Source organism: Drosophila obscura, unplaced genomic scaffold (genome assembly GCF_018151105.1).
Source record: "Drosophila obscura isolate BZ-5 IFL unplaced genomic scaffold, ASM1815110v1 contig_75, whole genome shotgun sequence".
In the NCBI taxonomy this organism is placed as follows: Eukaryota; Metazoa; Arthropoda; class Insecta; order Diptera; family Drosophilidae; genus Drosophila; species Drosophila obscura.
In genome coordinates, this window is record NW_024542867.1 from 2,567,369 (window position 1) to 2,810,363 (window position 242,995).

At 43.2% G+C, this 242,995-nt stretch overlaps 36 protein-coding genes and 1 long non-coding RNA gene across 52 annotated transcripts; 17 read left to right on the top strand and 20 right to left on the bottom strand.

The window, feature by feature from the left end:
* Nucleotides 1-308: 308 nt before the first annotated feature.
* LOC111072356 (UPF0184 protein CG14818) lies at nt 309-1,068 on the bottom strand. 2 transcript variants are annotated; one of them, XM_022364140.2, is made up of 3 exons: nt 883-1,068; nt 568-831; nt 309-490 (listed from the first exon to the last, which is right to left on the bottom strand). In XM_022364140.2, the coding sequence occupies exons 1-2, from the start codon at nt 959-961 to the stop codon at nt 614-616; spliced, it is 297 nt and encodes a 98-aa protein (XP_022219832.1). In that variant the 5' UTR covers nt 962-1,068; the 3' UTR covers nt 309-490; nt 568-613. The 2 variants fall into 2 exon arrangements, with proteins under 2 accessions (XP_022219832.1, XP_022219833.1); XM_022364141.2 differs by having other exon boundaries at nt 309-508.
* A 6,402-nt stretch (nt 1,069-7,470) lies between these two features.
* LOC111072347 (COA8 family protein CG14806, mitochondrial) lies at nt 7,471-8,313 on the top strand. Of its 2 annotated transcripts, none has more exons than XM_041595684.1 (3): nt 7,471-7,576; nt 7,637-7,894; nt 7,960-8,313. In XM_041595684.1, exons 1-3 carry the CDS (start codon nt 7,532-7,534, stop codon nt 8,209-8,211), a joined length of 555 nt encoding a protein of 184 aa, XP_041451618.1. In that variant the 5' UTR covers nt 7,471-7,531; the 3' UTR covers nt 8,212-8,313. The 2 variants fall into 2 exon arrangements, with proteins under 2 accessions (XP_041451618.1, XP_022219821.2); XM_022364129.2 differs by having other exon boundaries at nt 7,990-8,313.
* LOC111072322 (histone-lysine N-methyltransferase trr) lies at nt 7,946-18,201 on the bottom strand. Its single transcript, XM_022364097.2, has 7 exons — nt 17,513-18,201; nt 11,755-17,411; nt 11,131-11,682; nt 10,467-11,062; nt 9,525-9,654; nt 9,263-9,445; nt 7,946-9,179 (listed from the first exon to the last, which is right to left on the bottom strand). Exons 1-7 carry the CDS (start codon nt 18,039-18,041, stop codon nt 9,087-9,089), a joined length of 7,740 nt encoding a protein of 2,579 aa, XP_022219789.2. The 5' UTR covers nt 18,042-18,201; the 3' UTR covers nt 7,946-9,086.
* A 6,924-nt stretch (nt 18,202-25,125) lies between these two features.
* Nucleotides 25,126-26,128, top strand: LOC111072317 (39S ribosomal protein L16, mitochondrial). 2 transcript variants are annotated; one of them, XM_022364092.2, is made up of 3 exons: nt 25,126-25,254; nt 25,321-25,383; nt 25,440-26,128. In XM_022364092.2, the coding sequence occupies exons 1-3, from the start codon at nt 25,206-25,208 to the stop codon at nt 26,054-26,056; spliced, it is 729 nt and encodes a 242-aa protein (XP_022219784.1). In that variant the 5' UTR covers nt 25,126-25,205; the 3' UTR covers nt 26,057-26,128. The 2 variants fall into 2 exon arrangements, with proteins under 2 accessions (XP_022219784.1, XP_022219783.1); XM_022364091.2 differs by having other exon boundaries at nt 25,128-25,254; nt 25,318-25,383.
* A 119-nt stretch (nt 26,129-26,247) lies between these two features.
* LOC111072316 (armadillo segment polarity protein) lies at nt 26,248-39,474 on the bottom strand. Of its 3 annotated transcripts, none has more exons than XM_022364088.2 (7): nt 39,356-39,474; nt 33,280-33,339; nt 30,158-31,797; nt 29,877-30,077; nt 29,538-29,810; nt 28,346-28,442; nt 26,248-26,807 (listed from the first exon to the last, which is right to left on the bottom strand). In XM_022364088.2, the coding sequence occupies exons 2-7, from the start codon at nt 33,308-33,310 to the stop codon at nt 26,533-26,535; spliced, it is 2,517 nt and encodes an 838-aa protein (XP_022219780.1). In that variant the 5' UTR covers nt 33,311-33,339; nt 39,356-39,474; the 3' UTR covers nt 26,248-26,532. The 3 variants fall into 3 exon arrangements, with proteins under 3 accessions (XP_022219780.1, XP_022219779.1, XP_022219781.1); XM_022364087.2 differs by lacking the exon at nt 39,356-39,474 and adding an exon at nt 34,016-34,120; XM_022364089.2 differs by lacking the exons at nt 28,346-28,442; nt 39,356-39,474 and adding an exon at nt 34,016-34,120 and having other exon boundaries at nt 26,697-26,807.
* Nucleotides 39,475-41,054: 1,580 nt separating this feature from the next.
* On the bottom strand, nt 41,055-42,168 carry LOC111072313. Its single transcript, XM_022364082.2, has 4 exons — nt 41,968-42,168; nt 41,691-41,847; nt 41,422-41,625; nt 41,055-41,358 (listed from the first exon to the last, which is right to left on the bottom strand). The coding sequence occupies exons 1-4, from the start codon at nt 41,968-41,970 to the stop codon at nt 41,081-41,083; spliced, it is 642 nt and encodes a 213-aa protein (XP_022219774.1). The 5' UTR covers nt 41,971-42,168; the 3' UTR covers nt 41,055-41,080.
* An 89-nt stretch (nt 42,169-42,257) lies between these two features.
* On the bottom strand, nt 42,258-43,299 carry LOC111072315. Of its 2 annotated transcripts, none has more exons than XM_022364085.2 (2): nt 42,631-43,297; nt 42,258-42,574 (listed from the first exon to the last, which is right to left on the bottom strand). In XM_022364085.2, exons 1-2 carry the CDS (start codon nt 42,800-42,802, stop codon nt 42,264-42,266), a joined length of 483 nt encoding a protein of 160 aa, XP_022219777.1. In that variant the 5' UTR covers nt 42,803-43,297; the 3' UTR covers nt 42,258-42,263. The 2 variants fall into 2 exon arrangements, with proteins under 2 accessions (XP_022219777.1, XP_022219778.1); XM_022364086.2 differs by having other exon boundaries at nt 42,486-42,574; nt 42,641-43,299.
* Nucleotides 43,300-43,948: 649 nt separating this feature from the next.
* Nucleotides 43,949-48,193, bottom strand: LOC111072310 (ER degradation-enhancing alpha-mannosidase-like protein 2). The gene is made up of 4 exons (XM_022364078.2): nt 48,094-48,193; nt 47,658-47,897; nt 46,455-47,583; nt 43,949-46,387 (listed from the first exon to the last, which is right to left on the bottom strand). The coding sequence occupies exons 2-4, from the start codon at nt 47,771-47,773 to the stop codon at nt 44,699-44,701; spliced, it is 2,934 nt and encodes a 977-aa protein (XP_022219770.1). The 5' UTR covers nt 47,774-47,897; nt 48,094-48,193; the 3' UTR covers nt 43,949-44,698.
* Nucleotides 48,194-48,404: 211 nt separating this feature from the next.
* On the top strand, nt 48,405-70,736 carry LOC111072311. The gene is made up of 13 exons (XM_022364079.2): nt 48,405-48,513; nt 60,322-63,262; nt 64,640-64,790; nt 64,977-65,166; nt 66,528-66,718; nt 67,118-67,304; nt 67,380-67,641; nt 67,713-67,898; nt 67,972-68,304; nt 68,373-69,249; nt 69,322-69,508; nt 69,568-69,792; nt 69,870-70,736. Exons 2-13 carry the CDS (start codon nt 60,342-60,344, stop codon nt 70,046-70,048), a joined length of 5,889 nt encoding a protein of 1,962 aa, XP_022219771.2. The 5' UTR covers nt 48,405-48,513; nt 60,322-60,341; the 3' UTR covers nt 70,049-70,736.
* LOC111072307 (WD repeat-containing protein 7) lies at nt 49,089-56,077 on the top strand. Its single transcript, XM_022364075.2, has 2 exons — nt 49,089-49,714; nt 50,611-56,077. The coding sequence occupies exon 2, from the start codon at nt 50,714-50,716 to the stop codon at nt 55,331-55,333; it is 4,620 nt and encodes a 1,539-aa protein (XP_022219767.2). The 5' UTR covers nt 49,089-49,714; nt 50,611-50,713; the 3' UTR covers nt 55,334-56,077.
* Nucleotides 63,448-65,935, bottom strand: LOC111072312 (translation initiation factor eIF-2B subunit epsilon). The gene is made up of 5 exons (XM_022364080.2): nt 65,682-65,935; nt 65,489-65,613; nt 64,121-65,430; nt 63,774-64,060; nt 63,448-63,698 (listed from the first exon to the last, which is right to left on the bottom strand). The coding sequence occupies exons 1-5, from the start codon at nt 65,772-65,774 to the stop codon at nt 63,471-63,473; spliced, it is 2,043 nt and encodes a 680-aa protein (XP_022219772.2). The 5' UTR covers nt 65,775-65,935; the 3' UTR covers nt 63,448-63,470.
* Nucleotides 70,737-71,670: 934 nt separating the features above from the next.
* LOC111072314 (synaptobrevin homolog YKT6) lies at nt 71,671-73,072 on the bottom strand. Of its 2 annotated transcripts, XM_022364084.2 has the most exons (3): nt 72,855-73,072; nt 72,704-72,791; nt 71,671-72,578 (listed from the first exon to the last, which is right to left on the bottom strand). In XM_022364084.2, exons 2-3 carry the CDS (start codon nt 72,706-72,708, stop codon nt 72,104-72,106), a joined length of 480 nt encoding a protein of 159 aa, XP_022219776.1. In that variant the 5' UTR covers nt 72,709-72,791; nt 72,855-73,072; the 3' UTR covers nt 71,671-72,103. The 2 variants fall into 2 exon arrangements, with proteins under 2 accessions (XP_022219776.1, XP_022219775.1); XM_022364083.2 differs by having other exon boundaries at nt 72,704-73,072.
* A 113-nt stretch (nt 73,073-73,185) lies between these two features.
* On the top strand, nt 73,186-75,717 carry LOC111072344 (protein hold'em). The gene is made up of 3 exons (XM_022364125.2): nt 73,186-74,122; nt 74,176-74,332; nt 74,424-75,717. Exons 1-3 carry the CDS (start codon nt 73,204-73,206, stop codon nt 74,809-74,811), a joined length of 1,464 nt encoding a protein of 487 aa, XP_022219817.2. The 5' UTR covers nt 73,186-73,203; the 3' UTR covers nt 74,812-75,717.
* On the bottom strand, nt 74,849-80,236 carry LOC111072343 (sorting nexin-25). The gene is given in 13 exon segments (XM_041595718.1): nt 74,849-76,151; nt 76,211-76,894; nt 76,978-77,115; nt 77,200-77,268; nt 77,270-77,377; nt 77,447-78,172; nt 78,241-78,647; nt 78,745-78,917; nt 78,975-79,151; nt 79,213-79,347; nt 79,419-79,515; nt 79,747-79,886; nt 80,081-80,236. Coding segments are annotated over 13 exon segments (3,315 nt in total). The 5' UTR covers nt 80,167-80,236; the 3' UTR covers nt 74,849-75,776.
* A 2,983-nt stretch (nt 80,237-83,219) lies between these two features.
* On the bottom strand, nt 83,220-85,761 carry LOC111072326 (very-long-chain 3-oxoacyl-CoA reductase). The gene is made up of 5 exons (XM_022364103.2): nt 85,154-85,761; nt 85,023-85,069; nt 84,318-84,393; nt 83,917-84,257; nt 83,220-83,844 (listed from the first exon to the last, which is right to left on the bottom strand). Exons 1-5 carry the CDS (start codon nt 85,314-85,316, stop codon nt 83,509-83,511), a joined length of 963 nt encoding a protein of 320 aa, XP_022219795.1. The 5' UTR covers nt 85,317-85,761; the 3' UTR covers nt 83,220-83,508.
* Nucleotides 85,762-86,558: 797 nt separating this feature from the next.
* LOC111072325 (fibroblast growth factor receptor 3) lies at nt 86,559-91,900 on the top strand. 3 transcript variants are annotated; one of them, XM_022364100.2, is made up of 7 exons: nt 86,574-86,986; nt 87,049-87,303; nt 87,369-87,452; nt 87,538-87,984; nt 88,051-88,228; nt 88,386-88,522; nt 88,599-91,900. In XM_022364100.2, exons 2-7 carry the CDS (start codon nt 87,288-87,290, stop codon nt 88,739-88,741), a joined length of 1,005 nt encoding a protein of 334 aa, XP_022219792.1. In that variant the 5' UTR covers nt 86,574-86,986; nt 87,049-87,287; the 3' UTR covers nt 88,742-91,900. The 3 variants fall into 3 exon arrangements, with proteins under 3 accessions (XP_022219791.1, XP_022219793.1, XP_022219792.1); XM_022364099.2 differs by having other exon boundaries at nt 86,559-87,303; XM_022364101.2 differs by having other exon boundaries at nt 86,571-87,298.
* Nucleotides 91,792-93,710, bottom strand: LOC111072324 (bystin). The gene is made up of 5 exons (XM_022364098.2): nt 93,524-93,710; nt 93,348-93,465; nt 92,491-93,283; nt 92,289-92,408; nt 91,792-92,232 (listed from the first exon to the last, which is right to left on the bottom strand). The coding sequence occupies exons 1-5, from the start codon at nt 93,650-93,652 to the stop codon at nt 92,082-92,084; spliced, it is 1,311 nt and encodes a 436-aa protein (XP_022219790.1). The 5' UTR covers nt 93,653-93,710; the 3' UTR covers nt 91,792-92,081.
* Nucleotides 93,711-95,846: 2,136 nt separating this feature from the next.
* Nucleotides 95,847-97,105, top strand: LOC111072354 (40S ribosomal protein S6). Its single transcript, XM_022364137.2, has 3 exons — nt 95,847-95,953; nt 96,198-96,402; nt 96,469-97,105. Exons 1-3 carry the CDS (start codon nt 95,948-95,950, stop codon nt 97,002-97,004), a joined length of 747 nt encoding a protein of 248 aa, XP_022219829.1. The 5' UTR covers nt 95,847-95,947; the 3' UTR covers nt 97,005-97,105.
* A 4,634-nt stretch (nt 97,106-101,739) lies between these two features.
* Nucleotides 101,740-104,738, bottom strand: LOC111072350 (general vesicular transport factor p115). The gene has a single exon (XM_022364133.2). It carries the CDS (start codon nt 104,626-104,628, stop codon nt 102,127-102,129), a length of 2,502 nt encoding a protein of 833 aa, XP_022219825.2. The 5' UTR covers nt 104,629-104,738; the 3' UTR covers nt 101,740-102,126.
* A 251-nt stretch (nt 104,739-104,989) lies between these two features.
* LOC111072337 lies at nt 104,990-111,463 on the top strand. The gene is made up of 3 exons (XM_022364116.2): nt 104,990-105,378; nt 105,439-105,657; nt 105,734-111,463. The coding sequence occupies exons 1-3, from the start codon at nt 105,122-105,124 to the stop codon at nt 110,817-110,819; spliced, it is 5,562 nt and encodes a 1,853-aa protein (XP_022219808.2). The 5' UTR covers nt 104,990-105,121; the 3' UTR covers nt 110,820-111,463.
* A 1,034-nt stretch (nt 111,464-112,497) lies between these two features.
* Nucleotides 112,498-114,343, bottom strand: LOC111072336 (N(G),N(G)-dimethylarginine dimethylaminohydrolase 1). The gene is made up of 5 exons (XM_022364115.2): nt 114,257-114,343; nt 113,668-113,990; nt 113,503-113,600; nt 113,069-113,293; nt 112,498-112,980 (listed from the first exon to the last, which is right to left on the bottom strand). Exons 1-5 carry the CDS (start codon nt 114,289-114,291, stop codon nt 112,855-112,857), a joined length of 807 nt encoding a protein of 268 aa, XP_022219807.1. The 5' UTR covers nt 114,292-114,343; the 3' UTR covers nt 112,498-112,854.
* Nucleotides 114,344-117,931: 3,588 nt separating this feature from the next.
* On the top strand, nt 117,932-120,097 carry LOC111072338 (cyclin-L1). Its single transcript, XM_022364117.2, has 3 exons — nt 117,932-118,776; nt 118,835-119,644; nt 119,704-120,097. The coding sequence occupies exons 1-3, from the start codon at nt 118,208-118,210 to the stop codon at nt 119,939-119,941; spliced, it is 1,617 nt and encodes a 538-aa protein (XP_022219809.1). The 5' UTR covers nt 117,932-118,207; the 3' UTR covers nt 119,942-120,097.
* A 280-nt stretch (nt 120,098-120,377) lies between these two features.
* Nucleotides 120,378-121,593, bottom strand: LOC111072340 (DNA damage-regulated autophagy modulator protein 1). The gene is made up of 4 exons (XM_022364120.2): nt 121,402-121,593; nt 121,214-121,335; nt 120,732-121,119; nt 120,378-120,667 (listed from the first exon to the last, which is right to left on the bottom strand). The coding sequence occupies exons 1-4, from the start codon at nt 121,464-121,466 to the stop codon at nt 120,502-120,504; spliced, it is 741 nt and encodes a 246-aa protein (XP_022219812.1). The 5' UTR covers nt 121,467-121,593; the 3' UTR covers nt 120,378-120,501.
* Nucleotides 121,594-121,645: 52 nt separating this feature from the next.
* LOC111072339 (RNA 3'-terminal phosphate cyclase) lies at nt 121,646-122,882 on the top strand. The gene has a single exon (XM_022364119.2). The coding sequence runs from the start codon at nt 121,708-121,710 to the stop codon at nt 122,803-122,805; it is 1,098 nt and encodes a 365-aa protein (XP_022219811.2). The 5' UTR covers nt 121,646-121,707; the 3' UTR covers nt 122,806-122,882.
* On the bottom strand, nt 122,794-123,888 carry LOC111072341 (tRNA (guanine-N(7)-)-methyltransferase). Its single transcript, XM_022364121.2, has 4 exons — nt 123,691-123,888; nt 123,215-123,626; nt 123,038-123,139; nt 122,794-122,970 (listed from the first exon to the last, which is right to left on the bottom strand). Exons 1-4 carry the CDS (start codon nt 123,810-123,812, stop codon nt 122,866-122,868), a joined length of 741 nt encoding a protein of 246 aa, XP_022219813.1. The 5' UTR covers nt 123,813-123,888; the 3' UTR covers nt 122,794-122,865.
* A 2,989-nt stretch (nt 123,889-126,877) lies between these two features.
* On the top strand, nt 126,878-144,490 carry LOC111072349 (fasciculation and elongation protein zeta-2). Of its 2 annotated transcripts, XM_022364132.2 has the most exons (6): nt 126,878-126,927; nt 127,045-127,686; nt 139,736-140,169; nt 140,228-140,443; nt 142,627-142,716; nt 142,773-144,490. In XM_022364132.2, exons 2-6 carry the CDS (start codon nt 127,151-127,153, stop codon nt 142,853-142,855), a joined length of 1,359 nt encoding a protein of 452 aa, XP_022219824.1. In that variant the 5' UTR covers nt 126,878-126,927; nt 127,045-127,150; the 3' UTR covers nt 142,856-144,490. The 2 variants fall into 2 exon arrangements, with proteins under 2 accessions (XP_022219824.1, XP_022219823.1); XM_022364131.2 differs by having other exon boundaries at nt 126,884-127,686.
* A 1,848-nt stretch (nt 144,491-146,338) lies between these two features.
* Nucleotides 146,339-175,948, top strand: LOC111072327 (tyrosine-protein phosphatase corkscrew). Of its 3 annotated transcripts, XM_022364104.2 has the most exons (11): nt 146,339-146,516; nt 147,075-147,262; nt 147,318-147,444; nt 172,373-172,535; nt 173,280-173,459; nt 173,534-173,651; nt 173,727-174,649; nt 174,720-174,810; nt 174,885-175,074; nt 175,150-175,628; nt 175,700-175,948. In XM_022364104.2, exons 1-11 carry the CDS (start codon nt 146,503-146,505, stop codon nt 175,849-175,851), a joined length of 2,625 nt encoding a protein of 874 aa, XP_022219796.1. In that variant the 5' UTR covers nt 146,339-146,502; the 3' UTR covers nt 175,852-175,948. The 3 variants fall into 3 exon arrangements, with proteins under 3 accessions (XP_022219796.1, XP_022219798.2, XP_022219797.1); XM_022364106.2 differs by lacking the exons at nt 146,339-146,516; nt 147,075-147,262; nt 147,318-147,444 and adding an exon at nt 164,644-165,315; XM_022364105.2 differs by lacking the exons at nt 146,339-146,516; nt 147,075-147,262; nt 147,318-147,444 and adding an exon at nt 172,146-172,252.
* LOC111072328 lies at nt 166,667-167,663 on the top strand. The gene is made up of 3 exons (XR_002607579.2): nt 166,667-166,948; nt 167,021-167,279; nt 167,332-167,663. It is a non-coding gene; the product is annotated as an uncharacterized LOC111072328 (long non-coding RNA).
* A 9,219-nt stretch (nt 175,949-185,167) lies between the features above and the next one.
* On the bottom strand, nt 185,168-187,125 carry LOC111072335 (AT-rich binding protein). The gene is made up of 2 exons (XM_022364114.2): nt 186,766-187,125; nt 185,168-186,699 (listed from the first exon to the last, which is right to left on the bottom strand). Exons 1-2 carry the CDS (start codon nt 186,943-186,945, stop codon nt 185,755-185,757), a joined length of 1,125 nt encoding a protein of 374 aa, XP_022219806.1. The 5' UTR covers nt 186,946-187,125; the 3' UTR covers nt 185,168-185,754.
* Nucleotides 187,126-192,207: 5,082 nt separating this feature from the next.
* Nucleotides 192,208-195,658, top strand: LOC111072321. The gene is made up of 2 exons (XM_022364096.2): nt 192,208-192,814; nt 192,890-195,658. The coding sequence occupies exons 1-2, from the start codon at nt 192,392-192,394 to the stop codon at nt 195,464-195,466; spliced, it is 3,000 nt and encodes a 999-aa protein (XP_022219788.2). The 5' UTR covers nt 192,208-192,391; the 3' UTR covers nt 195,467-195,658.
* A 2,510-nt stretch (nt 195,659-198,168) lies between these two features.
* On the bottom strand, nt 198,169-201,598 carry LOC111072353 (protein suppressor of forked). Of its 2 annotated transcripts, XM_022364136.2 has the most exons (10): nt 201,451-201,598; nt 201,185-201,334; nt 200,803-201,125; nt 200,465-200,740; nt 200,087-200,390; nt 199,602-199,793; nt 199,127-199,540; nt 198,959-199,066; nt 198,602-198,899; nt 198,169-198,528 (listed from the first exon to the last, which is right to left on the bottom strand). In XM_022364136.2, exons 2-10 carry the CDS (start codon nt 201,218-201,220, stop codon nt 198,281-198,283), a joined length of 2,199 nt encoding a protein of 732 aa, XP_022219828.1. In that variant the 5' UTR covers nt 201,221-201,334; nt 201,451-201,598; the 3' UTR covers nt 198,169-198,280. The 2 variants fall into 2 exon arrangements, with proteins under 2 accessions (XP_022219828.1, XP_041451673.1); XM_041595739.1 differs by lacking the exon at nt 201,451-201,598 and having other exon boundaries at nt 201,185-201,433.
* Nucleotides 201,599-204,402: 2,804 nt separating this feature from the next.
* On the top strand, nt 204,403-218,561 carry LOC111072333. 2 transcript variants are annotated; one of them, XM_022364111.2, is made up of 3 exons: nt 216,128-216,507; nt 217,429-217,555; nt 217,610-218,561. In XM_022364111.2, exons 1-3 carry the CDS (start codon nt 216,143-216,145, stop codon nt 218,492-218,494), a joined length of 1,377 nt encoding a protein of 458 aa, XP_022219803.2. In that variant the 5' UTR covers nt 216,128-216,142; the 3' UTR covers nt 218,495-218,561. The 2 variants fall into 2 exon arrangements, 1 of the variants encoding a protein (XP_022219803.2); XR_005968375.1 differs by lacking the exons at nt 216,128-216,507; nt 217,610-218,561 and adding an exon at nt 204,403-204,805 and having other exon boundaries at nt 217,429-217,517.
* Nucleotides 218,562-218,664: 103 nt separating this feature from the next.
* Nucleotides 218,665-222,627, top strand: LOC111072330. The gene is made up of 3 exons (XM_022364109.2): nt 218,665-219,273; nt 220,195-220,397; nt 222,274-222,627. Exons 1-3 carry the CDS (start codon nt 218,730-218,732, stop codon nt 222,328-222,330), a joined length of 804 nt encoding a protein of 267 aa, XP_022219801.1. The 5' UTR covers nt 218,665-218,729; the 3' UTR covers nt 222,331-222,627.
* On the bottom strand, nt 221,645-223,181 carry LOC111072332. The gene is made up of 2 exons (XM_022364110.2): nt 222,794-223,181; nt 221,645-222,598 (listed from the first exon to the last, which is right to left on the bottom strand). The coding sequence occupies exons 1-2, from the start codon at nt 223,178-223,180 to the stop codon at nt 222,464-222,466; spliced, it is 522 nt and encodes a 173-aa protein (XP_022219802.2). The 5' UTR covers nt 223,181; the 3' UTR covers nt 221,645-222,463.
* Nucleotides 223,182-223,223: 42 nt separating this feature from the next.
* On the bottom strand, nt 223,224-224,838 carry LOC111072329 (smad nuclear-interacting protein 1). Its single transcript, XM_022364108.2, has 2 exons — nt 224,156-224,838; nt 223,224-224,098 (listed from the first exon to the last, which is right to left on the bottom strand). Exons 1-2 carry the CDS (start codon nt 224,749-224,751, stop codon nt 223,393-223,395), a joined length of 1,302 nt encoding a protein of 433 aa, XP_022219800.2. The 5' UTR covers nt 224,752-224,838; the 3' UTR covers nt 223,224-223,392.
* A 183-nt stretch (nt 224,839-225,021) lies between these two features.
* Nucleotides 225,022-226,966, top strand: LOC111072305. Its single transcript, XM_041595737.1, has 3 exons — nt 225,022-225,338; nt 225,448-225,534; nt 225,594-226,966. Exons 1-3 carry the CDS (start codon nt 225,279-225,281, stop codon nt 225,876-225,878), a joined length of 432 nt encoding a protein of 143 aa, XP_041451671.1. The 5' UTR covers nt 225,022-225,278; the 3' UTR covers nt 225,879-226,966.
* A 122-nt stretch (nt 226,967-227,088) lies between these two features.
* On the bottom strand, nt 227,089-238,377 carry LOC111072296 (sodium/potassium/calcium exchanger 3). Of its 2 annotated transcripts, none has more exons than XM_022364055.2 (7): nt 238,023-238,377; nt 230,485-230,622; nt 229,165-229,472; nt 228,821-229,052; nt 228,568-228,714; nt 228,166-228,504; nt 227,089-228,092 (listed from the first exon to the last, which is right to left on the bottom strand). In XM_022364055.2, exons 1-7 carry the CDS (start codon nt 238,099-238,101, stop codon nt 227,773-227,775), a joined length of 1,563 nt encoding a protein of 520 aa, XP_022219747.1. In that variant the 5' UTR covers nt 238,102-238,377; the 3' UTR covers nt 227,089-227,772. The 2 variants fall into 2 exon arrangements, with proteins under 2 accessions (XP_022219747.1, XP_022219749.1); XM_022364057.2 differs by lacking the exon at nt 238,023-238,377 and adding an exon at nt 232,982-233,058.
* Nucleotides 238,378-242,995: the final 4,618 nt, after the last annotated feature.

Below are 242,995 nucleotides of genomic sequence, written 5' to 3' on the forward strand. Positions count from 1 at the left end.
CTCTGATATCACACTAAATCAAATAATAACAAAAAAAAAACTGCCCATCTAAAATATTGTATACAGAAAAAAACTAATGTCGACTGTTTTTTTCTGTTAGTCTATCCGACCGATCGAATGTCTGACAATTTTCCTTCATTATAATGAAGAATATCCCAATTCCTCAGCATCTAAAAATCTGGTTCCTAAGTCCCAATATTTCCTTTTCACATAGCAACCAAACCCAGGAGGGTTCCAGGGGCTGCTTGAGTCGGAGGAGCAGCGGTTTCGACCTCAAGTTAAAGATAATTTAAAAAAAAGTAACTTCACAAAGTATCCATATAACTTCTTATTCAACGGCGAGTTCAATTTCAAGTTTGAGTTTTTAAAAGACGAAGGTCATTTTACGCCGACCTGAAGATTGATTCGATCCGCCGATAGTCCACCACGTCAACACTCCTCCCATCATTATTCGTATAAATGTAAAAATGGCTCGTACATATGCAAATATCTGTAAACAAACAGATGACTATAAGTTTATTTATATATGTACACAAAACAAACAAAAAAAACACAAACAAATCTTACACAAAACAAAGGAAGATATAGACAAACAATAAGCTGGGAATCAGCTTTACTTTGATACATTATCATTATTCGGCTGTCCATTCATGTCATCATCGGCATTCTCCTGATCACCAGATTTGTCCTTCTGCTCCGCGAGCTGTCGGCGGATCTCCCTATTGGAGTTCAGCAGCTCCCGTAGCTGCGACATGATGTCATCGGTGCGCTGCTCAACGGCGTCCAGGGCGCAGCTGAGGGCGTCCAATCTCTGGTTGACATCTTCCATTTCTTTGAATGGATATTGTGGTTATCAATGCGTTGAAATCTCACCTAACTTACCTTGTAGGTCTGCCTCCTGTACATTTGCATTGCCCGAGTCGCTGGACATTGTGGGATCGTGGTTGTTCTTGGGCGACATATCCCTTAGCTGCCCTTTGCCTTTGCTAAATACAATTTATATTTCTCCGAGGGAGATTTTATGTCACGGGACATAGGCTTGAAGTTCTCTCTCGATTTTCAACACTGAGATTAGTAAAATATATCGATACAGTATCGATCGAATGGTCGTGTTCCACTACACTTCTAGTGAAGGCAGCGATATATCGAAATCAATATATCGAAATGCTAATTGATACCGATAGCTGCGTTTCATTATTTCATTGATAGTTTCATTATTACATTGATAGTTTCATTTCTTTGATAACGATAGCTATCGATAGCCCAAAATACCGAGAACTCAATAAAATACTGAAAACTATTTTGGAAAATTCGACACCGATAAGTCCTGGGATGAAGTAAAGAAATCGGTTATCTATTGTTTGTTTAAATATATTTATTTTTTTATTCGTCTTTATCGATCTCGTCAAAGGTTTCAGTGAGCCCCTGCGACCAGGTTCGAGTAACAGACATTGGCGACACAGGTGTGGTTGGGGAGCCTGGGAACAGCTTCCTGTTTACATTTTTTTTAAACGCTGCCGCGGCGCACTTATTTTTATAGCGAATATATATTTTTCCTCGCCGATCAGTCCTGTAATCTGAGTCCTCTTCTCCGGGAAATAGGTTCAGAAGCTGACTCTCAAAAACACGACATTCCTTGAGGGTGAGCTTCTGCTCCCTTTGGAAGAAATGGTCGGCGATGGTGTTAATCGCCGTCTTCCTCATCTCCGGTGTTAGTGCTCTGGCTGCCACGCACGCACCAGCAATGATCTGGCCCCGGCCGTCTTAAAAATGTTCAGCACGGTCATGGTCTCCTCCTCCTGCCGGATGGACCCACCGGTGAACGCGCTGTATCGAGGGGAGGGGGTCCCCTGTATAACACCAAAGATACTGCTGCACGCGTAGGATGGTGTCCTGGCCTCTATTGGTCGAAACACTGGGGGCGTTGTTTTCGGTACGCCAGCCCGTTTGGGAGATTCGTGGGGGAGCTGCAGCTGCAGCTGACGATTCCCTGGTTAATAGAACTGCCGGTGTTTTTGATTCCATCGGGGATGCCGGTTCTTCGCTTGCCGGTGTTGTTGGTTCTGGTTCCCACATGGCTGGGGGTGTGGGTGGGACCAAAGACAATATAAGTATAAGATGCGTAACGCCATACGAAATTTCTGCACACGAATTTTTGAGGCTGGCTCTAGAGCTGGCTCCAGGCTCTCTTGAAATTTTTTTAGAGAGAGAGAGCGCTCTAGAGCCAGCCGCTCTCTTGTATGCATACAGCATACGAAGGCACACGAAGTTGGTTCTTTGCCGATGCGACAGCCGAGCCGAGTCGTCGCGTACGTTTTTTACAGCGCTGTCGAAATATACCCTTCACTTTATAAGTGTAAGTTAATTTTGCAAGACGCTTACCACCCCAATATTAAAAACTGTTATATTGTATATGTATATCCCTTCAACGATAATTTATTTTAAGATGGTATATTCGATAATGATGATCGGATATACATATATAAAAATACATAATATATTTAATACATGAAATTCCATGAATCACATTGGAATAATTGCCATTAGGGTATTCAGGATGCGACGTATTCAACGCCGGTATATAATTTCGTTTCTCAACTCATAAAAAGGTTTCCGTCTCGAAAATCGTCCGCTTAGCACAAGTACGCACACATACGCACTTGCTGTTCTGTGTGTACTTACACATGCAAGCGGATTCTATTTTTAGATTCGTACGCTCTCAAATTTGTGCGAGCGAGATGGCGCGAATTTCGTCGCTGGCCGAAAAATTGTCTTGCATATGGCAATTGAAATGTATGTATGAGCGTTACGCATCTTATACTTATATTGTCTTTGGTGGGACGCTCCTGATAGACTCCACTTCAACTTTTTTCCCATTTAATTTAACTATGCCGGCGTCTTGTTGGGTGCTCGGCTTGAGTCCTTCAGAAAATTTAAGGGCAAAGTCCAGTGCCTTCTCATCAAATGGCATTGTGATCTTGACGACGCTGCCTTTGCGGGTCACTTCGATCTCCAATCTGTGAAAATTGTAAGTGTTATTTTAAAATTATTCCGCTAAAATTTTCTACAACTTACTTCTTCATGGTTCAATTTGAGTTTTAAAAATGGTGCCTTGGAGTGCCGTTGTTTGTGCCATTTCCCTTTTTGTCCAATTCTTTCATGCCATGCCACAGACCGTCGCTCCGAAGACGAAGCAGCACAAAAAGGATTTGCGCCATTTTCCTTTCGTCGCAAGTTCGATCTGGGAGCGGCACAATGGGCCAAACGGGCAACTTCGAAAGTACAGGGCGACTGTAGGTTTTTAACAGCTATATTGACCGTTTTTCCCACTGTGTCACTGTTTGCCGCGTAACGCGATTTGAACACATGCAACACTCTGCGAGTGGATTCTGAGCGTTGTGTTTTTACTCGTGATTTATATTTTGTGGTGCAAATTTAAAAAAAACGAGAAGGAACGTGCGAGTCTCTTCTGGGGACGCGACTCTACTTATACCCGTACTCAGTCAGTATATACATTTTTGATCTTATGATTTTTTAGAATTTTAGAACAAAAAAAATTTTACATTTTACATTTTTTTGCTACATCTGATATCTACATCTACATCTACAATGTATATTCTACATCTAACATGTAGATTTGTACATGTTCCATTTAGATTCTACATCTCCTCCGCTAGGGGTTGCTCGCGCACTGAATGCGGCAGAGTGTGCGAGCGAGAAGGAGAATGAGTTGCGTTGTCGCTTGCCGGAGGGGGAAGGGGAAGCAACTGAAAATGAATTTCTTCATTCTGGCTATAATTATGATCCGATCTGATTCAGATTCGGCAATCTGGTAGATATGGTCATTCTCTACGATACTGCGTATCTTAAAAATTGTGGATGCCACAGATTTTCGTCCTTTGTGGGGGCGGAAGGGGGCGGGGCGAAATTTTGAAATACACTTGTAGCAGTGTGATATCACATGAGTCTGGAAACCAAATTTGGTTCCTCTAGCTTTTATAGTCTCTGAGATCCAGGCGTCAAACAAGACGGACAGACGGACAGACAGACATGGCTCTATCGACTCGGCTATTGATGCTGATCAAGAATATATATACTTTATGGGGTCGGAAACGTTTCCTTCTCTGCGTTACACACATCCACTTTTACCACAAATCTAATATACCCCTTAACTCTTTTTTGAGTACGGGTATAATGAATCTGGAAGAAGTATTGACATGCCACCCACTATTGGCTGGAAGAAGAGACGACGTGCTCAAGGCCATAAAATACGTGGAGCGGGAGTCCCACATAATGGAATTGGACTCCGGGGTTATCAATATGGTGTCGAACTTGATCTCTTTTAAGGATCAGCCATTTCTATTGATATTCGACGAGTATCATTTTACCCACATTCCCAACGTAAGCTTTATTATATTATCTTCCCGTCTGTCCGTCTGTCTGGCTACAAGTCTCGTAGAGAATGACCATATCTACCAGATTGCCGAATCTGAATCAGATCGGGTTATTATTTAATTTTTATTTATTTGTTAACTTAATAACACTAGTCAACACTAGAATTGGGCTGTGGCCCAAAATATAGTTTTTTAAAAATTAAAAAAAATTACACCATAAAAAAAACATAATTCGTTATATAAGAATCTAAACAAAATCTCAGGAAAATATTTTTATTAAAAATAATATATATATATACTTTCAGGTTCATTTTAAACGTTGGAAGGCGTTGGCAATTGCTGCGGTAAAGGTGGATGGTACAAGCCTGAAATATTTGTACATCCACGTTATGTCCACCGACGCACACATTCTGGGCGCCGAAGTAATCAAGGCAGGACTTGCCGTTGTTGTTAAGTCAATTTTCAACCTCGGCTTGGCCCACAATGTGTGCGCGGTTATATCGGATAGATGCAAGGCTAATTTGCTGCCGTTGCAGTATTTGGCCAATTTTTTCCCGCTCCTTTGGGACAAGGACAACTTGCGGGAAAAAATGGCCAACAAATACCGCAACGTGGACACAACTCTAGAGAATATGTATGCAGCGACATATAAGCAGCAGACTTTGGAGCAACAGCTCCACGCAATGGACATCACCCCGCCGCCAGCAAGCTTAAAATCTTGCTACGACGAGCAAATTGAAAACCTAAGGAAGCTGTTGCGAACATACTTTAGTCTGTCGACAGCCCCCATAACTTTGGAAAAAGTAAATAGCTCAGATTTTGAGTTTAGGGGGGTTGTCCTCCGAGCAAATGTGGGTGATGTGCTCGAATTTATTTTCTTGACACACGCAGCTGATTTTCACGATGAAAGATTGGCAACAAAACTTTTCGCCCGCGTTGTTGGAATCCTGATATCAATTTTTAATCATTAGTTTTACTTTTTATTTAATTAATTTCCATTTTACATTAAATTAATCAAAACCATTATGTGTGAGTGATATACAGCTGTGAAAAAAATAATAGCACCACCACCACAAGCAATTTTTAAATAATTGCCAAACTCACATTTTTAGCTTTAAGGAAATTTTAAGCACATTTTTAGAAATGGGAGACTCTAACAAACCTGAGAATACAAAAAAAATCATATTTTTTTGTAACGTTTTTAAGATATTTAAGGAACTTTATTAAAATTCATAAAACTAGGCGAAAAAAAAATAGCACCACTATTCAAAAATGAATTTAAAATTGAAAAAATAAGCAATTTGTAACGAATTCATTAGTTAACCATTTTTAACTATTAATACTAAATCTATATGAATAATTTAATATTTAGTACAGTGTCCTTTATTGTCAATAACAGCTGCGCAGCGTCTTGGCATGGAATCAAATAAGTCCTGGCATCGTTTTAGGGAAATTTTGGACCAGGACTCTTTAATTTCTTCCCAAAGTGATCGGATAGTGGTTGGCTTGGAAGCAGCAACTGCCTTCTTGACGTCGGACCACAGATTTTCGATGGGATTCAGGTCAGGCGACTGTGCATGCCACTCCAAAACGTTCACAGAGTTTACCCGGAACCATTCCTTTGCTTTCTTCCTGGTGTGTTTGGGGTCATTGTTCTGTTGGAAGACCCATACGAGCGGCACTTCATATTCTGCAAAGGGTAGCATTACTGTCTCCATGATATTCACGTACACGTGCTGATCCATGATGGGTTTTGTCCAATGTATTGGACCTACTCCATAGTAGGAGAAGCAGGCCCATACCATTACACTATACTCTCCATGCTTAATAGTTTTTGTGGTGTACTGGGGTTTGTGTTCAGTATTCTTTGGACGTCTAACGTATGATCGAGATCCCTTTCAACCAAACATAACCACTTTGGACTCATCTGACCACATCTTTGACATGAAGAAGGGTCATAGATCGTTTTCGCCCGCGTGTTTCAGTCTTTTCTTCATAGTTTAAGAGGTTTTTAATCATTATATTGGAGCATCCTACCAATCGACCAACTTCTCTGTAAGTTTTTCCATCCAATATCAATTTTTTGATAAGATCGCGCTTCTCCGTAGTGCAGTGCTTTCCACGTCCTATTGTAATTATTACTTTTAACTTTTATGATAGAAACAATGAGTTCTTAGTCAAAACTAATGAGCAGGTGCATTCTGCAAAGGCGATTCCGCGAAATACAGGTTATTCACCAAAAAAATGGCTAATGGTGCTATTTTTTTTTCGCTATTTTTGGGGGGTTTTTGTTTTTAAATCCCAAAAAAAATATATAGACAGAAATTTAAAGAGCGGTAGCACTGTTTTTGTTTATGGGGAATACCAAGCAATATAAAAAAGATTTAAATTTAAAAAAATCGCAAGAGTAAGCGCATTTTTTTTTATCAAGAACAAAATGTATTGTAGTGGTGCTATTATTTTTTTCGCAACTGTACTTTTGTTTGCATTCGCAGAAAGCGAGCGAAATTAATGGGAGAATTTGAATTGGGGTCAATGTTAGTGCTGGAGGGAATGGAGAAGGGCTGCGTGTAGGTGGGCCCACTCGGCGACCGTGCCGGACTGGTCTGCTGATAAGCATAGCCTTCGGTGACGGGCTGTTGTTGCGGACGCAGTGTGCCCCACGCATTGGGCGCCACGGGCGTAGGGGATGTGCCCGACTTGGGGATCTTGGCCAGTGGTCCACCGCCCGCTGCGCTGTACGGCGAATGTGTTGTGTCGTAGGCATATCCCACTGGTGTGTTTTGAACCGATCCCGGACGCTGCTGTTGCTGCTGCTGGGGCGTTGGCGCCTGCATGGTGAGCATGTGGGTCTGGTACATGCCATCATTGGTGGCACTGCCAGCACTTGTTGACCGTTCTGGGCAGTGTAACCGCGGATTTATTGAGAAAACATAACACTGAACCCCGCAAAAATATACCATTAATTTTCTGCATTTGCAATCGGCGATTAAATATCGGCCTGCACGATTCACAAGTGCTAATAAAGATATTTTTCTGCGATAATAGGAAATTTTCAAGTCGATATATTCTTTCGATAGCTCCGCTGCCACACTGGTCACTCTGCCGCCTGACATAACATCTATTGACAAATCAAAATGTTCTTTAAATACAAACCGAGAATATTGCTCACACAATTCAACGTGAGTCTGTATGGTTTAAAGCTGCATTATTAAAATACAAAAAAGTCTTATATTTATTAGCTACCGCGATGTTATGCCACAAAGCAGACACCCCGACCAAAAGACAGCCGTCCTGTTGGTCTGGCCCATCCGCCAGATCCGAAGACCGTCAGCTGCGACTACATAGGTCCACCAGATTCGCAATCGAACCTGCGTCCCTACGTAAGGCACTACAATGACAACGAAACGGCTTTGGCTAATAAATTGCGAATGACGCGAATCGAAGTAGAGGCTTGGAATGCGAGTTTCTGGACTAGGCACAACAAACGGTTCTATGAGGTTAGCTAGACTCATCTTTTTATTTCCTGACCATCTCTCTTGTTATTTCTTTCGCTTTGATGAAGACGAAGAATTACAACAAGTGTCGTTTTCAGGAGAAAGAGGACTTTATACGACTGCACAAAGAGGCTGGCAACGAGGAAATTTCAGCCGATCGCATGAGCGTGTTCTATAAAACTTTTTTGGACAAGAATAGGCGCATTCATTTAATGTATAACCTTTCGTGGTATATGAAAAACTTTGACATGCTCACAATGGCGTTTATGGTGGAGGTTCAAAATCTTCTAGCGCGTGGAAAGAGACGAACAGGAGTCTAAGCACTCAGAAACTAGTATTTTGGCCATTTGTTTGATTAGCATATAAATATGTACGTCTGAAGAAATTTTGAGTATTTAAGGAGTCAAATAAAAAATATCGAATGATGGTAAAATGGTTGCATACAATTTACTTAACACTTATAGAGATGAAAAAACACTTTCTGGATAGTTAATATGCTTAATTTTAGGGCGCCGAAGTTAAATGAAATAAAATACAATATATATTCGTATGTCTACGTATTCAAAGAAGGTTCTGCACATTACATTTACTAACAAACCTGTTGAGAAACATGACACACTTTCATGTCTCTACCTCCTAATGTCCATTGTAAGAATGCGAAAACTAATAATCGGTATAATTATGATAATATAATAATGGTAAACAAAAAGAAAGGCACACACGCATAAAGTCAAGTGGGGTACTCGCTAGGGTCTAGGGTCTATCTCTCTGAGCTCTATATTCGGTCGTGGTGCTGGGAGTGGGAGATAGTCGTGCAATAATGTACGTAACATAAAATACATATTTTTTTGTATAGAAATTATACAATTGAGCACTTTAAACTACGAAAATGCTGTTCATTTTCTACTCTTTCCACTTTCTCATCCCCTGTCCCCTTTTCTATGGGTAATTAAGGACTAAAGATACAAATTTTCTACAGTGGGCGGCGGGCATATATAAAATACATAACTTACAGGGTCCTATGCTCTACTAAAGCACGTATGCATAAATATAACTATATATATATATATATATGTACATAAATCTATACTGTTTAGAGAATGAATTTCCATTTGCTCAGACGTTTCATTTTACTGGGGAAACTTCCATGTGGGTTGGTTTGTGCTGGTGCTCGCTGTTGGAGTTGCTTCTGCTTTTAGTTCATCCACTTTCGACAATTGGGAGCGCCACAGGCACACGGTATCTTGTGTGCATCATCCTCAATATCAAACTTGTAGTCATAAGAGAGCTGCGGAATCATACGAAACCATACAATATAATACGAAAACACTGCGAAACAGCTCCATGTCTGCATATGTATGTGCGACTCACCTCCTCGCCACGATAAATTTTACGCTTGGCGAATATTATGATCCGCACATCGCGATCGACCTCAACAATCTCCGTCACACAGTTAGGATTGCACGAGTGGTTGATGTAGCGAGCCAGACCGCCGCTCAGAGTGGCGTCTACGACGCGATCCTCGTCAAGGCGAAACATGTAAATGCCCCGATTCTGCAGAGACAAGAAAGGTTTAAAATCGATTTAATGAGCTGACGTTCATTGAAATTGATTGACGTCCACTGATTCGTACCTTGGATTCGTACTGCTTCTCCCGTATCTCGGAAACTTCGGTGCGAATGACCTCTCCAATATACTCGATGATCATGGTGTGCTTCTCGATATCTCGGGCCGCATACAAGCCCAGGCCCTGAATCTTTGACCTGAATGGTGCCGAAAGAAAAAGGCTAATTTGTTAGGGCATATTTTTGATCTTAAAATAAAAATAATTATACACGAGGGGGAACGTTGTGAGCCGCTGCTAAAGCCTTCTTCTTTTATACCTGGCACTCAATCAGTATGTGAGCTTATGATTTATGTCGAATTTTAAAATATTTCATCTGTTTCCATTTTTTTTTGCTACATCATTCTCTCTCTCTCTCTCTTCTCACCCCAATACACTATTCTACCAAGTTCTTCTCCGACAGAGGGCGCACACTGCACGGGGTAGAGTGTGTGTCTGAGAGAGAGAGAGAGAGAGAGAGAGAGAGAGAGAGAATGAGTAGCGCGTGGAGGGCGGTTCCCACTGCAAATTAACTTTTTCATTCTGGCTATAATAATATTCCGATCAGTTCCAATCTTCGGCAATCAGGTTGGTGTAGTCGTTATCTACTATACTGCGTTTTCGGTTTTCTCGTATCTTCAAAATTGTGAATGGCACAGATTTTAGTTTTTTGTGGGGGCGGGGCGAATCTTCAAAATACACTTGTAACAGTGTGATATCACACAAATCTGCATTCAAAATTGCTCTAGCTCTTACAGTCTCTAAAAACTAGGTAACAAGCAAGACGGACAGACGGACGGACAGACACATCAGCTATGTCGACTCGGCTATTGATGCTGATCAAGAATATACCTTATGTGGTCGGAAACGTTTCGTTCAGTGCGCTACACATATCCACTTCGACCACAAAACTCATATACCCCTTAACTCATCGAGTACGGGTATACAAAACGAGAGCCAAGTGTAACCCACCTAGCCAAGTAGACATTGTTGCGCCACTCTTGCTTCATCTTTTTGTACTGGGAGCTCTTGGAGTGGACGAACTGCTTGCTGTAAGGGCAGGCAACCTCTCCGGCAATCGACGCCGAGTTGGCCATGCGCTGGGTGCTGCAGCTGCCTGCAGTACGTTGGGTGTGCGGCTTGCGCCAAACGAGCAGCTGGCGTTGCTTGGGCTCAGTGCGGGCGGCGCCAGACGGATTGATGGCCAGCGGGAACTCCAGCAGCGGATTGCGGCCGTACTTGAATCGGTAGTCGGTTAGCGTCTCGATCCCGGGCAGGCTTTCCAGTATGCGCACAATGGCCGGCTCTGTTAGCCCGAACAGGTCTTCGCCGCTGATGTGTTGCGGGAAGAGCTGCAGCCATTTGTGCACCTTCCGCAGGCGGGTGATTGGTTGCAGGATCTGCTGCCACACCCCCGATGGCGTGCTGGCCTGGAACTCGCGTTCCGGCTGGTTGTCGCTTCCGTCCTGAATCACGATCCGGAATTCAGGCTTGCAGCCGGCCTCGGCTATGGAGCAGATGTAACGACACCGTCGATTCGGACGCCGCACGCACCAATAGTATCGACTCTGCGAATCAGAAGTGTAATCAAATTGGGATGACATTATGGTGCATCTCACTCACAAAAGGTACTTACCACCTTGTAGCCAATTGGATAGATAAAATGGGGTGTGTGGAAGGCCTCCAGTTGGTGGGGCAGCAGTTGGCCCACGTTAAGGAATGTCATGTTGCCCACCCGGAGCAGGTTGCTCAGCTCCGTGTAGTGCATGACGGTGGCAACCTGACGATTTTCGTCGCGGTCCACGAACACCCGACGGTGCACAACGAATGAACTTAGCTCGTTCTCCATTGGCCCAAAAGCGGCTCCGGCTCCAGAGCCAGACCCACCCCCAGAGGCGGCATTGGCATTGGCACTTCCACTGCTTGCATGGTTTTGGGTATGGGAATGGCCATGGGCACTGCAGTGAACGGACTTGTTCTTGTAGAAGACGCACTCCTCGCGGATGGCGCAGGGCAGGTGGTAGAGGTTGTTGCAACGCGACTTGAAGCATTTGATTGTCGCTCCCAGTTGGTGGCAGGCGCTGCACGCCTGATTCAGCCCCGCCTGCAGCGCAGTCTGGAAGTTCATCAGCGCACCGGACACCGTCTCGTACACACCGTTCGACCACAGGGCACAGTTGAGATGCACCTGCATGGGAGAGATTCAAAGATGAGAAGGGGTCGAGTCGAGAAGGGGTAGGGGTAGGGGTAGCAGACTCACCCATTTGTCCACATCGAAGTTAAGCAGGCGCGAAGGTCCGTCAGCCTGGCCATCGCCGCGTTGATTGCAGAAGACGCACTGGCGCGTGTCCTCCAAGTGGCTCACCACGTCCGTTTCCCACACTGTGTTGTTTGGTGCAGCGAATGAAGTCGCTCCCTCGCTCCACTCCTGCTTGATGTCCGAGCTCGTGGACGATTCCGTGGCAAAACAGTCGCTGCTAAAACATTTTACGATGCACTTACGCTGCAGTGGGGGCGCAGCGGTCTCGCTGCTCTGCCGGTTCTGCTTCGCGTCGAGCTCCTCTTCCGGCGGCTCCGTCTTCACTACATTCTGTTGAGGAACGGTCGGGCCTGAACCTGATGCAAACTGGCCGGCTTTCGAGGACCTGCTGGCCGTAAGCAGAGAGATGCTGGCCGCCTCGGCTTTCGTCTGAGTCTCCTTCCCGCTCCACTTAAACATGGCCAAGCAGGCACGATCGCAGAAGTAGAAGAATGGAGGCGGTGGCGTCTTCCGGGGCAAAAGCGCCATAAGCTGGGCCAGCCGGGGCAGCTGTTCCTCCAGCGGAGGCATGCTCTGGCTGGGTACGCGCAGGCCGCTTGCAGGGACGACGTTCGCACAGCTCCGACACAACTTTCGCCGCCCGTTGAGTATCTTTCTGAGGTGACCGTTGCTTACGTAGTGGGGCCGCTTGAACGTCTCTTTTTCCGCCTGCTCCTCGGCCTCCTCCCTCGCTCCCTGGCCCTTTGGCTGCTCGAGACTGGGCTCGGCGCCGGCCTTCGAGTCCGCCTTCTCCTCGATGAGTTTGCATGTAAGGGCGGGCGTCAGGTGCAGCAGATTGGCCAGATCCCGCAGCACGCCGGCTATGTTGTCCGTCGTCGATGAGTGCAGCGAGAGTATCACATTCTGGTTCTTCTGCTGATAGTTGTTGTTGTTGTTGCTATTGCTGCTGCTGTTGTTGCTGTGGCCGATGCCGCCTCCCAGTCCCATTTCCATTTGCTGGCCTTTGCGCAATTCCTCGGCGCAGGTTCGAAGTAGGGGCGAAGTGGGCATCCGCATGGTGAAAGGATCTTCGGCCAGGGCCACCGGCGACATCCGGCCGTGGCCGCGACTGTTGTTGTTCAGCAGAATAAGGCCCGGAAAGCGCGTAAGTCGAGGCAGGGCCGTCCATGCAGTCACTGACTCGCCCTCCACCAGCTCAGTGGTCTCCAGATTGGAATCCTTCACGGCCCCGATGTGCCGTAGCAGCCGCTCGCGGGGATTCCGCTCGATGTGTGTGGAGAATTCCTGGTCGTAGAAGTCGTTCTGGATGCTGGACATGGGCTGAGACTTTCCCTCTACTCCTCCCATGGACCCCGATGGGGATGCAGATCCCCCTAACGGGCCACCGCTCCCGCCAAAGCGTTCGCTGTCATACAGCGAGGGAATACTGGGATGCCGCACCCGACCGAAGTGGCCCAGCAGAGCTCCGTCGCACTCCTCCAGCGGCGAACCCCGGGATAGAGATCCGACAACTTTTAGCTTGCTGTTGCCAGAGTTGGACCCGCCCGATCCTGGTCCTGATCCTGTTCCTGGTCCTGCGCCTGCCATCTCGCTGCTCCCAACAAGGAAGTGAAAGTTGCGGTTGAGGTGCGGCTCCAGTACCTGAAGCGGTTGCATCTGGCGGATGTGCGTCAATAGCTTCTCGGTAAATGCGTCGTGGTCCTCCTCCACCTTGGAGAACTTTCGCACTCGCTTCTTCAGCATGGGTGAGGCGGCCGCACCGCCTCCCCCTCCCCCTCCGCCGCCAGCTCCGACCACTCCCGAGGGCACATGTCCAGTGCCGGGTGCCCCCTGTACGTACTGGGTGCCTGGGGGCATGCGGGCCAGCTGCACCATCGCACCTGCTGGTAGCGTCCCGGAAAGATCCTTGGGACTGTTGGCTGCCTGCCCAGCGCTGTGATTGGCTCTCCGTGGTTTCTGCACCTCGCGTTTGCGCCGCTTGCGCTGGTCCCCTGGTTTGGGTTCCATAACCGCTGGCACGCTTTGAAGGCTGGGCTGGGGATGCGCCTGTGCATGTGAATGAGCCGCCTGCAGCTGCACTTGCTGCTGCTGGTGATGTTGGTGCTGCTGCTGCTGATGCACGTGCATCTGCGCAGGCATCTGGCCATGAATATGAGACTGCATCTGTGCCTGGTGGGGCGTCTCTCCTGGCTGGCCAGCTTTCTTTACGTAGCTGGTTATGGCTGAAATAAGCTGCAACTTGTTCTTTTCCGATCCTGGGGCTCCCGATGAATTGGTGCTGGGTGGCAGAGGCTTCATCCCTATCGCCACAGGCATCTGCATCAGATCATTGCTATGCGAGGCATCAGGGTGGTTGTGCTGCATCTGGAGCTTCTCCTCCAGCTGGGTGTTCGACTGAATGGTTAGTTTTCTCTTCTGCGCCTCACCGGACTTAAACGGCATCTTATGGAGGGCCATGGTTTGGCCCATTCCCGACTCAATGTGAATGCTGCTGCTGTTGTTGTCCTGGATCTGTCTGCTCCAGCTGTTTGATACTGCACCTGCTACTGCTCCTGTTCCTGCTCCTGCTGTACCGTGCACTGCTGCTGATGTTGCTGTTGTCTGAAGGTTGTCCGAGGTGGTTGGCGGCTGCTCGGCCTGTTCTGACAAGGGCACGCCCAGGGACTCTTGTTCCATTGTCATCGACATCGCCATGGGCATGGAAATGGACGCGGATGCGGACTTGTGCTTCATCTGCAGATTCATATCTTTGGAGGGCTTGGTGGATATAGAGATTGTCACATTGGAAACGGGAGCGGTGGCCAGCTCATAGGGCGGCGGCGGCAAGAACTCTGCCGGCTTGCTTGTGGTGCATCCCGCTCCCCCAGAAGACTCCGCCAACTTCCTGTCTCCAATTGACAGAGCTGAGTGCGTGGGAGGTGTGGATATGAACGAAGTCTCCTTGGACACAATCTGTACGGTCTGCTTCACTTGGTTTTGTGGCTGTTGTTGAGCTGCTGGTGGCGGGGGTGTGGGTTTTGGCAGTGCCTGCTGGGCCATCGAGGACTGCTGCACCACCGGTATCTGCTGCTCAAGCTCCCCAACGGCATTAGTTGCAGGAACGGGAGACTCAGTGGTCACAGAAGCTGTGGCGCAGGCAGAAGCGGCTACAGATGGAGCGAGAGGCGGAGCAGCTGGTGCGGCCGCCGCCGACTGTTGGCTGATGCCTCCATTCCCATTTGCCACTGTGGTGGTAGTGGTAGGCGTGGGCACGGATCCGCCACTACTACTTACCGCCGCCGGCACGGGCGGAATGACGGGACGGGCCAACTGCGCCTCCAGGGAGCTGACTTGACCCATGCTCGGGGCCCGTACGTTGATCACCTTGCGGGCAGACAGTGGCGCTGTGCTGGCAGCGACGTGGGCTGGGTTAAGGTTGAGGTTGTGGCTGTGGCTGCTGCTGCTGTTCTGAAGCAGCTGCTTCAGCAATGCGTTGTTCGAGTCATCAGAGGTGGAACGCTGGTTACTGTTACCTGTACCTGCCGCAGACGCAACGATTGTGCCTGTGCCTATGCCTGTGGCTATGGGGGTGGGCGTGGTTGTGCCCGTCACCGTAGGCGTGGATGTAGGGGGACCTGGAGCTGGGGCTGTGATGGCTGTCAGCGTAGTGTTGGAGTTCAGACGCTTCTCCGGCGTGACTAGGACTTCGCCGGGCTGCTCAGCTGGTGAAGCCGGAGGCGGAGCGGTGGGAGCATCCTTGACTATAGCCTCCTGCTTGGCCAGCAGATTGGTCTTGGGTTCGTTGCTCATCTCATCCAGCTTTGGGATTATAATCGAGAAGGGCAGTGTCTCTGACGCCGCCAGGTTTACACTCAATTTGGTGGGCGTGGTGGCTGGTGTGGTAACCACGCCCAACCCCAATCCCACCACGGTGGGAACCGACGTGAGCTTCAGCTGCATTGGAGCCGGCGACGACACTGACACTGAAACTACTGATGACGACGAGGGGGATGATTTTTCCGGATTCAGGTCCTGGTTGAGGGCGTGGTGCGTCTGCAGCGCGGAACTGCTGACGGTGGTGGTGATCATCTTGGGCTTCTGCTGGGCCATTGTCGTCTTGGAGAGCACCAGGGATATGTTCTTGTTCTGTATGGAGATGATGGGCCGGGCCCCCATCCCCGGAGTGTTAATGCAGATTGTCCCCGCCGTGGACTTGGCTACAGTCTCGTTGATTATGGCCGACACTGAGACGGATGAGGTGCTGCTGGTCATTTGGTCAGATCCGCTGCCGGAGGCGGATGGCGTCATTGTCATTGTGACAGGCACCGTACCGGTTGTCTGAATTATGGCGGCTGCGGCTGTCGCGCCCGCACCCGCTGGCACAGACTGCTGCTTGAAGATATTAAAGCTGGGCGAGCAGTTGTGACTGACCTTATCCAGGGGCTTTATCACGACGCTGTTGACGCTATTTCCAAACTCGTCGCTGGCTCCAGAGTCGTGCGATTTGGACTTGTTGAAGATGTTGTCGCTGTAGGTTATCTTGTGGCCAGCCAATCTGGTGGCCGGATTGCGACTAGAGTTGACATTGACCCCGACACCCGGCTCGTGCGTAGTGTCGACAATCTCGGAGGCGTCGTGCAGCTTTTCTTTAACCAAGGCGAATGTTTGGTTGGAATTCGTGGTGGTTATCGCCACAATGCTGGCCGTGGCGGGGGCCAGACTGCCGCTGTTCACCTGCTGTTGGGCCTGCTGCTGCACCTGCAACTGCTGGACCTGCTGCTGGAGCTGGTGCTGCTGCTGGATCTGCAGGGACATCTTTTTGCTGACCACCTTGGCGGCGACTATTTTGGTGTTGGCCGGCTTGATCTGAAGACCTGAGAAGGAAACGATTGTGGTGGGGTTTTTGGGCACGCGCTTGATCAGCTTTGTGTAGTTGAGGTGCTGGGAATGGTGCTGCGCCGCACTATGTTGCCCGGAGGGGGCAGCGCTGGTCACGGGTCCCCGACCGCCGGGTTGCATGATTTGCTTGCTTTCGACGATGGTGGCGCCACCAGCTGTAGCCGCGCCACTAGCACTCATTAGGAGCGGCACGGAGATCGTCTTGTTGCCGATGGAGACCTTGGCTGTCGTCTGGGTGACCTCGGAGAGCTTCTTCGCGTTCACCACCAGCTGGGTGCCCTTCATCTTGGATTGGATATTCACGCGGTTCAGCAGAGTGGGCTGGAGGCTTACTTGCTGCTGGCTACTTCCAGCCGTCGCACTAAATATATTGTAGTTAGCCTGTGAAGACTTCTGGTTCATTATAGTGCTCCCTCCCACGCCTGGTCCCGATCCGCCTCCATTGTTCGTATTCAGTATTATCGTAGACGTTGTGGATGAGGTGACAGTGACAGGGGTGACTGCGGATGTGGTCACCGCCGAACCGGCTGCGGTGTTGGAGGATGCTGATGCTGAGGCCGACACGATGGTTGAGTTTTCGGGCACCACCTTTTGTTCAGTTGCCGAGGACGCCAGTAGGGCGTAGTCCAACTCCTCAGCGGCAGGCAACACTGTCTTGTTGGCATGCTCGATATGCTCGGCTCCTCCACTCGGCTCGATCGAAATAGTGGAAGCCGTCGATGAGGAAGAAGATGCAGACGACGCACAGACGGTCTCCTTTTTGGTAAAGCTTGTAAAACCTGAAAGTGTTTGTTGGAACAATTGGTTACGTTACTCATCGATGCAAAGAGATGGTACGAGATGCAATTAAATAGGTAGGCTAGACTAGCCTCATACTCACTCTGCTTTTGGCCACCCTCGAGCGCTTCTTCAGGCTTGATTGAGGCACTCATTTCAGCGTTAGCACCAAAGTTACATACTATAATCTGATCCTCGCGCGGATCCCAGGCATTCTCGGTGCCACCTTGATCCACTTGTTGGTGCTTATATCGCTCAACTGTAGACTTTTCGGAGGCAGTAGATATTTGTTTTGAGGCGGCAGCTGCAGCTGTTGCTTGGAATGCCAATGACGGTGCTTGGACGGAGCCTCCTAGGACGACAGCACGTTGCTGTTGTCGGTGGTGCTGGTGATGTTTCTGTTGTAGCTGTTGTTGTTTGGCGGGCAAACTAGTCGAGGGCGGGCAAAGCAGCAATTCGGTTTTGAGTTTCTTGCGATTCGGATCCTCGGTATCGTCGATGCTGGTGCGCTTCTGTATATTGATTGCATTCAAATTTAGTGCTGTGGTTGCAGATGTTACACGTTCGGGTTTTGCCTTTTCGGCGGCAGCAGCCGCAGCAGCAAGCGATGTTGTCACTTTCGATATATTCATAACAAACAAGTGGACACTGGACAGAGTCAGTCGCTAGCAATGAATGCTGGATCAGCTTGAATTTCGTGTTAAATACATACAGAAAATCTTTTAAAACATGCACTATTTGGACAAATTATTTTCGTGTATGCAGTAGCAGTAGAGGTGTCAAACCATCGAGGGCACTATCGATAGTATCGATATTTTACTGCTAGCCTCTACTATCGACAGTTTTGCGACTATCATGATAGTATCGAGCTACAGTCGTTGCGCTTTTGATATGTTTGGATTGACTCCTATAAAATACGAAGACACATTTGTAGACAAATCGACAGGTGGTATGTAAGTTTTACAATGGACAAGTTCCTAAAAGGTTTCAATGGTTTTTTAATAATTATTTGAGCCCGATACTATTACGATAGTATTGATTGTTTTTTTCAAAACATTCAAAGTTGATATTCCCCGATTTTGATATTCGGTTTATTATTACTAGCTAGCTGTGACTCTCAGCCCTAAACAAATAATTTAATCCGATAGATACATAAATTTTCTACAAGATTGTCAAGTTTTCAGAAGTCTTTTTCATTGCATTATTTACATATTAAGGTTCAAACAAAAACAACATAAAACGAATGTGACGTCGTTTTGTGGCGTTGCCAGACTCATGCAATTCGTAGTTGCTGCGGGCTGCCATACCATGATATTTTGTGATATGAAATTCGTCAATTTTGATATTCAGTTTAATATTACTAGATAGTTGGCCCTCTCAGCCCTACAAAAAATAATTTTATCCAATTCCTCAATGAATTTTGTTTAGGATTGGCTAGTTTTCAGAACTATTTTTAATGGGATTGTTTAGATAATAGGGTTCAAACAAAAACGGCCAAAGCATAAAACGTAAATGTTGATGGTCAACCAAGTTTCTTCTATGCGTATGGACTTTTGTATACCATATCTCCAGTAATTGATGTTAAATTTGTTGTGCCAAGCTCCATTGAAACATTAATAATGATTTTATCCTAGATTGACATGTTTTTTACCTACATTAATATTATTATGTTTTATGTTATATAAATATTTTTATCCCGATTCTGATATTATTATTGAAACCCGTGAGTTGCAAAATTTCGTTAATATCTTTAAAACAGAGACTGAGTAGTTACTGCATTAATTGGAGCCGGAAATTACAAACAATTTCTCAAGTCCATAATATCCATTTTCCCAAGGTATGCAGACTGTTGCCCATTCCGTGCCAAAGTTGCACACAATGCTGCCTCTTCATTTCCCCATGTTGCTGAATTTTTTCCCATACAAATCAAATATATCTACGGGAACGCGTAGGAATGACGCAACAATGAATCTAAGTTCAAAATAATCAGCACCAACCAACGAAAAAGGTTGAAATTTAGGTACAGTTTCAGTATTTATTGGTAAAAGGGAATTTATTTTCTTTCGTACGTGCGTGCGTCAAAAATTGGTCCTAGATAGGTTTTATATATTATTATATTATTTTAAGCTTGCTTAGGTTTTACATGTATTTGATAAACAATTGTTGGGTTTAAAAATGAGCCAAACCAAGCCCATTCTAGCGTTCCTGTTTTTAGAAAAATTTATTTATGTGATCAGAGAAAGTTAGGTATTGAAGTGGGATCTTGTTAAATTTGAGAATCGTACATTTATATTTATCTTGGGAGTCCGCCAATTTCATTTGGCCATATAGATCCACGCCAGACCCGACTTGCCTCCACTTAGCCAGACGGCCTATCATCAATAATAAATATTTTCTTTTTGTACCCAAAAAATACTTTTCGATATAAAATCCGTTACAAAAGTAACGGTTTACCTTACGCGTTTTCGACTTTCAGCCAATCAAATCGTTCGAAATTTTCTGTAAACATTTGAGGTGATTTTCTGTGCAAAGTCCAAAAAAATGTTCGCGCGACCATGAAACAAGAATATAGTGCCGAATATTTTTCACAAGTCCGCTGAGTACCAAAAAATGATCCATTGATAATTTTTTAAATCATAAAATTAAATTCACACGATGAAGTAGACTCATTGTTGCCTCGGGTCTCGTAAGATACGTGTGGCTAACATCACGAAAAAGGGGAAAGTCAAAACAAAAGAGCTCTCTTCACCTCGGAAAAGAGGGCAAATTTTGAATGCCCACCACGAATTGAGAGCGAAAAATGTGCGCTAAATGAGTTTGGCAGTCATTTTCAAATGTATATATGTATATGGAAAAATAAATAGCTCACTTGATTTGTTTTGTCGAGTGTGACTGGAACCTCAGAAACCTCTGAAACCGAGAAAAAAAAGGCTTCCCCCCCCCTTTTTTTTTTGTTGGTTGCCCCCAAAAAAAAAAAAAAAAAAAAAAATTAATTTTTTTTTCCCCCCTTTTTTTTTTTTTTTTTTTTTTTTTTTTTTTTTTTTCTCCCCCCTTCTTTTTTTTTTTCTTTTCCCCCCCCCCCTTTTTTTTTTTTTTTTTCGCCTTTTCCCCCCCCCCCGGGGGGGGCGGTTGTCTTTTTTTTTTTTTTTTTTTTTTTTTTTTTTTTTTTTTTTTTTTTTTTCCCCCCAGACAACCTCTGACAAAAACCGAGAAAAAATAAATAGCTTAACCCCGACTCTATTTAATCAGGTTAGTAACCAGTAAATATCAACAAAAAAATAATTAATTATTTGAGCCCGATACTATCAGTAGCAGTGTAAAGCTCCTAGTACTCAGATCGAAAAAAACACCTCGCGAACAGAATCAGGGTTGATATTCGTATGAGACCGATAAGAAATGTTTTACGGCAAAAACTGTTTTCTAGGCTCTGTACTAACTAGGCACTAACCATACAGTATATAGATGTTCCAGTTCATACAACGAAAGTGTCGCAGTCGAGTTTTCTGTACCAGCTCCCAGGGCCTTCGGCTCTGTGAGGCTGAGACATTCGGGTCGGGAGCCAGGCCATTCGGGTCAGGAGGTGGGCCGTTCGGCATGTATGACTCATGGCGGGAAGCGAAAGCAAGCTGAGCATTGCAAATTTATGTGTGCAAACCAGTCTTATTTTCCGAAACCGTTTTGAGTTTCGTTTGCAGGCTACGTAAATGTGTGTGTTCCATGTATTCACACAAATGTTTTCAAAACATTTTTTCTTCACGGTGTCCGGCACGGGAGGCGTCGCCATCTGCTGCTTCTGATAGTCAAACACATTACCTTGCCAATAAAATATTGGGGAGCCCAGGATTTGGCTGGGGAAGAGCGGCCCCAGCCGAAGAAGTGCATTTTATTAACTTTAAACAAAACCAAGCAGCTGTCTGAGCAGAGTAACCGTTCGGAATGCAGTGCACACCTCTGGTCACACACTGGCTGCTCGAAGAATATATGACATTCGTTTGCTGGCAAACAGTTTTTCGATCTGAGTACTAGGCTTATCCTAAACTTTTAGCTAGTCTCAATATGGATAAAAATAATTAAACAGTTTAGAGCTTCAAATTAAAATGAAATTAATGTTACTAACAAAAAAATCAAAACTTGTTTTTCGAACATACAAATTTAATAAATATATGTATGTACAAACCTGCTAACTCTGATTATGCTCGGCCATTGTTTGTTCGTTTTTTGGATTTCAAAAACAAATCAATAAAATAGGAAAGACTGCCTCCCGTCCGACTTCATAAAAACAAAAATTTTAAAATATTTTCGTAGAAAAACAATATAAGATCCGCACGGAGACAGTCTGGCAACGCTTGTCTGAAACGAGAATTTTAGGTCAGCTGAACATTAAATTAACTCTCACAAAATGGGGCTTGTGGTGTAATGACATATGACATAAGCCTTAATAGCCATATGACATTAGACTTAGAAAATTTTGCTGCGGAGAGAGGGATATCACTAGAGACAAAATGCAACATTATTGTTCGTAGCCGTCTCTAGACACGTCTAATAGCTTTTAGTAGAACAACTGAGGCACTACTTGACACACAATAATGTTTTCCAGCGGAACACATCCGCAAAGTAAAATTTTCGATAAATGGGAGCAACGCTTCGTACAGCGACGTTTTACTTTGCAGATACAATTTTGCTGGCTTGGTGGCTGTGTTTAGTTGGAAAACATAATTTTCAGGCAGGCTCCGGTTTTCACTTTCACAAAAAAATGTGATTTACTTTTCAAAACGAAAAGTGAGGCGCTCCCGAACTCGTAAAACGCAAGACTATTCCGTTTTCAAAACGGCAACCAATTCCGCGCCGAAATGAAATTAAACAGCTTTTTATACAACTAAACAAATCTTAATTGCAAAAGGAAAAAAATAGATGACTTAATAATGCATTGACATGAATTTGACATCATTATCAGTGCAATTGAGCTTGTGCCCTTTTTATAAATTTGGCGTTTAACAGTACAAAGAGTAAACAAATTCACGAAAGTGGATTCCAGAGTGCCTTGAAATAAAAAGAATGGCTTTTTGCATTAAAGTAAAACGCAAAGTAAATGTGAAAACCGGAGCCTGCCTGTTTGTCTCAAGTAGTGCCTCAGTTGTTCGACTGAAAGAGACGGCTTTGAACATTAATTTAGCATTTTGTCTCTCATGCTACCTCTCTCTTCGAAGCAAAATCGAATGTCATAGCACCATTAAGAATATCGGATATTTAGTTTAAGAGATAACAGCATCTTTTTTTCTAGTAATAGTCATATGACATTAGATTTATAGCCTTTTTACACTGGGCGCGTCTGCTATCGATATCGGCATAGACGCAATGAAGCAGAAAAGGCGTTTACATTGGAAGACGTGCGTCTTGAATTTGGATTTGGGTGTTTGATGACAAGGAAAGATACACAAATTTTTGAAAATCAACAGAATTAAGCAAGACGTCAGGAAAATGGACGAAAAAGAATTGATTCTCATATTTAAATATTATTTTCAGACATTTCATTGTAGAGTTTGTGGGAGTTCTTCTTCCAATTATGAAAACCACCGAAGTTCGTCTCCAGCAGTGTCATAATGGCATCAGGGTATCACAAAAATGTCGTATGATAATAATACAATCAGTTTCAAGTATTTTATTTCATGATTTTATGTATATTTTCACCTCTTTGCACAACCATTCATTTTAGCGCCAAAATTTGATTTTTTAACTACAAGTTTTTGTTGTTCTTAGAGGTGATAGTTGCGCTGATAGGCAGAAAAGTGCAAAAATGTGCAGTTAAGCGCAAAAGCAATCGAATATATCGAATAGACGCACATGAATCAGAGACCGACGCAACTTTTTGCCACCACTAGGGCCCTATGCTTAACCTATGTAAAAAAAACTGCGTCTTCGCCAAGACGCAAAGAAGCATGACGCAGCCCCAGTGTAAACGGCCTATTAGACAATTTTGCTGCGTTCTAGCTCGTTCTCCTCCGCCAGATGGCGCACACTGCACAAGGCAGAGTGTGTGTGAGAGAGAGAGAGAGAGAGAGAGAGAGAACGAGTAGCGCGAGGAAGCAAATTAATTTCTTCATTCTGGCTATAGTCATGATTCTATCTATTCTGCGCTTTCAGTTTTTATTTATCATTAAAATTGTGGTTGCCACAGATTTTCATTCGTTCTAATTATACCCGTACTCAAAGAGTTAAAGGGTTTATTAGATTTGTGGTAAAAGTGGATATGTCTAACGCAGAGAACGCAGGAAACGTTTCCGACCCCATAAAGTATACATATTCTTTATCAGCCTCAATAGCCGAGTCTATGTCTGTCTGTCTGTCTGTCCGTCCATCCGCCTTGTTTGACGCCTAGTTCTCAGAGACTAAGGGCTAGAGCAACCAAATTTTGTTTCCGGACTCATGTGATATCACACTGAATCAAGTTTGTTTAAAAATTTTGACACGCCCCTTAACGCCCCCGCAAAAGACGAAAATCCGTGACATCCACAATTTATAAGATACTAGAAAACCAAAAACACATAATCGTAGAAAAGTACCATATCTACCAGACTGTCGAGTCTGGATCAGATCGGATCAATATTATAGCCAAAATAAAGAAATTATTTTTCAGTTGCTTCCCCCACCACCTCCAGCAAGAGACCGCGATACTCATTCTTTTCTCGCTCGCACACACTATTCCTGTGCAGTGCGCGACCTTTGCGGAGAATCTACCTTATAGATGTATAATCTAAATTTTAGATGTTTAATCGAAAGCTTAATATCTTTCAGGCGTTAAGCTGCAGATACAAAGGGTCTGGGTCGCATTTATAGCTGCGTTTGTCAGTTTTTCAGAACTGCAAAATTCTATGCAACCAGATATAAGAAACTAAAGTTATGTGAAAAATAGAAGAACTACCTATAAAAAAAACCAGGAAAAAATTACCAGATTTTAAAAATTCTTTAAAAAAAAATGACACCATAAAAAAAATAATAAAGTACTACAAAAATTTTGTAATCCCGATATCTATCAGAAAAAGTCATTTTGGTTCACAGCCTAAATCAAAAGTTCAATTTTGTCGAGTAGTGTAATTGAAGTACTAGCCCCGCGCGCAAGTACCGGGTATGAATATAGCATGTAACGGGATTACAAGAAATCCTGATATTCATATAAATACATACATATGTACATATTTATGTTCGTTTAAAGGACACCACGAGTATCTTTTCAACTTGTTGGAGATGAACAATGCACAATGAACATTTAAAAAAAAACTTGGGAAAGCAAAATTGAGAAATGCTTGTCATCCCAGGCTCCAATGAACTCAGAAACTAGCAGTTTATGTCTTAAAGGACCAAGAATATGGATTGGGATCGATATTCATGATGCATTAATCGGCTAAATTTATATATTAAATGCTGAAAGTCTAATCTAGCTAGAAATATCACAATCGTGGAATATGATTTCCGATTAAAAAAAAACGTTAGCCCATTGTCGACCAGGCTGTACATAAGCCTTGGTCATTCAAATTTACATATGTAAATCTTGATAAAACTTGATAGATTTATTGCCGTTCAGATGAAAGATACCTCGTGTAGTGGAGGAGAGCGAACTAGAATAGCCTGTTGCTGTGAGAGAGAGATAGATGTATCGAAATTAAAAACAATAGCAATGTTTTAATCTATTCATTTGGTATATTTCTGTAGGTCAGACGGTATATTGTATCGATAAATTTATGGTCACACTGCAGCACGTTCTTTTTAGACAAATTGATTAATTTAATTAAAAATAAGCAATGTGGAGCGTGAAAACAATCACACAGCTATTCAAGGCGAGTCTGTCAAGTAAGAGCATTTCATTAGAGCTGAACTTGTGTCACTTATGCATACAATCTTTCGAAATTTCAGCAGGCAAGTTCGCAGCCATCAACACAGCCGGCCTCAAGTATTTTGCTCCTCCAATCAAATATCAAAGTAGGTGCATCTTAACTCTTAGAGAAAGAAGCAAGAGCTCATTTACTTTTCAACAGATGTTCAGCAGCCAGAACGCCCCAAACTGCGGATAATGGAGCGCATGCCGCAGCTGCCACCTAACCTACGTCCACCCAAAATGCAGAAGCGCTTGCGCTACATGCGTGGCCCAGAACTTGTCCACAACACTCTTCTCCACAAGCAGTATGCGATCATAGCCACTGGCGGCGGTCGCCTGCGATGGGGTCACTATGAGATGATGCGTCTTACCATCGGTCGGAAGATGAACGTCCAAACGATGTTTGCTACGTGGCGAGTGCCCGCCCCCTGGCAACCCATAACAAAGAAAGGGCAGGGCCAGCGCATGGGAGGCGGCAAGGGTGCCATCGATCATTATGTAACGCCCATTAGGGCAGGTCGTGTCATCGTCGAAATAGCCGGAAAATGCGAGTTTGTCGAGGTAAAGGGATTCCTGCAGCAAGTCGCCAACCAGCTGCCCTTCCAAGCGACTGTCGTCTCTCAGGCGATGCTCGACGAGATGCTGGCCGACGAGGAGCAGCACGCACGCGGAAACCAAAACCCATTCACCATGAAATACGTCATCCAAAACAATCTGAATGGCTGCCATCGGTGGCTTTCTCCCGTAGATCACAAGTGGTTTGGCAAGCACTTGTAGATCGATTTAACCCTCATTAACTCTTATCCCGTTATGTACCCGCAATAAACAAACTATTGGTTGTTAAGTTTTTATACCCACATGTGTATGTACGTGCGTGTGTGTCTATCTGCCATTGCTGGGCAGATCTGCCATCCCCGCACCGATTTGAAAAAAACTAGAGAAAGAATGTGGAAGATTTTGGGGAAATGTACGAGTTCTATTGCAAACATTTGTTTAATTTTCCATTTCATTTATGAGGATAATATGTAATGCAGCATATAATATTTTTTATGTTTCATGACGTTGCAGTTGTATTATTATTAATATATATGTTTATGTATGTATGTGTGTGGGTGTGTGGTAATAGCCTTCTTCCACTGGACCATCGCATCTCGGAGCCGCTCGGGGTCGTAAGCCTGCCCATGCTTACGGACCAGGGGAAGTGGACAATAAATGTGTTTGGAATTCGAATGGATCGACTTTTAGCTCGTCGTCTAACAGTCGGTATCGTACCAGGCAGCCAAGTTATTGTTGTCGTTGGGTGGCGTCGGCATGGCATCCAAGTCGAAGTTCAATGCACCGGCATCGATCTCGCCGACGTCCATGTCCATGGAATAGGGCGATGTTGGTGCCCCGCTGGGTGGGACGACAGCACCGCTGCCGGCGCTAGCACTGTTGACACCTCCGCTATTGCCAGCAGCGCCGCCACCGCCCACCGGGCTGCTGATCTCCAGACCCTGCATCGAATCTATTGGTAGAGTATCATATCCTGCGAACAAACGATAGAGCGATAGGGAGAGATAGAGAAAACATACTGAAGTTATATTAATGCGCTTGCCCCCTACAAGGATCCTCCCATAGACTATTAGCTAAACGTCGTAAAAATAAAGTAAACACACAATTCAGCCGTTCCTTAATCATTTCCCACCAAGTGGCTTCAACTACAGCAGCAATTCCCATTCGTTTTGAGCATAGACACATCTGCATGCACATCGCTCTTACATATAAATTAAAGATTATATATGCATACAAAAAATACGTGTTTAGATATGTACATACATATGTATATATGAGTATATAGCTAATTCCATACGGTTATTTCGGTCTACTTAACATGCAAAATGAACCAGACTGAACCGAACTAAAGAGTGATTTTCTGCTCGCACCGTCATTACGCTGCATATTGAATATTCCAATGAAAACGAACTCAAGAAATGTAAGTTAATCAAGGGCAAAGGAAAATACATTTAAAAGTAATAGTACAAATAGGTTATCCTTCCTCAGTCAACCAATAGCCGTTTTATCGCACCTAGAATCCATGGAAAATGTAGGAAAAGGAGCGGAGAAAAATATGAAAGTGTTCCTAGTGCGAAGATCTTCTTGTAGTTACGAAACAAACATGCCAAATCCTTTCAAGGTCGAATTGCCAAGTAGTTGTGTGTTGTTGGTTGGTGTTTGTGCGTACATATGTATGTATGTACCTAAGTGCGTGTATGATGCCGAACATATGCATTTGAGTATGTATGAAATATGCAAATGTCCGGTTTACATGGGCATGGCCTTATTTATGCCTTAAGTTGATAATCGTTTTCTAATCGAAATCTGAAAGAACGATGCATGTATAAGCGAAACTCTGAATCTATGCAAATCAGATTCTACCTCGTTGAAACAATTATTTAAGCTGGTTTTGCTTGGAACTACAGTGAGGGGTCGAGAGACCTGGTCTGGCCAAGTACGGCGTTAACGGACAGAGAAAGGGTCAGAAAGAAACAAGACGGAAATTCAATGATGGATTGAAAGAATTCATGATTTAATGGTACATCGCCATATTGGATTTGAAAATCAGATTGAAGAACTGCAAGGCAAAAGGGGGCAGGGCAATACACGGGAACGGACACAAACCAAAGATATTTCCATCGCATTCAGCGATTGACTGAGTGGGGGACGAGAGAAATTAGCAGGGGGCGGATGGAGATCTCGCTGGATAATAATTAAGGAATATTCAAAGGTTGAAATGAACTTAACTTTAGCTTTGATTATTCATATGTTATAATTTAGTTTATTTGATGAACAGACACGATTACGAATAAATGTACATATGCAAGAATGCATGTGTGGGCAGGGGTAAGGGCTAAGGGCTAAGGGCGGAGGTGGAGGCAGTGATCGAATGAACTTGATCTGCTTGCTTGGGTAGGGTGTTCGAACACTTTTTAATAATTCTTCTTCATTTTGATGCGGGGGTGACACAAAAGGATTTGGGCGGGTGCATCTCGGAACGGTGTTTCCTTATGCGTATGACATACATACCTTGCTGATGGAATGCGCGACCTCCGTGCGAACTGTGCACACTGGGCGGACCTTGTCCGTAAAGGCCCTCATATGCTTCTTCGGGTCCAAGCATATCCTGTGATCAATCGATTTCGTGTTTTTTGTTGTTGTTGTCAAAGTTTGGTTCGGTGTGTAGTTGTGCGTATGTGTGTATGTGTGTATTGCGGTTGTTTGTACGTGGGCGTGGGTGTGCGTGTGTGAGTGATGTATTTATTTTTTCAGTTGGTTTTTGTTGTTGGGATGGATCAGAAGTGAAAAGTTGTTAGGAAAGAAGAAGACACAGACACAAGTTTGTGTTCAGCGAGAGTGGTAGAGGGGAAGGGCGAGACACGTGGTTGTAGACAGTTAGTTGTTGTTCATGTTTTGGGTGTTGGTAGTGGTGGTGGTGGTGCCGGTAGTGGTGGTGGTGATGGTGATGGTGCAGTGATTCGTCGGTTGTTTCATGTTTTACCGTTGCAGTTGTGTGTATTTTTTGTTTGTTTGTGGTTGTTGTTGTTGTGAGTGAATTGTTTTCGTGTAGTTTGTTTGGGTTTTTGTTTTGGTATTGGTTTTTACAAGTAAACATAAAGGAAAAGAACAAAAAGTAAATAAAAAAATGTGAATTAATTACAAAATCATAATTAACACAAACGAATTTCAACTAAATCTGTTTTCTAGGTGAAAAATGTATTTTAAATTTATATGTATGTACACTTATGATTCGAGACGATTGATAGGAAGGAAGGAGTTGTAGTTGGGCAGAGCTGAGGGGATAAATACGGATTCTCGATATCGATTGCCGTCTACAGACAAATGCTTTTTCTACCTACTTATCGACTAACATGTATCGATCTATCGACTCTCGAAATACAGTAAAAAAAAAACAGAATAATTTGAATTCAAACGCATTGAAATTGAAATCTAAAGCAAGTCCAAGGAATATCGATAATATTGGTCGCTACTTATACGACCAAGAGTATATACGTATACGTAATGCTGGAATAGTTTAAATTTCTACAATTTTACAGTTTTATGTACAGAGTTCGCTTCGGCGCGGACGTGTAGGGGAAACAAAGAAGCAGAGTAAAGAAATGAAAACCCAATGGAATAACCCAGGCAAGGTACACCTGGTGGAAATTGGCTACAGGTACAAGGTACCAGGCTGGCCTCACTTAGACTAGTTTCCACGCACCTGCAGATCCGGACCCATACCCAAATCAGCATTGGCCCAAATGTTGTTGTCCTCTCGCAGCAGAGAATTGGTCAGCTCAATAGAGAGACGCTTCTTGTAGTCCTGAGGCTTGTCCTCACTCATGCGGAAGAGCACTGCGGCGGCGTACGTGGCCACGCCCTCGTTGCGGGAGTGCAGCAAATCAGTGAGCGGGCCGGTTGCCCCCTCCTGTTCTATGATCTCGGCACCTTCCTTGTCCGCGGCTAGCTCGCAGAGAACGCCGGCAGCCACGCGCTATGAATAGACAAGGGGACATTTTATATTAGTGAGCAAATCGCGGGGAATTCTTAGCTAGCTTACCTGTATGTTCTCGATTTCGTTGAAGAGCAAGCGCACAAAGATCGGGATCACCGACTGCTGGCGTATGAGGGCGCGATTGTGCGATTCCCGAGCCAGGATGTGCAGGGCCCCCACCGTGCCCTCGACAATTTCCTCCATGCGAACGCCGTCGGCGTAGGCAGACGGCTGCTGTGAGCCTGTGGTGGCAATCGATGAGCGTTGCTGCAGAAAGAGAAGGGTCAGTACCAGTACTAGACGGGTCAAGGACTGTGATCAGGTGGGGGCCGAGGGCAGGATCTTACCCTCTCTGTGTCCTGGAAGGCGCGCATCAACAGGCGCACCAAGTGATGGATTGCGCCGTGCTCCCGCAATGGGGCATGGTTGGCCGGACAGAGGGCCAAGTTACGAATGAGCCCAATAACGGCCTTGATAAGTGGCCACCGTGATGGAGGATGGAGCAACTTCACAATCACCGACAGCCCGTAGTTGAGACGGACCGCGTTCTGCGCCAGCTCCGAGTCGACGTGGCGCGAAGTGAGGTGGCGCAAGGCGCACACAGCTGGCTCGGTGATCTCCTCGCGATCGCCGGCATTGATGATAGTGCGAACAAGGGCGTCGACCCCGCCCACCTGGCAGACAGTGGCCTTGTTGCGCTGATTGTTGCACGTCAGATTCGAGAGGATGCCAGCGGCACAGGTGACCACGTTGACATCGGTGGAGCCGAGAACCTGGACCAAGGACTGCAAAAGGGCCTCTAGTCCCTCCACCTTAGTGGCCGCATCCGAAAGATTGCGCAGAGTCCACAGACAGTTCTGGACGAGACGAGGCGACATGTTGCCCAGGTGCATGGCCAGGGCCTGCATGCCACCGGCGTCCACGATAGCCGGCTTATTGCTCGAGCACACCGAAAGCACCTTGAGAACGCGTGATGTGGTCCAAAGGAGCTTCTCATAGTCATAGGAGCGCATAATGCGCACCAGTTCGTTGGGTCCGCCTGAAGCAAGAATAATTAGCTTGCTCTCCTGGTTGCCGTAGGCCAGGATCTGCAGACAGTCGGTGACGATGGCCAAAAACTTAACGTTGTTTCTCTGAAGCAAGGTGACCATTTTCTGGAGGCCACCTGCCAGGCGCACGGCCATTTTGGAGCCATCCTGATGGAGCAGCAGGTTATGCAGCGTGGTGATCGCGTAGAAGAGCACGCTCTCGACGGGCGACGATAGCAGCTTGACAAGGGCCGGGATGCCGCCGCTCTTGAAGATGGCCAGGAGACCCTGGCGATGGTGCGACAGATTGTGGAGGGTGCCAACGGCGGCTTTGGTGCTCTCCAGATCGTTGCTGTTCGATATGGCACGCACCAGGGCGGCCACCATTTGGGGACTGTTCATGATGGCATGGCGAGAGGCCTCCTTCTTGGACAGTTGGTGGACCATCATGGCAGCCTGCGAGACCACCACCTGGTCCTCGTCATTGAGCAGTTTGATCAGCTCAGGTATGGCTCGGGTGGCCAGTTCGGCGTCGTCCTGGTAGTTGATCAGGTTGACCACAGCGTGCTTTAGCATCTGGGAGGGCTCCGACAGACGCTGGACAGCCGTCGGCTGCTGCGGGTCGAACTGTGTCGATGGTATCTCGATTCCCTCCTCCAGGGTCTCCGGGAACATGGCAGCTCGCACTCGTTGCGAACGTGTCTGGCTCAACTGCTGGTTCATGTCGTCCACCTGGTCCTGTGTGAAGTTCTGAGGGAATCCCGTGTCTAGGTCGAACATAAGCGGATCGCCCTCCATCTCCTCATCCTCTTTTCCAGAGAGCGATGGTACCTGGGTGACGGCCCCCGAATGGATACCCGAGTCACCCAGATACGAGTTCTGTTGCCACATCAGGGTCTGCTCCTTGGCCGACACCATGGGTGGCAAGTCCGGCGGATTGTATTGATTATTATGCGACACTGCCACAACACAGAGAGGGATACAACGGATTAGAGATGGAAAGAAAGTGAAAATCAATTATGCACGTATACAGCCTGAAAAACATTTGCATCAACATATGTATGTATGTACAAAATTATGTACATCACTCCTTTCCCTATCCACACTGCTAGTATCCGTATCCTAAGAAGCACGAAAAAGAACGACAATGGAGGGCAACATCCACATGAAGCAACGACTGCATCCACTCTCTAGTTGGGATGCTCCCCAGAACCAGCACCAGCACCAACCGCTCCCACCACTTCACATCTCGCCCTCTACCGAAACGGAGGGTTGGCAAATGGAAGGTGACAGACAGCGACAGAAAGTGAACCAGCTGCAAAACGTCAGCAGAATGTGGACCTAAGCACAAAAAGTTGAACAAATGTGAAGCATTGCAAGTTGAACGCTGCAGGATATTCCAGAACGTTCTCCCACCCTCTCACTTAGAAGAATTTACGGGTAATGAGGAGGAGTTTGTGCGAGAGTTTCCCAATGGAAAGGCAAAGGATTTGATGGCGTTTTGTTTGCCATTTTTTCTTTAATTATGCAGTTTCAGGCCCACTTCTTTAGCTTTGTTTCGGTCCTTTTACATATATATATATGTATATGTATGTATGTACATACATACACGTTTCATCAGTCCACAGGCCACGCCCACACCCCGGTATCTGCCTCACTGCATTTGCATTTACACATTTTCGTTTCATTTCATTTCCCAGATCGATTAAGCTCTTTTTGTGCCTCATCCCTCAAGTGGGGCAGGCACAGCACTCCAAAAGCAAAGCAGAGGGCCGCTGCGGCCGTAGCATAATTTATGCGAATACTTTAAGTAAAAATGCTCCTTTCTGTTTTTCGCTTACTAATTAAATTCTTAGCAAAAAAAAAAAAGCGCACATACAAAAAGAATGTGCGGGATGCGAGAGAAGTGGGCATTCACGTCGAAAATGAGTTTTAGAGAGGACGAGAATGGGTCGCCACGTGCATCTGCATACGTTTATGAGTGGGTGTGTGAGAATCAAGTTTCAAAGGGTACAACAATGGCGCACACTCTTTGTCCCCGCCCACAGCAACTGAGTACCGAGTGCAAATGAAGTGGTAACAAAAACACCGCGCATGATTGAGAGCGAGATAGATAGATAGAGAGGGGGAAAAATACACATGCAAATGCAATCCTATCCTCCGTAATATTTCAAGCTGCAGCAGCATAAAATGTTAAATTACTAAATCAAGACAAAGTTCAGACCCATCCCGACACTTCCCCACATAAAAGTCTCTCGGCCATCAGCAGTGGGAGGATTTTGCTTGACTTTGTTTAATGAAAACTTAACGTTCATTGTACATCTCAAACTGAGGTATACTGCTGACAAACGGTAACGCAGGTCGCTACATAATTCGAATTACCCTTCCCGGATTTTACAACCCAAAGAATTTTAAATAAATAAAGGGAGTAATGTACTTACTTGTACGATTCTGGGCTGGCATGTAACTCATCTTGGCGATTAAAGCGCTTTACAGCACACCTGCAATACAAAAAATATGAGTAATTTAACATATAACATTATTATTTACTTAAGGCTGGCTCCCATTGCGGTTTTATGTAAGTAAAGTCAATCGACAGGAGTTAAGTCCACCTGTAATCATTTCATAGAAATTTCCTTGCACATATTTCTTTCTTCGTTTATATCGAAGAGCAAGCATAATACGAAATATGCATATGCATACACAAACACATTCAGCAAAGACACGCAAACAAACGATTAGAAATATGTGTGACTCTGTGTCTACCTGCCGAGGACTTCTAGCCGAGCATTTTGTACGAACCTTGAGTTATTTAATTATTTTTCAAAAGTTTTTGTCACTATTCTAACACCTCTTTACACTAAAAAATTTTATATTTATTTCTTTGGAAACTACATCCAACTTTATAAGAGTCTTGATAGTCGTTGGTAAAGGCCCAGCAGAAAAAGCGTCCGACTTTACCAGAATACATACAAATTCTGGTTGTGTGTATCCCACCTTCATTGCACATGTGAACATGTAGTTGTAATGTATGAGTGTCAGCTTACCACACCACCACCACTGGTTACTGGTTTGCCCTTGCCAACTAGCTTTCTTAAATAATTTTATGCTGCAGAACAGCAATGCTCAGGAAATAATTTGTAATCTTCAATAAATGTACAAGCTCAAATTACTCACCGTGTCAATATAGTTAAATTCTGCTGCTTTAAAGCAGATTTTTCTTTCTTTAGACGCACTTCAAACAAAAAATTACAGCAAAACCTCGACCAGCAGTGTGACCACCGATTTATCAATCAAATATACCACATGACCCTCAGAAATATACCAAAATATACTTTGCCATTTTCATACCATAATATACCGAAGAACAGAATATACCAAAGACTATGAGCCCATCCCTAATTAATCCTAGTTACTGGAGCCCTCGGCACTGATCATGTAATTTTATACGATAAACTGAATTTCCTAAAAGATTTGGTTATTTTTAGTACTCATTTCTATTTGATTATTCATTAAATAAGGTTTAAACAAGTAAAGCAATGGTCTTTTGATGGCAAAGCATCAGAATTTACATAGTAACTACCGCTAATGCGTACGTTTCATAAAAATTTCAAACGGGAATTGTCAAAAAGTTCACAGAACTGAATATGTAAAAAGCAACTGATGGTATTTCCCGGGTCCGAGAAAACTATAGACCTATTCTATATTTTGTCGACAAAAATACATACACACACACACATACACATTAAAAATGGAAGCGCAATAATGAAGACAAATTTATCCTAATTAAGGCAGTCGAATTAATGTTAAATGTTGATGGATATTATATTTTATTAATTGTATACCCGGTACTAATATTATTAATATATAAAGCCTAGTACTCAGATCGAAAAAAACAACTAGCGAACAGAATCAGGGTTGATATTCGTATGAAACCGATAAGAAATTTTTTACGGCAAAAACTGTTTTCTAGGCTCTGTACGGAAGGCAGTACTCAGATCAATAAAAAAAAGTCGGTATATACTGGAAAAGTATCAGAAGTATTTGCTTGTTTTTTGGTATGTTTCGACCCACCTCGAAAAAAATATCAATTTGATATCTTTTGCCAGCAAAAACGAAGCAAACATTGCAATAAGAGAACAAAAATCAAATGAAATATTTTAATAATGAAGAAAAATAGAATCTAGCTAATGCAGTATTATATGAATGGCAATTATATGGATATTATAATTTATTATTTTTATTAATTTTCATAAATATAAAACATATATGTTTCAAAACACCAGGTGGCTGGGGAAGAGCGGTCGCCACAGCCGCTGAGAGTAGACACTACCTTGCCAATAAATATTGGGGCCCGTGCTGGGGGGCCCAACTTGAAACAAAACCAAGCAGCTGTCTGAGCAGAGTAACCGTTCGGAATGCAGTGCACACCTCTGGTCACACCACTGGTCGCTCGAAAAATATATGACATCTGTCTAGCAAACAGTTTTTCGATCTGAGTACTAGGCTTGAGGAGAAAAATAAACAGGTTGATTGCTTTTCTGTCCCGCAGGAACGGATTTATCCAATATTGCGGTGATTTCTCTATGCCTTGTCGTCCTCCATCTCCACAGCGCTGACATATAAGACATTCGAATTAATGTTAAATGTTGATGGATATTATATTTTATTAATTGTATACCCGGTACTAATATTATTAATATATAAGGAGAAAAAAAACAGGTTGATTGCTTTTCTGTCCCGCAGAAACGGATTTATCCAATATTGCGGTGCTTTCTATATGCATTGACGTCCTCCATCTCCACAGCGCTGACATATAAGACATTCCCGCTTGCTTTTATGCAAAATTTTATATTTTAAGAAATATTATTTGTAAAGCCTAGTACTCAGATCCAAAAACGGTTTGCAAGCAAACAAATGTCATATATTTTTCGAGCGACCAGTGTGTGACCAGAGGTGTGCACTGCATTCCATACGGTTACACAGCTCAGACAGCTGCTTGGATTTGTTTAAAGTTAATAAAATGCACTTCTTCAGCTGGGGTCGCTCTTCCTGGGCTCCCCAATATTTTATTCGCAAGGTAAAGTGTCTGACTATCAGCAGAAGCCTCCCGTGCCGACCACCGTGAAGACAAAATGTTTTGAAAACAATATTTGTTTTATATTTATGAAAATTAATAAAAATAATATTTTATAATATCCATATAATTTTCATTCATATAATACTGCATTAATTGGATTCTATTTGTCTTCATTATAAAAATCTTTCATTTGGTTTTTTGTTTTCATATTGCAATATTTGCTTCTTGTTTGCTGGCAAAATATATCAAATTGATATAAGTTTCTAGGTGGGTCGAAACATACCAGCAATACAAGCAAATACTGCGGATACTTTTCTAGTATATACCGATCTTTTTTTTGTTACTGCCTTCCGTCACTAACCATACAGTATATAGATGTGCCAGTTCATACAACGAACGTGTCGCAGCTGAGTTTTCTGTCCCAGCTCCCAGGGCCTTCAGTTCTGTGAGGCTGAGACATTCGGGTCGGGAGCTGGGCCGTTCGGCATGTATGACTCATGTCGGGAAGCGAAAGCAAGCTATTAATTCTTGTTTTCCGAAACCGTTTTGAGTTTCGTTTCCAGGTTAAGTAAATGTGTGTGTGTGCCATGTATTCACACATACTGTGCTTGTGTGTGGGCTCTACAATTTTGTTCCGCTTGAACTGAATTTCGGTTTTTCGTTTTGTTTTGAGGGCTGATGTAGCGACCTGAGCTGACCTGCCGCAACATAAATGAGGTTTGGGCAGAGTGGGTGGGGGTGGGAAATAAAAACATTATATGAAAATAAAGGATGATATCACTTCTCATAACTCCTAAACTAAAATTATCTTGAATATTTGAGTCGCTAAAGCTCTGGAAAATGATCTACTAGAAGTGTACATTTATTTTATTCAAAGGGTTCATAAAATATTTTTTAGTTTTGCCACCTCTTTTCCCCACTGTAAATACACACAGTACAAACAAATAACTTTAAATTTTAAAGTTTTAAACCAAAATCGACCTATTCAGGGCCGCATCAACCCTCAACCGGGCCCTGGGCAACCATCAATCTGGGGCCCTCCATTTTTTCACGCCAGTTCCTTTTTTTTTCATTTGAAATAAAATCTAATAAATTTAATGTTTGTTTATCAGTGGCTATTATATTTTTTATCCATTATTTGGAGTTTTGTTTCTTCAACCTATTCCCGTCGTCAGACTTCATATTTTTTTTGCGTATTCTGTCGCTCGACTCGACGCGGGCCGAGGCATTTACGAAGCCGAAAGCAGAGGCAAAGGCTAGCCTAAAAGAGAATGGAAGAATAACCCGCGCGCCCGCCGCTCAGCTTGCTTTCGCTTTCCGCCATGAGTCATACATGCCGAACGGCCCAGCTCCCGACCCGAATGGCCTGGCTCCCGACCCGAATGTCTCAGCCTCACAGAACTGAAGGCCCTGGGAGCTGGGACAGAAAACTCGACTCGGTTAGTGCTTCCGTACAGAGCCTAGAAAACAGTTTTTGCCGGAAAAAATTTCTTATCGGTTTCATACGAATATCAACCCTGATTCTGTTCGCGAAGTGTTTTCTTTGATCTGAGTACTAGGCTTTTCGTACAGAGTCTAGAAAACAGTTTTTGCCGGAAAAAAATTCTTAACGTTTCCATACGAATATCATCCCTGATTCGGTCGAAAAAAAATTTAGCGCGTCTGAGCAATAGGCTAAAATATAAAATTATTCTATCATTTTCGGCAAAAAGACACACATAAACACGCAAAAATTGCTGGATTGGCTTATATCGATAGTTGACACATCGATTAGAGTACGCATTAAATCGCGAAGAAAAAGAAAAAACATAAGCAAATTAACAAAAAACGAGAAGGAACGTGCGAGTCGCTTCTGGGGACGCGACTCTACTTTATACCCGTACTCAGTCAGTATATACATTTTTTGAGCATATAATTTTTTATGAAATTTTAGAATAAAAAAAAAAGTTTACAGTTTACATATTTTTGCTACATCTGCTATCTACATCTACATGTACAATGTATATTCTACATCTAACATGTAGATTGTACATGTTCCATTTAGATTCTACATCTCCTCCGCTAGGGGTTGCTCGCGCACTAAACGCGGCAGAGTGAGCGAGCGAGAAAGAGATAGATAGCGGATCTTTTGCAGGAGGGGGCGGAAGAACCAACGGAAAATTAATTTCTTCATTCTGGCTATAATTATGATCCGATCTAATTCAGATTCGGCAATCTGGTAGATATGGGCATTCTCTACGATACTGCGTTTTTAGTTTTATCGTATCTTTGAAAATGTGCCTGCCACAGATTTTCGTCTTTTGTGGGGGCGGGGCGAAATTTTGAAATACACTTGTAGCAGTGTGATATCACATGAGCCTGGAAACCAAATTTGGTTGCCCTAGCTCTAATAGTCTCTGAGATCTAGGCGCTCAACAAGACGGACAGACAGACAGACAGACATGGCTATATCGACTCGGCTATTGATGCTGATCAAGAATATATATACTTTATGGGGTCGGAAACGTTTCTTATCCGCGTTACACACATCCACTTTTACCACAAACCGAATATACCCCTTAACTCTTTTTTGAGTGCGGGTATAAAAACCATCGCAGTCAACGATTAAATTAAGGCGGAAGAACACAAAGTAATTCGATTTCCAAAGAAAAACAGCCTTATGAAAACGGGCATGGCTGATTACACTACTCAACAAAATCGAACTACCTAAAAGTCTTAAAATCCGACATACAATTTTTTTTTTAACTTTTAAAAATTGGTATATTTTATATATGATTTTCTCAGAGGTAGCGCGTTCTATTTATCTTGCATCTGCTTGTAATTAACTTTGCCATTCTGAAAAGCTAATAAATGCAGCTATAAATTAAACCCAAGCACTTTGTAGTTTCAGCTTACCGTTTCTAAAGTCTTAAACTTTCAAATGTAAAACTATTGGTTTTTTGCGGTATTTTTTCAATTTTAACATGAATGTCGGAAAAAATGTGACACAAGTTCCCTGAGGAAAAATCGTGTTGAGTAGTGTTATTAAGGAAATTCCTGGAACAATACTGATTTCATTATTTCTAAATGTTGGAATTAGTACGAAATTCAGGTATTCCAAAGAAATATTCCGCCGCTTCAAATATCAGTTCGACTGATCGGACCTAATCTAGTGCATCTGTCCAGCGCCTACCTTATCCTTATTAAACTTAAGAGACACTATTTATTTATTAAGATCAAACAACATTTTTACAATTATTTCTGTGTACACATACACATCTGAGTTGAGTACTAACTCTGTACATAATCTAATTTTTGGCCTTTATCTCTTTGCAATACAATACTCACCTACACAAATGTGTATTTGTGCATGTGTGTGTTAAGCGACTGCTGTTTTTCTTTTACAAATAATGTTTACATTGCCCATTTAAAGAACATAATCCTTTTCAACTACTTACCGCGTCTGGAAAGGGTAATTCTGCTTGAAGCAGGTTTTTGTTGATGAAACACACTACACTTAAATCTCTAAAATGAAAACCAGTGTATTCACACACACAAACCAGTATGTACACTATGTATACATGGAGCGTAGTGTGACCGGAGACTTATCGATCAAATATGTCGCCTCACCCTCAGAAATATCCTTTCTCATTTTCAAAATAAACCGTAAATATACCGAGAAGAAAATAATAATAAAATAATACTGTTTATAAATATTCCTTGTAGATCAATCCTTCCTCATTCTCCTGAACTGCGTCACAATTCATCAAGTTTCATAATTTTAGTGTTTGTATATAAATACTCACTGGTCGACATTGGGATAATCGTTCTCTGTCCATGATCGGAAATCATATTCCCCCATTTTGATATTCGGTTTAATATTTTTAGCTAGCTAGGACTCTAAATTCTTAAAATATAATTTTATGCATCAACAAGATTGTCAAACTTTAGGACTCCTTTTTATTGGATTGCTTATAAAGTAAGGTTTAAGCCTAGTACTCAGATCCAAAAACTGTTTGCTAGCAATCAAATGTCATATATTCTTCCAGCGGCCAGTTGTGTGACCAGAGGTGGACACTGCATTCCGAACGCTTACACTGCTCAGACAGCTGCTTGGATTTGTTTAAAGTTAATAAAATGCACTTCTTCAGCTGGGGTCACTCTTCCCTAGGCATATCCTGGGCTCCCCAATATTTTATTCGCAAGGTAAAGTGTCTGACTATCAGCAGCAGCCTCCCGTGCCGACCACCGTGAAGACAAAATGTTTTGAAAACAATATTTGTTTTATATTTATGAAAATTAATAAAAATAATACATTATAATATCCATATAATTGTCATTCATATAATACTGCATTAATTAGATTCTATTTGTCTTCATTATAAAAATCTTTCATTTGGTTTTTTCTTCTCATATTGCAATGTTTGCTTCGTGTTTGCTGGCAAAATGTATCAAATTGATATAACTTTCTGGGTGGGTCGAAACATACCAGCAATACAAGCAAATACTTCGGATCCTTTTTTAGTATATACCGACCTGAGTACTGCCTTCCGTACAGAGCCTAGAAAACAGTTTTGGACCAGTTTTGGAGGCGTGGCAATCTGCTGCTGCTGATAGTCAGACACATTACCTTGCCAATAAAATATTGGGGAGCCCAGGATATGCCTGGGGAAGAACGACCCAGCCGATGAAGTTCATTTTATTAACTTTAAACAAATCCAAGCAGCTATCTGAGCAGTGTAACCGTACGGAATGCAGTGCCCACCTCTGGTCACACAACTGGCCGCTGGAAGAATATATGACATTTGTTTGCTAGCAAACAGTTTTTGAATCTGAGTACTAGGCTCAAAAAGAGAAAATCGCCTGGAGGGAATATTAAAAAAACCTGTGTATGGGAGTTTTGATACCCTATATTCCTTTATATACCTTAAAAATTATATATAATAAATTGATGAAATTGATTACATATACCATTATATCCCAATACTCCGTAGATATATATGGAACCCAATTTCGACAAATATAATATATATACCCTGGTGCGACGACTACAGAATTAGTGCTGGGAGCGACCGTTCTGCTGGGACTGCCAACCATTTTAAATTATAGTGTAGCGAGGGGTTTTTTTTTGAAAAAGTTTTGTTTTTTAATTAATTATTATTATTATTAATTATTAAGTACTTTTAATGGTTCTTCAGTTGTTTATTTTGATTAGCAAGTATAGGGCATGGCATGGTTGGATCTTCAGAAATTTTCACTGATGCTGCCACCGCGTCACATTGCTTGGGCGGATCTTTGAAAAACCTAGCAATTTTGTGGCGCTCTTTACCGTTATATAACCCATACACATGAGCTAATCCAAAGTATGCACCAACAGTAACGACTCCAATCACCGGAACCATGATAGCAAAGCCTCCCAGGCATGCAAAGAACATCATAGAGACAATGGTGAGAAGAGTGCCTGGAACAAGCGGAGAAGTCTGGTAAAAAATCATCCTCAGCCCGAGCCTGAGCTTCTTCTTACCTTCTAGCACCAATAGACCCGTGAAAGTCATCACCATGGTCGCGATTCCAAAACCGAAAATGATAAGGAATGGTAGAAGGAATACCAAGCTAGCTGCCAACAAACAGATGGCAATGTGGGGATTGTGGGCGCACCATACCGCTGCGGTTTCGAACAGCTCGCTTCCACTTAGCTCGGACATGAAAAAATGCCGAGCTCGCAGCCCTGAAAGTACCAAAAGAGGGGAAATCAGAGTCCACATATTGGACTGGATATAGTCAACGACTTACATGACTTTTGCAGGGTGTGAAGTAGGAGTTCATGGAACTGATCCGGACTGGGGGCCTGCAGATTGGTCTGGGCATTATTTGGCGGGTCGCTGGGGTTCGTCGCTGGTTTTTGTGAATTCGAACCTCTGGCTTCCTTCTTTGCCTTATTTGAATGAGCCTATAAAAACATTCGTATGTGCATATGTATGACTGTGCTTGGAAATAAAGTCATTAGGCGCAGCGGAGGCTGAAATTAAGCCATCAACATGAACTTTGGCTCCGGCTGCCCATCTCATACCATTTTGTTTGGCTCCAGCTCCAGTCGGGCGACGTGGATGATATTTTACTGTATCGACCCCAGCTAGGCTATACTTATAAATAAATAACAGATTTTATCCCACATTTACAACTTCGCTAATATTTGGAACTGAACTGTATTTTATACATGTATGTATGTTCTATTTTATTGCAAAAAATAAAGCGCAGAACGTAAACATTGAGTAGGCAGGGCTGCCAACTGGCTTTCAAACCCGCTTCCTTAGTGCTGACACACTACTGCACTGCGGTTTGCATTTAAAATTTTTTGTTTTTAGTTTAGTGTAGCAAAAAGCGCAGTCCATTGAATGTAGGACGCTCGGTGATGCGCTCCGCCATCAGGTTTTCGCCATGGATCGTCATGCTGCAGCGCATTTTTGGGGCATGCAGGAAATTTAGTTCTAGGGCGCATTTTTGACCCTGCACTGGCAGCCAGCCGTACATCTGCGATTCCAGCAGAGGAGTCCCCAAGCCCAGCTGCCTCTGCCGCTCCAGCTGTCTCTCCGGTTGGGTGTAGCGCAGAAAGCGCAGGGGTTTCGCCGGCTTCCGCTGCTCGTACTCGGCGTAGAATTTACGAGTCAGCATATACTCTAGGGATGAGGAGCAGGTGGAACAAATGAGGAGATCAAAACGTCTGTCAAGGCACCTTTGCTAACCGGTACGAAGGCATTATAGAGGCGTATATGCCTGTTGGACTTTCTGATCAACTCCTGTTCAAAGTCGTACGGAAATGGACGCGGATCGCCCTCATGGTGGTCCTGTTCCTGCCCACCCTCGCCATCCTCGTCGTTCTCCAATGCCACGCCGGTGGACCTCATCCTGATTGTCTCTCAATTCTCTCACCGAAATCGTACTCGAAGTCAAACCGTCACCGTCTGCACCCCGGCGCGTGCTTCCTCTGTTTGACTTGCTCGTCGGTCTTACTTTACTCAATGCAAAAACACGTCTATCAGTTCTCTCGGCCGTCTGTCTTTATGTTCATTTTACTTTCATTTACAAAAATTGCACTCATTATACTTTCGCCATTGTAGCTGTTGTTGTCGGTTGTCGGATGTATGGCAGGCAATTTTTCCAATCCTACACACGCATCCTCACGTCCCCCTCAATACAATCTCAGCCATGCCATCCCCCTCCACGACACACAACGCACACAGAAATGGAGCCGTGCCGAGCCTAGAGCCTCAAGCAGTTGTGGCAGGAAGGATGGGTGGGTGTGCGACTGTGACCCACAATCACAGTTCCGTCGACGTCATACGCCATTACTGGGGGGCCTGGGCCTGCCAACCATAGCATACTAGTTTCGTTATACTTTTCCACTGCCAGCATTCCATTCCGCATACCCACACCCATTTCCATTCCATTCAACAACTTTCATTTCACTTCGTTTCAACTTCGTTTCCAGTTCATTTCATGTCATGGGCGTAATTTGGTACAAGCCATACCGAACCCGAATCCTTGAAGTAAACACAAATTTCCGAAAATAAACCCATTGAAATGATTGCCATTGCGTGTTTAAACAATCGCAGGCGCAGCTTTAGCCGGCAACAGCGCAACCTTTGCCCCATGGGTCTGTTGCGCAACCGACTACACTACTCCTTTCCTTTTCTTATCTTGGGGGCCGGGGCCTCTTGAATGTCGCCAATATTAGATAATCGAATCTAATTGAATGCATAAATGTAGGTATAAATCAATTTAATTACAATCAGTCAACAATAGTCAAGACAAACAGTCAACACGCATATACGTTTCCCAAATATGTACATCTGTCATTTACTTGTATAAATTTATGGAAGGTATGTAAGTATTTACAAACCTTGTTTTTTTGGTGCTTAACAGAAAGATAAACAGAAAAAAACATGAAAATGAGAAGTATTCATTATAATAAATGAATTGCCAAAAAAATAAAGCAGAAAGAGCATCCATCCATCCTCATCCGCTTCACTATTCTCTTTTATTACCGAATAGATTCAGCACAAATAATTTATTTAAAAGGAACATCATGAAATGTACAAAACTTATTCTTCACCTAAAAGTTCTCAAATAAAAACTACGAGCATAACACGCAAATACTTATGTACATAGTATGTACTACATACCTATGTATGTACTTTAGCGGTCGACAAGGCCCTGTCGCAAAAGCACTGCAAGTGCTCACTGATTTACAGACGTAGTACATATAAGTACTACTCCATTATAACTATTGAAATAACTATTACTGCAATCCCATTCCATTCTAGTTTAAAGTCAACATACCAAACGTTCCTATTTATAGTAAAAACGAACCACTTCCACGTAAAGTGCACCAATATCAATTTGAAAAATAGTATATGTACCTAAATATGCAAAATTATTCAAAATGGTAAATAACTAAGCAAAGTTCGCAGAAATTTCCATATGTACACATTCCAAATGCAACATTTACCAACGATCCTTAGAACTTGGAGCTCAAAGCATTCAAATGCTTCTCTCGAACAATTTAGTCCGAGTTTAGTTAGAGTTTGAATCCTTCAAAATAGAGCCCTATGATCAAGGACCAATTAATTAACCTAATAATGAAAACTAAACAAGAATTGAGGAGTTTGTCTATGCAGACAGCATATCCAATAGATATGCGTTGAGTTGATAACATAACTATTCAGATGTGAATGCCCCCTAACTACACAATATGTGAAAACACATCTACAGATCAGTCGAGTTTAGATGGCGGCTCCTTACTACGTCATGGGGTAGAACTCTCGGTACGCAAACTGCTCGATGAACTCGGGTCGCTGACAGGTGAAAAGCTCACTGTGGGGGCTCTCATTGTGGGAGTGCTTTTCTAGCGCCGTGCGGGTCTTCTCCTGCAGCAACCCCTCGTCGAACTTTACCCGTTGCACAGTGGTCTTACGCAGAATGGTCTGCACAAACTGTGACCACACCGATCCCTCTTCAGACTCCTCATCAGACTCCTCCGATTCCTTGTGCTGCTTCAGCTCCGGCTGCAGAGCCTTTGCCCTGTCTTCAACGTTGGCAACAGGCGCTGACGAAGCCTCCATTGGGACAACAGATGGCTGAGCTGTTGGTGTCGCGAGAGCTACGGCCTTCTCCTTGCTCGGCGTCAATTTCAGCATGAGGGTCTGCAGGCGGTCTACCGTCTCGGACATCCGCTTCCGGAAAGCAACGAGGCGGCGCGTGTACTTGAATAGCTCCCGCTGCTCAGGTGGCTTTAGTTGGACGACCTTCAGGGTGCCCAGCTCGACAGGATCGAGCAGCAGGGTGAAGTGGGGCGTCGCCTCTTTGGTACCCATGAGGTAGATGCGATGGACAAAAGCCTGCATGGCGGTGGTGTTCATCATGGCTATTTCGTAGCCGATGCAGGCCTTGAGTACAGTTTGGTCGATATCGTCCACTTTCGGAGCTTGCGTAGTTGAGTTCGCATGCCACCGCATGGAGTCCAAGGCGGACAAGGCGGCAATGTTCAACTGAGAGTGCTGAGGAGGATCCTGCTGTCTATCAAGACTGTCTAGGACCTCGGCCAGATGGCTGCGCATCAGCTCGCCGTCGGTTTGGAAGCTAAGCAGTTGCAGGTGCTGAATGAGCACGATGTTGGCCGCGTACTGCTGCTCCAGATCGTACAGCTCCCACAGAGAGCGCATGCGCTCTTCGTACTCTTTCTGAGCACCCGCTCCGAGGAAGTTGCTGATGTTGCCGTCGTACAGCTGCAGGCCCCGGATGAAGGCCACATCCATCGTAAACTTGCCCATGAAGGCCAGCACATAGTTGAGGGCGTCCGTGGCGTTAGCAAAGCTCTCTCGACGTCTAGAAAAGAACTCATCTAGATCGCTGACGGTCAGCTGGTTTCGCAGCACCTTGTGGTTGTTCTGCAACAGGCTTTGGTTGAGTTCACGCTCCTCTTGTATGCGCTCGAAGTTGCTCACCAGCACATCCCCCACCGGTTGTGCAAATTCGTCGAAAACTTCGATGTCTACGGCCATTGTGGTGAAGTGTTTGCCCTTTTCTTGGTTCCTGGGGTTCGGCTCCTCATCATAGTTGGGAAAGTCATCAGACTCCGACTGGCACTGAGGCACCCAGTGATCTTGTTCGGCCATCTGGTGTTCGCGACTGCGCTTGAAGATCGCATTGGCGCTAAACCGCTGCAGGTCCAGGGAGCCGAATATATCCTCATTATGGTCGTGGCAGCAATGCAGGGCCGACATGTCCATGGGGTGCGCCTCCGTGTTGAAAATGTATGCACCCGCCTGCACCACGCACACGTTCTGCCCCGTTTCCAGCAGCTCACCCTGGGCCCCGTCGCTGTGCAGAAAGTTGTCACCGTCAAAGAGTAAATACAGGTACTTGCTCGTCTCAGCCAGAAAGAAGGACTCCATCCGATTCTCCTTTTCATGCGTCAGCACATTGCGAATCTGGAAAAGGAACAAAAATAATCTATCAATGATCAGGAAGAATCAGCAACGAGTTGCCGATGCTTACCGTGGCATACCCACACTTGGTCTTGGCACTGAACTCTAGCGACTCCAGCACCCGCTCGCCAAGCTCGAGCAGGTACTCGTTCTTGGTGGATCGGTACAGATACATTGCCGACTCGATTAGCTCCGGTCGGAGGGGGTAGACCTCGCGATCAGGGGACGCCTCGCCGGCGGCAATGTTGTAGAACTCGGGTAAAAATCCGTACTTCTTCCACACGCTAATGTAGCGCACGATGGTGCGCATAGCCGGCTCCGTGTCGCCGATGATGCTGAGGATTCCAGGCCAGAATGCCTCCAGCGACTGGAAGACTGGCAGAGTGACGTGGCCCTTGTTCATTCCCACCCACACATACCAGTCCTCCTTACGCATGTACTTGTCGATGGCGGCACGCGCCTCGTGGAAGAGCTCGAGAAGCTCAGGCCGGTTAAGCAATATGGCGGCCTTTACTAAATACTCGAATAGGGAGTCGACGCCTGCGCCAATTCCAGAGTCGAGGGCTGTCCAGCGGCCGCTCTGCACGTCAATGTGATTGCCGAAGAGCCCGATGGGTGATCGGTGCTCCCAGAGGGCGTACACGGCCTGCAGCGCCACTTCCTCATAGATTTTGTTGCCGGTTAGGCGACTCAGCGTACCGAACTCGATGAGAAAGGTACCCACACCGGCCGTGCAAGTCACCGGAGTCTCGCCCTTGGGAACACCGTAACGGAGATTCACCGTGCCGTAGGGCATGCCCGTGTTGGTGTCAAAGGCCGGCAGCAGGCGTCGGGCAACGTCCTCGGCCATGCGTAGCAGCGGACCCTGGCAGGGCCAGCCCGGCTCCAGCACAACGCCGGCGCGGCGCGACAGCAGATGAGCGGACAACAGGCCTCCCACGATACGGATGTTCGTCTCGAAGACGGATACGTTGATGTCCCGGTCGAAGTTCATCTTTTTTGTGAGCAGAGTGAAGACGCGCTGAAACTCGGTGAAGTTGCCCATAGTGGCCAGTGTATCCAGGGCATCGATTAGCGTAAGCGAATAGCTGCCCCATGTGTCATGGCCGTCGCAGGTAAGTGGGCGTAGCTCGTCATAGTTCGAGGCGTGCGTCAGATAGCCGTCGTAAGCGTGCTGGAACATCCGCCGAACATCCTCTCTGGGGGAGTGGCAGAGTATATGAGGGTATAGTGTTGAACGGTTTTTGTCCATACTAACTTATCAATTACTCACCGCAGCTCCAACATGCGCGCCCGTGTGTAGTGCTTCTGTGAGATTCCCTGCGCAACCAGACCGAGTAACACCCACAGATGGCAAATCACGTACAGGTTATTGGAGATTTTTTGCATATTTCACCAGGCTGCTGCATTAATCGGTCAGTCAATTAATTTTTGCGCTAAACCAATTATGAGCATTCTCAATTTGCCATAGACCAAGCTATAAGGCAGCCGTGTGATGTGGATGCCGCTGTGTCTGCGTTGTGGCAAAACAAAAACAATGAATAATTTCTTCGTCATACTTCGTCAAATACTCTTTCGATTATGTATGCACTCATACATGATGCATTTACAAATGTACAACCGCTGTAGCCATTTTTCGCTCTAAATTTTATTAATATATGACCACAGCTTACAAGAAAATGCGCTTATGTTATCCAGGAAATATATACCTTTTATATTTCAGCAGAGCGATGACAAACTTTACCAACAAAAAGATATGGTGTTAACAAGGGTATTCACAGCTGTTGATTCTCTAAAACTATCGGCAGGTCGACCTCTGCAAGAGTGCAATTTTTAGGAAAACAGACATCATCAAACTGATGCGAAAAACGTGTAATTAATTAAATCAGCTTTTTTAATACTATAAAGGAAAAAGTCAGCCTCCATAGTAAAGATTATTTAAAGTTCTTAATCGATATATTTGAGACTACTGCGCTGCACGCGCGCCTTTTCTTTGCGACAAGTTGGCAGCACGAATTTATGTTTCTCTGCTGGCCATTCAAAAGTGTGTGTTTTTTACGAATTGTGTTGTAAATTCAAAATAAAGCGATATTAAAGTACACAAAAAACTGCAAAAACTATATAAAGTAGTAAGTAAACCAATATTGCTCTTATAAATTTAACAAAACCTTGTTAGACTGCTCTATACGATTCGATTTAAACAATTGTTTGTCCTGCAAACAACTGGACGACCTCTTTCTGCCTGTGTGCTGAGCCAACTTATTAATACATATGTGTTGTTCATAAACATATCCAGCGAGTGATAATAAAGTCCAGATCCATTCACAGGGATTTATCTCTGAATGCTTTCAAACAATTTATATGTAAAAAGGTACTGCATTGTGCAAAATGCAATTGTGTGGAAAGTGTTGTCCGTTGGGCCAAAAGTAACAACATAGTCGCCCACTCCATGTGGGCTCGTGTCTAAAATGCCCCAAATGCTATGAAAGTGTTCGCAATTGCGTTCACAATGATCTTGTTCATACATTGTCATCTAGTTTGTAGAAAGTGTGGCAAAAACTATAAAATTATAAACAATTGGAGTAAAATATTAAATTTTTGTCGCAGGGCTGTCGCTCCTTCCCACGTAGAGCAGACAGCTCGTAATCGATTCGCGAGTGCGGCAACACTGAAACTTATCGAAAATCTTACCCTACGGGTCGATAAGATATTTGCTTTTTTTCTTCTGCCTGTCCTACAAAAAAGGGAAATAAAATATATGGAAGAACGTATTAAAAATCAATTGCTAAAATCAATTATTTGAGTGCGCGTGTATCGACCATTATTAGTGCTGTTCAAACTTGTACCAGAGAGTGCAACAGTTCGGGTGAATCAAAAACAAAATGGAAATATGCATAATATGAAAAATCGTCAGCAATAACAAAAACAGAAATAACAACAACAGCAATAACAGCCGCAGAAGCAAGGCAAGAGCAATAGCAACGTGTGTGTTGTAATTGTTAGCCAGCAGCAGCACGTACGAGGGGTTGTGTGCATATGAATTAGAATTGTGGGACGACAGCAACGACGACATTGAAGTTCGCTCCTCTCTTACTGCGCTGCACACACACAGCTTGGAATGCAGCAGCAGCAGCAGGAGAAACAGCACGAGACCGAAAAATCCGCAGACAGATGTGGATGGGATGCGAATCAGGATCAATAATCGCTATCAACCAGAAATCGAGACGATAAAATAGCTAAACCTTAGCTATACAAAGAGCTAGAATCGGCACAGGAATCGGGAAGGAAGGGAATCACGTGCCACCCCAGTACGGAAAACACCAGAAAAATGTTAGCAAAATGCTTAGTTACATACATATCTACAGTTATTGTTGTTGGCGAGTTTGCCAATTTGTGTGCGTCCGTATGTGTGTGCGCTAGTGCCCATTTTCTGCGTCGTTTGTGCGATTGGACCTAGGTACATGTATATGTGTAGGGCAGAGAGACGGACAGGCAAACAGGCAGACAGGCAGCCAGCAATCCGTTGGGTTTGGGTTTGGTATGCGGCAATGTCAAATAGTCTCGTCTGCTCAATTAATTTATCTTGCCTCAATTGCTGACAGCCCCGATCCGATCGGTTTCCATGCTAATGCATTCCCTGCCATTCCGGTCGTCCGTCCCTAAAAATGGCTACGGATCCAAGGTTACCCGTTACCCGTTCCCATGCCCGTGTCCGTTACATTGCTTTTGTATAACCTCCCCATTTGGATCGGCTCAAATCTCTTGTTTATCTTTGGCCATTCTAATAGGTAGGCAAAGCAAAGTACAGTAACAGCTGGCAGCAGTAGATCCCAAATGAGTGAAACCAGTGGAGGCATAACCAAAGGGGAAAGCTCATTTCGAATCCGATAACGCAACAGCCACTACTACAGTCACCTGTTCAAGTTAACTGTTATCTTGGAATGTGTATACATAGATCTAGATTCGGCATAGCCATTCATGTTAAAAATGGAGAATGAGCATGGAATGGAAAGGAGAATACATATTACCTGCTCGGGAGCTGTCCATGTTAGTTCCGTGCTGTTCCACCAACAGCTTCCCGGTTAATGGGTAACATAATGATTATGAGCTTTAGGGTCTTGTCTCTGAAGGATCTCACTCTACGGCCAGGCACTACTCACACATGCATGCACAGGCGCGCCCTCGAAGTTGAGGAAATTTTTACTTAAGAATAATACTTCTTGCAGAGCCCAGAGAAGCCCCGAAGCAGGAACGGAAAGAAGACAGTAAGGAGTGATTGGGAAGAAGGAGCAGGAGTAAGGGTAAGGGTGGTGTGCTGTGGGCGACACCATGGTGAGTACCAATTTGGTGGTGCCGGTGGTGCTGTGGGGACCCACGGCGCCCACGCACTGCATTTCCAGTGTGTTCCTTTCGGACGACCAGTGCACCCTGGTTACCGGCTGCTACGACGGACAGATCTGCCTCTGGCAGGTAGAACCCAGCACACTGAAGATGTCGCCCCGCTGCCTGCTGGTGGGCCACTCGGCTCCAGTGCTGTGCTTGGTGCGAGCCTCGCTGCTACCCGAAAACAACTTTCTGGTGAGCTCCTCGGAGAACGGTGAGATGTGCACCTGGGACCTCATCGACGGCAAGTGCATGGAGGCAGTCAAGCTGCCGCAGGTGCACACACAGATTCAGAGCTATCACACGGCCAACAGCGAGGACATTCGTCTGTTCTGCATCGGCTATTACGCCGAGATCATGGTGATGGACCCGTTCAGCCTGGAGGTAATCTATGTGCTCAGCTCAAAGGTGAAGCCGGACTGGATATCAGCCATCCATGTGCTCCGTCCTATGCGGCGCAAGGACGACGTGGTCCTTGCCATCACCACCACGGGCACGGTCAAGGTGTGGACTCTGACGGGGAACGAGAACAAGCACGCGGAGCCCATCTACGAGAACGAGTCGAAGGAGATCCGCTGCCTCAACGCCATAACCATGAACTGCTGTGCCCAAAACCAGCGCACCGTGCTCCTGGTGTGCACGAAGTACTGGCAGATCTACGACGCCGGCGACTTCACTGTCCTCTGCTCGGTGATCGCGCCGGCCCGCGAGCGCTGGCAGGGCGGCGACTTCATCACATCTGACCGCGTCATGCTCTGGACGGACGAGGGCAAGGGCTACTTATACAGGCTGCCCGCCAACTGCATCCCCGACAACAAGGAATTCCACTCCAAGAGCGTCGTCCGGGACGCCCCCTACTTGTACTACGTGCTCCAGCATGCCGGCGACAAGGTGCTCTCCTGTCCACCAGCCATGAAACTGCTGCTGGTTGGAAACAACGGCAACGGTAACACCAACGGCAATGGTGGACAGCACAATCTACTGCGTGGCGACTCTGAGGGGTACATCTCGGTGTGGAATGTGCCAGAGGTACCACTGGACAACATTAGCATACTGCAGGCCAAGCAGATGCCGCCCCGCGTCCTTAAGCCACACGTGTGCACTTCCCTGGTGGAGGCCTGGTCCATTATGGATCCTCCGCCCGTGGGGATACTGGATCAGCTGTCGAGGATCACAGAGTCTCCAGTGAAGCTCACATCGAGCATATACTTGCCGCAGCAGAGTCGCCTAGTCATCGGGCGCGAGGATGGCAGCATTGTGATTGTGCCCGCCACTCAGACGGTAATGATGCAGCTGCTGGTGGGCATCAAGCAGAACTTCAGCGACTGGCCGTCGCACCAGATCCTGTACGGGCACCGCGGCAGGGTGAATTGCCTGCTCTGCCCCTCCATGATCCACTCGCGGTACGAGAAGTCACACCTGCTGTCCGGCGGCATCGATTTTGCCGTTTGCCTCTGGGATCTGTACAGCGGCAGCATGCTGCACCGTTTCTGCGTGCATGCGGGGGAGATCACACAGCTGCTGGTACCGCCGGAGAGCTGCAGCCCGCGGATTCTTAAGTGCATCTGCTCGGTCGCCTCCGACCACTCGGTCACCCTTGTCTCCCTGCAGGAGCGCAAGTGCGTCACCTTGGCCAGCCGCCACCTGTTTCCCGTGGTGACCATCAAGTGGCGCCCACTGGACGACTTCCTTATAGTGGGCTGCTCGGACGGCTCAGTGTATGTGTGGCAGATGGAGACCGGCCACCTGGACCGGGTGCTCCACGGTATGCTTGCCGAGGAGGTGCTCTCCGCCTGCGACGAGCAGGCAGGCGACGATGGGGTCGGCGGTGGTGGTGGCTCTTCTGGAGTGAGCGGCGCCTCTGCCAGCGAGATGGGCATGGCCAATCCGGCGGTTCACTTTTTCCGCGGCCTCAAGTCGAGGAACATGAACGCCATCCGGCACGCCACCCAGCGCGGGATCACCCAGTTGCAGCAGCTGCAGGGCCACAACCAAGGGAATTTCGACTTCCTCATGAAGCACCGCAGCAATCCACTGGTGATCCAGGGATTGCGCACCAACCCGAAGGACGCCGAGAGCCACATCCTATTCTTCGACATCGAGGGACTGATTTTCGAGTTGCACAGCGAGGAGTACGCCCAGATGACGCCGGCCAACTTGGAGGTGCTGGGGGTGCACCTGCAGAACCCAAAGGACGGCAAGTCGATGCACCTGGACGCGAGCAAGAAGATTGGCGACTTCTTCAACAAGGTGAAGAACAAAGCCGTGGACGTGGAGAAGATTTTGAAGGATAAGGACAAGCACGGGCTCGTTCAGAAGTTCAAAGAGAAGACGGAGATCGTGGAGAAGAAAGTGCAGGCCAAGGTGGAGAGCCTGCAAAAGGCGGTGGAGTCGCACGAGGAGCAGCAGGACCTGAAAAGCAAGATCGCCTCCAAGATGGAGGTCACCCACGTGATGGAGGTGGCCCAGCTGCTCCTCTCGCTACTGCACTCGTGGGGCCTGGACCCGCACCTGGACAAGATGTGTGAGACGCGGCTGGGCCTGCTCCGCCCCATAGTGCCAATCTCGTACGGAGTGCTCTCCAAGGCTGGCTACATGTCCCTGCTGCTTCCCACTTGGCAGAACAACTATGACATTCCGCCAGGACTTCAGCTGCCCTCCAGTTCCAAGAAACGCCCGCTTCCGGAGGAGCTGCAGCGGCTGGAGCACCTCACAGCCATATTCACCTCACGCCTCCATTGGGAGCTCAGCACCACGCTGACAACCAACCACATCCTGGCGCTTGTGGCCATGTCGAACACGCTGCTGTCGATGAGTGCCGCCTCCTTTCTGCCGGACAGCGAGAAGCACAAGAAGCTGCAGCGCCTGGCCCAGCGGACCGACTCCACGCTGAGCAACGAGGAGGAGCGCGAGGAAATCCTTGCCCACCACATTTCTCAAATAAAGCATGCCTGGAGCCTCTTGGCCACCCACCACTGCTTCCTGCTGCCCGACAAAATTGAGGCCCTCGAGCCGAAGAAGTTTAAGCGACCCCAGGTGGAGATGATGGTGAAGCGATGGCAGCATCACTGCATCGAAATCCGCGAGGCTGCCCAGCAGATCCTGCTCGGTGAGCTCACCCGCATGGGCAAGAAAGGGCGAAAGCAGCTGGTCGAGAGCTGGGCACAGTACCTGCCCCTCTACACCCACACAGAGCCCATCGTGGGAGCCCAGCAGCAGCTGGCGCTTCTTAGCCAGAGTTCGGCCGGATCCCATGGCAGTGGCGGTGGGGTAGGAGGCAGTGGCAGCAACGGCGCCCAATCAATTGGTGGTTCAGCTACGGGTGCTGGTGGGGGAGGAATGTCAGGCGCGGAACAGCATCAGGATGAGGACTATGAGGAGGAGGAAGAGGAGATCATACGCAAGCCGTCCAGCCTGTCGGAGCTGAAGCGGAAACAAACCACGGCCGTCATCCTGCTGGGCGTGATCGGAGCAGAGTTCGGGCAGGACATCTCACAAGAGTCACCCAACCACCGCGGGAGCATTAGCCTCGCCACTGGGTCAACCGGACCGAGCGGACAAGGCGGACAGAGCGGAGAGCGGCGCATATCGTCCGTGGTGGAGGGCTTCGGCATAGCCAATAACCTAGCCAGGCTCACTTCGATGGCCTTGGCACACCTACTCTATGCGCCGCCCTCGCCGAAGCTGCCGCAGTACACGCCCCTTCGTCGAGCGGCCATCGACCTGCTGGGCAGGGGCTTCACGGTGTGGGAACCATACCTGGACGTGTCCAAGGTGCTGCTCGGCTTGCTGGAGATCTCGTGCGAGGGAAAAGCTGTTCCCAACCTGAATTACAAGCTTCCGCTGACTCCACAGGCGGACGCCTGCCGCACGGCCCGGCATGCATTGCGCCTGATAGCCACCGCCCGACCGGCGGCCTTCATCACCACCATGGCCCGGGAGGTGGCCAGGTACAACACGATGCAGCAGAACGCGCAGTCCATCAACGCTCCCCTGACGCAGTCGGTCCTGTACAAGGCCAAGGGCGAGATCCTGCAGTGCGTGGAGATGCTGATCGACAAGATGCAGTCGGAGATCGCTAGCCTGCTGGTAGAGGTCATGGACATCGCACTGCACTGCGTAGACAGCAACGAGCTGAAGGTCCGCGGCCTAGCCGAGCTGTGCCCGGCGATCTGCAAGTTCAACCAGATCTCCCATTGCTCTCAGACCCGACGCATCGCCGTCGGCGCCAACAGTGGCAACCTGGCCATCTACGAGCTGCGCCAGAACAAGTGCCAGATGATCCCCGCTCACACGCACCCCATCACCTCGTTGGCATTTTCGCCCGACGGCAAGTACCTCGTCTCCTACTCGTGCGCTGAGAATCGGCTTTCCTTCTGGCAGACGAGCACCGGCATGTTCGGGCTGGGACAGTCGCAGACGCGTTGTACTAAGGGCTACTCCACGGCCCCCATTCCGGACGTTTCGCGTCTCAACCCCATGCGGCTGGCCAAGCTCGTCTGGATTAACAATCGGACAGTCACCCTCATGTTGGCTGACGGTTCCGAGACGCGGTTCAATGTCTAGGGACGCAATGTCTAAATCGGTCTGTCATTTTGGTACTGCAGGGGTGAGCAGGGGTGACATGACGGATGTATTTGAACAGGCAATCAACGCGGGCTTCAAAAGCTACTGCGATGCGAAACAACTACACAACAATAATTATTATGAATGGAATGAAATGAAGCCAATTTAACTAAGGATTATGTTTCTGCAAATGCAGCCTGGAAAGGCGAGAAAGGAAAAGGAAAACAAAATCAATGCGATAACTCAAAATTAATTTTGTTATTTATTTATATATCTATCCTACGTATATATGTATATTCGATCTATATATTCTGTTTCTGTGTGTATTTTAATGTATGTATTAGACGATTTTAATGTACCTTCTAATGTTTTCCCTGCGCCAGTGTGTGGCAGTGAGCCCGTGTATTGTATATCGTGTGCGTATCGTATGCCCCCTGCATACCCCAGTATGTATCCTTTGCTAATTTTATCTCTAGAGCTACATATATATTTTACCGGATTCGCTGATTCGCTCATTCACACCAATGCACAGCCCTGTGTCTGTGTGTTCTGTTCCTGAAAGTGTTTTACCTCCTGTTCCAGTTTCTGTTTGATGTAACTTACCTACAGAGAAAATATGATATCCAAATATTATTAAAGTCAGCAAACATTACTATCGTACCGATCTACACACACATGTATACAAACACATGTAAAACCACGCAACACAACAACAACAACAAAAAGAAAAGAATAAGAAAAAAAGAGTAGAAAAACCTTGTAAAACAAAGAACGAAAAGCTGTTATTATGATTAAAAACTATTATTATTATTACTATTACTATGTATTGTACGCTACTATTATTATTACTATTCATATTTGTTATACATAATGTATTGTTATATATATATATATCTAAAGAACCTAAACAAATGTATTGCAAAACGTTACGAAAAGTTACAAAAAAAAAACACAAAAAACCACTAAATAACTAGAATATAGAGTCGTGTTTTTATACCCGTACTCAAAAAGAGTTAAGGGGTATATTGTATTTGTGGTAAAAGTGGATGTGTGCAACGCAGAGAAGGAAACGTTTCCGACACCATAAGGTATATATATTCTTGATCAGCACCAATAGACGAGTCGATATAGCCATGTCTGTCTGTCCGTCCGTCTGTCCGTCTTGATGAGCGCCTAGTTCTCAGAGACTGGAAGAGCTAGAGAAACCAAATTTTGCCGAATCTGAATCAGATTGGATCATTATTATAGCCAGAGTAAAAAAATTAATTTGCAGTTGCTTCCCCCACCTCCTCCAGCGCTGCTGACGCTACTCATTCTCTTTCTCGCTCGCACACACTCCGCCCTATGCAGTGCCGCGACCTTTCGCAGGGAAGATGTAGAATTTACATTGTAGATGTATAATCTACATGTTAGATGTGTAATCGACATTGTAAATGTGGATTTAGATAACAGATTTAGCAAAAATTTTAAAATTCTACATAAATCATAAGCTCACAAATTTATATACTGACTGAGTACGGGTATAAAAGAAGAGTCGCGTCCAAAGAAGCGAAGCACACGTTCTTTTTCGTTTTTTTTTTTTAATTGCTATCATAATTGTAACTATTATTATTACTTTGTTTTTCGATGTAACTCGGCTTAGGTGTATGTTTTTATGTAAAAGCCGTTTGTTTTTTTTAATTCTGTGGAAATTGTACAGAGAATTCTGTTTAAAAATCGAACTCAAGCATACAACACACACAGGCATCCGTTATTTTGAAGCCTACTCGGAAAAGGCCTCCGAAATGTGTTGGGAGAAAGAGATTTCTAAAGGAACCAACGAATTTCCGAGCGAAATAGATCCAAGAAACTATTTATCATATAAACACATACATACATATTTGTGTATGTATGTACATACGTTATTATAAAAAGGAAATTGCAATGTATGCAAACTTTATATATGTATCTAATACCTGAATGTATGTATGTGTATTCGATGAATGTATTGTACTTGTGCTTCAATTGGGAATTCCATACATACATACATATATATCTGCATACTTACATACAAGGTCCTTCAATCAAAGTATTACGCAATAAAATGAAACGAAATGAAGCAACTTAAACGAATTATGTACGAGTACGAGCATACAACAAATAAAGTCAAACATGAGCAAACAGTTGATATTCCAATCATTCCCATTGAACCATCTCAAAGTTTCTGCTAATTATAGGAACAACTTTACGTCAATTCCATCGAATTTTCAAATACCCTTGCGACCCATCAGTGTGACATACATACATACATACATACATACATACATATGTATGTACATACTAAAGCCCGGAGTTTGCTGTGGTTTGTCAGTAAGATCTGCGTCTTAGCTTTGTCGTTCCATCAAAGCGGACTGAACTTAAGAGGCATCGTAATTATATAATTATAATTATACTCAAAAAAGAGTTAAGGGGTATATTAGATTTGTGTTAAAAGTGGATGTGTGTAACGCAGAGAAGGAAACGTTTCCGACCCCATAAAGTACATAAATTCTTGATCAGCATCAATAGCCGAGTCGATATAGCCATGTCTGTCTGTCCGTCCGTCCGTCTTGTTTGACGCCTGGATCTCAGAGACTATAAAAGCTAGAGGAACCAAATTTTGTTTCCAGACTCATGTGATATCACACTGCTACAAGTGTATTTCAAATACACGAAAATCTGTGGCAGCCACAATTTCCAAGATACGCTAAAACTAAAAACGCAGTATCGTAGAGAATGCCCATATCTACCAGATTGCCGAATCTGAATTAGATCGGATCATAATTATAGCCAGAATGAAGAAATTAATTTTCCGTTGGTTCTTCCGCCCCCTCCTGCAAAAGATCCGCTATCTATCTCTTTCTCGCTCGCACACTCTGCCGCGTTCAGTGCGCGAGCAACCCCTAGCGGAGGTGATGTAGAATCTAAATGGAACATGTACAATCTACATGTTAGATGTGGAATATACATTGTATATGTAGATGTAGATAGCAGATGTAGCAAAAAAAATTTAAAATGTAAAATTTTTTTTTTTCTAAAATTCTAAAAAATCATAGTCTCAACAATGTATATACTGACTGAGTACGGGTATAAGTATAGTCGCGTCCCCAGAAGCACGAACTCCGTAGTATGTTTATACTCTAAACTTAAGTCATTTCAGAGTCTGCGAAACAAATTTGCTGATTTTTCAGCATTAGTGTTTGTTAGTTTTTTTAACGAAAAAATATCTAAAACCAGTTGGTGCGTTGTGAGTGTCGCCACAGTGAAACTATCTCTCTCTCTCTCTCTCTTTCCTTATAGTATTGCTGTTTGGTAAAGGGCCAGACTGATGGATATAGGCAGTGGCGTAGCTAGGGAGGAAAGGGCCCCGGTGCAAACAAAAAATTGGTGCCCCACCTAAAGTCAGATACTTTATCATTAAGAAAGAGGGTTTTGTGTGAGCTTTATGGATTAATAATATTGGTATTAGGTCACGAGGTAAAACGAATTTTTTATTTGAAAATGTATGTGTTAAAAACTTTATTGTACATTTAACAAAATTACAATCTTTATCTTGCCCTACTTTTCGCAAAATTACAATAATCGACAAAATTTAACTTTTTATTCACGCTTCGAACAAAACTGACTTTTTCTGATAGATTTAATTTTTACAGCCGTACTCAAAAAGAGTTAAGGGGTATATTAGATTTGTGGTAAAAGTGGATGTGTGCAACGCAGAGAAGGAAACGTTTCCGACCCCATAAAGTATATATATTCTTGATCAGCACCAATAGCCGAGTCGATATAGCCATGTCTGTCTGTCCGTCCGTCCGTCTTGTTTTTCGCCTAGTTTTCAGAGACTAATAGAGCTAGACAAACCAATTTTGTTTCCAGGATCATATGATATCCACACTGCTACTGCCATTTCACAAATTTGTAGAGAATAACAATATTTACCAGATTGAGGATTGGATAATTGTTCTGCCAGAATAAAGAAATTAATTTTAAGTTGCTGATCCACCCCATTCCAGCGCACTCTGGCGCTCTGGAACGCATAGCGTTTCCTCTCGTTTTTTTATGGGCATTTCCGCATATCCTAGCAGGCGCGTCCACGATGCTCTTTATTGTGAACAAAAAAGCAATCACTTGAGCGGCGGTAATTTAGTCAACGGACACAAAACTGCCGAAAAGCATTGCTTCCTACATCAATAGCTTAACGGAGAGCCGGACTCTTTCCCGCTGGGCATTGACTCTGAGAACTAGGTGTTAAAAAAGACGGGCAGATATGTGTACATGCATACATATGTATGTACACATACTCGGAGCTACATATGTATATCTCACTCGGCTATTGATGATGATAGTGTATGTATATACTTGATGGGGTCGGAAATGCTTCCTTTTGGGTGCCACACACACAAAAGTACCGGTTATACCTAGGCAAACAAAAGTATTGGCACACTCAGTTTTAATGAATCGATGTAGCTACTTTTTTGGGACAAGTCTTCACGAGAAGTCGGTACACAATTCGGACCATGGGACCATGGGACCATCGGGACCAATACAAAAGCATTGCTTCGTCGTGTTTTCTTTCGTTTCGCTTCGCCTGCTGTCTACGCACACAAACGCACTGCAACATGCGAACATGCGAATGTTGCGGACAACACCAAAACGGACACTGCCACTGCCAACGACGTCGCCACTGTCAAAGGCTAGCCAAAAGGATAGCCAAAAAGAGTGAAGCGAGGTACCCCGCGCGTCCGTGCCATAAAGCTTCCTAGGAAAATTCGAACGGAATTTGTTCCCAATGTAATTTTATACTGCACTGTTGCACGAACACTATTTACCTGTTTCCTCTACGAGTGATACGACCCCAAAGGTTCAATGGCCACAGAACCTTCCGAGTGTTCCGATATCACTCACTACTTTTACCTTAAATATTTTTTGATCAATCTTCAACTTATGTGATGTGTTTTCTCTGCTCCTTGTAGCTTGTACTCGCCCAGTGAAAATGCCCGTTGCAGAAGCTACCAAAGGCAAGGGCAGGAAGACAGCAGCCACTGCTGCTGCTGCATCTGCATCTGTCGCAAGGAAGAAATCGAGCGATGAGGAGGCCACCGCTAAGCCAATGGATCTAGACGATGACAGCAAGAGCGACCATGAGCGGAAAAAGGATGACGGGGCTGCTGATGTCGTTGCGAATGCAGGCGAAAGGACAGCTACAGCCGAGCATGAAGCCGACCCCGAACAGGACGAGGACGATGAGCCGGACAGCAACGAAAACAGCGATCCGGAAGAGCAAGTGGAGCCGCCGGCCTTCAGTCTGGCCACACTGGGACTGCAGCGCGTGGGCAGCGCCCCACCACCTAAGCCGAAGGTAACGAAGGCTCCCATTCTGACGCTGAATGCCCGTGGAATGCCCGCGCGAATTCGCAAGAGAAACAAACTCTTCTACGACGAGAACATTATCAACGACGACAAACCGTTGCGCATGAGCCTTGCCCCTAAGAAGATGCCCGGTCGCCCGCCCCTGCCTGCTGGTGGTCCTGGCAGCGGCTGCTCGGGCAAGGTGCACAACACCACCCCCGCCAAGGTGCTCAAGAAACGCAAGGGCGTTGTCTCCCGCTACATGCGCTCCAGCGATAATGGATCCAGCTCCACCTCAGTCGGCAGCCAGCATCAGGTGACGGCAGCTAGCAACAAGAACAAGAAGACGCCAGCCAAGGGTCAGGCTGTCAGGCATGCACAGACTACATCCAAAACGAACCAATCCGGCCACAGGTCGGCCAAGATCAGCAGTGGAGCAGCCTCTGGAGGAACGAAGGTGTCGACCGCCGCATCTGCAGCCGCTGCCGCTGCTGAGGAGGAGGCCAGCCACGCTCAGGCCCTGTTGGTGGCCAACAAGCGGGTGGGCCAGGCGATCGGGCTCCGCCTGCGCAACCTGCTGAAGCTGCCCAAGGCCCACAAGTGGGCCATCGCCGAGTGGTTCTACTCGTACATAGACAGGCCGCTTTTCGACAGCCGTGACGAGTTCCTGAACCACGTAAACGAGCTGGATCCGCGCCTGGGAACGCGCCAACTCAACCGACACGAGTGGTCGACCATAAGGCGCCAGATGGGAAAGCCCAGGCGCTGCTCAGCCAACTTCTTCAGCGAGGAGCGGAAAGAGCTAGACAGGAAACGAAAGCTTATGCGCACTCTCCAGTCGCGGAAGCCGGGCGAGCTCAAGGACTCCGTTCTGCTGTCGGATATGCCTGAGAAGATCCCCATGCCACTGCCGCTGGGCACCAAGGTGACGTCTCGGCTGCGCACACCCCAAGACGGCATCTTCGCTGGCACTGTCGCCGCCTACGACTCGCTGAACGCCATGTACCGGGTGACGTTCGAGCGGCCCGGCCTGGGGACCCACGCCATACCGGACTTTGAGATTGTGTCGGAGAACTTTCACGAGATGCTACCACTGCACAGCTTCACCAAGGACTTCCGTCCCAACCTGATGAGCATCTACCAGACTAACAACATGGGCTTCACCACCAACCTGGGCTACACGGCCAGCCTCACCAGCACCTATCTGCAGAAGCGTCCCTCCGGTAATGGGAAAAAGGCAGGCGCAGGACTGTTTGCCCCTCAGAAACACCTGGCCAGCAATAATGCGGCGGCAAGGAACGCTCTAAGCATGAAACTGAACAAGAGTGATCCACTGCTCGGGCAGGACGCCATCGGGGAGAGCCCGATACGGCCGCAGCTGACCCGAGTTCACAACTACTCGAACAAGCTGCTGGAGCATCTTGTGCACTTGGAAAAGCATATCTTGGTAAAGGCCGAGCGCATCCACCGCCTAAACAAGATGAACTCCACCGCGGAGCTAGCCATGGGCGACATGATCGGCCATGACGAGACCGGAGAGCGCCACCGGCGCCACATCGCCGACAACTTCCAGCGCCAGTACGCCTACAACATCGTCTCCATTGAGCGCATCAATACCGACCTCATGTATGAGCTCACCAAAGTGCAGGAGCTCTCCTCCACCCTGACGCGAAATCCCAACGTCCAGGCTATGATCTCGCCCACGTACCTGCGCGAGGAGTGCCGGGCCAAGGCGAACCAAACTGTGGACGAGATGAATAAGGGTCTGGTGAAGAATGAGCGCATGGTAACGCTGCTAAAGAACCTGACCACGCTGCTGATGGTCACGCAGAACCTGGGCGGGGACTGCCCTGTGGGCGAGGTCAGGCAGGTGCTCGAGGGATGCATGGAAGAGGTGCGCACCAACCTTGTAAGCGGCGATAACATGGAGGTATTCCACAAGAGCGTTCAATTGCGCCTGGAGTTCATTGCCTTGGACATCACTCGGAATCTCGAGAAGCGCAAGCACAGCCGGGCCGCTGCTGCTAACGCTGCCGAAGATGTCAAGTCGCCGAAGACACCGAAACAGGAAGAGACCGATGAGGAAAATGATGCTGATGCTGATGGTGCTGGCGATACCTCAAAGTGCACAGAGAAGGGGGATGGGAAAAAGAAGCCAGTCGATGTGGATGCTTCTAACAAGGCTCCAAATAATAGAGCTGCTGATGACATCAAAGAAGCTGAAAAGGAGACAAAGCCGCGGCCGCAGGAAGACAAGTCTGAGCTCATGGAGGTGGACAGTGGAAGACAGCAGGCAGAAGGCGATGGCGAAGGCGACGTCGAAGATGAGGAGAAAATTGACTCGGACGAGGCCGAAACAGACAATGCAGAGCAGCAGCAGCGAGAGGAGGACCCACAGTCGCCGAATCCTGCTGTCACCGACGACTCGCAGATAACAATCGAATCGGTAAAGGAGTCCGATGATGATGATGAGGAGGGGCAGGAGGAGATTGATATGGTCGGCGTAGAGCGGCTGAACTTAGAGGAAGGAAACTCTGACTTCCACGATGAATTCATTTACGAGAAGTAGAAAAATAATCCAAAATAAAATGCGATTTTGGTGTCGCGTTTTTTTTTTTAAGTTTCTTTTTTTCAATGGACTATTTTTATGGTCGCGAACTAGGTTAATAAAAAGGAAGACGGGAATATCAACAACAAGATATCTCCAAGGAAAATGTCAAGAACGCGTTGCAATAAAAGCTGTAACAGAATAGTGGCAAAGTCTTTGTTTTATTTACTGATCATCCTCATCCAATGCCTCGTCGTTGTCATCCTCTTCGCTGGACTGGTTCAGCCAATCGACCAGCTTGAAGAGGCTATGGCGCAGCTGGACATGCTCCTCGCCACCGAGCTGGCTATACCACACCTGGATGGCATCCTCCGAAACAAAGTCCTTGTCGTATAGGTAGTGGACAATCTGCGAGATCTTCTCCCGTGCCAACGGATTCTCCTCATACACGTCCTGAAAGCAATTACTCATCATAATTAATTACTCATAAATGTCACTCGAAGATGTTCCGCGGAATATCGCACGCACCTCCAGGGCTTTCAAGCAGTCCATCATGGCTTCCTCGCTCTTGATGTAGTTGGATACAACGGGTCCCAGCTGCTTGAAGGCGGCGCCGATGGCTGCCAGCACATTGTTGTTGGCCGGCTCGACAATGTGCTGCATGCTAAACACGGCCTTGACTACATTAAAGTTAACCTCCTTAAGGGACATGTTGTAGGCGTAGCGCGAGGAGTTTATCTCCAATATAAGGAAGTCCGGATTCGACCGCTCCCTGAAGCCGCGTGACAGCGAATCGATCACCTCGCTGAGGAAAACTGAAATAGAATGCAATTAAATTCAGGTCTAGCTGCAATTTGCATCCAGGTGCATCTCACTGTTGGTGTCGTCGGGCAAGGGCGTGACAGCTCGCGACCCTTCATCGTCGTCCTCGTCGCTGAGGTCGCTGCAATAGCTGATGTCGTCCAGTTGCGCCATCAGGTCACCCATTTTGGGTATGGAGAGCGTCTGCTGGGGCAGCAGCTCCTCACCATCCGAGTCGTCGGGATCCCCCGTGGTTATATCGCTGACGATGTACGCCTGCGGTCCAATCGCCTCAAGTTCCACTATCTCGTAATCCTGTTCCGGCTCTTGCTCCGCCCTATGCTGTGTTTTCGGTGTGCTTGTGACCAGGGTCTTGGCTAGCTTCGTTTTACTTGGCAGCACGCATTTGGCGCCTACGACACAACCCGCGCTGACGTTGCATTCGGCTTCGATGACGGCATGGTCTCCAACCACACAGTGCTCCAGCCGGCAATTGTCTTGGATGGTCACGTTGGCCATTAGGAACACATTGCTCAGTTGGCAGTTCTTTCCGATGCGACAGTTTTCCCCAATGACGGTGTCCCTGATCACAGAGCCGGCATCTACGTGGCTGCCCGCCTGAATCACCACATTCTCACGCAGCGCCTTTTTAGACACGTGCGCCTCGTTGCTTTTGTAGATGTTGTCCTTGTGGAACACGTACTGCTGGTGCAGCTTGTAAACGCCCATGTCGGGAACGAGCGGGTAGGCCCAGCGGTTGATGATGTCTCGGCTTACCAATTGGTACGAGGGCCAGTTGTTCACTTTGTGCGCGTACTGGGCGGCCGGCAGAAGGGATACGTAGATGCGGCTGTCCAGCAACTCCTCGTTGATGAGAAGGCCCCGCACGAAATCGTCGCGTGTCTGGAAGTCAAAGTTATCGCTAAATAGCGACAGCATCGAAGGCGAGCCGATCGCGATCTGCGGATCCAGGAGGTTGTGGTGCAACGCGACGCAGGAGTTGCCAAGGAATACATCAAGGGGAATATGGTACCGAGGCTCCTTATGGTTCATTCGAAGCCGCTGGTGGTAGTGGAGGCGGGAGTTTTGCTTGTCGACAGCAATGAGCAGTTCGTTGCCGGTGCGGACGTTGATGGCGCACTCCTTAAACACCAGGGTGGCGGCTGTCCCCTTGTCAAACTTTGCCATCCGCTTATGCTGCTCCAGAACCGGCCGTAAATCTGCATTGGTGACGGTATCGGCGCCCATGAGAATAAAATTTCCCCTGATCAGGGCCTTGGCGTCGAGATCTCGCATGGCGTCGCCGAAACAACGACACCCCTCACCTCCAATCATGTTCACAGTCATTTTGAAGGACCAGGAGGCATACGTGGCAATCCCTTCTCTGCGTATATAATATATTAAAAACAATTGAGCATAAAGTGCCTAAATGATTGGTTTACTTGATGTGGTCGCGTATTTCCTGCAGATAAAGGCTTGCATAGACGAAGACCTCCTCGACTCCGCTGCGATTCAGTGCTATCAATGCATAGTCCAGCATGCTCACGTTGACCAAGGGCAGCAAGGCCTGCAAGGAGAGAAAAGAGGCAAGCTATAAACGTTGCCGGGCCGGGGGTGGGGTGGTTCAATAGCTACCGTGGAGCCTTCGTCGGAGAGCGGCTTGAAGTTCCAAACATTGTTGTCGGCTATGAGTACCGCCTGGACGATTTCTTTTTCGAATTGTGCCATGCTTACTAACCACTTTCTGTCCCCTGTCCGAAGTGAAGTGAATATTACTGGATACTAGAACAACAGCTGATGGGTCAGTGCTGTCAAACGTCTGCAGAGTGGCTGCTTGGATCTGGCAACGCTAAGCAATTTCAGCTGCTACCACAGCCCCCCCTCCACCACATCGACCAGACTAGCACGTCGCAGGTCTTGGTCGAATGAAAGAATAATAAGTAATAACTTAATTAATGACACAACACACATATTTATGCTTATGTGAGCCAGTGACCGACATGAAATCGCGATAGCCGAACAATTCAGTAATTATCGTCATCGCCGATGAATAAGTGGCTTATTGCCCGTGTCCATGTGTGTGTGTGAGAAACAGCGTCCAGTCTGTGATATACACGTCTCCCGCACCCGCCCGCCTTGACGGAAAATGAGAGCCCCGAACCAGCAGCAGCAACACTAAGAACGATAAACCAAACAAGAAAGGAACAAGCGGCAACGGTTCAAGCAAGAGCAGGGTCAGGCCAGGGCCAGAGTCCTCAAGTTCGCCCTTGTAATCGGAAGAAACGCAACACGCCCATTTCGCATCGAAATTCCAATCCCATACGCTATACGCTCGTCGTCGTTGTCACTTTTCGCTGCTGCGGCTGGCGGGCGCGCCAACTAAAAATAGAAAAGCAAACAACTATCCATATCGAAGCAATTGCCACAACAGAGTACAGCACAGCAAAGAAGCCAAGTATTCTTCTGCATTGGGAGATTAAGAAATCGAACAAAAACGGCAAAACCACCTGGACCTGGATCCACATCAAAAACAAGGGAACGAACCAAAGTATCAATCAATATTCCTGGCAATGGAAAGTGTGGGCGACCACGTCCCGAATGGACTGACAGACGTCAAGTCGAGCCTTGAAATAGTCAGGGAGCGCTTCAAAGAAGACGAAATAATTCTCTATGTAAGCTAACGCAAACCAACATAACCAAAAAAAAAAAAAAAAAAACGTCAAAACAAACACAAACAATATCTCCAGTGACGAATGAATAATTATCGGTTAGATGGCACGGGGCTTACTTTACGTGGTCGTGCTATCCAGTCAGTGACGAAAGACAGGTTCCAGTTCCTCCTCCTCTCCCAAAGATAACTCACTCCGCTCCCACTTATGAGATGGAATGTTTATGCCACTCATGTGGCAGAGAAGTCTTTTATAAAAAATGAACTACCTCAAGTTTTATTGAATATGTGTGAGAATCTGATCTGGCTAGGCGGTTATCGGAGCCAAAGGCCAGCCGGCCTTGAGCAGCGTGGAAAGGCAAAAGCTCTGTAAATGAAAGGAAATTTTTATTTTATGTTCCAGCTATTTGAGGCGTATCAGATCAAGGGACCCGAGGACGCCAATCGGCTGCTGGCGCTAGTTTCGTCGGAGTCCGGCGGGACGTTTGCTATCATCTCGTTCTCCTTCGTGCGCACGCCGCTCACATCAGTTAATGAGTTGATTATCAACAAAGTGTTTGCCATCGACGAGAGTTTTCAGCTGCGGCAGGGTGAGATGCAGACTATAACAATTAATTGAGATAATAATGTTGGTGGTGGGGGGGGGGTGATTCTGTTACTCTCAGATTGCAAGGGATCGATCACAGCGTACCAGTTCGACCTGTCCACGGCCGAGGACGGACCCATCAAGTACTACTTCTATCCAAGTGAGAGCGCCAACTATGACGAGTTCGTGGCCAAGATCATTTCCTGCAAGAGTTCCATGGCCCAAAGCGATCCCGAAACGGTGCTCAACTTCAGATGGCTGAACGACTACCGCCAAATCGGCGAGGTCAAGCAAGAGCTGAAGAAGCGCGAGAGCGAGTACATTGTCTACAAAGATATTATGTGAGTAAAAATCCAACCCAACACCTTTGATCCATTGACCCATATCCCTCCTTTCTATTTTTGTTTTGCAGCATCTATTGCGCCACTTGGAACGTGAACAACAAACCTTGCTGCGACAGCGCCGACGCCCTACGATCGTGGTTGGGATGCAGCGAGCGGGCTCCTGACATCTATGCCATTGGCTTGCAGGAGCTGGACACTCCCGCCAAGGCCATGCTTAACTCCACTCAGGTCCAGGCTAGTGTAGCCCAGTGGAAGTAAGTGTCATGTCCCATATCCAGCGATACAGCAATATTTATTGCTCATTTGGCGCATTTCTCGAATTTTCAGCGAAAAAATGGTGCAGAGTGTCCATCCAGATGTCGAGTACGAGATCCTGCAGTACCACCGTCTGGTGGGAATCATGCTGACGGTGATCGTGCGCAAGCAGTTGCGCCAGCACATTCTGCGCTGCCGCTTCAAGTCAGTGGCACGGGGCGTTCTAAACACGCTGGGTAACAAGGGCGGAGTGGCCATCAGTTTACAGTTGAACGAGGGAAACATTTGCTTTGTTAACTCCCATCTGGCTGCCCATATGGGCTACGTGGAGGAGCGCAACCAGGACTATAATGCAATAGTGGATGGGCTGCGTTTCGACGATGGCCGCACTATCAGCGATCACGAGTAAGGGATGACATGACTATGAGTACACTGATACTCACACTTGAGTTACACCTTTGCTACTCTTGCAGCCACATCTTCTGGCTAGGGGACTTGAACTATCGCATACAGGAGCCGCCCGGGCAGCAGCGACCCGGTCCGCTGACGGATGCCCAGACGTACGAGCTGCTCCTACAGTACGACCAGCTGCGCCAGGAGATGCGCAAAGGCAAATGCTTCGAGGGATACACGGAGGGCGAGATTAAGTTTCGGCCCACGTACAAGTACGATCCGGGAACGGACAATTATGACAGCAGCGAAAAGCAGCGAGCGCCCGCATACTGTGACCGCGTTCTGTGGAAGGGCACGCGGATCGAGCAGCTGGCCTACAACAGCATCATGGACATACGACAGAGCGACCACAAACCCGTATATGCCGTGTTCCGGGTCAAGATCAAAACTCGCGACGAAATCAAGTACAAGCGCGTGCAAGAGGAGGTACTGAAGGCGGTGGACAAGCGTGAGAACGACAACCAGCCACAGATCAGCGTGGAAAAGACTGTCATCGACTTCGGACGGGTGCGCTTCAACGAGCCGTGCATGCGGGACTTCAACGTGTACAACAGCTGCCCACTGCCGGTCGACTTCAGCTTCAAGGAGAAGGACATCCACGACATATGCGAGAAGTGGCTGCAGGTGGATCCGCGAAAGGACAGCCTGATGATCGACTCGGCGCGCAGCATTCGCATTAAGATGCTCGCAGACGTGCACACGATCAGGGGTCTACTCAAAAAGATCCGCACTAGCGACAACTTCGACATCCTCATCCTGCACGTGGAGAACGGACGCGACATCTTCATTACAGTCACGGGTGACTATCAGCCCAGCTGCTTTGGCCTCTCCATGGAAACGATGTGTCGCACTGATCGCCCGCTTAGCGAATACTCACAGGAGCAGATCAAGTATCTGGTGAGTCCTTAGTCTTAGGTGCGGAAGGGTGGTGCCAAAGCGTTGAGTTATCTTCTTTCTATGGCCACGCAGATGAATGATAACTCGCAGGAATATTGTGTGACGATGCCACGCGAGTTTTTTCTGCTGATCGACTACTTGCACAAGCATGGATCCAAGCTGGAGGGGGGATTTCACACTTTCGAGTCGCGGAAATCTCTGAACACACACTTCAATGTGGTGCGCGACTGGCTCGACACCTGGTCCGACGAAGAGTTTCGTAAGTGCTACTGATCTGTGTGTATCTACACCTGGCTGACATCTGATTTACGACTCCAGCTGGAACTCCACAATGCGCTGCACAGGCGTTGCTGCTTCTGCTGGACCTGCCGGAGCGGCCGCTGCTGGAGCCATTTGTCGAGGATCTGCTGGCAAGCACTGGCAAGTCAAAGGCCATGGACTACATAGCCCTGCTCAGTCCGCCGAAACGCAATGTCTTTATGCACTTATGCATGTTCTTGCGCGAGGGCATCGAGTGCCAGTACTACGATCTGCATCAAGTCGGTGCGTCTTTGATTATTCAGTACTTCTTCTATTTGATCTGACCGTTCGATTTCTCTGTTTTCCCTTCCCTTGCGCAGCTGTCACCTTTGGTCGTATTCTTCTGCGGAGTAGCGAGTCCAAGTCCTGGCCGGACTACAAAATCCGCTGCAGTCAATTTATGCGGCTCTTTATCGAAAGCGACGGTGCTGATCCCCTGGGGAATAGAAATGAAGGAGCTGGACCTGGAGCGGGACCCAGAGCCGATCTTCCAGCATAGCTATTCAGTACCATGTCGATATTTATCTGTTTGCATAGGGTTAGTGTATTTATTTTACTTGTTGGTACTTTGTTTGAACGTCCATGAAAAGGTTCCATCTGGTCTGGCCTGGCATTTATGTACGTTTCTCTGTTTCTCTGTTTAACATGTTACTTGTTTATAAAACACGTTCGAGATGGCCGTTACGTGTGAGCCGTCTATAAATGCTCTTCATTCCAAATCGCTCCTGGGTTATCTCTTTGACTTGTTTTGCATTTTAAGTAATTCTGTGTGGAGACCAGCCCTCTTTAAACCCCTTGACTACTGCACCGCATAACTTATACAAGTAGCAAACACGGAGTCAAAACGAGAAGCACGTAGGCAGTCTAGACTCTATCAATGGATAGAGTTTAAGAATCAATGGATGAATGTGAACTTCACCCTTAATTTTACCCTTAACAACCCTTGGCTCTCAAACATGCAAAAACTAATCTGGAGACCGATATTTACAGGAATTTCATCTGGAAATAGACCACATGGGTACATATACGTACATACATATAACACATGTACATATGTACGTGTATACCATGCGTACCATTGTGTGCTCAGAGTATTAGATTAGATCCGACAAAATGTCACAGTCCCCCACGCCCTCATTTCAGTTGTATCTGAAAATAAATAATAATGTTAATTACGAGTATGTACTACTTTTATTACGATGGTTCTTTTCAACAAATTTGGGGCGTGGCAGCGTTGCTTCCCCGAATAAGACAAATTCTGGCAACATATTTTATAGTACTGTTTTACGTGTATCCGTATTCGTTCGAAATCGTTAAGACCATGACGATGAAACAAGTTATTTGATTGCGATAATATTGGTCCGTGACTTGGTAAGTATGTTTGCCCATCGTATTACTTGAAACCTTTTAAATAGCCAAGAGTCCTAAGTCTTCATGATTTGCTTTCATAATTAGTGGTCTCCTTTTTTGTCTTTCCTGTAGACTTCTTGTGTCTCATGTTAGCTCGGTTAAGGGCGCCATTTGTCGGCATATTTGGCTACTTGGCTGGCAACAGTAGCTTCGAAGTTATTTTTTATTTTAACTATCAATTGAGGTGAGTATACAATCTTCACACCAGAAGATAAATTCAGAACTTATTTTTTAATTGTTCTGGTTGATATGGCTCTCGCTTCGGTCAAGTAACGATTTGATTAGCTTAAAAATCAGGAAAATCTATGGTGCATTTATACAACTCGCTCCTTACTCACAATTACAGAATTACCAAATTCAACATGTGGGAAGTTGAGCACCGCTCTCCCATAAATGGGCATAGCTAGATTGCAGCTTTATGAATAGTTGAAAAAATTACGGAATTCTCAGAATTTCGTTGACTAGGCCAGCAATTATGGCCAGCGGGGAGCAAAGTAGAAGGTATAAAAACTCATGGGCCAATTTGATACATAATCCACGGCTTAATCGCCATGAAGCATCAGCCAGGTGGTGGATGGTAGTAGAACCAAAGATTATACAATAATTGCATTCTTTGGTAAAACAAAATTGTTTCCGGCGAAAGGTCATCTCGTGGGCGTTGGATCATCGTTGGGCTCGAAGCCGTTGCAGAACCCAGAAATATTCTATGTATAGATTTAGATCATAATTTGTATTGGTATAATTAACATCATATTTTTAAATTCATAGCATAAACATACATATGTACATACAGACAAGACGAGAACAATCGATGCCCCAAATAGCCATACGATTGATTATACATCGTACATATGTTTATTAGAACGGGGGTGAGGAGAGGGGCAGGGCACATGACCGCCAGGACAGGTTCGTATTCATTAATGTAGTATATAGTAGTCGTAAATAGTACACACATACACATATGTTCATATATGAATATGAAATTAACTAATAATTATTTTATAAAAACCATAGAAACGCCTCCATTTTCAGTATTATTATTAATTGGTGATTTTGCTGGTGTTATACTTCAAGTGACTCCTATTTCTGTTATTCCTGATTCTGTGTAAGTCAGAGGAGGAATGAGATGTGTGTGTAGGGGAGCTTAGGTGAAGCTGCAGCACGAATTCGTCTTTTTCGCTGTCTTGTAGAAGGCCTTGCTCTGTATGGACAACTTTTCCGATTTGCTGACCATGTCGTCCAGCTTCTCGCCCCTCTCCAGTACAGCCCCAATTGTGTTCTTCAATATTATTGTTGTCTCGTCCAAGTCATTTTGCATTTTCGTGAGTGGATCGGCCTCTACGGGATTCTGATATTTGGCCAAAAAAGCTGGCAGTACGTCGAACGATATGGTGGCCTCCGTACCGTTGGGCCACTGGTCGGCGGATACTTTCGCCGTGAAGTCGTCGAGTATCTTTGTAATAAGTGTGTGAGCAACTCGGTGCGGATACTCATGATCGGCAATGAGCACTCCCGCCAGGTTATCGGCCCGCACATAGACATGACACATGTAGGCATCCTGCTTGACAGATTGCCGAAGCGATGGCTGTGTGCGTTCCACAATCGTTTTCGATGCGAAGCTGCCGCGACCCAAACGAGAAGAAATAGTAGTGCGTAAGCGGAGGTCATAAAGGGAGGAGGGGGGCATTGCGCCGTCGCTGTGGCGATTGGGCACAATGGTCCGAATACGAATTACATTACTCACGTCATAAATTCATTGACGGTGCCACGTTGGAAAAACGAGAAGGACTGCAAGTCGGATGCTGTCTTTAGTATACGCGCTTCGCTGGCACCTTTGAAGAAGACACTCAATGCAAACAGCTTGACCATATTTAACTCTATCAGCGCTCTCTCACTGTGCGTGCAGTTTGTGAAACTTGTAGCTCTGGTGGCTGCTATCTTCCGTCTGGCTTCGTCTGTAGGTGTATGGTTCTTCTAGTGGGTATGTTTTTTAATGTTTTGGTGGGTGGGTTTAAGATAGGCTATGGCGTTCACTTTTTGTTTTTCACATCGGTCAGGAAAAGAGAAGTGACAATCAACCGCAGGGACAGGAGTGTTTCAGCTAATTGGAGATGATAAACCTCAAGCCTATCGGCTACCATCTCAATCACATCGGATACAGTTTTACGCCTATCGATATAACAACATTCCTATTTTATAATGCAGTAACGGCTTTTCTAGATCTCATCTCAAACAGTTAAAGAAATGTCGAAAAGTCAAAAGACAAAATACTTGCGACTGGCTGAAATGCAGCCCACCATGACTAACTATTCGGCCGTTGTCCTGATCATATCCAAATCGTCGCCAAACTGGTTCTTGGACAAGTTCAGTGGCAGCGAGCGCGGCGTCATCACCCTAACGGTACGCGACTCCATTAGCCACATTACCAACTGCAAGTGCTGGGGTCAGAGGTCATGCGTGGATGAGTATAACGCCATGCTACACATTGGCGACGTCGTGGACATCGTCGGAGCAAAGGTGATGTCGCTTTCCATACCTCATGAGCCGCGTTATCAGCCCCAAGCCACTCTCTCGTGCGCACTAACGATCAACGAAGGATACGGTCATATTGTGCGGCACGACAGCGACGACGTACCCACAACTGAGGCTCTGAAGCAGCTCATTCACAAGCCGCACAAGCCCCTTGGCTCTACCCTTGATCTGGTCGACGTTTGCTGTGGCACTGGGCTTCAGGAAAGGCTACTCAATGCATATGTGGACCTACTTGTGGTTGTTGCCGCGATTCGTCCATTGCGCGAGTTGAAGCGCAAGCTTGCCCCAAGCTGTGGAAAGGACAACGGGCCACTCCAATGCCTCGAACTGATCGTGATCGATGCCAGCTGTCCAGATGGAATGTTGCTTTCCCTGTGGCAGCCGGAGTGGATACGTCGCGCCAAGCACTGGCAGCCGCGAAAGACCGTCCTTCATCTGATCGATGTGCGTATCTCCTATTCGGACTACTATCGCTGCCCAGTACTGAACCACGCCAACTGTACGCTTATCTACGACGATCCGCAGGCCGCCGGCGGCGACTGTGCTGCGCTACTCTCGTTTGCCGCCACAGTGCTGCTGCCAAAGAACTTTGACCAGTCAGTCCAAACTGACTTGGCGAATCTTCCGACAGGTGAATAGCATCCGTAACTAGCGGAATTTGGCTCTAAATTTTTTCTTCGACAGCCTGCGAAATCCAAACCCAGATGACATCGAAGCAGATTTACTCTCGTGCCGAGGGTGAGCTGGGCAATGCAATCACCGATCAGTTTACGGCCGTGATCTATTGTATGGTCACCAAGTTCGACATTGACGGACTTTCCATGAACACCAGCAAGAAGTGGCAAGTGACATTTCCAGGATTAGCTGGAGCTGGACCTTATCTCTAGTCTGTAATCTATATTTATATGTCTACTTAATGGCTGCACTTTTAGCACAAAATGTCAACGCCTTGTTCCCCGAAATCAAAGCGACTGCGCCAGTGAAGCCTGTCAATTGGAGTTTTCACTGGAATCCAATGGGCCAAGACACTCAAGTTTTATCAACATTAACATTCAGTTGTCCGATCAGACGGGGACGTTGGTCGAGAGCCGACTAAGCGGCCACGTAGCCGAGCGCTTGATGGGCATCAAAGCGGACGACTTTCAGCGGCTCTCAGAGCGTGCGAGAACCGAGCTCAAGTGGCGCTTTCTGCTGAAGTATTTTGAGGTGAAGCTGCTGATAAAGAAACCAGAAACCATGAGCAAGAATCTCGTCGTGCTTGTGGTGGACATGCAAACCGTACCGCTGAACAAGCTGGTGGAGAAGATTTCCGTGTTCTAGAAGTGCCAAGGAGAGGAGATACTCTAGAATGGTAATCTACATACATAAATAGCAATTTTTATTACACATTTCCACATAAAACTGTTCAACTACAATACATAATACATAAATAGACGCATTCTTGTACCCACGCATACGCGTGTCTGTACGCAGAAAGAGCATGAATGGAGGTGGACTGAAGTGTGGGATACGCTTCTATCTATCTCACTTGGGTTAGATGGTAATGACTACAGTACGTGGTCGGATCTAAAAGACAGTGTATACAGTTAGTGTTCTATCGTAAGCTTGAATATCGAATATCGAATACCAAATACCACTACAGGTTAATCAATAGATTTAAAGCCAGATTAATCATCAATAAGATGCATCATCATAAGGAGAATAAGTTATTAGATGGTAGTTGGTCAGTTAATTCAACACAAGTCATTTCAATTTGCTAGCCGACAACTGTCTTATAGTTCGCGAACGTACCTTACACATATGTAGTATTTATAATCAATCGATCATGCTGAGTGCGTCCCATTTAACTATAAACAACGATTTGGTACAACGCTTAATACTGACCTACATAAATGGTATGTACATACATATGTACAGACAGACATGCTATACACATAACGAAACAAATGATGCTTTCAACAATATATAGCGACAAATGAAAATCAATGGAATTGGGGGGACTGAAAATAAGATGGTGATACTGGGGTACAAAATACTCGTTTTTCGTATAACTACCCCATTCAGCTACTCCGCCTGCATCCATTCCATCAAATAGAAAGATAGAGAGCATTAACATAATATCATGAAAATCCTAACACTTAATAAATTAATAAATAAAAGAAAGGCGGGCGGCCAAATAATCCGACGCTACTCAAGGGTAGAGTGGTAACATAAAACCCAAAACAAAACAAAAATAAATAAAAGTAAAAAAAAATTTGAATTTAAATTACATTACGAGTATGCGTCTACTTGGAGCTGCCTGAGTTTGCCGAATGCCCCTGCTGCTGGTGATGCTGGTGATGATGGGACCCATGATGATAATGGGACTGTGCTTGACTGCTGCTTGAAGCAGACGACGAGGACAACGACAACGATGTCGATGATGACGACGTTTGCTGATGATGGTTTTGAGAGGCGGTGGTCGGACCGCTGCCACTTCCACTGCCATGGTTCAGGGGCAGGGAGGCGCCTGCTGTGGCGGCTGCTAAAGCTGCTGCAGCCGATACAGCTGCAGCCCCTGCGGTAGCTGTGTTCAGTTTGGAACCATTGCTTGTAGTATTGCTCACTCGAAGCTGCCGGATTTCGGGGAAGAACTCAATCATGAGTATCTCCAGTAGTTCCTAGAAGAACGGCAGGATAATGATGACCGACAGTACCGGAAATGCATGAAATTACTTACGTAGAAGAGCTGCTTGTTGTAAGCGGGGTTCTGGAGCGCCTCGAAGACCTTGAGGACGCCTCGCTTGGCCGCCTGGGCCCCCACCAGATTGCAGAGCACCTCGGGTATATGGTCGGTGAGCAGAGCCTTCGCCGCTGTGCTGGTCATCTCGCGCATGTCGTCGGAGCGCGCAGGATATGCGGAGGCAAGGACACTGCCTGGCCAGAAAGATTTCAGTACGGCTGAGAAATAGTTGTGCAGCATGGACTCCTCAAAGAGATAAGTGACCGATTCGCGGATCTGTCGATTAATCGTCCGACCGTACGTGATCTGCACGAAGGAGATGATGCTCTTGCGCAGCCATTTGAAAACGCCGCCCATGTCGAATATCTCGCCCATAAGAGCGTACATGGGCTCTGCTATGGAGTCCTTGCTGTCTATGTCGGCCATCAGTCGACTGGCATCAATGCCGGACTCTCCGTCCAGGTACGTGGAGATGTCCTCGTCGTCGCGCTGCAAGCCCCAGAACGGATCTGTCGCCTTGCTTGACTCGTGAGACTTTGCAGCGTCGCTCTTAAACAGCGTGGAGAGCGAGAACTTTGACTTTTTGGGCGAGGGCAGCGACTGCTTCAGGTGGTCTGAGCTGGGACTAAGGAACGTGTAAATAGCCTCACTGCCATTTAAATGATCGTCCTCGAGAATGAACTATTTCAACAAATATACAATTATATTCTCATATTTCCAATAGATGCTTGATGATGGTAGGTCAAAGGATCTATCAATCTTACATTAAGAAACTTTTGGATTTGTCCCTTGGCCTTTTCCTGGCCATGCCGGTCCGTTTTTAGGAAGAAGAACTTGAAGTTGGTGGGTAAGTCGAGCGTCTTCAGATTCGAGCTCACGTGTCGAAGTTTTCGTTGCAGCTCCTGTTGGGAAAGGGGAAGAGATATGGAAAGAGTCAGAGACTGGTGTGAATTATAGTTCCTTCGGGGGCTGAAAATCCCGCCTACATGGACTTGGTTGAGGGATCGCATGACCACCCAGCCGCTGGATATGCCCGAGGGCCGTTTTTGGGGGCTTGGCGCTGCTGCTGTCCCCATTCTTTGGCAACGCCTGCGGGGGAGCGTTGATGTCCTCGTCCACATGGACAAGTATCATGAACTGCAGCGACTCTTTTTCATCGGAGATCTGTGCCGAGGAGGAAAAGGACTATAATTTGAGACGATCCATAAGAGTCCACCGTCTACGTCAACTCACCTCCACACTTTGTATGGTGGCCTTCCACTTGCCTAGATGCTCGGTCCAAGCGTCTGTTCGGCGGAGATGTGCCTCCGTTTGACGCTTCTCGCTCTTCAGCCACTCCATCTCCTTCTCGAGTATGGATAGGACCTTGGACTCCGGCTTGACCGAGTACTTGAGGGCGTCAAGGGCCTGATTTTTCTTGTCAATGCGCTCCTGTATCTGCTCCAGCTTGCGCCGTGCATACGACGTGTGGGCGGCGACATCGATGGCCCTGCCATTGAGGCCATCTGCGACTCTGGGGTGCTCATCGTGCGCCTCGGATACACTGCCGATGGCGGGGAACAGCATCAACGTGGGATCGGTGAATTCGTTTGATTCCAGCGCCTCCTTCAGCTGCCGGTACTGACTGCTGAGCACAAATGGCGGATAGTACTTTTCCTCGAGAGTGCGCAAGATGTTGCGCTGGATGTCGTAGAAGATATCCGGATCGGCATCCCCCAACAGAAAGGTCTCGATCAGCTTGCGCTCGTGCTTGTCGGTTTGGATCTCCGACTTGGGCACGCGGATATACGTGTAGAATACCTCCGTGCCCAGTTGGTGGATGGAACTCTTGTGCGCGTGCTTGATCTCCTCCACGGCGAGGTAGAATCCGACCAGGGCACTAGCCTTTAGCGGCTCTAGGAACAGTGTGAAGTACCGTCGGCCCACGGCCGTGTTTAATATTTCCTCTAGCGTCAGATCCTTAAAGAATAAAGATACAGAGGGTAGGACATACATATGTACATATATCCTGGGTCATTGTCACATACTATGTCGCTAGAGTAGTTGCCGTTCCAGCCGAATTTCGCCAGATTCTTCTCGCACTCGGCCTTAGCCAAGGTCAGCTGGCGGACATAGCGCTTGAGCCGCACAGCCGCCGTCAGCTCAGACTTGGATAGGGAGTGGTCCTCATGGTCCGGATCGAGACCTTTGGCACGTTGTAAGTTCTGCATGGTTGTGGCATGCATCAGGTCGTTCACTATACTCTTGCGGATGAGCGAGAGATCCTCCAGGTTTCCCGAGTTGTTGATAATCTTGAGGAAGTCCTCAAAGCTAGCCGCATACTCATAGCTCCGCTTGTTCATCGCCGCCGCCGCCAGGCGCGTTTCGATGTTCTGCACCACCTTTTGGTTTATGTAGTCGGGTGCGGTGAGCATGTTGATCATGGGAAAGAAGACTAGGAAGGTAAGACAAGGTAAGAAACGATAAGCAAAAAATCAAGATACATATGTACATATATTTAAACGTTCCCTCTGGTGAACTGCTGAACTTACTCTTGTAGGATAAAATTTCGCTGAGCAGCATCTTGAGCGGTGGGAGGGAGTAGCCGCGTGGCAGCAGCAAGATCACCATAATTTCGCACAGCTTGCGCAGAAACTCCATCTCCTTGACCTCGTCGGACAGGTAGGAGTTTTTGCTGAATACTGGCGCCGTATTCGTCTCGGCCCTGTTCAGAAAGAGATATTTGAGTTAAAAAAACCCAGGATAATCGATGGTCACTCACGCTCGGGCCTCGGCAATGCGGATCTTTTCCAGGTGCACGGTCACGCGATTCACCATGTCTACGGCAATGATCTTGGCGGGATCCATTTTGCTGGCACGCTCATGGATCTTCTGTATGGCATTCCACAGATCCTCACGCACCACATCGTTGATTAGCTTCGGCTTCGTGACCACATAGCTAACAGGGTGCATAAGAGGATGAGGGAGGTCACTCCGGGGGGTAATTGGAGCTTACTTACCCCAGCCAGGGCAGCATGAAGTCGCGCAGAACATATTCAATTATCTGCTGGAGCTGCAGATCGACTGTTTTGCCAAAGATCAAAGGTAAATTCGATGGATTCTTGATGGGATTTGGCAGATCGAAGATGGTGCTTCTGCAAGGATCAAGAAGCGGGAGTGGATAACGGATCGAATGGGGTAGGATCGGATCAAAGTCCGCACTCACTTTGTGGCATTGTAGAGATGTTTGGAGGGCAATCGACTGGGTCTGGCCGGTTCGTTGGTGGTGAATATATAATGTATGTAGACGGTGCCGGCAACAGCTATGCAAGAGATAAGTGAATCGGATCGTCATTAGATATTTTGTCTTTTAATTAATTCTTCAGTGTTCGGTCTTCGATGGGGTGGGGTGGGGCAAAACCATTAAAAATGGTCGCCAGCCGATAACCGGTGTCCAATGAGTCATCCATCTAATCTACCTTGAATGGGTAAGATGGGATGGGATGCCAAATGGTACCGTTTATGGTGGCCGTTGATTGTCACTGTGACCTTACCCGAAAATACCAAAACGAGGGAGTAGACGACGAATGCAAAGAACAAGAAGAACGTGGGATAATACCAGATGACGGCCAAGAGCGTCAGGGTGATGCCTGATACGATAATCCTCCAGTTTAATTGCAATGCACGTAGCAGGCTGCAGCGAAAGGAATCAGAATCACATCAGAACATGAGTCTATTAATAAACATGACAGTGCCCCCTCACATATCGACATGCCACACCACCCTTTCAGGTGAGGTGTATCTAGGAACAGGAACAAAACCAAATTCCAGGTAATATGGGACACGTACACGCAAAGGATGGACGAACCCACTCACCCCCACACTCACCGGGTTGCCAAGAGCGTGAGCCGCTGTGTGGGCGTTGCTGGCGGCTCAGGCTCGATGGGAAACAGCGGCAGGCGGCGGCTCGCCATTGTTTTTGATGTGATGTGGGCAGCTGGCCTGGCGCTTGATATTCAGTGCGTTGTCGGACCACAACTGGCCGTCGCTGTCACTGCCACTGGCACTCGTTATCCGTTGTGCTCTACTGTTTTGTAGTTGTTGCTCGCCCTTTTTCGGATCTGAATATTTGATGAGCTCTTAACATTTTTGAAATAGCTCTCTCTTTCTCTGCGCTCTGCTTTCGTCTCCTCTCCGTATATTCTCCGTAGTCTCAAGTCGCGTTCCACACTCGTCAAAGACGAGCTCTTGTTGTGGTTATGACCGTGGCGTGGACTAGTGGCCGTCGACACTATTAAAAATAGTTTCCAACAATTTCATCAATTCTGATTCCCACTTCCGCAACCACCACCAGCACCAAAGCTAACCGAGAGTGGGGCTGAGCACCGAGCAATATGCCAGATTTTTAGTATCGTATCAATATTGGGAAACTATGTCTGTATATTAAATCAATACCAGGCAGTAGCGCGAACCGCAACAAGTTGATTACTGATTACTGCCATATGGATGGGATGGGATGTGATAACAACTGCGTTTGCCGACGTCCCTTTATCATAGTGCCAATTGACGCTTCAAGAAATCAAAACAAGAGACTGATTACATTCGCGGACAACGCTGTTTTTGTTGTTATTGTTTGGTTTTGCGCACTGCTGCTACTGTGGGGATTAACAAAAATCTTCGGATGACTGAAATTTGATAGTGCTGACAAATGCGTTTCATACCCGGAGAAGCACAAGTACTTTTCTTCCTTCACTCACAAACAAATATATTTTATGTTATGATTTAGATAATTCCATATATATAAATATATCGCATGGTCACGTTTGCAGCACAGCCACAAGCCATACAATACAGTACATACATACAATAATGTATCAATTTCACACAAGCAAAACGTCTGTCCCATTCAATCTTGCTGCGACAGCTCCCAAAGCGCTTCGGCTTGTAAGTCCTCGGCTCTGGGAGCTGTCAGCTTCAGTGGCAGCTGTCGCGTATATTTTAATTTTTTGTGAGAAGTTTTCACTGAGAACCGGCTTAAGCCCACACTTTCAAATTCGCTGCTTTTAACGACCCGAAGAGAGGGGAACCTGACAGCTCCCACAAAGTGGTACATAAATTTACTGTATTGCATGGTTAGTTAAGTCTAGTACTCAGATCGAAAAACTGTTTGCCAGCAAACGAATGTCATATATTCTTCGAGCAGCCAGTGTGTGACCAGAGGTGTGCCTGCATTCCGAACGGTTACTCTGCTCAGACAGCTGCTTGGTTTTGTTTAAAGTTAATAATATGCACTTCTTCGGCTGGGGCCGCTCTTCCCCAGCCATATCCTGGGCTCCCCAATATTTTATTGGCAAGGTAATGTGTCTGACTATCAGCAGCAGCAGATGGCGACGCCTCCCGTGCCGGACACCGTGAAGAAAAAATGTTTTGAAAACAATATATGTTTTATATTTATGAAAATTAATAAAAAAAAACTAAATTATAATATCCATATAATTGTCATTCATATAATACTGCATTAGCTAGATTCTATTTGTCTTCATTATTAAAATATTTCATTTGGTTTTTTGTTCTCTTATTGCAATGTTTGCTTCGTGTTTGCTGGAAAATTATATCAAACTGATATCTTTTTCGAGGTGGGTCGAAACATACCAAAAAAACAAGCATATACTTCGGATACTTTTCCAGTATATATCGACCTTTTTATTTTTTGATCTGAGTACTGCCACTAACCATACAACATATAGATGTGCCAGTTCATACAACGAAAGGGGCGCAGCTGAGGTTTCTGTCCCAGCACCCCCAGGTCTTCGGCTAGGGTGCTGGTACCATTCGGCTGTGGTGCTGAGACGTTCGGGTCGTGGGCCTGAGACGTTCGGCATTTTTTCGACATGTTCGATTCATGACGAGATGCGAAAGCAAGCTGAGAATTGCAAATGTATGTGTGTAAACAGAAACGACAAAATTTTGTATCAATTCTTATTTTCCGAAACCGTTTTGAGTTTGTTTTGAGTTTTGTTTCCAGGTTACGTAAATGTGTGTGTGCCATGTATTCACACATACTGTGCTTGTGTGTGGGCTCTACAATTGTTGGCCGCTTGAATTGGGTTTTTCGTTTTGTTTTGAGGGCTGATGTGATGTAGCGACCTATTCAGGGCCGGATCAACCCTCAACCGGGCCCTGGGCAACCATCAATCTGGGGCCCTCCTTTATTTTGTATTTTTCTCAGTGGCCATTATATTTTGTATTCATTATTTGGAGTTTTGTTTTTTCAACAAAATTTTTCTGTTATTTCTAGGAGGGCCCTAGGCAACTGCTAATCCGGTCCTGGACCTATTCCCGTCGTAAGACTTCATATTTTCTTGGTGTGTTCTGTCGCTCGACTCGACGCGGGTCGGGTCGAGGCATTGACGAAGCTGTTCATAAAATATTTTTTCGTTTTGTTTTGAAAAGCTGATGTTGCGTCGAGCGCGTAGGTTATTTCTTCCATTCTCTTTTAGGCTAGCCTTTGCCTCTGCTTTCGGCTTCGTAAATGCCTCGGCCCGCGTCATACATGCCGAACGGCCCAGCTCCCGACCCGAATGGCCTGGCTCCCGACCCGAATGTCTCAGCCTCACAGAGCCGAAGCGCCTGGGAGCAGGGACAGAAAACTCAGCTGCGACACGTTTGTTGTCTGAACTGGCACATCTATATACTGTATGGTTAGTGGTTCGACTCATGACGTGACACGAGCCGAGAGACAGCAAGCCCAGCGTGTAAATGGATGTGTTCTCGAGTATGAACGGCGGTTTTGTGAATCGAAATAATAATTATGTGGAATCAAATCACAATAACCCTAAGAATATGAATTCATAAGGGCTGCAAGTCTTTGAATGCTTGATTTTAAGTAGTATCGCTTTTAAAAAGTGCGACAGCTATTAATAGCCACCGTGTATGGTTGGTGAATGAACGCATAGATGCAGGCCGTTAAGGAATCGATCTTTCGGCATACTTCTAATGCAATTTATACAGTACACACATACACATGTCTTTTTCGAAGTAGCAATGACACTGCAGGCGTATTTCGTTTTATAATTAGCAATCATATTTAACTGAAAAAGCTAGTTAAACTTGATTGAATTTGGAAACATTTTTGGTATTCAAAGTTTATGTTTGCAAATAAATGTATGCATGACACGTGATGATATATTATCTAGTCAAATTTCGCTCGCTATGGCTACCGACCACCTAAATTCCATTGATTCGTTACTAGACTTCTCTTAAATGCATCCTTCTATCATTGGGTTCCGGCACTGCAGGCAAGAGCGTCATAGGATCTACTGATCCTTGGCGAGGCGACGAAGTGCACGCTTACGAGTGCCCAAAATATTCTTGAGAACCAAACTGCGGGCGAACTGATCACCGAACACAGCTTCTGTGAAGTGGATAACTAGCTGGAGCAGGGCATGGGGCAAATATCCAGCGGTCTGACTGGCAATACCAAGAGTTGAGAGCGCAGACTTCACATAAGTTTCGGGTGACGGGGCAAACACACTGGCCTTGCGGATTTTGGACATGTTGGTGGCCACGAAGCCCGGCTGGACGCTCTGGATGATAATGCCGTGCTCCTTATACTCCGTCTGCAGATCATCGCTAAACTTGTTGACAAAGGCCTGATAAAAGGATGAAACCAGAGAAAGTAGGTAAGGTTCTGCTCTAAAGGTTCTTCATCACCGTCTACTCACCTTGGTAGCACTGTATACGCTCAGCAGGGGATTCGGAATGACGCCGGCAGTGGACGACAAGTTGATGATGACTCCTTTGCGCTTGGAAATCATGCCCGGCAAGAACAATGCGCTCATATGCGTTACCGAGTGTATATTGGCTGCCACAATATTGTTCAAAAACATCGGATCCGCATTGTAGCAATCCAGAAAGTATTCGGGATGACTGTAGCTGATTCCTACATTGTTCACCAACACACCGACGTCCAGGCCAGTGGTTTTTTCGCGTATCTTTTCATAGATTTCAGGGCCGCCTGTGAAATCCACATCAATGGCACGCACCTCCACCCCAAATTCATCGCCTGAAAGTATGCCACAAGAGATAAGATAACCAGTGTAAGGGAAGTCAAGCTGCGGCTTACCTATTTCCTTGGAAACGTCGTTCAGTTTATTCAACGATCGACTGATAAGCACCAGCTTCAGTCCTTTTCGAGCCAGCTGAAAATTTGGAAAAAACATGTTTATTAAATATTCTATGAACGCTATTGGTTTAAAACCATTAATTCCCCAAGCAATTACAATTGAATACGAGAAGGAAATGCTATTGTTCGTCTTCCCCGTCCATAGAAATTTTAAGTGAACATTGAACCATTTTCTGCCTCTTTCTTCCAGACTGCATGCAAATGTGAAATAAAGCTTTGACCGGCTACAGCCCTTAGGGGGACACGTGCTTAAAAACCACTATGTAATCTTCTGGTCGATTGTTAGAAGTGGGTAATAAATACAGCTGGGAGCCGCCCAGTGTCCAAAAAAGCGCTAAGACCGCACTTGCCAGAATAAACAAAAATTACTGTGCGGAGAGGAGGCAGCAAATGTAGCGATCCGCTGTTAAGTCAAAACAATTAGGGAACGCTGGACGGGAGGGCTGAGTGGCTGCTGCGACTGAAGATCAATTCCAAAGTGTAGATTTACTCGGCCAGTGCATTTTCGCAAGCAATGTCCAAGTCATTCCCGCTTAATGGGTATTCTATGATTGCATTTTTTGCGCGCTTCCCAATTGTCAAGTCATAGTTGAATGGACTTTGATTAGGGCTAGTGGTTTGTACTATCCATGGACGTTTACATACCTCCTTGGCGTAGGCCTTGCCAATTCCATCCGTGGACCCAGTAACAACTGAAATTGATGGAAGTTAGCTCGGATTCTCTTCCTTATCAGCAGTCGTCAAACTCCTTATCGACCGGAACCATTTTCACTCACCTGCCCATTCGCCCATTTTGGCAAGGTTTACGGTGGATCCGAAGACCGTCGGCCCCACCACGTTAGAGTATATCCAGGGCAAAACCTTGCGAAAGAACTGAAAGCCGACAATGCCAATAGCCAAGCCACCAAGCATACTCAGTACATGCGAATTCTCATCCATTTCCTTAATCTTTCTTCCTATTTTTCTAGGACACAGTGCCAGAAACTCGACTCCTAATCTCTGCTGCCGGCTGGCTTCTGATTTTTTATTTCTGTTTTCTGTTCGTCGAACTGCAACGTCAAAATGCTTACGCTGCTGCCGCAACCTCTGCTTCTAGAACCTATGTGTGTATGTACGCACATGCAAATGTACATACATATGTATGTCTGTACGTATGTCTATCTCTCGTTGATGGCTCGCCGGTGTCGCAGTACCGCACTCCCTTTTTTCTGCCTTCACCGCGTAGAATTCAAAGTGATTTTTAATTTTTAGGCGTAGTTTTTCTGATTAATATTCAAAGCATTTTGCTGCCGTTGACGTTGACCCAAACAGAACATAAAACAGAAAAAGAAATGAAAAAGTGATTCAATGCAAATTGTGAACGGCACGAAAACGAATGAACGGTTCTTCCTCTGTGATATCGATGTTCGTTTGTGTTTGTGTGCCTGTGTGTAACGTTGCGCGACTTATGCATGGCATTCTGTCTGTGTTCCCGGCCCGTGCTCTCAGTCCTCCCTTCATTAGATTTTCCCACATCGCACCACCACCGAAAAGATAAGGGCGGCACATGTGGCTACTATGTGCGCACAGTGCAGGCAAAAATTGTTCGCCTTGAGCTGATTTAACTCAGTCTTTTTACTTCGTTCGAAAAAGTATTAAATCGTTAGATTTCTTCGCATATAATTATAACTAAAAGTACAAGCACTTATACCATTTATACTGCTAATTATGATTTCTCAATAAACATGGTGATTATTAAGAACTGAGTCCCTGCACGTGGTGTGGGAATACTTCGGAAAGCTACTGTATGCTCGCTCTCTCAATTATTTAATGCTCGCTCACCAACACGCCCATAACTGCACATGCGCAGGAAGTCTACATATACGCTCGATAAAATAAATTTTGAAATTAGTTTGAGAAACATAAAAGGCGCTAAAATTTAGTTGTTCTAACAACATGTATTTTGTCGCTTTGGTTTTGGTATATGGACTTTCTTAGCGTACTCTTACCGCCAAACAATATGTCCATGGAAATAACTCTGTGAGGACATCTTATCTATCGGCTTATCGATAACTATCGCTTTTTGAACTAAGGCTCAAATAATTATTTTTGAATGTACTGTTAAATATATTGTAAATAATCTTTTTTTCTGCTTTTATTATGCATCTAATAGTGCAAAACATGAAAAATTGATAAACTACTGCCGCAAGAATTATGGGAGGGAGAACAAACGCTCGCCTTAAGTGTAGGATTGCTTTGCTTTGAATAAGTACAAACTACGAATACTAAGCATCAGTAGAATCAATAGACTGGCTATATTTTGAATACATACAAAAACACACGAATAGGTCATATGGACATATGGCATTATATTATTTAGAATGATCATATTGTACGTACATATGTAAGTAAATATTTACATACAAACATACGTATGTACATATATACATATGTACGTGGTTTTCTGTTGATGTCGAAGGAGTGTGGTGTGCGTACCGAAAGAGCGAAATGCTGTGGATGCTGTCCATGCGCAGAGCCTGCCCTGACCTACATTCAAATTTATTGGTCATCTAAGGCAGCCACAGCCAAAGGCATTTGCGAAAAAATAAATACACACGCAACGCAAGAAGGTTAATAATCGTTTACTAGCCTTTGTTTTTGTAAAAAATAAATAATATTGGAAAACTTTAAGATGCTCAAATGCTTTTAGCAAAATTTACGTAAGCCTAACATCTGCTGCAAAATGCCCTAACTTAATGCTTAATCGATAAATATTGAGAAAGAACCGCAACCAAAAGTGGGAAGTAAATTTTCCCTGTCTTTGCCTTGACTGTCCCGACGCATAGAATAGAGAACGATGAGGCTGCCCGGACTGGCACTTACGGATGCAGTTGGATCAAAATAGAATCGGTTACAGTTAAGCAAATTCGTATGTGCATATCGTGCGGTGAGTAAAGAAAGCATTACTGAGCAGATTTTCAGTGGAATTGCCATATTGCCCCTCTTTTGCAGTGATGAGACCTAGATTATTTTGGATATTTGCAATTATATACTCATCACTACATCACATTGGGTCGGGATCTACTTCGACAACATGTAAGTGGGGCCCTTCCCTAATGGCCCTAAGTAATGTCTTACTTTATTTTACCTTTTCCTGTATTCTGTATGTGATTAAATATAGTGAAGCGTCCCAGAGCTGGCGATCCCTTTGACACGTTCCCGAGGAACTTCTGGCAGGAGTTCTCGTCGCCGTTCACAGACACGCCGGAAGATGAGGAACTGGAGGTCACCGAGACGACCACGCACGAGCCGTTCCCTTTCTTTGCTGATCCCTATACGACGGTTAATATAAGCACGCAGCTCTCCTCGAACGTGTATCTGCATTGCCGCGTCAACGACCTGCAGGGCAAGACGGTGTCATGGATGCGGCGTAGGGGCGAGGACCTCACCCTGATAACCTTCGGCCAGCACACCTATAGCGGCGACTCACGCTACTCGCTCGAGTTCGAGGAGCCTAATGACTGGAAGCTTCTTATACAGTTTGCCAATGAGCGCGATGAGGGACCCTACGAGTGTCAGGTCTCCTCGCATCCTCCCCTAGTGCTCCTCGTATATCTAACTATCATTGGTAATAAACTTCCGATTCCCTTCTGGGTACTTGATAGCTCTATACAATCTTCTTAACTCTTTTCAGTTCCTCATGTGGAAATTCTCGACGAGAGAGGATCGGCCACACCGGAGAAGTACTACAAGGCTGGCAGCACCATCGAGCTGCAGTGTGTCATCTCCAAAATTCCACATCCATCGTCCTACATCACCTGGCGACACGGACCCCGTCTGCTCAACTATGACACCAGTCGGGGTGGCATCAGGTATTAGGTTACTAGGTTATATTATAAACTGTGTGATTACGTTTGAGGAACCATTGCACTCGAGGTTGCAACTGTTTTACACATGTCTTACACGCACCTACAGTGTCATAGTTGCTCATTTCAATTAACATACATATGTAAATATGTGTTTTCGCAGTGTGAAAACGGATATGCTGCCTGGACGAGCTCTGAGTCGCCTATACATTGCAAATGCGAATCGACAAGATACCGGGAACTACACCTGTATGCTGGGCAACGAGATTACGGAGACGGTTGTAGTACATGTACTTAACGGTAAGTCGCGTTCTGGGGGGAGAGGATCTGTGATATTTCACTCTATTTCACTCTCTTCTTTCTTACTGCAATGCAGGTGAGGAGCCAGCCGCAATGCAGCACGCGAACGGGACTCGCTACAGTGCCAGGCCCTCAAATATGGTTGTGTTTTTTTTATTGTACGTATACGCGTGTTTTTGTGGGAGGGCGGTGGCCGTGGGCCTACCGCTCGGACGATGACGATCTAGTGTGATCTTTAAAGTAAAAGAACAGGTAGGTGGTCGATACACAGCAGAGTTACAGTGAGAGAAATGCATACACCAGAAAATCTTGTCCAGAAATGCATTTTTGACTTTTACTCTAATCATGGGTTGTTTAATATACGATACATAGCATAAACTGAATACTGAATACATACTAGATTTAAGTCGGAAATCGAATGATAAAAAAACAAACAAAAAATGTGAGAACTCGTATGTATTTATATAAGGGCGTACGCGAATACATACATTTACATACATACATATGTATGTATATGCAGAACATGAAATTGATTTTGAAAATTTTAGAGCATAAAATTATAGTCATAACCAAATCTTACTACAAAGGCCGTGTTTATGTTGGCTAAATATTAATCATATATGTATGTGTTCATATTCATTTGAATCCTTGTGAGCTCACACATCACCATACATACAGATTTACACATGCATACAAAAACATATGTATGTATGTCGATAGGAGCTGGCCAATGCATTTTCAGTTCTACCTTAATCACCTTCTGAAGGCTGATCTATTATGCTTCTAATACACTGCTAGTCGAAGGCCTTGTGAAAAATTGTTTTAGCTTCTGGAAATCAAACAGCATATCAGTTGGGATCATTTGAAATTTAATTAGTACACTGTGCTACATTTCTTTTTCACTTTACACGAAACAAAAATTCGTTTGCAGGCCTGTTAAATCTGTAGATCTCATCTTTCAAACTTGCAATATATAGATTTCCAAAAATCTTTTTATAACACTCAAATAACTTGTTAAGGGACTGTTGATATTAAAGAAAATTGAAGCTTAAAAAGGGAAATGTCTGTCAAAACTTTTCATGATGTATAATTAGTCTCCATAGAATGGTTTTTGGCTATACCTAAAGTTGTAGCTTTCCAGCATAAGAAAATTTATTTATATGGCAAGGTATATTTTTTGTAGCGTTAGTTACAACCCCAATCAAATAGTTTACGAATAATTAAAATTGTAAAATTAAATATTTACGAACTTTTTAGTAACAAAATCTGTACCTTATACATATGTATGTATTACCCAGCTTCTGATGTTTCTTGACATTTTGCAGAACCAGATGCATAAGTTCAAATTTAGTATAAATTAATTCAAATGCAGACCATCAAATACCATGAACCTTTCCAGCACTTCGGTCTATCATTCAGACACTATACACTGCACTGACACCCTGGCATTACGAATGAAACAGTGATACCTTGTAGAAACCATCTCAAAGATACTTTTGGGCGATATTTCGGCTACATATGTATCTAGTTTTCCAAAATGTTAAAAGATGGTCTATGATTTAGTCAACCAGGGATTAACCAGCCCAAGCATTGTATACGCGGTACTCAAGCAGCATAGACTTATATTATATTCCTGTAGATGTATTAAAAAAAAACACTAAAGGAAGCTTTTCCGATCTCAAAATGTGTACATTGCAGACTCCTGGGATAAGAAACTGTAACAAATGTATTTTTAAATTGTGCCACGACCCCTACCCCTCAAAGAAAAAAATCTGGGTCCAACATTTTGGAAGATACGAGAAAGACAACCGAAGCACAGTCATAAAGAATAATCGTATCTACCAGTTTCGATCAATAATTTAGACAGAAAGAAGAACAAAATTTCCCGTAACCGAATCCCCTTCAATGTAGATTCTCTAGATTTCAGCGAAGTCAGTGAGATATGTATAACGGTTCGTTGGTGGAGAGAGATAGAGAACAAAAGCGAGATAAAATACATATACATAGTAACTGAGTACCGGGTATTACATAGTATTAGTTACATCGATTCGACTGGTTTTTGCTTTGCGTGAAACACACTGAAAAGTTTTCATTTTGTAGCCCTGTGGTCTGCTTTTTGATCAAAATTATGATTTTTCGATATCTGAGCTGCAGAGCAGTTGAATTGCTGCGTGACCATTTTTTTTTTGTTCGTCGAGTTTTGTGCAAGTTTGACACAGAATGGATGATGTGTAGATCGATTAAAGCTGTTTAAAAATCGAAGAAAGAGAAAGACAAGACACAGAAGCTTAGGAAATTTTAAACGTTAACAAAACTGTGTCATTCAAAATGGATACATATCGTTTAATTATTGTTAATTCAATTGCGGAACCAATGACCATTTGAGCCCAAAAAAAAAAAAAATAATGTGTATGGAACTGTATATTTAAATTTGAGTCTATTAAATGAAGGACGGAATGAAAATTCGTACACAACTCGGACCAATGGGTAGAATGTGTGATTGTTTTTATTAAAAACGGTCCCATAACAAACCAATCCAAAAAATATATATAGCAAAGTAAAATAAATAAAACACGATCAAGGACAAGAAAAAGAAAGAATAAATATTTTCCACTTTATTTTCAGTTTAGGGTTTAATTAAAAAAATATTATTTCTAATTTTTATAGAAGTTATCAATGGATTTATATTAGTGTACGTGTACCCTCTCTTTGATTATTTAGCTTTCACACCTTTCTAAATATTAACTATTAAAACATTAAAAATGTCCATGAGATCAGCAAGTTACATTCTCTTGAGCTTCTAACTCATTGACGACATTAAGAACTCATATTCCATTGAGGATTGATCATATATGTACATACATATGTACCTACATCTGTACTTCTATGCAAGTGTTTAAGGAAGTCAAAGTTCAGCCCAGGACAAAAACCAAATCTAACGATTGAAGAGCTTCAATGCTTAGCGACTTGACTGACTAATTTCAATTCTCTTGTGTAGATACTATTGTAAATTATTCCAATTGATCCCAACTAAACCTAAACCCAGTCAAAACGTTGCCGCCGGCGGGCTCTGCCTGCTGGTAACCCCTTTCCATGATTTGTGTGCCCTTTAATAAACGAACATAAAAAGGAAATATAATAAATTAAAAAGTAAAAATGTTGGAGTGAGATAACGAAACAATACTTAGAGACTAAAGAAAGTGACGAAACTTTTAGAAATATTTTGGTTACATAATTATATTTATTAATTAAAAACTTTAATATTTAATTATTAAACTACATACATAATGTATAGTATCGTCGTCCTCCGTCAAAGCCCATGCGACTGCGCACGACCGCAAAAAAAAATATAAACTAATGCAAAATTGTAAAAAATAAATTTGTTTTTCATACTAAGCATTTAACACTCATTGAATATAGTTTTTATTATAGTAGAGCATCCCAGCAACCACTTTATGTAGACATATTTACATAAAAGCGCAGTATCGGATACTAAACGGATTCGATCGAACATCTTCAAAGGGAACCGTAGAGTCCGTAAACCAAAATTACATGTTTTTTACCCATCGTATCCAACATCAGCATCTGTGTACATTTTGACGGGCTGAGCAGCCAGGCCATTATCAGTCTCCATCATTTCAACATCGCGGCAAGTGGCTGCCTGCAGTTCTCTTCTCACATCCGGCGTGATTTTCGGATGAGATTTTTTCCTGCAATCGGAAAATATGAAACTACTATGCTTGTTTGTAGTTATCAAATTACTGACTTTAACAGTTGAAGAAGGGCATCCCTCTGCTCAGAAGATATATCGTTCTTGTATCGCTGTGCAAATGTTAGCAGACTTTGATGCCATAGCACTGGAAGCTCGCGCTTATCGTTTTCGAATCTATTTTCAAACGGGCAGAACGTAAATTATACGTTGTCAGTACGTCAGTTGAAAAAAAGCCATAAACGGCAATGGAACTTACCTTAGGAAGTGGAAGACAGCCGCATCGACCACGCGATAAGGTAGGGCGTAGCGCTTGTCGAGGAAGAACCGAATGAATATGGAATTGGCACCGGAATAGCTCATCTCACAAATCTTCAGCAGGCAGGCGGATGAGTGCAGGACGGGTATCGAGTTGCGAGCCACAACGCTGCCAAAGATGATGGCCTCGCGCAGAGTGCAATCGCCAGACTCCAGCAAGGGCAGAATGATGCCTTTCATGAACGCGGCCGGCTTGAATAGAGCCCGCTTGAGGGCATTGTAGAGGTGCATGTTCAGCTTCTTGTACTCGCAAAGGTCATCGCGCACACGAGGCAACAGAACCAGGTTGTAGAACCTCTGGGCCATTGCTTGCGACAAGACTGAGCAAAAGATGCGGGTGCCCTGGAACATGGCGGCTGCACTCCAGTTATGTGGCTCTGTTATAAATAGGATCTGCTCCCAGTTCCTCAGCTTTGGTATGATTTTGAAGGCCTTTGGAACCTTGCCACTGCGGTAACGCTTTAATACGTCCCTGACACCCTCGTACATCTCCTTTACCTTGGGATCAATCTCTTCGATTTTGAGCGAGCCGGCGTCCGAGATTTTGTTGTGTATATCAGCTTCTTTTTCTTGGATTTTCTGCGCGATTATTTCGGACAGTTGCAGCGTGCGCTTGATATCCTTAGCCGGGTTCTGGAAGCGCTCAAATGCGGCAACATCGTCATCATCCATATCCAGGTCGACCATAAAGTCGGCCTCGATGACCTCCTCATTTTCATTTGCGTGGCCATCGTCTAAACAGAGACGAGACTTTTCTGTTAGTATGTTGGGTTGAACACAAACCGTTTTTTGACTTACTCAGACTGAAGTTTACTTTCTTAACAGTCACCAAGCTCGGAAAGTTCTCCTCGTTTAATTCCAACTGCTGTTTCTTAGCAGCCGCCAAAATCTTTTGACTGCTCTTGGCATCTATGTTCTGCAAGATGAGGGATTAGCTGGAATTCAGGAAGATTGGTCTATAATTCAAACCATACCGATGAGTCCTCGTCGCGTAAATTGAACTTGCTTTTGGATTTGGCCTTCGCAACCTTTCCTTCTGTTATCTGTTTTTCCAAGCTTACATTTTTAATTATCGCCACATTGGCCTTCTTCGGCTTGCCCATTTTGCATGGATTTTAATAATAATAAAAATGAAAACACACGTGCTGCTAAACAATTTTTTGTGTGTATGGCAACCTTTGTTCAGAGTTGCGTTTTCGACATGTGATATCTAGGGATATCGTATTCCACAGATTCAGTCTAGTCTAAATCAGACAATAGTATTAAGCAGCGAAGCGCGCGGTCGGTTGATATGTAGCAAATTTGTAGTTACCGTGTAGTTAATATGTAAAAAAAGGTACATTTTTGTTGACTTTCTTTGCTAAAACCTTGTTTTATAAATAATCCAATTGAAAAGTCCTTAATATAAACCAATCTTGCAGATAATTGATTCATCAATTAAATACAATTATATGTTCAGTTTTGAGAGTCCTAATAGCCTGCAGTCAGGGCGAGAGACCATATGCGTTAAGCTGACTAGCTGCAGTGAGATGAAAGCAGCGCTGGGCGGAATTTATAGAAAATGCTTTACAGGGCGGATACAATTTTGCTGGCTTGGAGGCACGTACAAAATAATGTTTAAAAGAGGAATAACCATACTCCACCCTCCTAGAAATACGTAGAATTTTGTTGACAAAACATATTCCAAATATTGCTAAAAGGGTATAATAGCCACAGAACGCGGCAGAGTGAGAGGAGAAGGACAATGAGTTGTGGTTGTCGTTGGCAGGAGGAGGCAGGGGAGGCAACTGAAAATTAATTTCTTCATTCTGCCCTCATAATTATGATCCGATCAAGTTCAGATCGGCCAACAATTGTAGGGCATTCACTACACAAGCACGTTTAGTTTTATCGTATCTAAAAATGTGCCTGCCACACATTTTTGTCCTGGGGGCGGAAGGGGCGGGCAAAAGAAACTTGGGCAGGGAAACATGTTTCTGGAAACCAAATTTGGTTTCGTCAGCTTGAAGTCGAACATGTCGCTAAAAAATGCCGAACAGACGGACGGACGGACGGACAGACGGACAGACGGACATGGCTATATCGACTCGGCCGAATGCTGATCAAGTATACTTTATGGGTCGGAAACGTCCTGTCTGCGTTGGACACATACACTTTTACCAGCATGCGCCCCTTTTTTGTATGTACGGGTATATAAGCTCAGAAAATGACAAGCATTTCGGTTATGTCTGTCGGCTACAATTTTAGCTGGCTCGGTTGGCAATGTGTGTTGCATAATATCCAAAAAATGTTTGCCAGCAAAGAAAGGTTATATACAACGGAAGTTGGGAACGTAGGTACTCAGTCAGTATATACACTTTTGAGCTTATAATTTTTTAGATTTAAAATTTTTAAAAAAATGTACATCTTACAGCTTGGTTTGCTACTTCCAGGTTATCCCCAGGTGCAATGTATATTGCACAAAAAATGTTTTGAAAACAATATATGTTTTATATTTATAAAAAATTATTAAAAATAATATATTTTAATATACATATAATTGTCATTCATATAATACTGCATTAATAAGATTATATTTGTCTTCATTATACAAATCTTTCATTTGGTTTTTTTTTCTCTTATTGCAATGTTTGCTTCGTGTTTGCTGGCAAATTATATCAAATTGATATCTTTTTCGAGGTGGGTCGAAACATACCAACAAAACAAGCATATACTTCGGATACTTTTCCAGGATATAGCGACCTTTTCGTTTTTTGATCTGAGTACTGCCTTCCGTACAGAGCCTAGAAAACAGTTTTTGCCGTAAAACATTTCTTATCGGTTTCATACGAATATCAACAATGATTCTGTTCGCTAGGTGTTTTTTTCGTTTTATGTTGTTTTTGTTTGAACCTTAATATGTAAATAATCCAATAAAAAGGACTTCTGAAAACTTGCCAATCTCTTAAAAAATGTATGTATCTGTCGGCTAAAATTATTTGTTTAGGGCTGAGAGGGCCAACTAGCTAGTAATATTAAACCGAATATCAAAATCGGGGAATATCAACTTTGAATGTTTTGAAAAAACAATCGATACTATCGTGATAGTATCGGGCTCAAATAATTATTTAAAAACTATTGAAACCTTTTAGGAACTTGTCCATTGTAAAACTTAGATGCCACCTGTCGATTTTTTTACAAATTTGTCTTCGTATTTTATAGCAGTCAATCCAAACATATCAAAAGCGCAACGACTGTAGCTCGATACTATCATGATAGTCGCAAAACTGTCGATAGTAGAGGCCATCAGTAAAATATTGATACTATCGATAGTGCCCATCTCTATTTCCTGCGCTTGCTGCAAACAGACCTCGGCCGATTCTTTTTTTTTCTGCGCTGCCTGCAAACAGACCAACAGTATGAAGGTGTGCTAAAAATTTGTGAAAAATCGTGCAATAAAACCGACAAACATTAAAAAATATTGCATGAGTACAAATGTGTTAACACTATAGAAGTGAAATTAACAAATTTCGAATGAAAATAATAAGTGATTGCATTGAAAATAAGAGATAGATCTCAAGATAACTCGTATTTGTATATTTGAATACACATACTTATGTGTGTACGTGCATAGCTAATGGTGTTGAACTTTTTGTTTTTGTGTTGCAGCTCAACGTTTCCTATCCCGCTACGGGATGCCAAAAGCTCTTCGAAGTTGTCGACGAACACAAGCTGCGTGTATTTTACGAGAAGCGTATGGGCCAGGTTGTGGAAGCCGATATTCTCGGTGATGAGTGGAAGGGTTACCAGCTCCGTATCGCCGGAGGCAACGACAAGCAGGGCTTCCCCATGAAGCAGGGTGTGCTGACCCATGGTAAGACACTGTCAAATTCCTTTATTCGGCGCTTACTGACAGTCAATAAACGTTTTTTGTTACTAGGTCGTGTGCGTCTACTGCTGAAGAAGGGACACTCTTGCTACCGCCCACGCCGCACTGGCGAGCGCAAGCGAAAGTCTGTTCGTGGTTGCATTGTGGATGCCAACATGTCTGTTCTGGCTCTGGTCGTCATCAAGAAAGGCGAGCAGGATATTGGTGGTTTGACCGACACCACCATCCCCCGTCGCCTGGGTCCCAAGCGTGCCAGCAAAATCCGCAAGTTGTACAACTTGAGCAAGGAGGATGATGTGCGCCGTTTCGTTGTCCGCCGTCCGCTGCCCGCCAAGGACAACAAGAAAGCCACTTCCAAGGCCCCCAAGATCCAGCGTCTGATCACCCCTGTCGTGCTGCAGAGGAAGCACCGTCGTATCGCGCTGAAGAAGAAGCGCCAGACTGCCTCTAAGGAGGCAGCCGCAGACTACGCCAAACTGTTGGTGCAGCGCAAGAAGGAGTCTAAGGCTAAGCGTGAGGAGGCAAAGCGTCGTCGCTCCGCCTCGATCAGGGAATCTAAGAGCTCCATCTCAAGTGACAAGAAGTAAATGTAGCAACTGAACCCACAACTAAGCACGCGTAGATGATGTTCTACAAAAACAGAAAATCAAGCTGTACCAATTTATGTTAATAAATGTGAAAAATGGTATACATTGCTGTGTTCAGATTCTTTTTTTTTCATGTGAAAAATGTGCACGCGCACAAAGTGAAAAAATTAGCTCAGTTGCCGTGAACAAAGTGATTATAGCCTGAAATATTGAATAGAATAGATTCCTGTAAATGCAGACACGGAAGTTTTGTTTGTTCCTACCCTTTCAATGAGGGAAGCATATTCGACACTAGGAGGAAAATGTATTGTTACGGTTCGTACCACTGGATTTGGATTTTTTGCCTCTGGAGATTTGCGAATGGTCTACAGGGGTTTTATTTAGAAAGGAATTTGAGTGTTAGTCCAAAAAACACTGCCACGACGGACTGTTCCCAGGAGATCCGGCATGACATCCCAGTCCTCGGAATAGTTCATCTTCCCTCTCATAACCGATAAAAATCATACAAATCAAATGAAGGGCCATAAATTTATCTTTTAAACCCACGCAATTTTTTTATGTCGACGCTGTAGATGTCGAGTGATTATTATGGTACTGCACTAAGCCACCAATTCGTGAATTTAAAAAGAAGATCTTGATGGTATATTCCAAATATGAGGAACTGATCTACTCAAGGCCTGCAACACCACTTTTGTCCCGTAAAATGTGCATTCCAAAAGTTTAGTTTTGTCGCACTGTGCTATTTAAAACAAAAAGGGTTTCACTTTCCTCGAAAATGGTGAACGAGTTTTGTCCACATATAAAATAACTTCCGGCCAGTCAAATACCACATGGCTAGACCACCTCTTAGCTGTTAGGGATACTCAACAGGCTTAAACACAGCTAAGTATGTACTAAATAAAATGGTATTTGTTTTTTATTGTCTTTTATAATAGGACGTTGTCTTGAGCAGTACATATTCAGGAATATTGCCATCTCTTTCCTTTTCATTGCCAATGCGTTGTGTGCTGTAAAAATGTTGGTACCTCTGTTACGTTTAGCTGAGACGATTCGCGATTCTAACTAACCAATTGTAAGAAAGCGAATACCGAATTCCATCAAATCAATTTGGTTGCCCGCTTTAGTTTGTTTTGTTGGTGTTGGCCCGTGTTTCGTGCATTGTCCTCGTTCAAAATCACTACAAAATGAGTCAGAGCCAGTCAATTGAACAATTCATGATGCTTCTGCGTCTCTCGTAGCCTAACAGAATTTTTACACAGATTTTCTAGATTTTTGTAGGAAGTTGGGGAGGGTTGCAAAAATATTGCTATACATACATACGTATGTATGTACTTAAGTATCTATGTGCCTTCATATGTTGATGTTGATTCAGTGTGATATCACAGAAGTCTGCACACAAAATCTGTTTGCTCTCCTAGCTCTTATACTTAGTCTCTAAGAACTAGGCGTCAAACGGAACGCACAGGCTCACAGTGGTAGATTCTGCCAATCTGGCAGTCAATAAATGAAAAATTAAAATGTTAAACTCCCACAAATATTTATTGCGATATTTATATATTTTTCCTATCAAAAGTCAAGCAGCTGCACGCCGGTAAATCTCACGAAACTGTTCAGTTCATACCTAAGTACATTTTCCCGGCGTTTTATGGCTTTCGGTTAAGCTGAGTGAAACTTAGTGTTTTGCGAGTTTTATTAAAAAAATCGTGTTTATATTGATCATAGTTGGTATATATTCAATCAAAAATATATGCGTGTGGGTCCTGTGCTTATATGTTTTAGTGGTAAGTCGTTGTAGAACTTAAAATTTTCTTTAAATTGTTATTATTTACATACTCGATACTTGCGTGGAATAGATCTTTTGACAACCATCCCTTTCCGCCTTCAATCTTTCTGTGTTCATGAAACAAGACTTTTTTGAATCCTCTATGTTCAAAGCAATGGAAACTTCGCGCTACACATTAATTTATTTGATTTTATAGGTAAAATGTCAGTGTTCGAGAAGCACGCTTTTCGCGATATGTAACGTTGAGTCGCTTCTGTTGCCGCGACGTATACCCGTACTCAGTCAGTATACATATGTATGTAATACTACGGTCATGGAAATAGTAGTGCCGCCACTTTCAGGACTGTTTTTGAGACATTTCCAGTATTCCAAATTTAACATGTAATCTCTTTTGGAAAGCTTTTACATTTGGATTATATTTTCTTGTTTTTCATCACTTAAGACAAATACCCATACAAACTGCGGTTTATAGAAATAGTAGTGTTTTTTAAGAAAATCGAAAAAATTAAAACCAAACCATGTTCTACATATGTATTTCTTGATATTTACTATTAAGTTTTTAGTCAATTTTATTTTCAATACGACCTTGTACCGGCCGGGCATGACTCAATACGAAACAAAACGGGAAGGAACGTTGTGAGTCGCTTCTGTATCCGCGACTCAACTTTTATACCCGTACTCAGTCAGGATATGTACATACATACACTGCCGATCAATGGAATAGACTCATGAATTTTCTATATGAAATTAAATTTTTTAAATGAAAGTACGAATAAATATGGAAAAAATGTATTTATTTTGTATTCCAGTTTATATCACTTTAAAGGTACAGTTGTGTTCAATGAAATAGTAGTGCCGCACCTCATCACTTTCAAAACTCTTTTTGAAACACTTCCAGTTATCCAAATTGAACAAATTATAACTTTTTAAATAGACTGGACTGTTAGCATTAGAAAACCGAAGAAATATCAATACATTTGAATTCCATTTTCTTGTTTTACATGACATAAGCCGAATACCCATGAAATTTGCTGTTCAATGAAATAGTAGTGTTTTTTTTTAGAAAATTGAGAAAAAAACAACGAAACTCAAATAAAAACATATATTTCATGTTCTTCATGTTTCTTGAGCTTTAATATTTAGTTTTTTATTAATTTGGTTTTCATTGCGAGCTTGCACCGGCCGGCTATGGGTCATTAATCTCTTGCCAACGCTTCAATAGGATTTGAGCCAATAATCCATGAACCACTTGCTAAAACTTGGCTCTGGTTCACGGATTTGCAGTTGCAATAATATATTTGGTATTCCCCCATAAGATTTCGATGAGATTAATATCCAGTTGGACAGTTGGCCATGGCAAAACGTCGATCTTTTCCGATAACAATTAATTCCTAGCGAACTTTTATGGGTGTTTCAAGTCATTAGCAGGAATTTTTCAACTGTAACATGAATTTAATGTATTCTAGAGTATGCCTACATCCCCAGTTTCGCTCAAAACCATACTATACTCAAACGCCAGGCCAGAAAGTAATAGGTCATATGAGCTGGGCCCCATAAGGCTCAGCCTAGCATGCCCAATGATATTTTTTTCATGATTTTGGGTGGTAATCGGATTTCTGTGAATGCCAAACATATTCTTTTGAGCCTATCTTACCATATAATACAACTTGACTATCATTAGCCAAAAGTATTTTTGTCACTGTGACACAGGCCATTCCACATGCGTTTTTCCAAACTGAAGTCGTGCACCCATGTACTCTCAGACCCAAACGCGGAGCTTTCTGGGACTTCTTGCATTCAAATAATGTGTAATCAACCATCTACGAACTGACACATCACTGACAGAGCGATTAAAACTTTTTTCATAATTTTTGAGGATATTGAAGGCCTGGTCCTGCCTTTGGCCATCGCCGACCATCCTCTAAAAAATATGTTTTTCGAATATAAAATCGATTTTCAGTCCACTTCTTATAGTTAATTAATAAAACACAATAGTGAGAGTGCATACAACTTAGTTTTCAATCCCATTATACCTCCTGCCTTAAGTTTTTAGTTTAACTCTTAGGTCTCCTCTTCTTGACCGAGCAATGATTTCTTCAACGCTTCAAAATCAAAAGTACCCAAATGTCAAAAACTTTCTTTCGTCAAATTATTCGATATCTGAATTGAGCTTGCGGATGGTGACTTATTTAAATTAATTTGCTTTGTTTTTTCATTTTTTAAAATAAATTTAACCCAGCACTACTATTTCATTGAACATTTCTTCAAGTTTCTAATGCTTACATTCCAGGCTTTCCGTAAAGGTATCACTTGTTCAATTTGAAGGACTAGAAATATCTCAAAAAGAGTTTTGAAAGTAGTGAGGTGCGGCACTACTATTTCATTGAACACAACTGTATGTATGGGGGAATGAGCTTATTATTTGTGTGGAATTATTTTAATATTTTATCTGTTAACATTTTGTTTCTACATCTGTCATCTACATCTCAATGTAGAATATACATCTCCTCTGCCAGAGGGCACACGAGGCAGAGTATGTGAGCAGTGTGTGAGCGAGAGAGTGAATGAGTAGTGTCTGCAGAACTGCAAGGGGGAGGATTAGAAACTGAAAATAATATCTTCATTCTGGCTATAATAATAATACGATCTGATCCAGATTCGGCAACCTGGTATATATGGTAATTTTCTACGATACTGCGTTTTCCATTGTCTCGTATCTTCAAAATTGTGGATGCTACAGATTTTCGTCTTTTTTGGAGGCGGAAGGGGGCGGGGCAATATTTTGAAATTCGCTTGTAGGAGTGTGATATCACATGAGTTTAGAAACAAAATTTGGTTGCTCTAGCTCTTATAGTCTCTTAGAACTAGGCGCTCATCAAGACGGACAGACGGACTGACAGACAGACATGGCTATATCGACTCGGCTATGTACTATGTACATATGTATGTCTGTACTATACCCGCTACTTAGTTATTTGAAATGTACGGAAAATAACTGTAAAATGTGGCATCAATGCTAGTCTTGGCTAATAGTATTTCGCTACCTCTGGTATGATTCCCCTCCCTCTGAGAAGGTTGCGTTGCGGCCTTTCCAGCTCCGCCGACGAAAATATTCGTATTGCGATTTCCATTTTGATCTGCCCATGTATTTATCGGTATGTATGTATGTGTGTAGGTTGGTAAGTGGATAAATAGAAACAAATAGAATGTATGTATAAATATGCATGTGTATTGAGGAAAGCGATAGTCGAGCAATCGTTTCCGGATTTGAATGCACGGTATGGGTCAACATCTCTTCCATCTTCCTTCCGATATTCCTTCTGAATATCGTGGTGGTCTTTATCTGCTGGCAGTCTCGCTTGGCATCCCCTCCTGCGACGTAGTTTCGGTGTGTGCTTGGCTCTGGTTCTCAGTTGATTTCGGTGTCGTTGTGTTCTTCTCGTAGCTGGTTAATTTGAGTTCCTGGTCGGCCAGCAGCTCGAGGAGATCCTCTTGATCCTTTTGGGTGGCGCGAAGCGATTCTTGGGCAGCATCTGCACGCTGTTTTTCGGACCCAAGCTGCTGGCGTAGCATCTCCATTTCCTTGCTGAGTCGGATGTTCTCTGCAAAATACATGTTGGCCTGATATCTGGCCGCATTCAGCTCCTCCTCTCTGGCCAATGAACTCTCCTGCCTCTGAACCGGAGTCTGACCCGTTGCTCCCAGCTGAGCCTTTAGCAAGGTATTCTGATCAGAGATCTGAGCCCTGAGGGACATCTCCTCACTCAACTTCTCCTTCAAATCGGCGTTTTCTTGGTCCAGCTCCTTTGCGGACTGCTGGAGAGTCTGGATCTGGGCATCCATGCCGCGGATGATGCCCTTGTACTGGGACACCAGAGCCGAGGCTTCCGAGCTGAGGGTCAGCTCAGTGAGCTCTATTCCATCCACGTCGAACCCGCTCACCAGCTTGGCAATCAACGCCTCCAGGCCTTTATAGAGTTTGCAGTACTCATAGTCAAGCAACAGCTCGCCGGCAGACTTGGCCCTGATCTGGGCCTGTTTGCAGGCCCGGCTGTAGGCCTCGTGTCGCGAGACCTCACCCAGCTTGTTGCAGAAGGTCTCTTGGCCAATGCGCTTGATGATCAGCTGGCTGATGTCCTCGCGTCGCTGATTGGGCAGAGAGTTATCGTTGAACTGGATGCAGAGGCCCATGAGGAAGGCGCACATGCCCTGAAATAGGAATTCACGCTCGTCATGCTCGTTGGAGCAGAGCTGGGCGGTCAGGTAGACCGTGGTGCCCTTCGTCTCCAGCAGAGCCTTAACCGCGCCAGGACAATGGGCTAGCCAGACGCTGAGGAGCATCAGCAGCCCCACCTTGCTCTGGAGGCGGGTCCGCTCTCGCTGCATCAGATTGGTGCACATCTCAAGCAGAGTGTTGGGACGCTGTCCCCCTGTCGGGGCCAGGAGCACGCGCAGCAGCTCTTCCTTCAGCGCCACGTTCTCAACAAGGGTGTGCATAATGGCCACCGAAGAGAACCAGTTGGCCAGGGCATCACTGGAGAAGAGGCCGGTGCAGAGCAACTGGCCCGTCGATAACGAGCTCACATCTGTCGCACTCGATGGCAGCAGGGTCTGAACAACCGCCCTTTGAACGTCGGCGTTCCTGTAGAGATAACACTCGAAGCAGTAGAGCACGGCACAACGCAGAGCCAGCAGCTGCTTCTCGTTGATCATGGACATGAGCAAAACCACGATGGCTGGGCGCGGCGGATTGCTGGGGGCCATCACGTGACTGAGCTCGCACTGGTTGTCGCGATCGCCGCGAATCACTTCCGCGACGGCGTTGATGGTCTCAGTGAGGATGTCTGCCGGCACGCCGCTACTCATTAGGATTTCGCAGAGAGCATTTAACAGCTGGGACTTCTGCATGACGCGCTGGCAGGCGGTGACAACTTGCTGCTGGTTGCTGGGCGTGACCAGGGCGCGTACCACCTGCAGCAGGCAATGGAAGTTTGACATTTTCTGCGGGGACCAGCCGGCCTCCTCCACTTCCTCGGCCAAGACAAACATGGGGGCCAGGCGCTGAATATAGCTGCCCTCTTTAAAGAACTGCTGGTTGCTCGAGTTGTTCTTGAGCAGGTTCAGCAGCAGGATAAGGCAATCCTCCACGACAATTCCGCCATCGGAGCAGCCCTCCTCTCGGATAATGTCGAACAAACGGTCGAAGGCATTTTCAAAGGCCACAATTTTCTGTATATTCGAGTTTCCCTTGGTGAGCTCGATGAGCAGCAGAAGAACGTCGTTTCGAATGACCTCCCGGCTGTCAGTTAGTAGATCCATCAGCTTGGAGACCCCCATGGGGCTTACGAGGACAAGGTCCTGCAGCTCGCGGGTCTTGTTTGATATTAGCGAGGTGATCAGCTGAATGGCTGCTCTGCGCACCCGGAAATCGTACTCGTCTAGATAGCCCATGACCATAGTGACATTTTCTGGAGTCTTGATGAACATCTCCGTGAACTGGCCGCCGACGTTAACCGAGACAGTGGGGTTGTCAGCCTCCTCGTCGAACTCCTCGCTGGTAACAATGTTACACAGCGTGTCCAGGGCATAGCTTATAATCTCTGTGTCCTGGCCATCGTTTTGGAGTACCTGCACGAGAGTTGGCATACCCTGGGCGCCTACTTCGATGCGGTACTTGCGCGACAACGCCTTCAGGGCCCGGCAAGCATCTCGTCGGTCCTCCAACAGCGTAGAGGAGTAAACCCGATCCACCAGCTTCTCAACCGTCTCTGCAGCGCTAGGCTGTTGCCCTGGCTCCGTGCCGCCTAAGACGGTCTTGATGCCACTTTTCAAGAACTCCATCCACTTTATGGCTGAATAAATCGGTTTATATGCAGAACTTTTTTGTGCATTAATTTCTGACACGTCAATTTATAAAAACAATATTGCGACAGTGTCTGCACCATCCCAATTGGCGAAAGTGTGTCCCCAACACATAATTATATCGCGTGGGTGGCAGCTCTGGTCACTTTTGTGACAACATTTTGTCATCTTCAGAAGAATTTATAGTGAGATGAATTAGTTAATGAATAATGAATTCCGAATAATAAATGGTAATACATGTACATATGAATATGTTGTATTGTTTTGTATCATAAACATCGATAGTAAATTATACTATCGGTTGAACCATCACTACTTTGACCGATAAAGAACATTTAGCCGTAGAACAACACTGGCTAATTTATTGTAAACCATTGGATGTGTTTTTGTTTATTATGCATTATGCATTTGTTGCGCACTTAAATTATCAATTAAATGTTTGTGTGTTGCGTCCAGCATGTAAGCCATTCTAATGAGCGTCAATACAAATGCAGAGGGCAGCGCTCGCAGCGCACTCCTCTTCCTGCTGTGGCCCCTTGTCGCCATATTCTTCTCGCTGCCGTCGCAGCCTCTTGTGGCTCATGCCCAGGCCACAATGTGCCCCAAGAAGTGCAGTTGCAAGAACACTTCGGAAAACATTCACAACCTGCGCGTGCGATGCGATGATCAGCAAATTGTCAATTGGAGAGATCTAGATTTTGGCGAGGACATGCACAACATAGTCAGCATGTAAGTGAATTCATTGGCCCAATGGGATACTTTTTTAATAGTTCATATCTTGTGTTACAGCAATGGCAGCAATAACTTGATTTTCCACATCACCGAAGAAGACTTCAGGAACTTTACGGAACTTAGGCGCTTGGACTTGTCTTCGAACCTCCTTACCGAAGTGGACAAGCACACCTTTGGCGACAGCCTGGCGTTAGTGGAGAGGCTTAAATTGGCAAATAATTCGATAAGTCACATCTACGAGGGAGCCTTTGAGCAGATGTCTAAGCTGAAGCAGCTGTGAGTGTCTCAGTCTAATCCTAGTCTAATCTTGTTTAGAAATGTTTCCTCATGCTTATTTATTTGATCCGCGCAGAGATCTGTCAAGCAATCCGTTGGCGTGCGACTGCAGCTTGATCTGGCTAACGGCTTGGTCGAATGCCCGGGACGTTCGTCTCTTGCCCGCCCCCAAATGCGACTCTCCCATCAACTTCCGCGGCATGCCGCTGAAGAAACTAAAGGTGGGCATCGACTTCCACTGCGAAACGTTGCTTCAGCCGCTGCTGGAACTAGTGCCGAGCCAGAACCAGGTGGCCTTCGAGGGCGACGAGCTGCAGCTTAAGTGCTTCGCGCCTCGGGTGGCCATTGGAGCACCGCGCGAGTCCGAGGTTCTGCCCACGCGCGCGTATGTCTTCTGGGGCTGGTCGGATAGAATTCGGGTGCACAACTCCACCGAAGACATCGTCTATCGTGACCCAACCAAGGTTTTCCACAATGTTAACCTGGAGACACACGAGTCCACCGACTCGGGCATCCTCAAATCCATTCTCCGCATCGCCAGCCTCACCCAAAACCACACGGGGATGTGGGACTGCACCCTGCGCTCCCAACAGGCCAATCTCTCTCAATCCATCGTCCTCCATGTGGTAGCCAAGGGCACGCTCTACTGCGAGGCCAAGGTGGTGCACACCAACAAGGGCACCTACCACTGGCCCCGCACAATGCGCGGCGAGACCGTGCTGCAAGAGTGCGTCGAGGAGCCCACCGATGTGTCCCAGCACCGACGCGCGTCCTACGAGTGCAGCCCCGAAGGTGAGTGGCTCCACCTGAACACGGACAGTTGCGTCTACGTGAGCGAGACTACGCGCATCCTGGAGCAGTTCGCCAAGGTAAACTTGACGCTAACCAAAGGACAGAACGCAGTGGAAATCGCCCGCCGGCTGCACAACTTCACTCAGATGCAGACGCAGCTCAACAAGATCCGTGACCCCATGGACCTGGAGTACATAGCTCGCACGTTGGTCAAGTACCTGGATCAGGGGGAGGTGCCCCAGCAACAGGAGATAAGTCATCTGCTAATGGACATTGTCTCGCAGCTGCTCAATATTCCCTATCGGCTGTTCCGTGAGGCACAGGCGGAGCAGGGCACGGGCTTGCGACTGCTGTACGTCGTGGAGTCCTCGGCCATGCGCCTGGCCCAGGCCCAGACCCAGACCCAGACCCAGAGCAGCACGCATTCCAGAGATCTGCTGCCGGCTGCTGACTTGCTGCCCTCATGGAGGGGCGGGGGCGTGCAGCAACGCAACATTTTCGTCGAGATCTTCAACATAAGCCTCGACTCGTTCTTTAGCCTCTCCTGTGTGTGGCTGGAGGAGAGTCCGCGCGGCTTCCAATGCAACAGCTCCAATGACACAATACCCATGTACGAGCACGGCGAGATCGACGCTGCCATACAGCTGCCCTACAACGTGATCAGCAATAGCTCCATCTCCTCCAGCGCCAGCTCCACTATCAGCTCCAGTTCCAAGAACCTGCGGATCATGATCTCGCTACACAGGAACGCCAAGCTGCTGCCCAATCTGAGAGGAGCTTTCAACGAGACCCTCTCCTCAGCCATAATCGGAGCCCTGGCCTACAGCAGCGAAGGACAGTCCCTCGAGTTTCATACGCCCACACCCGAGCTCGATATCGATCTAAATGATAACGGGAGGGACGATGTGTACCAGCAGAGGATCACGGTGATGCTGCGGGCACATCCGTACCACCACCAGCTGAGCGCTCCCCAGCCGGCGTGGTGGGACGCCGCCGAGCAAAAGTGGAATCCGCAGGTGTGCCAGCAGCACTACCAGCATCTCACCCTGGTCATGTTCAGCTGCAGCCGCATAGGCTACTTCGGGCTGCTGCAGCGCAGCGCGCACCTCAATGACTACCGCAGTGAAGAGGCGGGTGCCCGCTTCCACCACCCGCCGGTGGCCATATATGCGGGATGCGCCCTGCTCTTCGCCTGCTGCGCCGTCAATATCGTCACGTTCATCGTGTTCGGGTTCTCCATACGCATGAACCGGGTGCAGCGGCACGCCCTGGTCAACACTTGGCTGGCTGTGGCCGTGCTCGCCCTCACATTCGTGCTGGGCATCTTCCAGACGGCCAGCCAGACGCAGTGCCGCCTTTTCGGCTTGCTGATGCACTACCTCAGCCTCTGCGTGCTGCTGTGGGTGTGCGTCAGCCTCAGCAGTATGTACAAGCGCCTGACGAAGACTACCTCCGCCAGTCAAGGCCGCATAAGCCAGGAGACGGAGCTGCCGCGCGACCGTGACCGTGACAGAGAGCAGCAAAGGAAGCCCATCTTGGGCATCTACCTCGTGGGCTGGGGAATCGCCCTGCTCATATGTGGCATCAGCAGTGCCGTCAACATAGCCGAGTATGCCGCCTACAACTACTGCTTCCTCCACAGCCCCACCACCCTAAATGCCGTGCTCGTGCCGGCCGGAATACTGGTGATATTCAGCGCCATCCTATCCCTATGCATCTACTACCAGCTGAACCAGCAGGAGGTCAACGTGCTCCAGCAGCAGCAGCAGCAGAAGCACCAGCGCCAGTACTCCGACAACAACACCCAGGCCACGGAACACATCGATCTGGACTGGCTGGATGCCAATGGTAGTGCCATCACCGCCGCTGCAGCCGCTCGCAAAGAGGCCAGCAATCTGCAGATGCAAGATCACCTGCAAGAGCAATACAGTACGTTGAGCAACCCGCTGAGCAGCATCGTCGACGACTTCGAGCGTTCCAACATGTCGCACCTGCGAGGGCACTTCATATTTGTGGTGCTCTTTGCTGGCGTCTGGCTTTCGGCCGCCTTCTACGTGAAAAGTGGCAAGCAGATCTTTGTGTTTAGCTTCGCCGGGTGCTCCGCTTGCCTGGGCCTCTTTCTGCTGCTGTTCTACAACCTCAGCCGGAACGATGCCCGGCAGGCGTGGTCGCAGCACCACGGCCGGCGAGCCAAGCACACCAAGCTGGTCACCTACAATAACGGTATCCAAGCTAGATCCGCGCATCTTGGCAATGGCCAAGGCCCTGCCATTGGCATTGGCGTCGGTGTCGGCACAGCCTCGATTGTGGCCTACAAGGCCAACCCGGGAGGTGGGGGTAGCCTGTATGACGCAAACAACTCGGCTGGATCCCGCTCCAACAGCCAGTGCTCGCGCAGCATGCGCAGCCAGACACGGAGTCAGACGCGCAGTCAGCAGGAGCAGCTACTGGGTGGGACTGGAGTGACCATTATTAACAACACCAACAGCCAGCAAGGAGCAGGAGGCACTGGAGTGGGAGTGGGACTGGTGGGCGGCAGTGGAGTTGCAGCTGCCTCACACAGCCTGAACGCGCTGCTTCATGGCTCCAGTCACGACCTCATCCCCTCGGCAGAAATCTTTTACAATCCCAATCAGATCAACGTGGCCCGGAAATTCTTCAAAAAGCAGAAGCGACTGGCGAAGCGCAACAACTTTGAGCTGCAGCGCCAGACCATGCCGCAGATGCAGCTCCAGAGCCATCACAGCCTGAGCGACGCCAGCTCGGAGCAGCTCTACAGTCGCCACCACAATGCCATGACCTTGCTGGCCGGGGGAACGAAGGTGAACAACACAAACCTGCACTACAAGTCGCCAGCGCCGGGCCCCAGTGCCTCAGCAGCCGGGATGCAGCTGATCCGGGGCAAAGAAATCGCTCCGGTAGAGGTGCAGGTACAGGAGGGGCTGCAGTTTAAGCGCTTCGTCCCCGCCTCCTCCGCCAAGATGCAGATTATGCAGGCCAACATCTACACCAACATCCCGGAGACGCTGACACCTCAGCACGAGGTGATTAAGCTGAGAGCGAATGGGCGCAACACTCGCACCCGAACGCCTTCTCTGCTTGACGAAACACTGCACGAACAGGACGACGACGACGACGAGAAGGATGAGGTCGACCTGGAAGAGGGAGAAGGCGAAGGCGACGATGCCAGCTCCTTGGATGAGCATGCACCGCTCTATGCCAACACTGTGCAGACGCCTAGCACAGTGAACGGCTTGTTCCGGCCACGCGCCCACCTACAGGGCCAGTCGCAGTCTCAGTCCCAGTTCATCCGCTCGACCCCGCTGAAACAGCCGAGCCTGGAGGCAATGAACAGCCTGGGCTTGCCGGACACCGGTCAGGAAGAGCCGCTGCTGCAGAAGTACGAGATTTACGTGTCCAATTCGCTGCAAGTGACCACGAGTAATAGCATTCAGCTGGACGACGACTTCCCCAGCGTCCTCATTCGCTTCAGCCAGCAGCAGTCCAAGTCCCTCAACAACATTAGCGAGATGCTCAGAGCAGGTGGAGGTGGGGGATCCACAGGAGATGCCGGCGGGGCGGGAGCAAGCTCATCCTGCGCTTTGCCGGATGATCCGAGTCAACTTCCCACAGAGAATGGCTCCGGCTCTCTGCAGGAGCAGCATCGACAGCTCTACTCCTGCTCCAGCAGCAACCTCAGCCAGCTGAAGGCGGCCTCGGAGGCAGCCGGCCATCAGGGGGCAGAGGACGATAGACGCCTGCTCTCGGCCAGCCCCACCAACGAGAGCGACCTGAACTACCAAAACTCAGAGATTAGCATCCGCAGCCATGGCCTGTACGCCCCTCAGGCGGACAACGACCTTAACCTCACCCTGACGGACGATTTCCGCTGCTACCAGTCGTCCAATGCAAGCGACGCCGACGTCGATGTGCTCAACGAGTTCGATGATGAGTTTGTGACGGACACCGGAAACCGACCGGGCAGCGCAGATCAGGAGTTGCACCACCTCGACCACGACCAGGACACTTCCATCGATGAGCTTTACGAGGCCATCAAGTGTCGTAGTCCTCTGCGCAACAGGCAGGATAAAGACTCAAGCGAGAGATTCGAGCGGGACAGAGAGATGGGTAGGGAGATAAAAAGTCAGAGTCCGAAAGAGAGAGAGGTGCAAACGGAGCTGGAGCCAGAGCGAATGCCAGATGCGGATGCGGATGCAGATCCAAAGGGCAACAGTGAGATCCTAATGAGCAGCAACAGCAAATCGCAAGAAAATCTCAATGATAATATCGAAGATGACAGTAGCCAGAGTAGCGTGATTTCGTACATCGATCCGAGGGCTAGCAACGAGCCTCGAGGCTATCCTAGTTAGCTCGTGGGTAGGCCACGTACCGGTACCGTAGCCTCAGTTCAAGACCCAACCTTAATCTTTGAGCTACTTAGCTCATAATCAAATGTATATACAGATGATATACACCGCGCCCCAAACACAGTCCATATTTTCTATCCCCTGTTCCATCTCCCGCCGTGCTTGGCCGAAAGCTTCCAAGTGCCAATGCCAAAGTATTCTTTTCGTCATTAAAGTGTAAGTTTGAAACAACTGTCACCTCACCCGCAGACACACACTGATACTACATACATACATCTACACGTATATGTTTATCTGGAGTACATTCTCATCATCAACCCCAACCCATCTGTATTTGTGAGGCGCACCCCTGTTGTGATGCCCAGCCCACATGAACTTGTAATTATAGGAAAAGTCCCACCCGCCCACACACTATTTATTTTAACTATTTACTTTTTATTATAGATATCTTTTCGTTTCACCTCACCATGAGATTACTTTATTATTAAAATAGAATATTTTTATTTTCCTTCCCTTCCTCATTCGCAATGCTTATTCTTTAAGCCGTTGGGTAAAACAGAGTGCATTTTAATCTCCATACGCTAAGTTCACATTTACACATAAATAAATTAAATGTTCACAGTCGAATTTCATGCATCTCTGGTCTTTGATTTGGGTTTTGTTGGTATGTACATGTGAATGTGCATAGGCCTGCATTTGATTTAACGAGCTTCAAGATTGTCAATGTCCACCAATGAGGATCAACAACTAACTCATTTGAAAGATTACAGGGGAGTTCCCAAGTTTATGCTTTCTTTGGAAATGCAAGCACGTACATATTTATATACATGTACAGATTAAGGATTAAGGATCCAACATTTCGCCAGTCATAATTTAAATTTGGTGGTATATGTGTGGAAGCACACATGTGTTAGAATGTGCAATTAAATATATATTTTTATGATTTGTTCAGGAAATATGTAAATGGCGAATCAGACACCAAATTACAAACCAGAGGGAACGTTGCAACGCGCTGTGAGTCCTTGCTGCGCCCGCGACTCGACTTTGATACCCGTACTCAGTCAGTCTATATGGTTTACATTTATTTGCTACATCTGTGATCAACATCTACATCTCTTTTCTTACAGCTCCGCCAGAGGGCCACACTGCACGTGGTAAAGTGTGTGAGGAATGCACTGAAAATTAATTTCTTCATTCTGGCTGTAATAATGATCAAATATGAACAAGCAATCTGGTAGTTATGATCATTCTCTACGATACAGCGTTTTCCGATTTCTTGTATCTCTAAAATTATTGCCCCTGATTCCGTCCATCGCGGAGGCGCTAGGGGGCGTGGCAAATATTTTTTTTTTCGAAAGCGTGTTACCTGGCTACATACATATGTACTTATCTCGACGCTGGATACGGTAAACACTTCTAAAGCTGCGTAAGCAGTAAGCGTGGAGTGATCAGGCAATTGCCGGTCTTCTTGATTAATTTTTCCAAACAATCTACTCTCAGGAAATCTCTGGTCTGCAAACTAAATATATGTATGTACATAGTAGATAGACATCGGCTTAAATTTATTAAAGAGATTACAAATGTTGGCATTTATTTTTAGGACTGATGGAATACAACTCAACAAATTCTTGATAAGTAAATTTGCATATGTATGTATGTAGGTAAAATTGCAACTATGTAGTAATTATAAGGTAATTTATTTTCTGAATTCAGCTGCGAATTTATAGAGAGGGACCTAGGTGTGATCATCTTGATGGTTTTGATGATGATGTCCATAACGAATTAAATGATTCAGAAAATAATGCCAAATGGAGTAAAGAGATCATCGCAATTATCATAACCGTTGGCGCGACTATCAGGATGTTCGTTTAAGTCAATATTAAATATTTTATCTTACATTTAGAACAATAACAAGAAATGTGTAAATTATAATACGATATTGCTGATAGATGTCACCATGGTGGACACCATGGTGACACATAGTGCTGTCTCTGCGAGTTTCTGATGGCAATTTCTCATATCGGCATATCCACTCGTCTCAGATGCTGCGTATGGACTTCCAGCGTCGCAGCAAGAGGCAGGAAGAGGTCAGCCCACTGGAGTATTGGCTAAATTCGCTTATGTTTATATTGCGTGTTGGAATGTCAATTTTCTCCTTCAAAGTCTGCAAAAAACAGAAAGTTGAACTTAACCAAATTGAACACATACTATATAAATATATATATATATATATATATATATAGTTTATCCACCTTGTATGCATCTGGAATTTCCGTAGGGGATCTGTGGACAATGGTTCCATTTATGTACAACATATTGGCCGCACTCTCCTCGGGTAGCGTTAGCTTCTGGTAAGTGAAGCTGGCCTCTCGCTCCATCCGCTTCACGATCTCCTGGCACGGTGCACTCTTGCTTACACACAGAACATCCGGGCCGGCCATGGTGACGTAGTATTTTAAACGTTTCGATCCATTGACCTAAGGGACAGAAAAAGCGATTCATGTTTGAATAATTTCCTGTATGTAGTCTATGTTATGTCAGCCATTTTGGGATGCCTCAGGTCTCGCGAAGAGTATTCGAAGAGTATTTCCTGGATGGATTTCTAACTTGCTTTTGGTGTGGCTGCTGTGTGCATATTTGTGGTTTTCGTTGTTTTTTTCATACGGACATCCGTGGTATAACTCACCCGAATTGGTGTGACTGGATACTCGGGATATGCCATGGCTACGGCTCGCGCACCTTCTTCGTTGGTACACCCAGATATGCCAATGAAAAACTCTCGTCCTAGTTGTGGGAACGGGAGTATTCTTTATGAGAAATGTATCGCGAAGATGAGTGGGCGTACGCTTACCCGTAAAGAGCACATCCCCGCCATCTAGCCTGGCATGAGGATCGTCTATTTCTATAACGGGAATTTCAAGCTCTTTCTTTAGAATGATTGCCATACTGGCGGCCTCGCGTCGACGCTTGGCATTATCCGATCGGCCTATGAGAGCCACTCCATTGCAGATCACAGCGCTGTTCTCGACGAAGACGCCTTCCGGCAGCAGGTCGTCGGGCGGCAGCTCAATGACATCCAGGCCAATCTCCCGCAGCAAAGTGCAGTATTGTTCGTGCTGGCGTTTAGCCAATTTCACATCGAACGGCCCGCTCTCGAGTAGGGCCTCCGAGATTCTGCTTGACAAAGGCGGGAACAATTGTGCGAGATTAACTACCATTCAACGAAATAATTAATTAAGGCCCCACCCACGGGTGTGCGTGTGTTTGAGTGGGTGATGTGGTGGTGGGGTAGCGTAGCTGTGAGGTTGATGTCCACTCAATGCCCCACCCAACCAATCATGTGTACACATAAACAGCATGACCCATTTCCTCGATTCATTCAAAGGCTTTCGAAACAGGATCTGCGGTGGCGACTGCAGCGTGACCTGCACTCCACTCACCTGGCCACAATCGCGTGCGTGTATTTCGGTGACATGTCGGAGTTTTGTTTTTGGCCACTGTTTTAGAGGTGTCAAACAATCGAGGGCACTCTCGATAGTATCGATATTTTACTGCTAGTCTTTACTATCGACGGTTTTGCGACTATCATGATAGTATCGAGCTACAGTCGTTGCGCTTTTCATATGTTTGGATTGGCTGCTATAAAATACGAAGACACAATTTTAGACAAATCGACAGGTGTCATCTAATTTTTACAATGGACAAGTTCCTAAAACGTTTCAATAGTTTTTTAATAATTATTTGAGCCCGATACTATCACGATAGTATCGACTGTTTTTTTTGAAAACATTCAATGTTGATATTCCTCGATATTGATATTCCATTTAATATTACCAGCTAGTTGGGACTCTCAGCCCTAAACAAATAATTTTATCCGATAGATACATAAATTTTTTTTAGAGATTGGCAAGTTTTCAGAACTCTTTTTCATTGGATTGTTTACATAATAAGGTTCAAACAAAAACGGCCAAAGCATAAAACGTAAATGTTGACTAAATGTGACGTCAGTGTTGCTGGTCAACCAAGTTTCTTCTATGCGTATGCGTATGCGTATTGTATACCATATTTCCTTTAATTGATATTAAATTTGTTTTTCCAAGCTCCATTCAAACATTAATAATGATTTTATCCTAGATTGACATATTTTTTACCTATTAATGCATATTTTTTGTGTGTTTATGGATACATTTATCCCGGTTCTGATACCTATTATTGGTACCCGCAAGCTGCAAAATTTCTTTAATTCTTTAAAACAGAGACTGAGTAGTTTCTGCATTAATTGGAGCATAAAACTACCAACAATATCTCTATTCTACAATATCCGTTTTCCCAAGGTATGCACATTGTTGCTCATTCCGTGCCAAAGTTGCACAGCAATGCTACTAATTCATTTCCCCATGTTGCTGAAGTTTTTCCCATACAAATAAAATGTATCTTACGGGAACACGCAACAATGAATTTACGTTCCAAATAATCAGCACCAACCAGTGAAAAAGGTTGAAATTTTGGTACAGTTTCAGTATTTATTGGTAAAAGGGAATTTATTTTCTTTCATACGAGACAATTAATTGAGGAGTCAACCCGTCGGAAAATGTAGCGTGCGTCAAAAATTGGCCCTAGATAGGATACCTTTTAGCCTGGAGAATGTCAACAGCTACAAGCTGGAGAGATTCGGAGAATTTTCTCCCTCCACGAACTATTGCTACTATTCTTTTAAGCTACTACTTGCTTAAGTTTTACATGTACATATTTGATATACAATTGTTTGGATAAAAAATGAGCCAAACCAAGCCCATTCTAGCGTTCCTGTTTTAGAAAACTTTATTTTGGTGATCAGAGAAAGTTAGGTATTGAAATGGGATCTTATTAAATTTGAGAATCGTACCTTTATATTTATCTTGGGAGTTCGCCAGATTCATTTGGCCATATAAATCCACGCCAGACCCGACTTGAATACTTTTCGATATAAAATCCGTTACAAAAGTAACGGCTTACCTTACGCGTTTTCAACTTTCAACCATTGATCGTTTGAAATTTTCTGTAAACATTTGGGGAGCTTTTCTGGGCAAAGTCCAAAAAAATGTTCGCGCGACCATGAAACAAGAATATAATGAAATATATTTCACAAGTCCGCTGAGTACCAAAAAATGATCCATTGATAATTTTTTAAATCATAACATTAAATTCACACGATGAAGTAGACTCATTGTTGCCTCGGTTCTCGTAAGATACATGTGGCTAACATCACGAAAAAGGGGAAAGTCGAAACAAAAGAGCTCTCTTCACCTCGGAAAAGAGGGCAAATTTTGAAAGCCCACAACGAATTGAGAGCGAAAAATGTCAGTATTTTTTTTGCGCTAAATGGAGTTTGGCGGTCATTTTGAAAAGTATCTTAATGTATTGAAAAATAACTGGAACTGGAACCTCAGAAATATACCTAAATATACCTTGTAATTTTCAAAATATACCGTATATGTATATACCGATGAAAATCATATTCCTCAATTTTGATATTCGGTCTAGTGTTACTAGCTAGCTGAGATCTTCACTGATAAACATATAATTTTATTAGAAAGATTAATCAATTTTCTAAAAGATTGGCAAATTTTTAAAACTCAGTATTATTATATCTATTGTTAATAAGCACCGGCGACCACCGTGAAGAAAATATGTTTTGAAAACAATATTTGTTATATATTCATAAAAATTAATAAAAACAATAAATAATATAATATCCATATAATTTTCCTTCATATATCTGCCTTAATTAGATTCCATTTGCGTTGATTTTTTAAATATTTCATTTGGTTTTTGTTCTCATATTAAAATGTTTACTAGGCTTTAAGCCTAGTTCTCATATCCAAAAAAACACCTCGCGAACAGAATCAGGGTTGATATTCGTATGAAACCGAAATTTTGTCGGGCAAAAACTGTTTTCTACGATCTGTACGTAAAGTCTAGTACTCAGATCCAAAAACTTTTTGCTAGCAAACAAATGTCATATATTCTTTCAGTGACCAGTTGTTTTTCCAGAGGTGTGCACTGCACTCCCAACGGTTACACTGCTCAGACCGCTGCTTGGTTTTGTTTAAGCCTAGTACTCAGATCGAAAAAAACACCTCGCGAACAGAATCAGGGTTGATATTCGTATGAAACCGATAAGAAATTTTTTACGGTAAAAACTATTTTTTTGGCTCTGTACGGAAGGCAGTACTCAGATCAACAAACAAAAAGGTTGGTATATACTAGAAAAGTATCCGAAGTATTTGCTTGTATTGCTGGTATGTTTCGACCCACCTAGAAGGTTATATCAAATTGATATATTTTGCCAGCAAACACGAAGCAAACATTGCAATAATAGAACAAAAAACCAAATGAAGTATTTTAATAATGAAGACAAATAGAATCTAATTAATGCAATATTATATGAATGACAATTATATGGATATTATAATTTATTATTTTTATTAATTTTCATGAATATAAAACAAATATTTTTTGCAAAATATTTTTTCTTCACGGTGTCCGGCACGGGAGACGTCGCCATTTGCTGCTGCTGATAGTCAGACACATTACCTTGCCAATAAAATATTGGGGAGCCCAGTATATGCCTGGGGAAGAGCGACCCCAGCTGAAGAAGTGCATTTTATTAACTTTAAACAAAACCAAGCAGCTGTCTGAGCAGTTTAACCGTTCGGAATGCAGTGCACACCTCTGGTCACACACTGGTTGCTCGAAGAATATATGACATTTGTTTGATAGAAAATGAACGCGCCGGTTGATATCTTTTTCGAGCGGCTAACAACATACCAACGAATACCAGCAATTACCATCGGCTGCTTTTCTAGTATCTATCAGCCCCATTTTTCCTTGAACTGAGCACTGCCCGCTGTACAGACCCTAGCAAACACTTTGTGCGCGAAAAAATGTCTTATCGTTTTCATACGAATATCATCCCTGATTTTGCTAGCGTACAGTTTTTTTCGTATATTCCCATAAAAACCGAAACAACCAAACATACACAAATTAATCGTTGTGCATGTATTTCATCCAATACCGATATTGAAGTGTAGTGGAATACGACCATTAGCACGACTATCGACTGCTCAATGGCGATGACTCATCTGCCGTTCTCTAACACCGTTCATCAAATTGATGCCATTGTTTCTCGAAAATTAGTACTTCTCATTATTATATTCTGCTCTACTCAGGATATTAAATGTAAATGAGTTTATTTCTTTCTCCTGCACTAGTTTCAAACTATGGACCGACCAGTCACAAATGGCAGGCCTCGCTAATGTCTAGAGCTTGGTCACACTGTACAAGGCACTGATATTGTCGTGTAGCAATTTTTTTTAATAAAAGAAATTTAAGGAAAGATCCGTTGACAGATGGCCAGTCGTGGTTGTGGCTCTACCATTATCCACGGCAATGTGACAGCCACGATGGTGACAGTTGAGTCCATCTCTAATGTGCTGACCACCGTGACTTCCCTGCATTCGAACAGCGTTAACATCTCTAATAATATATCCGCCGTAACGGGAGTGGACATCCAGGATGTGGGCGCCGGGACTGAAGGAGATACCACCAAGCCGATGTATCCGCGTCTGTTCAACAAAATCGTGCTGACGTTGGAGAACAGCCTGATACCCGAAAGCAAGATTGATGTAACGCCGTCCAGCCAGGACGGGCTGGACCACGAGACGGAAAAGGATCTACGCATACTGGGCTGCGAGCTGATACAGACGGCTGGAATCCTATTGCGCCTACCACAGGTGGCAATGGCCACCGGTCAGGTGCTCTTCCAGCGCTTTTTTTACTCCAAGAGCTTCGTGCGCCACAACATGGAGACGGTGGCCATGAGCTGTGTGTGCCTTGCTTCCAAGATCGAGGAGGCGCCCCGCCGAATCCGCGACGTCATCAACGTGATCCACCATATCAAGCAAGTGCGGGCCCAAAAGTGAGCAAAAGAAATCCGAATCCCTGTTCCTGTATCTGATTGATATTTTTTTTTACAGGGAGATCGCGCCTATGGTATTGGACCAGTACTACACAAACCTTAAGATGCAGGTGATTAAGGCCGAGCGACGGGTGCTCAAGGAACTGGGCTTCTGCGTCCATGTAAAGCATCCCCACAAGCTGGTCGTAATGTACCTGCAGGTGCTGCAGTACGAGAAGCACGAGAAGCTTATGCAGCTCTCGTGGAACTTTATGAACGACTCATTGCGCACGGACGTCTTCATGCGCTACACCCCGGAGGCGATAGCCTGCGCCTGCATTTACCTGAGCACTCGGAAGCTTAATATACCGCTTCCCAGCAATCCGCCTTGGTTCGGTATCTTCCGCGTGCCCATGGCCGATATAACCGACATCTGTTACCGAGTCATGGAGCTGTACACGCGGCCCAAGCCCGTCGTAGAGAAGTTGGAGGCGGCCGTCGACGAGCTGAAAAAGCGTTATCTGGACGCCCGCACTAAGACGAAGGAGGCCAACACACCGCCAGCCGTTATCACGGTGGACCGCAACAACGGCTCGCACAATGCCTGGGGCGGATTTATCCAGCGAGCCGTCCCACTGCCACTGCCCTCTGAGAAGTCGCCCGAGAAGGATTCCCGGTCACGATCACGCTCCCGGACCCGCACTCAGTCACGTACCCCTCGCTCCAGATCGCGCTCCCGCTCGCCAAGCCGAGAACGCACGAAGAAGTCCCACCGTGGGCGCTCCCCGAGAACGCGCTCAGGCACGCCGCCCAAGCACAAAAAGAAGTCTCGACACTACTCGCGATCCGCCACGCGCTCCAGCTCCCCCCACAGCAAGCACCGCAAAAGGTAAGTGAGAGATTATTTTCCCTCCGGATAAATATTGCTATATTAAGGAGTCTTTTCAGGAAATCGTCGCGAGAGAGATCCGACTACTATACGAAAAAGGATCGCTCATGCCATGCCGGCAGCAACAATATAGGCGATGATAAATATCGCAATTCCAACTCTAGCTCTGGAAAGCACAGTCGCTATTCCTCATCGCATCGCAGCAGTGTCGGGGGCGGTGGTGGTGGCGACCCCCGTCATGGCAGTCGTGCCGGTCACAAGCATAGGGATGAACGATCCAGGGACCGAAAACGCTAGGAATTGACTATAATCTTTTTTATTTTTGCATTATATATTTATACAAGTTCATAGAGAATGGTTTTTATTTTACAGCTCGCATCAACCTATTTCGCAAAATGTAACTTTCAAGTGGGAGAAACGACCATGCTAAACATAATAAACATAATTCCTCAATAATGATTAGATGCGAAGCTTTGCCGAGCTGGCCACCTGGGGGCTATCTGTTTTCTTTAGAATCATTTTACATCACAGCAATCTGGTAGAGGAAGCCTGCAAGCATGAACGACTGAGGGATACGACGGAAATAATGAGTTCGAGGGGATTAGCACATTGCAGAAGATTCCTCCTTGTCGAATGGGGGGGCTGTATGAATGTATGAAAAAGCATAACTTCATGGGGAGCTTACGTACACCAATCAGCGTTATGATTGTTAACGTTGATCATTACATCTGTATGAGGGAATCATTGTTAGCTTTATTTAAGAGAGACGGATTAAATGATGATGTATCAACATGGCCACTGAGCGGCATGGCATCCTCTCATCTCATCACATCCAACTAATACTCGGTCAATAGATTCTAAATTGTTGTAGAGTAGGACATCAATGCAATATGGGGATGCGAGAGCGAAATATCGCGGAACTCTGTGGTAAATGTCAGAATAAAGAAGCTAAATATGGTGGCAATGATCCACTCTGAAATGCTGCTGATCACGTGAAAGTACCAGCCACCGTCCGAAGGATACCTAAAATGAATACAGATGCTTATGAGAGACTCTTTTAACATCCACAAACGGTTCGGTTACTTACCATTTCCTGGGGTTCTGGCCCTTGAACAGGATGTGCGACATAAGCCCGGTCACGGCCAGCAGGATGAAGAGAATCGTACAGCAGACGGACATGCCCAGACGCAGATGGGCGTAAATGCGGGTCCCAGACATGGGATAAATCATGTACGATATGAGCGCCTGCATCCAGAAGTAGAGAGTGCCGCAGCCGAAGCAGCAGAAGGCGCCAATGAAGTGCACAATGCGCACATTAGTCTCCTGGAAGTTGCCCACGAAGCTAATGCCCAGACAGGATAGCATACCGCACCACAGCGCCACACGACTATGGCGCTTCACAGCGCTGTCCAGATCCGGATGGTGCTCGTACAACTGCATCACTTGTCTGTAGCGCACATAGATGGTGATTCCTACTGCAAACAGCAACAACAACAAAAGTAGCATAGTTGCTGATTAGCATCGGACATGACATGACTCATTAGCCAGCCACTCGAGAGGGAAACTCACACAGAACACTGCCTATATTAATGAGTTCCCCGAACACGCAGCTCTCGGGCGAGTAGGTGGCCGCATCACTTATATACGGCACCGTGGGAACAACGTGACCTTCCAGGACAGCTACAATGTACCTTAAAGGGAGACGCTGGCTAGCTACTGCTGTTTGAAGATAAGGATTCCTTTGACAGGGAACTTACGTGCCAATAAAGGTCACCTGGAAAACCAGGAACACGGCTACCGGAAGTAGATAAACTTGGGACATCTTGCCAATGAGGCAGTACAGCAGTAGAAGCAGTGACAATTTTCAGGCTGCATGCAAAATGCAATTGCGCTGCAGACAACAGCAAAAGCGAGCAGATTGGGTATTGGCTACTCAGTTTGTGCTGGGGAGGGGTGGTGAGGCAATGCATGGCAGGGCTGGGCTGCCAACCCGCCTTTTACTGAATGCAGCTAAAAAATACCTCCCCTACACAGTTGACTGAAAACAAAACAAATTTACAAATATGGACATCAAGGAGATAGTGGAAATCGATGGCTCCTACTTGGAGGGCGGCGGACAGGCCCTGCGGAACGCCCTCAGCTTAAGTTGCATTCTCAGGCGTCCCATCCGCGTTGTCAAGATTCGCGCCAACCGGCCCAAGCCCGGCCTGGCCAACCAGCACCTGCATGCCGTCAACTTGCTCAAGGACATTACCAATGCCGACGTCGTCGGCAACACTCTTCTCTCGACGGAGTTGGAGTTCACGCCCCGCACCATAATCGGGGGCATGTACAGGGAGGATACGCACACGGCGGCTAGCATCACGCTGATCTACCAAACGGTCCTCCCCGTCCTCCTCTTCGCCGGTAGATCATCGCGCGTTGATGTGACTGGCGGAACGAACGTGTTCTTTGCGCCCCAGGTGGAATACATGCTTCAAGTGCTGCAGCCGAACCTCGAACGCTTCGGCATCTCCTTTGAGCTGAAGGTGCTGCACTACGGCTTTTGTCCACGGGGCAACGGACGCTGCCAGCTGGACGTAGAGCCGGTGCGGCAACTGAGTGCCGGCCAGTTTCTAGAGTTCGGCCAGATCCAGTGTGTAGACGGAGTGTCGTTTTGCGCCGGCCGCATACCCATGAGCCTTGCGACCGACATGCAGGAGGCGGCCGTACTTGAGATTCATAGACTCCGGCCGTACCAAGACTGCCGGATTCAGGTGGTTAAGCACTCCCTAGAAAAGGCGCGCGACAATGGGGCTGGGATCGTCATGGTGGCCCACACATCCACTGGCTGTGTGCTGGGCTCCTCCGCCTTGGGCCAGAAGAAGTTTTTAGCCCACATGCTAGGATCAGACGCGTCCTCCCAACTAGCGGGATACATGAGTGCGGAGATCTGTGTAGATGCCAACCTCCAGGATCAGCTGATTATTTTCATGGCCCTCGCCAGTGGCTGCTCCCACTTCCGCACCGGCTCACTCACCCAGCACACCCGCACCGCCATCTACGTGGCCGAGAAAATGACTGGCGTGAAGTTCAGTGTCGACATCAATCAGTCTGGACAGACTGTAGTCAGCTGCGAGGGAATCGGCTACCGCAATGAGTTCCTCCAGTTAGATGCATAATGTCTGTTTTATTCTTAATTTGCTATTTAGAATTAATATGAAAATAAATCGGACGCTGACCTAGAGGCGGCGGAATATGGCCAAGAAGTGGTCACCCTTGTTGCGTACCACCTTGGCGCCCTCCTCGCTACTCTGGTACAGCCTTGGTGTGATGGGATCTGTGTTCTGGTGGAGATACGAAAAAAATGTCTATCAAATCTGCAATGTGAGCTTTACTTTGTGTTTAGCTTACTGCCTCCACTTCGTCCAGACGCTCGTACAGCGGATGCTCGTCCATGTGTGACACAATCCAAGTGTGCAAGTCCTCCACATCAGTCATGGTGTACACTAAGCCCTGCAGACACCAACATCAGTGCATGAGTTCATGAAAATTAAATAAAACAGGGAGAGGAGACAAGGCGGTACTTACTCCCTTGCGAAGAACATAGGCGTACTCGGAGAGCAGGGCCTGGTTGATGATGCGCCACTTGTGCTTGGCGCGCTTAAAGTGCGGATCCGGATAGAGAAAGAACATCTTTTCAAGCTGTCCCTTCCGGAAGTAGTTGGGTAGATACTTCATGGCGTTGGTGCGGAGACAGGCGATGTTCTGATAGGCACCAGTATCCGAACTCCTGTGTCTGAGGGCCGTAATGCGATCCAACACATAGTCTGAAACTTTGACCCGTATTTCCATCCCAATAGAGATCTTTTCGGGAAACAGTTCTCCTAGCGTGACTAGGAAGCCACCGTAGCCACAACCAATGTCGGCAAAACTCACTTCTTGGTCAGACCGAATGCTCGGGTACAGGGACCGCCAGTCCACATCCTCCGGCCGAGCTGGGCTATAAGAAACAAACAGTTCAATGAACCTCTCCTCTCCAAAGAATTTGGACTACGTATACGTACTAGTCGAAACAATGATCCGCTATAGGATTTGAGTGGGCTCGCTGACGGTAGAAGCGCTTCTGTGGCAGACCGGTCACTGTTGACGTATAGGTGAGCGCCTCATTTTCTTGTGTCGTTACCATGTTTTGTCTACAAAACACAGGCCCAAGAAAAGCACGTTGACACAAATACACAATTGACAGCAGTTGGCAGCGCCATTAGCTGTTGCAGTGTTGTTAAACTGTCAGGCATATCGTATGGTCGTACTTCCACTACACTTCAGGCCAGGCAGTGATTTGCGGGGTCACTTTTCACTGTTTAATAGGCTGTTCAGACTGGGGCTACGTCATGCTTCTTTGCGTCTTGCCGGAGACTCAAACTAGAGCTGTCAAACGATTGATAGTTGAGCCATCGAAGGTTTTGAATGTTTTGAAAAAAACAATCGATACTATCGTGATAGTATCGGGCTCAGATAATTATTAACTACTAATTATTTTTTTGTTGATATTTACTGGTTACTAACCTGATTAAATAGAGCGGGGTTAAGCTATTTTTTTTCTCGGTTTCTGAGGTTCCAGTCACACTCGACAAAACAAATCAAGTAAAATATATATTTTTCCTACCGGATGCTAACACAAAAAATAAAAACACACAAAGAAGAATAAACAAAAAAAAACACATAAACAAAACTAAAAATGAACCCGCAAAGAAATAAAAAAAGAAAAAACCCCAGTGAAAGCGTGCGGCGAGAGGACCCGGCACGGGCAACCGCCCCCCCAATTGTGATCCCACCTAGGGGTGCGGCCGCGGCCAGCATGGCCCTAGCAACCGGCCGGGGGGCCTGGCCCACCCGTCCGCAACAAGCCCTACGCGTGGTGGGTATAAACAGTGGGGCCCCCCCCACCCCCAACCAATGCCCCCGGCGGGCGCCGGCCGCCCATCGGCGGCCGCCACAAACAGTGACCCCCCAAACCCCAGCGGGTGCCCCCGCCGGCGGGCTGTACCCGTTTGATCGCGGCCCGTGCCGCAGCGTGGACGGACGCCCCCCGTACGCAGTGGGCGCCGCCGCCCATACCCGGGAGGCACCGGCGCATCCGCGCCCCGCAGCCCGCCCCCCAAGCCGGGCCCCAACAAAATATAACAAACAGCCACAAACCACCCTGTAAATAACGGCCCCCCCCCCCGACCAAAATCCGCCCTATATTACTCACCGAACCCGGTGTCCATATATAAAACGTACAAGATGAGCGCAAGGGACTTGGAGTGGGAGATAATATAACAAACCCCTACAAAAAATATACCGTTACGTTATAGAAAATATAAGCAATAAAAGTGCACATATACTCTTTCCCTAGGTATATATATACTTTTGAAAATGACTGCCAAACTCATTTAGCGCACATATTTCGTTCTCAATTCGTGGTGGTTTTTCAAAATTTGCCCTTTTTTCCGAAGTGAAGAGAGCTATTTCGTTTTGACTTTCCCCTTTTTCGTGATGTTATCCACATGTATCTTACGAGACCAGAGGCAACAATGAGTCTACTTCATCGTGTGAATTTAATGTTATGATTTAAAAAATTATCAATGGATCATTTTTTGGTACTCAGCGGACTTGTGAAATATATTTCATTATATTCTTGTTTCATGGTCGCGCGAACATTTTTTTAGACTTTGCCCAGAAAAGCTCCCCAAATGTTTACAGAAAATTTCAAACGATCAATGGTTGAAAGTTGAAAACGCGTAAGGTTAGCCGTTACTTTTGTAACGTATTTTATATCGAAAAGTATTCAAGTCGCGTCTGGCGTGGATTTATATGGCCAAATGAATCTGGCGAACTCCCAAGATAAATATTAAGGTACGATTCTCAAATTTAATAAGATCCCATTTCAATACCTAACTTTCTCTGATCACCAAAATAAAGTTTTCTAAAACAGGAACGCTAGAATGGGCTTGGTTTGGCTCATTTTTTATCCAAACAATTGTATATCAAATATGTACATGTAAAACTTAAGCAAGTAGTAGCTTAAAAGAATAGTAGCAATAGTTCGTGGAGGGAGAAAATTCTCCGAATCTCTCCAGCTTGTAGCTGTTAAAAGGCTAAAAGGTATCCTATCTAGGGCCAATTTTTGACGCACGCTACATTTTCCGACGGGTTGACTCCTCAATTAATTGTCTCGTATGAAAGAAAATAAATTCCCTTTTACCAATAAATACTGAAACTGTACCAAAATTTCAACCTTTTTCACTGGTTGGTGCTGATTATTTGGAACGTAAATTCATTGTTGCGTGTTCCCGTAAGATACATTTTATTTGTATGGGAAAAACTTCAGCAACATGGGGAAATGAATTAGTAGCATTGCTGTGCAACTTTGGCACGGAATGAGCAACAATGTGCATACCTTGGGAAAACGGATATTGTAGAATAGAGATATTGTTGGTAGTTTTATGCTCCAATTAATGCAGAAACTACTCAGTCTCTGTTTTAAAGAATTAAAGAAATTTTGCAGCTTGCGGGTACCAATAATAGGTATCAGAACCGGGATAAATGTATCCATAAACACACAAAAAATATGCATTAATAGGTAAAAAATATGTCAATCTAAGATAAAATCATTATTAATGTTTGAATGGAGCTTGGAAAAACAAATTTAATATCAATTAAAGGAAATATGGTATACAATACGCATACGCATACGCATAGAAGAAACTTGGTTGACCAGCAACACTGACGTCACATTTAGTCAACATTTACGTTTTATGGCCGTTTTTTGTTTTGGCCGTTTTTGTTTGAACCTTATTATGTAAACAATCCAATGAAAAAGAGTTCTGAAAACTGAACAACATTTTTTAAGGAATTGGATAAAATTATTTGTTTAGGGCTGAAAGGGCCAACTAGCTAGTGATATTAAACGGAATATCAAATTCGAGGAATATCAACGTTGAATGTTTTAAAAAAAAACAGTCGATACTATCGTGATAGTATCGGGCTCAAATAATTATTAAAAAACTATTGAAACGTTTTAGGAACTTGTCCATTGTAAAAATTAGATGCCACCTGTCGATTTGTCTACAAATGTGTCTTCGTATTTTATAGCAGCCAATCCAAACATATCAAAAGCGCAACGACTGTAGCTCGATTCTATCATGATAGTCGCAAAACCGTCGATAGTAGCGGATAGCAGCAAAACATCGATACTATCGATATTGCCCTAGATGGTTTGACACCTCTACTCCGTTCACTTCGTGGCTCTTGTTTATGTACGTCCCTTGTTAAAATTGAATTTAATTTGCAAGCGAATCGGTTCAGAAAATATAACTCACGACCTAATCGATCCAGTGTGTGATTTTTTTTTATTGTTTTTCTCAATTGTGCAGGTAAAGAAGCGAAACTCTAGACAGTGTTTAAATCGTAATAAACTGCATTGAAATAACCAAGTCACTCGAGTGCCCAGTGCTGATTCCTGCTCCTTGCTCGCGTGCCATGCGTGACCTCGGCACCAAAATGGCCGAGCTAAAATTTGAGGCTCCCCTGGCAAAGTTCGAGGAGACAGATGAGTGGGGCGGCTGCGACTTCATCTCTAACCAGAACGCCCTCAACGACACGCTTAACCTGAACCTGAAGGAGGTCAGTGTGGGCAGAAAGCCAGATGCCGCCAAGCTTCGCCTCCTTGAAGATGCGGTCCGTGATGCGCACATTAGCAAGAACGGCGGGGGCGGCGGCAGTAGCGGCGGGAGCATCAGTCCCAATTGCAATTCCATGATAAGCGGATCGGGCACGGATCTGGGCGTTTCCGAAGTGGGCCTGTTGCCGGGCGACGGAGAGGGGCTAGAAAAACCGTCCGCGGCCCACGGGGATCATGTGGACAACTTCACAGAGACGTTTGGCGGCAGCCTAGAAGATCTGGTTAACACGTTCGATGACAAGATAACTAAGTGCTTCGGCAACTACGAGGAGAACGTCGAGGAGCTGGCCCCAGTCCAGGTCCGCAGCCAGGAGGAGATCATGAATGAATGCCAGTGAGTAGCCCAGACATCCTGTATCCACATTCTCCAGCACTCTTTGATTATGTAAAGTGCATCATTCTGTGCTGGTTTCGTCTCTATTGCGACGCTGCTGGCATACAGTGCGCATGCCCCACTCATTCTCCCCTCAGTTCCAACCAAGTCTAACCCCGGCGCCATGTAACGACGTAATCCTAGTAGGTGGTGGTAGTTGCTGGATCGATAAAAGTGTCAGGAGTTGTTTTCACTCTTTCGATATTTTTGCACTGCATAGGGGGGAATACTGTTGCTCTGTGGGAGGATGAGGGAATGAATATGGTCATTTAGGGATTGTGGAGTGGAATAAACAAACGAATACAAAACAAAATGAATAAATAAGTATTATAAATTCCATTTTATTTTCTGCTTTCTGGTCGACTTTCTCGCTTTTTCCTCTATTCATTTACCCTTACCTGCATCAAGGCACTTCCTCTCCTCTCTGGCTGTCCCCACGAGTGCATCTTGCGGCTGTCTAATATGTAGGTGTTGGGAAAACTCAAATTTTAACTAAATGCACGTTCTGTCAGACTAGAATGACTGTGATCAGCGTTTCCCCCAAAGGGTATCGGGTCCATTTGGTGCATCTTTTTCAGTCCCGATTCTGTGCGCTTCTCTGCCGCTCCTTCTGTGGTTATTCTTGTTCAGCAGAGCGTTAAACATATATTTAAGGCTCCAGTGGCACCGTGTCAGCGTCAACACCTGCCTTCGAAATTTACCCCCACATAAAAGATGATTCGTTTATCTATTGTTCCACTCCCACCTAGGTCTCTCTGCCCTTCTCCGTCCACCATGTCTAAAACTGTATCATGTGCAGCTAAGTGCTCTAAGGATAGCTAAGATGGTAATTCAGCCACAGAACGACGGAAAAAGAGAGAGAAGTTGGGTATAAGCTTTTTCCAGACAACAGATTGAATATATGTACATACATATACATATATGTCAATTATGGTGCAGTACTACCCATATGGGTATTATACCCATACTACCACTCTTCCGGTTTTGATCGCATGGCACAAGCAACGAGAGCCGGCGGGAACGTGAACGTTATGACAACAATACCAAATCCCTAGCACATACAAACAATTAATTGTGCTGCTTGCCATTAAAATATGTACATAAGTACAGCAGAGTGCAGCCCAAAACCGATTCCCGTTTTGACCAGAGTTCCAGCTGTTCCCTAGCTGGTAAATATGGTCATACATACATATGTATGTAAATATGTATACCCTTTAAGACGGAATTACAGAATTTGTCAGGTGTTTTCATTGTTACAGCTATGTATGCACATGCATCTGTGTGTATCTTGTAGTGCCAAATATTAACTAAAATTACCCCCTTTTATAAAAATATACTGACGCCCATGTTCAGTATATTAGAATGAGTCTACTTTAAAGTCTAGCGGGTTGAGACCCAATGTGTATCTTTTGAAAAATAAAAATACTATAATTTCAATATTTGGTACAGAAAATTACACAGTGAACGGCACTGTGAAATTCCGCTGAAAAAAATATTTTCTTATGTTTCTTTATGAAGTGGGGGAGATTTTCAATACATTTCTAAAGAATATATCAAAACCGACGGCATGTAATAATACATACATATGTATATATTTCCCAGCCTTTTCGGCTGTTGTTCATTTACTATAAACGTTTTTGCAGTCACCCAAAGTCGCTCTCTGCTCTAGGTTGTGGGTTGTTGAATGTTGGGGGGCGAAGACGGGAAAGGCAACTGCCTAAGCAACCGACAACCGCCCTCTGATTAAGAGAAAACATAAGCAATAAAAAATTGTATACAAATGTATGCATGTATAAATGTATGGATTTACATATGCATGTATGTACATATATGTATGTGGAAGTATTTACATATATATATAGGTAGTTGTTCTCCTCTCCCAAGAATTGTCACGTTATGGATGGATGAGTCATCCAAACGACATTTCGTAGCCTCTTTCCAGGGTGAGAAAGAGAGATAGAGAGCAAGAAGGAGAGAGAGCGAGTGTGCTTAATGTTTATCAATTTAAGTCCATTGCAGTGTTGGGCAGAACCCGGTTGGGGGTTGTTGCGGCTCTTAATGCACGAGAGTCATATCCGGGCCGCAAACTTTTCGGACTTAACTGGATTGGGTCGGACAGGGGTAGCTGAAAGGGACGTTAACCTTTTAGGCATTGTTTTAAAACGTCGCCCAGGGTACAAGCACATACACCCCTTACACCCATATGTATGTTTGCATGTACATATGTAGATACATATATTTATGTACATATGTGCATAATAATTTGGGGAGGGAGATGACTTAAGAGAGCCTAACCTCACTCAATATAAACAAGTTAACCTTTTCTCGCTGCCTCTGCTAATTTTTGCGCCATTCCGAATATTATAGATGTCTGACTTCGGGAAGAGATAGACTTGATGACTAATTCACCACACATACATATACGCACACGGAGTACGAATACATTCATACATAGCTTAGCTTTTACGTCGGGCTATTACATCATATGGAAACAAAAACAAGGCAAATAAACCGAAAAAAAAACAATATTTGAAATACAGTCCAAGGACAACGGCAAAGCAGCACTTCTGCTATATATATATGTACATATGTATGTACAAGAAAGAGAAGAAGAAGATAGAAAAGGAGAGACAGTAAAAAAAGAGCAGAACATTTGGTTGAATGTTTAATAATTGGGTGCGTGCTGTCTCCACGTATCGCTCAGACTCTACTCTGAGTTTGGGGTGCAATTGGATCGAATTTGCCTCGTGTCACACCGTACATTTTAGTTCGGCGAAAAATCGGCACGAAATAACACGACGAAATACAAAAATTTCGATATATTTTCTTTTACGCAAGGAACAGAAGGTTTCAGAACCCTAGACTGCCGCATGATCTGTTTGTTCTGTCTTTTGGTATCGCTGGAGTGCTGGATTCATACTTTAAAGTATAAGATGGAATTAGGTGTGAATGTTTGAAAATATCCCTTTACATACATACAACTTTCAGACTAGATTGGAGTTTTGGGTCAAAGGCTGGTGCAGTGCAATACGGCCATTATAATTTTCATTTTACAAACAACCTTTGGCACTTTTTACAAATATTGTTTCAGTTTTGTTCGAGAGAGTGGCCAAACAAAAATAAGCCATACGTATATATGTACAGTTGTGTTCAATGAAATAGTAGTGCCGCACCTCATCACTTCCAAAACTTTTTTTGAGACACTTCCAGCTATCCAAATTGAACAAATTATAACTTTTTAAATAGACTAGACATTAGAAAACCGAAGAAATATCCATACATTTGAATTCAATCTTCTTGTTTTACATGACATAAGCTGAATTACCCATGAAATATGCTGTTCAATGAAATAGTAGTTTTATTTTAAATAAAAAAAAAAATAACGAAACACAAATAAAAACATATATCTCCTGTTCATGCTTCTTGAGCTTTAATATTTGGTTTTTAATTAATTTGGTCTTCATTGCGAACTTGCACCGGCCGAACATGGGTCATTAATCTCTTGCCAACGCTTCAATAGGATTTGAGCCAATAATCCTTGAACCACTTGCTAAAACTTTGCTCTGGTTCACGGATTTGCAGTTGCAACAATGTATTTGGTATTCCAGCATAAGGTTTTGATGAGATTAGTATCCAGTTGAACAGTTGGCCATGGCAAAACGTAGATCTTTTCCGATAAAAATCAATTCCTAGCGAGCTTTTCTGGTTGTTTCAAGTCATTATCCGGTTAAAATATCCTTTTAACAGGAATTTTTCAACTGTAATATGAATGTAATGTATGCCTACATACACAGATTTTCTCAATACCATACCTAAACTCAAACGCCAGGCTAGAAAGTACTAGCCTTCGACCATCGCCGACCATCCTCTAAAAAATAAGTTTTTCAAATACAAAATCGATTTTCAGTCTACTTCTTATAGTTAATTAATTAAACACAATAGTGAGAGTGCATACAACTTAGTTTACAATCCCATTATACCTCCTGCCTTAAGTTTTTAGTCTAACTCTTAGGTCTCCTCTTCTGGACGGAGCAATGATTTCTTCAACGCTTCAAAATTGAATTGAGCTTACGGGCGGTGGATTATTTATATTAATTTGTTTTGTTTTTTTTTTTTCATTTTTAAAAATTAATTTAACCCAGCACTACTATTTCATTGAACAGCAGATATCATGAGTTCATGGGTCATGGGATCTCATGTCTAAAGTCATGATAAAGAAGAAGATGGAATGGTTTCTTCGATTTTCTAGTGCCTATATTCCAGGCTTTCCGTAAAGTTATCACTTTTTCAATTTGGATAACTGGAAATATCTCAAAAAGAAATTTGTAAATGATGAGGTGCGGCACTACTATTTCATTGTACACAGCTGTATACTGTATATACATATGTACGTATGCATGTACATACATATGTACCTAATGATACGGATTATTGCCTCATACACAAATATATAACTTGCTCCTTGTAGGCTGCTGCGTTCAGTTTTCAGTTTTAAAATAAACGAAATTATTTGCAAAATATACAGTCAGTCTCCGGTTGCTTCCGTTTTCGCAAATTTTTTTCATCGATATGTTTTATTTTCTTATGGTCTGTTACGAGCACAATCTACTGTATTGGGTTGGGTTAAAAATAATTATTTATGAACAAGCCGTTTACTTTTCATTTCGACGAGGGAAAAATGGCGATTTGCGAAAGCGGGAGAACCAATATTTATACCCGTACTCAAAAAGAGTTAAGTTAGATTTGTGGTAAAAGTGGATGTGTGCAACGCAGAGAAGGAAACGTTTCCGACTCCATAAAGTATATATATTCTTGACCATCATCAATAGCCGAGACGATAAAGCCATTTGTCTGTCCGTCCGTCCGTCCGTCTTGTTTGTCGCTTAGATCTCAGAGACTAAAAGAGCTTGAGCAACCAAATTTTGTTTCCAGACTCACGCCCACAGAAGCGACTCACACGTTCCGTCTGGTTTTTTTTTTTTAAAGAATTATGGTTTTATTTCTGTGGCATAAAAGGAGGAGGAGGGTTGGTCAACCAATTTTAGCACAGCAGTTTCTCAATAGATTTTAATGAACAATTCTTTAAGAAACGACTAATTAATGCACACAAATTATGTGGACACAGAATATAATTTTTTTCGACTTTTCCTGAGTTTTAAAGTAGTAATTTTGAATATTTCCCAGACGGTAAGCTGAACCTACAATGTTCAGGTCTACTTTATAGCGGCATTTATCATCTTTTAAGAATGGCAAAGTTTATTAAAACTAGATGTAAGATAAGATAAGATAACTTAAGTTACATGAAAAATAGAAGCGCTACATCTGAAAAAAACATTAAAAAATTAAATTTTTTTTAAATACTTAATAAAAAAGTTCTGCAATAGCAAAAAAAGTGATAGTGATATTTCACTAAGCATGTTTGAAGCCCCATGTCTATATCCGGACAAATATTAAACGATCGCAGTACTCGCTTATCAAATCTTTCTTTTTATAAAATAAATATCTTAAAAACGTATGTAAAAAAATGTTGTTTAATTTTTATTATTAATACAGATTACACCTTTCAGCGCTGCAGCCGCTACTTATTCTCTTTTTCGCCCACACACTCTGCCTCGTTCAGTGTGCGTGCGCCCTCTATCGGAGGAGAATCTACACGGTAGATGTAGATTTAGATCACAGATGTAGAAAAAAATGTCAACAGATAAAAAATTTAAAAATTCCACATAAATCATAACCTCACATGTGTATACATATACTAACTGAGTACGGGCATAAAATTAGAGTCGAGTCCACAGAAGCGACTCACAACGTTCCTTCTCGTTATACCCGTACTCAAAAACGAGTTAAGGGGTATATTAGATTTTTGGTAAAAGTGGATGTGTGTAACGCAGAGAAGGAAACGTTTCCGACCCCATAAAGTACATAAATTCTTGATCAGCATCAATAGCCGAGTCGATATAGCCATGTCTGTCTGTCCGTCTGTCTGTCTGTCCGTCTTGTTGAGCGCCTAGATCTCAGAGACTATAAGAGCTAGGGCAACCAAATTTGGTTTCCAGACTTATGTGATATCACACTGCTACAAGTGTATTTCAAAATTTCGCCCCGCCCCCTTCCGCCCCCACAAAGAACGAAAATCTGTGGCAGGCACATTTTTAAAGATACGCTAAAACTAAACTAACTATCGTAGAGAATGCCCATATCTACCAGATTGCCGAATCTGAATTAGATCGCATCATAATTATAGCCAGAATGAAGAAATTAATTTTCAGTTGCTTCCCCTGCCCCCTCCAGCCAACGACCATGCAACTCATTTTCCTTCTCGCTCGCACACTCTGCCGCGTTCAGTGCGCGAGCAACCCCTAGCGGAGGAGATGTAGAATATAAATGGTATATGTACAATCTACATGTTAGATGTATAATATACATAATATATGTAGATGTAGATAACAGATGTAGCAAAAAAATGTAAAATGTAAACATTTTTTTTTAAATTCTAAAATACTAAAATTCTAAAATATCATATGCTAAAAAATGTATATACTGACTGAGTACGGGTATAAGTAGAATCGCGTCCCCAGAAGCGACTCGCACGTTCCTTCTCGTTTTGTTTCGTATTGAGTCGTGCCGAAAAGTTTCAGTTCATTCATGCCCATCTCTAGTATGTATGTACATACATACTCGTATGTATAAGGCAAGTTTTCTTGCATTTTTGCAGTTATTTGTTTATGGGCCAAATACGTACATTCATATGTGTGTATGTATGTAACTGCGGTTGTAACGCTGTTAGATTGCCATGGAAGCCATAAATATTTCTTAATTTCTCTCTCGTTCAGCCGCTTGCCCCGCTCACCACACTGTGGTGGTTCCCTAAGTGGTTCCACCGATCTACCAGACTCTCTGGTGCTTTTTATACCCGTACTCAAAAAAGAGTTAAGTTAGACTTGTGGTAAAAGTGGATGTGTGTAACGCAGAGAAGGAAACGTTTCCGACCCCATAAAGTGTATTTATTCTTGATCAGCATCAATAGCCGAGTCTATTTCTGTCTGTCTGTCCGTCTGTCCGTCTCGATGAGCGCCTGGATCTCAGAGACTATAAGAGCTAGCAAAACCAAATTTGGTTTCCAGACTTATGTGATATCACACTGCTACAAGTTTATTTCAGAATTTCGCCCGCCCCCTTCCGCCACCACAAAGGACGAAAATCTGTGGCAGGCACAATTTTAAAGATACGATAAAACGCAGTATCGTAGAGGATGCCCATATCTACCAGATTGCCGAATCTGAATCAGATCGGATCATTATTATAGCCAGAATGACGAAATTTTCAGTTGCTTCCCCTGCCAACGACCATGCAACTCATTTTCCTTCTCGCTCGCACACTCTGCCGCGTTCAACCCGCGAGCGAGCAACCCCTAGCGGAGGAGATGTAGAATATAAATGGTACATCTATAATCTACATATTAGATGTAAAAGCGACTCACACGTTCCTTCTCGTTTATATTAGTTTTTATTGCATGGGGTATGAAAAGTGAAACATCTCTTACACATATTTAGGTACTTCGAAGTGCTTCTAATTTTAGGAGGTTCACACTTTGCGTTGGTAGACAGCGCACGATGGCAACATCAGCATCAGAATAAGAATTTGATTCACATGCGTGTTAATGGAGAGGGAAAGGGAGCAGGGACTGGGGACACAGCCAGTGACAATCTTAAAAACAACAAGAAAAGAAAAGGCGAGTCCATTACTTTCAGGAATATGTAGAAACCGTTTTGTCAAAATTTCACTCAAAATTATGGCTTCCCTCAAGCGATGCTCTTTTCTTTGACTTTTTGGTTTTGCGTTACTGAGTTTATTTAATTTATAATTAATGTGTATAAATAGGCCATTAACAATAACAACGAGAAGGAACGTGTGAGTCGCTTCTGGGGACGCGACTCTACTTATACCCGTACTCAGTCAGTATATAAATTTGTGAGCTTATGATTTATGTAGATTTTAAATTTTGTCTACATCTGTTATCTACATCTACATCTAAATGTCGATTCCACATATAAAATGTAAATTATACATACACAATGTAGATTCTACATTTTAGAATCTACATCTTCTCCGCAAAGGTCGCGTATTGCTAGGGCAGAGTATGTGGGAGCGAGAGAGAGAATGAATAGCGTGGTCTCGTGCTCGAGGAGGTTGGGGAAGCAACTGAAAATTAATTTCTTTATTGCGGCTATAATAATGATCCGATCTGATTCAGATTCGGCAATCTGGTAGATATGGGCATTCTCTACGATACTGCGTTTTATTGTATCTTTAAAATTGTGCCTGCCACAGATTTTCGTCCTTTGTGGTGGCGGAAGGGGGCGGGGCGAAATTTTGAAATTAACACCAAATTTGGTTGCCCTAGCTCTTATAGTCTCTGAGAACTAGGCGCTCAAAAAGACGGACAGACAGACGGACAGACGGACGGACAGACGGACAGACGGACATGGCTATATAGACTCGGCTATTGATGCTGATCAAGAATATATATACTTTATGGGGTCGGAAACGTTTCCTTCTCTGCGTTGCACACATCCACTTTTACCACAAATCTAACTTAACTCTTTTTTGAGTACGGGTATAATAAAGCGAAGCGGCAGACCCACTGAAATCGATACGATACACGGTGCAAGAGGCAAATCAGTCGTCTAGCCGTTCAAAACAACAAGTATTGCATGGAGATCAAAGGTCAACTGAAGCTTGACATATCCAAAAGACGTATAAATCAACTTTGAAACCAAAACGAAACGGTTACATATGCTTCCCGCGCCACATAACCGCTCGACTAAAATTTGCTGAGAAGTACAAATTTATATTTTTATATTTTATATTTTCGGATGAAAAAAACATAACATGGACGGTCCTGACTCCTGCCAAAAGTCTTGGCGCAACAAAATGCAACCACGGCAGCACTGCCATAAACGAAACCACGGTGGAGGATCATTAATGGTTTGGGGTGGATTTGGGTATGCTGGGAAGTCCCCACTTTGTTTTATACCCACCAGAACAAATGCAGAAATGTATGTAGAGTTGTTGGAAACAATACTCATTGAATTTGCTGGAAACCTTTACGGGGATGAGTGGATCTTCCAGGAGGACAACGCGCCCATCCACACGGCACGGAAACAAAATACTTTTTGCAAGCTAGGAAGATTCCCTTAGATGTACATATTTACATACATATATACATTTTATGCTGGATGCTACATATGTACATCTAACCGAATCTAATATACCCCTATACTCTTTGAGTACCGTGTACAATAAACGCACATATTTTCATTGAACATGCATATGAATACATATACGAGTATAAATACATACCACACTTTTTATTCGTGTGGGCTACAATTTTGGAGTAGGCAGAAACGAGACACACACATTATGAATGGTTTTTAAAATGCCAACAAAAAACTAAACATCCGAGCGAGTAAACTAATCTAAGTCGGAAATGGGTGTACTCAAACGTTAAGTGGAATACATTTATGACACATCGGAAATGCTGATGACATTCCCCCGAATTAAGGTCATATAGATGTACATATACATATGTACATACCTCAGAGAAGTATATGTGCACTTTTTAATTTGCTTATATTTTTTTTAAAAGGTAGCGGTATATTTTTTCTAGGTATGCAAGTTTACTCTCTTATCTATTATAAATATCTCCCACTCCAATGTTCCTCTTTGCGCTTCATTCTTTGTACCGTTTTAAATAATATGTGTAAGAACTCGTGGTTGTCAAAGGCAATAAGTATGTACATATATGTGCAAGCTGAGATTATTGTGCTATCGCGTGCGGGTAAGCTAAGAAGTGTGATCCAAAAAAGTTATTTAATCAGCAGAAAGTAAGTAAACTTGTTTTTATACGTTTGGAGACATAAAGGTTTGTTGTAATTTTGACTTTACGGCAGAATGCCACGTGGAACACATTTGTCGGAGGAAGATCGAGGTCTGATCAAAGGGCTGGCCGAATCTGGGAAGAAAATTTCTTATATTGCCCCCAGACTAAATCGGCATAGAAACACAATACCACACTTTCTCAAAAGTCCGGAAATGTATGGAAAAACGAGAAGGAACGTGTGAGTCGCTTCTGGGGACGCGACTCTACTTATACCCGTACTCAGTCAGTGTATACATTTTTGAGCATGATTTTTTAGAATTTTAAAAAAAAAAAAATTTTACATTTAAAATTTTTTTGCTATATCTGCTATCTACATCTACATATACAATGTCTATTCTACATCTAACATGTAGAGTGTACATGTTCCATTTAGATTCTACATCTCCTCCGCTAGGGGTTGCTCGCGCACTGAACGCGGCAGAGTGTGCGAGCGAAAAGGAAAATGAGTTGCTTGGTTGTTGTCAGCAGGGGGCAGGGGAAGCAACTGAAAATTAATTTCTTCATTCTGGCTATAATTATGATCCGATCTGATTCAGATTCGGCAGTCTGGTAGATATGGGCATTCTCTACGATAATGCGTTTTTAGTTTTATCGTATCTTTAAAATTGTGGCTGCCACAGATTTTCGTCCTTTGTGGGGGCGGAAGGGGGCGGGGCGAAATTTTGAAATACACTTGTAGCAGTGTTATATCACATGAGCCTGGAAACAAAATTTGGTTGCCCTAGCTCTATCGACTCGGCTATTGATGCTGATCAAGTATATATATACTTTATGGGGTCGGAAACGTTTCCTTCGGTTAACACACCACTTTTACCACAAATCTAATATACCCATTAACTCTTTTTTGAGTACGGGTATAAAAAATGTAAAATGTAAAATATTTTAAAATTCTACACAAATTATAAGCTCTCAAATTTACATATACTGACTGAGTATAAAAGTAGAGTCGCGCCCACAGAAGCGACTCGCTCGTTCCATCTCGTTTTTAGTCTAAATCTTAGGTCTCCTCTTCTGGAGACCTTAAACCTGGTGACTTTTTTAAATTAATTTGTTCTGTTTCTTAATTTTTGTTAAATATTTACACCCAGCACTACTATTTCTATGAAGAGCAGATTTCATGGTTATTTTTCTTAAGTCATGCGAAACAAGAAGGTGGGGGACAAATGCAATGAGCCTTCATCAGGATTCTATTTCTTACATTTTAAGCTTTTCAAAAAGGGATCACATGTTCAATACTGGAATGCTGGAAGTGTCTCAAAAACAGTCCTGAAAGTGGTGAGGTGCGGCACTACTATTTACAGGTCCCCGCTCTATATATTGTATAAGTTAGAAATAAATAATAAGATTACATAAATATACACTGACTGAGTACCGGGTATTGTAGTGTCGCGGCACGTTACGACTCAATACACATATGTACAAATGTATATATGTAATATGTAAACATATCTGTTCTAATTGTCTTTTTTCTGTTGGAATGCCATTTTTTAATTAAGCTTTCCTCGAATTGGGCTTCCATTGAGTCATAGTAGTCCTTGTTAGTAGCTTTACCTACAACAAAAGCGCCAGTGGTTACTCTGTAGTTTGAAATGAATTGTAATCTTAATGTTATATGTTCTATAAATACCTCGTTGTAACGGGCAACCTTATTTAGTGTGCGCCCTGGCAGAGTGAATGAGATATACATATGGCAGCATAACTAGCGCTGACTTTCGCTCTCTCGTACTCCCTATGTTTCCTCTTTCTCTTGTGTGTTTTCCCTTATGAAAAGGTTGGGAAAACTTGATAGAGATGCGTTGTCTGCTCCGTCCATGTCCTACCACAATCCCCCGCGTTCCTCGCATCGAACAACAAATCAATCGGTCCCTTTTGAAAACATCGATACCAAAAAGAGAGAGAGAAAAAGAGAGTGTGTACATATTTGTATATATGTATACCTACTGACTGAGTACCGTGTATTAGTAGGTCGAAGAACGTGTACCGCGAACTATGTACAACGTTTCGACTGTTTTATACTTCAAATAGCTCAAACGTAACCTAACTTCAAGTCTCTGCTTTTCTTTTCAGAATGTGGTGGACCATCACGGGAAACTTTGGAAACATTCTTCCCATCGACTGGTCCAAGTCGTACACCCGTCAGATGCACATGCCCACTCTAAACCTGGGCCAAAGTCACACAAAGCAGCAGCAGCATCAGCGCAATCAGCACCAGCTCCAGAAACACCAGCACTCGTATCCACACACTCCAGGCGGGGACGAGTTTAACGATCTGGCCAGCGAGGATGAGGCGGTAGCCAACGACTTGGACATGCACGCACTGATCCTGAACGGCCTAAACGGGGACATCGACGACCAACCCATTAAGACGGTTGAGGAGGTCATCAAGGAGATTGATGACATCATGGACGAGGCGGAGAGTCCTTTGGATGAGCCCGACACCTGCGAGTCGGAGGTCATAGAAAAGGCGCGCGAAGTGCTTGGGACGCCCCTCTATGCAGAAAGTAAGAAATAAACCGAATTCAATTTAGTTGAAACTAATATCTTACACTTCCCCATAAGAGCTGCAATATCTGACCACTACACAGTTGAACGAGCTGTACATGGAGATGGAGGTGCTGATTCAGGAATTGAGTGAGACTCTTATCAACGAGCTGGCGCTGCGCGACGAGCTCGAGTACGAGAAGGAGCTAAAGAACTCATTCATTTCCCTGCTGCTGGCCGTGCAAAACAAGCGTCGACAATACCACGTGGAGAAGAAGCGTGGAAAGTTCCAGGGTAGGTGTCGGAACGTCAGGGATACTCTTTTCTCCTTCTACTTGTATACTTCAGCCTGCAGGGGTGGATATTTAAAATCTAGGCAGCCGAATGCGTTTCCAACTCCATATTATCCTAGCCTGCCTGAATAAACACTCGTCCAAAACGAACACCCGGGAAGGTTTTAGAATCTTTTGTTCCCTAAATACTTAGGTCTTGTTTATATATATTTTTAAAGTCAGTATTAAGAAAAGTCAAAATATAAGGCCAAGCCTTTAAAACACTGCAGATCCATTGTTCCAAATTGGAACTTGCAATGGTAGCTTTAGGGTTTATTTAATGTGTGACTAGAGATTAGAATAACATGACAAAAGTTTTGTCTACGATACCCGTGTCTGTATTTTACCCTCTAATTTTGAGTACCCACATACATACATATGTACATTAGAGTGGGCTGAAAATCCAAAAATTTGTATAACTCACGGTCTATCAACGGTTTTTTTCTTGTTTTGAAGGAGTACAGACTCCTGAATTACACATATACCCAAATTTTGACTAACTTGGCCAAAGGCGGATTTTTTTTACTCGATGCTCGTTAACTTTGGGCCCCCCGGCCCCGCCCCCCCCCCGGCCCCCCCCCCCCCCCCCCCCCCCCCCCCCCCCGGGCGGCCCCCCCCCGTTTCATATATTTTGTTTGCCCTCGCCTTAGAATTCCTAAATAAAACTTTTCTATACCGGGCCGACCTAAGATTCAAACATTTTGGATTTTCAGCCCACTCTAATGTGCATACACCGGTTTTTTTGTTGTTATTTTTTATTTACGAGTCTCCCTTAACTGCTGGAGCACCAACTAGAGCATAACTCATACTTAAACAACAACATCACTTCAAGGAATCTCGATTGAGACGCTTTTTTACTCTAGTTCAATATTTACCCAATATTGGGAAGCATCCTTTGGTGTTTTCAACTTATTTTTCCTAATTTCCGATAAAAGTCATAAGTCTTGCGTCAGAGTCTGTTAATGGCCCTAGAGCGGCCTCAGACTTGCTGTTTGGCCTCTGTCACCACCGATTGATCAATGCCAAGCTTTTCAGCAATAGTACGTGTCGAACAGCCGCTATAAGCTGCTATTTTAAATTTCTGGCTATGATTTTTTAATTTTCAAGCACAAGATAGGCACTACTTATTAAATTCAATTACTCTGCTTCGATTTGTAAGAAACACATCTTAATTTGATGTAAGTATAGCAAGAATACAAGACGAAGAAATTGAACGTTAAATCTGCGTGTTTATTGTTGATAAGAAGCTTGAGAAAGCAAAAATAAATGCAAGTGACGAAAAGCGAGTTGTTTTTATACCCGTACTCAAAAAAGAGTTAAGGGGTATACTTATTAGATTTGTAGTAAAAGTGGATGTGTGCAACGCAGAGAAGGAAACGTTTCCGACCCCATATATATATTCTTAATCAGCATCAATAGCCGAGTCGATATAGCGATCTCCGTCTGAATTAGATCGGATCATAATTATAGCCAGAATGAAGAAATTAATTGCTTCTCTGCCCCCTCCTGACAACAACCAAGCAACTCATTTTCCTTCTCGCTCGCACACTCTGCCGCGTTCAGTGCGCGAGCAACCCCTAGCGGAGGAGATGTAGAATCTAAATGGTACATGTATAATCTACATGTTAGATGTAGAATATACATAATATATGTAGATGTAGATAACAGATGTAGCAAAAAAATGTAAAATGTAAAATTTTTTTTTTAATTCTAAAATTCTAAAAAATCATATGCTCAAATATGTATATACTGACTGAGTACGGGTATAAGTAGAGTCGCGTCCCCAGAAGCGACTCGCACGTTCCTTCTCGTTTATTTTTATTTTAAGCTCTATAAAAGCTTCTCATTTGTTTTTGTTATTAATGCCTATTGGTTAGGAATGAAATAATTGATATATTATAAAAATTGAGTTGGCTTGCTTTATTCGTTTAACTTTTATGGGCGACGAAAGTCAGTGGCTATGAGTATGTACTCACTTTTGCTCCCTACTGTATATACTTATGAATATAAATATAATATAAATATATGTACATACGTAGGTATATATAATTACAATACAATTTTAATCGATTATTCGTTAGTCGGAAGATCGACTATACCATTCTTAATTGATTAATTGATTATAATATTGATTGATACTTGCAGGTCCCGAGCCCAAATATTTGACCACTGTTATTCCGTATCACCTAGAGAACGGCACGCCCAACAATCAGTCCCTACAGGTTCTAATCAAGAGTAAGTTCCAAAGAGAATAGCAATCGTTCCAGCACTAATGTTTCTCCCTCTCGCAGTACTCAAGGCAATAAATGAAGACAGCCCGACAGTGCCAGCTCTTCTCACGGACTACATACTGAAGGTGCTCTGCCCCACATAAGCGATGTAACTGCTAAGGAACCCAATCTATCGCTCTATCTCTCTTTCTGTGTTTATATAACTATACCATATACATCTATATACATACGTACATGCATATATAAATTATAATTTAATGATTAGTTTTGTATTCTAAACGATTATTTAAATTTTTTTAATTGCGATCCGTTTCTGAAAACACTTTCTCAGCCACTGAAAATGCTAAAGAAGATTGATGATGAGATTTCTATATATAGATCAAATATGTAACAAAAAACATGTAACACATACATACATACATACCTAGACGTAAATATCTAATTAAATATTTTTGGAGGAGAGTATGCTAGACAGTCCTCCTCAAAGCGATTATACTCAACTATCTCGAATCAAATCCACTTGGAAATTTCGCTCCAGCCAGTTTATCGAGTCATATTGTTAGAGAGCTGATTCCAACTAAGCTTAATATATCTACATATATACATACACAAATGGATCTTTAATTTCTAAGGAGGCGAATGGCAAATTGTCTCTATTGCACAGATTGCAGAGATTGCACAGAGGATGTATATATAAATTTATTGTTTAGTTCACATTAAATCTCGCTGTATTGATCGATCCAAACAGGACTTTCGTTGTTCGGCAGCAAATCCCTAGCTTGTACCATATGTAACTTGTATGTATAGATTTTAAGTTGTGTATGGCCGCAGACCTCTAGTTGGATAGGGACCTTTCCAAAAACCGCTGCCGATTCCAAATGTGTTCCTCGTTTTATGCAAACTTAAGCGTCCAAATTGCATCGTTTGAGACGGGAGTTTTTTTCAAGCGATTGATGTCGCTTCACTGTATGCTTTCATATAAATTCTTTTAGCGTTTTTGTTTGTTTTTTTTTTATATTTATTTGCTCATGGCCATAAAACGCGTTCTGTTTTGTTTCAAACAAAAATTATGAAAGGGATTAATGTAATTTTAATTTGCATAGATACGCTGTGTTATTTACTTTTACCAAGCAAGAATAAATAAAAAAATACTAAAAATAAAATAGAACAAAAGAAAAACAGTTACAAAATCAGTCATGCGCATAGTGCTGTTGTTTTCAATACGACGCTTTCTGTCATATTTAATTATTAAGCTACTTTCACACTCAGATCTACGAAAAACAAAGAATCCAAAACAAACAAAAAATATACATATATACATAAATTTAAAAAAAATTACAATTATATAAAAGTCGCATCGTCAAGTCCAACAAAAACAACATTTATATCATGTATTACATTTCACGAAGAGTAAACAGAAAAACCAAAGATAAAATAAAACGGTGACAGAATCTCCATTGGGACTCCGGAGCTTACCCATAGTCACCACCGGTAGAGGAGTTTCCGCTACTGAGCAATAATCGATCGTCGATCGGTTCATTTTTCTCGGATGGGGGAATAATTCAATACATCACATCTAATGCAAATCTTAGGTACCTTTGTTAGTAAACAATATGCATAAATGCCTATATATATAGATGTTAATATAAATGACAAACACACACAGAGAAAATGCATACATGTTTAAGATTATATAAATACCTATGTATATGTGAATTAAACATAAATACATATGTTGTCACGCTTCATAATAATAAACGAAAAACCAAATGCAAATTAATAGATGTTTACAAAACTGAAAATGGTATGTATATGACTCTCGCTTAGGTCAACGTTTAGGTTGCCTCACAAAAGAAAATCCGAACGCCCAAACAATATTTAAAAATCACAAATTTTATTAAAAAGACGCCAACATAATCATCGTTACTTATTCATTATGCCCGTTATACCCATTTTTTATTCTAAAATTCTAAAAAATCATTTGCTCAAAACTGTATATACTGACTGAGTACGGGTATGAGTAGAGTCGCGTCCCCAGAAGCGACTCACACGTTCCTTCTTGATTTTATTTGAACAGAATGAGTTTTAACAAATTTGTTCCACAATAGCTTTATAAACAGAGTTTTCTATGCACTTTAATCTGATGAAAAAAAAAAATCTTTATTACACATTTTTTTAAAATACTAATGGCAAAGTCCGTAACGGCATGAATACTCAAAAAGTTTATTTTTTCACCTGCTGAATATAAATCTAGACTTTAAAAAGGTCTAGGTGGCCGAAAATCCGTAATATAATGTTAACGAAATATTTTATTCTTGTTTTCTAAGTGATAAATTAATAAGTTCAAGGTTAAAAAGATTTGCAAATATATTAATATTTTTTATTTACACAATTTGGCTTGATGGGAAAAGTCTAACGTCCGTAACAGATTAAAATTACGATTTCTTTTCAACGGGACTGCTTATGCTTATTTTCTTTGCTGGATTAATATGGTCATATATTCCACATAATTTGTTGCATGTGATTTTTTGTTTGTTTATTATGCAAAATTTACTAAAAAAATGTGCAAATGCATGCAGCCTCAAAGTCGACTTCCATTTTTTGTAACGCCCGTAACGAAAATTAAAGCAAGCATACATTTTTTCAAAAACAGTTAACCTTTTCTTTTAAAGTAAGTTGAAAAGAACGTCCAAAGATCTGCATTTCGTAAAAATTTCATGAAAATATACTAATATGAACGCCTTCTGTGTCAATTTGAACAAGCAAATTTGCGTGTGAATGTAACGTCCGCAACGCAGGATTATGCCCATATGTATACCTGTTTTGTTATCTTCAGCATAGAACTGAGTTCCAACAAATGTTAGCTAGCTAAACCTAGTACTCAGACGCGCTAAATTTTCTGCCGACCGAGGGTCTTGGTGCCCAGTGTGACCAAAGTGGACAAAGTGTATGCTCTACGGTTACACTGTTTTGTGTTTGTTTTCAAATCATCCCTTCCCCCTTGTTCGACAAAAAATTTACCGGCTGGCTTTTAACTAGATCCGAAAACAAAAATACCGATTAGTACTGAAAAAGCAGCTGACGGTATTTCCAGGGCCCGAGCGAAATATATAAATATAAATATATAAAACACATGAACACAGACACATTAAAAATGGAAGGAAATAATTGTATACCCGATACTCATTTTCTTAATTTATGAGGAGATAAAAGCATGTTAATTGCATTTCTGTCCCGCAGGAACGAATTTATCCAATATTGCGGTTTTTTCTCTGTGCATAGCCGTCCTCCAGCTAGACTGCGTCCAAAAATAATACATTTCTTCTTGCTTTAATACAGTTGCATGCACAACTGTCACTCTGCCCTAGCGAATTATATGGTACTTTTTGTCGGCAAAAAATTTAGCTGATCCTTCCTGCGTCTGCGAATGTTAAGCCTATTCTGCGTCAATGCGTTTATTCCGATATCGATAGCAAACGCGCGGCAGTGTAAAAAGGCTATAAATGGGCTTTACTGTACTGTAGTTTTCAGTATTTTTCATACGCTCTTAGTCGCAAGAGCAGACAGTGCTGTTTGGTGCAAATGTTGTGCTCTATGGCCGATAGCTATCGATAGGCAAAGCTGTCGATAGTTCCCATCACTACGACTAGCCTATCCTATCCATAGTTTTTTTTTTTTGTATCCAAATCCAACCGTAAAATAAGTTTAAACAAATCATATAGACATAAGTTTCATTTTTTTTCGTTGGTGTACCATTAATTTATTTTTTAAGTGCGCATTCAATAAGAAAATGTCATCGCGAAGGTAAATCCAATAAGAAATACGACAATATACTTACACACACACCCGCCCGCTCTCACGCATACAGAGGCAAGTGCATGGCATACGTACGCACGTTACCCTCGTCGTCTCCACCACAGGGCCCAACACATTGGTTCAAACGCACACTCGAACACATACACGGCACACGCTCCCAACTGGGCTATTTACATATGTATAAGTATATACAAACGGCAAAAAGAAGCAGAAACAACATTTTTGAGATAAAAAGTGCAACAAAGTGCAAAAGAATTGCCCCCCGGCCCATCATCAGCACTGGGAACGAAGCAGGGGCAGCCTAATGAACTGTAACACTTACAGCTGTTGATGGGGCTGGCCTGGGTCCGACATGGTTTGGGGTACCGAATCGAATCAAATCAAATCGGCCTTGTGGCGAGATTGAGGCAGGGAATGAGAATGAGGTTTGATGGAATGGCATGTGCATACATATGTAGATACATTATTATTCAGGAAATGCACGATCAGTAGTAAATAAACAAATCTATGACTATCACCATGATGATCCTTTGTTTACCCGCGCAGATGGTTCCACCCAACGATATCTGGCATCGAAGCTGAGAAATTACTACAGGAGGAAGGTTTTGATGGCTCGTTTCTTGCACGTCTCTCCTCCTCGAATCCGGGCGCCTTTACGCTCTCCGTTCGCCGTGGCAACGAAGTTACACACATCAAAATCCAAAACAATGGCGACTTCTTTGATCTCTATGGCGGTAAGTGGTCCTCCGTGTTACCAAAAGAGTCTTCTAACCTTCCTCGACCTTGCAGGTGAAAAGTTTGCCACACTGCCGGAACTGGTACAATATTATATGGAGAATGGGGAGCTGAAGGAGAAAAACGGCCAGGCCATTGAGCTGAAGCAGCCGCTGATATGCGCAGAACCCACCACGGAAAGGTGAGTCCGAGTATGGTCCAGATTGTGGAACTATGTATGTACATCTGCATGTTTTTGATCACTGAAGTTATATAGAGATTTTTCTCCTGCACCAAATACAGTGGGGCGCGCTAACCAGGACAACTTGATCAGCGATCAGTGTTGGATTTTTTACGATACTTCTAGTGAACGCACTTGATTAGTGTTTTTGATGCAAGAATTTATTGATTCGATTTTGAGAAATGGATCGTGAAAATAGTACGATCGTGTATGATGGATGTCTTTTGGTTGACATATTCTATATTCCGCTCGATGTGGGAAAATACCATTGGTTTCTTTTCCAGTATCTATCGGCTTGTATTTTTTTCGCACTGAGTACTGATCTGCGCAACGCCTGCTAAATTTTCGGTCGAACGAAGTATGGCATGCTTTTTTATCGTTTTCATACGATTCGGTCGACGGAAATTTAGCGCGTCTAAGTACAAGGCTTTACAAAGAATATTCCAATTTTATGTGACTATTTATTACTGCAAGTCGCGAAGGTTTGAAGCCAATATCGATAGGTTCTGAGCCGATTTTATTGGCGACGTCACGATAGTAATGTATGGATTATACATGTTCACCAGAACTCGAAACCTGATGGATGAAGTTCATCACTGATCCCTGATCAAGTTTTCCTGATGAACGCGCACATGACGAAGCCACGTTGAATAAATTACTGAGCATCTGCCTTGCGCGGACGCACATAAGAGTGCGCCCAAGACCTCACTGCATGTAAATAGTCCAGATAGCTATCGATTTAAGCCAAAAGCAATCCATCATACACGAGACCAATGGATCGTACTATTTTCACGATCCAGGGCAGCCATCTAGGCTCCCTACTATTCACACTCTTTATTAATGACCTGCCTTCAGTATTAACAAACTCTCGAGTACTCATGTATGCGGATGATGTTAAACTTTGTGTCCAGTATAAGGACATTTCATTTCACTCTCGCTTGCAATCCGATCTCAATAACTTTCAATCATGGTGTTGTGCAAATATGTTACACCTAAATGCCTCGAAATGCAAAGTAATGACATTTCATCGCTCCAGCCCCCTTTTGGCTCCTTATAGCCTCTGCGGTGGTTCTCTTGAGAGAATTACCTTGGTTGATGATCTTTGTGTTAAATTAGACCCAAAGTTAAAGTTTTCTGAACACATTTCTACCATGGTAAATAAGGCCATGGGTGTGCTTGGGTTTATAAAGAGGTGGTCAAAGGAATTTGACGACCCCTATATAACGAAGACTCTCTACATCTCGCTTGTTCGTCCGATTTTAGAGTACGGCTCTTGCGTATGGTGCCCCCAGTACAAAGTACACCAGGACCGTATAGAATCAGTCCAGAAAATATTTTACTTTTTGCTCTGCGTGGCCTTAACTGGGATGCAGGTGTGAGACTGCCATCTTATCCTCGTAGATTGCTTTTAATAAACCTTCCAACCTTAGTTTGTCGTAGAAAAATGCTTGGTGTGATTTTTATGCACAACCTGATCAAAGGTGACGTAGATAGCCCTGACTTGTTGAGCCGCATAAACTTTACGATTCCTATTAGATCTACTAGAAACTTCATTCCTTTGTTCCTTCCGCTTTGTATATCGAATTATTCCTTGCACGAACCATTTAGGGTCCTTTGCTCGGACTTCAATTCCCTCTACCACATAATATCAACTACTAATTCCTTTCCTCTTCTTAAATCACCAATACTAACATACCTTTCCCGTAATTAGTTATATTTCTTAGCTATCTTTGCATGTTTAGCTCTTTGAGTTGTGTTTAGCTCTAATTTTCCTCGAATTTTAGTCTAACACCTATCTTTTCTGCATGCTCGCGATCGGTTCGGTAACACGCGTCGCGCGTCATGCGGCAGCGCCTCTCGGTCGGTTGGGCGGGAGGAGGGCTGCGTTTCTGCCTGGGTTCCGCGCGTAACAGGCTTCGGCTTGGTGTCGCATGGGCCACTTGATGGTGCAGTCATTGCATATCAACGCCCAGACGAACATTTCTCAAAATCTGATCCATAAATTGCAATAAAAACATTAATCGTGTGCGTTTAAATTTAAGTGGGACACCCCTTAATTTTGTTATCTCGGGTAAATTAGTATCAGCAATGTTTTTATTTTTATTTAAAAAATTTTTTTAGAGGTTGCTACCGACTATTAGAATATTGTTAACTAATAAAATTAAAAACAAATTTTTTGCGCCATGAATGGAAATCTGCTTTGAAATCTATTGTATATATATTGATACCATTAATAGTGTAATTATTCAATTATTGTCAGAAAAACAAGCTAACTAAATATATAAACTTTAGCTGCGTTTCATGATTTTCACCGTTACTTTATTAACAGTATATAAAAAAATAACAAGAAGGAACGTGTTAGTCGCTTCTGGGGACGCGACTCTACTTATACCCGTACTCAGTCAGTAAATACATTTTTTTTAGAATTTTAGAATTTAAAAAAAATTTTATATTTTAAATTTTTTTTGCTACATCTGATATCTACATCTACAATGTATATTTTACATCTAAAATGTAGATTATAGATGTACTATTTATATTCTACATCTCCTCCTCTAAGGGTTGCTCGCGCACTGAACGCGGCAGAGTGTGCGAGCGAGAAAGAGAATGAGTAGCAGATCTCTTTTCGGAAGGGGGCGGGGGAAGCAACTGAAAATTAATTTCTGCATTCTGGCTATAATTATGATCCGATCTGATTCAGATTCGGCAATTTGTATTTGTGGTAAGATTCGGTATATTGTATTTGTGGTAAAAGTGGATGTGTGTAACGCAGAGAAGGAAACGTTTCCGACCCCATAAAGTATATATATTCTTGATCAGCATCAATAGCCGAGTCGATATAGCCATGTCTGCCCGTCCGTCCGTCCGTCCGTCTTGTTTGTCGCCTCGATCTCAGAGACTATAAGAGGTAGAGCAACCAAATTTTGTTTCCAGACTCATGTGATATCACATAAAGGACGAAAATCTGTAGTGGCCACACTTTTTAAGATATAAGAAAACTAAAAACAAAGTATCGTAGAGAATGACTATATCTACCAGATTGCCAAATCTGAATCGGATCGGATTATTATAGCCAGAGTAAAGAAATTAATTTTCAGTTTCTTCTTCTACTTATTCTCTTTCTCGCTCGCACACACTCTGCCCTATGCAGTGCGCGATCTTTCGCAGAGTAGATGTATAGTCTACATTTCAGATGTAGCATAAACATGTTAGATGTAGAGACAGATGTAGCAAGAAATTGTAAAATGTAAAGTATTTTAAAATTCTACAAAAATTTTAAGCTCACAAATTTATATACTGACTGAGTACGGGTATAAAAGTAGAAGTCGCGTCCCCAGAAGCGACTCAAACGTTCCTTCTCGTTTTAACTGTTATTAACCTAGTATTTTTGTCCCGTGCCACATATCCCGCATCAATATATTGCCTTAATTTTCGCTGAAATCTGAGTTGGAATTCACTTCCATATTTGTCCCGTGCGATTTGCTTGGTTTTTTGCAAAAATCTTTTGCAAAAACGACTTTATCACCAGTTATAGGGCTAGTCAAGAAGTGTGTCATAAATTAATAAAGTTCAATAAAGCGCAGCTTAAACGACGTACACGTGCACACACCTGTTGCTCACAGGGTTGCATACACATGCACACATGCAGTCAGCCAGACATATAAAATCATATGTATGTACATAAATGTGTATGTATGTATCTCCAAAAATTAAATTTTGAGCTGAACTTTTGTACAGTTTATTACAACGCTTGCCAAAATTTGAAGCCGCAGCCAGTAACTACATTGTTATACCCGTACCTGAAGAGTTAAGGGATACATTCGATTTCTGGTAAAAGTGGAGGTGTGCAACGTACAGAAGAAAACATTTCCGACACCATAAAGTACATATATTCTTGATCAGCATCAATAGCCGAGTCTATGTCTGTCTGTCTATCCGTCTTGATTGACGCCTAGATCTTAGAGACTATAAGAGCTAGAGTAACCAAATTTTGTTTCCAGACTCATGGTATATCACACTGCTACAAGTGTATTTCAAAATTTCGCCCCGCCCCCTTCCGCCCCACAAAGGACGAAAATCTGTGGCGGCCACAATTTAAAAGGTACGCAGTACCGTACCTAGGTACATAGGTTTCAATTTAAGTTTTATAGCTTTTTTCGATTTTCTAAAAAAAAATACTATTTCTATGTGCATCAGATTTTATGGGTATTATATCTTAAGTGATGTAAAAGATGTAAGAAAATAGAATGCAAATTCAATAGGAATTCTTCAGGGTTCTAATGCTTTGGAGGCTTTCTAAAAAGGTATCACTTGTTTAATTTGAAAGACTAGAAGTGTTTTAAAAACACCTGTTTTCAATACAATAGCAGTGCCGCACCTCACTGCTTTCAAAACTCTTTTTGAGATATTTCTAGTCCTTCAAATTGAACAAGTGATACCTTAACGAAAAGCCTGGAATGTAAGCATTAGAAACCCCGTTACATTTTCATTCCATCTTCTTGTTTTTCATGACTTTAGACAACTACCCATGATATCTGCTGTTCAATGAAATAGCAGTTCTGGATTAAATTCATTTTTTAAAATGAAAAAACAAAGCAAATTAATTTAAATAAGTCACCACCCGCAGTTCTGGATTAAATTCATTTTTTAAAATGAAAAAACAAAGCAAATTAATTTAAATAAGTCACCACCCGGAAGCGTTGAAGAAATCATTGCTCGGTCCAGAAGAGGATACCTAAGAGTTAGACTAAAAACTTAATGCAGGAGGTATAATGGGATTGTAAACTAAGTTGTATGCACTCTCACTATTGTGTTTAATTAATTAACTATAAGAAGTAGACTGAAAATCGATTTTGTATTTGAAAAACTTATTTTTTAGAGGATGGTCGAAGGCTAGTACTTTCTAGCCTGGCGTTTGAGTTAGGTATGGTACGGCCCCCCCCCCCCCCCCCCCCCCCCCGCCCCCCGGCCCGGCCCCCCCCCCGCCGCCCCCCCCCCGCCTCCAAAACAAATGAAAGCCGACTCGTTATTTGGGGTTTTTTGTTTTTTTTAATCAAAAAACACTGCTATTTCATTGAACAGAAAATTTCATGGGTATTCGGCTTATGTCATGTAAAACATTATGGGAAATGTTCTTTCTGTGCGTTACACACATCCACTTTTACCACAATTATAATATACCCCTTAACTCTTCTTGTACGAAGCGGCAGCATCCTTCGGTGTTTAAATTTTTAATTTTTTAATTTTAAAGATTAGAAGCCCTGCGTCGCCATCGGTTACCAGGCTTGGACGACCCCTGAGTTGGTTTTCAGAGGCAGTGATAAGTACGCCTCTTTCTTTTTGAATTACCAAAGATTGACTAACATTTAGGAATTTAGTAATTTCATGTGATACAGAGCCAATCTAGTTCTTTTTGGGTATGAGATAAGTATAAATAAAACTGTGCAAAATTGAGTACACACTGGCTGCTGTGGTTTTCGATATTTCTCACTTCCAGAATTCATTTTGAAGTTATGTTTTGTACTTGAATTTTTAAAAACAAAATAAGGAATAAAGAATAAAAGTTTCGTATCATTTCATTTCATTTAATTACTTTCATTCTGTGCGATTTTAAATCCAAGACCAACAAACATATCATTATTTTTGCACCCCTGCTTTTCTGTCATGTGCTGTAGGGAGCAGTGAATGACACTGTTCTGTTTATGACGTTAGCAATTCCATCTTCCGCGGCCCCCAAGCCCATTTGTGACGTTTTCTGGGTCGACTCGTCTGGCTTGGTTATTTTTAATGCGATGCGACCTGAGCTCGTGTATTTATAGCTGCAGAAGGTTTTGTCCAGTAACACGTAAAGCCGGAAATATAATTTTGATTTGCTCTCTTAAAACGTCGAATGACGTCAACTAAGATGGGTAGGGAGGGTATTTGATGACATCGAATGAATTTTGTTTGGGCTGTTATTGCGAACACATTTGGAAACCAACGTGGGTCGGAGGAAAATGTGTCTGGATGTCGTTTTCAAAAAGTTGTTTGGTAAAACATTGCCTTGCCAACTGGACATAACTGAAACTGAGTTATAAAGGAAATATATATGTACATATATGTATACACATGGACACGGTTAAGGGCTAACATTTTTAATAAAGCGGGACGCAAGCGGGATTATATATTTTTCGCTTTATTAGTTAAAAATCAGTTTTAAAAAAAATACTCAGTCTCAAGATCAGTCTCCCACTATGTAGTTAAAAGAGATGGAAAAAACATAGAGAATAATGTTTATTGGGGCACTCCGTTTATCACCCTTCCACCTCTTGACCTATTTGATTAGAACTTCGCCACTGTTTTTTATTTCGCTTCATCTGTCCCTCTCTCGGTTCTCACACCAACACTAGCCGTTGTACTACCCCATCCGCTCCCCTCTGCCAGAGCGCGCACACCTCACGAAGTGTGTGAGCGAGAGAGAGAATGAGTATGCGTGTGGAATGCGTAGCGTAGCCACTGCAAAAAAAAAAATGTTTTTTCTGGCCGAATCTAGATGCAGCAATCTGGTAGATATGGTCATTCTTAATGATTGTGCCTTCGGTTTTCTCGTATTTTTTAAATTATGGATACCACATTTTTTTTATCCTTTGTGAGGGCGTGTCAAAATTTGGAAACAAACTTGATTCAACGTGATACTCGTATCACAGGACTCTGCTCACAACATTTGGTTCCTCTAGCTCTTTTAGTCTCTGAGAACTAGCCGACAAACAAGACGGACAGACAAAAAGACGGATATGGTTGTATTGTATCGGCTATTGATGCTTATTAACACATCGGAAACACTTCATCCACCACAAAACTAATATATCCCCAAACTCTTCGAGTACCGGGTATAATTAGAATGGTTGATTTGGTTTTTTCTGCATGGAAGTGAATTCCCAACACTTTCTCGATGTCAGACATTCTCTTATTCAATTCCCTTGGGGCATTTCACAATCCAATCCCCTTTCGCATTGATTCGCATTTAGTCCCCCTGACAGGGACTGATCTTGACCTTTGCATGAATTAGAATTCCGATTGGAAAGCGAATGGAAAATTATTCGACAAGATGCAGCTTGCTGTTGCTATTAATATTTCTGTTATTTACTTGCTAATTTAATTGTAGCAATTACTGTTGATAGTTGCTAGTTGCATTAGTTTTGCCGATTTTCTTCGACTGCTTTGCCGACCTGATCGGAAAAAGCAAATCTGACGATCATTAATTTTATTCTCATTAATCATTCATTTTTCCTGGCGTTTTAAATAATGCCACGCCTACTACATTACTGCAACCCAAAGTCCCCATTACCCTCCCATCGCAATTCCCATCTAACCATCCAATTTGAAGTGCCTGAAATGCAAAGTGATTTAAATGTTCACCATTAAGACAAGCCTACAAATCGCCGACAAATTATGCCGTGCACGTTGAGCTGTGGCAATACTTGTTTCTCGATCTCAGCTCAACCGCTCATCGCTTCTATACCTATAAACATATGTATGTACATATACAAATCCATATAAGGCAGCAGCACGCCGAGAAACAACTACAACCGCATTTATACTCTCTATTTATACTCTCTATTTATACTCTATAGAATTATACATACATATGTACATTAGCCCGGAGTGAAATTTTTGTTATACGCGTACTCAAAAAATAGTTCAGGGGTATATTGTATTTGTGGTAAAAGTGGATGTGTGCAACGCAGAGAAGGAAATGATTCCGACCCATATATTCTTGATCAGCATCAATAGCCGAGTCGATATAGCCATGTCTGTCTGTCCGTCTGTCCGTCTTGTTTGACGCCTGGATCTCTGAGACTATAAGAGCTAGGGCAACCAAATTTTGTTTCCAGACTCGTGTGATACACTGCTACAGGTCTATTTCAAAATTTCACCCCGCCCCCTTCCGCCCGCACACAGGACGAAAATCTGTGGCAGGCACAATTTTAAAGATACGATAAAACGCAGTATCGTAGAAAATGACAATATCTACCAGATTGAAGCCTAGTAGCCTGAAGCCATGTAGAATATCCATATTAGATGTAGAATATGCATTGTAGATGTAGATAACAGATTTAGCAAAACAATGTATAATGTAAACAATTTTTTTTTAACTCTAAAATTCTAAAAAATACTGACTGAGTACGGGTATATGTAAAGTCGCGTCCCAGAAGCGACTCGCACGTTCCTTCTCGTTCCATTTGATTTCAATGTCAGTAGCAACCACTTCATATATATTCTTGACTGCAGGGTCTTTTCTATTACTCAACTCAAGAAACCCGATTCTTGTCCACAAGTAATATTTTATAACATCGCAATATGTTGGCAAAGTGGAAATACTCAGTTTTTTTGGATCGCCTAATACAAGAAAAAAAAACGCGGGAAAAACATTTACAGTAGTTTGAACGATATTTATTTTGATCGACTATTTTTATATGCGATTATTATTCAAGTTTATGTTTGTTATATGTCGTTCCTACCAAGAGTACTACTTATAAATAGTAAGGTTTGTGCCGGAAGCAGATCTCAAGATGGAGTGATAGAACTTTGATTGTATTTACACATTTTTTATTTTTATCGATTAACAAAAAAAAATTTTCTCCCGCACACTGTCCGCTCTCGATCGTGTCATTTATCACATCCAAAGCCTGTGGATAGTACCCTAGGAATTCTATAAACTATCCCCAATCCTAGACGGAGAACTCTAGTCTCCAGACTAACCCAGTCAAATATCCCCGGGAGTTGTATGTATGATCCGTTCGATCAAGCTGTCGCCCTTCGAGTTGTCTCTGATTATACAGACGGAAAATTGTTTAATTACTCAACCCGACTCAACTGCTTAACGCAAACTGTACTTCCCCCGCACCGGAATACCATTACATTCCCAATCAAACTGAAGTGTTTACAAAACTAATCTGAACTGAAGTGAACTAAACCTAGTCTTATAAAACAAATAATTTGCTACTGAGTGTGGATCTTGGCGATCGTATGGAATGATTTAAACATTAGAAAATAAAGCGAATATTCAATAAATACGCTGCGAACAAACAACGGGGATGCTTTTCTGCACAATTATAATCCAATTGATTCATTGACTTTGAGATGTGTCATCTAAATAAGATGATCTTTTAAGCTGAACTGAACACAGAGAGATAAGAGAACTTAACTTAGAGACTTTAATTTTCACCAGTTTTTAGTAAAAGCAAGGCGTATTTTTCCTAGAATCTAGTGTTTAAATATTTATGTACCAAAGCCTGCATTTTTTACCTATAAGGGAAATATTTATGCCCGGTACTCGAAGAGTACATACATATATGCTCATATGTACACATATGTGTGTGTTTACATACAAATACATATATGTATTTAAATTGTACATATACATTTTTAGAAAAAAATCGGTGTGTAAGCGGCTATCCCAGCAACGGGTGTACCAAATTGCATGCTGTTTTTTTTAACATGATAGCCAGAGAATGTGACATGGTTTTCACAAACAAATTTGTACTTTTCTATAAATAGGTTTCTCAAGAATTAACGAGAAGGAACGTGTGAGTCGCTTCTGGGGACGCGACTCTACTTTTATACCCGTACTCAATCAGTATATACATTTTTGAGCTTATGATTTATGTAGAATTTAAAAACATTTTACATGTTACATTGTTTTGCTAAATCTGTTATCTACAACTACAATGTAAATTCTTCATCTAACATGTATATTCTACATGGCTTCAGGCTACCAGGCTTCAATCTGGTATATATGGTCATTCTCTACGATATTGCGTTTGCCGGGTCAGAAGGGGGCGGGGTGAAATTTTGAAATACACTTGTAGCAGTATGATATCACATGAGTCTGGAAAAGTCAATGAATTGTGATTGTGAGCGCTTTGGATAAAATGAATATGCAAATCTAATAGAGAATTTTGATATGATATCCAGAGTATGTGGCATTGTTTCTATACAAAAGTTTTTACGTTTCTATAAATAGGTTCCTTGAAAATTAAAAATTAATCAAAAAAATCTTAAATTTGATCTAAAAATTTGTTTTTGAACGCCTATTTCATTTCATTTTGTGTCAATTCTATAGAAAAGAACATTTTTATGATAGATTTTGTTTTTATACCGTTTTTGTATGAAAAATTGTTTCTTAAAAAAATTGCAATTTGTGTAAGCATATTTGTTGCTTTTGATTACACTAGTCAACACTAGAATTAGGCTGTGGCCCAAAAACCTTTTTCTTATAGATTTTTCTTCGCTGCTTACTAAATGCATTTAATGTTTAGGAATTCATCGAAATTAAACAATGAAACAACTACTCGACAAAATTGAACTTTTTATTTAGGCTGTAAACCAAAATGGTTTTTCTGTAGTTCGGGTTTCAAAATTTTAGTAGTACTTTATTATTTTTGTTTATGGTGTCATTTTTTTTAAAGAATTTTTAGAATCTGGTATTTTTTTAATGTTTTTTTCAGAGGTAGTGCTTCTATTTTTCACATAACTTAAGTGTCTTATATCTGGTTGTATAGAACTTTGCAGTTCTGAAAAGCTGACAAATGCTGCTATAAAAAACTACTAAAATTTTAAAATCCCGAAATCTATCAGAAAAACCATTTTGGTTTACAGCCTAAATAAAAAGTTCAATTTTGTCGAGTAGTTGTTTCATCGCTTAATTTCGATGAATTCCTAAACATTAAATGCATTTAGTAAGCAGCGAGCGCGCGGGTCTGCTAGTATTGTATAAGTTACATGCTTAAATTATAAGATTACATATGCATGTATGTATGTATTGCACAAGTTGAGTAACAGGAAGTGCAAGAAAAAAAGAATTCCCATATTCGTCAAGACTTGACTCGAACTAACTGGTAGATTGGTGAGACCAGCTATCAAAAACGTACGAAATAAGTAGCCACTGATACTCTCTTGTTTGGCACCCTTCCGCTTGCACACATTTTTCCCTGTTCAGTATGCGTGCGCCCTATAGCGGAGGAGATGTTTTGTTTTTGTTTGTTTTTATTATTGAGGACGGGCATCGTTGTCCAAATGTGTCAAAAATGTGCTATAATTTAAAAATCCAAATGAATTCCATTTGTTTTCACTATGTTTTTATCTAAAAACTACATATGGGCAGTTCCTATCTGGCATTACGTTACATTCGTACGACAAAATGTTGAAAAAAATAGTCAAAAATCTGAAATTTGGGAAAAGATTACCCTCGTTGAATATACTTTAGTTAGACCTATATTCACCAAAAAAATGGGAATAATCGAGCGTACGGTTTTAAAGATATAAGCCAAATGACCTAAAAGTGCGTTACATAAAACAGAAGTGGTTTTCGAGGTTTGGGTACAAAATGGCAAAACTCTGCGAATTGGATAGGGCTATCTGCTTAACATTGTTTGTGCTAATAAATGAAGTATTGAGAGTTAATTTTCAAACTTATTAAATTTAAAAACTTTTCCTTTTTTTTTGTTAAAAATCCGCGGAGGCATCTGGCGAACGTTACTGGCGTGACGTTACCAAATTCCGCGATTATAAAAACATGGACAAACACTCTGATAATGGTTTTAGGTAGTTTAATATGTTAGAAAGACTTTAGGAGAAACTTTTATCAATAATCATCTTCTTCCTAGGTAGTAAGAGTAAATAGAGTAAAAGAAAACATGTCTATAAAAATACCAGAAAATGCCAAAAACGTGAACTTTTGCTTATTTTCATAGGTTTTAGGATGAAAGTTAATGAAATTATATGTCAATAAAGTAAATTAGTTACCTTTAAATAAATTTAGAAAAAAATATCCAGAAAAAATTATATGGAAATCGGTTTTTATTGACTTTTTATGATTTTTGGCCTGGTGGACCTTTTGGCGGAACTGCCCATATTTAATCTAAATATATGTAGGTGTGCCTCTTTACTATGCCATTTATTTCTCAGTGTATGATTGCTAGATAGCTTGTCATCGACTATGTCCTATGAACTCTCCTTGTTAATGTAATCAGTGCAGCGTATGACGGGTCATCGCCGTTGTCTTCGGGGATAACTGACACTGACATTGTAGATGTGTCATCTGATGACCCGTACTCTAAGGTATGTACGTGTCATACATATGTTTGTATGCATGTACATATGTATGTTTAATCGTTATATTTAGTATCCTTAACTGCACAGAGCATAGCAATTTAAAGCTCGTATCACGAACGTCTGCCACTGAGACGCAAATGTGGATCTCAGGCAATTATTTATTCAGGTAAATCCCTTGCTTAAATACACCATCAAAGCAAAAATAAGCACAAAAAAGCCCCCAATTGGGGGACAATAAAAATGAATCGACGGTGGAACGTAAAGAAAAATGGCAATTAGAGATCAACGAACTTCATTTATCAGAAAAATGTCGTAACTAGCAAAAATAGGAATGTTATCCGCATCCGTATGTAACCGATAAGAAATGAGAATGAGAAAAATGAAAACTATTAAGTCAACCAATAGTATTTTGAAGGAACCAGCGAAATATAGAAATATTCCATCTTTCGCCGACGAACTCGCAGGGCAGGCACAACAAAAATGGAGGGAAGAAAGCGATTTTAATAATTTATACTAGTATGGAGATAAAAACATTGGTATTGCATTTCTTTCTCGCAAGTATGGAGTTACCTTATATTGGCCGAGCTTTTTCCGCTCATCGTCCTCCTTCAGCGACACATTAGGAGCCGCCATTCCCACATAAATACATTTAAAAGGAAATTTGAATTTAAAACAGAATTTAGGCTTAAAGGCCCCATAAGAAAAATACATGTGAGTCCCCCGGCCAACTTCTAGGAAGATCTGGTATAGAAAGTGTTACGTGGTAAGACGCACGTAACCCCCAACAAATTATTACATATGTACAGATATACATATACATACATATATATTTATTTATATTTCAATATTTTAGAGCTATTGTAAATCGCGAGAGATATGTATGTAGTTAAGCAGAATGTGGACATTTCAGTATGATGAATGGGAATATGGAGCAGTATCGTAAATTGCGGAGTAAAAATATCGTTACAATAACTAAATGTCTGCCAAAGCTCGCCCTATTGCAGCCCCTGATAAAAACATACATATGGGCGTACCTAGAGAGCAAATGTCGAAGGTCGAAAATTTTGCAGTTTTAAATAAGATCAAGAACGTCCGAATATGACGATGAGAGAACATGAATTGGTTTCTGCAAGCAGCCTAGACTCTCTCTTTGGATGATGAACTCCCCGAAAGGGACTAAATGACAAATACTAGAGATATAGGAGAAGCAGATGCAATGCAAGGTAAAAAGAGCTAAGAGCTACGTGCTAGCGTACGCTAGATAAGGAACCACTTGTAGTTAATGCTTATGAGATATTTTACAGGGTGGCCGATAACAAGTGAGATCAAACTATTATGAATATATAAATGTATATATGAATGTACTCATGTATACGTTTTATGTATCAGGAATGTTACAGAAATCTATTCCGATCACTGAATTCGCTAAATCTGGACACAATGCAAATACAAATATGGTATTAGTAATTACATAAAATATAAATGTTTTCCGCAAATTTTTTTTAAAATTTACTGAAAGGTAACTAATTTACTTTTTCACATATAACTTTATTAACTATTCAAATAGGTAAAAGTTCACGTTTTTGGTATTTTTTGGTATTTTTATAGACATGTTTTCTTTTACTATTATCTGCTAGGAAAAGATGATTATTGATAAAAGTTTTTCTAAGTTTTTCTAACCTATAGAACTACCTAAAAATATTATCAGAACGTTTGTCCAACCTCGGCTAACAGTATATTTTTAGGCTTTTATAATCGCGGAATTTGTTAACGTCACGCCAGTAACGTACGTCAGATGCCTCCGCGGACTTATAGCAAAAAAAACAGGAAAGGTTTTTACATTAAATAACTTTGAAAATGAACACTACATATTTCAAATACATGCACAGAACATTTTTACACAGATAGACCTACCCAATTCGCAGAGTTTCGCCATTTTGTACCCCAACCTCGAAAACCATTTATTTTTTATGTACCGCAATTTTAGGTCATATTTTGGCTTATATCCTTATGGTTGAATTTTGCTATTTTTTGGTGAATATAGTGAATATATAATATTCAAAAAGGATAATGTTTTTTTTTTTTCAAATTTCGGCTTTTTGACTATGTTTTTCAACATTTTGTCGTACGAAATTAACGCAACGCCAGAAAGGAACTGCCCATATGGAAAGTAAAGGCACATGTGTGTATATATAATAATCGTGTTTATTCACTTTTTGTTCTTTGTTATTTGTCTTTGTTTTTTGTTTCTAACCCAAAAGTAGCTTTACAGGATTTGTCCACCTTCTTCCATCTGCTGTTTCTCAGCGATCGTGCTGCAGGGCTATAGTATAGTACCCTCATGGCGAACGATTCATATAATTATGGCTTCGCTGCGTGAGATCGTCGACCGCTATCCTGTTGATTGGGGCATTGGCGTACTCCAGTTGTGCCTGTGGTCAATGCAGACGACAAGGTATTTTGAGCTGATTTTTTCGGAACGGAACTTACGAACGACTAGTCTACCTTCTTGGTGCTAATTAGCCAAGACTAGCTCGCTGGCTTGATCAACCGCAGCGTTGCAGTTTGCTTCTCCGGTCCGTATTTCTTCGCTATCGTCACCTGAGTGAAATCTTCAGCGAAGCCCACGAGTTTTTACAAGAACCTATTCTAAACGAAGATTTTCCATGTAGAAAACCAAATTGTACATATGTATGTAATACATACCATGTACATAAATTTGTAAGGAAAATACACCATATTTGGAGGTATTTTAGTTCTAGCTTGACGGTTAAGTGTATTGACACATCGCCGCTTTTGGATTAGATAAAAGAGACTCGGATCTCAAAAAAAAAAAAAAAGATAACACGATTTTCGTATTCCACATTTTCGAATATACATACATATGTACATCGGCACTTTTACGCAGCTTTTCCGATCATAACCTTTATTTAAAAAAACTTAAGCAAAACTGCGAACAAAATTATGTTTTTAAATTTTTATTTGTTACTTACTTACTATTTTACTATAAAACTAAACTAACGCGATATCTCTCACCTGGACTGCGCTAAAATTCTCCAGGCTTTATAATTTTCGTGGATATTTCTTTTTGCTTTCAGCAAAAAACCGATGACGAAACGATGCAAAATAGCAAACCAAAAAAATTATTTAACTTTGTCATAAAAGCTCATTCCACCCGCAGGCAGAGTGGTGGAACGTGTGGAGGGTTATCTAAGATCGCACTCGTTGGGTCAGTCGCACGTCGTCCAATTCTGCTGGGGAAAAAAATGCGTGGCACGTCCGCTCCTCTGACGTCTTCGCTGTAAGGGAGCTAGGCCAGCACCAGTGCCATCTCTTTCGCTCACCAACTCAATCCCTCCCCTACTCCTTTCCTACCTAGATGGCCGTCAGAATTGTGTTGTTCGGTTACAATTTAATTTCCGCTGGCAGGCAACGGACTGTGCTTAAAGCTTCGTCTTACAGGCCAACACACATCACGAAATTACCATTTTTGGATTCGAATTAATTCTCTGCTTGCCTTTCGAAGCATATAATTGTACATACATATGTATGTACATATGTATGTACATATATGTATGTATATTCAGAATCTGATTCGGATTCTGAATGCGAGGAGGGTGATTCATAAAGAGTGTGTTACTAGACAGTTACAGTCATCAGTCATAAGCATAAAACACAAGGTGGCTGAACAGTTAAAGTGCACTCCGTACTACTTTTAACAAGCAAGCAGTTTAGTTAGCCTTTCAAGTATCTGACACATGTCGCAGTGCCCGCAAGCAGTGCGATAGGCATGAAAAGGCCCCACCACAACCCAACCGCAACGTATTTTGTTTTGCACAGTGATAATACAAACGAGCGGGAATGTTGAGAGCCACGGCAAGGGAGGCTCTACCTTTATACCCGATTCTTGTAACAATGTGATGTCACATGAGTATGGAAACAAAATTTGGTTGCTTTAGCTTGTATGTTTCCTGATATCTAGACGATCATCGGGATACTGATTAAGAATATACTATATACATTATGGGGTCGGAAACGCTTCCTTCTGCCTGTTATACAAATACACATCCCCCGCAATACTCTTTGAGTATCGGGAATAAAAAGCCAATAAACAACTCCTAACAGAGGGCTGCGAGCAACGTCATGGGGCGTGGGAGCAGTGGATGAGGAAGGCTTAGGCCGGGCAGCGGTGATTTAAAACAAAAGCGCTGGACACAGGAAGATTCATTCATACTCAAGCCCGAGTACGAGCTGTTAGAACACTCAACTCAAGCGATCTCCACCAGCAGAGCGTGAGAACAGAGACAAAGAGAAACAAGAGAGAGAGAGAGAGGTCGCAGCGTAACGCAGCAGACACACCGTCAAGAACGAGTCAAAAAGCTTTAGACCCAGCAGCTGGAGCTTCATTCTCGAGTTGCGGTTCAACGGTTTAGCACACGCACAACACGCAAGAAGCCGACAGCATTAGCAGTAAACCTGAAATACAGTAAACATCGTGTTCGTTATATAAAGATCGTTCAAGCAGTCCAAGCAGTTGAGTGGAGCCAGCTCAATTTTGTAGTCCCAATAAAGTGTATTTCCTGCCGCGAATTATGCCTTCGGCCACATTTGTCCTTGAACATTTAATGGCGGCACAAACACGTCTGGACGAGGACCACAGAGAAACATCAGCAGCTCCCACATCCGCATCCGCATCCACCTTTACAGCACTAGTAACTCCATCAACGAGCAAAGTCGATTCATATAAAAAGAAATTATTGTTGTCTTTGAAGAAAATTGTGCAATAAAACAGAATATACGAATACATGCACTGTTCAACCATAATCAAACTGAATAATATAAATAATAAAAAAGTTAAACAAACCGAAAACAAAAAACAAACATGAGCAAGAACAAGAATTCTAGTTTACAAATAGATGTTTAAAAAACCCCCAACAACAACAGCAAAGACACTCGACGCTTTATTACAAGGTGTAACTTTTTAAGGCCTGTTTAAATATTGCAATATCGTTGTTTTTTCCTGTGTACATTGTTTTTTTTAGTTTGTGTAGGGAAAGTGCTCGGGTCCCAAAGACGCGGCAAGATGCTGTTCAACAAATGTCTGGAAAAGCTGTCCAGCTCACTGGGAAATGTTGTTAACCAAAAATTACAAGAAAAACAAGTCTACAGCCATAATAATAATAATAGTTTGAATAATAATAACAATAAAAAAAGAAACTTTGAATACGAGCGGGCTATTCAGGCGCATTACGGAAGTGCTGGAGGATGCGGTGACGGAGATAGGAACAGGGAGAGGGTCAGAGATAGACATAAGTCGAAGTCAGGCAAATGCCAAAAGTCCAAGGCAACCACAGCACCAGTATCTGCAACTGTACCTGCACCTGCACCAGCACCAGCACCAGCAACAACAACCACAGCAAGCACTATAATGGGGAGTCGCGACTGCATGAGCCATGATGAGCTGGCCCTGATCATCAAGGGCAATAACAACAAATACCACCAGCTAAATAGACGCCGACCGGTCTCGGCACAGGGCTCATCCGCGCCCTCCGCTTCCACATCAACCGAATCACTCAACCGACTGACCCCACCAAATGCGGTGGCCTCATACCCCGCCACACCCACCTCCTGGTCGACCACACCCCCCGAGTTTCCGGCGGGCTTCGGCAGCGGGACTTGCTCCGCCAGCACCCTAGCGCTGCTGGCCAACATGCGCGTCCAGCTTTATGGACATACGTAAGTGCGGAAAAAAGGCCTGTGAAACGCGATTAACTTATTTGAGGCGCGTGCGAAAGTGAATTTCAATAGGGGTGGGAGGAGCTGAGAGATACAAATTTTCAGTTACCACTTAGAAATGTGTAAAGCATGAAAGAATAAAAGCCGTCGCAATCGTGTTCAAACGAAAAAGAAAGGAGAAAATAACGAAGCAGCGCAAGGCGAAGGATACCATGATTTTAAGTCAAAGAAGTCAATTAGATCTGAGAATATGAATAGTGTTGGATAAGAAAATGTGACATTCCCTCATCTCAATCATCTGTGGAGTGTGAGCGGAGTACCAAACGGGTCGAGACTCTTAGGGCAATATCCCCTCATTAGCATTAACCCTAATAAGGCAGCCTATCACATACAGTATACTCCACACCAAAAAGCAAAACAAAAACCTAAAAACTCATAAACATCACAACGCAAATTGTCATGTGCTCAAAATTTCAGCGCAAATCGAGTAAATATTTACACACAACATTCAACAACAAAAACAACATAAATCGCAGAGAGGGAAAAGTAGTCAATTTACAATCTAATAAGTATGACCATGTGCTCACCGTAGAGAGGGGGAAATGGGAATACGTGACAGAGCTATGTCTATTCTTACAGAAATTGAATATGACAACATTTTGTGCTTACTGGGTTTCTATTTATTCTTTTATTTAGAGTTTCGCATTGGATTGTGTGAGACATTGGCTTCAAAAATAAATCAGAGAGATTAAGGTTAATGAACAAGAATGATCGGTGGAACTTTGTTGGAGAGACATCTCTTATCTGCAACCATCCAAATGTTTGGGTTGTGTCAGTAATCCGTCCCAGATTCCCATCCGTTTGGATATGTTGTTGAAGTTATTTAACAAGATTTGATTTTCCTTCCGAAAACATCTCCTTCCCACCTTAACAAACTCTTTCGTTACTTTCGTTTGCTTATCTATATGTTATCTACATGTTATCCCCCTTTATCTCTTTTTTATTTTATACCAATTCTTAGAATTGGTCCAAGTCTGAGATGGTTTGTGCCGCCTCCTGTTTTGCATTTTTCCGTTTTTCCATTGCCCAATAAACATACATACATATGTATGTATGTTACTATACATAGTTTAGTTTGTCAAAATGATTTCGTGGGGTTGAATAGTTGGGATCACTAGAAAATGGTCTGTAAGGGCCTATAGAGAAAAAAAGGCACAGGAAGCGCTCCCAACCTGAATAAGATCGCTGACTGCAGCTTCTATTTCTACTCCATGAACTTCTTGCGAGTTGGTTAGGGTACAAGTACATATGTACATATGTGCAAACAGTTAACTTCCAGTATAAGGCGCGCGCAGACTACTTTACCCGGAGCATTTAGAACAGTTTTCGGCTATAGTGTGTGCGCGCGCCCCCTTGAGTCAGTGTCACTGTCAGATCTGATTAAATGAAGGCAAGCCGGCTTCAGCTCGACTTCAGTCTCTTGTTGCCGCTCCCAGCAACCCGTTTCTCTGATGCCTTTTGAGGTGCGTTGGCACACAAAAAAAACAAACCTGTGACAAAAGTCATGAAATTATATAATAAGCACAATATTCATACTAAGATTCCCAATTTACATACATATGTACATATGAATGTGTGTATATGTTTTCTTTATGTACTTATTCATGTGTATAGTAAATAAATTATATCTGTTTGTTGACCTTAGGCGGCGCATTCATGAATGGACCGCAGCTTCCTTCGTATGTATTGTTGTCGTTGTCGCTACTTATGTCACTGTAAGTGATGCAAAAAGTTGTGAAACTCACTGACGTTCTTGAAGATATACATACATACATACATACATATGTAAGTGTGTACATTTATACATACTACTCGTATGGAGCTGGGCATTTCTGTCGGCTGTCATTTACTCAGTCACCAGGTAGTCGGTTCGATTTAAATCAAGTTGAGGGCCGTTAATATATGTAAGTATTTTTTGTGTGTTATTGTCACAATGCTAAAAGTAAAGATCAACAGAAATATGGGCGGAGAAAGATGCGCAGATTAAAAAAGGATCAGATCAATCCAGAGCTAATCATTGAAAATAAAAGCGTTGGGCCATCCATTGCACATTGGGCCAGACAGCCTAAATTTATAAATAAATTCAAAAAAGTTAGAGACTTGAAACTAGGTACATTTCATTGTAACGATATATGTATGTATGCATATAAAAACTGAGATACTGTACCGTCCTGCCTTTCATACATAAACTCGTAATTAATCGAACATCTGACTTTGATGGGCTGCAAAAGTTTCAAGTGCACCATTAACATTTTTTGTGTTGTAATATTTTAATAATCCTGCGTAAAAATATAAAGAGTTGTTTAGTTAAATGTGGTATTGTTTCGCTCTGATTTTAATGCTATTGTTGGCAGGTGTTTTATTTATAACCTAACTTCAAAATAGTTATCTTTGTTGGAGCAAGAAGTAATAAGATTGTTCAAACTACTTATGTAGTAGTGTGTGTTATTGTGTACGTATTCATAAAAAAGAACTACCTCAACAAAAAACGAGAAGGAACGTGTGAGTCGCTTCTGGGGACGCTACTCTACTTATACCCGTACTCAGTCAGTACATATACATTTTTGAGCTTAAGCTTTTTTAGAATTTTAGAACTAAAAAAAAAATTTACATTTCAAATTTTGTTTGCTAAATCTGTTATCTACATCTACATCTACTATGTATATTATACATCTAAAATGTAGATTCTACATTTAACATTCAGATTCTACATCTCCTCCCCTAGAGGGCTCTCGCGTACATAACGAGGCAGAGTGTGCGAGCGAGAAATAGAATGAGTAGCGGGTCTCTGGCTGAAGGAGGCGGGGGAATCAACTTTCTTCATTCTGGCTATAATTATGATCCGATCAGATTCACATTCGGCCATCTGGTAGATATGTTCATTCTCTACGATACTGCGATTCTTTAGTTTTCTGGTATCTTCGAAATTGTGGCTACCACAGATTTTTGTCCTTTGTGGTGGCGGAAGGAAGGGGGACGAAATTTTGAAATACACTTGTAGCAGTGTCTGGAAACAAAATTTGGTTTCTCTAGCTTTTATAGTCTCTTTGATCTAGCCGCTTATCAGACGGACGGACGGACAGACGGACATGGCTATATCGACTCGGCTTTTGATGATGATCAATAATATATATACTTTATGGGGTCGGAATGGTCTCCTTCTCTGCGTTACTTTTACCACAAACTATATTGTGTTTAAATCTTTTTGAGTACGGGTATAAAAACGGCATTTGTGCCGCACTGCGCACTGTAGCCTAGCCGAAAGCGGAGCCGAATCCTTTTCTAAAAGCTCTGAAAATGAACAAACACACTTCACGGGTTCAAGTGCGCACACTGCTAGCTTCGCTATGCTGACAACTTTGTGGAACATACATATGTACATATGTACATATATGTATATGTATGCTAATGTTAAATGATCGAGAAGAATACGCATTTCATGAATACTCGAGATGTTCGTTTGGCAAGAATACATACATACATACATACATACATACATACATACATATGTAAGTATGTTCATATGTACATTACCTTAGGCCCTATGGATGCAATCAAATGAAACACATGGAACTTCAAGCTGGATATAATATTGACCATTTTGAGGGACAGAATGTAACATAAAATTTCAGGTTGGCTGAACCTAAGCCAGTTGAAGCAGCTGCGTCTACTAGTATGCTCGGGTCGGATCCATTGCGGTTCATGTTTCTACCATTGCGAGAGTCGATTTTCCAAGCAGGACATGAAAACTTTGTACTGCTCTAAATTGACTTAAACTTCCGTTTTGTTAAAAATAAACGACTTTTCATTCGTATCATTCAAACCCACCGCTCAAGATCCGACCGGATCTCCGGACCCAGACCGAGCGTTCGTTTGCTGTTGGAGGCCACCTTGAATCTGTAACAGGCTGACAAAACAGAGCGAGATAGGGAGACAGAGAAACAGCATTGAAATGCACGGCAGTGTATGATACGCTCGAATGTAATTTTAACTGTTGCTACATGAATTTCTATTAATAGTACAAAGCCAAACACACACACACACACACACACAGACACACGGAAGATGAATTGATTTAGCAAGCAATAGCAATTAATATATCTAGAGGGGCGGGGGAGGTACATACATATGTATGTATGTATGAAAATGTGTATATGTACATACATATATACATATGTACAGTATGTATTTATACCGGCGACGCTCAACTTAGCACTTCTATGTTGCCGTATACATAATACATGAGCAGTTATCTCCCTCGCTCACTCGATGACATATTTTATTGTATCTATGACCCCAAATTGGAACCGGCTTAAGGACAGCCGATTGATGTCTGTACATCCGTTTATATATGTAGATTTACATGTATGTACATACATACATACATATGTATGTAGCTACATATCTGGCTCCCTCTCTGTTCGTTTGTTTGCCCGAATGTGGCTCAAAGGCGTCGAACTCGAGAACAGAGCTAAGACAGAGCAGAGCGTAAGCTAGCACATGGTCGATTATGAAATTCAAAGCATGTTTTTTAAGTCAGTGTTATTTATGCAGAATACCAGAAGGCGATGCCAAAACAAAACCACACCAATCAACTAGAGCAGCACGTCCTTGCTCCCATCGCTCTGAGTTTTATTCTTCGACAACTGGCGCCAGCCTGACTTACAAGCAATCCCAAAAGCACAATGTAATTCTGCCACCCTCAAAAACTGCCTAAAAATATATACATATGTACATACATACTTACACACATACATAACGAGGGGGAACGTTGTGAGTCGCTTCTGTGGCAGCGCCTCTACTTTTATACCCGTACTCAGTCAGTGTACTTACATATGCATATGTATGTCTGTAATGTTAGGATTTAGGTAGAATTTTAAAATATTTTATCAGCATACAAATTTTTGTTACATCTGTCATATACAGCTACTTCACTTCTCACACCAAGACGCCGTTCTAACTCGTTTTCCGCCAGAGGTCGCACACTGAACGAGCCAAGGCACAGTGTGAGAGCGAGAAAGAGGTGAGGTTAGCAACTGAAATTCAATTTCTTCATTCTGGCTATAATAATGATGCGATCTAAACCAGATTCGGCACTCTGATAGATGTTCTTCCTTCTCTACGATACTGCGTTTTTCGGTTTCTCGTATCTTAAAAATTGTGGACGTAAAAGATTTGTATCCTTTGTTGTGGCGGAAGGGGGCGGGCGAAATTTTGACATACACTTGTAAAAGTGTGGTACTACATGAGTCTGGAAACAAGATTTAGTTGCTCTAGCTCATATAGTCTCTGAGAACTAGGCGCTCATCAGGACGGACGGACAGACAGACGGACATGACTACATCTACTCGGCTATTCATGTTGCGTGAGTGTGGCGCTGTGCGACCAAGACTCGCGACTCCAGACCATAGCGTGGTCCGAGAAAGTAAAAACAACATACATCACGCGTGCTTGACGAGCCTGTTCGCAGATAGACTCGAGTTTCGCTGATAAGGTTTGTTCCGTTGTTGTTTGACTTCTGCGAAACTTAAAAAGGCTGCATACCGCTCAACTAGAGAAAATTATTCAACGCAAATAAAGAATAACCTGAAATGTAAGGGAAACCCTTGTTACATTCCTGTGTTCCTCTAGTCCTTCATTAATTATCCCATCCCGTCAAAACTAAACCGTGCCCACTGCTTGAACTTGCAAAGCAGTTCAACGAACAGTTCTTTGGGCAGCGCATTAGTTGCCCGCCTCTGTTGTGGATTCATTCAGCTTTTGATTTCTATGTCACATTCAAAGCGAACGCTTAATCACAAATTAACCCAATACCCAACACATCCCCCTCTGCCCATGCCCATGCACATGTCTACGTCTATGTAGATAAATAAGTACATATGTATGTATGTATATACATATGTCAGTGTCAGTCTATAAACACAAGCCAGACCTGGCCAGAGCGGGTCGACTTATAAGTCCAAGACTCAAATAGAAAAATTCAACTTGCACTTTTCCACGTAGTAGTGTATCCGTGTTGCTGCCACTTTCAATGTGGTTACTCGTACAATACCCTTTCAGTACCCTACCTATGTATGTATGTATGTATGTATGTTTTATGTATGTTTCAAATATGGAATCGGAAGCTAAAAAGCTAAATAAATATTCTTCATCAGCAGGAACAATCGAGTCAATTTCGAATTTCGTTTTACTGTCCGATTTTCTTCAAACTCGACTTATTCGTTTAATCCTGAAACCTTGGTCAGAACTTTATTTTTCCTGCCGCCATGACACTATGTATGTATGTATGTATGTATGTACATATAAATGTACATTTACGTATGTATGTTGAAGCCGCAATGATGGCTCCACTATTATTTGCATTAATTGATCGCACTCAATTAATTATAAAGAATAATCGTGTGAGAATATGTAGCTGCCATAGGATGGATCGCCTTAAAGGGTATCTAGATACATACATATGTACATCTGTACATCTGTGCATCTGTTATTGTTGCCATGCATTTGACTGTTTTCTTCGTGCTGCTGCTCGATTGTGTCTGTCGGCTTCGGTCGGAGTATGCTTGTGTTGGTATACGAGTACGCGTACGTACTCATGTACATACTTATAGTATGTATTTACTTATATTCGATTCGTATTTGCGCTGCCTGGTTTCTACTACGTAGCTATAGTTTCTGCTGCCGTTGGAGGTGTTAGTATTTTCTGCTTTTGCACGCTTCTTATAAAGGCGAGAGTATACATAGTTTGTAATTGCTTTTCGAGCGCGCACGTAGTCAATAGTCAGGCACTCAGTCACGCAGTCGAACAGTCAAACAATCAGTCGCTCAGTCAGTTAGTGGCTCAGTCGACTCGGTGCGGGGGATACGACAGTACACGGTAGAGCACCCGCATCTTAACCCTGCTTCTCCTTTTGCACAAATGATACTGATGCTGATGCTGATCCTGATACTTGTCAGTAATATAATCCTTGAATCTGTTGCTTGTTTGTCGTTTCAGGTGGTTTCATGGCAATCTTTCTGGCAAGGAAGCGGAAAAATTAATATTGGAGCGGGGCAAGAATGGTTCTTTTCTTGTCCGTGAATCTCAAAGCAAACCTGGTGATTTCGTTCTCTCCGTTCGAACGGACGACAAAGTGACGCATGTCATGATTCGATGGCAGGTATATACATATACATGCATACATACTATACACATTTAGTACATACATAAATACATACATATGTATGTACATGCATACATATATCCTCAAGAAGAGCAAAACGAAGTCGATTGCGAGTCGATAGAAACACAATCAAAAACGACGGGTCATAAAGTTCCTTGACGTCTGACCTTGTGATGTGCATGTGGTCAATGCAGTGCACAATTCATATGGATACTCGTCATAAATGAAAAAAGACATTTCGTTTCGCATCCACAGAAATATTGAGCGACTCTTTGCTGCCTACTCCTTGGCTCTGGCCATTTAAAAAAAGCCTGTCTCCTCGAGGGGCTACTTCATGCACGTTTGTGAGACTCTGCACTCTCTGTCGCACCTATGTATGGGTTTGTTCGCGGGAGTCAGCCGAAAAGAGCCTTGGCTTACCTCAGCTTGTTCTGTTCTACGGTTAAGCTTTTCTCTAGTGTCGCAGCACTAAAGCTGGTGAAGCATCTCTAAAGCGGCTCTAACAAGCAGTGCATGTGAATCTGCCATGTAAATCACCCAAACCCCAATTGCTTCTATCGCCTCAGCCATTTACATTACCAGGTGGCCTTTTCATATGTACATATGTACACATGTACATATGTATGTCCGACCATTTTTCGTATTACTTCTGTTCGACATTGCAGTCACGTTAGGGTTTATACTAGCCAATACTATCATGACGTTGCACTGCATTCATTGCCTCATCCCCCTTTGTTGCAGGACAAGAAGTACGACGTGGGCGGAGGCGAATCTTTTGTCACACTCTCGGAACTGATCGAGCACTACAAGCGTAATCCAATGGTGGAGACGTGCGGAACGGTGGTGCACCTGCGGCAGCCCTTCAACGCCACCCGAATCACGGCAGCCGGAATCAATGCCCGTGTGGAACAGCTGGTCAAGGTGAGTCCTGGTTAGCAGCTAAGGATATTGGAGCATAAATTTATACCCATACATGGATATATTTGCACATGCAGGGCGGCTTCTGGGAGGAGTTTGAGTCGCTGCAGCAGGACAGTCGGGACACTTTCTCCCGTAACGAGGGCTACAAAACGGAGAACCGCTTGAAGAACCGCTACCGCAACATATTGCCATGTAAGTGAGCATTGCATGAAGCCCATCTGATGAATAGTTTAAAACTCTGTCTGCCCATCCCATCCCATCCCACAGATGATCACACGCGGGTAAAGCTGCTGGACGTCGAGCACAGCGTGGCTGGGGCGGAGTACATCAATGCCAACTACATCCGACTACCCACTGACGGCGACCTAAACAACATGAGCAGCTCGTCGGAGAGCCTCAACAGCTCGGTTCCTTCGTGCCCGGCTTGCACTGCGGCTCAGACGCAGCGCACTTGCCCCAACTGCCAGCTGCTAAACAAGACCTGCGTTCAGTGCGCTGTCAAGTCCGCCACGCTGCCGTACAGCAACTGCGCCACATGCACCCGTAAGTCCGACTCCCTCAGCAAGCATAAGCGTAACGAGTCCTCGCCCCTCTCCGCCAACGGCATCGGGGTGGGCTGCAGCATGAACGGGAGTCCAGCTCCGGGGACCCCCACTATCCATACTGGTGGCAATTCCGGCTGCCTGGCTGGGTTGCTGAAACAGAAGCACGTCGGAGAGACGACTTACGTGGGGTCCATGACGATTGCGGAGCGGGAGAGGGAGAGGGAACGCGAGCGGGAGATGTTCAAGACGTACATCGCTACACAGGGGTGCCTGCTGACGCAGCAGGTGAACACGGTGACGGACTTCTGGAACATGGTGTGGCAGGAGAACACGCGCGTCATTGTAATGACTACCAAGGAGTACGAGCGCGGTAAAGAAAAGTGCGCCCGCTACTGGCCAGACGAGGGCAAGTGCGAGCAGTTCGGGTCCGCGCGCATTCAGTGCGTCTCGGAGAACTCCACCAGTGACTACACGCTGCGCGAGTTCCTCGTGTCCTGGCGGGAGCAGCCACAGCGGCGCATCTACCACTACCACTTCCAGGTTTGGCCCGACCACGGTGTGCCCGCGGACCCCGGCTGTGTTCTCAACTTCCTGCAGGACGTCAATACGAAGCAGAGCAATCTGGCCCAGGCCGGCGAAAAGCCGGTAAGTCTAAGGAGCAGCTACCTGAGAAGGGACACTACTATATCTCTTTCTCTCTCTCTCTCTTCATCAGGGTCCCATCTGTGTGCACTGCTCGGCGGGCATCGGACGCACGGGTACCTTTATCGTGATCGACATGATCCTGGATCAGATCGTGCGTAACGGTGAGACATAGAAATAGATACTCCCCTTCAGCAAGCCCACAACTTATTCTATTTGCATGACTCTGTAAAAACAGGACTGGATACAGAAATAGACATCCAGCGCACCATTCAAATGGTGCGGTCGCAGCGATCGGGTCTGGTGCAGACGGAGGCCCAGTACAAGTTCGTCTACTACGCGGTGCAGCACTACATCCAGACGCTGATCGCACGCAAGCGGGCCGAGGAGCAGAGCCTCCAGGTCGGCCGAGAGTACACCAACATCAAGTGGGTGTCCATTAAGCTGGAGCTGGAGTCCGGAAGTCCATTTACTAAAGTGATTATTTCCCCTCATTGCTACAGGTACACGGGCGAGATTGGCAACGATTCACAAAGATCTCCATTACCACCAGCGATTTCTAGCATAAGCTTAGTGCCAAGCAAAGCACCAACGACGCCTGGACTGGGAGCAGGATCGGGAGCTGCTTTGATGGCGACAGGAGAGCCACTGGGCATGACGATGGGGATGGGAACGGCAATGACCGGAAACAAACACGGCTCCAAGCAGCAGCCCCCGCTACCGGTATCGGTCAGCCACACCAACCACAACAACCACAACAATAACAGCAACAGCAGCAGTGGCAGCGGCAGCGGCAGTGGGAGCAGCAGCATCTGCAGCAGCGGTAACAGCAGCAACGGCAACCTGAACGGCCTGCTGGGCGGACTCGGAATGGGCCTGGGACTGGGGCACTGCAACATGCGTAAGTCGCACTTTTACAGCGACTCGCTGAAGCAGCAGCAACACCAGCGCGACGAGCAGGCGGCGGCTCCAGCGGGATCAGGTAAGCAGACACAGCCGGTCCGACCCCGGCCCGGTATACTCGAATTGCTCACCTGTCCCATCATCTTTCAGCAAAATACAAAAACATTCCCAAAGACATGATCGGCCTACGACAGCCGAACCATGCGTCCTCCTATACCGCTGCGTCTCAGTCTCAGTCAGCGCCTGCGTCCGCGTCGCAGTCCGGGCCTGCGCCACCGACGCCGCCACCGCGAAAGACATGACAAATGAATTTCTGAATTCCCGTGCCCGCGAAATTGTTAATGTCGCAATAGAAAGCCGAGAACGAACGTCACCAATCGAACCCGCACCCGCACCCGCGACCGCGACCGCTCTTCTACCCACACACCAGCCACACAAGACGCGCACAGAAAGTCGCCCCCCTCCCCAAGCCCCTTTTAATCGTTTTACTAATGTATGTACACTAGTGTGTGTGCTTTTTTTTTGTAATAGTTTAATAGTAATAGTTTATATTTTTTAATTCGTGTGTAATTCTTAGTTATATTTGTATGTTTGTATGTATTTGTATTTAATTGTCTCGCTTAATGTTGTAAGTTACCCTGCCCCCACACACCCGCTCCCATTAAAAACTGATGTCCTCGAAAAAATTTATTTCCTGCACACAGAAAAATCCCCGCCCCTGCGAAGGCATATTTATATAGTAGATGTTTAAGAGGAACAAGAAAAGAAACCCTATATGAGCGGAGCTGAATCGATTCCAATGTACTGTAAGTACATATGTATGGAGGAAAGTCGCAAAATATGCCAACAAAGAAGAAGACGAAGCAGAAGAAGAATTAGAAGGATAATCAAGTTTTAGGGTTTCAAGTGTTGAAGAATCAAAAGGAAACGAAAACGATTAAGGATAATAGTATGTATGTATGTACATACATATGTATGTATGTATGCAACAACAACAAAAAAACAAGAAAGAAAGAAAGAAAGAAAGAAAAAGCGTTGATTGTGATTCCAGTAACGGCGAGAACTGACATGAACCGACATGAACAGATGAGAACAAATTGGAGAGCAGGAGGAGTATACGCTGTAGGAATAGAAAAGCTAAGCAACGTTGCTTGTCCCTTTTGTCATAGCATCGCTTCGTCCCTAGCCTAAGTTTATTTTGCATGGCAAACGCTTGATAGCTCAATGTACATATGTATGTACATATCTTTGTATATAGTTTATCCACCCTGTATCCCTCACCGTACAATCACACCCACACCAACAGCCATGTCCGCATCTCCTTCTCTTGCTGTTTTCTGTTTAGTTAATTTAACATACATATGTACATATGTATGTACATATGCATGTATTTATGTATGTGTGTACATACATACATATGTACCGAGAAATGGTTTTCTAGTTAGGAACTTTTATTCAAAGCATTTTACAGTTGGTATCGGTTCAACATCAAGTTCCGTATGTGCAAATACCGGTTATATGCAAAAATGCAAAACTTATATTATATAATAATATCTTTTGCACGAAAGCTTCCTAGAAGAAATTTTGGAATTAACTTACATGTTTTAGCAACAATTAATCGCTCCGTATGAATCTTAGCCGGTATTGAGCAAATTTTTAAACATAGCAGCTAAGCTTTCCTGAAGATTACCCAATAAATATCGCTCATATCCTAATTTTTAAATTCTTTAATACATTTTAGTCGATATCTCCTGTACATATGTATGTATATGCAGGGGGTAACCCAAACACTGCTCCATTTATCTGAAATTGACTAAAAATACAAACAAAATAGCAGAATTTTTTCAGTTACGATACCAATTGTTTGACAATTTCGGAATAGCAGTCAGCTAAGCGAACTATACTGTACATATGTACATATATACATATGTATGTATGTATGTATGCATACTATGTTCTATTAATGTTTGGCGTAAAGCGCTAGCTTGGTGTATGTGTGAGCTGTAGGCAACTGCATATTTTTCTATGATATCTCTATTTGTGTTGTATACGTATTCGTTAATAATTTATAAAAATTAAGGATGGTGTTCAATTCGACTCCAGTTGCGCATATGTAAGTCGCTGTCTCGCTGTCTCTCTATCTCTGTCTCTTTGTCTCTCTCTCTCTCTCTCTCTGTATCTATCTTTCTTTGTCTCTCTATACATATCTCTCTCTCGCTTTTGCTGTCTATGTTCAAGAGTTTAGTTCTATTTGTAGGTTTTATTTCAAGAGAAAGTACAGAAAGTTGAAACAGAATCAAACTCTATATATTATGTAAAATGTGTGTACCTTGAGCGCTGCCCCGTTTCTGAAACAGAAATCGAAAATCAAGAGAGATCAGAAACTGAAAATCAACGAGAATATATAAGTAAATCCCTATACTATACTCGTATATAGGAAAGATAAGCCTACACCTTTGAAAGAAGCCACAAATCGATAAGATATGGATTGTTTTGTAGAAGCCTGAATCTAAGTAATATAAAATGTTTAGCATATGTATGTATGCATGTATGTATGTATATTCTTTATTTTACCTTAATTTACCTAATGCTTTTGTAAGTGCTTTAAATTCTTATTCATCTTGATCTTGAAAACCATACAAAAAAAAAAAAATAAAACAACAAAAACAAAACAGAAAAACGCAAAAAAAAAACACTAAAAAGAAACCAAAATTATATTTTTACTTATATGTACATATGTATGGACATACATCAAATAAAACATTTTATATGCGATAAGCGAATATTACCTACATATTTATTTATCTATCATTTCTGAACGTTTTACTTTTCAGTTCTTGATGCGCATGGCTCATTTTTTTTCATGTTTCCTACATTCATATAAATGTAGATACATATGTACATATATACATATGTATGTATAAGGTACCTCTGATCTACCCAATTTTTTTTCTCTCCTGTACCCTGGCCGGTTGCCGCAGTTCATAGCCCTTAATCCGTACTGGACTCTATGTACCTCGTAAGTCTTAAAATGAACATACATATATACATATGTACATATGTACAAATGTATCTGTATCACAAAAGAGGAACACACACACACACACAAAAAATAAAACGAAACGTACCGAAGCAATAAGCCAGTATGTACATACATACATATGTACATATGTATGTAATTCTATTGAATCTCCTAAGCCTCACCGATGTGTCTAGACTCTAGACTAACGATAACGAGGAGCCCAAGCAATATAACAGGAGGAATAAACTGGCACAGAACAGGTCAAATACGATTTAACAATGAGCATTAAAGTGTTCAGCCACCAAATCTTAATTTTATAATCTTAACTTCTCTAACCCCACAACTGCCCCAGACCTTGACATAAGCCTAGGAGGTAGCTCCATGACCCACTCACCCACCATCACAACTAGAGTACAGTCTCTGGACACGCCCATGTCCAGCGGGTAAATGTGTACACTTGGGTGTGTTAGTGTGATCAATTATATTATATGTACATACATACACACATATACTCGTACTTAGTTAGCCTATAACACGATTATTCGAATTCAAGGAGTCGAAGCTTGGCTTCGACTCTCGCGGCGACTTAGTGGCCCATAATAAGTTGGATCTGAATGTGAGTCACAGTCCAGTTATACTTTGAATCGATCCTGAGTTCCCCAGCCAACCCTACCGAAGCAACGCTTCAGCCCCTGCCCAGCAAAACCTTTTTGTTAAATTTGTATACCGTAGTTATAGAGATGAATATGGAAGGAGATATGGAAGCCGGAACTGAATATGGTAAGACTTATTATAGGACGACGGATGAAATGTGGAAAATGCCAAAGCACAACCAGAAGCACAAAAAGCCAATCAACATAAGCAACACCAAGATGCAACAAGAATAACAACGATATTTTAGGATCAATAAGAACAAATCAAAATCAATGACGAAGTGGAGGAGGAGCAATAAAACCAAAAGTTAAGAAACGCTTTAAAATGAATCTACAATTACATATACATACATTGTTGTAAAAAAAACCAAAAACTGCGAGTATTGCGCAAATACCGATGTTGATATCAATATTAACATTAACACCGAAGGAAAACAAGACATCAAACTTTACTAAAAATAGCAATCCAAACACCAACAATTGTAGTTAAAGACGAAAGAGAATCGCTGTAGTGACTTAATAACTATACATACTTAAATATTAATTGTAACCAATATTATTGGGGTTGGACCCCAAAATCAACTTCAGCCCCATTTCCCCCTCTCTTCTGACGCAACAAAACATAAATTGTACATATGTACTTATATCTATAAGTGAAGTCAACTACCAGAGGAACCCCCACCGCCATGCAGGGTTGCGAGTTTTCAGATCTCAACGAAGTCTTGAGATCCTTCGATGCGTTTCTGGCGCTGCATTGGAAATGGAACCTTCCCCCCCTCCTTCCTCACCCCCACAACATTTAAGGGGAAAATCCAAATCACTGCCCATACAGAATGTTGAGGTTATGTTTTTGTTAAATTATTGTATAATAAAAATGTTATAAACTACCATATACAACATGGAATATGAATACAAATCTATATATGTATGTATATGTACATATGTATGTATATGTACACATGTATGTACATATATGTATGTCGGAATACTGAACAATTACGCTGTGAATAATGAAAATAAATATTTATCTACACAGTACACATACATACATATGTACATACAAATACAGAAATTATTTTGCAAGTAGCTCTATTGCATACGAATATTTACCTACCTAAACGCATTCGATATGCTTATATGATGTAAAATACATACAAATACAAAATACATATGTATGTATGTACATATATATGTAGCTAAAAAATATGTTTGATGGTTGGAAGAGGAATAAAACGCCGAATAAAAGGTAAACAAGCCCACAAAAAACGTTAAGAACCCAGAATTTTATTTAGCTTTAAATCATAACAAGATCAAAGAAAAACACCAAATAGGAACAGTAATATAAAAAAATAAGACAAAATAAGTTGAAAATAATGAATTAAATAAAATTAAATTAAATATAATTATAAACGATATGATTTAAAGCGAAATCAAACACCAGACACCAAAGTAGGCCATGACACCTTTTAAATTATAAGAAGATCAAAGAAAAACACCAAAATATTAACCAAAATAAAAAAAAAAACAAAATAGTTATTAACGTAAATAGCACTACTCAACAAAATCGAACTTTTTTTCCTCAAGAAACCAAACCGTATTTTTCTGATAGATTTTAGGATTTACAATTTTTTTATTTTAAAAATGTTGAAAAAAACACCGCACAAAAAAGATTATCATTTTTGCATTTTAAAAAACTTTACATTTCTCAGACGGTAAGCTGAAACAACAAAGTGCGTAACTGTCAGTGAAGGAGCTAAAGTGATTCCTTCATACAAAAAAATGTTGAGCCCTGTTGAGGACACCCGGAAAAAACAGCTTAAAAATAAAAATAAAATGAAAGAAATAACCACAAATAACGAGAAACAAATAAAGACGAGACGTTTTCCCTTTACCCATCACAATCAGAAGCACAATATTAAATTTTGTTTGGATGAAATGATTTTTTCGGTGTTATCTTACGTAACCTTAAGACCAACAACGGTATTCTTCAGTTTCTCAACCAAATATTTACACGCATTAAATACAACAAATCCAGGGTGTCTACAGGGATCATGACGTGTGTCATAACTGATCCTGACAGCCATTTTTTTCCAAGAGACCAACAAAACATTAATATTATTAAAAAATTATTAAAATTCTGTTTTGGTTTTTTTTCCCCAAATTTTTTTTATTATTCTCACAGCTCCTACCCCAATGTATGTATGTATTTGGTACGTTATCAGCACGAAAACCGCGTACTGTCAACAAATATGACTCACAATACTCAGATCTGTAGCATATGCTTTCTATCCAAGTTTAGTGGGGGCACATCTAGGCCCTTGCCGAGAATAGAGAGGTGCCTCTACCATTTTAAAAAAAAAAGTTCTGCAAAAAAAAAATTCACATCAAACAATTTCGAAGACCCAAATCTGTCAGAAAAAGTTGGTTTGGTTCGTTGAGGCAAAATCGTGTTGAGCAGTGTAATTACAGATAAATATTAATAAAAGTTTATTGTAAACGTTGAAGCGCAAATGCATACAGCATATGATTTATATAGGTATAATTAACCGAAACTCAAGCACAAAAATCGTAAAAAAGAAAATGGAATCTTTACCATGCTTTGCACTGCAAAGCAAAATACCGATAATAATCAGATTGAGATATATTCAACATTTTAATTTATCTGCATCATTTATAAAAATAAATATATATTACTGAATAAACCATATTAAAAATAATCTTGAATAAACCGCGCGTTTTTTTTACAAGTCTGGCAGTTCTATTCCTGACTGGATGCTCTGAAAGTCCAAAAGCAAATTACAACTGCAAAACAGATCTCCGTCGGCTTTGATTTCTTTCGCACGGTGTGTACGGTATAAAAAATTATTAAATTTTTAAATTTGAATTTAATTTAATTTAAAAAAATATAAACAAAATTTTTTATTGTAAATGTTGGTCTAATTACAGTGTGTTTTGTTTTTTGGCCGTCAGACATCGGGTGATACAGGGGGACCAACGGGGACCAGCTATCGGGGTGGTTACAAAACTGAGCGATATCGCGGCTGGCAAGCGCTCAAAAATGGGTAACCCCTGAAAACCCCAGCAGGCGACGCTGCACAGTGGTTGGGCTGTATGGAGCCGCGGCCATAAATATTTCTAGTTGATGTATCGTTACGAAATGTTCATTAAAATTCTAGAAAAATATTTTAATCATACAATAAAATTAGAAGTGTGAGTGTCGCTTCTGGGGACGCGACTCTACTTTTATACCCGTACTCAGTCAGTATATCAATTTTTGAGCTTATGATTTATGTAGAATTTAAAACATTTTTACATAGTACATTTGTTTGCTACATCTGTTATCTACATCTACAATGTAAATTATACATCTAACATGAAGATTTTACATGTAACATTTAGATTCTACATCTTCTCCGCTAGCGGGCACTCGCGCACTGAACGTGGCAGAGTGTGCGAGCGAGAAAGAGATTGAGTAGCGTGCTCTCTTGCTGGAGGAGGTGGGGGAAGCAACTGAAAATTCATTTCTTCATTCTGGCTATAAGTTTGATCCGATCTGATTCGGCAATCTGGTAGATATGAGCATTCTCTACGATACAACGTTTTTAGTTAAATCGTATTTTCAAAATTGTGCCTGCCACGGATTTTCGACCTTTGTTGTGGCGAAAGGGGGTGGGGCTCGGCTTTTGATGATGATCAATGGGGTCGGAAACGTTTCCTTCTCTGCGTTACACACATCCACTTTTACCACAAATCTAATATGCCCCTTAACTCTTTTTTGAGTACGGTTATAATAAAATAAAAATTATAACAAAATAATTAAAATGAAATAATAGTAGTTCATATGCTGTTGGTACTCGTAATACTGCCTTTTTTTAATGTGGGAGCTTTCTTTGGCCAGTAATAAAAGGATCTGAGCTCAGAAGCAATCTATTAATTAAATCTGTATTTGTAGTTATCCGTAAGTATGTAAGTCTTCCGTGTGTACTGCCTTCTAAACATTTTAATGTCCTTTTTTCGACTCTGCAGCTTCTTCAGGTAATTCTCCAATCGGCACAAGTGCATACTTTATTACATCTGGAGCATGAACTAAAACTTTTGTGTACTGAAGGTGGAAGATAGTACCATGGATACAAGTTAATCAGCTTTCTGGCAGTGCCAAGTGCATACTTTCCAAATTTTTCCACATTGATTTTGTAGCCTGATGCCAAACACTGCAGCAATTTTGAACACCGGATTATAATGTCTTCATCAATACCTGTTATTTCAGCTGACAATTTCGGATTGTTGAAAAACGCCGTCATTTGAGGAAGAAGCTCGAAGAACGTCTTAGAGTTCACATAGCTTTGAATAAGAAAATATTGATGCTTGCTCATGTTTGCCTCTATGAGAAGCGATAGGACCTCATCGATGTTTGCTTTCGTACACCTTGAATTTGTTTGAAAGTTGGATGATCGTAAAACAAAAGCTGCAACTCATCGGTTTTTGGAAGCTCAGCAATTCTTCATCGATTTGTTCTTTTTGATGACTCACTAAAGTCTAAAGTAAAGTTTCTTGAGACTTACTAGCATCGCGTTTGATTTAAATTCGTTCCTTTTCGTTAAGCCAATTAGATTTGATTTTAAGAACTAATGCCTTTTTGCGATTATATTGAATCCAAAATGTATCAATTTTTTTGCAAATGTATCCAATAAAATTCGTTTGCTCGCTCGTCTCGGGCATGTAGCCAATATTTATACCCGTACTCAAAAAAGAGTTAACGGGTATATTAGATTTGTAGTAAAAGTGGATGTGTGCAACGCAGAGAAGGAAACGTTTCCGACCCCATAAAGTATATATATTCTTGATCAGCATCAATAGCCGAGTCGATATAGCGATCTCCGTCTGTCCGTCTTGATGAGCGCCTAGATCTCAGAGACTATTAGAGCTAGAGAAACCAAATTTGGTTTCCAGACTCATGTGATATCACACTGCTACAAGTGTATTTCAAAATTTCTGCATTTTAACTCATAAAGAACACAAAACACGAAAGCCGAACACAATGACACAGCAGAAGGCACATTTGACCTTCAAGAAAAAAAGACTGTTTAGAATATTGTTGATTATGCACATATCAGCCAATACCTGCAGTGTGGCGGATCAGTGGCGGCACTTGGAGATATATGCTCAGGCGCCAAGCTGATACTTATTGTTTTGGATCGGCCTGTACGCTTCGATTTTTCTGATTCTTTCGCAACATCTTTAATCAATTTAACGATGCTTTTAATCGTGTACCGATTTATTCCCCCATTTTGATTTTATCTGGATATGATTGCCTTGTTTGTACAAATAAGCAGTGATTTTTCACTGAGATTGTTCTAAGATCATCTGTTGTGAGTTTGGACATTCGATTTTTGTTATTTTTATAGAATTGCAACTAACGGTGAGCGCTATTGCGACCTTCTAAAACAAGGGGACTAGATCGACGAAACTATAGGACAATAGCTCATTAATGGTTAAGTAGCTCATTAAGTACATGGTTACTTAACGTACAAATTATAACTTCTTATAGAAAATTGATTTATTTTTCGGATACAATTATTTGTCCCCAAAAAATAGAGATGAAAAGCTTTTAAAACAGCAGTGAACTGTAGCTATTGATGTGTTTGAAGACAACATATTTCCAGCAATTTAGAGACATGTCTCCGGTAGAAAAATGTACATACGCACATACAGAGATGTCGCCATGCCATATGTATGTATGTACATGCATACATACATACATATGTACATAAATATGAATATTGCTGACATAGATCGCTCTGTAAGATCCTACAGAGATTCGTCCTTAAAGGCCAACCTTCGGGTCTTGTCACGCTTGAAGGGATAAGAAAATTCGTACTGCTCGTCGATATTACCATTCTTTCCAGATGTTATACAGCTTCGCTTTGAACAGATTTGAAAGTATTTTATGTATTTTTCTTTTGAATCGCTGTTTTGAATTTTGCTAATACATATTGCTGACTAGTTGACTGGACGCACATATGTACATACATTTATACACCGCATTTACGGAGCATCAATGTATTGTGACGTCATAATAACCACAGCAACAGTGAAACAACTCACTAACGGCCTCAAAACGGAATTGCTGTGTTTTGTGGCATTACCTATTTGTAACTTTGGGCTTAGACACTAAACTGTAACTGCAATATCTTAGCCACTATATAAAAGACTGTATATGTATGTATATCTAGATCGTAATTAACCGCTAATGCGCACTGCCGGATCATCGGGGGTTAACATAACCTCGCAGAACATTAACACTACATGTACAATGGCTAAACGGTGACCAGGGACCTAAGCCTTAATTAACTAAATGTATTTTTTTGTAATTTGTGTGTTTAAGTGTAGTGCAGCATTTAAGCATAGACCGGTAGGGGAAAGGAGAAACTAGCATCTAGTCAGATTGATTCTGCAAGGACTTGCAAGGTTTTAAACAAGTGTGTGCAGGAAGAGAGGTAGCCTATGGAGTGGAAAAGCATGTACCACGTCTAGAACCGCTGCGGAAGGATCTCGCTCTTGATACCTCGGAGAGCGTGCTTTTTCTTGCGATGCGTGGACAAGTTGCACGACTGCTTAAAGGAGGCACTGCACAACTCGCAATTGAAGCGCCGCTCCTTGCTATGCACCACCCGGTGCAGCTCCATGCGCGACTTGTATTTGAACTTCAGGCCGCACGTCTCGTAGTCGCAGATGTACCAACGCTCGCCATCGTCCGAGGAGACCGCGCTCCCGGCGCTGGCCGTGGTGCTGTTCGAGTCCTTGGGCAGCTCTTGGGTGGAAAGCAGGGCCGCTGCCATTGCAGTCGAGGGGCCCACTGACATGCTGAGCGTGGAGAGACCACTACCAGTAAGAATTCCCGCCTGTTGCTGCTGCATGACCGAATGGCTGCCCGTCATATTTGGCGGGGTGGTGCTGACTGTAGTAGATGTGCCTATACTTGCGCTGACGAAGCCCGTCGTAGACGGGGGCGGTGGTGCCGCCGCTGGCCCCAGCTGTGGCAAGTGGTAGATGGTGGCATTGGCAGCGGCCGCAGCTGCTTGCATCTCTGGCGGCAGGGTAAGGCATGGAGGCTCAATCTTAATGTCTATACCACTGCTGCTACGAGTACTGCTTTCATTGGCAGCGGCAGCGGCTGCCGCAGCGGCTGCTACAGCATTCGCATGCAGCTCGGCCAGCTCCTTGGCCACATCCCGCTGCTGCTGTTGTTGCAGTTGCTGTTGCTGCTGGTGTTGCTGTTGGTGTTGCTGTTGCTGGGCTTCGTGAAGGTCCATTTCCCGTTGGTCGTCCTCGGAGTACTTGGTAGAGCAGTGGTAGAGGGCCAAGGGAACTGTCACAGAAGTAACACTACCTGCGCCCTGGGAAGTCGTCGCACCAGAAGTGGCTGCTGCCGCCTCCACATCTGTTAAGCAGTAGCTGGATGTTCGACTGTGTTCCTGGATCGGATCGAGATTTATTAAATCAGTAATAGACGCCTAAAGGGTGGTCAACCATCACCTTACCTTGGCAACGCCATGGAGAAAATTATGTTCGTCCTGTATGTGCTTCCAGAACTGATCCTGCGTCTGTAGTTCCTCCTGGCATGTGTGGCAGACTATCCAGAAGCTATCCCCAGAGAGACAGAACTCACCCAATTTGGTGTAGATCTTGTTATTCTTGCTGAGAATGCGCGGAAAACCCATTGCGTTGTTGTTTGTTTATTGTGCTCCAGGTTGAGCTGTAGCCCTGCTCATCACAGTCACAGGTTTCCAATAGGGATGGACGATATTTGCGTATCTGTTTACTTATCGCAGGTATTTTTAAATCACCAATTGCGGCTACTTCAATTCACACAATGAATCCATGTAATGTCACAGTTCCCCGAAAAAGTATTCAGAGTAAAAGTATTTTCTCAAAAAGCCTACTACTCGGACAAGCAGTGCTGCCAATATTTTAGAGGAAAAACAAAATTATATTTGGGCACACAACGCATTCAAATAAAAAGCTGACAAAAAAACAAAAAATTAAATATACATATATATATATAAAAAACGATTTTTGTATTCATAAAATTTGCATTATATTTGTCATCAGAATGTGGCTATTCTACTAATTTTATCCACATACATACGGACTTTTGCAACAATATAACTGAGTATCGATACACATTATATGCATAGATTGCTATAGATTTTTATACCCGTACTCGAAGAGTTAGGCCTAGTACTCAGATCGAAAAACTGTTTGCTAGCAAACAGATGTCATATATTTTTCGAGCGACCAGTGGTGTGAACAGAGGTGTGCACTGCATTCCGAACGGTTACACTGCTCAGACCGCTGCTTGGTTTTGTTTAAAGCCTAGTACTCAGATCGAAAAAAACACATCGCGAACAGAATCAGGGTTGATATTCGTATGAAAGCGATAAGAAATTTTGTACGGCAAAAACTGTTTTCTAGGCTCTGTACGGAAGGCAGTACTCAGATCAACAAAAAAAAAAGGTCGGTATATACTAGAAAAGTATCCGAAGTATTTGCTTGTATTGCTGGTATGTTTCGACCCACCTAGAAAGTTATATCAAATTGATATATTTTGCTAGCAAACACAAAGCAAACATTGCAACAAGAGAACAAAAACCAAATGAAATATTTTAATAATGAAGACAAATCAAATCTTATTATTAATGCATTATTAATGCAGAATTATATGAATGACAATCTATATGGATATTATAATTTATTATTTTTATTAATTTTCATATATATAAAACAAATATTGTTTTCAATACATTTTGTCTTTACGGTGGTCGGCACGGGAGGCGTCGCCATCTGCTGCTGCTGATAGTCAGACACATTACCTTGCGAATAAAATATTGGGAGCCCAGGATATGTCTGGGGAAGAGCGATAGAGGTGGAGAAACATCGATGAAAACATCAATGCATCGATGTTTTTAAATTTTTTGGAAACATCGATGTTTAATGGCGCGGTACCTTTGCAAGTGAGGGAAGCGTAGAAGGTATGTGTAAAAATGTATTTATAAATTGAATTATTAACTGTATTTAGAAGTTTTCAGGTATTCAACTGGTGGTTTAGGCAACGTCGGAGGGGGTGCGGCAACATCGTGCGAGTCCGAAAGGTCTTTCAGCTAGGCTGGACAGATAATATCGGACCGTCGCACCAGACTTAAAGTTGATGTCGTAGATAAACTCATGTAGCAATAAGAACTAAACCATTTTCTGTTAAACTTATAGAACAAGTTTTGTATTTTGATCTTATTGAATTTGTTTTTTTTTTTGCATATACGAATATTATTTATTTTGTTATAAAATGAATAAAATCTTTTCAATTAAATCTATTTAATTTAAAAAAAAATAATTTACAGTAAAAAAAAATTTGTGGCTATATTGTTTTCTTTGAAAACATCAAAAAACATCGATGTCCACGAACATCGATGTTTTCTCCGCCTCTAAAGAGCGACCCCCTGAATAACTCTACAAAGAAATGTCTAAAAGTATAAAATAAATATGAAAATTAATTCTTATTCGTCCATCTTCTTGTCGTCTTGCATAATTCTTTTGATTTTCCAATATTTTTTTTTCTTTCCTGGTCATCACGCACCCAAATAAAAATTAAAGACGCACGTCTGCCAAGGTAAACGCCTTTTCTGCTTCATTGCGTCTATTCCGATATCGATAGCAGACGCGCCCAGTATAAAAAGTGCTATTAAATGCAAAATGAAAAAAAATTGCTGATTGATGTATTGACATGGGTTACCAGTGCAATTGCCCTTTTTATAAATATATTTTTTTTAAACCAGCCACAAAATTGGATCTGTGAAAATTAGCTGTGGGAGCCCGATTCGGCTATCGATAAATCTCTGTTTAACATAATAGAGGCATATTTGTATAAGCTGGTACTAGCGGCGCTTAACAGTACAGAGGAAATAAACCTTACTTTTGCGAATTTCAAAACGCCTTGAGATTAAAAGCCGGAGCCTGCCTGATTATATATTATGCCTGGCGAGCATGTTGAACTTGGTGAAACTCCGCGAGCTCCCTCTGTCCATGGGGCGTAGCAAAAAGCCCCGCCATAGAACAGTTTTTTGCTTGTTGCTCATGCAACATCTTGGTATTGTATAGTCTTCGATTACACACATCCACACAGCGATAGAAAAAATAATAGAAACGGCATTTTTTTTGTATATTTCAATTTGTTGTCAATTTTTTTTTTCAATTTTAATATTTTGATTGATAGCACTACTGACAAAATTGAACTTTTTATTTAGGCTGTGAACTTTTTAAACCCCGAAATCTATAAGAAAAAGTCATTTTGGGCCACAGCCTAATTCTCGTGTTAACTAGTGTAGTCTATACAGTAATGTATCAAGATATAACTAAATAATATTTTTCAAAACATTTAATGTAACCGAAATTAATTTTTTCAGTTTTTGTGGGAAAAAATAATAGAAACGGCTATGAAAAACAATTTTGTAGCTTTAAAGCTGTAGCAAAAAAAGGAAAATATATAATAAATTTAAAATAATACATAAATCATAAGCTCACATATTAATATACTGACTGAGTACATGTATAAAACTAGAGTCGCGTCCACAGAAGCGACTCACAACGTTCCTTCTTGTTGATGTTATAGCCACTTGTCCTTTTCATTAAGATCTTCTAAAGGTAGGATCTATGGGATGTAGGTCTGATATTCCATCAGGCCAATCCATCAGGGAAACTTTGTTGTCCAGGAACCATTTCTTGGTTAGAATTTTGATGTGATTCGGGCCATTATCCTGTTCGAGCTTCTACTTTAATGGCATTTCCTATTCGGCATTATACTGTTGAGTATATTTACATAGTCGGAGGCACACATTTTTTTCTATATCCAAAGTATTGGACCAATAAACGAATGGGTAAAACATCCCCACAACATTATGTGTCCACCACCATGCCTACCCGCTTGAACAAAATACCTTGGTTCATGGGCAGTAGTATTAAGATGCCAAACACGAAGTTCCCCAGCAAATCTAAGCATATTGACATTACTTTCATCTGACTAAAACACATTTTTCCAACTTGGGCGCGATAAATGCACCTTCGCGAAATTTACTCCGTTTTTTTTTCGTAAGGAGTGGTATATTTCGAGCTATATGGATTTTTTAATCGACATGAATCATCATATTTCTTATAGTACGACTACTAACCGGTACATTGACGATAATTTTTAGAGTTTCGTTATTTTTTGTATTTAATTAATTTATTTTTTTTTAATTTATTTTATTTTATATCTTCTTTTGCCTTTTGTTTACAAGAAAACTACCAAATTCGAGTGCGTTATTATTATTTTTTCCGAGACAAAAACATGGTCTTTATACAAAAATCCATATATCCCACTGATAATCTTCACGGAAGAAGCCCAAAAGAGAATAAAAATAAAGCCCCATTATTCTGAAACCAAGCACAGTGGTTTTCATGCAAAAAATTTGTTCCAAATATAAAATATTTGGTTTCAAATCTGAATGCGCCTGCCGTTTCTTTTATTTTTTCGATCACTGTATATCCCCAGGAGGCTGAATCTATTAATTATCTCCGCAACTCGTGCACCAAGTTACATGCTGTTTTTTGTTTTTTTCAAATGATAGCCAGAGATTGTGGCCTGGTTTGCACAAACTAATTTAAGCTTTTCTATAATTAGGTTCAAAAATTAAAATGTAATAAAAAAAATATTAAATTTGGTCCAAATTTGGTTCTCCGCAACGCGTGCACCAAATTGCATGATAAATGATAGCCATTGTTTCTTTACAAAAGTTTTAACTTTTCTATAAATTGGTTCCTCGAAAATGAAAATTAATCAAAAAAATTGGTTTTTGTGTTTTTGAACGCCTATTTCATTTCTCTTTGTGTCATTCTGTAGAATAGAACATTTTAAGATAGATTTTGTTTTTATATCTTTTTGTATGAAAAGTTGTTTTCTGAAAAAATGCAATTTGTATAAGTTATTTGTTGCTTTTGATTACACTACTCAACAAAATTGAAATTGATGCGTCTATCTAAAACTTAAAATGCATGCCAAGACTTTTTCTCTCGACTTTTCCCGAGTTTTTAAAGTCAAAATTTCGGAAAAGAATACCGCAAAAAATGATGTAATTTGAATTTGAAAGCTTAATATCTTCCAGGCGTTAAGCTGCAGATACAAAGGGTCTGGGTCGGATTTATAGCTGCATTTGTCAGCTTTTCAGAACTGCAAAGTTCTATGTGACCAGATATAACATACTTAAGTTATGTGAAAAATAAAAGCACTACCTCTGAAAAAAAAACATTAAAAAATACCAGATTAAAAAAATTCTTTAAAAAAACTAAACCATAAAAAAACCATAATTCGTTAAAAAATTTCAAACCCCGAAATCTATAAGAAAAAGTCATTTTGGGCCACAGCCTAAATGTCGTGTTGACTAGTGTTATCATTGTTTAATTTCAATGAATTCTTAAAAATTAAATGCATTTAGTAAGCAGCGAAGTGCGCGGGTCTGCTAGTTTCTTTATAAATTTTCATTACAATGAATAGGCAAAACCCAAGTCACACAAACGTCGTCATTATATTTTCAGGCATCTTAAGTTGAAAGCACTGAGAATCTACCTGTTACGCGCCCACATACACACACGCGCACACAGACTCACACCCATTCAATTAGAAGGGGACACGAAACGGGGAACACAATAAAGGCAACTAGGCAGCGGTAGACGCAGGGGACTGCTGTGACCAAAGATGAAGCAGCTGGCCGACAAAGAACGGCTTGAACAAGATTCCGAGACTGGAACTGGTGTTGGTGTGGCTGTAAGTATGTGTGTCCGTATGTGTTTATGTGCCATGTTTGAGCCAGCCAAGAGCGAGTTTGTTGGCCCGATGGCGGCTTTGGCATTTTCACAACGTCAGAAAGCCGAGAAAGACGCTGCGCAGTCGCTGTCCCAGTCCCAGTCCCAGCTACAATCGAAGACATTGTGGGATTACACGTACCGTTACTGTTTCGGATGCTCGCGGCGGCCCGCGGATACAGAGGTTAAAAATAGCTTTGCAACGACACAGATTAAAAAGTGAAACCTGCGCTGAGCCCAGCCTAAAAAAGGGGTGACGGACTCTGAGCGCTGAGAATGCGTCAGAAATGCGGCACCGTTTACACCTGGAACTGTGCTGGCGAGCTGTATGGCATCGAGTGCGCCCTTTGCGAGGAGCGGCCCCTTTGCACGCTAAACGAGTTCACAACGCATATGGTGGTCTGGCACTCCGACTGGGGGGCCGAGGCGGCAGAAGCTTCCACGGATGACGAGGCGAATTCAGCTGCACCTGGAGCCGCCGTAGATGAGCTGATGCAGGAGGTGCTGGCAGAGCAGCGTACCAGCGAAGCCGACAATGAGTTAAAGCAACAGCTGGTCCAGCAGCTGAATGCCATGGATCAGCCAGTGGCAGAAACAGAGGCAGGGGCAGCAGCAGCAGCAGCAGCAGCAGCAGCAGCAGCAGCAGCAGCAGTAGCGGAACCGACCATTGTCAGTGAGCAAGTGAAGTTCGCCCTTGAGGTGAGTTAGTGTTGGCAGGATGCGACCATAATACAATCTGATACGAGTGTTACGTTACGTTACCTATGCCCACAGAATCCAGCGCCTGTGCCTGAGGGCCAGCGGCTGACCACTCAGCATGTCAACCAGCTTATCGAGCTGTACCGCGCGGAGCCACGTCTCTGGAACCAATCGCATTCGGAGTTCCACGATACGGACCTGTGTCGCAAGTCCTGGCGTCGTATAACGGACACCTGGAGCGTGCACTGCGGCCGCCGCTTCACTGTCACCGATGTCCGCATACGAGTATCCACGCTGTGCCAGCGCTTCATCAAACAGCGCGAGCGCCTCGAAGCTGACGGCGAGCTCGACGACGCTGTCAAGTTCGTCCACTACGACCAGCTGGGCTTTCTCTGCAAGCAGCAGGCACTGCTTAAGCGCCAGCAGCACTTCGTTCGCGAGAACCGCAAGCTGATCGAGCTCTATGAGCATTACCCGATCTTCTGGCACAATGTCCACAAGCGGCTGCGCTGTGCGGACACCGTGAGGGGCCGCCATGAGGCACTCCGTGATCTTCAGCTGGCCCTGCGCCTGTCCGGTATTAATCTGTCCTCGCTGGTTATTAAACGGCGGCTGCAGTCTCTGCGGAAACGATATCGCCTGGAGAAGATCCGCTATCTGCAATGCGTGGTGGAGGGCAAGCAAGCGGAGTTCGTCGCCGGCTTTGAGCACTACGAGGAGATGGAGTTCCTTCATATTCACATTGATCCATATGTGTGCGCTGTCTGCGGCAAGATCTTTGAGAATTTGGCGAGTCACCAGGCGCACGTGCAAAGCAACTGCCATATCCAGATGGAAATGGATGTTGGCCCAGAGAAAGGGAAAGAAGCTGAAGAGGGGGAGGATGAGAAGGGGGAGCGGTCAGAACTTGTGCAGGAACAAGATGTGGAATTCCACATTCTACAGGATCTTCAGCACGTTGAGTACCCGCATCAGGTGGAACCGAACTTTGAGCAGGTGGAGAATCTCCCCCCTGTAACGGGCCTTCACACGACGACAATCTTCCAGCAGCTTCCAGATACCCCACAAGTGCAGAATAACGAAGATCTCCAAAAGGTAGAAAATATCCCGCAAAGAATTAAACTTGTGGCAAATCTCCGGGTGGCGGATGCGGATAATCGTGTATCTGTCGTGGAGGGGACAGTAGGGTCTGCGCCTGACCGCGAGCAAGAAACCTCTCTATCCTGTCTGTCCGAGGGTTGCTCCGCCACCAATCTGGAAGCTTTGCCATCCGTGGTGCCATCCGAGTTGGAGCACAGGGAGGGCTCGCCCGTCCGCCTCAGCCGGCAGCAGACAATGAAGCTGATCAAGCTGTACCGAGAAAACATGTGCCTGTGGGATCCCAACCACCTGGACTACCATACACGCAAGCACCGCCGCCTGGCTTGGCAGAGAGTCACGGACGAGTTAAACAGGAGCGAGGGCACAGACACGCGCCAGAGATACAGCTGGCAGATGCTACACCGAAAGATCACGGACTATACGAAGTATTACCGCCGGGAGCGACAGAGGGATCAGGAAAAGAAGCTCGGGGAGGAGACCACCAAATGGAGCTTCTACGAAGAATTCCGCTTCCTGGACGACGTGCTTCCCATCAGCAGTGTAATACAGAATACGCTTAACCAGCGGGACAGTACCCTCAAGATCATCGCCGTATACCAGAGCTATGCCCAGCTCTGGTGCACCGACCACCCGGACTACACGAAGCGGCGGCAGCGCCAGCGGCAATTGGAGTCTCTCTGCACGCGCCTGCAGGAGGAGTGCAACCTGCAGATTACTGTGGAGCGACTCAAAGGCCGGCTTATCGATTTTCGCTGCCAGTATAGGCAGTGCAAGGAAGCGCGGATAGCGGCCCTCAAGAAGGCCGAACCCTGGACTCCCGAGTACGAGTACTACGAGCAACTCCGCTTCCTCGAGCTGCACGTGTCGCCGTTCGTTTGCCCCCGATGCACGGCAGCATTCAAGCGTCGCACAGACTTCTTGCAGCATGAGCGCAACGTTCACCTGGATCAGGAAAAGGCCCTGAACGGCGAATATGGATTCGTGAGGCGACGCAGATGTCGAACGGATAAAGACAGCCCCAATGACCTATCCAATGTCTGCCACATTTGCGGCCTAAAGTTCTCGCTACGCAACAGTCTACTGGCTCACCTGCGGCGGCATCTCGGCCAGCGCACTCACATCTGCTCGGAGTGCCCCAAGAAGTTCTTCAACTCGACGGCCCTGCGCGTTCACCAGCGCAGTCACAGCAAGGAGCTGCCTTATGTGTGCGAGCACTGCGCTCGGGGCTTCGTCAACGCCAGCAAGCTTAACCAGCACGTGAAGCGGCACCGCAACCAACGCGACTTCCCCTGCAACCGGTGCGACAAGGCGTTCTACACTGCCCACGAGCGCGACCGGCATATTCGCGCCCACCTTAACATACGCGACAAGGTCTGCCCCCACTGTTCGCGGGCCTTTGTCGTGGGCAGCGCTTATTACTCCCACCTTAACCTCCACCGCAGCGAGAAGCGCTACTCCTGCGCCAACTGCGGTCGCCGCTTTGCGCAGTACGCTGGCCTGTACAAGCACCGCCGACGCTGTGTTCCCACTGATGTACAGGCCGAGGATTAATCAGGGATCAGGATCCGTCCTACGCTTCCGCCTTGGTCCATTCTTCCAGAATAAACCTTCGGAATGTACCCAAAACCCTTATGACTAGAATCCTAATGGCTTATTAGACATCTCCTGTACTCGTACCTAGTTAAATTCGATGTCTCATTCAAGAAATTACAAATTCATTTCTACTCGCTTATTGTTAATGAAGTAAATTGCTTATCCACATTCATTTTGGCATACAGTGGCATACATTCTTGGTCAACAGTGGAAGCCAGCAAGGAAGATTCTCTTAACATCTTAACTGGCCGTTGAAGGCCGCGAGCACGCTATACTCGGAGTCGAAAGCGAAGCTTAGCTGTCCTGATAACTGAGTGGCTGAGTGGAACGATGATCTGATTGCTGCATATACAGCTGTGTTCAATGAAATAGTAGTCCGCCTGTAGTGTGTCCGCACCTACACCTTTTTGAACAGTACCTAATGCTTACTGACCAACGAAATTACGCAACATTTGCATTCACTAGCTGTTGATGTATAGTATACGACGTCGAGCGGATTTGATATAGTTAATGTGTGTACAATTTATTTGTTATAAGTTTAAGGCGAAATATGGGGTGTATAGGTGTAGCGAAAGAGATAGCGAGATGTGCCGGTTGATCAAATCAAAGCGATGTCGATTGAAGACGCAGGGTCTGTTCAATATGCGAGAGAAGATCAAGATGAAGACGGTAGAACGTGAACGTGACTGCGATAATGATGACGATCAATTAAAGACTAAAGAGGGCAGGCGGACCGAATTGCCCGTTTCCTAATGCAAACGAGAGAGAGAGCGAAAGAAGCGATGGAAGCTCGGGCTGCTGCTGAGCCGAGTACGAGCGATAGATAGAGACAGAGAATGCGAGAGAACAACACAGATGATGCAGCTGCAGTAGCAAAATGAAGAAAGAGATATAAAGAGGCGAAAGAACGGCCGCTGCAGCGAGTAATTATAAGCGGTTACAAATTTTATATGCAGTGGGCAATGCAAATAGCAAACAAAGGTGGAATTACTTTATTTTGCGCCACTGCAGTGTCCCAATGCACTGGCTATTATTTGAGGAATTTTTGGACGAATACCCATCAAATCTGCTGCACATAGAAATAGTAGTGCTAGGTGTAAATAGTAGTGCTAGGTGTAAATATTTAACAAAAATTAAGAAACAGAACAAATTAATTTTAAAAATTAATTTGAAGTTAATTTCAGTTATTGACTATTCTGATGAAACAAAGCTTTGGACATAGCGCTACTTTTGATTTTGGAGCGGACCTGAAATCATTGCACGGTCCAGAAGAGGAAACCTAAGAGTTAGACTAAAAACTAAAGGCAGGAGGTAACATGGAACTAAAAACTACCTTTTATACACTCTCACTATTGTATTTAACCCAATCACCCAAAATATTTACACTGAAAATATATTTGTATGCGAAAAATGTATTTTTAAGAGGATGGTCGAAGGCAAGACCATGCCTTAAGCATACTCAAAATATGAAAAAAATTTTATAACGCTTTTTAAGGGCTGTGACAGTTCTTTTGAAACAAATTCAATTTAAATTTTATTTCGTTTATTCAGGGATGTGACAGTTCTTAGAATGTTGATTAAACATTTTTTAATTGCAAGAAGTCCCAAAAAGCTCCTTCAGTTTGGAAAAACGCATGGGGGCTGGCCTGTGTCACAGTAACTAAAAGTTGAGGATAGTAATGTTGTATTATATAGTAAAAAAGACGCCAAAGAATATGTTTGGCATTTTTGGCAAAATATGTATATGTAGAGAATACTTTACAATCCCATTCCATTGGAAAAATGCCCTTCAAACGGATCTTTTAACCCGATAATGACCTGAAACACTGACAAAAGTTCGCTAGGAATTGGGTTGAATCCGAAAAGATTGACCTTTTGCCATGTCCAACTGGATATTAATCTCATCGAAATCTTATGGGGGAATGTCAGATGCTTTGCAGCAATTGCAAATCCGTCAATCAGACCAAAGCTTTGGCAAGTGGTTTAAGGGTTATTGGCTTAAATCCAATTGAATCTTTGGCAGGACATTATTGATCCATTCTGGCCGGTAGAAGGTCGTAAATAAAATAAAATTAACTAAAAACTTAATTTTAAACCTCAAGAAATATGAAGATCATGTAACATTGAGTTTAATTTGAACTTCGATGATTTGTTTTGATTTTCTTAAAAAACACTAATATTTCTATGAACAGAAGATCTAATGGGTATATGTCTCAGGTCATGTAAAACAGGAAGATGGAATGCAAATACAATTTACAATTTACATACATACATAATGCTTACATTTTAAGCTTTTCAAAGAGAGATCACATGTTCAATTTGGAATACTGGAAGTGTTTTAAAAACAGTCCTGAAAATTGTGATGTTTTGGATGTTTGTCACACATATTAGGACATTTTCTAGCTGGTTTTTTAATAGAAATTGATAGCAATTTCTAGATCTATAATAGAAATGTTCACAGAAAATTATTGAAGACTAAATGGATAGGGCAAAAGATAGGGCATTATTTGTCAATACACTCTATATATTGCTTCCAATTCAACATTTCAGTCTGCCCGCCTTGACTCCTATACGGAATTTCGTTCACTTTCTAAAATACAGTAAGCGGCGTTCTAAGCATTCTCCAAGTAAGAATAAATAACGTACGCATAAATATCGAATACAAATATTTTTCTCGCTTTGCTTTTGTATTTGTTGTAAATGCAGCAGTTAAAAAAAATGGTTGAAACTATGCAGGAGCAGCAAAAGCAGCAGCAGCGCTGCCTTCAGTTCCTAATTGGATTTGGCGAAACGCTTTAGTTGGCGTAGGCGGTAAATGTCGTGGGCGGGCGGAGCGGAAGGGTGTAAATCATCGTCGCTATCATCGCCGCCTGGCAAAAGGCGACGGCGACGCGGTGGTATCGCCGTAACGCTGTGCTGCACCCCTGTGTATGTGCTGGTGTCCACAATCCAGTGCACCGATTTAGCCAGATCGAAGATCTTGGGCGACAGTTCATTGTCGCCATTGGGTAAGGGAGCCGCTTTTAAGATGGAAATGGTAACCCATTAGTTCGTTAGCTAAATTGGTCAAGGTAAGGACCAAGTAACACTTACAGTCAGGCAAATTGAGGCGCATGAATATATCGAAGAGAAGCTCGACACTAACGAAGGGACCGCGAAAGGAATTTGGCGGCGGCAGGCCTGCGCAGAGGGAGGCCAAGGCTGGAGGTTGGGGAAACACACCGCCTGCCAGCGGATGGGAGCCGGGATGGGCGCACGGACGTGGCTTGTATGGTATCATCTGTCTGAAATCGGGACGCGGAAGCGGTGCAGCCGCCTCGCTATCCCCTTCGGCGTCGCCATTATTTTGGTTCTGAACCCCACCAACCTTATTAAGGATGATCCCTCCAATCTGCAATTGAAAAATATGTATATAAGAAGTTATCAAGCTGAGGACTTCAGAGTACTCACCTCAGCATATCCTATGGACTTTAGCTCGGTGGGGGTGCAGGGAAACAGGTCGAGGAACTTATATCGGTCCACCAGCTGCGCGGTTTCCTTGCCCTCGTATTCTTTAAGCTGCACAAGAAATGATTCCTTAAATCAAGATCAGTTGGAAGAAGTTTTGCGGAAACATACATTCTCAAAGACGGCACTGCGACGGCGCTCCACCTTGACGATGCTTGATAGATCTCCGATGTTAGCCTCAAACTCGAGGAAACGGTTCCAAACCTCCACGCTCTTGTGTGGTGACAGGCCGCCCGAGCTTAGCACGCGCTCGAAGAGGACACGCGTATTGTTGTCCTCGTTGAGATGCGAGAGGTAGTCGATGTAGCACATGACGTAGTCGGGACTGCCGCCAAAGCGTTTCAGACCCAGCTCGAATATACGGAACGCGATCTCCTTGTCCTTGGAGCAGTAATACTCCATTAGCGCAGCGGCAACGAAAATGTGATAGCGGCAGCGCACATCTTCGCGCGCCTTCTTAAAGATGCCTCGCGCAGACTTAATGCCCTCAGCGCGACGGGCGAATTGCATGTACTGCACATATACCTGTAACGATAAAAACAGAGATCATCTTTCATGGACTTGCTTAGAATCCTAGCGCTTCTACCAGAGTGGGGTCGATGTCTGGGTGCATGATCAGCTTGTTGTACATGGAGTGAACCTTCTCGTACTTGAGACGTCCCTCCTCGAAATCGGCGTAGGCGAAGTAAAGCAGGGCGTTCCGGTTAAGGACGCCGTTGATCGATCGCTCAAGTATGTTGGCGCATTCGTCAGCAAATATCTTTGCTGCTTGTACATCCTGCAATAGACAATGGATTAGTATCTGTAATTGGTACTTGCGATTGAGTAGGCAAGTAAAACGCGTGCGACCAGGGCCAAGGGCAACGGGGCAAGCGACTGCATTGCACTAGTACCAGCACCAGCACCAGCAACAGCACCATTGCGTGCCACATTACCCAAGGGGCGACACTTCAGAGCAACTGCAACAATAGACGTAATATTCTTTTGGATTTTGATTTGGCAAGTCAAGTGCCGAATCCACTCTATTCTATTTGCTTGACTACAGATCAGGCTGATAACACTACTACGCACGCCTTTCTCGCTGAGGACGCGTGCGCTGGTGTCCAGGAACTGTGATGCCTGGTGCCACACGGCCGGATGGTGGGTAAGCACCAGGAGACACTGCTCAGTGGCGAACATAACGCGACGGGTGACCAGGGCGGTGTCCTCGGTTCGCAGTGGATTCGATTTCTCGTAGGTGATGAAGCGTTTCCACAGCTCCACCTGCTTGACCTCCTCTTTGGTGAGTGTGGGTGGCACTGCGGGCAAGTTGCGGTTGAGACCCTTTGTATGATACTCCAGTTCCTTGGCTACGCGGCGTGCATTCATGTAGTCCCTGGTGGGCCGCACGGAAAAAAGAGTGAGGAATTTGAAAGGGCTTGGAGGACAAGAGGCGCAAAAGGGTGTTACTTGGAACGCTCCAGGCTCATCTTCTCGGATATGATGGGATTAATGTTCTGCTCGAAAGATATGTAGTCCTTCCACAGATGCTCAATGCCGACGATGGGCGTAACAACCGCCTTCTGGTAGACACGGCGCACAGCGGTGATTTTTTGGTTCTCCGCATAATTGCCTACCGCCTCCACACCGCGCAGGAAATAAATGTAGTCCTGCCATATACTGAACGAATGCAAATCCATGCCAATCTTTTCCAGCGCAAAGTCATAGGCTTGTGCCATCTTTTCCCTATTTTAGATCATTTATGTCATTGAATTGTTGATGTTGATGCATTCACTCTTCCCACTTACTTGTGTGTGCTGAGACCAGACTTGGTATCTTTTACATACGTCAGATACAATTTCCAAAGATCAATATTGAGTATTTTAACTAAACAACGCTGGAATAGCTTCTCCACGCGTTCGTAGTAGCGGCTCCGCATCTCCATCTCAATGTAGAGCTTCCAGTAGCGAGCCGTAGTGGGAAAGACGCTCACAAGGGACTCGTAAAGGCTACGCACCTCGTGGATGGGCCGGGAATGAGCCTCACGCAGCATCACCGACCAAGACTCAATGTTGTACGGGCGTAGTTCGACGACCTGCTGGGCCCGCACCAAGCGTTCCATGCCCCATTCCTGTTGATAAGAGGAACCATTAGTCGAATAAAACAATTTAAATTTTAAATGATACATACTATGTCAATTTTTATGAGATCCCGTGCAGACGTCATTGTGTTTTGACTTGTTGTGGCTGCTCGACTAGATGTCGGCGGGTGGCCTAGGGCCTTTGATTGCGCCGTTTTGCCTATTTTTCGTCTTTAAGGCAGCTGTTGCAAGTCTTCTGACTGCAACAGACAACACGTACACGTAAAAAAAAATCCACTCTCCAAACTGCAAACTACAAATTTAGCAATGCGGCTGGCTTCGATACGCTATTCCAGTTGATATAGAGATTGCATACCTGGTGTTATCGGTTATGGGTATGGTATGGTATTGTATGTGGTATCTTTCGTTGGAAGATTAGGCTATACTATTATATTTTTTGTAGGATTCGATCTGACCATAAACACATTCAAATTTGAAGAATAATCAATTTAATTAAGCATAGAAGTAATTTACGTATCGATGACCCTCCATCGATATTAACCGGTCTCTGCTGTCCAACATGGTGGCAGCACTGTCTCATCCAGAAGCAAAGCATCGTGATTCGATATATCAAATTCGTTAAATTAAATATCGCCATATTGATAATATCATTCTGGAACACAACACATAACATAATTAAAAATGATCATGTTTTAATTCTTATTTTTATAAATGCCAATTTTGTATGCCAATATTGATAAAACTAGTTTAACGGTATTTGGAACGCGTTTTGACGATGCAGAGCTGGCTGGTATGTAAAATGTTTTACAGCGAAGACCTATGGGACAAGATGAATTTAGTAATAGCCATATGACATTAGACTTTGCTAACTAACCAGCTGGAAAAATAAAGATGGCCTTATGGGATGTGCCTGCAGTCTGAGCGAGAGAACTATATGCGTCAAGCTGGCTGTCCAGTTGAGCTGGGAGAAGCGCTGCGGCAGAATTTATCGATAATTTTACTTTGCGGACACAATTTTGCTGGCTTGATGTCTGTGTTCTGCTGTAAAACATCATTGTGAGTCAAGTAGTGCCTCAGTTGTTCTACTAAAAGGTTTTAGACGTGTCTAGAGACGGCTACGAACAATAATGTTGCATTTTGTCTCTAGTGCTATCCCTCTCTACGCATCAAAATTTTCTGAGTCTAATGTCATATGGCTATATTAAATTAACTAAATTATGGGCAAATTAAATTAAATTAAATTATGAAACACCCTTGATATGAATATAATAAAAAAATTTTGTCTAAAGCATTTGTTTTGTTGTTTTGAAGAAATTTATTATGGTGTATATACTCGTCATTGTATTATTATCTTAGGTATTCGCGGAGGTGCAATTATTATTTTCAATCAACTATTATAACAGCAAACATATAAAAATTTCACAAAGCCTATGTTTAGCCTAGTACTCAAATCCGGAAAAAACAGCTCGCGTTCGTATGAAACCGATAAGATATTTTTTGGGCACAAATTGTTTTCTAGGCTATACAGATTTCCAAGCCTATGTTTAGCCTGGTTAAACCCGGAAAAACGCCCCGGTTTAGAAAAAAACATTTTTGGGAGGAAGTAGTACTAAGATCAACAAAAAAAAAGGTCGGTAGATACTAGAAAAGTATCCGATGGTATTTGCTGGTATTCTTTGGTATGTTGCAAGCCCGTCGAAAAAGGTATACATTTTATATCTTCTGCTAGCAAACACGAACGTAAACATTGCAAAATAGGAGTCAGACACATTTCCTTGTCAAGAAAATATTGGGGAGCCCAGGATATCCCTGGGGACGAGTGACCCCAGCCGAAGAAGTGCATTTTATTAACTTTAAACAAAACCAAGCAGCTGTCTAAGTAGTGTAACCGTACGGAATGCAGTGCACACCTCTGGTCACACCACTGGTCGCTAGAAGAAAATATGACATTGTTTTGCTAACAAACCGGTTTTGGATCTGAGTACTAGGCTTTTAAGAGCGGTCCTCAATGGAATAAAACGTACATGTGAATTTGTGAATGTATGTACATTAGGGCGGGTCAAAAAAAAGTGAAAAGCGTCCACCAGAATCGGAATCTACGAAGAATTCTAAGAAACTATGAGTCTAAAATCAATTCCTAGCTCCCGCTGAGAAGAATGATGATTTCAGGCTGCAGTATTTTTCAGTATTTTAAGGAATTTAATGTATTAAGCATAGTATCCAGCACTGTGGAATCGAAAAATTCCTGTCAAACTCCATATAAAAAAAACTGTGACAGGAATGTTTCGTGTACGTTTTCCTGGAGTGTGTATCCAGCAACACGAGCGGAATCCACAGATTTATATCGATAGTTGCCTGTCGGGACCGTATGTGGACTGAGAGAACAGCTGATACCCAGCTCAGGAATGTACTTTACAATTCTTCCTGAAGTGAATGGTGCAAGATGTAGTCAAAAACTGTTTGCAAAACCAAAAAAGAGAGTTGTAAATTTTTTTTTTTTTTTGCAACAATATATGCCGCCACCAACACAATCACTTCATCATCAGAGTGCATATTTTTCCTTTTTTAATTTCAGTTGAACTTCACAATTGGCTCTGTTTACAAGACACAGCTGATTCATCAACCCTTTTTTAGCTATGTTCCACACCCTCACGGAATAACTAGCAAATTCATGGCAGGAATTTTCCGTGGTGCTGGGGACAGACCTTTAGCAGAATAATATACATTAATACTTTAATATACATTAAAAAAAATTGAATTCATCGGTTTTTTCAAATAATATTGAAACTTAGAAACTAGTTAATATTGATAATAAGGTATTTTTATTTTTTTTATTTAGTTAAGGCCTGTCTCCACCACCGCGGAAAATTGCGGCAGGGAATTTGCTAGTTATTCCGTGGAGGTGTGGAACATAGCTAAAACAGGGTTGATGAATCAGCTGTGTTTTGTAAACATGGCCAACTGTAAAATTCTGCTAGAGCCGAAGGCCTGGGACCGTACGCTGAAACCTCAGCTTTCGCCACTTTCGTTGTATGAACTGACAATTCTATATACTGTAGAGTTAGTGGCACAATTCTGATGCACCTTTTTACAAAAAAATGTACGTATTTTTTTTTTATTAACCAAACACTGACCTTTCTTAATTTGACGAAATATGCGAACCAGTCATGTACTGGGGCTCATTTAAAATAATAAAACAAATGCTAAGTTGGTCCATGCCTACTTTTCTTTATTGAATTAGAATTGAGCCCAACATGATCAAAAAATGTTTTTAATACCTTAAATTCCTTACAGTACTAGACAATTATACCTTCAATTCCTTAAAATACTAAACAAAAATACTGCAGCCCACCCAAACATCGATGACATCGATGTTTCTGAAAGCGTGGCAATCAAACAATCAAAACACGAAACAAAACGCATTTAGCAAGCATTCAATAAAAAAGGGCAGTAGAACGCTTGACAATATTTTTTATGTTAGAACTTTAGTCTTAAAACGAACTGTGCATGTGTAAACTAAGAAACTAAGATCGCCAATAGCAAAAAAATGAAGTGAAAAATATGTAGAAAAAAGTACGAGCTCCGTTCTCATTTACACACGAACATACTAAGAAACAGCGACAGACAACAGACACAACAGGAGTTGGACCGACCAGCTGTTGTGGGTACGACGACGGTACAAAAGCGGTACATTCACATTCACATTCTTGGTAAGCAATCAATACGGTTTATAAACGCATTTGAATGATTTGTTCACTGGCACCGTTGCAAGTGCGGCCGCTGACGATGATGATTCCTGTTTATGGTGCTGCTGTAGATGTGGGTGCCCTTTTTGTTGTTTGTTTTCGATGCTTATATTCTGACGACTTTATAATTGCTGATTCCTGTCTGTTTATGACCAACACCCCAAACAAGTGACAATCGTACATAACACATATGTATGTGCAGCAGGACCACCATGCGGGATCTTCGCGTTCCTTGCCCTTTATGTTTGTTTATGTTTGATATTGCGCCTATGAATGTGTGTGGGATAAAGGATAACGTATAACAAGTGTGTCACACCACAGTAGCTGGCTCTTATTGAAAAGTTGAGCATTTTGCTGTCAGCGGTTTGCTCACGTGTGCACCCACTTGCAACACATAAACACATACTTACATACACATGTACACCGGCAAATGCATGGTGAAAGGCACATTAACAGACCGCACTGCCGACAGATTTTACTTTTGTTCTTAATTTTGTATATCCTTCTAGTAACATATACACAAGAGGCACGAGCCTCGCGCGAGGAGAGTGCCTTCTCTCTTCACCATGCCTACAAGCGCGTCGTTGCCTACATTTGGGCGCAGTTGGATTCACTGGGGCTTGCGCATGTTTCTGTGGAATAACTAGCACGCCAATGATTTGTATTGTGAACGTTCTCCATGACCCCAAACAAATAGGGAGAATTCATGTAATATATATGTACAAATGTGTCCATGTACATATGTATTTGAATACATATGTAGCACTAAGGGAAATTTGACCACTTTTTGTGGCAATAATTAATAACTTCCAAACGAAACAATATTTTTTGGTTTAGTTTTTAGATATGAGTTTATAATAGCAAAATGAAGGTTTTTGGAAAAATGGGCGTGGCAGCTCCTTTTTTTTATAAAGAAATAACATTTTTACTTTTTTGGCTTAAAGAACATTTTATTTTATTCAAGAGGGCGTGGCACGCCTTAAAAACAAGCTAAAATGATTATTTCTGGTAGCTTTTTCACAAAAATTTTAGTCAGGAGATCTGAAATATAAAAGAGATAGAATTTTATTGTAAATAATAGGTTTCCTATCACACCCTTTGTTAATCCTCATGGAGTTCGTTTTCGAGCTCCATCATCCACGAGAATTCGAGTTGATCTTCAGCCAGCTCATCGAAACTAATCCTCTCCGCTTGATAAAAGATCGAACACCTCAGTTGGAAGGGGTTAATTATTCTTTTTTATTCTCCTTTCAACGTCAACCGATGAGATAATTGGATCTGAAGTATCCATTGCCCTGTGGAACACGTCCGTGAAATTTTCCTTTCGGCCTCATTTTCCAGCATAATGAAGTCGATCAGACTTATAAATTTTATATCGACAAGAAGAATCTTGTTTTCTTTTATATCGCTTGAATGCACTAGGATTTTGTGAACTATCGCAGTCATTGACAACCAAGGATATCGGTCAATATCACTACTCGACCAAATCCAAATTTTTATACCCGTACTCAAAAAAGAGTTAAGGGGTATATTAGATTTGTGGTAAAAGTGGATGTGTGTAACGCAGAGAAGGAAACGTTTCCGACCCCATAAAGTATATATATTCTTGATCAGCATCAATAGCCGAGTCGATAGAGCCATGTCTGTCTGTCCGTCCGTCTGTCCGTCTTGATGAGCGCCTAGTTCTCAGAGACTGGAAGAGCTAGGGCAACCAAATTTGGTTTCCACACTCATGTGATATCACACTGCTACAAGTGTATTTCAAAATTTTGCCCCGCCCCCACAAAGGATGAAAATCTGTGGCAGGCACATTTTTAATGATACGATAAAACTAAAAACGCAGTATCGTAGAGAATGCCCATATCTACCAGATTGCCGAATCTAAATCAGATCGGATCATAATTATAGCCAGAATGAAGAAATTAATTTTCAGTTGCTTCCCCTGTCCCCCCTCCCGCAAACGACAACGCAACTCATTTTCCTTCTCGCTCGCACACTCTGCCGCGTTCAGTGCGCGAGCAACCCCTAGCGGAGGAGATGTAGAATCTAAATGGTACATGTACAAGCTACATGTTAGATGTAGAATATACATTGTAGATGTAGATGTAGATATCAGATGTAGCAAAAAAATGTCAAATGTAAAATTTTTTTTTTCTAAAATTCTAAAAAATCATAAGATCAAAAATGTATATACTGACTGAGTACGGGTATAAGTAGAGTCGCGTCCCCAGAAGCGACTCGCACGTTCCTTCTCGTTTTTTTTGTATTTTTTGTAATGCTTTTTTTCAGAGGTAGCTCTTTTATTTTGCACATTACTCAAGTATCTTACAGTTGGTTGTAATGAACTTTGATATTCAAAAAAGCTGATAAATGCATCTATAAAGTAGACCCAAGCACCTTGTAGCTTCTTCTTACCGTCTGGGAAATATTAGGCTTTCAAAAGCAAAATTGATCATTTTTGCTCAGTTTTTTGAAAATTTTGACTTTAGAAATCAGGAACAGTCGAAAAAAAAGTGTACCCTATGTTCTTATATTTTTTGTGTGAAGATGCATCAATTAGGCGTCGTTTAAAGTATTGTTCATAAAAATCTATGGAGAAATGACTCAGCTAAAATTGGTTGACGAACCCTCCAAAAATCACATTTTACCGTTTAAAAAGTTGCTGCAGTCCTAATGTTTTTGTCTAAGAATCAAGATTGCATGCGCACCCACGCTCATATTACCATGATATACATTTGAACAAGAATTGAATTTTCTACAAGATGCATTAAGTCATATGGAGGCACGAGTAAACACTTATTTTGTACGCCTCTTCAAAGACACATTTTTTTCACAAATTTATACTTGTTAAAAAACATACATTATGAGGCCAATTTTTACAGTTAAAACTCACAAGCACATTTTACATACCTGTCTGAACTGAACCCATTGTAGAAAATTCACTTAATTGGATGAATTTAAAACTTTAAGATGGAAAAATAATTTTTGCACCAGATTTCGCCTATCGCTAGCACACAGCTGTTAATTTAACAGTGGCGCGAACAGTTAACTTTTTTTCTGCATAACATTAAAGATCAATGTTACTCGGATATACAAATGTATTATTTTAACTACTTTTGAAAAATCGGTGTTGGCCAGAAAAAGTGGTCAAATTTCCCATAGTGCATAGGTGCAACTTTTATAGAACTTAACCCGACCGGTCCGTCGCGACCCCCTCAACATACATATGTATATATACATATGTACGTACCTTTCTTTGCTGAGGGTATACGTTTTGGACCAGATGTTTGAAAAGCAAAGAAAGAACGCTTTGGATCATAGATTTATGTAATTGTGTACATTGTACACGTACATGCATACATATGTACAGTTGTGTTCAATTAAATAGTAGTGCCGCACCTCACTACTTTCAAAACACTTTTTGAGATATTTCTAGTCCTTCAAATTGAACAAGTGATACCTTTACGGAAAGCCTGGAATGTAAGCATTAGAAGCTCGAAGAAACCCTGTTACATTTGCATTCCATCTTCTTGTTTTTTATGACTTTAGACAACTACCCATGATATCTGCTGTTCAATGAAATAGTAGTGCTGGGTTTAATTAATTTTTAAAAATGAAAAACAAAGCAAATTAATTTAAATAAGCCACCATCCGCAAGCTCATTTTAGATATCCAATAATTTGATGAAAGAAAGTTTTGGACATGGCGGTACTTTTGATTTTGAAGCGTTGAAGAAATCATTGCTCGGTCCAGAAGAGGATACCTAAGAGTTAGACTAAAAACTTAATGCAGGAGGTATAATGGGATTGTAAACTAAGTTGTATGCACTCTCACTATTGTGTTTAATTAATTTACTATAAGAAGTAGACTGAAAATCGATTTTGTATTTGAAAAACATATTTTTTAGAGGATGGTCGAAGGCTAGTACTTTCTAGCCTGGAGTTTGAGTTAGGTATGGTATTGAGAAAAACTGTGTATGTAGGCATACATTACACTCATATTACAGTTGAAAAATTCCTGTTAAAAGGATATTTTAACCGGATAATGACTTGAAACACCCAGAAAAGCTCGCTAGGAATTGATTTTTATCGGGAAAGATCGTCCTTTTGCCATGGCCAACTGTCCAACTGGATATTAATCTCATCGAATCTTATGCTGGAATACCAAATACGTTGTTGCAACTGCAAATCCGTGAACCAGAGCCAAGTTTTAGCAAGTGGTTCATGGATTATTGGCTCAAATCCTATTGAAGCGTTGGCAAGAGATTAAGGACCCATAGCCGGCCGGTGCAAGTTCGCAATGAAAACCAAATTAATAAAAAACTAAATACTAAAGCTCAAGAAACATGAAGAACATGAAATATATGTTTTTATTTTAGTTTCGTTGTTTTTTTTTCAATTTTCTAAAAAAAACACTACTATTTCATTGAACAGCATATTTTATGGGTAATTCAGCTTATGTCATGTAAAACAAGAAAATGGAATTCAAATGTATTGATATTTCATAAGTTTTCTAATGCTATCAGTCCAGTCTATTTAAAAAGGTATTATTTGTTCAATTTGGATAACTGGAAGTGTTTCAAAAATAGTTTTGAAAGTGATGAGGTGCGGCACTACTATTTCATTGAAGACAGCTGTACATATTATTTATATTCTTAATTAGTTGAAAAATTCATCCAAAAAGAATGCCACTCCGTATATTGCTAACAATTTGATGCCTATTGGGTTGTAACGTATTATATTATCAGACAACAAAATATCGGGAACGTGATATACAAGGAGGGTATCACAGCAGATGTTGATTTAAATTGAAGTATGTTAAATAAATGTGTTTATTTGAGCTGGAATTGAGCAATGCGCACTTCTTCTGTCCATCACTCATCATCTTCGAAATCAATTGAATCCAATTAAACAGCATGCCCGTTTGGCGAAAATGGGTTTAGGAATCGGTTTGCTCCCGTCCATTCAGTCTAATAAAAAGAGTAGCGCTGGTTGTTCAATTTCTGATTGATGACAATTTCCGGAGAAACTGGAACTCGTGTCGTCCTCCACGACATAGCCTGCACCCAGAGGCTCATTAGTTTCACTGAAATCGAATGGCCTCCGCCTCCTCTTTTAGCTTGCATGTCTTCATACAGTAATAAAACCAGTCCTGACATAGTTGTGAGTCGCGACACAAGCGCCAGGAGGACATTTTCTTTATTTTGGCCATAATATCAAGCAGATACCTTTTCAATTTTCATATGCATGTATCTTAAAATTATGGATGCCACACACTTTTGCGATTTGAGGGAAACGAACTAGTTTCAGTGTGATATCTTGGTTGCTCAGCCTCTTCATAGTAGCAAAGACTTTACAATACCAACATGCTGATGAGCGACCAAAAAGCTGTTCTATGACCGGGCTTATCGCTATGCGCCATAAAGGGAGCGCGCGGTTTTTAAACATTTTTGTTCGGCTATGCCTTCTCTCTGACACGAAGCCGCTGTCCGACGGCTTCGTCTGTTCGTCAGCAACAAGCAGAGCGAGCTCAAGTCAGCGCTGCACAGTGGGGCCTTCGGCCATTTCAGCTCCTAAATTAATAAGCGAATAAGAGTTCAATTATTTTTTTCACACTGAAACAATTTTCAGCTTTGAGTGCTTATATGTATCTCCTAAAACAAAATTATCTTTGATATGACATTTTTGAAAGCTCTGGAAAATTCTCTTTTAGATGCGTATTTTAATTGATTCAAAGCGCTTACAAAATTTTTTAAATTGTGCAACACCTTTTCGGCTGAGTCCCCACTATGACGCGTCAAACTCTTAAGAATTGACGAAGCCAGTTATGATCCTAAAAGAGAATTGAAGAAATAGCTCCGTCGCCCTTACCATGAAGCGAATCGAAAATGTAATGGGCATTTGTTCCTCACGCAGCATCTTGGTATTGTATAGTCTTTGATATGTAGTAGTCTCTGAGATTTGGGCTAATCAAAACGGACAAACGGACGGAGGGACGTGGCTATATTATCTCGGGTATTGATGCTGATCAACAATATTGTTACATATTTGTGTAGGCCTGTTTATGGAGTCAACAATGACCAGCTTATACCGTTGGCACCAACGACCTAATGTTTTTTAAAACGGTTCCTTTTGGAACCGATTCTCGATTCTCCCACCAGAAGTAAGGAAAATTTTAATGCAAATGAAAAACTAATAATGGCAGGTTTTTTAAATGTCAAACCCAATCAAATGTTGATTTGCTAAAAATTAATGGATCAGTGATTACACAAAAAACGGTGGAAATGGTTGGAGATGGTTCTTGATTATTTAGAGCCATTTCTTATTTATTATACGAGACCCAAGAAGGGCCCAAGAAATCCGAACACATGTAGAAGAATATATGTATTGCGGGAAATTGGCAGAGATTTCATCCATTGACCCATAATAAAAAAGGCAATAATTATGAAAGCTCTGATAAGTGTGCATCGCATATGATAATATCTTCGACATACGGAAAAGCACTTGCGAATTAATTGCCATTTGTGAGATTTATTCCCGTTCCGTCGAGGTTTTTAACAATGATTTCCAACATCTCCCATTTTTCAGATGGTCATTTTAATATTTATGAGCCTTCTTTTGAGAATAAAGAAATGTATTCTTATATCATTACAAATAACAAAAATAGTAAGGAAAAAGGGTGGTGGTGCAGAAACGAGTTACTTTTACACTCTCCTTTCAAAAATATCAGAGAGCGAATGTATGTACTTTATACGGTCAGAAACGCTTAGTTCTTGCTGTTACACCGTCCACATGCACCACAAAACTGATACATCCATTAACTTTTCGAGTACCGGGTATAAAAAGTCCTTTGTGAAAACGGACGCACGGTTTGATAAATATGCATATGTAGTCAGTTTAGCCGTCCAAACGTCAAAATATTTTGGAACTGCGTAAATTAAAAAAACTTTATTTTAAGGGGAAGGATCACAATAATATCACAGTCCCAAAATTGTGGGTCAGGTAACCAATAATTTGTCTTACTTTGAATAAGTTTGAAATATTTTAGAAATGTTCGTCAATGAGGCAACCTTTAATTGTTAGACGTACCAAAGACACCTGTTGGTATTGTATAAGAAAAAGACTCGCAAAGAATCACTCCACCACTCCTCTTCCACGAATGTTTGCACAGCAAAAGAACGTCATTTGACAAATCTGACCGGGTGGAGCTGGAACACCACCTTTATTTAATTTTTTTTTTTTCTGAATACGCCTTTAATAGAAAACAATAATAATGTTCCCAGCGCACAATAGGCCAGACTTTTTTTTGGCATAAAGTCGTACATTTTTGTTAAATCTATTTTGATTTTAACTTAATATTTTGAAAGGGCATGCATTGGGTACATTGAATCAGTAAATAAAAACATTTTAGTGACTACGCTGCATATTTGCAGTGCTAACAAAGTCAGATGTTTGGTCATCTGTTTGTCTGTTAAAATTTGCCAGAAGCTTTTACTCAATTTTGCGTTTCTGTTGTAGAAGCAACAGGTTTACAAATCTTTGTGGAAAAAATGGCAAATAAAGGTCAAGGTACATATGCCAAATATAATTGTCATTAACGATTTCGGATTATGCACTCAATGTTGTAGTTGTGGATTGTCTTTGTTATGTTTTATTTGTGTATAATGGACTTGTTGTGCCAACAATTAAACATGCAAATGTATGGGGGAGAAGTGCCGGTTGTGGAAATAGTTTTTTTTTTGCCTCATATCTTTTGACCAATTGCATATTAAACAAACATACATATGTGTACCAATTTAAAACTAGAAGAAACCTTCCTACAGGAGCATTTTTATCAAGAACTAGAGGGCCAGCCCCCTGCTCACTCGCTTCGCTCGTTCGCCAACCCCCAAGTCAGCTAAAGTTATTAATTTTTCTTTATTAAAAATTTATTATTGTTTTAAATTTGATTATTTTATTTATATCCATAAAAAACAAAATCTCGTATATGATACTCCCAAATTTAAAATGTATGCATGAGGTAATACTCGCTTTTTCCATTCAACTGAATACATCCAGCATTTTGCTTGACCGAAAACGTGTAATTTTGTAATAAATCTCATTAAAGACTTCAATTTTTGTTTGAATACACGTGCTGTGATGTCATGGCGATGTTATTTGGAAGCATGAATTGCATTTTCGAATTTTTGGACTTCCGGAAGATGTTTGAATCTAGATCCGTGCCGATGAGCAAGCAATTTCAGGTAGTTGCACTATTCCTGATGCGTACCATTTGACTCATATTTATATTTGAGTGCGTGAAAATGGGACATTTCTTGTCCATAGCACCAATCACCACTTTCTGATGTGCGGAATTTTCAATATCTGGCTCGTATGCGAATTCGAGAGGAACGAAGCGAATTTAAATGCTCCATGTACCTGTTCACGTTGTCGGTCATTTTCTCTATTATTGTCAATTATGTAGCGGCGCCCACGTCTCCGTTCCAATTTTCTTTATTCAGTTCGTACCTCTGGTCATTGAGATTCACGCAAGTGCGATATGCCCTCACGCACATTTTCGTTATCTTCTTCGATTCGTTCAACTTTTCTTTCTTCTCTACTATATCGCATGAATGTTGCATTATTTGTTTGACAGTGCAACTGTGCCCCCTGCGTCTTGCTGGCATTGTTCACTGTATAAGCACACAAAGTTGACCAAATTAACAAACAAAAAAAACTAGAAGGAACGTGTGAGTCGCTTTTGTGGACGCAACTCTACTTTTATACCCGTACTCAGTCAGAATATAAATTTGTGAGCTTATGATTTATGTAGAATTTTAAAATATTTTACATTTAACATTTTTTTGTGCTACATCTGCTATCTACATCTAACATGTATACTTCTAAAATGTAGATTACACATCTACAATGTAGCTTCAACATCTGTTCCGCAAAGATCGCGCATTGCACAGGGCAGAGTGTGTGCGAGCGAGAAACTGAATAAGTAGCGTATGCAGTGCTGAGAGGGGTGGGGGTAAGAAGCTGAAAATGAAAATTTCTTCATTCTGGCTATAATAATGATCCGATCAGATTTTGCAATCTGATAGATATGGTAATTTTCTACGATACTGCGTTTTTAGTTTTATCATATCTTCAAAGTTGTGACTGCCATAGATTTTCGTCCTTTGTGGGGGAGGGTGGGGCGAAATTTTGAACTGCACTTGTAACAGTGTGATTTCACATGAGTCTGGAAACACAATTTGGTTGCCCTAGCTCTTATAGTCTCTGAGATCTAGGCGCTCATTAAGACGGACAGGCAGACAGACATACAGACAGACATAGACTCGGCTATTGATGCTGATCAAGAATATATATACTTTATGGGGTCGGAAACGTTTCCTCCTCTGCGTTACACACATTCACTTTTACCACAAATCTAATATACCCCTTAACTCTTATTTGAGTACGGGTATAAAAATGTAAAATGTTAAATATTTTAAAGTTTTACATAAATCATAAGCTCACAAATTTATATTCTGACTGAGTACGGGTATTAAAGTAGAGTTGCGTCCACAGAAGTGACTCAAACGTTCCGTATCGTTTTATTTATTAACATAATTAACATAGTCTTATTTTAGCTCTATATACTTTTTCCAACATTTCTCCAATTTTTGTATCCCCTAAAAAAAATGATGTTTCGAGGTTCTCAAAATAAGCTTCATCATTGGACTTAAATCTCTTTCCGCCGAACCATTTTTCAGGTTTGGAAACCAGAAATAGTCAGTGGGGACTAAGTTCAGAGAATTGAGTGGGTTAGGGAGCAATACGTAGACTAGTTCATGGCTTTTCGCAATGGAAACTGCACATGTCTGCGCCCTTGCATTGTTCTTGTGGGATATATTTTTTCTTGGCCAAATACTGTCGTTTATTTCTTAAATCTTTATTAATCGATCCAATAAGTTGACATAATATTCGATATTGCCTGTTTTACCCTTTCTGAAGGTAATCAATAATTATTGGTTGATTATAATCAAACGTTCGCCATGACTTTATTTTCTGAAAAATCCACGTGGGCCTTCTTTTGCATAGAATCAAAATTCAAAAGGTCTCGGTCTTATTGATCCGCCCTCGTTTTTTGAATTTGTAAGCCAAGTTTAAGGTGTGCCATTCTGTCCTAATGGATGTGTGGATCAATGGAAACCGAAATGAAAAAGCGTTATTTGACTGGATTATTGGTGAATTACATTTAAATAATATATCAATTGACTTAAAAGCCAAAATCACCAAACAAAAAAAAATAGTTTTCTAGAGGCGAAGTACAAACTTATAGAAAATCTACCTAAATGTCTTCGTACAATTGCGACATTTAAGATTTGGATTTGGAAGTAAAAAAAAACGATAGCATTATTTAATACCAATTTAAAGAGCTTATTTGATCAATTCCACAAAATTTCATCTCTCTAGCTATAATATGTATTCGACTTTATGCCAAACATAAAAAATGATTCTGGCCCATTGTGCAGCGGACGAATATGCATACATACATACATACGTAGGGGAAAGGTGGCGGTTGTGGACATAGTTCCTGCTTGTCCCATTATTATTTTTCTATCGTTTCTTGACATTGTTCTTGACGTATTTTATTGTTACTTATCGTGAGTCGAAATATGCAAATGGTTCGAATGGAATCCGGTAGTGGCAGCCAGTGACAGTGGCAGTAGCAGTGGCAAGGCAGCCTCTCCTCCTAAAATGTACCAGTTACAATAGTTAACGACATGAACACTGCTCGTACTAATTTTTTTTATTGGGAACCACCCACACCCACTTAACTTAAATGATTCTGATTCGGTATTCGGGGGATTCGGGTGAGGTAGGGTCGGGTTGGGTTTGGTTTGAAGTGGGTGGAGCTAGGTTGGAGTCGGGATTCGGTTCGGGTTCGGGTTCGCGCTCATCATTTTATTCCATTTCATTTTGATGTCAAACAAACGACAACAAATCGCGGCCTGACGTGATAACAAATAACCACAAACGTTGTTGCTAACAGAATTGTTGCTGTTCAATAAATGTAGGTACATAATTTAAAGCACCCAAACCAAGCCAAAGCAAACCCCGTCATCCCCTCCTTCGTTTCCTGCTCAGCCGCTCCTAATAACAATGGCAGACTCATCAATGTCAATTTCCGTAGTTCGCTTTGTTGCCTCCAGCGGACCAGTTCAACTTGCGGCGCGGGCTAACTTTTTCCTTTGTCTCGTTTTCCCTGTCGTTGTGCCCTGTCTGCTTGGCTGTCAATCTCACGGCCTCTCGCAGCCTCTCAGCCATTTCCATGGCGACAGCTCAAGGGACATCTTGTGCCCTGGTGGTCGTGGGTGTTCCGCTTTGCACGGGCAACAAGTACTCGCCCCGGCTGACCATGCGACGCGTCTTCGATACCAAGTGCTTTCGCACGGAGCACTACCGTCATGAGATCGGCAATCACTACCGCGACTACCAGATACAGCAGCACCTCCATCTCCGTCAGAAGCATCCGCTTGCCCACCGCCACCAAAAGAGGCGTCATCGACAGTTATTCATTAGGGTCGCAGGATTAGGACTAGCAGCGGAGGCATCTAGAATGTCCATCTCATTAGCAGCGCCAACATATGCGCAGCTGCGCGATGTTTGGCCCACCTCTGTGCAGTACTTCCCCAGGTACACCTACATCTACATCTTCATCTAAATACATCCCACCATCCCACCGTAATTTGATTGCATCCAAGTTCTGTGGGTGTTTTGTGTGCATGGAGCATGTTTATGTATATGGCGGCAGGGTGGTATGGATGGGTATCTGCTTGACAGTTTCAGGCTTAAAAATAGGTTGGGTTGACAGAGGAGCTTGACAGGGGTATCTAGTTCATAGCTTTTGTGCCTCATGTGGGATTTCCGCCGCATCTATGCAGCTCGAGTTACACGGCCTTGGCAGGAATTCCAGCGGATGACGTCCGAGATTTGGCTGGCAGCGTTTTGATACAGCAAACGAACAGTAAATTTTACGAGCCTTAATTGGGACTAACTGGGACACATTCTGGACGGAAAACTGCCAAGACGGCTATTGCGATTCCTGAAAGACAAATTAACCAAAGATCACCGTAAATGACACTACTCGTATGAGAGGAGAGAAAGTAAGGAAGATCCTAGAGCAAGCCTAATATGGGTGGCGTTTGATAGACAATGTGCATCTCTCTCGTTGGCTTCATATTTGGGGATTGTGTGGAAACTGATCGCAATATCTGAGTAATATGCCTGCCTGACTAATATTTGGGGGGAGAGTTCGGGAAAGAAAGAGAGATACGTAGGCACAGAGAGCAACACACACACACACACACACACACACACACACACAGCTTGGGTCAGGGCACCCCGCACATTCGTCTTTAATTATATTACCCGACGGTCAGCACCGAGCGAGCATGGGTTCGTGGTTCGGGCCGTGGTTCGGGCCGTGCTTGTTTGCTGGCCTGTTTGTAGTACGTGTTCGCTTTTGCCATTGTAATTAATGCTTTGTTTGGTTTCCCTTTCTACATATCTACATTTGTTTATCTATTTTTGTTGTGGTGCTTCCACTAATTACAGATTCGACGATACGTATGCAGCCCGTGGACGGGCAACAATTTGCTCAGATGACCCGCCCGATGAGACCTACAACGACGCAGTGCGCCGAATAAAGAGGGCCCAAAGCTTCGACCAGCTAAAGAAGCTTGTTCAATGCCAGTTGGCCTGACAGCACGCCCTATGGATCAGCAGTAGTGGGCAGCGACGTCGGCACAACACGAGGACCCGCAATGATGTCAGTGGAGAAGACGACGGAGACAGCAACGGCAACGGCAATGGCAATGGAAGAAGCAGAAGCAGCGACAGCGGCAGCCGTGTCATTTATAATCTAAATATTTCTAATAACCAGGTGGAAAGCCTACAACGACAGCCCCACAGAGGGAGATTGGACTTCTACACATATTTGCAACTGGCCAGCGGATACTACGAGCGAGGGTTGCACGCCAACATCAAGTACTTGGAATCGATTGGCCAGCGTAATGCAATAAGGCACACGCTGCAGTTGCAATCGCAGTCATCTTTGTCGTCGCCTCGCGTTGTATTGGGCACAGTCGACAGTTCTAGGGAGCGGCAAGCAGCGGATCAGAAGTTGAACGCCAGATTTTTTACGCTACTGAAGGGATTACGGCGCAAGGCGGCAAGTAGTTCGAGGAAGCGAGGGAAAAGCTGTCCGCCAGAACCCATCAGCGTGCATATAAGACCCTTGAAACTAGCAGCAGATAAGTCATGTGCTGGGGAAGCAGTAGTAGGTGAATGCAGCTCGGAAATAAAAAGGGCAGTGGGGCCGGCGTCTAGGATTATGTGTGATTTGTATGCCCAGCATCGCAGTCAGCAGCATCATTCAAAGAGCAACAATCAGAAAAGCACGTTGGATCAGCTGAAAATATACGAGATCATCGATAACTTAAGCCATCTCAGCTTGAGCGATAGTATCAGTATCGATAATCCGCAGCTCAAACTACCGCAAATTACGCTTACCGACTGCACCCACAAGGTGGCGCTTTACAGCGCGAGTTTTGATATTGCCGCCGTCAATCAATTGCAGATACCCATCGAAGCCAGACCCCTGACCAGACCACCAACATAGCCAAAGCAACGTTGAACTAGCAGCAAAAACTCGCAGCAATTGCAATTAAATAGAAACAAACTAAAAAGATACAATACTCAACTAACAATACAAAAACAAAGGTGTGCTGGGCAAACAATCCAATCCCCACAAACTCATCAAAAACAAACGCAGCGAGAGCGTGAGCGAGAGGGAGACGAGAGTACAACACACAAAGCCAAACCGAATCGCGCGTACGTCAGCGGAAATAGTTTATATGCAAACGACAAACAAACAACAAGCGGCAAACGGATTTGGGAAGCGTAACTGCGTCTTGGCCGAAGCTCGCGCTCGAACAATGGTTGTTGCTGTTGCTGCCGTCGACGTCTTTGAAAAGAGCAGCAGCGGCAGCAGCGTTGAATCTGCGGAATTAACGGCACGCAGCTCTAGCTGTACACAAGCATCGGCCTCCAATAACAATAGTACTGATAAGAGCGCCCCAACGACTCCCCAGGAGGCAGAGGCCAACAACAACACACCTGTCACCTCTAAAACGAGCGACAATATGACCGATGCTGGCAAGGGGAATAGCAGCAATTCTATCGGCGATTCTAGCAAAGCGGTAGTGCCGGCCGCTCCCGAATTGCAGACAGCTCCCACAAAAAGCGCCGTTAGCCAGCGCAATGTGGACATCAAGATCGAGAAGACAGCTAACATGGAGCCCGCCGCCCAGCAGCTGACCAAGAAGGTGTTACAGTTAGATCTGGGTGGCAAGAGCCTGGACGAGTACTCACTTAAGTCGCCCAAGTCGCCCATAGCTGGTTAGTATACATACAGAATATATACAGAAATATGTACATACTAGGCACGAGTCCAACATGCTCGCTGCTTCAACATTGAGCGCAATGTAAAAGTACCTATGACGGCTGTGAAACTAAATTAGTTTGGGCCAAACACCTGATGTTAGATGAGTTACAGAACTTCAGCAGGATTGATTGATCCGAATCAGCTATGCAATGTCCTCCACACTGTTTTAGACAATTCATCTTGCGAGTCGAATAAAACTGGGTCAAGATCCTCCTTTTGTTTTCTTTTATTCATTTAACTATATTCGATTTTTGTTTAGGCAAGAGCATTATCTACCTTGTCGGCCGATTAATAGTCATACGGTGTCGCTCAACTAAATAGATTCAACAATTTTACGAAGTAAAACCGCTCTATCTTTTCAACAAACTTACTGATTTTGATAGAATAATTATTATTTTATAGATTGATTAATTTTGAATGAAACATGAAAGTTTGCGGTCTCTAGGACATGCATGTATGTATTTATGAAAACATAAAAGGAGGGTTTTACATCGTGACAACAGCAGTAGCCAGGCGACGTATCATTATAACTCCTTACATTGTGCAGAAAAATCAGGCAAGAATGCGGTGTAAATGCTAGTTTGCAAACTCTAATATGCCTTTTTCGAAGAGCCAAGTATTTGAAGAGATATATTTTGCTCCACTTAAAAATAAAATTACCAACTTCCTTTGGAATCGTCTAATTTGTCTGCATTTTTGGCCGATTTAGCATACATATGTATAGCTATGTAGCGACTTTATTTGCCCCTTCTCAAATTCGACCAATTGCTTCTCGGGACCCATTTTTCAACCTATTCAATTGTATATTCAATGCCACCGTAATCAACGAATTTTTCTTATCACTTATTAGTCGGATTCATTTTGTGTATTCGCAGCACGCGTTCAACATCAAACATCATTGACGTCATCGGTGGACGTGGAGGATCGGAAAACGCTACGAGACGCTTTATATCAGGGTATTTTCCACCGACATCGCCGCACCATCTTCGCCGTGGGAAGCTTCCTGCGCATGTTGCGCAGCCGCAACTCCCAGTACAATACGATTCGCAGCTCTTCAGAGGGCGAGGACATCGACGAGGTTAGATAAGACAGACATCCATGTGTACATACATACTTGTACCCATGTATGCACGCACATTTCGCACACATCTAATGGGCCATGGACAGAAACATCTGCCGCAGCAGCCGCAGCAGCCGCAGAAATAATAGACCAAACAAGGACGGCAATCGGAATCGTTGAAGACAGGCCCCACCCCAGCCAAGCTAAATGTCGTTCCTTGCTGATTGAGTCGAACTTTAATTAGAAATGGAACTTCTCGTACTTATTTGTTATCACATGTAACATTTGTGTATTGTTAACTGATATTCGTACAGTTTTCATTGTCATCGTTATACCGTTATTCCGTTAATACACTGCGTCATTCCCAAGATCAAAGCAACCAGAAGACTAGCCATCTGTTGTGCTAGTTCCGTATGTTGTGCATGTGCACCTCTGACCCTGTAACTGACCTAGTGGGAGACGGACTCGGACGGAAAAATCCGCAAAAAGACATTACATTCCGTAGTCCGAGGCAAGCACCCGAGTGCTGCATCACCTAATTCACTCTCTGAGAAGACGCCTTACATACATACATATGTACATATACTGGTATGTATAAACTGTTGCGACAGCTCTACGACCCCTTAAACTAAACTTAATGTGAATTCAAGCTGAACTTGAAATACTACAGCAACTACTTACATACAAACAAACAAACATACATACATATGCATGCACATATACTATATAAATGTATGTCTAAAAAAAAAACCAAAACCAAAACAAAACTGTTTTGTATAAAGCTCGCATTGTTTTTTGTGCCCGCCAGTGCCAGTCGTAATTCAGATGATCTAGCTACATACATACATGTATGTTCATTTATCCGTCTGTCTGCTTGTGTCTCTAAATATTCAGATCGCATCTGAGATGCAGATGCCAAAGCCTACCATTCAGGCTATTCATAATTCAATACAGACCATCCTTTATCCATTTGCCAATAGGGAGTACAAAAAGTTATGATGGCAGTATGGATAGGAGATGGATATGTATGGCAGTATATTTATGTGCGTCTTTTGTGCATTCCTTGGGGAAATGGTCTAGTGTTGGCTCTTCACTCGTCATTGCAGTTGATATATAAACTAAAAATCTTCTGCTTGGAAGAGAGTGCACAAGTATTCAGATATTCGAAATAAATGGTCTCTAAATGGACATTCCATTCAAAACGACCATGGCATTTTCACCATTTCTGTTTTATCGTGTATTCATGTATCGAGGCATTGAGCTCTAGTTAGAATTCGTTTTTTATTACAAAGGGAACAAAATTTATAAAACACATGTCGAAGAAATGTTTTGAAATGATATATTGCGTATAGGAATAATATACATACATGCATATATGTACGTGTAGATACTCTATAGTGTATATGTATATGAAGTACGTACATACATGGTCTAGTTATAGAACACAAAATTAAACACGCCATAATTGTTTCTCCCCAAAAAGAATTTTATACATATGCAATTAAATTTGATTTGCGGTCCCATACAACACACTATACTATATACATACATACATATATTTTAGTGTAATTTTTTTGTTTATGGATCTAGTGAGCTTGCTTATAGAGCTAAACCTAAATGGATAGTAATTATTTAATAAAATGTTTTGTACAGCCAAAAACGGTTTTAGAGATTTGAAATTGTCTCAGGACAGAGAAAAGGTAACATACATATTTTCAAAAACTGTTTAAACTGTAGTAATTTCATCCGACACTCTAAAAAATCTGATGCTGCTATTCCCTCGTTTGATTTGATTGAAAACAACAATAAAACCATTCAAAAACCATCCCAGTTAGTGCTTGCAGTTTGATTAAATTTTTAAACAATCTTAATCACTAATCATCTATCCTTTCAGTTTCTCAAGAGGCGCAGCTCGAAGTTGCTCAGGCTTCCGCATATATTCGATCGATGAGGGGCTTGCCTGCGTGTCGGAAATACTAGGTATACTTGGTATATACACATGTACATATTAGATAGACATAATCTTTTGATATTGTTATTATCACTCGAGTAATAAATTCGAGTTCCGACTCTGTCAAAGAGGCTTAGCCCATTTCGGGCCAAAGGTTGAATGCGCCCAAATTTGGCAGCGTTAGATTCCATGGTTGGAAGAATGGTGTTGGTGAAAACGACACTGGCATTGGCCAGATGCTGCCGCTGCCAAGTGACGTCCGAAGCTCCTGGTGAGGGAAGAGAGATTGTTAATGCTCCAATGGCAGTTCGTTATTAATAAAATAAAACTTAATACATAGTTTGAATATTGGCGATCGGTATCTCTTATTCGAATATGCATAAGATGTACATAAGGCTAATCAATCGTGTTTCTACATAGCTTTTCTGAAGCTGTGAGACTGCAGCAGCTGAAATCTACTTACCAGCGGTGGACGGGCAGCTACCACATAAGTATCCTCTTGCACGGCCTTTTGTATTGTTGTGCGTATGGCAGCCGTTTCCCGCAGGTTTTGCGGCGTCACTACCACCTTGGAAACTTGCAAGGCCGTCTGTCGCACTGGATCCCTTAGCCAGGTGGGTGCAATTACCTGACGACGCAGCCGGAAGGCAGCGGCTACCGCCAAGCCAATCAGCAAAATCGAGAGCTGGCACCGCATGCTGTTGCCCTCTTCGGGTTCAAACACACATTGAAAGCTTCCATTGGAGCGAGGCAACGCTTCGAGTCGTGAAGTGGAGTTTTTGCTGGTGCTGGCACTTTTAGCATTGACCTCTTCTCTTATTGGTGTCGCTTTAAGTTGGATGATTTCCATTTGGTCATTTTGGGTAGGTAAAATTCAGAGAACTTTCGTTTTGAAATTTATTTACGATTTTGTTGGCAGTGGGCACGCAGAACCGTGTTATTTCAATAAATGTATACTGATATCAGCCAAGGTGCGAAAAATAAAAATTGTACATGATGAAAGGGTCAAATGCTCGCCCCTAACGAAAAGTTATGAGCCGAGACAATTGCTGAGGGGCTGCTCTAGGGATTAACTTCCTCAGAAGGTACATCCAAACGTTCTTCCTTGATATGCACGTCATCATCCTCCTGGTCCTCTTTGCTGTTTTCGTGAAGCAAAACGTACTCGCGGGAGCTAAAGCCAAACTTGATGACATCCTTCTCCATCAGTTCGTAGTACTTGCGACCATCGATTTTCTTGTTGTTTAGGAACGTTCCGTTGGCCGATTCCAGGTCGATGAGGTAGAGACGCACACGCTTTCCCTGGCTACCGTCCTCGCGCTCAAAGGGCACCAGCCTGTACTGCAGGGCGGCATGCTGCTTGGAGCAGCTAGGATGATCTACCGCCAGGTCGACCACCTTGCGGTCGCGGCCCACCAGGAAACAGCTTTGGCGATGTATGTGCAGGGTAGGCAGTGCTGTTTCGCCCTTGAACGGGTACAGGCGCCAGCGACGTTTCGGCTTGCGAGCCTCGACTGGCTCAGAGTATTTGACAACAACTCCATTAACCTTGTTGGTGTCCTCGGTGAGAGCTCCGCTTAGACCGAAGTTGGGTTTCTCCTTTTCGACAGGCTCCTCATCCGGCGGCGCCTTGTCTTCGCCCTTCCTGCCCCACTCAAAGTGTTCGTCGTCTCCTCGGCTACGATTTTCGCGGCGCTGCTCTTTACGACGCACAAAGTCCCGTCCGTCTCTGTTTGATCGATCGCGGGGACTGCGACTACGACTGCGCCTGGAAAGAAATGCAGAATTGGTCAAGGGTCTGGGAGGATGTCACGTATGTACTTGCCGCTCTGGACGCCTTTCGGGGGAACGCCGCGGTCGCTCCCTCCGTTCATTGCTGCGTGCGCGTTGTCGTTGCACAGGCGAACGCTCCCTTTGATCCCGTCGGATGCGATCGCGGCGCATGTGATTGTCACGGTCGCTGTCTCTGTGGCGTTCTCTTCCTATCTCGCGTTCCCTTTCCCGCTCTCGCGAGCAGCTACGACTGTGTCTGCGTTGTTTTGTGTTTCTATGGGAATTGTGACGCTGTCCGCCGTTGCCACGGTCGGGACTGTCCCACTTCGAGCGTTGCTCTTGCACCCTCTGGCTGTTTGGCTCAGACTGCTTCTCTATATTTCTGATCCGTTTTTCTTGTATTTCTTCAGCGCCTTCTGTGCTGCGATTAGTTTTTTTAGTGCGTTTTTGCTTTTTGCACGCTGCGGTGTTTGATACGTCGTTGTTGCTACTACTCTCGCTGCTGGAAGATGAACTCGAAATGTACCGTGGTTCTTTTCGATTCCTCTTTTCGAGGTCAGGCGCATTCTTTTCAGGCATTTTTGGATCCTCGTCGCTACTCCCAGAGTTTTCTTTTTGGTCGCTGGGTGTGCTACGTTTTTTGCCCATCGCTGTTATTAAAAAAAATCACAAATATTATAATTAACAAAAAACACAAACTAAATTGGCTTTGAAATTTGGATAGGGATGGCATATCGGTACTCCATCAGCTGTTCGATATGCGATATCCGGGCTCATCGATATCCGTCTTCTCATCGGCTAGAGCGATTGTGTTACATCACTAGGACAGCTCACTTTACTATGTCAATTTAAAGCTGCACGATACTTTTAGTCGATACTAATCGATACAGTACAAAAGTACAACATCGCGCCATGTTCATCTCATCTCAATGCGTTGGGTAGCGTAGCAGAGTAGAATAACTACGATTTCTAAATTAGAAAACATAATATTTAATTATGGTGATTATGATCTTTATTAGTATATTCTCTGAAAGTATGTAGTTTTCTGTCGCCTTGCGCCATTTGTAAGTACCAACAGATTTATCCGCAGCAGCAGGCGCTGTTAATGTCGGCCGAACGTCGCACCCAAACAAAAGCCAAACAAAGTGGAAACTGATTAACAGCGGAGCTTCGCAATGACACCGTTCGATGACTTTGTTTATTTAATTAATCATGTGCTGCTAGGCGAAGAGCCGGTAAGTAAGGCCTACATGTTTGAGCAAGCAGACACTCGAGCATCTGTATGTGTGCATGTACATATATACGCGAAACTGAAATCGTGCATTGATTTTGTCCATGTCGTAGACCATTGAGGACTTCATATTACTTGTCGGTACATTGGTAGCATTCATAGCTTTCATACTCTGGTGCTGCTTTCCCATTCAGCCAAAGGTAAGTGGTTAAACTGACAAAGCCCAAGGCTGCCAACTAAAGCTTGCTCACTTCCACAGGAGCCGGGACCCCACCGCCAGTTCACATGCAAAATTATACAGAATCCAATAAAAGCTTTTGATGCGGGCACCAGCACCGACGACGACAATGCTGCCAATGCAGCAGCCTTCCCTTCACCTTATAACTCTGGAGCCAGAAGCGGCCTCAGTGGAAAAGGCAATACCGGCACGGATTTAGGCCTGACCAGCAACATGTACAACGGAAGCAACGGCAGCTATAGCAAGAACGGCACTGTAGCCATGCACAATTACTACGTAAAGAACGGACACCACTGCTGCACCTAATGGCCAGCCTAACATCAGCACATTCAAGATTTCCCATGCCCAAAGCTGGGAGATGCTGCTTAGCTTAGCGTTATACTACCTACTCAGTTCTTTGCGTGTACAATGATCAGTGCAACACCGTCGTCGTTATAGCTATGAATAATGCGTGTGAATATTGATTGTAATTTGTGCCAATTGCTTCGACAGGTTGTTAGGAAGCAGCTTAAAGCTGCTGGCTGCTGGCTGCCGGTTCGCATTTGCAAGCACATTTTATTTATAATTGCTCAGACTGATTTGTTTAAAAAAAGAAGGGAAACAGGACAAGACAAGGAAAAGCAGACGGCATGCAAGCCACCTTGCATGCCCTGCCCGAGGTAAGGAAGATTGGCAAATGTTACATATGTGGCAAGTTTTTAAAACTTCCTTGATATCTATATATGTCTATCTATATATGTATATATAAATATATACATATATATGTGTATGTACATGTGCTGCATTTGTGAAAATACCAAATTAATATGCACACATATATATATGTGTGTGTATGAAATCCAAGTATCTAGTTCTAAGTATTTATTTCTGTATTATAAAACAAACAAACATATACTGTGACAACATTCGCTTACCCCATCCCCCAATCACCCAGACAGTTTGCCACCCATATATGTAGGTGGAAACATAAAAGATTCCTTAACTTGATTACAAATTCAGTTTTGTTCAGCTGAAGGAAGAACATAGACGCCCCTTCAAGCGGGAAAAGCCTATACAGATAAATAAATAGATATCTTTAAGATGGATTATATAAACACACACAACAAAACCTACAAAATAACTAGCATAAAATATGCCCCTGAAATCACTTTTATTTCCACTGTATTTCCATATACAAATATAGATATGTAAATATGTGTGGATGTACATGTATTCGAATCCGTATTTGTATTTATGTGAATGTATTATCTTTGTAGGCCGCAAAATATTTGATCTCATTTGTGAACTTATTTATTTGTGATTTGTGATGTAACTTTTAGAAAATACCGACCCCCCATTACTGCGAAGGGCTATAAATCCCTCTAAAAAGAAACGAATACGAAAACGAAAATCGATCCCAGCTGTTGTTTTATTTTGTTTTATGTATGGGAACGACAAGTGAGCCACCCACCCATTCAGCTAATCCGCTATATCCCGGATACGCATCATTTAAATTTTAAATGAAAGTCACACTCTGTAAAATTGTTCTTAGAATTTATTTATAAATTAATAACAGTGGTATCAAGGGTTTCATGTAACGCTAACATTAGTTGCTAGTGCTCGTATTAAACACTTATTAGCGCAATATCAACAGAAGTATGACAGAGCTCCCCGGAGCCCAGGCTGCAGACTGGAAATATCGTGGGGCACTAAGTCAGAAGACCATCTAGAGTAGATAGTATGTGGCTATTAAGTTTGGTTTGATTGGTTTCGAGGGCTTCCCTTTCTTCGCTTAATTCCTAGTATCTCGTTTTGGGCTTTGGTAACAGTTCAGTGGTAACATTTGTGAATCGTCCTCGTTATATGCCTACAACTATGCGACTATACACACAAAAATATTTACAAACAAACAAGTATAAATATATATGTACATAGGCATGTATGTACATATGTATGTGTATGTATACACGGGAAAATAAATAGAAAATTGCAGAGCTTATGATTTCCATTCATTCCATTGAAGCTTTCCTCCTGCACTCGTTGTTTTTAACCCTAAAGACAGTCTTGAGCAAAAATCAATGCATGAAATAGAAAACAAGAAATCAACGATAACGTAACAAAAAAAACTCCTATACAAATTGCATTTTGAATGTGGTTTTCTGCTGATGCCAGCACCAGAAGCACCTGCCACAGACGGACCCAACCATGCACCCACCCACCACTAGCTACTGCAGTCCCTGGGGAAGAACACATTCATCTCGATCAGAATCTGGAGAACGATGAACACGCCATAGACGGCGAAGAGAGCGACCCCCACCCGCTTGGTCAAGCGGTAGCCACTGAAGCTGAGTATTACGAAGAGGGCCACGGTTGAAACGATTAGTATCATGATATTGTACTCGATGCCCTGGGTGCCGACCTGCTGCGGCTCCCCACTTCCATAGTTCATGCAGTTCTTGATGAACCAGGGCACGCCAAGGGACAGCAGAATGGCCAGCGAGTTGGCGCCGAGCGAGTTTGAGACTCCGATTCCGCTTTCACCTGTTTGGGACAATTTAGTCAAACTGGAATCAGAATCGGAATCGGAATCGGAATCAAGGCTCGTTCCACTTACCGTTCCTAAGAGATATCAGGCTGGAGACGGCCTCCGGCATGGTGGAGCCGGCGGCCAGGAAGGTCAGACCCATTACTATAGTGGGTACATGGATGGCCACTCCGAAAGCCGTCAGCATCCAGACAATCAGGTAGGCATTGCCACCGATGCAGAGGATGCACATGATGAAGGAGAGTGGGTAGAGGCGGCGATGCTTCATCGGATGCGGGATCAGCCACGAGAGGGTGAACTTAATGGGGAAAACGAAGATCCACCAGCACTTCATGAAGCGGGAGGCGTCGTGAGGATAGGCGTAGATGCTTTTCGGCATATCGTCTTCATCGCTGTCATCGCCGTTCCCTGTAATAGAGGGATGCTGAGTTGGCAGTTGGCAGTTGGCATGGAGCGAGGGATGGCGCTTACAATGCTTCGAGTGAGTCAGATTCGCGGTGGAGGATATGGATGAGGTGTTCTCGGGCAAGTTTACCACGAAGAGGCCGTCGCCCGAAAGGGGATCCTTTTTCAGAGGAAGCTGTGCCTTGGCACTGTTCTCCGGAGGTTCCGTCAGATCTGCAAGGCATTAAGGATACAAATGGAGCACGTTCATGTACTATGCATGTACATACATACATACATATGTACATATTTATGTTATGTATATGGGCAGCGGACTTACCATAGCGCGTGGAGAAGCAGCAGTTCATGCGATCCTCTATGAATACGCGAATGGCTGGCATGAACTTATTATTGTTGAAGGTGATCAGATAGTAGAGCACCAGAAAGCCCATCATGATGCAGGACTCGACGAAGCTGATGCTGCCGCCCCAGGCCAGTACCAGCAGGATTATCGTGTTGAATATGTAGATGAAGCAGTCCCTCGCTATTGGCCACCAGTCCAGCTGAACCGGCTGCCAGATTCAGGAGGATCGACCGATAAACAAGCAAGCATGTGGAAATGCGTAGATTAGTAATTGAATTCTGTGGGAACTGTGGCAACATTGCAGGGGCGGGCATGCATACCTTGTCAATGGACAGCGCCGCCAGACCAGCCACGCCCAAGGTGTTGAACATGAGCGAGCCGATGATCGTGCCCAGCCCCATGTCCGACTCCAGAATCAGGGTGCTGATGGTGTTGGTGAAGAACTCCGGCATCGATGTGGCCGTGGCCATAAAGGTGGCCGCCGCCACATCCTTGGACAGGTGCAGGTCCTCGCAGATGCACTCCACCGTGGGCAGGAAGTAGTCGTTGCATATTATGGCCAGCAGTATAAAGAAGTATATCGCGGCAAAGACATGAAGCACCACCCACCCCTGTCGCAGTTGTTCCACTGCAAGAGAGGAGGAGAGGAACATGCGAGTAAGTACATATGTATGCATGTATGCATGATGCATGTATCTTTGCATGTATGCATGAGCGTATGTGTGCCCTAAAAGTAGGCAACACTTTGGATGCCATTTGAGAACTACCGTTGGGATCTGAATCTGAATCTTTCCCCGAGCACCGCATCTACGAGCTCGAACAAAATAAATCTATCTATCGCTGTCATTGCTACAATCTACCCCGAGCACAGAATTTTGAATATGTAGCTGAGGTAGAAACAGCAAGTATAAATCTTATCGCTGTTCTTATTGAAATCTAGACACCTTACCATGGGCAGGTACATGCTCGCATGCACATATGTATGTATGTATGTATGTATGTACATACAGTCCCCAGAAGAGCTATCTGAATCTGAATTGTAAGCACGTAGTAAGCATTCTGTAGTGCTTGGTACAGTTCAAGCTTGTGCGCGATAAGAGCGCGTTCCCAGAGCAGAGTGTTCCGCATGGCATAGACAGGCGTCGGTGCCTGTGCCTGTGCCTGTGCCTCTGCCTGTTCCTGTGCCTGTGTGGGGTACGTTTTTAGTGTAACTATACATGGGTACATACATATGTTTGTGTGCACATATGAACAGAAATTCGTGGCTAGCCTGATTCTATTCTATTCTATTCTATTCTATTCCCATTGAATCAATCGTCCGTTATCGGGGGAACCTGCTGATAATGAGGAGTGTGAAGCAGGAAAGACATTGCCCCAAAGAGTCCAAACAACGGACGCCTCACCTACCTCACCTCATCTCACACGGGCAAGTTCAAGTCTATCCAATGTAGACCGATAATGCCCGCGTAAAAGCGCATCGGATTGCATCGGATAATACTTGATGCTGGTTATTTACATATGTATGTATACATCTGTGCATAGGCAGACACAGGCATACATGCATGTACATAGGTAGGTAGGTAGGTAGGTAAGTAGGTAGGTAGGTGTTGCCAACAGACTGGCCCACATCCAAAGCTTACCTGTGAAGAGGTCGGAGAACTCGTCCATCGGGGAGGTCTCATTGTCGCCCGGGCACGAGGAACGCGGCAGTATGTCGTACAACAGCTGCTCATCGAAGTATCTCAGGGATGCCTCCAGAAAGTTACTCTCATTGCCGGCTAAAAAAAAAAAAATTAAAAAAAAAGAAAATTAGTCGAAATTCGATCCACTCTGATATGCGCATCGACTCTGATTCTCTCAAGTTTAAGGAAAATACACAAACCAATACGATTACGATAGATTACGAACAACAACAGCAAAAAGAAAACTATCCAACTATCCAACTATCAGACTGACAGACTGACGGGCAAATCGACCAGAAAAACCCAAACTCTATCCGACTAACTTCATCATGTGACCAGACGAGGACCCTTTCATACATACATATGTACATACATACATACATACATATGTACATAATTAATGATGAATCAAGATGTGTGCGTGATCCTTGTCGCAATATTTATTTAGTTTTATATATTTATAAGCACATGTCCTAGATAAATATATATGTATATATGTATATGTATGTAAGAGTGAGTCATGGAGCGGGGATCTGCTAAGCCACACTGGGACAAGTTAGGGGAGAGAGTTAGTCACTGCATGTTTACTGCTGTTTGGATCATGTCTGGCTATATCCGATCGCAACGATTTTCTAGGGTCTACATAGCAGATAAGATAATTTTGTATGAATCTGCATAGCCGGTATTCTCGTATCTTCACCATTTTTGCCCTAGGGGGGGATGCATACATATGTATGTATATACCACAATATGTACATATGTATGTATGTACATACTATGCATATTCGTCACTCATTGCCATCGTATTTGTTATTTTCAGCATTTTTATGGTTTCATTATAATTCCCTTCAGTTCTCGCGAAAAGTTATAGCAGAATGCCAAGAAAAACAAAAATATTCCATTTATATTCGTGGTCAGATAACCACTTATTCATACACACACACACACATATGTACATACATACATACATATATATGTATGTACATGCATATGCGGCTGGGCTGGATGTCAGTTTAATGCGCCTTCAATCCAAGACACCCCCGCCAGTCGTGGCCAGGGGCATTATAACCATTATTGGTTGTGATTGGCAATTCGATTGGAGTTTTACAACATTATAGTATTATGGCTGTTGTGCATTTTGGCGTCGCTTAGCGGCAAGCGGCAAGCGGCAGGCGGCAGGCGGCAGTTGAATCGACAGTCCAAAATAAATGGGACAGTCATGGAGGCGTCTCGGTCGTTTGCCCGTGTTTGTTTTGCTTTTTCTCCGTGTAATTATTATACCCTTGCTGCGAGTTGTACGATTTTGACCAGATCTAAGCAATGCACGAAACTAACAAATACATGTGTACATACATATGTACATTTGCACATACATATGTATGTACATATGCACAAATGAAGGTAGCTCAGCAACAAATAAGAAGATACATTAACAGACTCAAATACAATCATAATTGAGGAGAGGCATTGATCTGTGAGGGTATTAATTGGTTCGGCCCCGAGCTAGCCACGTCTCACTATAATCTCTTTCACTGGCACGGGGACACGGGGACCCGGGGACACGGGGACACGGTGATTATTTTATCTAGTCAGATTTACAAAGAAATCAAGCGAAGGTGGTGTACTGGGGGTGGGGGTGGGGGCTGGAACCTTGTCTGAGGTTTCTGTCTATGCATGCATGTATATATGTGTGTGCATGTGTGCATGTGTGCATGTGTGGGACAGTTAACGGTTATCAGCGCTCTCTGGTTTACACCCTCTCTTAAAGCGGCCCATTAATTACTATTGGCTTTTACGATTCGTTTCGTTTTGTTTCCTTTTTGTCTCTTTTCGTTTTCATATTGTTAACCAAGTCCCTGGTCCCTGGTACCTGGCGGCTCTGGGTGTGGGTTTTGTGGTGGGACTGAAATAAAGACGCGCTTGTGACGTCACTGACCTCTTGACCCGATTCCAGAGATTCGAAATTCCTTCATCACGTGCGATACGCTCGGCGGATTTCCCCCGTTTATGCTTTGCTTGTATTTATCTGTGGAGAATTGCGTGCCAAAATGCCTGCACCTGCACCTGCACCACCTGCACCACAAGCAGCAACAGCAGCAACAGCAACAGCGATATATACAACAAGAGCTGCACAATCAGTCATAATTGAATAATTAGATGCACTCGGCACAGCAAACAGCAAACAGCAAACAGAACAAAAAGAAAAAAAGAGCCCTGGCATCTGGAAATGGAAACACGGCAAGCAGAAGACAATCGAGGCGAGTAAACGTAGGCTGCAGGCGACCGATATCGGTGGGTCATGTCATAGTCATATGCTATAGGCATAAATACATACATACATACATACATACATACAAATGTATGTACATAATTATGTATATACTAGTTGTGGTTGCGAACACTTAAACACTCACACACACACACACACACGAAGCACCCCCACCCATCTGCTTACTTGGAGTCGCGTTGGCTGTGCAGACGAAATGCATTTAGCTCCAAAAGCAACCAGGCCCGACTCAAGCTCAGGCCCGAACCGAACTGAGACGTGTCGCTCCATTCTAAGCCAAGCAAAGCTCCAAAACTCCAAAACTACAAAACAGAGAACGCTCCACTCCGCTCCGCTCCGAATTGAGCTTGACTTGCCGGCAAACAAGTTTATTGAACTTGTTGCCAGCTGCCCGGCAGAGTGATTATGAGATGCATTTAAGAAAAAACCCCAGCCAAACACACAAGTTGGGAACACCTCAGCCCAACCTTAGCCTTAGCCTTAGCCTTAGCCTCGGTCTTAGTCTCAGTCTCAGTGTCAGTGTCAGTCTCAGTCTCGGCCCTAACCCACCCATCCAGCACTAGTCGAACCAGAGCCATTCTTGAGAGTCATCCCCGCTTACGGACATTGTGCAAATTCGATGACTTTTGTTGTGGTTGCCATAGGTTGCTGTTGCAGTGTTGCAGCTTGAGCGCGCAATCAGGCAAACACCAAGCACCAGCTGGCTACCTGGCCGCCCTTCGATATGCTCTTTGGCGTATTTTGCTTGCTTTGCAATCCATAATTGTTTCATTTTTTCTTCGCTGAAATTACGTGGCGAGTTTCGGAAGTCGGGGCGGGAAACTCGCTGAAAGCCTGTTGCGGTTCCAAGCAACGCGAACTGGCAGCAAATCGAACCAATTGGCATCCAACTGACTCCAAAGTACCTGACTAATTGTTTAGCTATTGCCATTCATTGGCTTGCTGGCTTGCTGCCTTGCGGCTGTTCGCTCCCAGCTCTCGACTCTTGGCTCTTGGCTCGGCTCAGCGTTGGCTACTTGCACTGGACAACACAATTTTGGGCTTAAGTAAACGAGGAGCCGAAGGAACTAATGCTGACTGGCAGTACCATGATATAAAGTTGGTTATTGAGTGAAAGTGGGGCCTATAAATTGATTCCCATTAATAGATCATCATCATATGCATATGCAAGTGTAAGTATATACATATGTAAGTGATTGCGAATGAGAGCACCCACATGCATATACATGTACATATGCATGTACATGTACATACATATATACGTACACCTCATCTTGATGACCGTACCGCTTGGCCGCTGTATTGTTTTTTGTTTTTTGTTTTTTTTTTATATAGTGTGTACATATGTATGTATGTATGTATGTATGTACGTGTGTATGCATGCAATAATTTATCTTACAGACTACAATTTACTTGACTTTCGACCAAAAAGTAAATTTACAGAAGTTCGTAAAAAGTTTTTGCTCGTTGTCTCATACAGAAAACAAATTTAAATACTACTGACTGCTATACTACATAGGTACATACATATGTATGTACATTGCACGTGCAACTGAATTATCATGAATAATTACGAACTCTCGTATTTCGAGTGTAAGAGGAAATGAGGCAAGCAATGATTTAGCCATCCAATCTACCAAGAGACCAGCAGAGTGTAAATTAGTGGCAGATGTACATACATACATGTATGTACATAGGCACCTGTGTGCACCAACTGTGTGACTGTATGAATGAATTATGGATGCATCCTGACTTACCCAATGTGGACTTCTGTTATGCGCTTGGGAGGAGAGGACATGAAAACAGAATGACGAGAGGAAGAATGTTTTTTAATGAAACAAGTACATAGAAATAATACAAGCTATTTTTACAAATTCATACTGAATATATGTAATTACATATCTACATGTATGTGTGTACGTATGTATGTACATCTATATGTTGTACATGTATGTAGATCGACCACCGCCAACAATTCGTGCAGTGGTAAGCTCGAGTCCACGAGTCCACGAGTCCACGAGCCGCGACCGAATGCCTAGAATATTGGATGGTACTTTATCCATCAGAAGGTGAGAACTGTGAGCTGGCGAGCTAGTGGAAGCCATGTTGCATGATGCCGTCTAATGTTGCTTCTTTGAGGCCCCCCAAACGAGAGAACACGAAATAGCAGTACACAAATAACTAAATAATAATAAGTACATAGACAATGATACCCAAGCTCGAAGTGGCAGGAGTCCCCAACCAAGCGACCGAGCAACACCTCTGGCACAGGTGTAGAGGTAGATGCGAGTCGGATCTGTGGAGTGTGGGGGCGAAACGTCATGGGGACAGTGGGAAAGGGAATGCAGCCACCGCACAGTGGTCGATTCTGCCTATCTGGTAGGCAATAAATCAAAAATTAAAATGTCGAATCTTGTTAATTTTTTTTACTTTTTGGAAAGTAAACATCCCACTGATATTTATTGCGATATTTATATATTTTTCGTATCAACAGTCCAGTACCTGCACGCGGTTGAATCGCAGCAAACTTTTCTGTCCATACCTAAGTACATTTTACCGCCTTTTCAGTGCTTTTGGTAAAGCAAAATAAATCTTAATGTTTTGCGATTTGTATTAAAATTACCATCCATTTTGATCATAGTTGGTAAGTATTCAATAAAAAATATATGTGTTGGTCCCGTGCTTGCATGCATTAGAGGTAAATCGTTGTAGAACTTAACATTTCCTTTAGTGTGCTGTTAATATCATACCCGACACTTGCATGGAATAGATCTTTTGACTTCCGCCCCCTTCCGCCTTCAATCTTTTTTTATTTATGAAACCAGTATTTTTTTAATCTTCTGTGTTAAAACAAATTGCAACTACGTGCAACACGTTAATTTATTTGATTTTATAGGGAGAATGGCAGTGTCAAAAAGCACGCTTTTCGCGATGTTTCGTAAAAAACTGAGTAAGAAAAAAAGCTGAAGCGAGTTGGGTCAATGTTTTCGCTCAAATAATTATTGATAAAAACAAACTCAGCGAAACTGATTGTTAGCGAATAAAAAAAAAATTCATTAATTTTGCCTCTGAGTGAAGTGTGCAGCAGAAATTTAAAATACTTCAAAAAACAGACCATAAGTTTTAATTTTGACCTATACTTTTTTGTATTAATATAAAGTGTTTATAAAAACATTTTATAATATTTTGAAATAAAAAAAAATTATTTTTTTTTTAAATTTATTTTTAAAAGTTTTTAAGTTAAAAAATAAAACTTTAAAATTTATTTAAATACTCCGCGGATTTATATTCCAAAATACAAAAATATTTTTAAAAATGTTACTCATTTATTTTTTGAGTTATTAATTATTGCCTGCCAGATTGGCAGAATCGACCACTGTGCACCGCCGAGCGGGGGATCGCTTGGCACTCCGGACTGATTGTGCAGCAGTTTTGATGATAGCTTGTATCGGATCGGATCGAATCAGGAACAGAGAGAGGAACAGACACAGGCACAGACACAGACACAGAGACAAAGACGAGATCGAAAAGTCCCCCATACCGGATGATTGGGAAGAGCCATCGCCCAAAATATGAATGGACTCGAACAAATTCCTTTTCATTATTCCAGCGAAAATCGCATTTCGGAATTCGGAATTACCAAACGCCAACTGAGCATATTAATCGTACATGGGTACATACATACACATGTATACATACATACATACATATGTATGTATATGGGTAGCGTATTTATAGATCTGGGCTTGGTGGAAGCTGAGGTTGAGGTTGACTGTGGATCTCTCTCTAGGCAGGGCAACTCGGCAGAGTGTCTGGGATTTGCGTTTCCAAAGAATCCGGGAATCACATGCCACCGCCGCGGCGCTTTCGTTCACCGATTGCCGACCGACAGCCGACAGCCGACAGCCGACAACCGACAACCAAACATGCGCAAACATTCCCCGTGAATCCCGTTCGGTCTGTGTTTCGCATAAAGAGAGCGCGACGTGATCGGCAAGTGCACGTGCACGTGCACTAACTACATGGCTACACTCCCACTTGTATGGGTTCATCTGAATCTGAATACATTGTGTGGAGAGCGAGGGATAACTTCAATAGCAATTGGCATTTACATACATACATACATACATACATATGTATATCCCAAGGAACCCCCAAAGGGGCTTATGTATGTACATATGTAGTATGTAGTATGTAATTATGTGTGTGGCCGAATCCCTGGCCGTAGCCATTCTAGCCAGTCTACGGAGGCTCGAAGCTCGAAGCTCGAAGCTCCAATCTGCAGATCATGGCATAGATCCGACAAGCTGATAATCGAAATAAATGATTGTGCCACCTCGACTCGATCCACATCCACTGGCCGCAATCAAGTCGTGAAAGACATGAAAGGAAATAGACTTTCGGAGATAATGGGCCAGGCCAAGTGGGCGATTCAGAAAGCGGTAGGCAGGCAGGAGGAGTATGTAGATAGTGAGTGGCCAGGCCAGCCCTGATTTGTTATTTGTTAATGCCATCAGCCATATAAATAGACAGATATAAATAGTACATTTGTATATTTCCGAATCTAAATCCCATTCTGAATGTGTCATAAAGCCATCAGGCCCAATGCTATAAACGAGCATAAATCATCGCTGCTGGGAGTCCAGATAAAAGCTGCATGCATACACGTACACACATACATATACATAGTACATACATACATACATATGTAGTAGCTCGTAACCAGGCAAATGGCGGCCATTGCCGTTGCCGTTGCCGTTGCAGGGAGTCCTCCTCGACAACGATAAGTCCATTAAAAAGGTAATTGGTGATGAGCATTCCTCCATTTCACGAGTGCCCAACGACATGTCCCTGTCCCCACCCCAGCGCAGTGATCGATCGATCCATTGATCTGTAATCTGCAGTGACACCAAGTTAAGATAACGGGCCGGAAATCGGCTTCAGGTTTCCCAACCCTCGACACATGTCCAAAGGCAAACAAGGAAACACGAAAACTGGAAAATATGTACATATTCTCTCCGCTTTCCGTACTCCATACTCCGCACTCCACACTCTTCGCTTCAATAAAAAAGGACCCAGTGTCGAAATACTAAAGCCAAAAGCCAGGCATTGCATTGCTCCTGAACGGTTAGGCGGGCTCCCCAGTTGCTTGTACGAATACTCGTATATGTACATACATATCCCTGAATGGAAGGCTCTTTTGACTCACCTGTTGCGTGGGTACTCGTTGCGAGGCTGCCAAATAGTAATACGAATAGGCCTAGCAAAGGGCCGACTTTTTTCAACATTATTTACACTTACAGCCAAACCTTTGGCCAAGTTCAAAAAACAAAACGGAAAAAAATAGCGTAACGTAGTGCGCCTGCGGGAAACAGGTGTCTTAGCATTTATTTAATGCTGGCTTTCTGATTTGTTCCGACACTCGCATCGCTTGGGGTACACGGCGTATGCGCAACGTGCGGATATCGAATTCCGGCTATTTCGATTTGATTTTGCGCTTCCCGTCGGTTCCTCCAGCAAACCGCTTGGCTAGAATTATATCGCACAACTAATTAAGAGCGACCAGCGCGCGCCCGTCTTAATAATAAACTGCGACGTCGCCGTCGACGTCGACGTTGAAAGCGACAGCGACAGCGACGCCAGTGCCAGCGCCAGCGCCGGGGGGACACAGCAGTGGCAGCGTCGACTGGCAGCGTCGACTGACAGCGCCAACGCCAACGCCAACGCCAACTCCATCACTCGCGCCAGCGTCAGCGTCTTTTGGTATTGACGGTTTTATAAAGATATCTCTCTAGTAAGTATAGGCATAGTCACCTCCAGTCAGTCACTTCACGTTGTCAGTTTTATTTTTTATTGCATGTTTTATTTCTCCTGTACACTGCTTAGTGCTTCACTTTGCCCGTTTTCCCCACACCTACCCTGATTCATGTGAGCTTTTATTTCGACTCTCCATCGGGCTAAGTTTTTCACCGGCTGTTCGCGTGTATGTGTATGTGTAGGTGTAGGTGTAGGTTACAGAAGTTAAGGGTTAAGGGTATGTGGGGGGGGGATGCCAAAGATTACACAATGCATAGTAGGGGCGCGATATGGCAAGGGGACTCCCGAAGCATTCTCGGAATCGTCCTAAACAAAGCTCTCTGCCCCAGTCTGCCCCAATCTGCCCGAAACCTTCTGGGTGATTTTTGTACTGGTCTCCCTATCTGAGCTTTGGCTCAGTCAGAATTCAGAATTCTGAAACTGATGGTTGGCAGGATTTTGGTAGCCATTCTTGGGCAAAACATTTCCCAGGTATCCGACAGTCGAGCGTTTCGGCTCAAGCTGCTGCTGCTGCTGCTGCCCAAATATGTATGTATGTACTTGCATACATACAGACATACGAGTATGTGTGTACGTGGGTACGCCTTCCCTTTCCATCTGTGCGTGGAGTCATTAATTGATAAGAAAGCGAAAAAACAATTGCCTGACATTTTATCAATCTATTGGCGGTAGTCACTAACCGAGCTACGCAAGTAGCCCTACATGTGGATGTATTCGTTTGATGTCCGTATGATAGTGCTCAATGACATGTCGAATATCGGTTTCCTTATATGTCCATTCATACATGCGTACATTCATACATACATACATACACACATAGATGTGCACACAAATGTGTGTGTGTGTGCTTCGTAGAGTGCACGATGGGACCAATCACCAAACGCATATTTCAAAATACGCAAAAATAATATACATATTTTTAAACGCCATGAGCAGGTACATACATATGTATGTATGTATGTACATTGTACATACTCGTACCACAGCTGGGTTATCAGCTGTTCAAGTGCCACAAAGTGTAAAATTAAACAACTCAGCTGCAATTTTTGTACGAGTAATGCAGCGCAGTCCAATCAGAGTGGGTTTTGATTTTGAACAGTTGATACTCGTATTTTTATCATATTTTTTAAAATTGGTTATCGTTAATCGAGTACAGATTGTGATGGAAACTATTTCTTCAACAGGCCTACAACACAAAACAAAGCAAGAAAACAACAAAAACAAGAGTAGATGCAACCCATTTCAACCATGCCCCCATTATTTGATTACCCCTTTGACCCTTTTCTCTGAAATTTGGTCGATTAATGCAGCCAGGGGCTGGTGGCTGTTTTATCCTCTTTTCCGCCTATGACCCATTGTATTCGAATTTTGAAAATATTTCATCTGACTCCGTACTTCCCTTGGCTGTTTTTTATTCCGGCAATAGATGTACATAGATCCCTCTCTTCTCGCATCAACACCAGCCGTTATATCTCGCGCCCCTTCGCCTTGGAGGGAGGGAGATAGATAGAGGGACAGAGACAGAGACAGAGATAGATAGCGCATGGAAGGGATTACGTGACAACTGAAACGTTATTTGATCATTCCAACTATAATAGTTATCCGATCTACACCACTTCGGCAGTCTGGGAGATGTTCTTCTTTCAGTCTCTATGATTCTGCCTTTCCACACTAATACTCCTATAAACCTATACTCCCGACAGCTTTGCCGAAATAAAAAAGATAGTAAAAAGCAGAAGAAAAAGCTGTCGGGCCGAGGGGGGGGGGGTGATTAAAATGCAAGGGACACTGGTTTCTCGTTGTTTGTTGTTGTTCTTTATTTTTATTTTTAGATATCCTTTTGTTTCCGTGTCGTACACTTAACTAGAAATCGATCTATTTCGAATGCCTCTGTCGCTTGTAATATCCAGACTTGTTGGGTTCAATACACCGTAAAGAATTTCAGATCGGATCATCATCATAGCCAGCATTTTGTGACTGACTCCCCTGCACCATCCTCCTTCAGAGTGCGGCCCCGCCCACTGTAGCCATCGGAGTGAAGGCGATGTAACGACCGAGTAGAAGAGGAATCAGTCACGGGAATGGACCGGATCTGAGTTCTATATTATATAGCTGCCACAGGGATGAACGTTCCAAAAACGTAGCTATAAGAAAACATTTTTTATTCGGGAAGATTTGGAAGTGGCCATCAAAGTTCGGCGGACCAACAAGGGCTATATCCTTTCAGATATTTTGTAGTCGAGTGAATTTCGAAATAATTATTCAATTTCAATATTCAATTTCAGTGCGCCCCTCCTTCTTAGGATATTACACAGTCATACATATGTACTTGCATATATATGTTCAGTCAGTCAAAGAGCAATTCCAGAAAGCCAAACGACACCTTGCCGCGTGACGTCCAGATACCCAGTGAGCAGAGTTTCCCTCTGCGAAGATTCTCGTCTTATGGCTAGTTTATCAACACTCGCCTGCGAACACGGCAACGCAGTCACTCACCAATAAATCGTAAGGGTATTAAGCTGTTAGTGGCAAGAGACGGCATGAACTTTTAGTTTGACGCCAGAACGAATGGGGGATCTTGAGGACGTCTTGTGATTTGATTACTTAGGAATTGACAGCCTGGCTGCGGCTGCGGCTGCCTACTCGAAGCTCGCAAAGTGTTGCGAACTTCATTACTATGAATGTATGTATGTATGTATGTACATCTATGTATATGTATAAAGTGTTGCATTGATCGCTCCCACATACTCTATTGTACGAGTGACTTACACATCCATACATCATACATCCATACATCATTTATCATTTATCATATATCATACATGCATATGTATGACTTTGCAGAGTTTTACTAGGTACATATTCACATCAACAATGCATACATATACATATACATATACATATACATATATGTGCATATGTAGCTCATATGATATGCGTGCCCCACAAAGGATTGTAAATAATAGCTTTTAAATTTTCAATTTTATTTATACTAACTTGTAAAAAAGATAGTGCTCGCGGGGCCGCAGTTATTTCCGTGCGTTTATCATGTCGGTGCCACCGATTGCCGGCCAATCGAATCAGCACGCCCCTGAATTTGATTTGGAGTCCGATTCCTGTGCTTTTTTCTTTGTGGTCATGACGCAGTCTGGGGGCCAATCATACGTCATGGGCCGAACAATGGCGTAGCGCTGGCATTGCTTCAAAGATTACGTACATACACACACATACATATATATACCTACTGATATCATGCATATATGTATGTAGGTGTGTCAACTACTCTGAGATAATTCCTCAGTGGCAGCCGGACTGCACCTGAAAACTGATACAGGGGCTGACCAAAAGGTCAGGGGCTAAAGTAACTCACGGCTCGGCCGTCCTTAGCCCGTTACCCCCCCCCTCCCAGGCTGTTGGTGGGTGGGCTGGAACAGCGAACTCCTGAGCCTGTGTTGCATTGTTGCAGTGTTGACCTCGACATTCCCAGTCTTCCCCCCCCGCTCCAATACACACTTTCTTCTTTCCTACAGAGGATCCACAGCATGGCTGATTTTCTTCTTTGTAGTAAGGGCAAATACGCGTATGCAGACTGACTTAACGGCAGAGCTGTCGAGGTAAAGGCGGAAAGGGGATTGAAGGACCCAAATACCAAAATACGAGTAGTGTCAGTCCCATCTGACATCGGAGCTGTTCGAAACATAATGAGTAGCGAACTGGTAGCAACAGAGAAGGATCGGAATGATGACATGGGGAGGAGCGGAAGTCCGTACCAAGCATCCAGGTGCGATGTGTGACGGGCGACGATCTGGCGGAATCATCCGGGCTTTGTGGCACGGGGCATTAGCCCGTTGCAGGATCGAAGATTCCCCAACAAGCCTATTTTCGGAAGCAGAGGCATTTTCATTTAGGCTAGGGCGTTCAAATAATGGTCATCCAGCAACACATCACATCCCCAGAACATGACAGAGCCTCCACCGTGGCCCACTTGTGGCAAACGGGTCGGTTGCTTTGCGCTACTACTCGCACCCTTGGCAGTCTTAGCACAATGTTCATTTCCTATGAGCTATGCTCAAGGGAGCTTTCATCTCATCTCATCTCACCGTGAAACGCTTCTCCAGAACTCCTTTGGCTTGTGGCAGGTGTTCTGTTGCAAAGGCCAGTCTCTTGAGTTTGTTTGCCTTTGCTGCATATGGATATGCGGCACGTCCTTAGCTTTATGGTTTAAGATCGCTTTCCTTAAAAGTTTAAGCGTCGCAACGCGTCGTTGGGCCGTCCAACTCCATTGGTCTGCAGCAGATTGAGGCTTCAGGGAACTATTTGTAATTTAATTCGCGCAAAAGGACGCTGTCTCGGGTTGCGCTGAGT

Coding starts and splice junctions, on each gene's coding strand:
- LOC111072296 (XM_022364055.2), bottom strand. CDS start 238,101: ATGTTGAAAAAAGTCGGCCCTTTGCTAGGCCTATTCGTATTACTATTT. Junction 229,473..230,484: donor GTTCTCCGACCTCTTCACAG/GTAAGCTTTGGA, acceptor CCTCTCTTGCAG/TGGAACAACTGCGACAGGGG. Junction 228,505..228,567: donor TCTGACTCACTCGAAGCATT/GTAAGCGCCATC, acceptor CCTCTATTACAG/GGAACGGCGATGACAGCGAT.
- LOC111072327 (XM_022364106.2), top strand. CDS start 164,663: ATGCTGTTCAACAAATGTCTGGAAAAGCTGTCCAGCTCACTGGGAAAT. Junction 165,316..172,372: donor GTCCAGCTTTATGGACATAC/GTAAGTGCGGAA, acceptor TTGTCGTTTCAG/GTGGTTTCATGGCAATCTTT. Junction 173,460..173,533: donor GTGTGGAACAGCTGGTCAAG/GTGAGTCCTGGT, acceptor TTGCACATGCAG/GGCGGCTTCTGGGAGGAGTT.
- LOC111072313 (XM_022364082.2), bottom strand. Junction 41,626..41,690: donor TCACACCCTGCAAAAGTCAT/GTAAGTCGTTGA, acceptor TGGTACTTTCAG/GGCTGCGAGCTCGGCATTTT. Junction 41,359..41,421: donor GGGTCTATTGGTGCTAGAAG/GTAAGAAGAAGC, acceptor CGCTTGTTCCAG/GCACTCTTCTCACCATTGTC.
- LOC111072314 (XM_022364083.2), bottom strand. CDS start 72,828: ATGGTCAAGCTGTTTGCATTGAGTGTCTTCTTCAAAGGTGCCAGCGAA. Junction 72,579..72,703: donor ACCGTCAATGAATTTATGAC/GTGAGTAATGTA, acceptor GGGTCGCGGCAG/CTTCGCATCGAAAACGATTG.
- LOC111072332 (XM_022364110.2), bottom strand. CDS start 223,180: ATGGAAATCATCCAACTTAAAGCGACACCAATAAGAGAAGAGGTCAAT. Junction 222,599..222,793: donor TAGCTGCCCGTCCACCGCTG/GTAAGTAGATTT, acceptor TTCCCTCACCAG/GAGCTTCGGACGTCACTTGG.
- LOC111072321 (XM_022364096.2), top strand. CDS start 192,392: ATGCGTCAGAAATGCGGCACCGTTTACACCTGGAACTGTGCTGGCGAG. Junction 192,815..192,889: donor AAGTGAAGTTCGCCCTTGAG/GTGAGTTAGTGT, acceptor CTATGCCCACAG/AATCCAGCGCCTGTGCCTGA.
- LOC111072354 (XM_022364137.2), top strand. Junction 96,403..96,468: donor GCAGGGTGTGCTGACCCATG/GTAAGACACTGT, acceptor TTTTGTTACTAG/GTCGTGTGCGTCTACTGCTG.
- LOC111072349 (XM_022364132.2), top strand. CDS start 127,151: ATGCGTGACCTCGGCACCAAAATGGCCGAGCTAAAATTTGAGGCTCCC. Junction 127,687..139,735: donor GAGATCATGAATGAATGCCA/GTGAGTAGCCCA, acceptor TTTTCTTTTCAG/AATGTGGTGGACCATCACGG. Junction 140,170..140,227: donor GACGCCCCTCTATGCAGAAA/GTAAGAAATAAA, acceptor CTTCCCCATAAG/AGCTGCAATATCTGACCACT.
- LOC111072339 (XM_022364119.2), top strand. CDS start 121,708: ATGGACATCAAGGAGATAGTGGAAATCGATGGCTCCTACTTGGAGGGC.
- LOC111072333 (XM_022364111.2), top strand. CDS start 216,143: ATGGCGACAGCTCAAGGGACATCTTGTGCCCTGGTGGTCGTGGGTGTT. Junction 216,508..217,428: donor TCTGTGCAGTACTTCCCCAG/GTACACCTACAT, acceptor CACTAATTACAG/ATTCGACGATACGTATGCAG. Junction 217,556..217,609: donor TCGACCAGCTAAAGAAGCTT/GTTCAATGCCAG, acceptor AGTAGTGGGCAG/CGACGTCGGCACAACACGAG.
- LOC111072329 (XM_022364108.2), bottom strand. CDS start 224,751: ATGGGCAAAAAACGTAGCACACCCAGCGACCAAAAAGAAAACTCTGGG. Junction 224,099..224,155: donor CCCGAAAGGCGTCCAGAGCG/GCAAGTACATAC, acceptor ATTTCTTTCCAG/GCGCAGTCGTAGTCGCAGTC.
- LOC111072330 (XM_022364109.2), top strand. CDS start 218,730: ATGCAAACGACAAACAAACAACAAGCGGCAAACGGATTTGGGAAGCGT. Junction 219,274..220,194: donor GCCCAAGTCGCCCATAGCTG/GTTAGTATACAT, acceptor GTGTATTCGCAG/CACGCGTTCAACATCAAACA. Junction 220,398..222,273: donor AGGGCGAGGACATCGACGAG/GTTAGATAAGAC, acceptor CTATCCTTTCAG/TTTCTCAAGAGGCGCAGCTC.
- LOC111072338 (XM_022364117.2), top strand. CDS start 118,208: ATGGCCAGTCGTGGTTGTGGCTCTACCATTATCCACGGCAATGTGACA. Junction 118,777..118,834: donor AAGCAAGTGCGGGCCCAAAA/GTGAGCAAAAGA, acceptor TTTTTTTTACAG/GGAGATCGCGCCTATGGTAT. Junction 119,645..119,703: donor CACAGCAAGCACCGCAAAAG/GTAAGTGAGAGA, acceptor GAGTCTTTTCAG/GAAATCGTCGCGAGAGAGAT.
- LOC111072337 (XM_022364116.2), top strand. CDS start 105,122: ATGAGCGTCAATACAAATGCAGAGGGCAGCGCTCGCAGCGCACTCCTC. Junction 105,379..105,438: donor ATGCACAACATAGTCAGCAT/GTAAGTGAATTC, acceptor CTTGTGTTACAG/CAATGGCAGCAATAACTTGA. Junction 105,658..105,733: donor ATGTCTAAGCTGAAGCAGCT/GTGAGTGTCTCA, acceptor TGATCCGCGCAG/AGATCTGTCAAGCAATCCGT.
- LOC111072315 (XM_022364085.2), bottom strand. CDS start 42,802: ATGAGGTCCACCGGCGTGGCATTGGAGAACGACGAGGATGGCGAGGGT. Junction 42,575..42,630: donor CTTCGTACCGGTTAGCAAAG/GTGCCTTGACAG, acceptor CCTCATCCCTAG/AGTATATGCTGACTCGTAAA.
- LOC111072356 (XM_022364140.2), bottom strand. CDS start 961: ATGTCGCCCAAGAACAACCACGATCCCACAATGTCCAGCGACTCGGGC. Junction 832..882: donor ACAGGAGGCAGACCTACAAG/GTAAGTTAGGTG, acceptor ATCCATTCAAAG/AAATGGAAGATGTCAACCAG.
- LOC111072350 (XM_022364133.2), bottom strand. CDS start 104,628: ATGGAGTTCTTGAAAAGTGGCATCAAGACCGTCTTAGGCGGCACGGAG.
- LOC111072316 (XM_022364088.2), bottom strand. CDS start 33,310: ATGAGTTACATGCCAGCCCAGAATCGTACAA. Junction 31,798..33,279: donor GCCAGCCCAGAATCGTACAA/GTAAGTACATTA, acceptor GTGTTGTGGCAG/TGTCGCATAATAATCAATAC. Junction 30,078..30,157: donor CCTTCCAGGACACAGAGAGG/GTAAGATCCTGC, acceptor CTCTTTCTGCAG/CAACGCTCATCGATTGCCAC.
- LOC111072325 (XM_022364099.2), top strand. Junction 87,985..88,050: donor CGTATATCTAACTATCATTG/GTAATAAACTTC, acceptor AACTCTTTTCAG/TTCCTCATGTGGAAATTCTC. Junction 88,523..88,598: donor TGTAGTACATGTACTTAACG/GTAAGTCGCGTT, acceptor ACTGCAATGCAG/GTGAGGAGCCAGCCGCAATG.
- LOC111072344 (XM_022364125.2), top strand. CDS start 73,204: ATGTCGAAAAGTCAAAAGACAAAATACTTGCGACTGGCTGAAATGCAG. Junction 74,123..74,175: donor CTTGGCGAATCTTCCGACAG/GTGAATAGCATC, acceptor TTTCTTCGACAG/CCTGCGAAATCCAAACCCAG. Junction 74,333..74,423: donor ATGAACACCAGCAAGAAGTG/GCAAGTGACATT, acceptor CTGCACTTTTAG/CACAAAATGTCAACGCCTTG.
- LOC111072341 (XM_022364121.2), bottom strand. CDS start 123,812: ATGGTAACGACACAAGAAAATGAGGCGCTCACCTATACGTCAACAGTG. Junction 123,627..123,690: donor GCGGATCATTGTTTCGACTA/GTACGTATACGT, acceptor TGTTTCTTATAG/CCCAGCTCGGCCGGAGGATG. Junction 122,971..123,037: donor GTCTGGACGAAGTGGAGGCA/GTAAGCTAAACA, acceptor TATCTCCACCAG/AACACAGATCCCATCACACC.
- LOC111072322 (XM_022364097.2), bottom strand. CDS start 18,041: ATGAATATATCGAAAGTGACAACATCGCTTGCTGCTGCGGCTGCTGCC. Junction 11,683..11,754: donor ACTTCGATGTGGACAAATGG/GTGAGTCTGCTA, acceptor TCTCCCATGCAG/GTGCATCTCAACTGTGCCCT. Junction 9,655..10,466: donor AACAATGTCTACTTGGCTAG/GTGGGTTACACT, acceptor GGCACCATTCAG/GTCAAAGATTCAGGGCCTGG.
- LOC111072340 (XM_022364120.2), bottom strand. CDS start 121,466: ATGTCCCAAGTTTATCTACTTCCGGTAGCCGTGTTCCTGGTTTTCCAG. Junction 121,336..121,401: donor CAGGTGACCTTTATTGGCAC/GTAAGTTCCCTG, acceptor TCTCCCTTTAAG/GTACATTGTAGCTGTCCTGG. Junction 120,668..120,731: donor GGCCAGAACCCCAGGAAATG/GTAAGTAACCGA, acceptor TATTCATTTTAG/GTATCCTTCGGACGGTGGCT.
- LOC111072347 (XM_041595684.1), top strand. CDS start 7,532: ATGTTCTTTAAATACAAACCGAGAATATTGCTCACACAATTCAAC. Junction 7,577..7,636: donor TATTGCTCACACAATTCAAC/GTGAGTCTGTAT, acceptor TATATTTATTAG/CTACCGCGATGTTATGCCAC. Junction 7,895..7,959: donor ACAACAAACGGTTCTATGAG/GTTAGCTAGACT, acceptor GCTTTGATGAAG/ACGAAGAATTACAACAAGTG.
- LOC111072312 (XM_022364080.2), bottom strand. CDS start 65,774: ATGGCACAATTCGAAAAAGAAATCGTCCAGGCGGTACTCATAGCCGAC. Junction 65,431..65,488: donor GAAATACGCGACCACATCAA/GTAAACCAATCA, acceptor TTATATACGCAG/AGAAGGGATTGCCACGTATG. Junction 64,061..64,120: donor CTTGCCCGACGACACCAACA/GTGAGATGCACC, acceptor ATTCTATTTCAG/TTTTCCTCAGCGAGGTGATC.
- LOC111072326 (XM_022364103.2), bottom strand. CDS start 85,316: ATGGATGAGAATTCGCATGTACTGAGTATGCTTGGTGGCTTGGCTATT. Junction 84,394..85,022: donor GCAAGGCCTACGCCAAGGAG/GTATGTAAACGT, acceptor CCAAATTTTCAG/CTGGCTCGAAAAGGACTGAA. Junction 84,258..84,317: donor CGACGTTTCCAAGGAAATAG/GTAAGCCGCAGC, acceptor GCATACTTTCAG/GCGATGAATTTGGGGTGGAG.
- LOC111072307 (XM_022364075.2), top strand. CDS start 50,714: ATGGTGAGTACCAATTTGGTGGTGCCGGTGGTGCTGTGGGGACCCACG.
- LOC111072305 (XM_041595737.1), top strand. CDS start 225,279: ATGACACCGTTCGATGACTTTGTTTATTTAATTAATCATGTGCTGCTA. Junction 225,339..225,447: donor TGCTGCTAGGCGAAGAGCCG/GTAAGTAAGGCC, acceptor TCCATGTCGTAG/ACCATTGAGGACTTCATATT. Junction 225,535..225,593: donor GCTTTCCCATTCAGCCAAAG/GTAAGTGGTTAA, acceptor TCACTTCCACAG/GAGCCGGGACCCCACCGCCA.
- LOC111072335 (XM_022364114.2), bottom strand. CDS start 186,945: ATGGGTTTTCCGCGCATTCTCAGCAAGAATAACAAGATCTACACCAAA. Junction 186,700..186,765: donor TTCTCCATGGCGTTGCCAAG/GTAAGGTGATGG, acceptor GATCCGATCCAG/GAACACAGTCGAACATCCAG.
- LOC111072324 (XM_022364098.2), bottom strand. CDS start 93,652: ATGGGCAAGCCGAAGAAGGCCAATGTGGCGATAATTAAAAATGTAAGC. Junction 93,466..93,523: donor TACGCGACGAGGACTCATCG/GTATGGTTTGAA, acceptor CTCATCTTGCAG/AACATAGATGCCAAGAGCAG. Junction 92,233..92,288: donor GCCCTTCTTCAACTGTTAAA/GTCAGTAATTTG, acceptor TTCCGATTGCAG/GAAAAAATCTCATCCGAAAA.
- LOC111072317 (XM_022364091.2), top strand. CDS start 25,206: ATGTGGAGCGTGAAAACAATCACACAGCTATTCAAGGCGAGTCTGTCA. Junction 25,255..25,317: donor ATTCAAGGCGAGTCTGTCAA/GTAAGAGCATTT, acceptor TCGAAATTTCAG/CAGGCAAGTTCGCAGCCATC. Junction 25,384..25,439: donor TCCTCCAATCAAATATCAAA/GTAGGTGCATCT, acceptor ACTTTTCAACAG/ATGTTCAGCAGCCAGAACGC.
- LOC111072310 (XM_022364078.2), bottom strand. CDS start 47,773: ATGCAAAAAATCTCCAATAACCTGTACGTGATTTGCCATCTGTGGGTG. Junction 47,584..47,657: donor GCGCGCATGTTGGAGCTGCG/GTGAGTAATTGA, acceptor CCACTCCCCCAG/AGAGGATGTTCGGCGGATGT. Junction 46,388..46,454: donor CCAAGTGTGGGTATGCCACG/GTAAGCATCGGC, acceptor TTCCTTTTCCAG/ATTCGCAATGTGCTGACGCA.
- LOC111072311 (XM_022364079.2), top strand. CDS start 60,342: ATGCCCGTTGCAGAAGCTACCAAAGGCAAGGGCAGGAAGACAGCAGCC. Junction 63,263..64,639: donor GATGAATTCATTTACGAGAA/GTAGAAAAATAA, acceptor CCCTGATCACAG/AGCCGGCATCTACGTGGCTG. Junction 67,642..67,712: donor ATTGTCTACAAAGATATTAT/GTGAGTAAAAAT, acceptor TTTGTTTTGCAG/CATCTATTGCGCCACTTGGA.
- LOC111072336 (XM_022364115.2), bottom strand. CDS start 114,291: ATGTCACCGAAATACACGCACGCGATTGTGGCCAG. Junction 113,294..113,502: donor ATCCAGTCACACCAATTCGG/GTGAGTTATACC, acceptor TCTGTCCCTTAG/GTCAATGGATCGAAACGTTT. Junction 112,981..113,068: donor AAATTCCAGATGCATACAAG/GTGGATAAACTA, acceptor TGTTTTTTGCAG/ACTTTGAAGGAGAAAATTGA.
- LOC111072353 (XM_022364136.2), bottom strand. CDS start 201,220: ATGACGTCTGCACGGGATCTCATAAAAATTGACATA. Junction 201,126..201,184: donor ATCTCATAAAAATTGACATA/GTATGTATCATT, acceptor TCTTATCAACAG/GAATGGGGCATGGAACGCTT. Junction 199,541..199,601: donor CAGACATCGACCCCACTCTG/GTAGAAGCGCTA, acceptor TTATCGTTACAG/GTATATGTGCAGTACATGCA.